This window comes from Tachypleus tridentatus, chromosome 4, assembly GCF_004210375.1.
Source record: "Tachypleus tridentatus isolate NWPU-2018 chromosome 4, ASM421037v1, whole genome shotgun sequence".
Taxonomy (NCBI): domain Eukaryota; kingdom Metazoa; phylum Arthropoda; class Merostomata; order Xiphosura; family Limulidae; genus Tachypleus; species Tachypleus tridentatus.
The window spans coordinates 82813124-83101481 of NC_134828.1; the positions used below are offsets into that span (position 1 = coordinate 82813124).

At 32.7% G+C, this 288358-nt stretch overlaps 3 protein-coding genes across 5 annotated transcripts in view; 1 reads left to right on the top strand and 2 right to left on the bottom strand.

The window, feature by feature from the left end:
- The first annotated feature begins 31536 nt into the window (after positions 1 to 31536).
- Positions 31537 to 240189, top strand: LOC143249573 (solute carrier family 4 member 11-like). Its single transcript, XM_076499674.1, is given in 20 exon segments — positions 31537 to 31801; positions 92126 to 92166; positions 138015 to 138149; positions 150573 to 150642; positions 174329 to 174413; positions 180370 to 180493; positions 196216 to 196416; positions 205276 to 205360; positions 205642 to 205764; positions 216768 to 216881; positions 219730 to 219862; positions 223562 to 223635; positions 224454 to 224661; positions 228590 to 228696; positions 230007 to 230172; positions 235760 to 235933; positions 236475 to 236670; positions 237783 to 237952; positions 239822 to 239855; positions 239857 to 240189. Coding segments are annotated over 20 exon segments (2403 nt in total). The 5' UTR covers positions 31537 to 31671; the 3' UTR covers positions 239890 to 240189.
- Positions 240190 to 270117: 29928 nt separating this feature from the next.
- On the bottom strand, positions 270118 to 278535 carry LOC143249574 (crustacean hyperglycemic hormone-like). Of its 3 annotated transcripts, XM_076499677.1 has the most exons (4): positions 278376 to 278528; positions 276778 to 276876; positions 272051 to 272271; positions 270118 to 270624 (listed from the first exon to the last, which is right to left on the bottom strand). In XM_076499677.1, the coding sequence occupies exons 3-4, from the start codon at positions 272269 to 272271 to the stop codon at positions 270516 to 270518; spliced, it is 330 nt and encodes a 109-aa protein (XP_076355792.1). In that variant the 5' UTR covers positions 276778 to 276876; positions 278376 to 278528; the 3' UTR covers positions 270118 to 270515. The 3 variants fall into 3 exon arrangements, with proteins under 3 accessions (XP_076355792.1, XP_076355790.1, XP_076355791.1); XM_076499675.1 differs by lacking the exon at positions 276778 to 276876 and having other exon boundaries at positions 278376 to 278535; XM_076499676.1 differs by lacking the exons at positions 276778 to 276876; positions 278376 to 278528 and adding an exon at positions 273614 to 273771.
- Positions 278536 to 288023: 9488 nt separating this feature from the next.
- Positions 288024 to 288358, bottom strand: part of LOC143248369 (crustacean hyperglycemic hormone-like) — a 2419-nt gene continuing 2084 nt past the window's right edge. Inside the window, exon 3 of the mRNA XM_076496732.1 lies at positions 288024 to 288358. This exon is cut by the window's right edge and continues 83 nt beyond it. Within this exon, the coding sequence (XP_076352847.1) occupies positions 288327 to 288358 (32 nt within the window). The 3' untranslated portion in view covers positions 288024 to 288326.

Genomic DNA, 288358 nt, shown 5'->3' on the forward strand with positions numbered 1-288358 from the left:
ATGCAGCAAAGGGGCTAATGATATCAAATTCAGGACTCAGGAGCTGGTCTGACCTTTACTGTGGCAGATCCCATGTATAAAGATGTGTTTCTTGTCAATGCATCAGACATGGGAGAGGAAATGTCAATCCATCACTAAGCCAAAGGATGTTATAGTCTTTGAGGACATAATTTCGGCCACTTTTTCGTTGATGATTGAGAAATTAAACTTGCAAGTAGCCCACCACCTTTGACGCCACCAAAGAAGGAGCCAATGGTGGAAACAAAGAAACGGAACCAGATGGCCAATTGTCCAGGCAGAGTCTGCATCATCACGACTCACCAGTGGTACCAAATATGTTCTCATCTCTGATAGTGACACAGAATCTTTAATCCCGAGAAAACTTTTTCAGTTTGGATCTTCTTGACAATTGACTAGGTCTTGGCAAAGTAGGAGTGGGATGGACCCCAAAACAATGACAACCACTACTGGTACATCAACTCCAAAAGTAGGAATTACCACACCTAAAACATCAAATGTGATCATGAATAAACCTATGATAGAGCAGAGTTTGCTTGTAAAATGCTTTGTCAAAGTCTGAGATAATCAACGACCAGGACATGTGCAAATCACAAGACAATGACAGTCCTGGAAAACCTGCTAACAGAATTAAGGTAAGAGAAAGCAAAACCTCAAGAAGTCTCTGTTAAGTAAATACTTTGCATATGTATGATTACTGTTACTTAAGTTGTATATATTGTGAATTTATTTTCTTTCTATTGTATAAAATTAATTTAATTTATCAGTATTCATTTTGTTTTGTATTTTCTTTAATTTTATATGTTATGAGAGGGAATATTTTTATTCCATGCATTTTGAATAACTAAAGTTGATGGATTTAATTTGTTATGCTTTTGTTTTATGTTATTTCTGATTTGTTCCAACTAGTACAGTAGTATGTCTGCGGACTTATAATATTACAAAGCAGGTTTCTATACCTGTGATGGGCAGAACGCAGATAACCCTTTGTATAGCTTTGTGCTTAATAACAAACAGCAACAATATTATTGATTGCTGGGCTTTATTTGCCACAGGTATAATAGTTTTGATTGTGTCATTTCATATCATCTCTTAAAATGAATTTTTATCTTGTAGTATGCTATTTGCTCTTGAAGATTTTGTTTTATAACTTTAAAGTTACTGGATTTCGTTTTGAACATTTATTAAAGTGATTTTCATCACATCGCATTATTGTTTGAAATATTTCTGTTCTTTGTAATGCGTGCTTATATTTAATTTGCCATGATTTTTTCGTCTTATTATGCATTACATTAAGATAATTCTTAACATGAATTTCTGTCTATTCAACTTAAGAGCATAATATGTTAAGTCACCCCATCTAAAGGAGGGCAGGCAAGTCTTGTTACGGTTATATATTTGTTAAGGTATATTTGGTCTATGTATGTGTGTGCATATCTGCATTCTTTGTTAAAGGATATTTTTGTGTATATTTAATTATCTATGGTAAAAAGCATATTGCATCACATATATTTCATTGTTAAAGGGTTTAATTTGTGTATATACATATGTGTATATAACGTTTTTTTAGTTTTCTGATTATTCTCTTATTTGTTTAAGTATTTTGCAACTCCTTAATAAAAGGTTTCCATGTGTTGAAGTTATGTCTTTATTGACAAAACGAATTTAACTTTGTTTACGGTTAATGCATTTCTAAAAGTTTTTACATTATTTCATGACATATTGTTTGATATTTTAAATTTTAGTTACAGGAACTTTGTTGTATTTGAATGTAGCTCATTGTTTGAGGGCTGTTTTGTCTACATTACGTGTAACTGTTTGTAGGTATGAGAAAAAGTTAACATACTTCTGGGCCATGTTGCGAGTTTAAAGTTATTGGTTTTATGGTTAAGATTAATTATTGACTTGAGGACAAACTTGAGAAAGAGGACACACGAAAGAATGTGAAATGCAGGCATATCACACATTTCCTGTTTTAGTACAAGAAATTTTCAAAATTTTCATATAGCTTACTTCTAGACACTTTTCAAATAAATACACGGTCCTCTAGAAAACCGTTGAGTTAATTTACTCCTAACAATCTTTGTTCATTTGTTCCACTCTTGTACAAAATATCTGTTCCGCCCAAGAAATTACTGTTGCAACTTCGTACATTGTGCATCAGTTAAATGGCAGCATTATCTTCCACTGGATAAAGAGATGACAACTTGAAGTTATGGCTGCAACTATATTTGATGATAATAACCATTCACATGGATAGCACAAGTCATTATAAGTAAATCTGATGTTTCTTTTTAAGTCAAGAGCCTTCGAATGGCACATGTAAGTCACTCGATTGAAAGATATCTTGAAGACTAAAACTGCTGCCTGATTCATTGATCCAGTAGAAGGCAAAGTACTGAGCAAGTTCACACACTGTGTTTGTGTTTTTAGATAAAAAACATTGTTTGATACTTTATATTTCATGTCGAGTTTGTCGACTTTCTTAGTTTAAATTCAGCTGTTTAGTCAAATTTAGGTTGCGTCTGTAACTACACTGAACGAGCGTACTATTACAAAATGGACTGTATGAGAAAATCAATTAATCTGAGCATACCATAGTATGATGTGCGTTTACGTGGAAGGGCACAAATAATCCTATTAGGTAACATATTTTTATATTATAGTAAATCGTAAAGCAAAACTTCTTTATAATAATTGTCAATCTAAATGTTAGTAAGATATTTACTTGTAAATAGTAATTATTCTTAGTGCAGTAAATTTTGACTTTGATAGAATTGTGCTGCAAGTATAGGCTATACTGTGATATTTATATCATTGATAACAAATAATAATTTCTAAGGCCATTTAATAAACAATTGTCTCATAGACCTCATCATCCCCAGATGACCACCAGAATCACTGAATTTAACAGTTAAAGAAATGACTGTAATTGTGGTGATCAAGATAAGCGGTAGAACCATAATAGTGTTCAATGCTGATTCAAGCAGTTAAATGGATCATTGTAAAACTTAAATCTGATGGACTAGATTAGATAAATCACTATAATGCTTAAAACTGATCCAGACGAATAGATGAAATAATGTAATGTGCCAAAGAGATCCAGATAGGTAGACGAATCAAAGTGATACTCACATTTGATACAGACAGCAAGATAAATCAATATGACATTCAAACGCGATCAAAATAGCTAAACAAATGACTGTAATTCTCAATTCCCATCTTGTTTACTAGATACATCTTTGTGGTGACCTAAGACCTTAAAGACCACTGTTAGGTTCATAAATGACCATAATGAATAACAATTATAATAATCATTCCACGTGCCCTGGATGTTTATCGCAATATCCGAAAATATGATAAATCTAATGATTATTAAGAGGTTCAACGCTACTCTAGATAACAAACTTATTTAATTGGAAATTCTAAGAAAATTAATATAGCCAGATTTAGCACGTAATTTTGACTGGGTTTAAAATGTTCCAAATCAGAATATAGAAAAATTTTACATTTCGGAAATATGGAACATATCAGGCACATGTGGATGGCTCGGATTGTTCATCGAAATGGTATTTTAAATATCTCCTCAATAGGTAGCAGAACTTCAGAACACTACAGAATGTTTCCTTTCATAACAACATCTATATAATGACTAAGTAACAAGTTCTGAAAGTGTCTGTAAATATCATAGCAAAACATTTGAATTTATCCTTTTTCTTTAGTCTTCTTCTCTTTTATTAACTGATAACTCAAATACCAAAACAATGAGGTCAACCAACGTTACAGAGGTGGCACAGTTTTAAACGGAGTGTCCCTTTTTATAAGTATTATTAATAACTACTAGCAATGAAAAAATCGTAAGTCTAGTGTAACCGATGTTATCATTACACCTGGAACTTAGATTTCTCACAGATATTTGGTGTTCTTTTACAAAGCTTAAGTACAGGGTGATACAGGAATTACCAGCTACTAATAAATAAACAATAAATATTATAGTTGGAACCTCAGTGCATTTAGAACTTGGTTATAAATACAAACTTTCTATATCTCTTGATACGCCGCACTTAAAACAACAACAATAAAACAAGTAAAGAAAGACTGTTGGGATAGCTAATGGCAATTGTTCAAAAGCAATGCAAACAAGATAACCCTATTATCTTCTTTGTACTGTTTCTGATGGATCGATATTAACTACACCTATATTTTTTACTTTTTAAAAAAAGTGTTTTCTTTACTGGCAGAGTTAAGAATTTGTATCTCAAAGAGCCAAAACATTGGGAAATTTATATGAGATATCATGGATTTGAAGTAACTGTTATGTGACCTTAAAGCTAATTCGGATCTACCTATAATAAATACAGCATTTCAGAGAAAATAAATATTACAGGAAATGGATGGGTTTGAATTTTAACTTCAACATCAGCCCTTGAAGATCAACATAATGATGTTCAAATAAACTACTGATTGATGAAGATAAATGATACTTGCTTATCACAGTATCTTGGTTAAACTAAAGATGTTTCTTACTGTGGCATTTTTGGACTTTTTCGATACTGGTTATGTTAAGAATATGCTTTTCGTGATACTGCAAAAAAAAACAAACAACAACAAACAAAACAATAACATAGATATATATCCACAACCCCAATATGGCTGCTGACTCAGGAGGGGGAACTGCAGTCTGTGACCTCCAGAGATGCTGACCAGTTTCTATTCCTTAGTTTAGACTTCATCACACTGAATGTATAAATTATTAAAATCTGTAATAGTAGTTTTCTAACTATAGTATCTTAGACAGAGAGTGGAGGTCTTTATATGGCACGCAGATTGTAATCAATCAATAAGCTCAAACTCCAACACTAGTGATTGTCACTTATGGTAAGGATGATACTGGACGTGCCTCTGGTGGATCAAAATCCACTGATTAGATCTGTAGCATGATCAGCAGAGACAGTGAACGTATAGTGTAGAAGATGGTGAACTGTGGTGCAGACATGAGCTTCTCCTCTTAAGAAAGCATTCTGTTAGACACAATTGATCTTGGAGAACCACAGTGTCATATAGAGCTGAATAATAGCTTTTCTTTAGCGATTCGTCGTTGTGATAACTAAAAGTAATGGCAAAATTTTTCCTAAGCGTTGAGTCCTTGAACACTAACAAAATCCTGAAATTTTTACAATAATTTGGTGCATAAATAAATGAGTGAAAGGAAGTAACGGCCTTATTTATTTCTCGAGAATCAAGTATTATTTTACTGTAGAATGTTCACGGAAAATTTTGTGTTAGCCATTTAGTTATAATGCAGTTAGTATGAGTTACGTTATTAGATGTAGTGCTAATAGAACTTCAGAAATTTGCACGACTGGAAATAATTACTAAAAATTCAAAAACATTTCTAAACTAAAATGGCATTATGATTCTTAGTTACTGACTTATCAAGTGGTTCTTCGAGGCAAGATATGTTTGTGTTACATTATGTAAAATTATTGGCTCATTTATGGTGGTACGGTAGTGGGTATCGTAACTAGGAAGATATATCTAGTGGGAGCAGCTGCTAATTTTTCTATAATTACTGTACGCGAGTTCTTAGACAGTGTCATATGCTGTAAAACATACAATAGTCTGCGGTGTTGATTACATGATGTATGACATTATACATACGTAGTTATATTTGTGTGGTATTGCACACATTTACGAACATTACACGTGAAATTGTTCCAGAGTGTTGTATAACATTCACTAATAAAGAAAAAAACATCTCAGGGAACACGACTATTGGGCAAATAAAGAATATCGGAGTGTGATATGTTTAAAAGGTTTAGTTTAAAAGGTATTGTGACTGAGGAAAGTACAGTGTGTATTGTATTTTCTTAATGTTGGTGACGATTTTTTATGGTTTGGTCCCAAAGTGAAATATTCATGAACACTTAGGTTTTCAATGAGAAAAAGGCATGAGGGTGCTAGAAAATCTACACAATATCAAATGAGTATCATAATACATCTGTTTTGTTTACTGGTATTAGCAAATAAATATCTTGCAGTTGAGGCAACTGAGATTTACATACATAGTCTTTACGAAGTGAAATCATGATTATTTGTTCATTCAAATTAAAAGAAAGCATTGTATATCTTCTATTTTCAAGAAATTTGTTCAACGTGCATGATTGATACTTTAATTATTTCGGAACTGTGAGTATTATTGAATGCTTTATCTCAAATCTAGTTTTCAACAAGGTGGTTGTTGCGCACAATTTTTGTGTTAAGTGCCTATACATATGATGTTGTGTTTGTTTATTGTGCTGACTAAATAAAATACTTTTGGATTTGATTTGTTAAATCAGACATGATTTTATATATTTATTTAGATTTATATAACTCGTATTGGAAAGTAAATTGAAGTTTAAATACCACTTAACTCCTAGAGGCATAATGATCCACATTCGAGGCTCTGTTAAGACAATCAAATAATGGTGGGAGATATCTCATTTTTGGTGTGGTAGCTGGCCATAACTGGATGAATTGTTGCAGCAACAGCGTGAGGCACTGACCCAACCCACTACCTGAAGCCTACCATGCCTTACATCCAGAGATGCTGGGTCAGCATCTATCGGGCAGGATGCTTGTATGCACTTGTGCTTATCCTTACTATCCACTCAGGTCTGTCTTCAAACCTATGTTGCTGGTTGAGCTGTTAGTCTACATGTGATCTGCCATCTAGAACATTTCCAAACTTGATTTGTCAACAGTCATAACTCGTATCATTTGCATGTCATACCCATTTTCTCATGATGGAGGAATGTATCTCGTTTGCGAGTGCACTTTTCTCACAAAAATACTTCACGTTATTTATATGAGTTTATCGCCGCTATTAAGTACGGAGTTAGGTATGATGCATAATATTGTGATTATTGGTAAAAGTTAATTTTATTATGTATTATATACATAAAAATGTTATCATAATTCAGATTTAAGGGAATTTGTTTTTGTGCTTCTGCATTGCATACTTTGTTTAGAAATGTATCATTTTGCAAACAGATCGTTAATAAAGAATTTTTTTCATAAAGTAAGTTATGCTTATAATGGAAACTGATGTTATATGTTATGCTGTCTCATCATACTGAGTAAACATAACCAGCGAAAAAAAATGTTTCTATCATTTGATATTGCTATTGACTTATATATTATATCACAGTGAATTTTCGTAAGGTATATTATGTTGTATATAAGATATTTATTAATTTTATTAAAAAGTGAAAACGTTGTACTTTATCATATCGTAATTTGATTACTTTTATCAACGTATGTTTTCATTAAGTATTCTACTTTGTACTTAGGATTTATTTATCTTTTTATTTTGTGAAAAAAATGTACTTTAGTCTTTTAAATTATTATTTTGATCACTATGGAGAGATCCCTTTTGAATTTTACTCAATGAGAATAGTAAAATTTAGAACGTTCTGCATTATATAGTTTTTAACGTAATAATTTTTGTTGTCTTGTAAAGGGCTTGTTTTCTGAAATGTTTTCCTTTTTCTCGTGTTATAGAAACTTCAATATATTTCTACTGAAGAGTTCTCATTCTGACATGTTATACGACTTATTTGTGTTAAAGTTATATTGTGTAATAGTTTTGGTTTTAACACTTACGTCTCCCTCATGTTTATCTTTTTTGTTCCGAACCATAAAATTGTGCACCACACCACAGGCCAATCGTTTTCAAATTGACAGTATTCCATTAAATCTTCTCTATTATAAAGATCTCATCGAATAAGGTGAATGTAATGATGTTTATTGCAGTTGCTTTTGAATGTTGGCCTTTCAGTTAAAATTACGTATAATACATATAACATTATATCAATGAATTTGAGGTTATTGTATGAATACTACTATTTTTTTCATGCATTATTTGTTTATCCTTTAGAATTTTCATGCAAAACCACTAAGGTTTTGACAAGTTTAAAGATTTGCAACGCTAAACTCCGAGTTTCGATTATCCGCGGTGGACACATCAAATAGCCCAATGTGGTTTTCCTTAACTTTAAGGCTACCTCTGCTTAGCCATCTTCAAATTCCAATGGAGAGATTAAAAGACAGCAAATAAATTGTGGGATTTTACCACCACTCTTATATCGCATCCATGGTTGAAAAGTTTGTAACGTATTTTTGAAGCAGCAGGATGCAGGATGAACGCCTTAATATCCTAAGGTTTACATTACGAACAAGCCGACCTCTGGGTCACACCAGACCATTTTTCGTTCAATACTAAAGAGTTACGTAATCTTTTGTTATGTATTAGACGATGGTTTTGATTTTTAAAGCGTAATGTTTTTTCTATTGTTAAATAGTTTGTATTGTAATATTATATTGCACTAAACTTTGATTTTGTAACTTGTTTTTGTTAAAATTCATAATTTGTCTTTGGTACTTGTGGTGCAACATAAATATCACACGCAAGAGTAAGGTACCATGGAGGCATGCCTTATTCGCACCTTTTAAAAATTATTATTAGAGTTTAATTTTTAAAGTTATAGATGATTGGATCGGCTTGAAAATAGTTGGGAAAGGGAGAAATGTTTGAGACAATAAACATTTTCCTTCTCTTTTAGCTATGAGCAGTTAAAATTTTAGTTGATCTAAATTTTAAAGTGTTTTCCTGACACGTTAGACACACGTATTGTACTACGGATATGATGAGTTATGACCTTATTTCTTGGACTAATTTACATTCATGATGTGTGTTCCATTTTTGTATTATTGAACTTTACCACTTATGGCACTGCAGGAAATTATTTTATCTAGTATCCATGTGCTCTACTAACGGTAGTACGTTTAAGTAGAAATATCTGGATATTATTATTCCCTATTTTTTCTTCGTGCAATGATCAATGATGCGGACAGCTTATGTACTCTGGGAGAATTAACCTTATTTGTTTATGCCAGGTTTTTATAGAGCTGGATTCTTTATAGTAGGTGTGTGTAATTGGTTGGCGATAAATTTAAACAATAAAAGGAAAGCACACAATCCACTTGTTTTAAAATAATATAGCCAAAACAAATCAAACGTACGTACAAAAATTCATTACGCTATTGGTTATCACAATTGTATCCAGAGCTTCAAATAATTGTCTCCTTTTCGTCAAAGTCCATAAAGGCGGGTTCTGTTACTTTAGAACATCTTCTGCCAAGACAAAATATTATCCTTTATCTCTCTTATTACATAACAAGTTGTGATGATAGTCACGATAAAACTATGTTATCATCCAGTAAAAATGTTAATTATAAATGATCATTTTGAAGTTGCAACATATAAACATGTTATGTTGAGTCTGTATACTATTTATTATTTTACACGTAATTTGCCAACATTGTGAGCAAGTGTGTCGCATAATCTCAGAGATGGAAATGCCGTAAATATCCCACATTACTCTAAATACGACACTGGGACAAGAAAACGTCACCAGTCTGCCTTCTTGGTGCTATTAATACTTCTGTATCTTTTGGTATTTATTAGATAGTTATATGTTTGTCTACGAAGATAATTTTTCAAATGTAAGGCTTCAACTGACTATATAATAGGATCTTCCCCTCTATTTTGAGTAATTTGACTTACTGTTTATTTTTAATTTACTGTAAATATTATCATTCTCTGATTTAGATAAATTATTCACAACTGCAACTACGAACAAAGTTGGTGAAACCTTCAGTTACATTTATTAATAAATTGACTCTGTATATAATCTCTTTCAAAATGATGAATAGATGAAATAAAAAAAATACTTAAGAATAAATACTTTCATATATATATAATACATACTACAATACACTCTTGTTTTACCTTATATAGGATTTAACATATATATTTTTCTCTACAAGTGGGTATTCTTGACATCACTGATTAATACAGAATTTCTTATTCGTCTTAATATGGTACTTTTCATTTTGAATAATGATTCATTTTTCTTTTCATACTCATTGCTATAATATTTATATATTCTGTGTCTTTCTATGTCATTGTATTATACTATATTTATTTATTTATTAAGTATTAGTAATTTTTAGTTTTGTAACAATAAATTATTTCTTTTTTGCTAAACTGTTTTAAAATGTTATTTATATTGCACTATTTCCATCTTTAACTTGTACACCATATTGGCCTACCACTATCATATTTTCCCAGGCTAGAACAAATTATCAGTTAAGAGAATGGAGATCACAATGCAACGCTCTATTATATTATTACGTAATGTACGATACTACACAAACTATACTTTAATATACTATGTTATGCAATATTATTTGTTATTACATTACTTATAGTACTCCAAATGTATATTTAACGTCAAATACGAGACTAAAACCGCGGTGCGATAAATTCTTTCAGCACTTTGATACTTCATAATTCCCATATCAAAGTATTAGACTTTTCCTTTAGCATAGGTATAGAATAATGTGTTAAGCCTTATTTTCTCACGAAATGTATATCTTCGTAGGATTACACACGTACCAAATTTTTATTATATTCATTAAACGAAACTGTCAGAATATAAATCTAACAATTAGAGATACGTGGGGCCTGGCATGGCCAAGCGCGTAAGGCGTGCGACTCGTAATTCGCGGGTTCGCGCCCGCGTCGCGCTAAAAATGCTCGCCCTCCCAGCCGTGGGGGTGTGTAATGTGATGGCCAATCCCACTACTCGTTGGTAAAAGAGTAGCCCAAGAGTTGGCGATGGGTGGTGATGACTAGCTGCCTTCCCTCTAGTCTTACACTGCTAAATTAGGGACGGCTAGCACAGATAGCCCTCGAGTAGCTTTGTGCGAAATTCAAAAACAAGAGATACGTGGACATTAGGTTTTTAATTATAATTATTTTATATTTTAACCAAAGTTTCGTCTTTGCGGCTTCACCAGCTTTTTTTACAAGGCTAATTTTATTGTAACGCGATTTTTGTGCCTGACGAGCGACGTCTACTCGAAATGTCACACGGTGTAATTTAACTGGAAAAGGTTTTCATTTAAACGTGTAAATTTATTTTTTATTATCATTTAATAAAGTACTTTATTGACATTGCGTTGTATTAAGTCTGAAAGGCTTTAACTCTAAGACCAGTAGTGGGATTAAAAACATTTAACAACCGGTTCTACCTCGCTTTACACATCGTCGGTTTTTGCAATGAAAAATAATAACAAAAATATCTTACTCAAATAATTTATTTATCATGCTTTAAATATTTTCAAATCTCCACTTGATTATCATCAAAATCTTTATCACTTTTACGTTTGACCCTGTTGGCATCAGCTGTGTGTTGTTTTTTTCTTTGCCACGTTTGAACTGAAGAAGTGGGATCCCATGAATCCAGTAGGAGGTCAATCAAATTAACTGGCACCAGGCTAACCAAATTTTAGTCAGTAAGGTGGCTTCTTTCATCTAATTATGTGATATTCATTTTTGAAAACCCTCTTTCTGCCTCTGCGGAACTAAGGAGCAACAGTATTGATGATATTTTTAGCCTTTTTGTACAGTTCTTGAAATTTCATGATTATGGTGAGTTCGTAGGACATTCTTCACATAGCCACGGAAATCATTAATGTTGATTTCGTGATGAAAGAGCTTACTGAATTCATATAATGTTTCTTAAGCGGCTTTCCATGCAACAACTTCATCAAAATTCCAAGAATCTTGTTCAAGTATGTTTACCAGTTCATGAATTTTATTGTCATTTTCATGTGTATTATTTTTAAGTGATCACGATCCATCAATCTGGCTTTCATATTTTTTATTGTTGCTTCTAGTAGTTTTTGACGAGAAAGGTCTACATATATTTGGTTTTCAACGAACTCAATATTCCTAAAGGCGTCAGAAGCAATAATCTCATCAATTTTCTTTTCAAAGGTTCTCTAACTTTCTTTGAGCATTTCAAATGCGTTAATGGCCATTCTATTAGTTTTTCAGCTCACGCTAAATTTAAATTTCTCGCTTAAAGGGCATTAGAAAGTAAAGAAATTTCTTGTAGTATATCTATTATTATTGCTAAATCCTCCAGGAAGAATTTGTTGCAAAGACGGCTAGCTATTCCTGAATATTTTTTTTCTCAGTAGAAAAATATTTGTGTAATGCTGGATAAACACACCATGCAGCAAGTAACCCACCTTGGGCCCAAAAGTCGACCAATCTTCAGAATTTCTAGTCCAATTTCTCCTAAAATGTTGAAAAGTTCCATTTGGTTTTTGTTTGATTGGTGAAAGATCGTGTAGATTTTTCGTGAACACCTTGAAGTGATTCACTTGTTTTATATCAGTGATAGAATAACCTAAAACCAGTTGCAAGCGGTGATTTCAGCAATGCCAAATTATGATGTCAGGAAAATCATTTTTAAGTCTAGTGCTCACCCATGACTTGCGGCCAAGCATTATACTTGCACCATCTGAGCAGAATGTGACCAAATTATTTTTCAAATTCAAATATCCACCATCAAATTCTGCATCATGCAACTAAATCAAGAAGAATTATTGGCGACAGATCATAATCTTCAACATTTACAAAAATTATGATCACTGGTTTACTAGATATAGTTGAAGCTTCATCAATTACAACACAGAGTTTTAAATTTTGTTCAACTGTTTTAATAAAAATTTCATTTTTAATTTCCCTTGAAACATGATTTTAACAGCAGTTTTCCGAGAATGGAGTTCCATTCCCATGTATACCCCTTTTTTATTTGCAGTTCAATCTCATCTTCAACGTCAGAAAATGGTCTGTTTCGTTTTGCTACACTATAGATGGAATTAAAAACTTTACATGTTGAGCTGATATATTTTTAGTTTATTTTATATAAGCATTTGGTAATTGCATCATCTTCACGATCTTTCAATTGTATTGCACTTATATTATCTACCTTTGATAAAAACGTTCATTCATTTTTTTCTTTGAGAGATGCTTGCTGGACGGTTTTATTCCTTCTTGATGCTTCAATACTGTATCTATGTTATGGAATCAAATTTGGCGCAGTGATCACAGCCAAGTTTCTTTCTGAGAATAACCAAATTATCATACTTTTTTTTTAACTCCTCGACTTGCTCCATACTTCAGGAATCCAGAAGAGCAGTTCTGACAATGAAAATCATTGTCTCTTGTTTGCACAGTATTAGAGGCGGAAGTTTCATCGCTTCTTGAAGTTGCTGGTGTTAGATGTTTAATCGGATCTTGCTTTGAAGTTTCAATTCTTGAGGTTTTTCTTACAAACTCCAGTACATCATGTTGCTACTTCTTTTTAGGGGCTGAAGCCCTAAATGCCATTATGTACTACGTTTAACATTCTTGGTAATATGCATATTAAAATAACTTGTCCGTGTCTGAATAAATTAAATGTTTAATCGACACAATATGACTTTAAAAAGGTGAGGGGGAGTAATATTCACCAACAAGTACTGAGAAGATCGACAATGAAAACGTCAATCCAGGCTAAATCTCCAATCCATGAACTTTTAATTTTGCTCTAGAATAGTTAAACCTACAAAATATCATTAAGTCTCACAGTTTAACATTAATAGCGTAGAAGTTTATATGGACTACATCATTTTTCAAAAACTCACCTTCTTTTCTCTGTCTGCTCCAAGTATGATAGATGATGATACTAAATGTTCACACAAGAAAATGTAGGCCGTGCAAATCCGGCCTCAAACTTTATCGTACTAATTTACAATTGTGTTATTGTGCGTTACTTTACGTAGCATCAATTCCCATAGTGACAGTCAATAAAATACACATCTAGCATCAAGGGACTAAGAGCCGGTTCGGCAAACTCGTAAATTTTAAGAACAGGTTCTTACGAACGGTGCGAACCGGCTGAATCCAACCACTGGCTAAAACCCGAGTTTCGATACTTATTATTGGAAAACAGTTTACTCTTTGTATAAGCTTTACGTTTAACAACAAACAAATAAAGCAAATACGTCGTAACTAAAGGCAACGACGCTGGAAGATAGCGCCACTAACAAATAGTGGCAAATTGGATTATTTAATCTATTAATTAAAGGATTTATCATTTTGTAATGTTATAACAGCAGTTGCTATGAAACGGGAAGGGGGAAGTAGGAGTTAAAGACCGCACTGAATAGTTTTGGTCATATTTAGAAAATTTAAGTGCTTCTCCTGCAAAAAATAAAACTTTTATATTTAGTTGATTCCCCAATTTGTTTTTTGTAAACAAAAGTTGTGTAGTATAAAGATTTTCAAATACGAAACTAACACCATAGTAACGCTGAAAGTGAAATAGCATATTTCAAAACTTTTTGCGATTGTTCAGGCGATCAGATATAACTATAGTAGTATAAATATAATGTTTAGCATATATCCAAATGTTAAAACGGAAATTAATCTCATTCGGTATAACTGATTGTTTGCTTGTTTTTGAATTTCGCGCAGAGCTACGCGAGGGAGCAGTGTAAGTCTAGATGGAAGGCAGTTAGTCATTACCACCTACCGCTAACGGTTATATTTTACCAACGAATAGGGGGATTGAGAGTCACATTACAACGCCCATAATGCTGAAAGAGCAACCATGTTTAGTGTGACAGGGATTCGATCCCGCGACCCTCGGATTACGAGCCGAGTACCTTAACAACCAGGTCATGCCGGGCCCGCTATAAATGAATCCAAATTATTGTACTAGACACCTTTTTGTTTTTGACTTACAGATGTATAACATAAGTGTAAAACTAAAAGTTCTGGCACTACAAACCACTGATTTGAGTGTGGCATGAAAAAACAAGAACGTTTTTTAAAAACAGTTTGTGTCTGGAATTGAAAATTAAAGTATTATTTTTAACTTCATATTTTAGTGCTTTGTGATCTTTCTGAAATGAACGAGTCTTATGGTCTTGCGTGATAAACACAGACTAGGCAAGAAAATATACCAAACTATCAATAGTAGCAACAGGAGGGTATTTATAACCTGCCTGAAGCATTTTACAATATAAGTGTAATTAAAGATATAATAAAATATGAACCTCTGAATATTAAGGGGAAAGATTTTGCGTAATAAGAAAACCACATATTAATAGAATATTAAGATAATTTATTTGTTAAATGCATTTCAGTGTTTTATAACTCTCGTGTGTTACTTAGAGAAGTTACAACTAATATTATTTTGAAAGTTTGAAGATTGATAATTTGTGATTTTTTTATAAAGTTTGCTTATTCATTGTAAATTGTTGATGAACTTATTAAATTGACTTAGCATTTTAGAATCATTATGGGGATTAACATTTGATCAACAAGGGCCCATTTGGTCCTTCCAGGCTGTACTTGTACACCCACCCTTTTGAAAAAAGTAAATTCAAACTTAAACTTTATTTTCAGTGAATTAATTATTTCCGTTTTTAAGTTTTTGGAAAGTGTTGAACTCTGCTACTGTTTATGGCAACTGGTTTGTATAACCCTATCATTCTGAAGCTGATTTTACTTTTCTTAATAACTTTTTTGTAATATATTTTTATTATTTGTTCAATTTTTCTTTACTTTTTAAGGTGAGGCCTCTTGGGCTTGTTAAGCCTGATATCACGTTTTAAGTTTGTGAGCTTGTAATTATCATTTTCAAAACATAAATATCAATAAGTTGAATAGTATTGTTGAAATAATTAGCGATAAAGAAGATCTGAGGGTTAATATAATCTTAGCTGATATTAGGAAAAGTGCAATTTAAGTGTCTTGTTAACTAGCATTAAACTGATTATTATAAATACAAACAAGTGATTTTTAAGAGGGTTATTACTTTATATTTTTATCAAATCTTATTTCATTGCTTTCTCAACTGACGTTAAACAGTAAATTTTGCCGTAAATATAGTATATAGCTATTTATAGATATTTTAGATCTTTGTCTAAATAAAGAAAATAATTTACTATTATTTGATAATAGTAATGCTTGATTGAATATGATATTGTGTTTGTTGGGTGGAGGGTGACAGCTTTGATTATGTAAGTATCATGATTTATATGTTGGTTTTTGGTACAAATCAGTGTGTAGAATATCTCTTAATGTTAGGTTTACATTTAAGAAACTTACTATTTGGGTAATGGAGTAATCTAGAGTACATTTGATAGAACTGTGAATGGTGTTATGTCTAAAAGGACAGTTATGAATCTTCTTTTCCCACCCAAATGAAACAAAATGTTATCAGTGTAGCATCTCAAAAACTTTGGTTTGTCTGTGCAACTTTCCAACAGTCTTATCTATAAGTTTCCCTTAAAAATGTTGGCATAGTATGGTGTTATCTTGGTGCACATAGCTATGGCTTTTGTTTGAATATAGAACTCATTATTAAGTTCAAAACTGTTAAATGTAAGTACTAGTTCAGCCAATTTTGTAATAATTTGAGTGTTGGGTTTGTCTACCTTTAGAAGATTCTAAGGCTTTTAGGCTTTTATCATAGGGGTACTGTTTGTGTAGATAGAGGAAACATCCATATTACAGAGAAAGTTTTCTGTTGCTGTTAATGTCCGAGATCATGTTCACAAAATGTCTTTGATGTGTGATCAATGTAAGCAGATAAGTTTTCAGGTGGTATGCTGCAATTAGAAATAACAGAATGACCAAGATTGTTGAGTTTATGTATTTTAGATAACATGTAAAAGTGACCTGGAACTGACTGTTTAAGTTAAAGGACTTTACTTTCATGACTGAAGTGTTGACTTTTCTGAAAGATACACTTAGAACATTTTTGATAATTTTAACAAACTGTGGTGTGTGTGGGGTCCACCTCTATCTTTTTATGGTGGTTTGTGTCATTAAATTGTCAGTAAGCTTATTGTGTAAGTGTGGCAACACAACTAATTGTTTTATATACTTGTCAACAGACTTATTGGAAAAATGAGAGTTACTCTGAACACTTTTTGGTGGGAAACTCAATTTCTGTATTATTAAAAAATGATATGTAGATATAACTTTCTTCTCCATAAGTTATTATTTCATACCTCACCTGAATCTGTTTTAAAAACTTTTATACTGGTTCATAAGTCCAAGAGTGAAGCTACTTTGAACACTTACTTATCTAGATTGCTATAAATTTTAGCTTGTATATGGAGCTATTTTGAACAGATGTGTATGTTTTAAAAAACTAGTAAACCTTCTAAAGCAATATGAAACACTTAAGCTCAAAACATGACAGGTTTGCAAGACACAAATCTGCATTATACCATAAATAGCACATCTGTTTCATATCTCAAGTCACCTTTTGTTGACAGGTTTCACATTTCCTTGAGTATAATTTTGTTGGTGTCTCACCAGAAATGCAATATTTCATCTTTAATTGTTGGCCATCTCCATCTTTATGTCTTACATTTGACAAGGGCACCACCTTTTTCTATGGAGGTAACCTTTCCAGGAAAATTGAAATCATTGTAATCAACCATGACAAACTTTCCAGCCTCGGCATTCTTTTCCATATTTTTTGCTGCTGATCCTATTGTGTGTCCTGCTGTTAAGTCACTCTAGCCAGCTTCGTCTGCAGAACTGCATCCTACACCTAACCTCTGTTTAATTTTCAGACTATTCTTTAGGTTTGTCTTCTGTTCCACTATAATTCACTTTTTGGATCATTCTTTCTTTCGTCAATTTGGGTATCACTTGCATTGTCTTGATTTTCACCATTTAACTCCCTTCTTGATGGTCCTAAAAATGAGATTTTAAGGTTGGCCTGATCTTTATATTCAGTGCCATTTCCCAGGGAATTTTTTTGTTTTTGTTGTTACTGGTATGAATTACATACAGAGTGACCTGAAATTCAAAACTATACTTCATATTACATAACCTTATATGTATAGAACATGAGAAGCTATTTAATCAGTTGAACCTCATAGACAATATTAAATTAATTAAGCATGAATTTGGAGTTACAGTGAATGGCTGGGTTATTTTGAATTCTGTTCAAACTAACCCTAGACAGCCGATTTTATACAAGCGACTCAGATAACTTGCTGCAAAAAGTTATCTAACAATCAGCTTCAGTTTTTCTCTCTCAGTCCATGTATACTTTAAACTAAATTGGGTGCCACATATATACTTTTTTCTAAGAAAAATAGAACACTTTGATCAGCATGAAAACATGATTATTGTGTTGATGACAGCCATATTTGAAAATTTTCTGTAGGCATAAGTTCCTTATCAGAAATATTTTATGAAAATTTGTAGTAAGATTAAATATTTTAGGGTAAATAAAAATCACTTTAATACAAAGTGAATTCTTATGGCTGGTTGAATTGATCAAAATTTATTTCACCAAGAGTGTTGAAAGTTACCCTACTGTTGAAAGTAACTCAAAGTTACGATATTCTGAAAAAAAGAAATGTTTATGGAGATTTCAAAATAATTATAATTTATTGAATTAAACAAGTGGTTAAACACTCTGAAAAAGTTGAATCTCCTTAGAGTGGGTTATAACTAGTTTTGTTTAAGAACAAGGATAAGGTCTGCCATGTTTTAACAGAAAAGAAAGAATTGAAATATTAACCAAATTGGTTTAAATGCAATGTTAAGTACTGCAGCTTGTTAGATTGCTGGAGAAATAATATTAAATACAAAACTGTTTTATTGATATTAAAAAATTGAGCTTTTTTTTTTGATAAACATAAAATAGCATTTGTTTATTGTAATGGACCCATATCTTAGAATATTAAAGCTCGTAGACCAAAATTGAAAATTCTCAGTCAGGAAGATATTATAGCTTTTGAATTATTTGATATAATAAAGCATATCGTGGTAGTAAAATATTAATGTGAATATCAGAAATGTATCTTTATTTAACCAACTGTGAAAGACTCGGGACTACAGTTTTGAATTATCTCACCACCCAACTACTTAGTCATATTTTGATAGAAAATGACCTGATGAAATAGTTTAAATATGGTTATAAAATAAACATTAATTGACATAAGTGCTGGTCATTTAAATTAATTATGAACACTGAGGTAATAAAAGAACAGAATATTTAATTGGAGGACAAGAGGTCTCATTACCTTTTTTTTTCTTCACTGGGGCTGAAGTAACAGGTAACTGAAGATATAAGAAACAAGAAGAGTTACAATATAATGTTTTGGTCTATCTAGGCTGTTCTGTTCTTTAAAATAAATTTAGTAAAAAAAATCTTAAAGCCAGCCTTTATCATTCATATAATGATCAAGCTTTTTTTTTTAACTGTCACATCTGAGGGCAGCCCATTCCAAAGGCCAATCACTGTCTGAAAAAATGAAAGTCTTAGCTGAAGATAACTTCTACTTGTATTAAAATTTGTCTCCCCTAGCCCTACTATTCTCACTGTTAAATATTAAAAAAAGATGAAGCATCAACACTATAAATTCCTTTTACAATCTCACATACTCAAATCAAATCCACCCTAACTTTCTCTTTTACAAGAGAAAACAATTTGAGAGATTTCAAGATCTCCTCATATGAGATCTCCTCCATCCCAGGAACCATTCTAGCAATTTTCCTCTGAACCATTTTCAATTATTCAAAGTCTTTCCTAAGGTAAGGAGCCCAAGACAAACACAGTATTTCAAATGTGACCTAACCAGTGAACTGTACAATGTTATTACAACCTCTTTAGACTTGTATTCAGTACGTCTGTAGATACAGCCTAAAATCCTATTTGTTCTACCACTAGCAGCAGGATGCTCTTGGATAGCTTTAGAGATTGATCAACTGTTACACCAAAATTCCTTTCCTTCATACCACTGTTGAAGTTATTCCCATTCAAATTAATTTGAATTAAGATAACTCACATGCTTTATCTTGCATTTATTGTAATTAAAATTCATCTGCCATTTATTTGCCCAACTCACTAAATGATATAAATCCTTTTGTAAATCAATAGCATACTCTTCACATATGGCAACACCCAAGACTCTAATATCATCTGTGAATTTAAGTAATCTATTGACTATTCCTTTATATATGCCATTGATGTAAGTCAAAAAGAGGAAAGGTCTTAAGACTGAACCCTGAGATACTCCACTTATGACATAATTTCAGTTTGACAGAACTCCATTTGTGACAACCCTCCATTTTCTTCTATTCAGCCACTCTTCCTTCCAGTTTATTAACTTATTCCCCACACCCACAGAGATAAATTTTATAAGCTTTCTAACTAACATTTTGTCAAATGCTTTTTTTGAAAATCCAGATATACCAAATATACACCCTTACTCTCATCTACATTAGAATATTAAATAATTTTTAAGAAAAGTGAAACCATGTTGACTATCCAATAAAACTAACTTTTTTACAAAACATCTTTTAACAGACTTTCCAAAATGTTTCCCACAACTGATGTAAGAGTACTGAGTCTATAAATAATGGGACAATTTTTATCACCTCCCTTGGAAAGAGGAGTTACACTAATTTCCAATCCTCTGGTACCTGTCAACTCTTCAAGAACTGATAAAAAAAAAAATAGTACCAATTGGTTCATATATCCAATCTTTAAGCAACTGGCTCTAATTTTACTTTTAGTGGACTATTAAAATGTTTGTGGATGTAACTACGCAAAAAAAAAAAAGTTCATACATTTAACTTTCTAGCAAATCAGAATTTTTTTCTTATTTCACATGCATAATCTTATATTTAGAGTTCTTTCAAAACATCAGTAATCCCTATATGTAAATTGCACCCAATTTTTAAATTTTCTAATAAATATAAAACAATAGTTAAACAAGTATTGATAATACTAATGGGCAGTGATATACAAAAACTTGGTTGTAGTCATATATTTTTTAAATATTTATATAGATAAACAATCAGAAATACAAACTTTTATACAATAGTAAATTGCACCACCAGTATAATTATGTAAAGTATGTTAGGTTACTCTTGATAGATCTGTTGTGAACCTAGGCCTCATGATACTTCTATGATAAATTTATTTTACCAGTATACTAAATTGTTTTGGGATAATGTTTTTCTGACCATTTATTTAAGTATGATATCAAGGTTTTGGGATGAAAGATACTTGAAGTATGCTACAGATCTAATATGGTAATTAAAATTAAGAATATCAAATTTGGATCAGTTATGAAAATTCAGGAACTTAAAATTTGAAATTATTTATTTGGTTTGAGATTTTAAGTTTGCATTATCATCTATATTTTGAAGGAAATAATCATATCATTTCAGGGCTAAAGTAAATTATAGCAATAAAAGATTAGATGTGGAATAAAACATAATAATTCAATTCCTTTTCATGAGTGATGCAAAACTGTTTAACCTAGGTAACAGTACAATATTTAGTTCATGTACTAGAATGTTGGAATCATATGTCACAATTGGTAAATTTATGTCCTAAGTTAAAATCCAGCAATTTTAATTCACATTTTACAAGTTTTAAGTAATATTTCACAGTGTTAAATTAACATATTACAATATTTCATAGACAAGCAAGTGAACAGGTAGTGTTACTTATTTATATAAAATCTGCATGTTTCTGAAACTTATGCTTAAACGTAATGATATTGTATTTAAAATCTAACTTATTGATATAATTATTTTTTATTTCACAAAATTATAGATAACTTTAATCACTTCAGTAGACATAATGATTTTTACATTATTAAGGAATACTGGAAGTGTATAAGATACAAAAGTAATACTGAATATGAACTTAATATCTCATAAAGATCAAGTATATAATAAATAAAAATAAGATGAATTTTATATTCTGAAAGAATACCAACCAAAGATGTAAAAAATGCAAAACAGTATTAAAGATGAAGTTTATACCACAAAACAATACCAACTGTAGATGTAATAAATACAGACCAGTATTGAAGATGAATTTTATACAGCAAAAGAATACCAACCACAGATGTAAAAAATGCAAAACAGTATTGAAGATGAAGTTTATACCACAAAACAATACCAACTGCAGATGTAATAAATACAGACCAGTATTGAAGATGAATTTTATACAGCAAAAGAATACCAACCACAGATGTAAAAAATGCAAAACAGTATTGAAGATGAAGTTTATACCACAAAACAATACCAACTGCAGATGTAATAAATACAGACCAGTATTGAAGATGAATTTTATACAGCAAAAGAATTCCAACCACAAATGTGAAAAATGCAAAACAGTATTGAAGTTGAATTTTATGCAGCAAAAGAATAACAACCACATATGTAAATAAATAAAAACCAGTATTGAAGATGACTTTTATACAGCAAAAGAATAACAACTGCAGATGTTAAATACAAAACAACACTGAAGATGAGTTTTATACCAAAAAACAATACCAACCAGATATGTATTAAATATAAAACAATATTGAAAATAAATTTTTTACCCCAAAACAACACCAACCTGAGATGTATTAGATACAGAACAGTACTAAAGATTAATTTTACACTCTAGAAGAATAACATAGATGTATTAAATGTTAGAATAATAAAAAAGTTATCTAGCAAAGAAATATTAATTGAATAAAAAAAATAATATAATGGAATAACTTTAATAATACAAAAGATAAAAAGCATATACCAGACATATATACCAGGTTTGTACTGAATAAAAATATCAATATAATATTTCAGACAAATTCCAGTTGTGTATTAAGTACAGGAATAATGTCAAAGATAAATTTTACATTCCATGAGAATACCAGAAATGAGATGTGCTGATATAAAGATAAATAAGAAAATTATACTCTAGATTGATATCATTTATTAAAAGCAAAGATGTAATAACCACAAAAAATTTTGTTTTCTTCATTATTACTTAAGATACATCTAGCTTAATTGTCAAAATTATACCAAAGATTAATTAAATACCATGGCAAATTAAAACAAACATGTTAGCTTCTCAGGCTACCAACTTATGTTAAATAATTCATTAAATAACAATCTAACTAGAGGGGCACTCATTAGAACACATGTCTCCATCACACAGTGTTGATCATATTTGACTGTCAAAAAATAAGGAACTATATCTGTATGCCTATTGTTGTCAACAAACATATATCCTTTTTGGCAGGACCATGAGGAATAATCTACACATGTCCATAAAATTTCATCAAAATCCTGGCCTTTTTGACTGAGATATAAATGAATATAGTGTGAAAAATCTGTCCCTATGTTAACAGTTGGGAATTGTTTTTTTTATTTATTTTCATGACTTTCTATGACTTTGACCATGATCCTCCAAATACTAATCACTTCTAAGTTGAGTCACAGCTCTAGAAATCTTTCTGACAAACACACATGCACACAGAGATGAAAACACACCCTACATAACCATCGTTGGTAGAGGTAAAAATTGTTTTGTAAATCTAGGCGGTTCATAAGAATATGAAATGCATACCAAACATTTAATAATGGTAATAATAAAAGAGATAATACAAAAGAAAGAAACTTGATGTGATAAATGTGTACAATAAACATTCAGAAAAATATATACAGGATTTTACGTATGTGCACAGTACTTCAAAAATATATATACAATATATAACAAGCACTGAAAATACATAAAAAGGACTAACCCTAAAATGGTATTATTATTATACTAATAACAGAAAAATACTAAACACTACCAAAATATAAAAATGATATAACAAGTTTACTGATCTGAAAGAAACTGATATATAGACTAAAATAATTCAAAAGAAGTACTGCACATTATGACAGTAGCACCAAATGTGAAAACCCCATTACAACGCTATACAGAAGCACATCAGATGTGGATAAATTGTTACAAAAAAAAAATCTACTACGTGTATGAAGAGGATTGTGTAGTAATTAAAGCCACTTTCCAGGATCATAATTAATATAATGATGTACAACAATGGATGAAATATGGTGGTAGTGTATGTGTTATAAAACTTAGGAAAGCAGTATAAGCATTATTTTAGTTTTAGATAATTTTCTATTCCAAAACAATACCAACCAAAACATGTTTTAAAACAAAATAATTCTAAAAATGAGTTTTTTTTACCCAAGAAGAATACTATGAATACATACGTGATTACATATATCTAGAAATAATCACATTTCTCACACTTGATAAATGGGTGTAGAACCAGTCACACTTATCTTTTATAGTAGCACTTTTCTTTCATACCAAAGGTTTGATAGTAGTCCTTTTCTTTTTCATATGACATGTGGTAGTAGTCCTGATATTTCCTCCAGATAGATGTATTTGATGATAGTACTTTTTTCTCTCACTAGAGACTTTATGGTAGTCCTCTTCTTTCCCATCAAATGTATGATAGTGGTTTCTTTCTACTATAGATTTGATTTCAGCTAATTTCTTTTCCATTAGATATTTATCTTTTTCATGCCCATTATAGATTTGATAGTAGTACTTTTCTATTAGAGATTTGGTTGTAGTTCTTTCATTTCCCATTGTAGATTTGGTTGTAGTTCTTTCATTTCCCATTGTAGATTTGGTTGTAGTTCTTTCATTTCCCATTGTAGATTTGGTTGTGGTACTTTCATTTCCCATTGTAGATTTGGTTGTAGTTCTTTCATTTCCCATTGTAGATTTGGTTGTGGTACTTTTCTTTCCCATTATAGATTTGGCAGTAGCCCTTTTCTCATCCATTAGATATTTGGTAGTAATCTGTATCTTTCCCGTAAGAGTTTGGTGATAAGTTTTTTTTTTTCTTTTCCACTAGAGATTTGATAGTATTCCTTTTAATTCCTACCAGATATTTGATAGTCGTCCTTTTTTTTTTCACTAGAGACTTGGTAGTAGTTTTCTTTCTCGTTGGACATTTGACAGAATTCCTTTTTCATTTGGGATTTGATTTGTAGTCCTTTTATTTCCCATTAGAGATTTGGTAGTAGTCCTTTTGTTTTCCTGTTATAAATTTGGTAGTAATACTTTTCTTTCCAACTAGATGTTTGGTAATAATCTTTTTCTGCTAGAAATGTTGTAGTAATTCTTTTCTTTCCCATTAGTGGTTTAATTTAGCCCTTTTATTTCCTACTAGAGGTTTGGTTGTACTTCGTTTTCTCTTTAGATATTTGATCGTAATCCCGTTTCTTTCACACTAGAGGTTTTATAGTAGTCCTTTTCCAGTAATTTCGTTTATTTCCATTAGAGATTTGGTAGTGGTCCTTTTCTTTTCCATTAATGATTTGGTAGTAGGTAATCCCTGTGGTTCCCACTAAAGATTTGGTAGTAGTCCCTTTTCTCCAACCCACAGGGTGTGTAGTTTCCTTTCCTCTCAATTTTTTGAGTTTGTCATATAAATAACATCTTAATAGTAATTATTTACACTAGCAAAAGCAATCAGGATGGAATGGTGTAAAACAATAGTCAGGAAGTAACTAAGTATTGGACAGTTTAATTTTCCAGTAGGTGGAAGGGCGTCATGCATGGTTAACGACATGATGTGCAAAAATATCTTGTTTTAATTTTTGACAGAATCAAATTATTCTCATAAAATAATGCTACACACGATAACTGGATGTATGAATAAAATCACACGTCTTACAAACGATATCTGGGACGTCGTAAAAAGTCACGTATTGTATTTGGAAACAGTCAAATTTTTGCACACGGTAAGTTGGTGTAGAAACAAAGCAACATTTTTTACACGTGATAATTGAATTGTATAAACAAATTCACTTGTCTTGAACGATATCTGGGATGTAGAAGTAGTCACGTCTTGCACACGATAATTGGTATATGGAAGGAATCGCGTGTCTTACACGAGAAAGCTGGGTGTAGAAATCGTCACGTCTTATACATATAAAAATAATAAGTGACAGCTTATAAATTTTACTAACCTTGAATACCTAATTTATCCTGTTAATAAAGCTAGCATAGTGATACTAATAAATATATTAAAAATAAGTTATTGTATATTATCTCAACAATCAATATGGAAAAGGCATTCAATTATTATCACATCGCATAGCTGCCATTTTCAAACATTCCATTACAAATAGGATTACACTTCACTCTTGGAAGCAAACATTTATAAATGGCGTGCAAGGAAAAAGTTACTGGATGAACCTGACAGCAATAGATCTATAATCTTATTAAAGTTAGCTGGGTAAAATTATGGAAAATAATCATCACCAACAAGAAACTTGATTTATTTGGAACGAAATAAAATGATAAAAAACATCAAAAATCTATAAAATCAGGCAAATTATGGAACAGTTGGTTAAAATATGCCCAATGATAACGACTACTCCTAAGTCTCATGCACAAAAAAAGTGACAGTTTTTCACTGTGGTCTGTCAACTTACCTTCCAACAGCAGTAGCACCATCTTTTGACTGAAAATAAAACAATAGAAGAAAGAACGTTCGTGGGATATTTTATAGTATAATACCAGAAGCTTGTTTGTTTGTTTTTGGAATTTCGCGCAAAGCTACTCGAGGGCTATCTGTGCTAGCCGTCCCTAAATTAGCAGTGTAAGACTAGAGGGAAGGCAGCTAGTCATCACCACCCATCGCCAACTCTTGGGCTACTCTTTTACCAACGAATAGTGGGATTGACCAGACACATTATAACGCCCTCACGGCTGGGAGGGCGAGCATGTTTGGCGCGACGGGGATGCGAACCCGCGACTCTCAGATTACGAGTCGCACGCCTTAACACGCTTGGCCATGCCGGGCCCCAATACCAGAGGCAGTTCTAGCACAAGGGGCAGCGATCAGCACTATTTTGAAAGTGAATATTACTCCATTAAACTACCTAAATTATTATTAATTTCATAATTTATAGACGATGTGGACATCTGTAAATGTTCACTAAGTATTGTTACAGGCCTTTCAGTGATCCTATAAAAATGACTAAAGGTTACATAATAAAAGTGATAATTTTTTTTTTCTGCGTGTGAAAATAACCTATAAAACCTATATTTTTACAACCCGTCTGATCCACATTCGTACGCATTTTTGTGTTTTCGGAAAATCAGTGCAAAAGTTAACCACTTTGCGGGACTTTCATATTAATGGTTTATATTTTATTTTGCAGAAAGTTGGTCTTGTTCGCTTGTTATTCAGCACAACGCTATATAAAGGGTTATATGTAGTTAAACCCGTTTTATTATTTTTTTATTTTGTAGAGCCCTAAGCCTTCAGACTTACCGTTGAGCCACTATCGGATAGAGCAAATTGGTGAAATACGTGTTAGATTTCATTTCAAGCATACTTCAGTGACCAATTTAATGATGTTAAAGGTGGTTCAGGTTAGGAAATTGGTTGTTGCCAGAGAAATTATTCCAACATTTTATAGAAACCTTTATTTAACTTACCAATGTGCTTATAATAAAAGCACCTAATTTTTCTTATTAAAACCTATTTTGTTTTCTTAAAAATTGGCTTAGAAATCTGTTTAGATCACTTTGTAACTCAAAATTCTTGCTTAACTAGGTTATAAACTAGCGAAACAAATGGTGAATATACAAAAAACACAAGTAGAGTATAATACAAGATCTCGAATCTGTATGAAACACTTTTCAGGTGGATACTTAAGTGATATCTTTAGAATAACACATGATTCAAAGTTAACTTGATTGAAACATATTTAGCATGTTAAAAATATAATTTGAAAAATATTCAACTGTCTTGAAATTACCGCTGATAACAACAAAGAAACTTCTCAAAACAAAATCGTTTCACTTTACAATTCTGTATTTCAATTTTCACGAGAAAGTTTGGTTTGTTTTGAATTTCGCCCAAAACTATACGAGGACTATCTGCACTACCTGTACCTAATTTTGCGTGTATTTTTCTTACAGCAAAGCTACATCCGGCTATCTGCTGAGCCTACCGAAGGGAATCGAACCGCTGATTTTAGCTTTGTAAATCCGTAGACCCCTAATTTTGCAGTGTAAGACTAGAGGAAAGGCAGCTGGTCATCACCCACCCACTCTTGGACTACTCTTTTATCCACATATAGTGAGATTGACCGTAACATCATAACGCCCCCATGGCTGAAAGGGCGAGCATGTTTTGAATGATAGGGATTCGACCCCGCGACCCTCAGATTACGAGTCGAGTGTTTTTATCACGTGGACATGTTGGGATTCATGAAAAGGAGCACGTGTAAAAATTATTATTGGGTTAAACCTAACACAATTTTTTTTCCTATACTTGGTCTCATAGTACCTATCAAAACTGTTAGTTTTATTTCACAACAATAAAAACATTCTAATCGTGTTCTTATGTAAATAACACAGCATAATATTCATAAAGGTAACATTTTGTTACTAATAGTTGTAATGATCGAATGTGCTTACGCCTGCGTACAAAAATATCTTTATAAAAAATGGACAGTTTTTTTAAACATACAAAGTCTCGTGGTTTACAAAATATTTCTTCTCGATATCACTACTATTGTGCTAAAATTTGTTTTCTGTTCCAGTTAATATAAAATTATTAACAGTACAAGAACTATGAAAAAGTTGTAGTTTCTGATAAGCGATAATAAATTTTTAAATTATTCGGTAGTACTTCTCATGGAACATGCTGCATGAACCTCTTAAATAGGAATAACGAAGCCACAGGGGATATGATTACAAGGTAAAAAAAGAAAGACAGGTGAAATGTGCAGTGTTGAGGATATTATATTAAAACGATTTTGAATATGCAACCACTGTTGATATAAAGTCTTAGTGAACGCTTGAATATCAAAGTATTTTGACTTATTTTGGTGCTTGCAAAAGTGTGATGCCACCAAAAACTGATAGCTTTTAGAAGTAGTATGTATCAACCTTTCCAATACAAAATATTCATACGCTTAGATTATGAAAATGTGTTTAGTTCAGTGACTTAGAATTTCCAAGATAAGAATACCCTTTTTACCTATTGTTATTGGAAAACAAAGCAATATGGATTAAACTGAACAGAAAGACTTGATACAAGTATTATAGAAGGTGAGAGACCTAACAGTCAGTGGCAAAAGCTGTCCACGGGCTCCAGGCAACAATATACAATATAATCACGAAGGATATTTGTCTGTAAACGCGCCACACATTACTTGTACTCAAGCCGAAATGCCAGTTCAACCCGCTACATATCTTAATCGGCTGAAGAATGAAACCGGTGTTCATGTATCTCAGAACGGCTGGTATGGGTATTAACGCTTTTACTAATAAGGCAGAGAACAACATTTCGACCTTCCTAGGTCATCTTCAGGGTATTCATGCTATTACATACGAGGGTATATAGGTGATGTTGCTGAACGCAGCAAATATGAATATCTGTGCGAATAGACTGTTGAAACGGGTGCTGGGCAACAGTCGTATTTACAAAATAGATGCATTATGGAAGGCCTACAGAGAGAAAGGATGTGCTTTGAACATTACAACTTTACTTTACTTTTGCAATGAATTGTATACTGCAGAGCTATTGTCAAGATATAATGTTTTCAGATTAAGTATGACTGAACATTGCAAGATGAGTGTGGAATATCTTAAAATAAATAAAAGAAGACCATTTGTTATGGTTTAAATAGTGTGCTGTTATCAAAGGTTTTTAAAAACAACATAGTTTTAAATCTTACATCAGGTAAAGTAAGCGCCTATTGAGGGCACTTTTCTAAATGTGAGCTGAGTAGACCATAGCATATTCTTCTTTTCTTTAGCTCATGACTTCTTAAAATAGCACTTTGAACTGTTAACAAACTGCTGTATGACGTCAAATATTTGATGATTGCTAGGCAACAATTGACGAAGATAATTTAGCTTGTGGTGTCAAGTATTTAACAAGATAGCTTTTCTTTAATTTGGTACTAACCTGTCGAGAAACAAAAGTCTGAAAATATTTGGAATCATATACCACAATAATAAATTATATTTTGAGGTTAAAAAAGTAAAAAATATTGGAGACATTTGGTTTATTCCGCACCGCAGTGTAAAGGTTCCCAACCATTTTGCAACCGAAGATCAACCAGTTCCGATCCTAAATATTTTACAGACTACCTCGTACAGTATTAATTTTTAAAAGTAGTTTTATATCACATTGTCAAATACACGTTAATAGCTGTACTTCAAAACAAATTGGTAAAACGTGGAAAAGAGGTTGGGAATCACTACTTTACATAACTTTTTCACACTACTATTAATATCTCTTCTTTAACATACAGTGAAAATACAAAGTTTATCACAGTATAAGTTCAGAATTAATCATCTAACTTTTCCGCTTTTGTTCTGTGACATTCGTTTATTCTTATACCGTAAATTAACAATAAATAAATATTCGATATATTTTTGCATCAAATGAAGAAACATACACCTTCAAGCTTTCCATAAGTGAAATGATTTTTCTGAATATTTTACATACTCATGACAAATTCAAAGGAACGATTTAAAACATCCTATCTGTTAAAAAAACAACCTTTTTATTGTTATTCAATGAGGTAAGCTATGAAAGATGTTTAGAATGTCTTAGGTTTATAAGAAACTAAAAAACATGGACATTTGCTGACTGCATTTCTGAAAACCTTCTTTAGATGTTACACATGACAATGTCGGCAGGTCTAGTATTTTTTGTTAAATATGTACAAATGGTCAAAACTAATAAGTAATATACACAAACATTTAAGGGTGAAATTGTTCTAAGCTGTTTGTATGAATACTAGAAAACTCTACCTATATATATATATATATATATATATTTATAAAACTGTGTCTGGTGGTAATTATTCGAAAATGTCATTTTTGTTACGAAAGTGTGTGAGATAGTTAATACACGAGTAAAACTAAGAAACGAACTTGATATGATAGTTAAAATAATCAAATGACAGTCGACTCACAACACCAGCAAGGTAGTGTTGCGTTAATCTAAGGATTAGAAACTATACAATCGTTGAACCCGGCCCGGCATGACCAAGTGGTTAAGGTACTCGAGTCGTAATCTGAGGGTCTCGTGTTCGAATCCCCGTCACACCACACATGCTGGCCCTTTCAACCGTAGGAGCGTTAAAGTGTGCGGTCAATCCCACTATTTATTGGTAAAAGAGTAGCCCAAAAGTTGGCGGTGAGGGTTGATAACTAGCTGCCTTCGAGGCAAACAAAATTAAAATCGTTGGACCCGCTGAATGTAAATTTTAGTTTATGTTTCGGTCACAGCTATACGTTAAGAAATGATAAATTTATTATATTTAATAATTTTTACATTATTGATCATTACGGTGTTTTTGTTTTATTGAATAAAGTTTAATAACACATTCCAGTTTACATGTTAATGTAAATAAGGTTAACATGAATTAACAGAACAGCTCAATTACAAAGTGTGCATCAGTGTGCTGTTATCTTTTTTGGAATGAGGATTTTTATGGTTGATTTGAGATATTAGGCTTCACGAGTACCGAATATACGACCATTCCAAACAGTATCGATCAGTCTACCCTTTTTCTCTTTAGCAGCAACCGTAACGCTGACTGACTTTTCCTGGCCGACTACTTCTTCGAAGAGTTGCCCAGCAAAAAGGAATGGTCCGTTCGCCGGGTCATTGTGGATTCCTAGTACTTCGTAGATCCAAAGCTAGAGTACAACTTCTCTTGTCGCTTGCATCCACTAATGTACGCGTGTGCGCGTGTGCGATGACATGCGTGGCGGCGTGATCTTGCCGTTCGACGTCTGTTCATTCAGCGTCTATGTTGCCGCGTCCTCGGTAGCTCTACATCTTTGAACCATCGCCATCATGAGTGTCCGAAGGGTTCGGGGGTCTTTTCGGGGTTCACTACGGCGATATGGAAGTGTGGAGGCCAATAAAAAACCTCATAAGCATTTTCAGTGGATTTTCAGAAATGGAGAATGGCGGATTGGCTATGGTAAGTAAAGTTTTCACATATATATATATATTTTATAGAAAAGAGTCGTTCTTCAAGAGAAAAAGGTTTTATGAAAAACAACTATTTGGTATAAACAAGATAGGGGAAACGAGATATAAGTTCATTTTCTTTGACGTGGTATAACTTGCGCTTTTCACAATAACGGTCTGAAATGAGTTTGCAATGTGGAATTTTGTCCGAATGTTTTATTGTTATTATCAGCAGAAGATGACACAAACTCTGACAAGATGAAAGAAACTCAAACAAGCAATTGTACGTTTCATCATTCTTTTTTGTTGAGCCATTACGTCATTGTCGCGTGTGCTTATGGCCGCACTGAAATGAAATGTTTCCTGCATACTACCGCGCAAACACCTATGGTTGAGAATATTGAAGCCAGAAATACGCTGGGAACAAGGATATGGTAAAAGGTTTTGTACATCTTATATGGCTTCTAATGTGCGTTAATAACAAAATATTAACTAAGCCAATGACGACATGTTACATTGGACTTGAACATTAAAAAATGTAAATTAAGAAAGCAGTTTCAAAGCTGTATTAGAATTTTCGCCGGCTATTAAGTACGAGAAAATGTAAAATTAATTTGAAATCCGTTTTCGTTTTTTTTTGTAGGCCTCTCTTTAGCATTCATTTTGTTAAACATGTACATTTTAATTAAAATATGCATTATCTCACTGGTTCAAATTAGCAGAACTACAAACCCCAACAGGCCCAGCATGCCCAAGTGGTTAAGGTACTCGACTCATAATCTGAGCCTTCGAATCCCCATCACACCAAACATGCTCGCCCTTTCAGCCGTGAGAGCGTTATAATGTGACGATCAATCCCATTATTTGTTGGTAAAAGAGTAGCCCAAGAGTTGGCGGTGGGTGGTGATGACCAGCTGCTTTCCCTCTAGTCTTACATTGCTAAATTAGGGACGGCTAGCACATATAACCCTCGTGTAGCTTTGCGCAAAACTGAAAAAAAAACAACAACACTCCTCAACAGTGATTCAATATAAACATGGTTCCATTTTATTTATAATAACCCCATATTAAAAGTTTGAATATCGACTCAGTATCATTGAGGCTTAAACTTATCTCCAAATGTTTATGAGATCTCCATACTACAGACTTGAACGTTGATTCAGCATCACTGCGACTCAGTTTTATTTCGGATGACATTCTCATAGTACAAACTTGAACATTGATTCAGTACCGCTATAACTTCTTTTATTTCTAAATATGTTTACGTTTTCGCACTAAAGATCTAAACTTTGACTCCGTATCAGTGTGACTCAATGTTATCTCTTGACATTTATGATCACCACATACTATAGACCTGAACTTTAAACCAGTATCAACATGCCACCACTTTATTTCTAAATGTTTATGGAATCTCTATACTAGAGGCTTGAATATTAACCCAAATCAAGTTGAGTTAATTTTATCTCTTAATGTTTATAGCATTCTCACGCTATAATTCTGAAGATTGATTTAGTATAAATATGACTCAATATTATCTCTAAATATGTTTTATATCACCATACTAGTAACGTGAACATTAACCTAGTGTCAACATGATTTAAGTTATTACCTTACCATGTGATATCCCCATACTATAGACTTGATCACTGACGGAGGTTCAATATGACTTTATTAATAACAATCTTGAAATATATATGATACCTCCATAAAGATCTGGACGTTGACTGGGCTTCAACGTGACTCCATTTCACTTGTAAATACCTATGATATACACATATTATAAAACAAAAGATTAATTCAGTATTGAGATAATGCTATTTCGTCTCGAAATGTTTACGACATCATTACACTACATTTCTGAACATTAAGTCAATATCAACATGGCGCAACTCCAGATCTAAATGTGTATGACATCCTTATACTACGAACGTGAATATTGACTCAGTAAATGACTTAGTTTCACCTTTAAATATTTATGATACCTACATCCTACCAACCTGAATTGATCCAGTATCAATATGGCTTTATTTTATCTCTAAATATATATGATATCACCATACTACAAATCTGGACATTGATTTAGTATCAGTCTGAGTTTATTTCATCTTTACATGTTTATTACATACGCATACTACAGTTTAAAAACATTGATTCAGGGTATGACTTAGTTTCATCTTTAAATATGTATGATATCTACATACTACCAATCTGAATATTTATTTAGTATAAGCACGAATACAATCCATCTCTAAATATGTATAATATCCCTATACTACAAACGTGGACATTGACCCAGTATACGACTTAGTTATATCTTTAAATATTTATGATACCTACATCCTACCAACCTGATCATTGACCCAGATAAAATAGCTTTATTTTATCTTTAAATATGTATGATATCCCCATACTACAAACCTGGACATTGATTTAGTATCAGTCTGAGTTTATTTCATCTTTACATGTTTATTACATACGCATACTACAGTTTATAAACATTGATTCAGTGCATGACTTAGTTTTATCTCCAAATATGTATGACATCCACATACTACAAACCTGGACATTGATTCAGTATCAGTCTGAGCCCGTTTCCTCTTTACATATTTATTACATCTACATGATACAGATGTGAACATTAATTCAGTATTAACATTATTTCATTTTATTTCTAAACACCTATGACATTCTCATACTACAAATCTGAAAATTGACTCAGTATCAATGTAGCTCAACTTTTCTTTAAGGATTTATGATATATAAATAGTACGAATAGGAGAACTGAAGTCCAGATATTAAAGCTGTACTGAGACAACCAAACAGAAAAAAAATCTAAAGTTTTAAGTTATTTTTCGACATTCGAACACCCTTATGCTCTTTTAAGCAATAAGCGAGGGGTGTATTTAGGTTACAAGACGAGACAGCGCCAGAAAGTTCTTGTCCGTTCTAAATAAACTAGAAGACATCTCTGGAGTGGAACAGCTTCGAAATTTGTATATACTGCGAGTCGTTCGAGTTGACGTAACTGGGGCATCGTTGTAGCTTTGATGTATTAAAATATTTATTGATGTTTTCATCGTTTTCCATGCAAACATCTATCTACCTATATGTCTGTCTATCTTTCTATTTGAAATGACCATTAGCTTTCATCTTGAACTATATTTATCCTTTTCGTAGTTCTTCAAACTTTTTTTTTGTGTGAATTTCTTGCTTTTGTATTTCTCAATTATTAAACAATTCTAAACACAATACAAGATAATAAAGTCATACTGAAAATAAACCAATGTTATGGTATCATCGTACTATTACAAGAGAATGTTTTGTGTGTAAGATGATGCAAGATATTGAAATTTATAAATCTTTGTGCCCCCCAGTGGCTCAGCGCTATGTCTGCGGCCTTCCAACGCTAAAAACCGGGTTTCGATACCCGTGGTGGGCAGAGCACAGATAGCCCATTGTGTAGCTTTGTGCTTAATTCAAAACAACAACAACAATAAATCTTTCTGTTTTCATTAGGCCTAATTTCAAAAATTCTGTGCATTAGTTCTGAAACGTTTTGCTACTCTTTCTACATTAAAAAACAAACAAACTGTTCTAGTATCGTTTAGTATAATTCAATTAGATATTTTTCTATAACCTAATACATGTGATATAGTTTTATTTATTCCTTAAAACATTTTTTTTCAAGATAGAAGGACGTCATTGTTCTTTATATGAAAGGCGTGGCATTTTCTCTCAACATCACAAGGTTATTTTCTTTGCGAAAGAAATCAAAGTGAAACTTTTATTTTGTTTACCAAATACTGTTCACCTCACTTGCTGAATGTTTTACAGATAAGAAATAAACAAACTAGAGAACAGGAGCTGGCTTTACAAAATATCGTGAAGAAATGTAAAGGTTTTTGTATCTTATTTTCGTAACTGTGTATTGAATGTTAATTTTATGTTTTTTTATTTTGTCTTTATAATACTATATGTTCGAGATTAGTTTTATGTTTTTGTATTGTTTTGATAATTTTATGTATTGCAGCTTAATTCTATGTATTTGTATTTTGTTTTTGCAATGTTTTTTGTTGGGACATATTTTTATCTTTTGACGTTTTGTTTTCGTAATGTTATGCAATGGAGCTTAGTTATGTCTTTTTATATTGTTTTTATAATTTTGTGTATTGTAGCTTAGTTATATGTTTTAATATCGTCTTGATGTTATTTGTTGCAGCTTAGTTTGTTTCTATATTGTTTTTATGGTGTTGTGCGATGGAGATAACTTAGTTCTATGTGTGAAAGATAAATCAAATCTGAGTTTGAGTTGTTAGTCAGTTGATTTATTTGGTCTTCAAGAATTGTATCTGCTTTTTGTTATTTAAAATTTCCACCTGTTACTCTATATATGGGTTATTTTAAAACACTTGACATCTTTTAGGATTCTATGTTTTAGAATTTCATATGGTTGTAGAAACGCTTTGATAATGAAATCATATTTGGAGGGACCATAATAAAGGGATTTATTTCTCTTCTTGGTGTTTTTATATTTAAATGGTTGTGGGCTTAATATTTAAGTTCAACAAGTTTCTTAAGGACCTTTTTTAGTTAATTGTTTATTTGTTTTTTGAATTTCGCGCAAAGCTACTCAAATGCTATCTGCGTTAACTGTCCCTAATTTTGCAGTGTAGGACTATTTTAACTATCCTAGAATATCATCTTCCGTCGTTATAGGTTAATATACTACTTTTTTTTAGAACTTCCATGGTTCATATCTAGGTGAGATAGTTAATGCATAACGTATTTAGATCCATTTGTCACTGAAAGTGTTTGAGGACAACTCGATTCATACTGATATGAAGAAACCTATCTCCAAGATACACCCTTCTATTTCTATCACTTACATGTCTTATCATATAGAAAACTTAAGTGATAAAGTTTTCCTTCATATTCGTTTTGGCTACGTTCTTGTTACCACTTGTTGTCAACATCAGTCGAATCTCCTATTTCATCTGTATAGACAGTTTTCCATGCTTGGAGGAGATGTCGGCTGAATAATAGTAGTTGTATATCAATTAGCATGTAAAACGATGTTGTTCTTTTTTTTGTTTTTGGAAAGTGTTTTTAAACAACGGCTTGCATTGTATGGTAGAAACGACTGATATGAGCATTAAAAACAGAAAGCAAATAACAACGTTTCGATCGACGTAAGGAAGTCGAAACATTGTTATTTGTTTTGTGTTTTTAAATAAAAGTTCTGAATACAAATATCTTTCGTCTCTACTATATGTTTATTTCAAATGGATTTCTTGTCGTTATCATTGGTTTAGTTTGTTTTGAATTTGGCGCAAAGATACTCAAGGGGTATCTGCGCTAGCCCTTCTCTAATTAAGCTGTATAAGACTAGAGGGAAGGCAGCTAGTCATCACCACCCACCGCCAACTCTTTGGCTACTCTTTTACCAACGAATAGTGGGATTGACCGTCACATTATAACACCCCTAAGGGCTGAAAGGACGAGCATGTTTGGTGTGAAGGGGTTAATGATCGAGCAACACAATTCTAATTATATCTAATTAATAAGTTGCGTAATTATATCTGTTGCTATAGTTTAGAACTGATTATTGGACAACTTATTAACGTATTAACTATTTATTTTGAGTTTCTTTGCTGATACTGGTGGCTCAGCTTAGGGTTCGATGATCGCGGTGGGCATACTACACATAGCTCACTGTAGCATGGCGCTTAAAAACAAATATACTAATAACTGACTCTTTCTCATTTTTGAAGGCTTAACATATAAAGTATTCTGTTGAAATGCTTCTGAGTATCGTTCTAGAATTCCAAGAATATTATGGTTTAAGTTGGCAATATTCTACCTTTCAGGAAAATTGTGAAACAAGTGAGTAGACAGGTGGCGAAACGTCTATAACATATTTAGAAAATATAATGGACCAGCATTCATTTTATAGAATATCTTATAACTTTTTGAAGTTTATAAAGTGAAATAAATTTAAAAAAAAAAATCTGATTTACTGAAGCTGCAAAAACCTATTTTTATGTATTGCTCTTTTTTTTACGTGAAAAGTTTTCCTAGTTAAAGCATGACTCGATGGTTAATATGGTTCATGTTAGCAGGGGTTTCTCTCGAGTTGTTTACTATAGAAGGAAGGAAAAAAATCTTGTACAAAGCTTTCGATTTTCTGGTTATTTCACACATTATAGAACTCTCCAATCATAGTAGAGTAAAACATATGATTTGATGATAATAATAATATAAACAATGCACTTAGAAAATCATCCAGGCGTTCTGATCTATTAGGAGCTTTCTTAAGTGTACCTCACACCAAGAGACTTTTACTTCCTTTCAACGTTCAGGAGTTCACCTAACACGTTCGATTTCTCTCGCATCATTAAGGGATTTATTACTTCTGTCAACTAGAAAACTGAAAATAATGATTTATATTATTTTTCTTGTATTGAAACGCATTATTAAAAATGAAACTTAGACAAACACGTTTTTTTTTTTTGATCTCTATGGATGAAGTTTTCAAAGTTGAACAATGACGTCGGTTTAGGAATGAAAGGATTTTAACGGCCTTCATTGTTGAAGAATTAACGTTTTAGGTTTTAGCTCAATAGATAACTAAAATCTCAGCAGAAGCCCATGAAAATTGCAGCCCTAAAGGGTTTGTTCTATTTAGAATACATGGTTGTAAAAAATAAATATTTTGTGCTTTCACAAGTCTCTGTATTTGAGCTCGCAGCTAAACATATGGTTGAACATTTAACTTAGGTTTAGAGATATGCAGGTTAGTGTTTTAAAACTGAACATCTAATGCATTTTGGTAACTTGTTTAGAATCCACCAGCAGGATCATCCAGAAATGCTTGGCGTCACTATTCGAATATTCATGAAACCCAATGAATATTTTCTGCATGCCAGCCGGCAATGATGTAACACCACAAGTTCAATATTAGTACACGTTATCAATTTTTATTACGGCCGTATATCAATGCAACCATATTTACTTATAAACATGATCGTTTTTAACTGTTGTCGCATACAAACATTTAGCACTGTTTAATACTATATATATAAACATGATACATAGCTATATGTAAAACAAAACCGTTCTTATATATTTTCATATATGAATATGATCTATTTTCAATATTGTTATCTATAAATACGATATCACTTTTCACATTTGTCATATATCAACATAGTTACTTGGCTGCTATTGCTGTATATAAGAACAATCACATTTACTACCGCCGTGTGTAAACTTGATAATTATGTTTACAAATATGAAACCTCTGCGTATTGTCTCTAAACACTTTTCACTATTTTCATATACAAATATTATTGTACACATAACTATAATTACGTTTCGCTATTGTAGGACATGAACGTGATCACTTTTCACTATTCTCATAATGCCTCCCGCTAGTCCAGCGGTGTGTCTCCGGATTTACAACGCTAAAATCATGGGTTCGATTCCCCTCGGTGGGCTCAGCAGATAGTCTGATGTAGCTTTGATCTAAGAAAACACACAAACACTATTGTCATAAATAAACTTAATCGCTATTACCATGTATGAGGGTCACGAGTTCGAATCCTCGTCATACCAAACATGCTCGCCCTTTCAGCTGTGGGGGTGTTATAATGCGACGGTCAATCCTACTGCTAAATTAGGGATGGCTAGTGCAGATAGCCTATGTGTAGCTTTGCGCGAAATTCAAAACACCCCAATTGTTACTTTTGCTATATATAAATGTAATAATCATTTTTTTGGCAGTATAGGTTCAAAAACAAGGCATTGCATACCTATAATTATTCTATAATCAAGTTGTATTAATTTTGTTGCTCTACAAGGCTGGATTATAGAACATAATAGAATTTTTATCGGCTGTTCAAATATAATTATTTATTTAAATACTTATCTAAATTAATTCGTGAAGATAAATAATGGAGCATTTTCTTAAGTAAATAATTAGCCTTACGTGAAAACGTTTCCTTTTATATGACGCAGTTAATATTTCTGATTTACTCTTATCCCATTGTAACTTTTATTTTGGACATCAGACATTCGTCACATAAAGTTGTTTGTTACATTTGAATCTTACATTTTCTAAGATTTTCACTGTTTTAAATTCCCTTGTGGTAAAAATAATTAGCAAGAAGTCCAAGCTTCACCAAAGAAGATCGCCCTTTCAGCCGTGGGGGCGTTATTATGTGACGGTCAATCCAACTATTCGTTGGTAAAAGAGTAGCCCAAGAGTTGGCAGTGGGTAGTGATTACTAGCTGCCTTCCCTCTAGTCTTACACTGCTAAATTAGGGACGGCTAGCGCAGATGGCCCTCAAGTAGCTTTACGCGAAATTAAAAACAAACAAACAAAAAAAAACAAAAACAAGTCCAAGCTTACCGATAAGATATGACGATATAGTTTTCAGTGACGGTACGTTCTGTCGGAAATATCGTCATTGAATTTCTGTCTTGAACATCTGGTTTGGTCAGGACGATGGAAATAGATGAGTTGTACCATTTTCAGCAAGCAAGTCGCTATTTATGTTTGAGATAAGATTGTGTAACATTTTCAAATAACAGTTGCTTCCATGTCAGATTTTACAGTTTCAAACTAACCGTTTTTCATTTATGAAGCAGGTTGTGTACATTATGTCTACAGACTCGACGACTACAACAATCATATGGCTGCTACAGTTTGCCTTGTACATCCGTTTTTTTTTTCCGGAAATTCAATTGACCCTGCTGTTTTTACTCCATGGTTTAAACATTTTATCGTGCGCATCAGTAAGAAGAAGAAAAAACATACTCAAAACTATGATTGTTGGTTTTAGAAACCCATAACGAGTCTCGAGCTTGTGTTGCTTTTTCACGGCGAAACGAGTCATAAGAAAACGTGGATAACTATTTTTTACCGAAGCTTTCCGGATGAACAAAAAACATGCCATTACAAAAATTACTGTAGGCTGTAAAACAAAACTTACTTAGTTCAAATATATCCATGTTTGTTTATTTTAGATCAAAACCACGTTGCGCTATTAGGGAACTTAACGTAGGATTTTAGCTTTGTAAGTCTGTAGAATTACCGCTGTCCCATCAAGGGAATGAAAATATATACTTTTGTTTGCATTTATTATAGTATCTAGTACGCTTATTATTACTCCAATATTCAGACCGAGTTTAATCTTTCTGAAGGTGGCTCAGTGACAGGTCTCTAGGCTTATGATGCGAAAAATCGGATTTTGATACCACAGTGAGCACAACACCAATAGCCCTTAGTATAGCCTTGAATTTAATAAAAACAAAGATCTTTCTGGGACTTATTTCTGGTAGTCGACAATAATCATATATCAGTTTTAATTAAAGGTTTCGCATTCTCATTAAACAGCAACAGGGCCTGGCATGGTCAGGTGGTTAAGGCACTCGACTCGTATTCTGAGGGTCACGAGTTTGAATCTTCGTCACACCAAACATGCTCGCCCTTTCAGCTGTGAGTCGTTGTAATGTTACGGTCAATCCTGCTATTTTTTGGTAAAAGAGTAACCCAAGAACTAGTGGTGGGTGGTGATGACTAGCTGCCTTCCCTCTTGTGTTACACTGCAAAATTAGGGATGGCTAGCACAGATAGCCTTCGTGTAGCTTTGGCGAAATTCAAATCAAAACTAAACAACAACAACAACAAAACGACAGTTTTTTAGGTAAAACATAAACTTATCAGGTAATGGTTTTGTTTATAAGCCTTAATCAATTCATAATATCACATAAGGTATAACTCTCGACTTTCAGGAGACATATGTAACAAGAAGGCCATCCTGAATATTCTATAACGGTAGTTGATTCTTACCATATTCCCTGTGGATTAATTCAAACTTTCGGGAAAGTTAAGGTTCGATACTTTGATTTTGATTAACTTTTGATCAAATAAAGCTACCTTCACATATCAGAGCCAAACACCAACACAATGTATAATGAATATAACGTACACCGAATCATCATGTGTGGTTACTCAGCTTTGGTGATATTTCTGGCCGTAATCCCAATATTTCGCAATCTTTGGTCACCTTAGGATATTTATGTTAGTCATAAGTTCATGTATTAAGTTAATAATATTGTATGATCCTCACATATATATATATATATATATATATATATCGTAATATGTATAAAATAAATTATAGATATTAAACTATTTAATAAATTTAATAATAAAACTAGCATTAAAGAAAGAATAGAGTAAGACGTAAACAACAACAAAAAAAGCATACTTAAAAACTAAATGTTTGCTTCATGCACAACAACCTATTTCTTGGCACATTAAAAACAAAGTAAGAGAAATGACATTTCCATTGTTTCCGGCGTTAGAATTCTTTGTTTTAAAATTAACGAAACGTCCGGAGATTTTTTTTTATAAACCTGTTTCATGGGACAGGAACTATATGCCACGTAAAATACTTAAACTGTTCAAATACAAAGAGAAAGGCTTGAGCGTTAAGTTGAATTGTCATATGATCTTACTCTATGAGAAAAATATTCTTAAGTTACGATTAAACAATTTTAGGACTTTTGTAACATTACAAGACTTGCGAGTGAAAAATTAACTGACAGATACTTTATAGAAAATGTCCTGTATAATGTCTTCTTTACAAAAATGAATTTATGTTTGATAAAATAAAATTGGTTATCAAGAGACTGAATTTTGTTTCTTTTTACATATTATTTATATGTTTAATGAGAAAAACCTTGAGAAGGTGTGCTCTGTTTCGGTTTTTATCCTCTGTGAGAAGGTGTGCTCTGTTTCGGTTTTTATCCTCTGTGAGAAGGTGTGCTCTGTTTCGGTTTTTATCCTCTGTGAGAAGGTGTGCTCTGTTTCGGTTTTTATCCTCTGTGAGAAGGTGTGCTCTGTTTCGATTTTTATCCTCTGTGAGAAGGTGTGCTCTGTTTCGGTTTTTATCCTCTGTGAGAAGGTGTGCTCTGTTTCGGTTTTTATCCTCTGTGAGAAGGTGTGCTCTGTTTCGGTTTTTATCCTCTGTGAGAAGGTGTGCTCTGTTTCGGTTTTTATCCTCTGTGAGAAGGTGTGCTCTGTTTCGGTTTTTATCCTCTGTGAGAAGGTGTGCTCTGTTTCGGTTTTTATCCTCTGATTACGATGATCGGCGGCGTCCGAAACGTATTTAATATAAAATGATGACGCGAAAAACATAAATTATAATAATGAATGCGAAGCGAAATAAATATATCAAAGACGCAATAGATACTTTAAAGTGGCATTTTAACTCCGATAAGTCTTTTCCATTGATGAAAGCTTTAATTCGGTGACTGCGTATTATGAACTAGTCAGTTACTATCAAACTTCAATGTTAGATAGATAAAGTTCTATTTTAACGACGTTACATCATCAGGGTACTAAGAGAGCCATTTGTAGTTATCAAACGCTATTTTAAAGTTTAATGTACTAGTTTAATAGTGTAACGAAAACCTAGTTTTGCAGTATGAAACTCTTAAAGTTTTATTGTTTATCAGGGTAAAATTCTCAAGTCCACTGTTCAATATTTGGTCACAGAGCTGTTTAAACAATGTGGTAACATCAGTTGTTTTATGGTGTGACATCAGTAGGTTCTAATTTAATAGTATACCACAACCAAAGTGCTGGTTGAATAGCGTAGTTATATCAAAGTGTTTCTTATCTGATCAGTGTCGCCACAATAATAGTTAAACCATTTATTGTTGTCATAGGATAACGCCTCAATTATTTCTTGACGTATCGTATATTCGTGTATGTGAAATAGACCGATCACTTGAATTCTATAAATGCAGAGATGTAGTCGTATTGTTGTTGTCTATGAGACAACCGGTGAAAGCAAGGAATTTCCCGATTTTCAAATGTACCTCGTCATGAAATGTAGTGTATTTGAATGTATGTTCGAAGACAGCTGACATCAGAGACAATGAATACAGCAATCAAAAGGAAATATGTGTGTCACTAGGAAAGACCGTGGCTTTCAATCGCTGGAGACTGATTGAAGGAAATGACAAAGGAATATGTCAGATCATGAAACAGTCATCATTTGTCACCATCTGACTATATCGTAGTGTGGTGTACAAACTTCGCCATAAAATTATCAATGGTCACCAAAAACCGCTTTGGCCAGAAGCAAGCTCGCAACACAAATTTTGTGTATTAAACAACTGGGAAACTCTGAGGTAATCTGATGAACTGTATTTATCTCTTTTCTGTACTGGTGGAGAAAGTTACACTTGACCGTGTTTGACTTGTTACCACAGTGTAAACTGTTGGATATAATGTGATGGAGTGAAATAATAACTGTGATAGTGCTTAAGTTCTTTGATGTTTTTATTAAAAAGGTGAATAACATTCAACATATACTCGAACGTTTTTGCTTATTGTGCCCACCCCTCAATGCTGCGTTTCCATACTACTGAAGGTCCCCTAATAAAGTGGCTAGTCAGTGTATTACCAATCAAATGATTTATGAGGAAAAACAAACAAACTACATAATGATGTTTGAATTTTAATGGAGTTACTTTGCTAGTTTTTGCTGAGGATTATATTTCGTAGACGATTGTTTTTTAATCTACGCTTACTTAAAACGTGAAGAAAACTTTTTATTATGATTAAACATCTATGCTTTTGTTTAGATTTTTTCTTTATTTCGTTTAGACATGAATTAAAAACAAAGATATCGTTCTTCAATTTTTGATGTAAAGATCATGTGATTCATAGCTCCAGCATAATTACAAACAGTTAGTTAACAGCGATTTTTAACTATCAAAGAGTTCTTTATTAGTTTGATGTAGCTAAATGTACTTAAGTATGAATTTTATAGAAACAAACCAAATCTTAGCTGTTAACTTTACAACCCTTACATATACTTTATCTAAATCTTATTATTGTGTGCCAGACCTGACTAACTGGATAGTATATCTAGATTTGGATCAATAAGTCTAAGGTTCCAGCCTCGATATGTCGCTAGACATCCTTAGGACATTCGGGTAATACAAGATTCGAGCCTTGTTATATTGTTAGACATTATTTTCGGTATTCGGTCAAAAGTGACCGCATAGAAGACTGCAGGTGATTCTGGCTTGTTGTTCTATTCAAGAATGGAATGGTAAATTTAGAATGACTAGGTTGTACTTTGGTCTCTTATTTGGCTCATCTGCTGCATAAGGCGATGTTCATGTTGAACATACCATTACCTTGTTCTCTTACTTTAGATGCATGTTTCGTCCTTATTCATCCACCATCACTATTTTTAAATCACCTGAAAACTCCGTTTTCGAGTTTGTTTTTCAGTATTAAGTTTAAATAAGTTAACTATTTTACTGCCAGTTTGTGTATTTTACAAAACTCGACCTATTTTTTGTTTCCGTTAATGTCGTTGGGTTAGTGTGTTTCCTATAAATATTCCCGAGCTAGATTCGAAAAATGATTTTATTAAGCTATGTCTTACAAGTGCCTAGTGTGTAGCTTAGCATATTACTGAACGTTTTCAATGAATTATTTTAAAACTTTCACTGGTATAACTTTTAACGCAACTACTTTTATTCCTTTTTGATTGGATTTTGCACAAATATACTCGAGGACTAACTAACTGCATTAGCTGTCCGTAATTGACAGACTAAAGGGAAGACAACTAGTCAACACTACTCACCGCCAACGTTTTGGTTAATCTTTAAGCAAAGAAAAGTGGGATTGACCGTCACATTAAAAACCCACATGACTGAAAGGGCGTTCTCATTTAGTGCGAAGGATTCCAACCCGCTCCAGCAGATCGCGAGCCGAGATTCTAATCACTAGGTCACATGACTATGAATTGTTCAAAATCACGAAATGTAATGTCTGACGTCATTTACGTAAATTTAAGTATGACGATGAAAATCCATAGTACTGTGAACAACATAATTAATACCATTTCCAATATTAGTAGTTTAGTGTGCAATTAACATCAGTAAGAGTTCATTCTCATTATATAGTGGTCATAGCCACTAGTACCTTGGCCAGTGCCACTAATATAATAGCTTGCTTTTATTACTATAGTTGTGATAGCTACTATTACCTTGTTTAGTGCCACTAACATAATAGTTCGCTCTTACTACTGTAGTGATGACAGCCACTAGTACTTTTGTCAGTTGCACTAATATAATTTTTACTTTCACCAATGGCCCGGGTGGGTTAAGGCGTTCGACTCGTAATCTGAGGGTCCCGGGTTCAAATTTCCGTTAAACATGCTCGCCCTTTCAGCCGTGGGGAGTTATAATGTGACGGTCAATCCCACTATTCGTTGGTAAAAGAGTAATCCAAGAGTTGACGGTGGGTGGTGATGACTAGCTGACTTCCCTATAGTCTTACACTGCTAAATTAGGGACGGCTAGCGCATATAGCCCTCGTGTTGCTTTGCGCGAAATTAAAAATCAGCAATATTTCACCAGTAATGTGATATCATTGGTAATATAATTTACACTCTACTATTACAAGTTTTTCATTAAATCGTTGCACAGCTTAAGTTATATTAATACCAATATCTTTTTAGTGTGACTTATACGATTCAATGTTACATTTACTTTACATTTGCATATGATTAAACACATTAGGAATGATAATTTTTCAGGTATTAAACAAGTATAAATAAACGCGACTTTAGAAACCAGTTTTGTCTTTTAACCAGTTTTCTTAGTCACTCCCTTACAGAATTTCAACTGAAGATGCGTAATATCGGCATCCTGGATTTAGCTTTTGCTTGCCAAAAATAATTACCCAAGAGGATTTTTGTTCATCACTAGAATTGACGAGCTAAGCTAGACCTGCACTAGAAAAGGTGACAGTTGCGGGAAGATAGCGTTTTATAAGCAAATAACGTTTCTGATAGAATTCTATTTGTCTGTCTACCTGATGAATTACGGTATTGAATGAAAGGCCTTCTGGGAAATGAAGATCAACTGAAATGATATTTTTACATATTTTTGATTTTTAATATTTACTGGCTGATTAAGAAGGTTATGATAAAAAACATATTTAGTGAATACAATGTTTTAGCACTGGAATTTAATCTGTTTATACGTCCAATAATAGTGTTGTTTAATGACACCAGTATTATTTACTAAACAATATTTAAAGGAACGTTTAGTGAAAAAAACTTCCTAATTTCATACAAAATCATTGCTTTAGACAATATAATTTCTAGTATACGAAGACAAAGTTCATTATTACGAAAAAATTGAGTTTCGGTGATGTGGCTTTGCAAAGTGACTTGTATAAAATAGTACTTTTTTAAAGCACATTTTTATTTCTGCGGCAATGTACAGATTTTACAATACATTAATTATCATAAAAAATGTACTTTACTTTTCAATTCTGTTTTTTACCGACCTTAAAAGTCATAGTATAGTTCATATTCAAAACCAAATTTGAAGATGACTTTTACTAAAAATACAAGGATTCGGCCCAAATGAGAAAAATATCGATTTTTTTTCATTCGCCTGTAGATTGTGCTTTTCCTTAGTGAATTACGTTATTGAAGAAAGCTATCATGGCAGGCACTTAAAAAACGAAAAGAAAACCCTGTCCACAGACTTTAGTGTGCCATCATACTAACGTTTGTGGATAGGATTTTCTATAAAAAAATTATCATATTTATTCTAAGCGATTGTAAAATATAACTACGTTTCTTTCAAACTTATTCTGTCGTTCATCTATCGCTATTTCTCTCTTTTTTATTTATTTTGTATTTCCTCCTAATAATCTATCTTTATCTCTTCTCTATCTTTCAAAACAAACTTCAGAATAAATATATTTTCTGACATTATTTATATTTAATATTCTAGTAAGATAAATTAACCAATGTTATGTTTTAAATGCACATAATAACAAGATAAGAATTTTAATATAGTGTAGCAGGTAAATACAAACGTTGTTATAAAATGTATTGTGTATCGAGCGAAACAAGAGTGGTTACAACGTTAATGTAGTAACTAGAGACCTGGTATGTTACAATGTTAATGTAATAACTAGAGACCTAGTAAGTTACAATGTTAATATGATTGTTAGAGGCAGAAACAATTATGCAGAATAACAAAAACTCATCGGTGTAAATAAGCCAAGGAATGGTTTCTAGGACAGCCATGTTTTCATTTTACGTTTATAGATCAATAAGATGCATATCAGTGTAAGTTTCAACAAACCAAGATGATATAATGATTTAAATCAGTCATATTATTCACTATCACCTAATAAATAAGTTAGCAGAACTCAATGTTATTTTTCTTAACATGAAAGAAAAGGTTTTTATTTTCTCTATCAGATTTGATATTGTTTGGACGGTGTCACCTTCGTCTTTTATTTCACTATTGTGGAGATGTTTTCCTCCTAGAAGTAAATTTAATAAAGATGTTTACAGTAAACGCTATTTATTAGGTGATAGTGAATAATATGACTGATTTAAATCATTATATCATCTTGGTTTGTTGAAACTTACACTGATATGCATCTTATTGATCTATAAACGTAAAATGAAAACATGGATTATATAAGTTTCATTTGTTAAAACGAAATAAATAAGCGATTTACAGAAGTGGTTGAATTATTGGAAAATACTTCTCTAACTTTTTTCTGAGTCATTAGGTTGTGAGAAATCGAAATAGTTACTTTGAAAAGTGAAAACAAAATGGGATTGCGCTACCCTTCCTAAAAAGTGGACTTGCAGATTCATGAGTTTTTCTATCGTCTGTTCTCGAAATTTCCCACCTGGCTTGTTGCCAAGTGCGAGAGTGACCTTCCAGATAACCTAGTGTCTTCAACGAGAATAGAGTGTTTCCTTGTTTGGAGTTACGTAATAACCCTTTGGTCGTAAATTATTCTCAAATTATTTCAAACATTTAATGAAAATTTTAAAGAGCTGTTTTATGAATTTTATTGCTATCGTTTCTATCTATGTCGAGCTCGTATTTTACTAGCATAATACTAGAAACACTTTGTCGAGAATACCGGCCGTGTACAAACAGTGTTTTACATGTTCAGTAACAGTTGAAGAAAACAAAATGTTTTAATCACCTCCAATTAACTGTTTGCCAATTTGTTTAATTCCGAGCTATTGTTGAAATAAAAATGTTTTTTTTTGTAGTTTTTAAGGAGGCTAGTGGATTTACGTTTTGAAATATATCTACTTTAAACAAAAAAAACTTTATATTAAAATTAAACATAATTACTTTATTTTATTTGTAATGTTGAACTGAAAATCTCTAAATTTGAAATTATATGAATCCCTTTATCTTTTTGTTTTTGTTTAATGAAGAACAAGGTCATTAAAAGAATTAAAAAAACGTTTGACACTAGAACATGTAAGCGTTTATTAAAATGTTTTATAATATATGTTAAGAATGGGCAAAAGTTACAATATTACCTGAAATGTAGCTGTGTGTTTGTGTGACTGTGCTTGAAATAAGAGTGAGATCCTCATAAAAAGTAATAAACATGGAAAAGCGTTTATAAATTTCTGTAATTAGTTTTTACTTGACTCTCCGCGGATTCGAATCCCCGTCACACCAAACATGCTCGCCCTATCAGCCGTTGGGGTGTTATAATGTGAAGGTCAATCCCACTATTCGTTGGTAAAAGAGTAGTAGCCCAAGAGTTGGCAGTGGGTGGTGATTACTAGCTGCCTTCCCTATAGTCTTACACTACTAAATTAGGGATGGCTAGTGCAGGTAACCCTTGTGTAGCTTTGTGCGAAATAAAAAAAAAATCTAGTGATAAATAATAAAAATTAAAAAGATTATGACTCGACTCGTAACCTGAGCCTGGGGGGGTTCGAATCCCCATTACACCAGACATGCTCGCCCTTTCAGCTGTGGGGGCGTTATAACGTTACGATTACTCCCGCTATTCGTTGGTAAAAGAGTAGCTCAAGAATTAACGGTGGGTGGTGATGACTAGCTGCCTTCCCTCTAGTCTCACACTGCTAAATTAGGGACGGCTAGCGCAGATTGACCTCGAATAGCTTTGCGCGAAATTCAAAACAAACTAATACCAACTTGTCCCTTTGTGCGACAAAGTTAAGTCTTCGTAATTACAACGCTAAAGTACGGGACTCAATTTTCAGCTGTGGACAAAGCAGTTAGCCCAATAAATGTATGTTCCTTAAAGATAAACAACTTTTATTTATACTACTCACTGTAATTATATTGTTCATTTCTGACAAACGTGAGTATACGAAAACTTTACTAAAATTAATTTGTCGAGTTTAAAACAGCCATTTTTTAAGAACATAAATGAAAACAACACAAAACAATTTGTTCTCTTGAAGAAGGGCTATTGCTAGTCTGAAGGAGTAGGCTTAATAAAGTTGTTTTACCATTACAATTTTGTTCATATTGTGTCTTATATGTACGTATATATGTTCCTTTGCCGAAAAACGAACCGTTGACAACAAATATATGAAACAAAATAAAACACGAAGGGTTTATATATTGCCAAAATTACTTTATCGATGAGGAACGTTTCGGGCTACCGCCCTTCTTCAAACCCTCTTTTTAATGTCTTTTTACTATTTTTCTATAGTTACAATTAGCGTAATAACATGTAAAGTATCTTATTCTTGAGTGTTTTTGAACAACAGTTTAGTAATAATAATAACAATACCTATTTTTCGTTTATTTTATTTGTTTCTTATGCACTTCTTTGTATAGTAGTTTTTACACAATAAACGAACATTGTAGTATAATTCAAGTCATTATTTACTGTTATATGAAGAACTGCTCGAGCAGATGATTCAAAATGTGTCCCAACTGACTGAAAAGCTGAAGAATTAGCCAACTAGTTATTTTTAACAGAAATCAAAATATTGCGTCAATTATTGTCGAAACTAACGAATTTGTCACATCTGGACCCGATATATCTTTAAGCAGTTTCCTCAGAAAGAAAATGAATACTTAGCCATAACAAAAGTTACCTATGTATGTAATTTAACACATGAACAGTAGTGCTACAGTCGTTGAAATTCTATCGAAGTTGCAAACAAAAGTGTTCGACTTTTTCGAAGCTTTTAAACATACCACTTAATATAATGTTACAATGTCCACAAGTAAAAGAACCCAGTTTTGATCAATATTAGAATAATCCAAGACCTGCAGCGAAAAGAAAATTCACAAAACGCATGTTTAGTGACCCACTGGAATTAAAAAATACAAACAAACAAAGTCTCAACGAAGACATGCAATACGTTCTTATACGTTAGTGATTATTACTGCTTGTTCAAACCGAGCAAGATAAATTATAAGAACTTTATCCCGGTTTGTGAAGTAACACCTTTCAGTACTTTTTCTCTCACAACAATCTATTTTGCACCCCAATGGTACAGCGTTATGACAGAATTTCCAACGCTAGAAATCAGGTTTCATTACTGGTCGTAAGCAGAGCACAGACAGACCATTGTGTAGCTTTGGGTTTAATTCCAAACAAACAAACGAGCTATTTAACCATTAATAAGATGGGAAGTCTGTAATAATATTATAACTGTGATTCACACTGGGAAAATTTTAGGTTATTTTTAGGTAATTAATTATTTTAATTAATAATAATATCTGGAATGATTGCATAAATGTAACATGACATCTTGAAATTATTTTAATTATTTTTTTTCCCTGAATAACTTTTCATGCATTAATTAAGAACTTTTAGATATAGAGAAAGAAAATCAAAACTTATTTATTATTAAATCAAAGCGTGCTCTCGAAAGTCTTCATTGAACTTTTACAATCTAGATTACACAAACAACGTCTAGTAGTTTCTAAGTGAAGCAACTAAAAAATTATTTTTGATCAAACTAACTTACGAGATTTAAAAGTAAAGAAAATAACAAAAGTTCGTGTACTTAATACGTTTTTCTGTTAAAAAGCACAAAACTACAAATTGGTCTATATCTGTCTACCCACTGCAGGGAACGAAACTTGCTCTTTAGCGTTATATATCTAGAGATTTTCTGCTGAACCACGTGTAAGGGGGAGAAGAGTTTAGAGATACAAAAGGAACTTTGTATTAATAAACGTATACAATTTCTTAAAATAATAACATGAACAATAGAAACACATATAAAAGAAGTTATTTATTTCTTATTTTAAGCATTTACAAAATTTTTAATGAATGAATGCCAATTTAAAAACTATTTGAAATTTAATATTTAAAAAATAATAAAAATTATACAATAACAGAAATACAATAAGATTACTTATATAATAAAATTTTCTATCTATCTATCATACTAAGGATGTTATTGTGTTTGAGACACAAATCATTAAAAAAATACCCTGAAAATTTAAATCTCAATACATGTACTATTATAAAACAATATAGAGTTTTAGAAATTTTAAGAAGCCTCTGCTATTGTTACATTGGTGGTTAATAATAATTTTACCAAAAGTTCATTTAAAAATATGATTGTGAGCTCTTTTTAATATAAGAAAATCAAACAGTTTCTTAATAGTGGAAGAGAAAATCTCATATGTCATTTCCAATTATATCTGATGTAATTTAAAGTTTTACACTAGTTTAACCTGAACTATAATTTATATTATAAATGCCATCCTTTCCACCTGAGTTACTTTTATAAATTTGTCCTCCAATACTTTCATGTGTCACACTAAATTATAAAGTTGCTACTGCTTTCGACTTTTATTGTTCAATAAAGTTTATAATGTTTTTCTAAGTTAAAAGTATAAAGTTTTGGGTTATAGGATTTTGATCAATAGTTAAATCCTACTTCGTCACTTGATTATTCATACAAAAACAGAAATTTTGGGTAAATCTTTTCATATAAGAAGTTTAATATTTATTGCATATATTTTAATAATCTTAAAAACGTTTTTATCTCGAACATCATTCAATCTAAAGTATTGCTTATATTACCAAATACTTATAATAATCATTAATATAATCTATTTAGAGATGACCTGGTACGATAAGGCATATTCCACAAATATACTCGCTAATTTCTGACACAGATCTTCTTTGAGGACATAAAATTGCTTCACTGAACGTACAAGCAATATTTTTGCCAAAAATAATAGTAAATATAATGGTTTAATAATTTTTACTAATGGCTTTTGCTGAAGTGTACAGCACACAAGGTGTTATATTCATTTTACAATACCAAGTCTTTTAGAGGCTTTTGTATTATGTTTTTTGTGTAAGAAATATTTATTTAATTTTTGATCTGAGAAATGTGTAATTACGCGTGAGAATTCCATTAAAAATTCCTTGGACTTTCATCTTAAACATGAATTTACGTAGCCATAAGTTATTTAACTGAGGACGTAATAAAGTTGGTTGACCTAAGTCCCTTTCCAGATTGTTTTTAGTGTGTAGCGGCAGCAAATTATAGAAAGTAAATAATTTATTTGGTTCGTTCATCTTACTGAGAAGTGCAGTAAACCAAGTTTTTTGAGTTACATAAGATGATAGTTAGATTACGTAGCTTAAAAAGAATTGATTGGGTTACAATTGCTTACGGAACTTACTTAACGAAGTACTTTAGTCTTTAAGGATCTTTTTACTTATAGAACACATTACTATTGTTCGTGTGGATCAATAAAGTGCTAGAGAAAAGCGTTTAGTAAGTACAGTTGAGGTTCACATAAGTGAGGATGAATAATACAGATATAAAAAGTGATTCACCGTTAAAATATTTCTAGCCAATACATCTTTCTTTTTTAATTCTAAGATTCATTTAACCAGAATTAGGAAAGAATGATCTAATTTGTCATAATTAATTCTATTCTCTTGGCTCTGTCTGGAGGCAGTGTGGCTCAGTGTCTTCGTGTTTTGGACTGGTAGTCGGTTAGTTGCAAATTTGAGGCTGGTACGCGTAGTTTGTTTGTTTGTTTTACAATTTCACGCAAAGCTACATGAGGGCTATCTGCGCTAGCCATCCCTAATTTAACAGGGCAAGACTAGAGGGAAAGCAGTTAGTCAGCACCATCCACCGCCAACTCTTAGGATGATATTTTACCAACGAATAGTGGGATTGACCGTAGTAATAATAACGCCCCCACAGTTGAAAGAGCGAGCATGTTTAGTATGACGGAGATTCGAACCCGCGACCATCAAGTTGCAAGTCGAGCGTTCTAACTACCTTTGCTAAATTAAGGATGCTAGCGCAGATAGCCCTCGTGTAGTTTTGCACGAAATTCAAAACAAGCAAGACGTCTTACCTTATTTGTTTCAGTCTATCCATCTGATAGCTGGGAGCTAACCTGTAATGAACTGACTTCTATAGGACTAAAGTCATAAGGTGTGAACCCTATAAGAAATTGTTTACTGATGCATATGATTTAAGAAGATCCTATCGGTTTTCTTCTTCATATCACCAGTGAAGTAAGAGGAAGCCTCTTAGAGAGGCTTGCAAATGAGCCCATATACATCACGTTGGTCTCTGAGAGTATTGTTTCTGATGACGATGTGTCTGTGGCGATATTATTTAATGTGGTAACATGAGCCGAATACTAGAGTCAAGAAAGAAGAGACCCAGACGTTGTTTACTGTAGTTGATTTTGTTTCTGAAATGACTAAAAGGTTGATAATGGTCTCCAACATTCTTCCGAAACAATGACAGACAGTTTCACCTTGCAAGCATCACTAGAGTTTGTGATAGAGTAGCCATAGTTCACTATTACACGATATGAATTCTAGGCCTAGTTGCCATTGCAGCAGCAAAGCTTCCTGAGAAGTTGTTTAAAGTGTTAAAGAGAGAATCCATGTTTTACATGTGGTTTATCATGTTACTCTCATAATATGAAAACAGGAAATACAGAAAGGTTGATGGCAGGCATTAGTTGCAGTAATTTGAGTAGATATGACTCTGAATATGTAATTAAAGTATGGGGATTGGTTTGGAAAGTGATGAGGTTGACAAAATAGGATATGTGTTTCTAATGATGCATGGATGTGAAGTTGAATTACTAATGAACTCTTAGACAGTTAGTGCATTACTTGACATTGCTATACATCTGACCAAAGCTAACATTTTACCCTCGTAGCCTCAACTTCATTCTGGTAAACAGCGATAAATTGTTGTGTTTGGAGATGTGTCTCTGATTTCATTTTGATTTTATTAGGTAGTTTTTGACTTGGTTCAGACACTAGTATATCAAGGCGAGACCTATTGTGTAGGTCGTGAGTCAGTTTGGTTTTGTGCAGCAGATGATTTGTAGTCCTGTAGAAAAGGCATAAGTGCCAAACATATTAGGCCTAAGAACAGCAGACTGCAAGTCAACATGTTAAAAAGAAAGTTAGAGTGTTTTCAAGCATACAGTAGAGTGACATACTGCGCTAAAATGCAGTATAATGAACTATTACTGTTTGCCTTGGGGAGAAAACTAGTACTTGACATACACCATTTTATATCCAGTACTAAATATGCACTTAAACAGTTGTGTTAACCTGTAATTAGCTATTAAATGTCCAATTGGAATAGTCATCAGCATTGTAGCAAAAGCAGAAGTAATGTAAACCATTTATACGACTAGCATCAGTAAATATTTACTACACACAGTAGAAAGTGCTTGGGTTTCTGAAAGTCTGTAGTCAATGGTTGAGTATTGTTTTGTCAACTTGAACTAAGCAGAGCGACAAGAACTTTGTGACTCACTTATGGAAATTTACTGAAGCATTTATAGGAGCAGATTACAATGTTGATAATGTAATATGTAACAGCATAAATATAAGTAACATGTTCAATGAAAAAACCACCACAAAGTCTTTATGAAATCTAATAGGTGTTGATAATGCTGAGATCAAGTGAATTTCAAAGAATAAAATAACATAACTTTCAGAATTTATGTGTCTGGCTAAAGTGGAAACTTAGATAAACTGTTAAGTGGACATTTAAGTTTATGAGCCCTAAACAAACTGGCAGAGATGGCTACCTTTCATATTACATTTGTCATATACCTCAAACAGATGAAGAATGAAATGAACATTTACGCTAGTCCATAGAAAAACATACCACTCAAGCCCATGGATTTCTGTGTAAATTGACTATTGGAATTGGCACTGAGAACCATTGTTCTCATATAATATATGGCTTATAGAAAGTACATAGGAAGGTGAGGGTGCTTTAGACATTACGAAACGTTTGCAATGAAAACTATACTGCAGAACATTTGTCAAGATCCATGATCGTCAAGTAAAGCATGATTATACGTGACTCTGTGAATTGTAACGATATAGTGAGGCTCCAAAGTCTTTTTTAATATAGTGTATTCAATCCCTATATGAAAAGAAATTCGGCACTCATTCTTGATATGTTTACTAATTTGATTGTGGGTGCAAAATACAATCTCGATGACGAGTTATATCAGGACTGAAATTTCTGCTGTTTTTCATTCATTATTTGTTTTATTATCTTGATATCACTTAAGGTTGTATTGTTCTAGTTAGTGGTTCTTGAAAGATGTTCATGTGGCTTAGCACGAGGTAAAAGAGTGTGATTCTGGCATTGGTTGTCATAACTACTGAGATGACCAATTGTTGGTAATCTCATGCACTGCAGAGAAATCTTGATCAATGCATAATGTCAAATTAGACGTGTAAGATTGTATTACATTTGTGTTTTAGGTTGTCTATGTTCCAGCTTTTGTATATTTAGTACGTGTGTATATATATACATATATATATACTCTATCTTAGAAAAAAAAAAGTGTGTTTGGATTTTAAGATCTATATTGTTGATAAAGACTAGCTTACTCCATACCAAGAAAGAAGAATATGATGTGTTCTATATTTAATATGATGTGTTCTATATTTAATATGATGTGTTCTATATTTAATATGATGTGTTCCATATTTAATTGATCTTGGTGAAAAATATTTTAAGTTTAGTTCTGATCTAAAATATTCTTAAGCGTTTGGTTTGTCATTGAGAGAGGAAAAATGTTTGTAGAACAATGTACACCATACTTAATAACAAATACTGTGTAATTAGTGTTTTTTACTGTTGGGGAAGGAATGCTTTGCAATTGTGACAGTTATAATATTTGTAGACGTTGTAACCCCTTGTCTTTATAACGTGAAATTACCATTCCTGATTCAGATAACAGAAGAAAACATAGCGTGTTTATTGTTTTAAAGTAATTTTTTTCATTAAATGAATTTATTTGTGTTATAACACAGTTTTTGTATTTGTTACATCAACATGACCTTGGATTTATTTGTGAAACCTGGAATGATTTTACTTACTTATTTGGATTACAATTAACTTTTAAAACATTTGATTTCAATTCAGTAAATGATGGAGGAAACAAGTTTACATTTTTAATTCATTTCCCATTGAGACTTGGCTCTCTCTGTTTTAGCAACCAAGTGATGATGGAAAAAATTAAAGTGTGTGTATGTGAAGTGGCTGTATTTACTTACTAGTAAAGCCTCGGTATTGTTGAGGGTCTGGTTAATGTAGTTGTTCGTATAATGTGGTGTAGAAACTTGATGGATTAGCCATTTACACATTCTTAGGAAGTCTCATTCTTGTCGTATAGAGGTGAGTGTATTCACTATTCTTACTTAAGGTGTAGCATATTGCACTACATCCGGAATGTAAAGCTCTTTTTCTAGGAACGTCTGAGTCATGGTTTAGTTTAATGTTTAAATCTGCATTGCTTGTTGAGCTTCTGAACTATAAAAGATTGAGTTGATTAAGAGTTTTGAATACCATGCAATGGTTATTGACCGCTGGCTATTTTGTCCTTTATATTTGAATTTATCAGTAGAGCTGACCTTTGCCCTTTCGGTTGTGGAAAACTTCAGCTATAATAATAATACAATGTCGCCATCAATGCTAGGAAACACTATACAAGGACTCAACTGCTTGATGTCACCAGCTAGACAAGCCTCAATAAGTTCGTCTAATAAACTAAATCATTCACAGAGTTCGGGAACAAATCAACTCTTGTTTGTCTGGAAGTAATATTGGTAGCTGGTTTTTATATCTTTCAATCGCCAAATCTTGTTGATTATGCCAACTCAAGGACTTTCTGTATTCTGTTTTTCTTTTAATTAAACATTTTCTATTTTGTTTATGTTATTCTTGATAACTTTAAACTACTGTTTTATTGTAAATATTAAAATCACGATAATAGCAAAAAACACATTTAATTATGGACGTTTCAGGATTTTTTCACATTCCGACATCAATGTGAAAGCTTCAAAAGAGTTACTTTAAAATATCCTAACTACAAAAAAACGAACATAGCTGTTGAGTGATTATCGTATTCAATTGGATGTTTAGGAAGAACTTCGGGTTGAATACGAAAACTCGCTCAAAATGTAATTCTTGTTTGAAACTGTTTTTGTTAACCTAAAGATGACCTAAGACGGTCAAACCGTCGTTCTGTACTTTATTTTAAGTAAAGTCTTAATATCCATACTAGTCGTTTTTTGGTCTTTTTCTTCAAGTGTGTTTCTCGTCATCATGAACTACCAGAGCTTCAATCTCCAACCACTGAAAATTAAATATATCTAAATTTATTCTCCAATTACAGAGTATAAAATACATCTAGACTTCTTAGAAGACCAAGACTTCTGGTAAACACGGTACATCATAACAGTTGTATTACCCTAACCTGTTGGAAGTGGCTTTGAAAACTAAGACTTCTGGTAAACACGGTACATCATAACAGTTGTATTACCCTAACCTGTTGGAAGTGGCTTTGAAAACTAAGACTTCTGGTAAACACGGTACATCATAACAGTTGTATTACCCTAACCTGTTGGAAGTGGCTTTGAAAACTAAGACTTCTGGTAAACACGGTACATCATAACAGTTGTATTACCCTAACCTGTTGGAAGTGGCTTTGAAAACTAAGACTTCTGGTAAACACGGTACATCATAACAGTTGTATTACCCTAACCTGTTGGAAGTGGCTTTGAAAACTAAGACTTCTGGTAAACACGGTACATCATAACAGTTGTATTACCCTAACCTGTTGGAAGTGGCTTTGAAAACTAAGACTTCTGGTAAACACGGTACATCATAACAGTTGTATTACCCTAACCTATTGGAAGTGGCTTTGAAAACTAAGACTTCTGGTAAACACGGTACATCATAACAGTTGTATTACCCTAACCTGTTGGAAGTGGCTTTGAAAACTAAGACTTCTGGTAAACACGGTACATCCTGACAGATAGTTGTGTTACTCTCTCCTAGTGAAATAAGGAGATGCACGACTTCGGCTTGAGACATCTCATAATCTCTAAACAAGTACGAACCTCGTTCGATTTCATTTATCATTTCTTCACAAACAATACATTCTCGATATCTCTTCTACTCACAGTAAGATTAAGTTTTTTCTTGTCATTGTTTGGCGATGAGAGAATAGAAGATAGTTTTTAATCTGTTCTCATTCTGAGTTAAGGAGAGGGGAACATGTCATTGTTATTCATATGTTTGTTACGGTTATTCCCTTTGAAGTTAATATCACAGCTACTAGGAGTGTTTAAGGCCGCACAAAAAAAAAGAATGTTAAATCTAATCATAGACGAATCTGAGGCATGAGATGTATTTTAAACGTTTTTTTTCTTTCCCACGAGGGCATATTTTGAGATACTGCCACGTGAGCTTCCTTTATTTTATTTTGCCGGATCTAGAGTCAGGTCGGCATCTCTTTATATCTTAGTTATTTGATTTTGTGTATTAGTATAATAATAATCTAATCTCTACCACTGATTTAAAATATCCATGTTAAAAATATTATGCTGATGGCTTTAAATATGGGGTACATGTCGATGGAAATTAATTGAAAACAAAGACGAACGTTTCATATTTCAGTGTATGGGTCTGTTGCGAAATGTTGTAAATCTATAGCTTTGACGCTTACTACCTAATTTTGACCACGATGAATTGAGCGTTATACGTTTTACTTGGTATTTACAACTGGTTGGGGATGTGCAGTATCGTTTATAGTATTTCTCCACTGTTTGTTGTTTGTGAGACGTGAATTTAATTTGTGAACGAGCAAAGTATTTTTCATTCACAGCTTTTACTAATTTAGTGCTGTTGATAACTTGGGTAAATTTTTCAATGTTATTAGCTTTGGTAAGAGCAGAATTGTTAAATGACGAGATAAACCAGACCGATTATTTCTTGGGAAACACAACAGAGACAACTAACCACAGACTGAATAAAAATACAAGTTATTAAGGATTTGCTAGGTATTGAGGCATTAAGATGTACAGGTGTTAATTTTTAATAACGAGAAAAAATAGTTGAAGAGCAGTTAGTTATATCTAAGTCTCAAAATAATTTCGAAGTGTCCTACAAAGGGACATGGATATAAATCTTGAAGAATTAAGTCACGGGGGAGAACACTACCGATAGATATAACTGTCACAAAATTAAATGACTCAATACCTGTATTTATCAACTGACATAGGAACAGCTAAGTCTGATGGATATAATTATTATATAATTGACTGACAAGAAAAAAATATAAAGGGAAGGATATAGCTATTAGATGACAGACTTGACAAGAAAAATAACGGAAGGAGATAACTACAAGATGATAGACTGACAAGAATTAAAATAATGGGAAGGATATAACTACCAGATGACAGACTGAAAAGAAAAAAATAACGGAAGGAGATAACTATTAGATGATAGAATGACAAGAAAAAATAAAGAAAGTAGCTAATTACAAGATGACTGGCTAACTATAAGAACAAATATAACGGAACGGTATGACAATAAGATGGCTGACTGACTATAAGAACAAATATAACGGAACGGTATGACTACAATATGACTGACTGACTATAAGAAGGAATATAACGGAACGGCATGACAACAAGATGACTGACTGACTGTAAGAAGAAATATAACGGAACGGTATGACAACAAGATGATTGACTGACTATAAGAACAAATATAACGGAACGGTATGACAACAAGGTGGTTGACTGACTATAAGAACAAATATAACGGAACGGTATGACTACATTATGACTGACTGACTATACGAAGGAATATAACGGAACGGCATGACAACAAGATGACTGACTGACTGTAAGAAGAAATATAACGGAACGGTATGACAACAAGATGACTGACTGTAAGAAGAAATATAACGGAACGGTATGACAACAAGATGATTGACTGACTATAAGAACCAATATAACGGAACGGTATGACAACAAGATGACTGACTGACTATAAGAACCAATATAACGGAACGGTATGACAACAAGATGACTGACTGACTATAAGAACAAATATAACGGAACGGTATGACAACAAGGTGGTTGACTGACCATAAGAACAAATATAACGGAACGGTATGACTATTAGATGAGTGAATATTGAGAATAATAGTTATACCACAGTAATATAATTATTAAGTAACTAACTGATAAGAATAACATTTACTAGTGATGAGGCAAACAGTTACAACAGACGAAGATAACCATTGCGTAACTGAGTAACTAGGGGACCATCTGTCAGTAAGGACTAACTACTACATGACTGAGGGACAATAAGAGCTGCTACACTATAAGTATATAAATCTTACGTGATCGAATGACGATAAAAATAGTCATAACGTTACTTTCTAACTATTGTGTAACTGAGTGACGTGAAGGACGGGTGATATATTCGCTATGTATATGTTATACTTGATTACATGAGGAGATATGCCCTCCGATAGATATTTCTACTACACAACTGAATAACAAAACCGCCGGATAAAATTATATAATTAAGTGGCGGGAAAGATAGGCAGCCAATAGACATAAATCAGGGAGCTGTTTAACCAGGAAACAATTCTACCATTCTATGTTTAAGTGATTAACATTCTATAATTCCGTGATACAACACTCACATGCTTAGCAGTTTCATGGACTAAGAAGACGTGTTCTATAGTCCATGGGTCAAACATAAAAATGTCACCAACTGTTTTTTCAGTAGGCATATGTCTGGAGATGTTGTTCATATGTGATAATCTTTCCTCCTTGGTAGCTTTATGGTTGTTTTTCAACTTCATCCCAAGCCTATTAAGATAGCAGCTTGGCAAATCATATACATATATGCTGACTGAGTTGTGTTCTCAATCTTTGTTTTTATCTATTCAGAAAGGAAAGCTCTTAGGCCCCGTATAATCAAATATAGATACTGTTGTTTGATATAATTGTTGCCATATATGCGTAATTAAATAAATATGCTATAAAAATATGTATCAGTAATCAAAATTTGATTCACCGTTTATAGTCTTTTTTGTTTTAATGAAAAAGAATCAATATCTTAAACATTAAGAAATGATTGACTAATTTGCAATACATAATAATAAACTTAATAATTATATTCATCACTGTTATTATTATCAACGAAATAAACACTATTGTTTCGCAACATCCCATCATCATTACTAACTTTACAGATCAAATATAACATGTCATGTCAAGATGTAAATGTCTGAGTTACATGTATAACTACTCATCTTTATCATTCCATTCTTAATGCTAAGATTCTTAAAATATTATGACCGGTCTATACTTAGTTAAGATTCTTATGAGTTTATTAAATTACATTTTCCCAGTTCACATACAACAGTCACGAAATACGCATTTTGATGCCATCATCAAACTACATCAGGGATGAGATGTTTGAAATCTCACGAAACGAGTCACAAAAGTATACAGTGATTACATCATCTTTAGCGTTGACATTTTCACCATCATCAGTCTGTAAATCATTTTACTATATCATGTCTTTAAATTGATGCATCACATCTTGTAACTGTCGCAGAGACATACTTCGAAACTTGGTCGACATGTTGAATCGAGTTAGGGCTGTTAGGGCAGAAAAGCCATTCTTCTGTTACACGTTGGCCTCTAATCTCAGCTCTCGTAAGAATTACACCTTTGGTCAATACTAACAATGAATCCTTTTCATAGGATTTATCTACCTTTAGTGTAAGAATGTCACACACAAGTTTATGTTTAGACAGATCGTCAGTATAAACAATAAATTTGCCTTTGTTTCCATGCAAGATGTGAAGTGATTCTTGGAATTATGACTCCAACGTTCGTCGAATAAGCATCTTAGTGGAATGTTTTATTTCATTCCAACCTTGAGTAAACAATGATTTTACACACGTTGAGATAAAAGTCAGTCTTCACCGTTACTTTTGGATGCCTAAACAATTAATTTCGAATGAAATCAAAAAGTTCAGTGAAAACAGTTTCCTCAAGTTTAGCATAGGTGGCTTCCTAATCTGATAACAGCTTGCCATCAGAGCTAACTTTGGCAGTCTTAGTAAGGCCCGGCACGGCCAAGCGCGTTAAGGCGTTCGACTCATAATCCGAGGGTCGCGGCTTCGAATCCCGGTCGCACCAAACATGCTCGCTTTCCCAGCCGTGGGGGCGTTATAATGTGACGATTAATCCCACTATTCGTTGGTAAAAGAGTAGCCCAAGAGTTGGCGGTGGGTGGTGATGACTAGCTGCCTTCCCTCTAGTCTTACACTGCTAAATTAGGGACGGCTAGCACAGATAACCCTCGAGTAGCTTTGCGCGAAATTCAAAACAAACGGTAGCAATATTTTTGATAACGGACTACAGCGGACACAATATATCGTGTAAGTAATGCTATCATCTGTTCACCCATTTTGGGCTACTCTGTTTCTCAGCTGATTATGTGCTGAAAATTTCGTACATTTCGCTAATTCTTCACGACTCTTGGTTTCCGTGAGATATTTATTTCAACTTTAGCAAATGATACATTTTGCCTCATAAGCTCTAGAATCACTGTGCTTCCTTCCCCATCTATCGACTTTCTAGAAGTTTCACCACAATATATTTTGAGACTTCATAGTGAATATATTACGGCATTTTTTGTGATACTGAATTTGTAGTAAGCGACCATAATTCAAGTCTAGGTAAATGGTTAGGAGTCTGTGCAGCTTTTAACCCCACGTCGATACCCTGTTTTTTTCTATCGTAAATATTTTGTCGTTTTCTCGTGGCTTGGGGAAAAATATTCCACAGTAATAAAACAAGATATGTTTTCCTGGATTAACCGTCTCTATTATTTATCATTTTCATTGATATTGCTCTGTCAGTATGGTTCCGTACAGCGGCAACTCTACAGATTTATAACGCTAAAACCAGGGGTTTGATTCCCCTTGGTGGACTCAGCAGATAGCCCGATAAAATATGATATTTTAGTTCAAAACTAGGTGAGTGCTCTATCAGTAGTTATAGGAAGATGACTAGAAAAAAAAAAGCTTTTTAATAATTTATTGTTTTGTTTTGAAAACAAAATATAGTATCAGTATCTCATATTTTTCATTTTTATTGACTACTTCACACTATGTTTACTTTAAATGCATACAGGGATAGATTAACAATCTAATTAACTTTAACACTCCTACGAAAAGTGGGGCCTAATAGGCCCCATAGCAAGTTGAAAGGTTATTAATATTAGGCTAATAATTTTGTATTTAAATGAAATTGCCATTTAAATCCATTAATGAATGGATTAACGAGATTTCCCCTGTCCCTATCTACTATCTAGCGAAACCACAGCCAGGGGAACGGGCTTGGAGAAATCAGGACTAGAAATGTCTTTTCGTAGGAGTGTTAAGATGTTTTCGTTTTGTTTTTTTTTGGTGTTGGGTGTGGCGCAATTCCATGGTGCGAAGGCTGTTAAGAGGGTATTCCATGATTGCACATCGTGAAGTTACACTAGACTGGTATACAAGAACAGCTACAGTGGATTATACAACTCTGTTACCGGGCTCTTTCGTGAGGGACCTTATTTAATGTATCCTAGTCAGAGTACTCCAGTGTATTCAGCACACCAGTTCTAAAAAAACTATTAAATTAAATAAAACAGTGTGGAATGTTTTTAATTATAATTTTCAATATTAGTAGACGTACGCATAAAAAATAAAAAAGAAGGCAAATTTTATCTACTATATTTATTTTTCGACCACTTCGGATGAGGACTATATGAATAACGTAATTTGGTGTATATTAAGCGCACTTACAAGCTAGAAATATGCATATGAAAATATGCAAATTAATATGGAAAAGACCACTAAAAAGTTTTGGTTATTTTCTAATTAGTAGTCATCTTTCTTAAGCTACTTATCTTGAAAGATTTTCACTTAAAAATGATAACAGGATCCCCAGGGGTTCAAGTTGGTATGACTTATTTGCCAACTCACGTCATACCAGTTATCTCCCTGACTCACGAACTATCATGAACAGTAAAACCATTTAAATGTTTAATAAATGAACGAGATAACAGAAATATAAATAAATGTAGACCAGTAGGCAAGTTTGTATAACTACTTGATGATGGAAAGACCTCATAACATAATGTGTTATTTTCTGATACATATCTTTTTATAATACTTTTAACAATATCTAAAAAGGCTTTCCTTTACTTGCTGATTGTTTCTATTTTTTCTTATCCTTTTGATTACATAAACTAACTCATATTTTTTAAAATATGTGCTTTCAGGTGTTATTTTTTTGTCTTATAGTCTCTAGAAAATAAGACTCTCGATATCACACTGTAAATCTAACTTCACGAAACAGCAAATTTTATACAAAATCAGAAAATTATTTCAACACGATAGATATATCTTTACTTTTTTGACGCCGTGTATGTGTGTTTCTTACAGCAAAGCCACATCGTGCTATCTGCTAAGCTCACCGAGGGGAATTGAACCCATGATTTTAGGGTTGTAAATCCGTAGACATACCGCTGTACTAGCGGGAAGCTTTTGACGTTGTTATAATAATGAGACAATTATTTGTAAATACTTCTAAAAAGATGTTGCTTGTTTGTTTTGAATTTTGCCCAAAGCTACACAAGAACTATCTGCGCTAGCCGTCCCTAATTTGGCAGTGTGAAATGAGAGAGGAAGCAACTAGTCAGCACCATCCACCGCCAACTCTTGGGCTACTCTTTTATCAATGAATAGTGGGATTGACGGTGCTTTTGTAACGCTCCCACGGCTGAAAGGGCGAGCATGTTTGATGTGACGGGGATGCTAACCCACGACCCTCAGAGTGCAAGTCGAGTGCCCTAACTTCCCGGCTATGCCGAACAAAGACAAGATTATTTAGGGATTGTACACTTTGAGTAAATAGTAGAGGGAGAAGGGCGCTCTAGTGATGAGAAGGTCAGTTTCCTAAACTTAAGGTCCAAGATTCGAGTTCCTGATTGTTGCTCAACAAGCTCTACTATTTCAACTGTGATTGCATTTAAATATGATAATTAATACGCTACGAGTAACCATGCAGGTGGCGAGTGATGATAACTAGTTTCTTGGTTTCTAGTCAGCATTACTCAGTTAGAGACACTTATGCCTGAGCCTTGGGTTCTACGATCTGTCCGTGTTAACTGGTAAGTTGCATAAGGTTGAAAATCCAAAAACGAAATAAACAACTGAATACGAAAAACAAAACATTATGGATGACATTTGAAATGTGTAAGGTTTGATTAATTAAATTAGTGAACTCGTGGAGCTTCAGTGGAGTTCTGTCGACAGTACTCTTTAATTCAGACTACGTATCATATTTCTATACTAAAACTTCTGGTCAACATGTATATCTGATCGCATATTCGACACCAGATTGCAAACTGACAGTTATAACATTTCAGTGTAATAACAAAAGCTTAAGTATCGTATACAGTTTTTTGTAAGATTCATACAAACTCACGATATTAAAATTTCACGCTTATTTTTTATTGCACTTTTTGGCAGTACTTGTATAGATTTTAAATAAACTTTTGACAAATCAACTTTTTATTATAATTCTAATCGTTATTCATATCTCACAATAGCACAACCTGTTTCTTTACTAATGAACCATATAAGTAATTTCATTAATCCATGATGTAAAAATGTGGTGAATACGCAAAGATTTCATTCACAGAGCAATGACAAAATTAGAGAAAGTATAATCAGATTATAAACAACCAGCTTGTCTTATGGTAACATCAATATTGAGAGAAGATATGCTGTTTATTTGCTCAGTTGTACGTTCGTTTTTACTAGTATATACATTACACAATATCTAGTGAGATATTGAAACTTCTGACATTTACGAAGAAAATTATATCCTCATTCTTGATGTATTAATCTGAAGTGAATGCTTAAGAAAATCTGTTTGAGTGGAATCGGTGCAAATTATCAACATTTCATTTCAAAATATACTTTCTATTCAGTGTCTGATCTCATTCCTTTTGTACAAGTGAATTTTGTTTTCATAAAACTCAGGAATCTTTACGATATTGGTTATGTAGCAGAACAACATGTTTATGTCTTTCCAGTTGGAAAGCTCAGGCCACCAACATTTGTAATCAACATTAATTAATCTTATATTAATATTATTTAGTTAACTAACAAAATCGACGATCTATAAATAAACACAATGATATTGTTTGTTGAAGGCAAAATTCTATCTATCTCTCCCTCTGCTTGCTTCTGTGTCTGTCTGTTTCTCTATATATGTTAATCTTACTTAATTGTGTTATTACCACTTTGTTTGTACTACTTTATGATGTAGATAAATTACAATTTTGTTGTTATAGCTTAATTTTGCAGAACAACAAACTGAAGACTTTATATGTTATTGTTAGATCCAACGTAAAAATCGATATTACTATTGCCATGGACAGTTGAACCAATCAAACCATTGCTGAATATATTATGGTTGTTAAGACAAAGCTGATGTAGAAAGGCTTCTTTGCGTTTCAGAAATTGGTTGCTATTTTTAATAGCTTAAAACATAATGGAATGTATTATTTTCATAAAATACTTAGACATTTTATATTACGATATAAGTTTGCATGTACAACGTATATTGTTGTTAACAATTCAATATTGTTTCACAGTCTAGTAATGTTTGAATACTCCGATATTCTTATGTATCAACGTACACTATAACATTATTTAACACACGTTTTGATTGTGGAAAGGTTAATTACTGTTGTACATTTCAACGTATGGAATATTACTGTTGTAAGTTATCTGGCATTCTGATCACGAAATACCGTCGTTACTTAAAGTCTCGCATAATGCCATTAATTAGTCTAGTACTCTCGCTATATTAACCTTACTATTGACTTTATGTAAATTTTAGTATATTCGTTACTTAACTTCTAACACTACAGTTACACAAACTCTAGTACTGTCGCTGCTTTAGTTTTATTATTGTCTTTTCGTAAACTTCAGTATTGTAGCTACTCAAACCCTAGTTACTACCTTTACGTAAATTTTAGTATTGTCGTTACTTTACCAATATTATTGCCTTTTCATAAATTCTAGTATAATCTTTAAGTATTGTCGTTATTTTAACTCTTTATTGTCTTTTCCTAAACCCTACTATTATCGTTGTTTAAGTTTTAATATTGTTAAACTATTCCAGCTTTATCACTACGCAGTCGAGTTGATAAATTACGATTTTTCGTCATGAAAACCTAGGATCGAATCTCGATCACAACGAAAAGAGAAATGTTTCTCATGATTTCACTGTTTGGCCAGGTGGGTTAAGGCATTCGACTCTGATGGTCGCGGGTTCGAATCCCCATCGCACCAAACATGCTCGCCCTTTCAGCCGTGGGGGCGTTATAATGTGATGGTCAATCCCACTATACGTTAGTAAAAGAGAAGTCCAAGAGTTGCCGGTGGGTGGTGATGACTAGCTGCCTTTTCTCTAGTCTTACACTGCTAAATTAGGGACGACTAGCGCAGATAGCCCTCGTGTAGCTTTGCGCGAAATTCAAAAACAAACAATCAAACCTTATCACTAATATCATACTTTTGTTTCTAAAACGTGACGTTATTATGAGCAAGATAATGCTGCAAAAGTGCTGGTTACACAAAAGCAAAACAAAACCATACGGAACTTACGTAAATTTTATCATAAATATTAGGCCTATTACAATGCGATGTTTCGGTATATATCATTGTATTATTAATATAAATGCATATTGAAATGATTCAAGTTAATATTCAACTCTCCATTTTGTATGTGGTTATTAGAATGATTAAAATATTGTCTTTGATTCTGTTAAAAAACATTTAAAGTTTACATAATAAGAAATTAGAAGTAGCAATGAAAAACTTTCTATAGCATTTTTAATGATTATTATAAGTTTGTATCGAAACATTGTAGGAAATAGAGTTCCCGACATTCATTCTACTTTTTGTTGTTGATAGCATACTGTATTGCTGTCTGCGGATATCCGGGTTGTAAATATCAGAGGATTACTAGCCAAAGCGTGAAGATTTTCTTCACTTACGAGATATTCGGACCAGTCATAAGAAGATTAATTCTGTACAAAGGGATAAAAGTGTCATTCTTAGTTTCCTTTTGTATCTATAGAATCAAACATTATACAAGATAAAAGTATCATTTTTAGCTTCCTTTTGTATCTATAGAATCAAATATTATACAATGAAACAATAAATGTTTAAATTGACGTCATTTAGCTTCTCTCTGTAAAATGAATTCTCAGTTGTAATAAGGTATGCATATTTCATGAAGGAACCAATGGATTACAGTTTTGTATTGGGAGTCTATCTTGAAATTTAACTCATAAAAACGTTCCCTTTAACAGGCCTTAAATCTTACATATTCGTTGTTGTATAAGAATGTTTTAGTATATAATATAAATATTCGGAATAAGGATGAGTGCTATGCATAGAATATTATTTACAGATTACGTTAATAAAGGGTGGTCCAACGTTATCTTTTCTATTTTAAAATTTAATAATTAACTATCTATGAAAATATAGTCATGCAGTTTTCAGTATCTCGTAGTTTTTATTGACATGTCAGTGGACTTCTCTTTTGTGCACCATTAGTAGTTATCAGGACATCTAAGCGTTATTCAGTTTCGGTCTATATTCGGTGCAACATGTCCGCAGTTATAGTGGCGAAGGCATCCGTTATCCCCTGTTCTTTATCTTCGTGATGTTTGCTATAGGTGTGCGATACCCCATATCCTTAACTTACCCCGATACTTCTTTCCTTCACTGGCGTCTATAACTACGCTACACTACAGTCAGCTGATATGATCTTTGCGAGCTAAACTACGCATCGATCCTTTACTTGCACAGTTGCCATTTTACGGGTTAACACTACTCACTGAAGTGAATAAACAACAACAAAAAATAACAATAAAAAAAAGAGATTGAGTTTCGCTACAAGATGTTAAAACTGTATCATTGTGTTTCCTTAATTATTTTGTTATTAAATTTTAAGTTAGAAAATATAATTTTAAAGTACCCTGTATGTAATTGTGTTTTAAGTTGAAATTAAGAGCTTTTTACACTTAATAAAAGTAATGTATTATGTATAAAAATGTCCTGATTTAAAAACAAAAGCGTGATATTAAAGGTTAAATAAGAATAGAAAATTATTTGGGTTTGAAATTATAAATCTAATAAAAATCCACTTATGAATGGAACAATTTAATTTATAAACAAAATTTTGATAAGAAAGGTAAATTATGTATGTAAGACAATATTAGATGATTATTAATATTTTGATATACAAAGTCAATTATGCATAAAATGATGTGTTATTTTAGAATTTAAGAGTTATAGAGAAAAAGCTAAGTGTACATACGACGTTATCATAACTCAGTATTGGTAGTATTCTCATAATTGTAAATAATTGAAATTATAACAGTTACAAGCTCTGAACATCCCACTAACATGAATTGTACGTTACACGTAACTGTCCTCTAATAAAATCCAACATTAAACTCATCACAACACAATGTTTATTCCTCAGGATTAAGGCTTTATTATCAGAATGCTCTACTGTATAATTAATTATCTTAATTAATTTCATTCAGAAACTTCATGGAAGGCATGTTTTAGCAAACAATACATTTAAAAATCTTATACCTTGAAAAATTTGTCCACAACTGTAGAGCCCTATATGGCTAGGTGGTTAGAAAGCTCGACTCGTAATTTGAAAGTCACGAGTTTGAATCCTCATTCCACAAGACATGCTCGCCCTTTCAGCCATAAGGGCGTTATAATGTGATAGATAGTCTCAGTATTCGTTGGTAAAAAGAGTAACCCAAAAGTTGATGGTGGGTGGTGATCACTAGCTGCCTTCACTATAGTCTTACGCTGCTAAATTAGGGACAGGTTGGTGCAGATAGCCCTCGTGTTGTTTTACAAGAAATTCAAACAAACACAATTGTCGTAAAAGGGATTCAGGATCAATCTGATCATTGTGTAAACTCACAATTCAATACAAGTAAGAAAAACTTTAACTTTCGGGAAATGTACGCACGATTTAAAATAACTTTTTTTTATTCTCTTCTAGTACCCGTATTTATTAAATATAAAAATGAATCATAAAATCTGACATAGAATTAATAAAGAACTTTTAAACCCGCAAAAGCTGTTTATTGAGGATTCTTTTGTTAAAAAATTCTCTCATTACTTCAAAACCAAGTCGAACCATTATTAGTTCACGTGACTTGCCTGTAGAACACATCAAGGACTAGTGTTTTAAATTTATCTTTTGCAAGTCAATAAATTTATCTATCAGTTTCCCTAAATTAATAAATACATAACATTTTGAAACAAAACATTGAGGATTCATAAATTCGGTAACGAAAAAAGTACTTTGAAGTTTGAGGACTAAATTAAATAGCTATCGTGTTAATAAATCAATCTGAATTCTGAAATTAGGTCTAATTAAAAAATCATCACAGGAAACTAACCTTGTTAAAAGATCAATGCTGAACCCTTTTTTTCAAAAGTAAACCAAAACTGGTTCCATTAAAACTAAAATTTAACGCTTGAAGTCAGGAAATATAATTTGTATAAATTTATCATAGTACACTATATGTATATGTGTACATCAGAGGAGTTATTAACAAAATAGAAAACTTCAGAATTTCGAAGCATCATTGAACAAAACTGTTGCACTTTGGAATTTTAAGCCTGGAGAAAAAAACACAACAGTATTTCCATGGTAACGCTGATTAATGATTCGATTGATCGCACTAGTCTACCCTGGTAAGCGGCAGCAGGTCGTCGATATCCGGCCTTGCCAACAGTCTGTATCGTCTTGGGATGAAGCAATGTTTCTTACAGGAACATTATGTTGGGTGGTTCTTGGCTGTTATTTTCGTAAATTCATGTTATTTAGCTGTACATGTGTCTGAAGAACGAAACATTTATTTTGTGTTGCTCACTTAAGAAATCTTAAGGATTAAATTTCTGATAGATAGACAGACAAGAGAGAAATATACAAGCAGGCAGACGGATAGACGAACGAATTGACATATAGTTAATTATTTAATTTTCATATCCAAAACATTTTTAACGTTCTGGATTAGCATGAAAACTATAGCTGCTGCTTAAACATTAGACCTGGATAATGTAAAACTTGGAACAAATGATGTACTACATAATGAAAGTCAATATTTCCTTGGGTGGATATCTCATATACAAAGTTTAATCTTTTTTTGATCCGAATAACATATCGCTAGGGAATTGTGCGCCACCTAGTTAGCTAAACATTTTGGTTGCTTTTTCTTATTGTAAGAAAAGCATCTCAACAGTATGAAAACAAATATAGTGGAATTTATGAGTAGAGTGTGCACTTAAAGATTTATGCAAATAATTATCTTAAAATGGGATACATAAAAAAGCCCAAATTTTACCATCTTAAAATGGCTTTTTTTCTCTGTTTCAGTTCATCATACGTACCATAGTAATTATAGTAGGAAGGGACCAGACGTGCAATATAAACAATACAAATTAAAATCTCAAATACACTGCAAACATATTATAAATAAAACTTTATAAGCACTTTACACACTCTGTTGAGTAGTAAACAAACTAACTGCAAAGTAGCAAGCTACAAAAGCACTTGAAAAGGTCTGTAGAATTAAAACAAATACTTCATAAAAATTTTCAATCGGACTATCTGACTGACTGACTAATGTCGGTAGGGAGGCATAGATAGCTCTTTCTCTTCTGCCTTCACTTTATGCAAATATAAATCCACATGATTGAATTACGCTACGCTGGCTCAAAGTGTTTTTTTTAGCTTTACTTATAACGTTGGTAATAGCAATTACCATTTTGCAACACCACAAACGAGCTAATAATACACTAGTAGCCATATTCTATGATTACGAGCACTCTCTGTGAGTTACTATGTAACAACCATCTATCATATCAAGTGGAACGATGACCAAACCCACTTTGAGGTTGAACCACGTCAAAAACCACCAAATGTTGAAATGTTATCTAGCCTATTAGTTCTTTGTTTCCTCACTTTCGGCGCTCTCATTCCTGATTTTTAATTTTTTACTTAAATTTTTTATACTTGTATTGTTAGTTTACTTTCTCATTAACCGTTGTTTTTATATGCTCAGTATAAGACCACTGGGAGAAGTGGATACTATCATGACAGTAAATTATTGATTCGTACTATCTGGATAACATATATTGGAATAGTTAATCACATTACGAAAACATGACTTCTCTAACTAAAGATTCTTTCTCAAATATTTGTATAACATGTTGTTTGTTTTTGAATTTCGGCCAAAACTACACGAGGGCTATCTGCGCTAGCCGTCCCTAAATTAGCAGTGTAAAACTAGAGGAAGGCAGCTAGTCATCACCACCCACCGTTAATTCTTGAGCTACTCTTTTACCAACGAATAGCGGGATTAATCGTAACGTTATAACGCCCCCACAGCTGAAAGGGCGAGCATGTCTGGTGTGACGGGAATTCGAACCCTCCAGGCTCAGGTTACGAGTCGAGCGCCATAAGCACCTGGCAATACTGAACCGCCTATTTTGTTATGAAAATCCTCAGTTCTTGCAATTGATGTAAAATCTGGTTCTTTAATTTTTTTTTTTTTAGAATAGTTATGAACCATGACTTTTTGTATCCAATATATTTAGTTGAACTTGCTCATATAAATGAAATAAGAGTTCTAATACTGAGACAGAACACAAAGTATCTAGATTTCCATTGATAAACAACAAAATTACGAATGTGTAATCCAATAGCATTATTTTAAGAAGTAGAAATTTTAAAGTTGACTATCATAGCCTAGTTTCACCATTATTCATCATGCTTTATCCAGCAAGATATGAGAACGTACTAATTAATTTCAGTTTCAATGAAACTAGACAGACTAGCTGTTCATCTTATTCGTTAATCAAGGCGGCAAGCAAAATGATAGTAAAGTGTATTAAATAATTATATGTGTATCGTAAAATAACAGTTCCTCTAAATCTTTTGATTAATCAGAAAAAGTACACAACCTATTTAAAGACGATTTTGTTTGGTTCGTGATTTTATTTTATGTTAAATCACAAAATAAAAAAAGCCTCACATAAAGTGATAAGTTGAATTTATCATACGACCACCGAAGTACAGTTGTGGCAAAAACCTCTTATAAGGCTACAGGTGAAATGATCATAAGGGCAATAAAGTACAGTTGTGGTTAATATCTTACATTGCATAATAAGACAGTACGAAATATAAAGTGTAATTATGGCAACAATGAGGTATTAAGATTAATTGAAAATACTTAATTTTTGGTGTAAAGACACAAGGGTTAATGTTGCATTTTTACTTGACTGAATCTTAAACTACATGTGAGACTTAACAGACTGGAATAAAGCTCAAAGCTACACAATGGGATATCTGTGCTCTGCCCACTAAAGATGTCCACGTTTTTATTCCATACCGTCATGTACAAGAACCTAACAAATAAGTAATAGCTCTTGAAAGAAACATTTGAGAAAAGTTGATTTAAAATCATCAGGAGTTTGGTTAATTTTTCTTTAACTGTTTGTCGTATCACTGCTGAAACACGTCATTCTTCATTAATCTAGTTTGTTTCTTCGTCGTTAGGAGTTTTCAATTTTTTGTCGGAGCCAATTAAGGTAAATGTTTAACGATTTCTTTTCAGTCGCGTCTTAAATGGACATCACTTTTTATGTACATGAAATTCTGAATATTCGGTAACAGTAGGTATTAGACCATTTATATGGCAAAACAAGAAAAATCTGACGATTAATAACTCATTATACTGTTAACGGTTCGAATATTTCTAAAGGCGTTGTCTACGTCAAACATGAATATAAGTAAATACAAGTATACTGATTTTCGTAATCAAATTAAACATAAACATTATTCTTTAACTGTTCTTTGAGTTTGATAATTGAGTTTAATGACAATGAAATTAGTTTATCTTTCTTTAACTTTGATTTAATAAAATGCATTTGGTATTACAAGATATTACTAACGGAGCTCGTGCACTCACTCGCTAGCGAATTTGAATTCCTGTCACTGAACACCTCGTCTGTGTTGGCATTATAATGTGACGTCATTCCGTTGGTAAAACAATACACTAAGAGTTGGCAGTTGGTGGTGCTGACTAGCTCTAGTATGTCATTGCTAAATTAAGGAACTTTTGTAGATAATCATCGAGGAGCTTTGAGCAAAATTAAAAACACACAAACAAACAAATAAGAACTTTCAACTATGTTGTAAATTCAGCACTAACCTTGCTAAATATTATGTGTTTTGAGGTTCTACAGAGTATGACAACTTTAACTTTTTTCGCGTCTGTTTTGATTCCCTGGGATAGTGCTTGAGGTAATACATAGCACCTTTAACCTATTAACCTCTACTAATTTTACCTACCGTTTGTTTAAATTATAGCTAATTGTAACTGTAAAGTAGATGTACTTCTGCTGGGTCCCCCAAAGTACTCTGTTTCAAGAGTAAATAAAACCTGTATAAATATCTTTATTTCTTCTGTTTCAAGTTCATGTGTCATGTTGCGTTGCAGTTTACAGAGTGCACAAATCTTCTTGTCATTCATGTCATGCGTACATTTTGTTGATATCATGTTAGTTCTAACTGAAACATCAAACGCCCTTTATATGACGTCAATTAAATGTCCATTTGATTACTGACAGACAGTACACTGCTGTATAGTATTGCGAGTGTTTAAAACAAGTAATTTTTCCAGGCGGTCTTCGGCCTCCTTTCGGAGTCATAATAATAGAACAGTTATGTGAACAGTTTCATATCACATCACATTATTTTTTTTAGAATTACTTTCAGGCCCGGCATGGCCAGGTGGTTAAGGCGTTCGACTCGTAATCTAAAGGAGTTATAAAATGACGGTCAATCACACTATTCGTAAGTAAAAGAGTAACCGAAGAGTTGGTGGTGGATGATGATGACTAGCTGCCTTTCCTCTAGTCTTACACTGCTAAATTGGGGATGGCTAGCGAAGATAGCCCTTGTGTAGCTTTGCGTGAAATTTAAAAAACAAATAATTACTTTTTTGTTATGTGAACGCCTCATCTAGTTTTAATTACTATGTATTAATATTATCATTGAGCTTTCGTTATTCTATTGGCTGATGGTGTTTCCTTTTGGCTTTTACAAAGGACTGAACGCTACTTACTACTTCTTGTAGCCAGTTTTACGTGTTTGTTACATAAGATAGTTAAATAAGATGGGAGTAAAAATATTTGGACAAATTGTTTATTAAGTTTAACTTGCTATTTTTATTCTTATTGCATTTAACATTGTTATATTATAATGGTTATATCAAGCATTATTTGACTTTGTCTTTATTATTTTGTATATTTATAAACATTGATTTTTTTGTGCCATTGAAAAATCGGTGTTACTGACTTGACACGATTTAAACCGAAACATGACCTGGCATGACCAGGTAGTTAGGGCGCTTGACCAGTGATCTGAGGGTCGCGGGTTCGAGCACCAAATGTACTTGCCCTTTCGGCCGTAGGGCGTTACAATGTTATGGTCAATCCCACTATTCGTTGGTAAAAGGGTAGCCCTCTTGTCTTACACTGTTAAATTTGGAATAGCTAGCGCAGAAACCGAATTACACGTCTTTAAATGTTACGGATGGGAATAGCATCTGAGTTTAAATAGTGGTGGTGATCTAATGAGCTTTCTTTGGTAAGCGACATGATAGAGAGAGAAAGATGTTTCAGGACAACAATGCTTCTTATGTGTTCCGTAAATAGGATATACTGTATTGTTGTTTACTATTACTATAGGATATACTGTATTGTTGTTTACTATTACTATAGGATATACTGTATTGTTGTTTACTATTACTATAGGATATACTGTATTGTTGTTTACTATTGCTCTTGAGAAGGGAGTATTGGAATTAGGACTAAAAATTTCGTTAACTACTGGGGCAGACAACTGATGAAACAATGTATTTATAAGTCGAAAAAAAAAAAAAAATTAGTTAGCTACGCTGACGGCAAACTTCCTTCTTAATTTGGCTTTAAGTACATAGTTTTCTGTTATTTATCTGCCACAATTCTACTTAGCCCAGGATAAAAGCAAACTCTTTAAACATATCAAAATTTTTTGTTCTCATTTCGGTAACTATGCATATAATAAAGATTAACTTATGGTTTGAGGATTATTGTAATTAATCCTTTTTTCACAGCATGAATTTATCTTCTACATTACAACTGAATATTGTTATCCATTAAAACAGAATCAGAGATTTATGTAGAATTTATCTCATGATTCATTTATGCAATGTAGTTTATAAATTTTGGAATTTTGTTATCAGATTACAATGATGCTACATGAAAATCTATTAAAGAAAAATTTCCTAATTTTTTTAAAATTGTAATTGTACGTAAAAAAGAAGGAATCCTCAGTAGCCACGCACTTAAAGTTATTTTAAGTAGGATTGCAGTAAATTAATTCATGAGATCTTTCCTCCCTTTTTTATTAGCTATATTTTTATGCGCCAGCATAGGATGCGTGTATACCCTATTCAGTTTGTTACTCATTAAGATCTCTACCGCCTACCCTCAAACTGAACTTCCTTTAGGCTGGGCTAGAGTGAGTTAATCTATGAGACCTTGAGTGTGATCAAATAAATCAGTCTAAAGGGTTTAACCTTCTGAGTTCAAAACTATAGGCCCAGCATGGCCAAGCGTGTTAAGGCGTGCGACTCGTAATCTGAGGGTCGCGGGTTCGTATCCCCGTCGCGCCAAACATGCTCGCCCTTTCAGCCGTGGGGGCGTTATAATGTTACAGTCAATCTCACTATTCGTTGGTAAAAGAGTACCTCAAGAGTTGGCGGTGAGTGGTGATGACTAGCTGCCTTCCATCTAGTCTTACACTACTAAATTAGGGATGGCTAGCACAGATAGCCCTCGAGTAGCTTTGTGCGAAATTCAAAAACAAACATACAAACACACCAAAACTATAATTAGATCTCCATTCTTTCAAGAGATGACGAAGCTATGACTTCAAGGTTTGTACTTAAAAATACACACATACACAAAACAAATAAATAAACACATTTTATGAGCCGTTATGCCGCGGCTAAAACGTAACTAAGACTTATTTCCATTTTCACGTTTATCCCATTTCTTAAGCATAGCAAAGAATGTGTAACTAGCTGAACACTTAGATAAAAGTCTACACTATTTTACCTTTCGTTTTATTACCTAAAAACAAAAAATCATTTTTTTAGAATTACGAAACAACTTCATAAAGTAGCAAATTTTGTCTTAACATCAAAGATCAAATGACCAAGAGACTATACTTCATATGCTGAGATGCTGTTTGATAATATACATATACTTTTCTTCATAATAAAAATATTTTACTCATATGCTTATATAGTCTATATACTTCAACTCTATTCTTTCAAAACCAACATATGAAATCCATAAATTTTCCTAGAGCTTTCTGGTCTGTTGTTCAGTACGTTTTATGTTGCGCATATCTGGATTGCTATAAAGTCCTTTTTTTCATTCTGTGCAGCATATATTATAATGAACATTTTCAGAAACTGGTGATACTGTTTCAATAACTTATTTTACTTTCTAACATACTTGATACTGTTATATGTTTTTCAGTGTTTCAGTCGTCAATGGCTAAACAAATCAAGAGCGTCGCTGATAAAAACAATCTTTTTTTTATTCGAATATTACCAGACAAAAACGATAATATTTTTATTGTTATTAAATTATAACTAGTAATAATAACATAATATATTTTCTTATTATCAAATACATATAAGTGAAAAACTAGAATATCTTGTTCTAAGCACAAAGCTGCACAATTTGTTATCTGCGTTATGCCTACCACAGCAACCAAACCTCGAATTTTAACGTCAAACTTCCCGCCGAACCACTGCTGGCGTTTATTGTTTATTATTAAAATATTACTTACGATGAACTATGAAGTTGAGTTATCAACAATGACACGTGCCTTCTTTATCGTCATATTGTGTAAAAAATCATATTAACTGCAGATACTTTTTCTCCACATCTTGTTTTTTGCACATCTGTAGTTAACATTATATTTACCACACATTTTTGGCCTATTGGTTACTAGTGCTTCGCCATTTTTCAGTGTTTAAGCCATAAATCACACTGTACATTTATATAAATAACACATAACAGAATATTTAATCTTTCATTGTCCAGCCAACTGAGGAGTTCTGGTATTAATCAAAGAACCTATTGGGTATTGACTTGTTGGAGATGAAAAATAGATTTGAAATGTTATTTTAACATCTTATTTTAAATCCACGATTGACAAATTAAGAAGAATGTGCAAAAACACATCAGCAGTTAACGTTATTTTTATTACAAATTTTAGGCCTATTAGTTACTAATGTTTTGCCAGCTTTCTAGACAGGTAGGTATATGTAAGAATATACTAACGGACATATTTTTTTCTTAAGATTTCAGTGTTTTATAGGATTATCTGAATAATTAAAGTGAAAAGACTGTTTACACTCGAACATCTTTCAACTTGACATTTTAACTGGATTATAATAACATTGCATAACTTCATGACGTTAAACAGGATGCTGAACTTCGTTTTTTTACAACAAAATGAGGATTATAAGATTAATAAAATGTAGACATATAAGAAGAACACATTGATTACATCACTCACCAAGTGTGGCCCACTAATATTTAATACTTCTAACAAATATTTGTTTTACTTATGTGTTACAGGCTTGGCTGATAGGTATCGCTGGTTTATGTAGCGTCTGGATGTTGTTCACTGATAAATATGCAAAGAAACGTTTTCACGTTTTTCTTTTCTTTTTAACGCAAACCTGTATAGTGGAGTATCTGTGCTGTACCAATTGTATGGATGAAAACACAGACTATAGCATTATAAGTTCTGAGCTTTCTGAGCTTACAGCTGATGATTGGAAAAGGAACTGTTTGATAATCTGCAAAAATTTAAAAACTAGCTAAAGCTCAGATATTTTACCTTAGGGTTGAATAAAACACGACTCTGGCTGCAAGGTATTCAGCTTTTGAAATAACAATGCCACTTGTTGGAATCTTTATTATTATGAAATAATAATCAATATTAATTCTAGGGAAAAAGTGTAATTTATAGTTAGTTGGTTATTTTGTGGAAAGATTTTACGCTGTAATGCTTCCGTATTCCTCCAATAAATCAATTATTTTAACTTTTAAGACTATGAACAATCCTTCGATCTCAGAATAGTTTAATCGAAACTCTAATATATATAATTTGAAATGAAAATAGTGACTGGCACCTTAAAAATGACCATGGTTATGAAAATACTGCAACAAATATAGAATATTTGTATAAAATGTCGACTAGCGTGACAGAAAAGTAGAAGAGCTAACCTAGAATTATTTACAATTTTAAATAAGAAATGGCGTAGAAACAGACGAGAATAATAAGAAATTTAGAAAACTGGTTAAGAAGAGCGAAGAAAAATTAAAGAGGATTAAGAAAAAGTGTAGAGACGTGATTGTATAGAAGGTTCTAATAATTTAAACCTGTATAAAGAAGGCCCTAAAAACTTCGTTGATGTAAAATAAAACATTGTAGATGATCTAACAGTTCTATTAAGACTATATATATTTGGCTTACAGATATTACAAAAATATTGTTTCATGTTGCAGAAGATGAAAAAACTAACAAGGGAATGCAAAACTACAAAGTTGCCACTTTCGGGGTAGTCGCTAAGTTGAAAATTTGACCAATTTATTTTTTATTAGTTAGAACACAGAAAACGCAGTTGATATTTTTTATTGTAACAACCCTATCGTTTAGGGTTTCTTTTTTTACAACTTATCTCAGTTTCGACAACTCTGTCTTGTGTGATTGCAGTGCTGTATCCAACAACAATCTTAACATCTACGACCACTTATGGAATAAAATGACCTATAAACTATATACAAATTTTCGGTCAAACAAAATATTTTGATACCAAAATGTCAAAAGAAACATAAGAGATTCAGTCTGATATTATTTTGTCAGTGACTACGAGAGTAAACTGACGAACAACAAGCAATTCATACAAATTATCCATGCAACAGGCCCGCCATTAAAAACATTCAGAAACTTATTGTTTGAAAACCAAAATGAGATACCAGTAATTATTTGTAATGCTTATCTATTTTGAAAGAGTTACCACAAGCCAAGTATTCTAACAGGTTGAAACAGAAAGAGAAATATTTGCATAGCTTTCTGAAGATATTAGTTGTCTTGCCCAAAAGAGACAATGGATTCATTGACACGTAATCGTCATGTTGGTAATTCGAAATATAAATATGTGAAACCTAACTAATGATCACTGGTTAGTTCCTCAGAACACTTTCTTAGTGTGATTACATTATCTAGATTTAGATACAGACCAAATTTGGGGAGGATCACTTACTGATTTCCCATTTTGCATGAAAGACTTGTGTACATCGATCTATTGGTTTCTGAGAAGCGCGCACAGAAACATAAACAAACAAATATAGACCCGATTGCAATACCATCACTCACCCATCCCTCGGCGAGGGTAATAGTAGCCACATAAAAACTGAAGCCAGAGAAATCACGATGACTTAAGATACTAAAATTGATCTGGTTTGGTTTTGTTGTTAATCAAAAAGCAACACAATGGGCTACCTGTGTTCTGCCCACAAGAAGTATTCAAACCTGATTTTAACGTCTTGGGACTACAAACATATCGCTAAGCAGCTATCTGAGAAGCTATCTAAGCAGGTATTTGAGAAGTTCGTTTCAGAAATACCACTAAAGCATATAATTAAATAACAAAGGAGGAATAGTGATTCTGTTAATAAATAGCAGATAGGAAATATGTATTAGTTAAAATAAAAAGAAAACGATATGAATAAAACTGTTTAAACTAAATAATTCAATTCACTGTTTAAAGAGGGTTTTCAAAACTATATTTTCAACGAAATAGTTTGCGATCACTATTATCTGTCAGGTATCACATTTAAAGATATAAAAGCCCCCCAGTGACATAGTGGTATGTCTGCAGACTCACACCGCTAAAAACTGGGTTGCGATATCCGTGGTGGACACAGCACAACTAGCCCATTGTGTAGCTTTGTGCTTAATTTCAAACAAATAAACAGAAGATATAAAAACTGATATCACGCATATAGCAGGGAGTTAGTTGAGAAAGGAATGCAAAATTCTAGTCAAATAAAAGTCAAGAGAATCTTGCTATTAATCGTTTTGTACGTGCAACATAATAAATGTATAGTAAACATAAAAAAGGAGTATACATTTAGTACAGATAGCTATGACTGTATATTAAATATGATTCAAACTACTTTCATTTTATGGGATAAAGAATTCCTAAAGAGTTTTACATCAATTGCTGCACCCTTAGTGGCAAAGCGGTATGTCTGTAGACTTACAAAGTCAGAAACCAGGTTTCGATACTCATTATGGTTAGAGCACAGATAGCCCATTGCGTAGCTTTGTACGTAACTTTCAAACAAATATCAGTGGCTACACTTGAGAATGAATTACCATACAGACGAAAGCTATTATCTCATTCAAAGAAGTAATAGTTCGACAAATTTTCCCAAATCCTGATCTTATCTTCTATTGTAAGATAAGCTGAGAGTGTAACCAACAATTAAATTACAATCTCAGATGACAGCAAATTTCAAAGTGTGAGACAGTAGAACTTTATTACCATGAAAGATAAAAAAGTAAATACTTACTACCAGGGAAAGCAGGTCAAGTTTCTAAATGAAGAACTTGTCATATACAAGAGGTATATATTAAGAAACTGTGAAAGATGCGATAGGAATCGAATAAATTATTCTTCAATAAATCCAAGATGAGCAAATAAAGTAAAAAACTTAAGTATATATTTATTGTCAAACAGGAAAAAGGTGTCTAGAAGATATAAGTTGTAAGAGAACAAAGTGTGAATTAACCAGTCTCTACCTATTTGGCCGTTACTCCCTTTCCTACATACACACATAAACAGAATGATTTACTTGTGTGTTTTTATTCCATGGTAAATGACAACATGGTAAAGGTACTTCCCTTTACGAAAGATTGGTAGTAAATATGGTGTTTTCTTTGACTGAATTTGAGTTGTTTTTTTTTTAGAAATGAAAAATGAATGAATGGGCACGAAAACAAAAATTTACAATACACATTTAGACTGTTTTAGTTATACTGTTTGAACTATGTTTTGTTCTAGCATGTGAAGAAAGTCCACAAGCGTGCTCTAGTAGGATTAATATGGTATACTGTTTTAATATACCTTGATGACTATAATTCATTAAAAATTTGCGATGAAGTATGAAACAAAATGCAGTTTGCTTGAAAATTTAAGAAAGAAACGTAATCTGTTTCATTTCATAGTGAATTTCCTGGAGTTTACTAGTTTCATTGGAAACAAATTGTTTTCTTACAATAACAGTCTATGCGAAAGTGTGCTGACGTTTCGCTGTAGTTTTCCTTTGTGCCGTACCAAATTGGCAACCATAAGAACTGTATGTGCGGTGAGCAGATTTAACGATTCATAGCCGTTCTAAATACGTTTTTTAAAGTTGTTACATTTTGATATCGAAAATATTAGATTATAAGTGTTTAACAAGGAATAAGAACAGACACGTATATATATATATGCTTCTCTCAAGAAACAGCAGGGCTAGACCATCCGAACACCTGACGTCTATATGATTCTAGAAGCAGATGTCAGCGACTTCTGTTAAAAAGAGATGTATTATCGCAGCCGCAGAAGAAATTTGAGGAAAATGTTTATTTCGGCAACTGCGTGAGCCCCATGGAAAGGAAAATGAAAGATGTTACTATATTGTGTTGCTTTTCAGCATTGTTAAAACCGTGGCCTATTTTCATCACAACATGATATGGACAGTTCTAACTTCAAGACTGATAATATTGCATTGAGATGTAGCTAATTATCAGAATACTTAGAGAATTAAATAGTTAATTGTTAGAGTATATACAGAATATGTGGTAGGTAATAATCAGAATAATATGGTAATTAGGAAGTTACTTAATTATCAGCATACTTTCAAACCGAGAATGTTATCATAGAACTTTCAGAAGGAGATGGTTAGTTAATCATCAGAATATTGAAGACGGAATGGTAAACTAGGTCACCAGTCTGAAAATATCTTACGTATCTACCTATTACCAAAAAAGGAAAACACCTCTATTTGGAAAGAAGCATCATGACAACTTGAAGAATCAGCAGAGCATCAGGACGATGGATTTAAATAAACACGATCTTCTTTTTGTAATCAACCCAGTAGTGCAGTAAAAAAAGAGAATGACATTAATTGTTAATAAGATTAAATCTACGTTTTAACAGCTTAGTAATGTAGTTTCAGTCCTTATACATTTTGATTTCTAGTTTTACCGGAACGTGCTTAGTGCGATAGTTATACCTATGATTAGAATTGTTTCTTATTATATTTATTCACTTTGTATATGTTTTCTAGTCGTAGCGTAATTTTATATAAAGGAGATATTTTTTTACATAAGAATGTTTATTGTAAACTTATTCAAACTAAATGCTTGTATCAATTAATTAAAAAAATTGAAAAAGGTTTTATTCTTTATATTACTTTTCATAAATCCGAAAAATTTAGATTTCCAAATTTGCCACAAGATGGGGTAGCTTTCTACGTTTAACCTAATGGTTTGAGCATTGCAGTAAATCGATACTTTTCTACTACGTCAGAAGAGCTTTTATTTTATTTTTACATTAAGATACGCTTATGCAATAAAACAAAGACAAAATTCTCTTTATAAAATAAAACAATTTAATAATTCACTGGTTTTATCGGAAACAAATTATTTTATCACAATGCAAAAGCGTACCGAAGTTTAAATGTAAATTAATTCAGCCACAGGTTCTTTAACATCATGTAGTATTGTGACATTTTCACCTATTTGCACCATGAAATTGAAACAGAAAATTCCTGTTGAAAATAACAATCAATACGTGTCCACCTCACGTAATCTTCATTTGCTTTACACATGGCGCAGTTTTGTCAGAGACGAAAATCCATTACTTACATATCTTTGCTCCTTAAAATAAAAACGAAACAAAACTAAAGTATAAGGTAATTATTGAAGCACTTACATTGAGAACATTTAATGCAATCATATATTATTGCTGTATTCTGTTTTATTCAGTCTAAATAGAATGGAGAATTTATTAAAGTTACAAACGTTTCGAAGAAAAGTGAGCAAAGAAAGTCCAGCTTTTAAATATGACGTTTAGTTATCTTACATATTATTTTAAACTGTTGCCTAAAATAAATTAAATATTTAATTTTCATCAATCGAAATTTAAAATGGTGTTTGTTTAAACACAAGCTGCACAATTGGGCATTTACACTGTGCTCATTTTTAGGACCACTAAGAAGCTATAAATTGTTTTAAAAGGTAATAAATGTATATGTAATTTGATCTTACATAGTAAGATTTCGTCAATATTACTGAAGTACTTAAGTACATTGCATAAAAATTTGATAAAACTCATTTATTCAAGAAATTCATTTATTTTTTAGGACTGCCCTGAATGTCAAATCTTTTGTGTACAAATATCTAGTAAAAAGATAATTGTAACAATGAAATTCAGTTTATTTTTTAGAATTAAGCCTAAAACTACACGAGTATCGAAAGCTAGTTTTTATCGGTGTGAGTCCGCAGACATGCTGCTGTGCCACTGGAGGACATGAAGTTCACTGATACTCTAATTGTTAAACCGTCTTACTTGTTTAAACTTCAACCTTTCTTATCTGTATTCTGCATTGTCTCAAAACACAGTTACTATTAAACATAAAATAATTAATACTTAGTCAGAGTATATGGTCTACTTTGTGTGTTGGTAAGCGCAAAGCTACATAAGAGAATGTTTTTTTGTTATGCTTACTCCCAGTATCAAAACCCGGTTTTTGGCGTTGATATTCCGTATCATTGGAAGGCGTCTATGCTGTCAAGAAATAACATTATATATGTTTACTACTGTCTGTGAATATGAGTTAGAATAATCGTAGGAGATCAAGAAAACGAATTTGTTTCTTTTAAAGCAAAGCTATACTGGGCTATCTGCTGTGTCCTGGAGAATCGAACTTCGGATGTTAGTGTTGTAATTTGTAGACTTACCGCTGCCCTACTGGAAGACGCTAAAAAGCGAAAATATTTATTTGAAAAAATTTGATAAGTACATTAATGATACTAATTTGAAACATTTTCTGTTGTTTCGGGTAGTTATGATTTGAAGAAATTATTACTGAGGTTGTGTCTGGCTTTTCATAAGGTAGACCCTCTTGAGCTACTGTAATTAGGAATAAAGTTATCAATTCACCGTGAATATTTTCTATATTATGTGACTTTGATTATTAACTGTGGTTTATCTCTGTCAAGAAACTGAGCAATGACAGAATGTTTCTTTTATGGTTTGGAAAATCAAGCAAAGCACTATACAAGTTTAGAGTAAAACAAGTGTAGTTTTTAGTTTTCCATGAGCAGACATATATAGGGTTACGTATTTTTAATGCACTAAATTGATTTTCGAACTTCAAAAGTTGGCTTAAGTCACGAAGAAACGTGTAATCCGTTATGATTTTATGAATTTCTTGAGTATATAAAGTTTATGTGTATATGTATACATTACTGAATGTACAAGGAGCGCTTGGTTTGTTTTGAATTTCTCGCAAGGCTACACAAGGACTAGCCGTTTCTAGTTTAGCAGTATAAGACTAGAGGGAAGGCAACTAATCATCGCCACCCACCGCCAGCTTTTGAGCTACTCTTTTACCAACGAATAGTGGGATTGACCATAACATTATACCGCCCCCATGGCTGGAAAGGCGAGCATGTTTGGTGTGACAGGGATTCGAACCCGTGACCCTCGGATTACGAATCGAGTGTACAAGGAATGTGTCAGATTATTTAAAAGAAACATAACAATTAATAATTGTTTAACTGGCATTACAAGAAAGACGAAAGGGATTATAAAAAGCTAAACAATTAATAGAAGAGGGATTTTCATAGGGATCTCATAAAAGACAGAAAGGGCTTTAAAATAACTATAATAATAAACAAAATAGGCTGTAAAAGGACTGTGCCAATAAAGGAACAGGGCTATAGCAAAATTGTATTATAGAAGATTAACCACATTTTATGAAAATGATTTATATAGAGGAATGTGGGTCAAAGACAACCACTTTAACTTTGAATGTGTTTTAACAATTTATGATGGATGCCACGAAAAAGCAAAGTGGTTTTAAATGGAGCTCTGTGTTAGTTTAGCTTATATACACACACACATATATGTATATCACAAAATACACTTTCTATGACTGGGGTCGATTTACGTATAAAGTTGGATAAAACGGACACTCATAATGGGATAAAGTAGAACCCATCTATTTCATAATAACTGCAATTTCAAATAAGTGCTGCATTTAAGTCATCATTTAAATTCTCTCACCAGGAATCAGGAAGGCCTTGAGTAAATGGTTTATTATCTCGGATAACTGCTGCGCAAAAAGAACATGGATACTAGTTTGGGGGCAATGGTGTACAATGCGGCCAGAGCCCATGGTGGAAATAGTGTGGGTGAGACTAAATGGTAGAGGGGAAGGTAATTTACCCTAAACTTCTCATAATGAAGCAATCTACTTAAAAAAACAAAACATTTAACTTGAACTGTCTTTTTTTACGGCATATTCAGCTGCATTAGTTACCCGTAGTTTGAAATCAACAAAATAGAAATTCCTGAAATATCTACTTTGCCAACATAAAAAAAATTAGCGTTTACCTGATATCGAAGCTGCTCGAAATAAAAACTGTTTGTTACTAAGCATAAAGCTACATAAAAGGTTATAAGTGTTCTGCCCTAAACGATTATCGAAACCCGGTTTCTGGGAGTATAGGTCCGCAGATATACCGCTGTGCCACTGGGAGAGGGGGCAGTCGCGCTTTAATTATTCACATTTACCTCACTTAGGGGTTCATGAACATAATTACACAGGACGTTTTAACTGATGATATGAAAAAGTGGCTGTTTTATCAAAGGGAACCGTCTTGCCTAATTTTCTAATGTGGCCTGATGGTCAAGGTGCTCTACTCTAAATCTATAGGTCACGAATTCGAATCTCCGTCACACCAAACATGCTCATCCTTTCGTCATGGGGGCGTTCCAATCTGCGGTCAGTCCCTATAGGCCCGGCATAGCCAGGCGGTTAAGGCATTCAACTCGTTATCTGAGGATCGTGGGTTCGAATCCCTATCTCACCAAACATGCTCGCCGTTTCAGCCGTGGGGGCGTTTTAATGTGACTGTCAATCCCACTATTCATTGGTGAAAGACCACTCCTAAGAGTTGGTGGTGGGTGGTGCTGGCTAGCTGCCTTCCCTATAGCCTTACACTGCTAAATTAGGGATGGCTTGCGTAGCTAGCCCTCTTGTAGCTTTGTGCGAAATTCACAAACAAACAAAACAAACAGTCTCACTATTGGTTGGTAAAAGAGTAGTCTTGGAGTTGGCAGTGGGTGGTGGCGACTAGCTGCCTTTTCTGTAGTCCATCACTGCTAAATTAGGAGCAGCTAGCGCAGGTAGCTCTCGAGTAGCTTTGCACGAAATTCAAACCAAATTAGAAACAAACTAATGTAATGACGTGCCACTGCGGAAGGGGTTCATAGTGCCAGGGTTAACATGTACAGCAATTAAATATTTGATTCACGGTAATCCTCAAGCATTTGGATATTTAATACTTTCCCTTATGGCTGAATGAATGTACCACAGCTTTTCGGAAGATGGGCAACTGTGGGACTATTAAACGATGTAGCCCAAATGACACAAAATGTCGTAAAAAGGAACTTTCAATTATTTGAATGAAAACGGACAAATGCACATTAAAATGTTTAGTAGAACAAAAAGATCGAATACCAAAATGAAGATTTTGGTTATGAAAAATAATTCTATTCAAAATGTGGTTGCGGTGAAGTTGGTTATATTTCTTGGAACCGTTAAAAAGATAATGAATGAAGATGTAAAGTTGACAAAACCTAGAAGCAAGACGTTTTAGAGTTTTCTGATAATTTTTGAGAACAATGACTATTTTCATAAGGAAGATCACTGAGAAAAATGGAACCATAACAATCTCTCTTTTTGGACCACATAACTTTCAAGTTTCCGACGCGGATCTATTGGATTTTCATTCCTCTTGTTTACTTAACTTTGGCCCTAGAGGGTTTGTTTGTTAAGATGTGTGTTGTAAGATTGACCTTATCATGATTATCAGAATCTTGTTTCAACAGAAGTTGGAAGTTAGTGCATTAGTACGTATTAAAAGCAGAAGAAGTAATTTCAAGAGCAGCATACGATCTTGGACATCCATTTTACAAATACGACAAAGGATTGTAATGACATGAAAGAAATGACGTTAAAGGACTGTCATAAGAAAAGAATAGAAGTAAAAGAAACAATTTAATGAAGGTAGAACTGGGCAAGATAAGAGCTGTAACAAGAACGGAATGGCGCAATAAAGAGTTTCTAACAGGTAGAGAAAGTGTCATTACATAATGACATGAATGAAACGCATTTTATAGATGAACTGCAATAAGGAAGAACGGGAGATATAAAATAAGTTCAGAAAATAAGGAAAGAGAATATAGAATCAGATACTGTAGTCATATGAAGGAACAGAGATTACAGAATAATTGTAATAAGGAAATAATTGGAGATGCAGAAGAAACTGCATAATAAGAGAGAAGCAGGCAAAATAATAACTGTAATAACAACTGAGTTGACTAATAAGAACTGTAACAAACAAAAGGAAAGACAATCAAAAGAGTTTAAATGAAAGAAAGATATAGAAGGAGTATAGCAACAGCGGAGAAAGGAGTAATAAAGCGTCTATAACAAGAGGAAACAGGGTTACAAGGAAAGAATGAGAGGTTTAAAATGTATCTCAGGTCATCTTCAGGTTAATATGAAGATGACTTAACAGGGTGGAAACGTTGTTCTCTGCTTTATTAGCAAAAGTGTTAATACCCGTACAGGTCATCCCGAGATACATTTTTATTTTATTTGTTTGTTTGTTTAGATTTCGCGCAAAGCTACTCAAGGGCTATTTGCGCTAGCCGTCCCTTATTTTGCAGTGTAAGACTAGAGGGAAGACAGCTAGTCATCACCACCCACTGCCAACTCTAAGGCTACTCTTTTACCAACGAATAATGGGATTAACCGTCACATTATAATGCCCCACGGCTGAAAAGGCAAGCGTGTTTGGTGCGACGGTTATTCGAACCCGCGACCCTCAGATTACGAGTCGAACGCCTTAACCCACCTTACCATGCTGGGCTTGTTTTTACTTTTAGTGGATTTTTCATCATCACGAACGAAAATTTAGATGGATTAGAAAGAGCAACAAGGTTATAGTAATGCCTAGAAGTATCAAACCATTAAAATATTCCCAAACTCGTAGCAAAGAAGAACAGATATCTTGTCTATTTTTTGTCTGTTTGGTAGTGTTTTCAGACAAAAGGCACGTTCTAAGAATTACCTTTAACTTGTAATGGTGCTGCCATCTGTTGTCTTTATGATAAGATTTCTATTGATATTTGGGTATTTTAAACGTTGTGTAATCAAAACTGTTATGAAGATAAACGTATTTTGATGAGAATGATAAAAATTTCAATAGGAGTTTCAGTCTACATTCTGAAGCATAGTAAATTAATTTAATTATTAGCCATAATAAACTTTTATTTGTTAATTGTAAAGTTATGAACGAAAAACAAAAGATCACTACGTAATTAGTTATCTAGAAAATATTTAGTAAAAAAAAAAAAAAAAACACGCAGTGGAAGCATAAGAGTTCCAAAAGTAAATTTACCAAGGATATAACTTTTGCACTTAAAGAAATGAGATGTTAACATTACATTAAGCACAATAAAAATGTACAGCGTTTATGGAAATATTGCGTTCATTTATTAAAGGAAAAAATAAATCGGAAACATTAAATGCTTGAAACACACAAATAAAAATTCATTGACAGCTCATTTCTAACTGCTTATAGTTTATATTCGGCCAAATCGGAAATGTTACAAAATCTGTTGGACAGTTCAATAATTGTATATTTCTTTTATGAATTTATTGTACACTTGAATATTTTCTATCTCACTATGAATTTTATTTAAAGTTGTTATCGATTTTATTTATGAAACTTTAAGTAGTTTTTAAACAATGTGAAAAAAGTACTTAGCTCAAATAACGCCGTTATAAATTCGATGTTTCACCATTTATTTCGATATGTTCCAGTAAAAACACTACTGAGGATACGTATTATTATTTTTAATACAAATGGTCTTTACTAGTAAAAATACTACTTAAAATATGTATTATCGTATATTCTTAAGATTATATGTTGGAGTAAAACCACTACCAAAAGTATAGTTTTTTTATTCTAAAGATATGTTCCACTTAATTTGCTACAAAAACTATGTATTAACCTTTATTTTGAAGATGAAAATTTAAAATAAAAACGTATCTTAGTCTGAAAGATTCAGACACAGAAAATGAAAAAGCATTTTTAGCTTCAGATGCAAATTTGTTGCAAATATTTCAATAAATATTGCTCGATTATTTAGCAACCACACACCACTGTATTCTACTTATGTATGATTATAATGCTTTTTAGTTTTAATGCAAAACTACAAAATGGGTTATCTGCGCTCTATTTGCTGTGGGTAATTGAACGTTGAGTTTTAACTTTGTCAGCCTGTAAACAATGAATGCAGTCCTTTAAAATTATATGTCTCATAGTAGTTATTCAATTGATAATCCACTGTTTAACCAAAGTAAATGTTAATACTCTTGCTTTCTAATTTGTATAAAAAAGTTATACATTTTTAACTAGAGAGTCAGGAAAATATTTTTAATGTATTTTTTTTGTACTTTCAGAAGACGGTGACGAAGTAACACTGATGTATGCTAAGTATGAGGTGAGTTTTTTAATCTGTTTATGTTACCTAAGACTACAATATGGTACTTTGTGTATGTATGCATTTTAAATATATCATTTTTACGTATCTTTTTTAACTGTGTTTTCTATGGTATATTGTTATTTGAGTTAGGTGTTTAGTTTATTCATGCTATAGAATAATTTGAGGACTAAACCATGGCGTATCATGCAGTTATTATAATTAAAACCCATCTGTCATTTATTTGCCTTAGACTGAATGTAATATTCAACGGCACCCTGCTTGATACTGATCAACTATGACACCAAGATCACTTTATTTCATGACACTGTTAAGGTTATTCACATTCAAATGATGATTGCCCACATGCATTTGTTATAATTAAAATCTATTTTCCATTTATTTATCCACCTCATTAAATGATCTAAGTTCTTTAGTAAAGCAGCAGCATCCTTTTCACACCTAACAAAAATCAAGAACTCGATATTATCTGCATATTCAAGTAATTTATTGATTATTTTTTCATCTATGTCATTGATGTTTGAGTGTTTTTCTTATATCAAAGCCACATTGAGCTATCTGTTGAGTCCACCAAGGGGAATCGAACCTCTGTTTTTAGCGTTGTAAATCCATATACTTACTTTTGTACCAGCGGGGGCCTGTTATTGATGTAAATAAAAAAGAGTAAAGGTCCTAAGTCTAAGCCCTGAGGACCTCCACTTGTAAATTAATCAAGTTAGACTAAACTCCATTTATAACAACCCTCCATTTTCTTCCACTTTACTAATCTTCTATTCAATTGCTTACGTATTCCCCGCACCTATAGATATACTCATAGATGAAAGGCTTTTAGGTGGCACCTTCTCAGATGCTTTCTAAAAATCCAAATACATTAAATCTACACCCTTATCCTCATATACTTAAGCAGCAGTCCTTTCAAAGAATATCACAATATTTTTGAGGCAAGATATTCCATTAGTGAAACCATATTAACTGTTCAATAAAATTGTAAACTTTGTTAAATGGCTTTGCAAAAAATGTCTTTTACCAAACTTTCAAGAATGTTTTCTACAACTGATGTAAGACTACAATGCTTATAATTACTGGGACAGTTTTTAATCACTTCCATTGAAAAGAGGAGTAACGTTAGCTAACTTTCAATTCTTTGACACCTGCTTAATATTCAAGAACATACACAAATTAGTAGCAAGTAGTTCACATATTCAATCCTTAACCTTTTTCGAAAACCTTGGGGAAATATTATCTGATCTAGGAACCTCATCATTCTTTAAATTTTCCAATTTTTTTATTTAACGAGCTCAGAATTAAGGCAATCATATTATCCAATGGTGCTTCCATTCATCAACTGTCCAAGATGAAGAATACTGACGTAAATCTTCACTAGTAACAATTGAATAAAAAGTATACTTTACAAATCCAGCCATTTCAAAACAATCAAATACAAGCCTTTGTTTATCTCTATTGTCCTCGCATTATGTTTACCCTTATTGCACTTAAAGAAATCCTTACTGTTGATTTTTACATTTTTAACAACCTTTTTTTCATACATTTCTTTTGAACTCATTAATTCCTGTTTGACCAACTTTCTTCATTTTCTAATTCTTCTCTTATACCAGTAAATTAAAATTTCTTAAATTTGTGATGCTTTCCTTTAACCTTATCTCTTATACCCTTTATGTACCAACCTGGATTTTTATTCGCAGATATAGATTTATCTTGAATATTTAAAATTTAATCCTTAAATGCTTTCTTTCCACACTTGATCAGAGTTTCCAAATGACCCGTCTGCCCAGTTCACAACAAGTACTTTTGTTGTATCCCTTCAAAATTTCATTTTTGAAATTTGTAACCAAAATATCGTTATTCCTGATTCCTATATGCAGCAAAAAATTAAACTTAATAGAGAAATAATTACTTGCAACCAGATGCTCCCCAATTTTACCTTCTCTACGATTTATATATTAGAAGTTAACGATAAATTTAGAATAGTGCTATTTTTAGTAGGTTCCTTGATCAACTGTTGAAGAAAACCTTCATGAAACCTTTCTCCCTTTTGGCTTGCCTCTAGCATTTTCCAATGTATATTCCTGAGAAAATGCACCCATAATTATGATCTCATTAGCAACTGAAAGTTTTGTCTCTCTGTAAAGTTTCTCATTAATTTCATGTGTATCATTTGGTGGTCTGTAACAAGTTAACAGTAAAAACCTTTTCCATTTATATGACGAACAGACACCGAAATGGATTCAATCTCCTTTCTATTATTTTTGATATCCTTAACTTCAGCAGGATCTAACTCATTTCTCTTTAGTACTATATTCCTGTCATTAAAATTATCTTCTTTTAACCATGTTTCAGTTATTCCTCTATTCATACCAGTGCCCTAAAGGAACTATTTTATTTCTTGTGTTAAACTTTTCTCTACATCTATTTTTTGCATTCATTTTACTTTGGGCCTCACCAGCGTCTGATCCTAGATCAAATTTTCCCTTACAGCTGAATTAAAAGACCTTGTAATAAGCCAGTCTCTATCATATTTAAATGTAAACCATCCATTCCAAAAGCTCCCTTCTTCTATTGACCTGATTTCACCAACCAGTCTATCTGATCATCCTTACATATTAACCTAAGCCTAGTATTTAACTCTAGTTATTTACTCACAATTTCATCCAAACGGTTAATTCTCAGCAGTATCCCCGACACAATTAATCACCTTTTCTTTAAATGTCTTTGTTAACTCTTTGTACTTATTAATTAGCTCCTCTGATACATCTTTCCATGCATTATTAGCCCCTACATGCACAACATAAACTGTATCATTGCTATCCCTCTTTATTGTATATCTTGTTGTGTCAGTTAAGTTCTGCATCTTGCTACTGGGTAGTATAATAAAATTAATTTTTCTCTAATTATTCCACAAGCTGTTCTATCCATATGACCTATCAAGGAATCCTCTATAACTATAATCTTGTTAAGTTTATGATCCTCATTATTTTCTGAACTTTTTTTATTTTCTTCCCTCCAGTAGTTCCTCATTTGCACAAATTAATGGCGAAAAACTGTTACTCAGAAGAATAGGTTTATTACAATTAAATCCAATACATTTAGTTTAGTTCTATCGTTATTTTTCTAACTCCCTGAAAGTCACTGTTAGCTGATGTATCACTTCCATGTAAAATCTTAAGGTCCTCTTGAAATCCTGCCTCCATTTCCCACAGTTTACCCTTATCTTTATCTATTACCTCTACTTTAATTATGATAGCCTCTAAAATTTCTTCCAAACTCCAACCTATAAATTGTCTGTCTTCACTACTAATACTAGCTTCCTTAAAAGTACGTACCAGTTTCGAGTTCCCAAATAAAACTCATTTGTTCTACCCATAACACCTAATAAATTATGAATACTTAACTTAGTCTTGATATAAATACTCAAAAGTAAATACTAGTCGCTTGTTGCGAACACTGTTAAGCACAGTGTTTGTTTGTTTTTGAATTTCGCGCAAAGTTACACGCGGGCTATCTGTGATAGCCGTCCATAATTTAGCAGTGAGAGACTAGAGGGAAGGCAGCTAGTCATCACCACCTACTGCCAACTCTTGGTCTACTATTTTACCAACGAATAGTAGGATTGACTGAATCATTATAACGTCGTCACGGCTGAACGGGCGAGCATGTTTGGTGCAACGGAAATTCAAACCTGCGACCCTCAGATTACGAGTCGAATGCCTTAATTACCTGGCCTTCAGCATATCGTTCAAAGGAAATAAGTATTTGATGGGCTAAATATCTGACTATAATGTGTAACCCAATGTATAGAGGAGGGGCAATGACAACACACTTTAAATGGCCTGTTGTTGTTCTGATTCTCAGAAAACAAAAGCTATGCAGTATAGCCAGTACAAGTCTAACGGCTTGATCAGTAACCCTTAAAATGTGTTGTAAATAGTAATAATCGGTAGACTTAAACATATGGTTGGAATTGAACTATCTGAAGACCAAAACGGCTTTAGAAGGCCAGAACGAATAAGAAAGCACATTAGACCTTACGATGTTAATTGAAAGAAATACGATGTTAATTGAAAGAAATATAGAAATGCATGTGTTTTTATGTTTGCTTCATATTAGACAAGAAAAAGCTAATTAATTTTCTATTTGTGTTTTAATGATTATCTTGTTTACTTGACTTTTGACAAGACCGTTAACTTATATTCAGTTTATACTGACTTGTATTTAAAGGAAGGTTATAAAACATGCGAAATACATTATATTATTACCATTGATAACAGTATTACATAAACATAAAAAAGTAAAAATCAGCTATTTTTCACTTTTTTAAAATTAAAGGTAAACTTAATTACTTTAATGTGACCATAAAGTAGTTATAAAATACTGGAGTCCTAGCAGGGCCAGGTGATTAAGGCACTCGACTCGTAACCTGAGGTTCACGGGTTCGAATCTCCGTCGCACCAAACATGCTCGCCCGTTCGGCCGTGACGACGTTATAATGGTTCAGTCAATTCTACTATTCGTTGGTAAAATAGTAGCCCAAGAGTTGGCAGTGGGTGGTGATGACTAGCTGCCTTCCCTCTAGTCTTTCACGGGAGAATTATAATGTGACGATCAATTCCACTATTCGTTGGTAAAAGACCACCCCCAAGTGTTGGTGGTGGGTGGTGATGGCCAGCTGCCTTCCCTCTACTTTTACACTGCTAAATTAGGGACGGCTAGCGCAGATGGCCATCGTCTAGCTTTGCGCAAAATTCAAAACAAACCAAATCAAACGATTTGCTGAAACTTCATCTATGCCGCAAACATTGAATTTTTAAAGAGCCTATTGACTTTCAATGCCTCCAGGCTGTTGTTAAGTTGTTCGGGTAATTATGGAGCTGATTCCTTTCCCTGGTATCGTTATACAATTCTCCCACACTGTCCGTCCACCTTCATACTAGTTTTCAGAAAGTACCTGATATCCTCACTCTTGATGAATAGGTTCCTTATTCAACTTTTTTCATTCTTCTGTACATTTCTTGCATTGTTTAACCTTACCTTTCTCAGTTTCTGTACATTTCTTGCTTTGTTTCACCTTACCTTTCTCAGTTTTTGTACATTTCTTCCTTTGTTCCATCTTACCTTTCTCAGTTTTTGTACATTTCTTGCTTTGTTTAACCTTACCTTTCTCAGTTTCTGTACATTTCTTGCTTTGTTTCACCTTACCTTTTTCAGTTTTTGTACATTTCTTGCTTTGTTCCACCTTACCTTTCTCAGTTTTTGTACATTTCTTGTTTTGTTTCACCTTACCTTTCTCAGTTTCTGTACATTTCTTGCTTTGTTTCACCTTACCTTTCTCAGTTTTGTACATTTCTTGCTTTGTTTCACCTTACCTTTCTCAGTTTCTGTACATTTCTTGCTTTGTTTCACCTTACCTTTTTCAGTTTCTGTACATTTCTTGCTTTGTTCCACCTTACCTTTCTCAGTTTTTGTACATTTCTTGCTTTGTTTCACCTTACCTTTTTCAGTTTCTGTACATTTCTTGCTTTGTTCCACCTTACCTTTCTCAGTTTTTGTACATTTCTTGCTTTGTTCCACCTTACCTTTCTCAGTTTTTGTACATTTCTTGCTTTGTTTCACCTTACCTTTTTCAGTTTTTGTACATTTCTTGCTTTGTTCCACCTTACCTTTCTCAGTTTTTGTACATTTCTTGCTTTGTTTCACCTTACCTTTTTCAGTTTCTGTACATTTCTTGCTTTGTTCCACCTTACCTTTCTCAGTTTTTGAACATTTCTTGTTTTGTTTCACCTTACCTTTCTCAGTTTCTGTACATTTCTTTTTCACATGATCATTACTTGCTTGTCTACACATACGCTTGATTTCTTTATATACATTTTTATACTTTTATTAATGTTTCACAGTTATTTTATTCTGTTCATATTTTTCAGAATTTTATCATTCGTTCAGACATTGGTTTTAACTTTTCTTCTTCTCTTCCTCACAATTTCCTTTCCTGCTTCATGTAGCGCCTCTTTTAACTCAATTCACAGGCATTTGATGCTCTTTTATACAAGTTGTTTTTGTATTAATATTTGAAATTAGGTTTTAATCTCTTTCAGAGAGTTCTTGGTTATGTTACCTTCATTTTAAGTTCTTGTATATTCTATTTTGCCTTTCGTGAGGCCTCTGCTTTAGCTTCTTCAATAGATAGTGATCCGTGATCAGTTTTAATTATTGTAATAGAATTTCTGAAACGTTCTATAACTAGGGTGAACTCTATATAATTTCATACAATTATTTTACCATTCCAAGTGTGCAAGTATCTAGCATAATGTTTAAACTAAGTGTCACTTTGCACTAAGACATTTTCATTTTTGAAACTGTAATAATATATCTATTCTTACATCTCTTTTCTCGATTTCCACGCAGTTCAGTTGGTACACCCGTCCTTTAAACTAAAATAACCCATTACTATCCAACATTCTTCTGACTTGTTCAACATCTTGATAAATGCTTCAGATTTAGTTTTCTTAGCTATTAGATGTAGGCGCATGAACTTGGATGATGGCTAAACCAAGGAGTTTTGCCGAAGACTCGATTAACATTACCAGAGCGAAGGCCTTTCACACATTTGCTTAATTCATTTTCCATCAGCAGGTTATGTGATGCTCCTCTTATCCTGAATATTTACAGTTCCACTCATAAGAGTTCCAGGGCCAGTTAGCCTAATTTCATTTAGCCGAATAATGTTATACTTTAGTCTTTTTTTCTACTGATATACGTTCCTCAGACTTCCAGTTCCATATATAGGCCTAAAGTTCCTAGCTTCATCTTCTTTTGACATTAGGTTCTCAGTTACTGTTTTGGTAGGCCACAACTGGGGGTTCTCGCAACGGTAAAGTTTGTCTGTGGTACACTATTACAGAATCTATTACTCGCAGGAACACCTGAACTCTTACTGATGGCATACTAACTCGCAACAGATTGCTACTTTATTCGATCTTTCCACAGCTAATTAGGGCTAAATTCTAAGGTAGCACAACTAGGCTCAGACACCTTTCGCACCCAATGGGTATTGAGGTCATTGCACAGTGCATGCCAGAAAGCTGTTATATGAATAATTTTAGACGACCGGAATAAATCTTAAAGATCCTCTGACGAATCTCTCGCATCATATACCCACAAAAGATTTAAAGAGCGATCAAATAATGTTATTATTAATTTTTAGAAAGGATAATTAAATAGTTGTAGAACCATTCTCAGACTAAAGGAGCAGAATTGTTTGAAACATAGTATTTATGTTTATTTGTAAATATGTACACATTGCCCTTGTAATTCTAATTTTTCCATTAACTGAAGCCAATAGTTACCTTAGAAGGTAACGCCACTCTTTATTTTAAAAGAAATGGATATTGACAACTTTTTAAATGTAAGCTTGCGTAACATTAAAAAACCAAAACAAAAAATGTTTTTAAAAGTTGTAAGTTGTTGAAGACGTTAAAAGAATCATAATCCAAAATTAGGTGTCTTAAGGCTTAGTACTAATTTGAGTACAAAATGAAGGACAGAGAATATTTCTAAAGGAATTTTGAAAGGCTATAGTCACTATAATGTCTGTATTACTACAGTGTATGGAAATATGGTCGTTTGAGTTTTCGTCGTCTTCTACATAAAGATGTTCACATTTTACGGGCGAATAGAATTAACGTAATTCGAAGCTGCTGTAACTATCAGTTTGTTTAGATAAAAAAAAACACTAAGAAAAGTAGATTCACTTATCACGAAATACACACCATTAGCTTTGGTTTTCAAATAAAGAAAAACAATTCCTGTACTTAAATATGCAATATTTACATTCTAATCTGACTCTTTGTTTTTTATTATCACGTCATTTTTTAAAACATTACCTACTAAATCTAGCTTTAAACAAATTTAGTCTTTTTTTAATAACTTGACAGAAAGTTTCGAAAAGTTGAGGGAGAGAAATAAGCAAGTGTATCGTGTGTGTGTGTTTTTCTTATAGCAAAGCCACATCGGGCTATCTGCTCAGCCCACCGAGGAGAATTGAACCGCTGATTTTAGCATTGTAAATCCGGAGACATACCGCTGTGCTAGCGGGGGGCACTGCAAGTGTATCAGTGAGGTTTCATCATAACTATGAGCGACATCTTTGAACTTCAGATAAAAACAAAAATATTTTACCTCTCATTTTTATAGGTTGTTTATCTTTGTTTACTTGCTTTGGCTTGTCACATGTACATGTAGCTGTGCCTTCCACCAACCGGCTCAGGTATAAATTGGGTTTTGATACCATGTGTGAACACAGCATAGATGGCATATCATACCCTATTGTCTTAGAACTCAACCATTTTTCTGAAAAAGTAAAAGTTACGACTGGAGGTGACACGATCCTATGTTTCAGTTAACCCAGTAAGGAACTTTTAATCAATTAAACCATTATGAACGAAACTAGGAATTCTTAAACTATACTAAATAAATCATGATGGTCGTAACCACTGACGTGGTTAAAAAGAGCCGTGAGTTTACATCTTCATAAATAAGTTTAGGATCGTGATAAAGCGATACAAGATAGTTAAAGGGAATAGAGATCGGATAGTATTCATCTCTTGGGATATAAAACAAAGATATATTTTACTCATTCACGTTCACTATTCCAAACACAACACCCAGAGCATCTTATATTTGGAATAGTGAACGTGAATGAGTAAAAATGAATTTGTTTTCTATCTCTAGTTTTTCTTGTTGTATTTCAGTGTTGGAAATATCAATACGATAAGGAATCTTTCTTGTGATGTTTAGTTTCTTTCTTAATCTTTTTGTTCTTAACTTTCCATGGGTAAAAACAAAAAAATGCTCGTTATATGTGAATGACGAATGAATTGATCCTGCTATTCCTGAAAAACGATATGTTATAGCAGATTATAACTCATTATTGTTACATTATTCAAATGAACTTTGTTGAATATTTGTTGTTTCTGGAATATAAAAGCAGCCTCAATCCTATAAGCTTTACTGAGCAATTTAACTTCTTTATGAAAATCATCCTGTGTCTTTCTTGCAAGGAAACGAAAATAACAACAACAACAAAAAACACACACACACAAAGATAGTGTTATTAGGATCATTATCTATATAGATTTTAGTCATACAATTTCGTAAAATAAAAGATTTGTCTAATAGCTAACATAAAATAAGTTTGAATTTAGGAAAGTAAAGGAAGTTATCTATATATAAAATATGTGAAACAGTAAAGTAATGATGAACAAAGCTTTACGCCGTAACGTACTACAGAAACATATCGAAAATTTAAAGTTTTGAATTTTGTTGTCGATATGGCCATTACATTAAGCCATTACCGAGCTTTTGTCAGCAGTTTATTGTTTGTCTCTTTCAGAATCTATACTCGTATATTGTAAGGTGGTGGTCTTAATTATACCTTTCAAGAACAATGTTCTTTCCTTATTACGGTCTTTGATGCCCTCTTTTCTCTTATATTATTACAATCTTTTTATAACTGGTTTAGTTCTCTGTTCATCTTCTTCCTAATTTATTCCTTATTGTAGTCCTTCTTAAGTCCTCGTTTCTTTCATACTATTGTCGTTAACTGCACCTTTTAAGAACGATATTATAGGTCTTGTTTTTCCTTTGGAATTATTTCGTCCGCCTTCGATTGTGCTCCTTCTTATAGAGGTACGTTCTATTGCTCAATACCTATATTTTCTACCAATACCAATTTCCATTGCAATAGTTTCTGCAAAGTATAGCAAACACCATGATAGTCTCTCCGCTTCATGTAAACGTTCACTTTCACTATTACATTTAAGTACTAAAAACGCCAAAAGTGTATTGGACCATTGGATCTTTATGAGAAGACTTAACATGCCCATGTAGTCGAATGAGACTGATAGTGATTCCAGTTTCTTCAGCTATCCTTTTTTCGAAAATAATCGTTGATTTTGAGGTGTGGTTGGAAGTTTATTAGCTTTCTATACCTTCACAATCTTATTTATTATCTTGTGAGAGGTATGAGGAGATATCTCCAGCTTCATTTCAATTACATTTTAGGTTAGATAGTTTTCCTTCCCAACAAAAGCCTTCATTTTGCGGATGAGGACGTTGATTGCGATTGGTTTGCTGCTATTCCTCTTGTATTCCACTTTTCGACAGTAATTTGAATAGGATAGTTGCCAACATGCAGAATAGTGTGAGGATCAATGAACGCTGCCAAGAAAAATTTTGTTTGCAGTAGCTTTCTATACGATTGGGCTTCACGGATGATTAAAAGTTACGAAAAATTTGTTGAATACCTTTTATGGCAGCTTTTGAAAGAAGTTGAATAATATTGAACTTTAATTAATAAAACATAAAACTTATATTATGAGTATGTAGCTGGTGAAATATAGTTTCTACAAGATAAATAGTTTTTTTTTTTTTAAAAAACATGATAATAGTATAATAATTGATGTTTCATTTATTATTACACTGTACAATAACATTTAAGTCTAGTCGAATTTTACGAACTGGAAAGCTGTTTGAATCGTAGGAGTAGGCAACTGGTTGTATCTGTTTTATAAATTATATCAGACTTAACTTTCTCAAAATTACTTTCATTAATATTATTCATTATTATGTTTAAAGTGCTTTCGTGTATTATTATTATTGATCTTTAACTTGTGTAATTAATTTTCATTGTTATCTTAGTTTAAGACAAACCTAAATATCTTAATTTAACTAGACTGTACCTTAATAACGAATCAGTGCGTTTTAATCATTACATGTTTTAGTGTTTTATATGGTGTTTTATGAAAGTAATTTATTTCTTATTTTTTATACAGAATTAATTTAACTAACTTATGAGTTACTTTCTACTTATGATCTCTACAGTTAATTTACTTTTAATCAGAAACTATTAATAATTCGTAGTTTCATAACTTAACTTAGACATTGTGATAGGAGCCCGCAACGTGTCATATAGACACATCTAGATGTAGCATTAGGGACCCACCACGTGTCGCATACATCTATCTAGATGTAGCGTTAGAGACTCACCATGTGTCATATAGACGTATCTAAATATATATCCAGTGAAGATGGACCTAAGAAACTGAACAGTCCCTGCTGAGAGTTTTCTTTAGAGTTACTGTTCGCTCAATATCGTAATATTACTACAATCTGAATCAGTTGTGAATTATGTTTTACGTAGGGTCTCTTCCAATCAAATTTGACGTCATCTTGATTGTCAAGGTGATTCTAAAGACATAACAGAGTCCCTACTGAAATAAATAAGCGTAGTTCATAGTACCTTGCAGTACTTTCTAATAAAGCTTTCCTTCTTCTCTATTATTTACCAGTTCTCAGTACCTCGCTGCATCATCTAATCAAATACTGTTTACCCGCTATGGTTAACCAGTTCTTAGTACCTCGCAGTACTTTCTAACCAAACCTTCCTCCTTCGCCATGGTTAATCATTTCATAGTACTACGCAGTACTATCTAATTAAACACTTCCTAACTATAATTAATCAGTTCTTAGTACCTAGCATTACTATCTAAACAAACCTTTCCTTACTATACTTAATCAGTTGTCAGTATCTCACAATACTATCTAATCAAACCTTCTTTCTCCGCTATAATTAATCGATTTAGACCTCTCAATACAGGTTTGAATGCCAGATTAATCCAAATAAAAAACACAATTAGTGGGTATACCTCTTTTAAACATTTCCTGTTACTGATAATGACCTCAAATGGCTCAGCATTAAACTTTGTGTCTTATACAGCTTGAAACTGAAGTTCGATCCCAGTGAAGAACACAATGTGGATGATATTGCTTTGATAACAAACAACTTAGTGACAAATTATTTTTTGTTGACCAACGACTTTGGTTGATAATACTGAATGGGTTGGAAAGCATAATAGAACATATTAATACTATTTGATTTTTCCGGTAGGAACTAATATAATAATGCTACATACTATAATTATTGTAATCCCAATATGATAATATTTTAATAATACAGCAATGCTACAAAATATTAATAACACTATTAAATTAAAAATGAAAATAAAGTTAGATTTTATAACCAGAAGAACAATAAATACTTAAAACTATATTTTAAAATCATTATTTTAATTTTGCTCTTAAGTACTTAAGACATATATTCTTTGCTAAACACAGATATCTGATATAAAAGTGTTTCAAATTATTTAAATTTAGCAATCAGTTTTGTGTTCATATGTCGCCCTTCCATTATGATACGTGTTGTTGTACCGTAAGAGTTGGTCCGGCATGGCCAGGTGATTAAAGCACTCGACTCGTAATTCGAGGGTCGCGAATTAACTGCCTTCTCTCTAATCTTACATTATTAAATTTGGGACAGCTAGAGTAGATAGCCATCGTGTAACTTTGCGCGAAATTAAAACAAACAAACAAACAAACAAACAAACAAACAAACCGTAAGAGTAATGGTGCTACAAAAGTTGTTAGATTTTGACTAAGATGGGACATCAAACCTCTATAGAGCTTAAAAGAGTTGAATATATATCTTTTTAAACTATCTGTACTTCCTCATGATCTCCAAAAGTGGCAAATATTTCTTATTTTCAAAGTTCATATGTCATGCTGTGTTGCAGCCTTCAAAGTGCGTAATTCTTCTCGTTATTCATGGCATGCGCACATTTTACTGACGTCACGAGAGTCAATGTTAAACATTCTTTATGTGACGTTATCTTAGTGTCTACTGAGTAACTGGCAGAAAGCGTGCTATTGTATTATGATGCGAGTGGTTAAAACAGTCGACCCTCCTATGCGGCCATCGGCTTTCTTTCGGGGAAATTAAGACATGTTTATGCGCTCTTGTTGCAATTAAAAATGCATAGACATTAAGTTATTTACAAATATTTATCGAGACGAACCGTCTTTGATAATGGAGCTTTGTAAATGATGTCTTGTGATTTTCTTCAATAGTGATTAATTAATCAGCTACTATCGTTGCAAAAGTCAGTGTGAACGTGTGTGTCAATGTATCTTTAATAACTACGCGTAAACTAGATTATATCTAAATTTTGGCGTGGATGAGTATCGGACTATAATTCGAGGGTCAATGGTTCGAGATATTATGCTCCACACACTGTGGGCTTGTTTGTTTGTTTTTGAATTTCGCGCAAAGCTTCTCAAGGGTTATCTGCGCTAGCCGTCCCTAATTTAGCAGTGTAAGACTAGAGGGAAGGCAGCTAGTCATCACCATCCACCGCCAACTCTTGGGCTACTCTTTTACCAACGAATAGTGGGATTGACCGTCACATTATAACGCCCCCACGGCTAGGAGGGCGAGCATGTTTGGTGCGACCGGGATTCGAACCCGCGACCTTCAGATTACGAGTCGAGCGCCTTAACACGCTTGGCCATGCCGGGCCCTAATCTGTGGGCAAGTTATAAAATGATAGCTGCTCCCTGTTTTCGGTTAGAAGAACCGCATGTGTTGCTATCTAGCTGAATTCTGTGATCAGAAGTTCAAACTTAGGTTTAACCATATCTGAACTTTCTCACATGGACGCTTTGCCCAGTTACTAAGTTTCACAATAAACCATATTGGATAGAGCATTTTAAGTTTGTGATGTGTCTATATATAAAAAGATGTCGGGTTGTTAGAACGCTCGACTCACAATCTGTGGGTTAAGGGTTCGAATTCCCTTCACCGAAAAGTTCATTTGGATTTTAGGTGACGACCAATCACACTGTTCGTTGGTAAAAAGCGTAGCTCTCGTCTATAACTACCAAATTAAGGACAAATTTAGAGTAGTTTTGTGCGAAATTAAAAACAAGCTCAAACATGTTTAAGAATATTTTCTTGTTAAATGTTGGTTCAACTACTCAGTAAATAAAACATTTCTAACAATTATTATTGTTATTTTTTACATTTTGAAACATTATTTTTCTACGATCTAGCCAAAGGCTGTTATGATAAGAGTGTTTGTCGAGCAAAATTCCACGAAAGTGACAGTGCTTCAATTGAAATCTAAGATTTTTGTTTTGGAAACAGATAACAAGCTTAGTTCTCAGGCGTCCTAATACAATAATATTGAATATTATTGTTTCAGTGCTTCGTAAGGTGCAATGACAAATATTTCCACGGTGAATACGGCATAAGAAAAAAATGAAATGATCGTCTGGTCTTGACAGTAATAAGATAAGAGATTAATAACAAAACCTTAATACACGTTTTTTTGTTAGAAGCATAATGATTTATCTTGTTACTTTATAGGTAGATATGAAATTAGTAGTAACGTTAGAATAGGCCTGAACTGTGCTCAGTTCACTACGTATAAAACTTGCATAATTACAGTCATCTGAGATCTCGCGTTCTGTTTTTGTTTATTTCTACGTTGGTGATTTCTTTAATCTTGTTATTTTTAATGTATATTTATTGTGTCGTGGTCCTTTGTTGACGATATATTCTTAGAAAGATATACAATATAATATATTTATATCATCTTCGTCATTAAACACCGTTTGGAAAAATACATATAAAACAAAATTATGTTTTTCGGTCCATACATTTACACACAAAACACAAAAGAATTATACAGAGTAATATATATATATATAGGTGTGTGTGTGTATTTCCTCACACACATGAACAACAACAACTCGATATATTGAACAAAGATAAATCATACAATTTTCTCTTCTCAAGCAATGTATGTTTAATTTGCGAGTGTGAAACAAATGGGATTTGAACGTTGAAGTACTAGAATTAAAGTTTAAGTTAGTGTTTGATTTTCCGGATATCCGTAAAGTCTAGAACCTTAGGTGATTTCAGGTTTTCTTGATTTCAAACATAAAACTAATTGTGGCATTATCAAAACATGAGAAAGTCGAGATAATTCTACTAGTAATTCAAACTTGTGGCACATTCTGTATAATTCATTGAAGTACCTACGGGTCCAGACTTTTCAGACAACCCATATAGAAAAACCTCATTGTGCTATCTGCTGTGTTAACTGAGGGGAATCAAACCGCAGATTTCAGAATTGTAAGTCTTTAGACTTACAGCTGTTCCACCGGGTGATACTAGATTTAAATAATTTGTAGATAAAGAAAGTTTCACTTTCTGTTGTTCCACACAAACACACAGTAGCGTCCACCATACTAACACTTTATGAATGCTGTACCATCGTATAATTGCGATTTGTACATGACAATGCATTATTTTGCAAAAGTTTAAATAAGGTGATTTGAAAGTACGTAAGTGTTCTGAGCGGGTACAGTAATGGTACACAAAAGGTGATGAAACGCTGATGTATAAACTCATGAATCAAATACGTTAAGCTTTATTTTCCTTCTATGAGGCCGAAGCAGAAATAAGACTTTTATAAAGATCTTTTGTAACAGCGATCAATGGTTTCAACATCATTGTATCAGCTAGTTACATATGGAAGCTTTCGTTACTGCATAACGTATTAGATATGTATAACAGGTTGTTTTAGTGATAAGAATGTGTAAGCGTTGAGATCCTTGTTTGTGATAAAGAGTCGTGTAGCTACCGATGTAATATCACATATAGGGAAGCTGGTATCTTCTTAGGAGAAATAAATGCTTGTTCAGCCACAGTACTAGTGTATACAACACGCTCAAGATAATTGTTAGTATACATATCTATTCATATGTCTCTTCATCGCTGATTCATCAATTATAGGAAATGTGTTTCTTTTCTCTAGGGTCTTATAGGAGTAGGGGACGCTAGAAGGGAGTGATAGCTCATAAATCGGCACACACGCTGAGGGTGTAAAAGTCATTATTTTGATAACAAAAGCCAGCTTCAGATTTTTAATAAGATTACGTAGAAAGTGGTTGAGAATATGTTGTTGATAGTAGTACGACGTGTTGCTTTAATATAACCTCTTTTCTCAGACTCTTCATCTCAGCTCTACCATATCTCTATTAGACTCTGAAACAAACACCTAAGATGTTGAAATGTGTTTTTGGCGAACTACATGATTTAGTTGTAACTAAAGTCTAGTCGTCTGAGAAAACAGATAAGCACATGACTTGATTGCAGAGTTTCACTCAGGAATAAGTTTATCACAGAAAAGCCGAAATTAGAATAACACGTGACAAATATAGATTGTGTATAAAATATTATATCAATACTTCCCTTTATTCCTTAGTTGACTTTTAACCTTTGAACTTGTTCTCAGACATATACAACATTTAATTAAAATTATCAAAAAGGGCAGTAGCATCAGCAGCAGAAGGTTCACTCTAGCTTTGGCCTGATAAATGCCATTATAAGCATCAAAATGCATTTGGTGGTTTTTCTAATGCTGCTACATATAAAATGAACACTTATTTATGCAGTAGGTGCTCAGTAAAGAGATTGAAATTTATAAAAAGAAAACGGTAAAAATTGCGAAATGAGTAATCTTTTTTTATCTGTAAAAAACATATTTTTGTAAGTAACTTCTTATGTTTGAAATATTCAACTTTTAAATTTGTGTGTCTGTAATTACTTTCACGACAATCATCATTTAAAGTTTTATTTTATCATCATTAAACTCTGAAAGAACTTAAAAAACTAACTTAGGACTAATTTCTAAGGATAATAAAAATATCATTAAGCTTTGGAAATAACAACATTTAATCTACTCTTATCCTATATAACAGCCATCAAGTGTACACTTTATTGTATTTCTACACTAGCACTTTTTTATTTCTTTTCTTAATTATAAGCCGCATTTAAGCATTGATATTATAGGGCATCTTTCTTGACGGAATACTTCTTTCATCTCATGTTTAAGTTTTATACGACTTTATTTTAGCCTGCAATAACTTTCGTAGAGAAAATGAAGGTGCTATCGACTTGAAGAGAATTTATAAGAAACTATCTCCTAAAGCAGAGCTCTACCAATGTAGTTTTATGTTCTATACGTTAAATGTGATTATTTTAATTATTGTTTTCGTGTCTAAAACAGTTAGTTATTTATCTCTTTGCTTTACTGATTGTAATAGCTTGTATCATTAGTATTTCTGTCTTATTTTAAAAATGCCAATCAATAAAATGAGAACTAGCAAAATATGTTAAGATAACAATCAACAAAGCATGCTAGTTTTGAAATATCATATGATACATAAGAGACTCAAAGTAACAAAACTCTTCAATAATTTCTAACAAAAACCATCTATCTGTGATACTGTTTCTTATACAGGGTGTTCGGAAACTCACTGTGCACTTAAATATTTATTAATAGACATGTTTCAATATAGAATACAGGAGGTAAATATGAATGACAATTATAAACAATATTGAAAGTGACCCCCGTTGGCATCAATACAGGCCTAGATCCTTCTTATTTTGTTTCTAAACACTGCTATCAGTTGCTGGCTTGAAATAGACTGAATAAAATATGATTACAAAACTGCACAGTGACTTTCCGAACACCCTGTACATTGACATGGTTGTTTAGTGCTATAACTTGAACCAATATTAAATATTACTGCTTTGGTGTGGAGTTCTAAAGTTTTTTCTTGATTCACAAAGGCCCCAGTATATCGATCCTCCATTATCTCCAAGTGGTTTTATAGTTATCTCGAGTGGGGCGCATACCCGTAAACAAGCCACATTAGGATACCAGCTCGTGATACCTTAAAGCGTGTTCCATATGTAGTTTGTGAGTGGGGACATGAACACAATTATTATAATGGCGTCACCGGGATCCCGAGACGGACCACGATAATAAAAACAGGTCTAGAAGGTCTACTTCTAGATTCTCCATAGCACCAGGGTGGCCTAGCAGTTGTAATCACTTTGCACCTTCTTGAAAGGGAAGATATGTCTTACAGAGAAGGACACTCTATGAGCTATTCCGATCCGACTACCAAGGTCGGTTTTGTTAGCCATGAGACGATTTTGCGAAAAAATACATAATGTGAATTAATGAAGCTAGAAAAATTCGTAGGTTCAAGAGGACTTGATAGAAATGAATTAAAACCCAATCGCTTTCAAAAGGTGAAACTTCTTCTTCTGTGTAAGATAAATGGTGTTTTTTTATTTCACAAGTGATTTCTTTGGATATTTTAAAGTATCTTTAATTGCGCTTGTCAGAAAATTTGGCAGTGATTTTTTATGAACTTGCATGTTTGACAACGGGCTTTATTGCATGGACAACAACCATTTTTAGATGGGATATAATTCACTTTAGTGTGGACAAGGATATCTTTTTAGAGTGCTGGTTGTTTGGAAGAAGACCACGGGAACTTCAAGAAATATTTGTTTAAAACGACAGTTGAGATGTAGAAGATGAAGACATTCTTGTTTATTCACAAACTCTTCCACTTCCTTATCTACAAAACACTCCAAACCACTACCAGTGTAAAAGCCACATGTTTCACACTACAGTCTTCACCAGTCGATTAGTCTCCTGTAGAATTGCCTTCATTAGAACACAATAGTCTTTCATGTGTTATAATAAATTCTCAGAACGACCAACAATACACTCCACAATCTGAAGAACATAGTTACTTCCCTCTTCCTTCCATCAAACGTAACCATCTTCTATCTCACGGTTACAACGACTTCTTCACACCAATATCTGTCAACATTCAACGTGAACCTAGCGGCGAATCACTCAGTTACAGAAAAAAAAAAATTATTTAAAAACTTAGAAAACTCGCTGAGAAACGCACAAAACATTATCAATATACCAAGCCACTAGTGCATAATATAAAAAAATCGAAACATATTTCAATCTCTCGCATTAAAAGCACCGATAACAATAGCAACACATGATCAGAACTTCTGCAACAAATGGCAGGAGATCCTTGAAAACATCTGTTTCGAACTCATGTATATTGCTAAAATCTTCTGTCAAGATTCTGTCGATATTCTAGATGAAGAAATATCTCGCTTTTGTCACATATACAACATTTCGCTGTAAGAAAAAGAAAAAAAAATTACAAATAAGACTGATACGTTTCTTCTCAAAAAGGAACAACACAAATCAGCTTTCTACCAATAACACCAATTCTAAAAGCGTTTCTAACAGCATTTGTTTCGTCATAACAAAACTACCATAACATTAAGCAGTCTACCAAAAACTATCAAAATCCCTTTATCTCACAATGAACAATTTAAAACAAGTTTAAAAACACTTCATACTCTAATACCCATAAGTCTTCTCAAAATAACAAATCAAAATAACATTGACCTTATAAAACGTACAGATAACGACGAATACTTACGACATATTTCTAACAATGCTAATCTTTCAAACATAACTCTCTCTGGAGCAGGACTCAGTCTCCTTAGTAAAGGTCTCAACTTCTGCCCAAATTACAGATATGTTAATCTGCCCAAACTTCTTTCTGACTTACATGAATTCTCTATGAAACTAAGAGTCTGTGAATTTTTTTCATAGCAAACTCCATCCAACTAAAAATCGACCGAACTCTAAAGAAAAGTCTTTATGGACGTCTCAACCAAACAGAGAACCACATTTAGAGAGTTGTATTAAAGCTGTATAAAATAACATAATACAGATCTTAAAATCTTCCTAGCAAGGTCCTAATAGTATTAACCAAAGAAAAGGAAGTGCTTTAAATAATCTTAAAACGAACAATAATATCATAATAGAGCCAGCAGACAAGGGTGAAGATATTGTTATCTTTAACATAGAAGACTATATCGTGGAAGTTAACCAGCAACTAGAGGGCACTATTTTGTATAAAAATCTCTCATATGATCCTATAACTCAGTTTGTTAAGACCATAACTGATGAGCTTAAATAACTATCCTCAAACAAAAAACTTAGCAAAGAAACCTTTCAGTATTTGATACCCAGACAAACTTTTCCTGGTAGGTTTTAACTCTTACCTAAAATACACAAACCAAACAATCCTCGCCGACCAATGATGTCTAACAAAAACATGGCTACTGAAAAGCTGTTCGCTTTTTTTGACCATCACATAAAATGTATTCCCTGTACTCTTCCCTCTTACATGAAAGGTACTACTTACTTTCCTAATACAATAGAAAATATTAATACTGACGGACAGATACTACCCAATAATGTTCTTTACACGATTGATCTTTCTTTCTTTTACACCAATATTACACACGATGAAGAACTAGATACATTAGTCCGCAATAAATCTTTCTAACCCATGAGAAGCTGAAACAGTAACTGATCTTGCCAACCTGGTTTTAACTCTGAACAACATGAAATTAAATAACGATCTCTACATTCAAGTTAACGGCACTGCAATGACTACCAGTTATGCCATTTATAAGCCATATTGAAAAGCGCTTCTACAAATCAGCCCTGTAAAACCTCATACATGGAAACGTGACATAAATGACATATTTTTCATTTGGACAGCCAATCTTAAATTAACTAAAGAATTTATAACACATTAAAACTTCTTTCATAAAACAATAAAATTTACTTTTGATTAATGGCCTACCTAGATTAACTTTCTGAACGTCACAGTTTTTCTAAAAGACGAAATTTTACACACTGATTTGTACAAAAAAAAACAACAACCCTACAGACAAACCATAGTACCTTCGTTATAAAAGGTGTCACCCCTCTCACACTAAACGAAACATTTACTGCGATGAAGCTCATAGAATAAAGAAAATATGCTCAGATGAAACAGACCACAGAAAACACACCAAGGAGTTAAATAAAATCTTCTTATAAAGAGGATATAAAGATACCGAAACTTACAGCGAAAAAACATCCTAAATCAGAGAAATACTAAAGTTTCAAATAGAACTCCTCTTATTATTACCTATCAGTTTAAACTCAGAAACATTTTACGAATTCTAAAAAAAAAACATCTACAGCTCAACGATCGTCTTAAACAAATTTTTCCTGAATTTTCCCTCATCTCCTTCAGAACAAATCAGAACTCCAGACATAAAAGTGAATTATATCACACCTAAAAATGGTTGTTGTCCATGCAATAAAGCCCGTTGTCAAACCTGCAACTTCATAAAAATCACTGACTCATTTACTGACAAGTACCACTAAAGAAACTTTAAAATATCCAATGAAATCATTTGCGAAACAAAAAAAACATTATTTATGAAATCACCAATATGTAGGACATACACAAACAATTTTTAGAGAACGTTTCAACAGCCGTAAATCTTTTATCAGCACTGAAAAAGATCTCTCTGTTGCTCAAACTTTAACCAACCTGGTCATTCAATTAACAATGTTACTCTCATCGGCATTGAAACTGGTTTCAAAAGTAAATCAGATAGAGAAATAAAAATGCTTATTGAGTGGATAATCTAAACACTATTTAATCTTTCGGAATTATTATAGATCATCTTTGTCAGAATAATTATTATTATTGTTTGTCTATTTTGTCATGTAATATGAAAACTGGATTTCCTAAAATTTAAAAATTGTTTAAGATAATTTTTCGCATCTGTTTTTATAAATTGATTCGTTTAGCATATCTGTTTCTCCCAATCTCTAGGTGTCACCTTTATTTTACTTTAAACACTGGACTATAGTTTAAATATATATATTTAACCATTTCCAAAGTAAAATATCCCTAATACCTTTTCACCTACACGTCATAGGCTACATTGTATCAGAAAGGAGACGCACAGAGAGATATACTTTTACTGGAAAACTGGATGACTTTCACGATGGTACTAAACTCACTTTTTATATATCACTTATTCGATTACACAACCATTTCAGAAAAAGAAAGGCCCATTTTTTGAAAGTGTTCTGGATACTGGGTTTTTCTTCATTTCTAACGCTCTTCTGTGGAGTTCAAAGACTTCCCCAGTATACAGTGTACCGACCAAACTCCTTTATTGTTCCTGGTGACTCCTCTAACTAACCAAGAGTGGTCTGTATCCAAAACAAACTCTCATGGACACTCACCCTTGGTACCTGAGCACGTGCGCTGAGCTTGTTCTTGTTATCATGTGAGTTTCAAATATGGCACCTCTGGGTGCATTTAGCCCCTTATTTCACCATTATCAGGAAACTATGTCGTACAAAGAAGGACGTTTCCGGGTCGTCCCGAGTCTGCCTACCACGTTTGGCCTCGTTAGTTCCACCACTATGGGAGGAGTTTGCTGACAAATAAATTCATACATAACGTGACGATATGGGTATGTTATAATCAGGCAATAAATATACATATATATATTATGGTATGAACTCCTTCTCTAAGCTGTCTTACAAGACGAAATTGAATTTTAAATATATTCTTTAACAAACTTTATTCTGAAAAGATTTTAAGGAACTGGATAAAGGGTATATGATGAATCGTCAATTAACCATACTTTGTCTGCTTTATGTATTGTCGACGACGCGTTTAATGCAATCCAGAACTCATGAGGTCAACGGTGATACAAAAAAATCAGTAATGGACGTAACTTCACTTATATCAGTAATTTGTTACAACAGTATTTTAAAATTGCTGAGCATGATTATAATTAATTATAGTTGTCATAAGCCATCATTATTAGGCCTAACATATTTTGTAGCATTGCATTCTTTATCCAGTCAGAACATAAAACAAAGACTCAAATATAACTTTTTTATAGTCCTTGCAGTATGACAGAGCAGGGCATTAACTTTCCATTTCACCACATGATAGTGGTTCTTGTTAAAAATATGCTACTTTAACTATTGAAACGCTGAGTGAACTTTTATGTCCATAGAATAATTTACAACGCAATTTTTTGTGAGAATAAATTAAAATAAAGGTGTAATTGTTTCAGTACATTATATTTGGAGAGTTACTATACTAATTAGGCTTAGAAGTATTAACAAACCGAGTTAATGTATGCTGCATAAATGTATAAATAAAATCAAGTAATGGAGACTTAGAATTATTAAAAAAACGAGGTAGTGTGAGCTGCGTAAATGTACAAAAAGTCAAGTAATGGAGGTTCAAAAGTATCAACCAACTGAGGTAATGTATACTGCATAAATGTATAAAAAATCAAGACATGGAGACTTGGAAGTAAGAAAAAAATCAAGGTGATACAGTCTCGGATTTCGAATAGAACCAGGTAATTGTGGCTCATTAATATTAACAATCCGATGTAAAACATGCTGAACGAATGTATAAATAAAATAAAGTAATGGAGACTTAGAAGTATAAAAAAATGTGGTAATGTATGCTGTAAAATGTATAAATAAAATCAAGTAATGGAGACTTGTAAGTATTAATGAAACCAGGTAATGTATTCTGTATAAATTCATATATATATAATTAAGTAATGGAGAGTTGGAAGTGTTAACAAACCGAGGTAATGTATGCTGCATAAATGTATAAATAAAATCAAGTAATTAAGACATGGAAGTATTAACAAACCCAGGTAAGGTATGCTGGATAAATGTATAAACAAATCAAGTAATAAAGTCCTAGAAGTGTTAACGAACCGAGGAAGTGTATGCTGCATAAATGTATAAATAATATGAAGTAATGGAGACTTGAAAGTATTAGAAAACCGAGGTAATGTATGCTGCATAAATGTATGAATAAAATCAAGTAATGCAGACTTGGAAGTATTAACAAACCCAGGTAATTTTGCTGCATGAATGTGTAAATAAAATCAAGTAATGGAGACTTGGAAGTATTAAAAAACCGAGATATTGTATGCTGCATAAATGTATAAATTTAAATCAAGTAATGGAAATTTGCCAGTATTAACAAACCGAGGTAATGTATGATGCATAAATGTATAAATAAAATAAAGTAATGGAGACTTAGAAATATTAACAAATCAAGGAGATGTATGCTGCGTAAATGTTTAAAAAAACAAATAATGAAGGCTTAAATGTAGTAAGAAACCGAGGTAATGTATGCTGCATAAATGTGTAATAAAATTAAGTAATGGAGGTTTGGAATAAGGGAAAAAAAATCAAGATAATGCAGGCTCAAAGTACGATTAGAACCATGTAATGGTGGCTTAGAAGTATTAACAAACCGAGGTAATGTATGTTGCCTGAATGTATAAATAAAATCAAGTAATGGAGTCTTAAAAATATTAACAAACCAAGGTAATGTGTGCTGCATAAATTTATAAAAAAAAAATCAAGTAATTGAGACTTTGAAGTATTAACAAACAGAGGTAATCTATGCTGCATAAATGTATAAATAAAATCAAGTTTTTGAGGATTAAAAGTATTAACAAACAGAGGTAATGTATGCTGCATCAATGTATAAATAAAATCAAGTAATGGAGACTTGGCAGTATTAATAAACCGAGGTAATGTATGATGCATAAATGTGTAAATAATATCAAGTAAAGAAGACTTCGACGTATTAACAAACCGAAATAATGTATGATGCATAAATGTATAAATAAAATGAAATAATGGAGGTTTGGAAGTAGGAACAGAAATCAAGGTGATACATACTCGTAGTACGAATAGAACCTCATACTGGAGGCTTGGAAGTATTATCAAACCGATTATGTATGATGCATAAATGTATAAATAAACTCAAGTAATGGAGACTAGGAAGTATCAGAAAACTGATGTAATGTATGCCTCATGAATGTATAAATAAAATCAAGTATTGGAGGCTTAAAAGTATTGCCAAATTGAGGTAATGTATGCTGCATAAATTTATAAATGAAATCAAGTAATGGAGATTTGGAAGTATTAAGAAACAAGGGTAATGAATGCTCTATGAATGTATAAATAAAATCTAGAAATGGAAGCTTAGAAGTATTAACAAATTGAGGTAATGTATGCTGCACAAATGTATAAATAAAATCTAGTAATAAAGGTTTAGAAGTATTAACAAAGCGATGTAATGTATGCAGCATAAATGTATAAATACAATGAAGTAATAGAGAGTTGGAAGTATTAAGAAACGAGGGTAATGTATGCTGCATGAATATATAAATAAAGTCAAATAAAGCGGACATGAAAGCATTATGAATCCGAAATAATGTATGCGGCAAAAATGTATAAAAATATCAAGTAATGGAGGATTATAAGCATAAACAAACCGAGGTAATATACGCTGGATTAATGTATAAATAAAATTAAGTGATGGAGACTTGGAAATAATAACAAACCGAAGTAATGTATGCTGAATGATAGTGTAAATAAAATCAAGTAATGAAGATTAGGAATTATTAACAAACAGTTGTATTGTGTGCTGCATGAATGTATAAATAAAATCAAGTAATGGAGAAATGGAAGTATCAAGAAACCGAGGGATTGTATGCTGCATAAATGTATAAATAAAATTAAGTGATGAGAGTTGGAAGTATTAACAAACTGAGGTAATGTATGCTGCATAAATGCACAGAAAATGAAGTAAGGCAGTCTTAGAAGTATTAACAAACTGAGGTAATGTATGTTGCATAAATGTATAAATAAAATAAAATAATGGAGACTTGTAAGTATTAACAAACCGAGGTAATATATGCTGCGCTAAATTTATAAATGAAATCAAGTAATGGAGATTTGGAAGTATTAAGAAACAAGGGTAATGTATGCTCTATGAATGTATAAATAAAATCTAGAAATGGAGGCTTAGAAGTATTAACAAATCGAAGTAATGTATGCTGTATAAATGTATAAATTTAAATCAAGTAATAAAGATTTGCCAGCATTAGAAACCGAGGAAAAGTATGTTGCATAAATGTATAAAAAAAATCAAGTAATGGAGACTTGTGGGTATTTACAATCCGAGGTAATATATGCTGCATAAATGTATAAATAAAATCTAGTAATAAAGGTTTAGAAGTATTAACAAAGCGTTGTAATGTATGCTGCATGAATGTATAAATACAATGAAGTAATGGAGACTTGGAACTATTAACAAACAGAGAGAATGTATGCTCCAGAAATGTATAAAGAAAATCACATAATGGAGACTTGGAAGTATTAACAAACCGATGTAAATTACGCTGCATAAATGTACAAATAAAATCAGTAATAGAGACTTGGAAGTATTAAAAAACCAGTGTAATGTATGCTGCATGAATATATAAGTAAAATCAAGTAAAGGGGACATGGAAGCATAATGAATCCGAGGTAATGTATGCGGCATAAATGTATAAAAAATCAATTAATGGAGAATTAGAAGTATAAACAAACCGAGGTAATATACGCTGGATTAATGTATAAATAAAATAAAGTAATGGAGGCTTGGAAGTATTAACAAAAAGTGGTAATGTATGCTGCATAAATGTATCAATAAAACCAAATAATGGAGACTTGGAAGTATAAAGAAACGAGGGTAATGTATGCTGCATTAATGTATAAATAAAATCTAGTAATGGAAACTTGGAAGTATTAACAAACCGAGGGAATGTATGCTGAATAAATGTAAAAAAAAATGAAGTAATGGAGACTAGGAAGTATTAACAAACCGAGGTAATGTATGCTCCATAAATGTATAGGTTAAGGAATAATTCGTGAGCGTTTTTAAATAATTTCATTCAAGCATTACATGGAAGACTATACAATACTTCAATGCATGAACACATTACACCCAAAACATTTATTATGATACTTTACTTCATGTAATACCTAGGTATATAGTATGCATTGTTTTAAACGAAATTGCAAGAAATTAAATGCGAAAAGCAGATGGTGTCGAAAATGCTCGATTTTGTCCACTTGACAGTCCATCTAATGAGCTGAAAATGAAAGCAAAAATTAAAAACATATGAAAATCAAACACACCATCTATTAGAGCAAAAAATTATCTACCAAATGACATGAAATATTTTGCGAAAGCGTTTCATTTATGAATATATTTGTTTAACTTGAAAAAACGCTCACGAATTATTCCTCAACCCAATATAAATTAAATCACGTAATGGACACTTGATAGTATTAACAAACTGAGGTAATGTATGCTGCATAAACGTATAAATAAAATGAAGTAATGGAGTCTTGGAAGTATGAACAAACCGACGTAATGTATGCTGCATAAATGCATAAATAAAATCAAATAATTGAGGTTTGGAAGTAGGAACAGAAATCTAGGTGCTACAGGCTCATAGTACGAATAGCACAAGGTAATGGAGGCTTAGTAGTATTTACAAAAAGATGTAATGTATGCTGCCTAAATGTATAAATAAAATCAAGCCATGGAGTCTTAAAAATATTAAAAAAACCGAGGTAATGTATGCTGCATAAATGTATAAATAAAATCAAGTAATGGAGGCTTGGAAGTACAGACAAACCGAGTTAATGTATGCTGAATAAATGTGTAAATAAAATCAAGTAAAGGAGACTTGCAAGTATTAACAAACCGAGGTAATGTATGCTCCATAAATGTTTGAATAAAACAAAGTAATGGAGACTTTGTACTATTTACAAAAAGAGGTAATGTGTGCTGCATGAATGTATAAATAAAATCAAGTAATGGAGACATGGAAGTATAAACAAACCGAGTTAATGTATGGAGCATAAATGTATAAATAAAATGAAGTAATGGAAACTTGGAAGTATTAATAAACCGAGGTAATATATGCTGCATAAATGTATAAATAGAATCAAGTATTCGAGACTAGGAGGTATTAACAAACCGAAGTAATGTATGTTGCATAAATGTATAAATAAAATGGAGTAATGGAGTCATAGAAGTATTAACAAACCGAGGTAATGTATGCTGTATAAATGTGAAAATAAAGTCAAGTAATAGAGACTTGGAAGTATTAACAAATCGAAAAAATGTATGCTGGAGGAATGCATAAATAAAATTAAACAATGGAGACTTGGATGTACTAACAAATCGATGTAATGTATGCTACATAAATGTATAAATAAAATCGAGTAATGGACGCGTAAAAGTATTATTAAGCCGAGGTAATGTAAGCTTCATAAATGTATAAATAAAATCAAGTAATGGAGACTTGGAAGTATTAACAAACCGGGGTAATGTATGCCACATAAATTTATAAATAAAATGAAATTATGCAGATTTGGAAGTAGGAACAGAAATCAAGGTGATACATGCTTTAAGTACTAATAGATCCTGGTAATGGAGCTTGCATTTATTATCAAACCGAGGTAATGTATGCTGCATAAGTGATTACATAAAATCAAGTAATGGAGACATGGAAGCATTAAGAAACCGAGGTTATGGATGCTGCATAAATGTATAAATAAAATCAAGTAATAAAGACTTAGAAGTATTAACAAATCGAGGTAATGTGTGCTGCGTTAATGTATAAATAAAATCAAGCAATGGAGACTTGGAAGTATTAAAAAAGCGAGGTAATGTGTGCTGCATAAATACATAAAAAATGAAGTAAAGGAGAGTAGGAAGTTTTAACAAACCGAGGTAATGTATGCTGCAAGAAAGTATAAATAGAATGAAGTAATGGAGACTTTGAAGTATTAACAAATCGAGGTAATGTATGCTCCATAAATGTATAAATTAAATCAAGTAATAGAGACTTGGAAGTATTAACAAACCGGGGTAATGTATGCCACATAAATTTATAAATAAAATGAAATTATGCAGATTTGGAAGTAGGAACAGAAATCAAGATGATACATGCTTTAAGTACTAATAGATCCTGGTAATGGAGCTTGCATTTATTATCAAACCGAGGTAATGTATGCTGCATAAGTGATTACATAAAATCAAGTAATGGAGACATGGAAGCATTAAGAAACCGAGGTTATGGATGCTGCATAAATGTATAAATAAAATCAAGTAATAAAGACTTAGAAGTATTAACAAATCGAGGTAATGTGTGCTGCGTTAATGTATAAATAAAATCAAGCAATGGAGACTTGGAAGTATTAAAAAAGCGAGGTAATGTGTGCTGCATAAATACATAAAAAATGAAGTAAAGGAGAGTAGGAAGTTTTAACAAACCGAGGTAATGTATGCTGCAAGAAAGTATAAATAGAATGAAGTAATGGAGACTTTGAAGTATTAACAAATCGAGGTAATGTATGCTCCATAAATGTATAAATTAAATCAAGTAATGGAGACTTGGAAGTATTAACAAACCGGGGTAATGTATGCCACATAAATTTATAAATAAAATGAAATTATGCAGATTTGGAAGTAGGAACAGAAATCAAGATGATACATGCTTTAAGTACTAATAGATCCTGGTAATGGAGCTTGCATTTATTATCAAACCGAGGTAATGTATGCTGCATAAGTGATTACATAAAATCAAGTAATGGAGACATGGAAGCATTAAGAAACCGAGGTTATGGATGCTGCATAAATGTATAAATAAAATCAAGTAATAAAGACTTAGAAGTATTAACAAATCGAGGTAATGTGTGCTGCGTTAATGTATAAATAAAATCAAGCAATGGAGACTTGGAAGTATTAAAAAAGCGAGGTAATGTGTGCTGCATAAATACATAAAAAATGAAGTAAAGGAGAGTAGGAAGTTTTAACAAACCGAGGTAATGTATGCTGCAAGAAAGTATAAATAGAATGAAGTAATGGAGACTTTGAAGTATTAACAAATCGAGGTAATGTATGCTCCATAAATGTATAAATTAAATCAAGTAATGGAGACTTGGTAGTGTTAACAAACTGAAAAAATGTATGCTGCATAAATGCATAAATAAAATCAAATGGTAATGGAGGCTTGCATGTATTATCAAACCGTGGTAATGTATGCTGCATAAGTGTTTCAATAAAATCAATAATGGAGACATGGAAGTGTTAACAAGCCGAGCTAATGTATGCTGAATAAATGTATAAATAAAATGAAGTAATGGAGACTTGGTAGCATTAACAAACCGACGTAATGTATGCTGCATAAATGTATAAAAAAATCAAATAATGGAGGTTTGGAAGTAGGATCAGAAATCTAGGTGATACAGGCTAGTAGTTCGTATAGAACCAGGTAATGGAGGCTTAGAAGTATTTACAAATCGAGGTAATGGATGCTGCATAAATGTATAAATAAAATTAAGTAATGGAGACTTGGAAGTATTAACAAACCGTGGTAATGTATGCTGCATAAATGTTTAAATAAAATGAAGTAATGGAAGCTTAGAGGTATTAACAATCCAAGATAATGTATGCTGCATGAATGTGTTAATAAAATGAAGTAATGGAGACTTGGACGTGTTAACAAAGCGAGGTAATGCATGCTGTATTAATGTATGAGTAATATTAAATAATGGAGGTTTGGTAGTAGGAACAGAAATCAAGGTGATATAGGCTCGAAGTACGAACAGAATCAGGTAATGATAGCTTGGAAGTACGATAAAAAGGAAAGCAGGTTCTCTTACCTGTAGGTTTGAAAATATGAATAGATCCAAATAATGGAGGCTTAAAATATGCGTAAGGCTAGGTACTAGATGCTTAGAGTTATGAACAAAATAAAGTAATATAAGTTCGGAAGTATGAACAAAAGCGCGTCAACTATTCAACTTCGTTTACTGGTTAAAGTACTGGCTTGGAAGTGATAAACGTCTCTTTAATTTTAGTTTACACGTTGCTCAAACCTGATATAATTTATTTGTTAGACACGGTGTGAGATTGTGCCAAATATTTAATTCCTGGTTCTGTGGTGGTGAATGAAGAAGAATTAATAGGGAATGTTGATAAGAAATTGCACAATCATCATTACACAAAAATAATATCGAGAACGTGACTATTACAAGAAAGAATATTCTTGTTTAAATTATATGTTCTATCATCTGGAATGAATCAGCAGAAAAGTAAGATATTAAGATGGAAAAGTGGAATAAGTAGAAGCCTGAACACGTAAAATATAGAGTCTATCCAGTTTATGTTCCGGTATCTCGTTTTAAAAGATCACCCAAGCATAAGTTTTGCAGTCCGATAATCTTATATCTTAATCAGAAGAAAGTAGAATGCAAAATCATTAGATTGCAACACTACTGTTCATCATTTATATGGTGGTTGTGGAAAAATATTGTACACTGTCCAAAATATTATCATTTGTCGCATATGTCTAAAATAAGATATTCTTTTCTAATTAAGTTAAAAAGTATAGGTTTTATTACAAAATAGTTTGCAACGATTGAAAGACTTTACTTGGTCTTCTTGGTTCCTTCAGTTAAATCAAATCACCACATGTGTATAACACACGAGACTCTTTGGTTAAAGAGTCTGGTGGGTTCTGTTGTTTGGAGTGCCGGGTTGCAGATCAAGGAGTACAGTGCTTGAGACATAATGCATGTCAACATAGCTTTGGGCATGTTATAACAATAAGAGTCAATCTTGTTATTCAGTTTAAAGGAACATGACAAACTAGTCAGTTAAAAATTCCAAACCCAGTTCTACTTGGTTAAATCTGGTTAGTAGATAGATAAGACTTTGAAATCAGATTTTCTTATCACTATCAGTAGTTACCAGTAGACTTTAGATTTCTGATAAAAGTCACGTTCTTTGTGAATCGTATCACAAAATTTAAGCCAATTGGTCTCTGATGTGTTGCCAACTTTTGGCATTTAAACCGTAACGTTTAAAATATTTATAGTTCTTTTAGATAAATCAGAAATGATCATCTTCGGATTGGACAACTTGGAATTTTTCAGTTTCTTCAGTTAAACAAGAATACCACTTGTAGAGGGACATTTCAAAACCAGGTTATTGATTTATAAACACCTCATTGCACAGTAGTAACCTTAAAGATAAACTCTTTTACATTTCTTTTGAGCGTAGGGTAAGATAAAACATTTACGTTAACCACTTAAGAGCGATTTGAATTAATGGAGTTCTGGTAAACGCCAATTTCACTTCACGTTAGAAACACATTTGGCATTATGGTTAAATGTGTTACAGTATAGTTCAGTACATAATCAGGCCCGGCATGGCCACGTGGGTTAAGACGTTCTACTCGTAACCTGAGGATTGCGGGTTTGAATCTCCATCGCACTAAACATGCTCGATCTTTCAGTCGTGGGGGCATAATAATGTGATGGTCAATTACACTATTCATTGGTAAAAGAGTATCCCAAGAGTTGGCGGTGGGTGGTGATGACTAGCTGCCTTCCCTCTCGTTTTACACTGCTAAATTAGGGACGGCTAGCTCGTGTAGCTTTGCGCGAAATTCAAAAATAAACAAACAGTAAATAATCTTCATTTGTGTACGATTACATTAGAAGTTATTTTCAAAGCAGCATGTTATTTAACATCAGGCACAAAAAGTGTTTCAACAATACCATCTATTAATAATATGACAAAAAATTCTAGAAAGTTCGATTTTTTTTGTATAATCAGTTATTTACAAGTATAGTTAATGAGGATTTATGTATTGAATAATACTGACAATATCGTTGCTAGATGAAAACAAAGTTGAATAAGATAACTGCATAAATTCTGAGCTTGTTAAAATAAAATTGGTATGTTTAAAGAATGATAAGGCTCGTGGGCGGATGACATTTCCCAGCGGATTTTAAAGGATGGATATGTGAACCACTTGCCACAACGTTTTGTTTTTCAGTGGACATATATTAACAGATTGGAAATTAGTTAATGCCATTCCTATATTCAAACGAGGTAATAGAAGTTGTTCCACTAAATATAGACCTATTAGTCTTACATCAGTTGTAAGAAAGTTTTTTGAAAGTGTTAAAAGATACTACGCAAAGTCATTTAACAAAGCTTAGAATTTTATCAGACAGTCAACATGGTTTCACTAAGGGAAAGTCCTGCCTTACAAATCTTTTGATATTCTTGTAAAAGGTTACTGCTTATGTAGATGAAGGTAAGAGTGTAGATTTGATGTGTCTGAATTTTTAAAAAGCATTCGGCAAAGTTCCATATAAAAGGCTTGTAAAAAAACTTACCTCTGTAGGTGTTGGTGATAAGCTAATTAATTGGATGGAATGAACCAGTGGGTTGTTATATGGGAAGTTTAATCAAATCGGATTAGTGTTGCAAATGGTGTACCTTAGAGATCAGTTCTAGGACCTTTGCTCTTTTTGATTTACATCTATGACATAGATCAAGAAATAATCATTAAATTACTTAAATTTGCTGTTGATATTAAGATATTGAGTGTTGCTGGCTGTGAAGAGGATACTGCTAATTTAGAAAATTATTTATATCATTTAGTGAGTTGGGCAAATAAATGGCAGATGAGTTTTAATCATGGTAAATTCAATATAATGCATGTAGGTTATCACAATTTGAATTATAAGTATAATTTGGATGAGAATAACCTTAACAGTCTCATGAAAGAAAAGGATCTTGGTGAAAAAGCTTATCAGTTTCTTAAGCAATTTAAACAGTGTTATGTTGCTAGTTGTAGGGCAAATAGGATTTCAGGATTTACCTACAGATATATTGAATACAAGTCTAAGGAAATTATAATTTCATTGAATAGGTTACTAGTTAGGCCACATTTGGAGTATTGTGTTCAGCCTTGGTCTTCTTACTTAGTGAAAGACATTCAATTGTTAGAAATAGTTCAAAGGAGGTTTACTAAAATTATATCTGAGATGGAGATTCTGCCATATAAGCAGAGATTCATATTTTTAAAATTGTTTTCACTTGTAGAAAAAAGATTTTGAGGAGATTTGATTGTAGGTGTTCAATGTTATAAAAGGAACAGATAACGTTGATGAATCAACAACGAGAATTATAGAACTAGAGGATACAAATATAGATGTAGGCAAGGTAGAAACCGTCTTTAACTGAGACAATTTTAGTTTTTAGATAGGGTGGTTGGCCTGTGGAGTGAGTTGCCTTCGGATGTTTTGGAGGCAGTAAACTTGATTGAATTTAAAAGAAAGCTCAATTTACGCATCGGTCGGTCCTTTTATGTATTGTAAATAGTTGTGGTTTGACTTAGAAGATGGGACAACCGAGATGGACCAATAGGCCCTTTGGTATCTCTGAACATTATACTATGGTAAAAATAGATAAATTATATGATCGTGACGCACTTTAGAAATTACTTTAACTTCTAAATGAAAAATAATATAATGTTATTTAAACCAAGAGCAGTTTACAATTGTGACAAGAATAACATTAAATATATGATTATATCTGTATTGTAACATACTCATATATTTCTATAAATATACTAGTATTGTCTGTCGTATATCCATGTAACTTCTTCGCGGGGTGTAGATGTATCCTCACCAAAACTGATACCGAGATTCACGGGATTTATGGGGGAGATACATACCAACTTGCAGTTTCACATCTTGAGTTTTGTAGTTTTTATGGGCGTTTTTGCGATTTTTTAAAACAATTACAAATAAAAGAAGTGACTTTACGTGTTCTAAGAAAACCTTTCATCAATTATGAATCTACATAACTTTCTTGCACAGGAGGGTACTCCAGCTGGTATATATGTTATTTTTCCTCAGAGAACAGTAACGAAGTAACGAGTCTTCTCATTGGTACCATTCCGCTGTGGACTAGTGAGATTTTTACGGGCTTGCAACGCTAAAATTGAGGTTTCGATTCCCCCTAGTCGATATAGTCCAGACAACTTTTTGTGTAGATTTGTACTGAAACAAGTCAAGTCGCGTAATTCACTTTCGTGCAATGCATATAACATCATTTAAAAATATTTTTATAGTATTCTGTTTGAACTCTCAAATAACTTCTTAAACTTGTTATGTTGTATTAAAAATAAAAAAATCACATATATGGACGAAAACAAAAAGGTTGAAACCTCTATTTATAAAGTGATAAACTATTTAAAATAATATGCAATATGTTAAGTGACTTTCAATAGAGAACTGTATTTGTTTGTGGAATCAGGTTTATATTATTAACTATATTTAAGAATGAATAAACAAATCTTTGTTTATTCATTCTTAAAAAAAACACACCTTTGTTTATTGTTAAAAGTAAACTATTCATATTGTAGAGAAGAGACCCATCTGAGAGCGAAAAATGTAATTGTTTCTTTCTAAGTCCAAAGCTCTCAATGAAATACGTGTAATATGTCAATAGGAGAGGCACAGCCTTAAATTTTTTATCGCAGGGTTTATTGATTCTAAACATGACTTAGACATTTCTGGATACATCCTTGAGACGAACTACATCAAGAGGGTATATAAAAGCACCGAGAGCTATAGTGTAGCTTAAATGTTTAAGTGTATATGCGATTAGATTAAAAGTTATGCTCGGAATCTATGTATTAATTAGATATTAACGGACATATTAACTATGAAAGTTGAACTACATTACGCTTGAAATGAGTGAAAATGGAAAATAACTCGTACAAGATAGATAGAGAGGTTGTCACAGAAGAGATTATAAAACACAAAGTTACTAGACAGTTCGATGTATAGTTAGGTACCGTTGTCACAGAAGAGATTATAAAACATAAAGCTACTAGACAGTTCGATGTATAGTTAGGTACCGTTGTCACAGAACATCAAAGCAAGTGATCGTTTTAAATGGAATTAATAATAAAACAAACCAATATATTTATTAATAATTTAAAGTAAGACGTCGCAATTAATTTAAATCACTCGCAGTTTGGTTGAGTCCATAGATTTAGTCTTTTTTTACTCAGTCATGAAAAAAACGGATGGATATATTGTTACATGATTATGTCAACACTACAAAACATTAAGAAAATAACACACATTGTTAACGTTCGTAACAATGTATAAATTAAAGGTGCTTAGAAAAAACACACCAACTTTACTGTAATATAACCGGACATTCAAATGTTGTAAAAATTAATTGATTATTATTAAAAAGTTTAATAATACTTCTTTCTTTCATTATCTGTACAGCAAAAAATATAATCCCAAAGTTAAGATACTCTAACGTAAAATAAATAGCTAACTACACAAAATTAACTGTCTATTCTGCGACGTCTGCCCTAATAAGACATAAGCTGACTATTGTTATTAGGTTTTCAAAGAAGTTGATGTCACTAGTTTATACCAAGTAGTTTATTAATAAGAACAGGAAATGATTCAGTTTGATCTTACATTAAAAACAATTATCATCTTTAATAAATCTTATTCATTTAAGAGTTTTCAGTAAATTTCAGTATTTATTTTGTCTGCTGTTTTTCTGTAGGACAGCGATAAGACTGTGGACTCACGACTCAAAATAGGGGTTAGATTCCCGAGCTGGATACAGCAGATATCTTAACTAGCAAAATTATTTTTGTTTGATAACACTATGTAACAAAAAGTTTACTTTTGCTTGTTCCTAGGCAGAAAGTGTTATTTCCCAATTGCTTATGCCTAAAGTAAATGGAAAAGACCTATTTTTTCTCTTCAAACTTTGCTTTTGTGACCTTGGTAATGAAAATTTCAAATTTACCCATTTTCCAGAACATTTCAGGTAGATTCAGTGCTGAATAGCTGACAGAGAATTTTCTCGAACTTACATGAATTTATGAAGACCTTTCTAGAATGTTGTAGAAGCCTCAAAGCTGTGCTGCTCCATAACGAGAATAAGTATCCGTCTCTTCCCCTGGCTCATTCGGTGCACCTCAAAGAGGAATACAACAGAGTCAAGACCTTGTTAGAAGCCTTGAAGTATGATGAGTATGGCTGGGAGGTTATCGGAGATTTCAAAATGGTGGCATTCCTGATGGGTCTCCAAGGAGGCTTTACCAAGTTTCCCTGTTATCTTTCCCTTTAGAACAGCAGGGACACATAAGCGCACTACAACAGGAATCGCTGGCCACAACGGACCGAGTTCTCTGTGGGGAGGCACAATGTCAAGTTGAGCCACTAGTGGACCTCCAAAAGGTGTTGTTCCTATCATTGCACTTAAAATTGGGTCTTATGAAACAATTTGTCACAGCTCTTGATAAGAAGTCTGTAACCTTCAAGTACCTTCAAGACTTCTTCCTTAAGCTGTCTGATGCAAAGGTCAAAGCTGGTGTCTTCATTGGACCACAAATAAAGAAAATCCTGGAGTGCACAGAATTCCCCAAGGAGCTCAGTAGGAAGGGAAAAAAAGCTTGGGGAAGCTTTGTCGCAGTGGTTTGGGGATTCTTGGGTAATCATAAGGCCGAAAATTATGTGGCTCTGGTGAAGAACTACGGTATAATAGGCTGCAGGATGTCCCTGAAAGTCCATATACTTGACGCTAATCTTGAGAAATTCAAGAACATTGGAGAATACTCAGAGGAGCAAGGCGAGCGCTTCCATCAAGATATACTGGACTTTGAACGCCGCTACCAAGAAGCGTATAACGAAAACATGATGGGAGACTATATTTGGGGGCTGATACATGAAAGTGATTTACATTACAGTCGCAAATCTCTAAAAACTACTCACTTCTAAACATTTTAGTATAACTTTAGTATAAATACATGTAAATATTGATTCATATGTTGTTTTATTCAGACCTTATGTAAATGAAAATGTGCAAATTTGCCCTGTTTACATAGAAAATAGGTTAATTTCTAAATTTACATTATCCATGTCACAAAAGCAAAGTTTGAAGGGAATAATGGCCATTTTCTGTACTTTTACAACATAAGCAATTAAGAAACAACACATATTATCCAGGAACAAAATTTGTGTTACATAGTGTAATTATAACTGTACCTCTACGTTATAACGTGGCCCGGCATGGCCAAGCGTGTTAAGGCGTGCGACTCGTAATTCGAGGGTCGCGGGTTTGCATCCCCGTCGCGCTAAACATGCTCGCCCTTTCAGCCGTGGGGGCGTTATAATGTTACGGTAAATCCCACTATTCGTTGGTAAAAGAATCCCTCTAGTCTTACACTGCTAAATTAGGGGCGGCCAGCACAGATAGCCCACGAGTAGCTTTGTGCGAAATTCAAAAAACAAAGAAACGTTATAAGTTAGAATATTTTGCTTTAAAAACCTTCAAAATACTATTTTTAAGTTTTCGTAGCTTGAATATACACAATACAGAAAGAACTATACCTAGGCGAATAGCATTACGATCTCACGTATTTTAAAGTTGGTCAACGCAATTTACCGCCACAGCGCACGTGGAATTTTTATTAATTTTTTTAAACGCACGCACAAAAACCTGAATATTCTAATCGACACTTCTACAGTTTAACTTCTAATTAATAGTTACGAACTGCTGTGAAACCTGTTTGTATTAGTTGGGATAAAAGTGGATGGTGATCATAACATTTATTGTTTGTTAGATATAACCCGAAACTGTAGCGTTATTAGCTCTCAGGTTTACAAGTGAGCTACCAAAGAACTTAGAGTATAAAAAAGGTTATAGAAATTGGAATGTATTTTGACGCCTTGAATAGATTTTTTGGAAACTACTATAACACTGAAAATGATGTTGTCCTCTTTGATCTCAGTAGCAACTCTTGAGGTTGGATGAGCTTCAATAATTGAACTTACATGATAAACGAAATAATGTCAACATCACTTAAAACATTAACCCGAGTGCCCAAGTAATAAATAGTTTTTCCTGTATAAAACAAATGAATATTTTTATCTGCTCTAGTTTCAGACGCGTACTGTTATTCTGACTATGAATATCACTATAACTTTTATGTTATTCTGACCTTGAATATTACTATAACTTTTATGTTATTCTGACCATGAATATTACTATAACTTTTATGTTATTCTGACCATGAATATTATTATAACTTTCATGTTATTCTGACCATGAATATTACTTTAAATTCCAAGATATGTTGACAACGAACACTGATATACATTTTAGGCTGTTATTATTTTGAATGTTATTATTCTGACTACGTATATCACTATACATTCCACATTGTTCTGATTATAAATATTACTAAAACTTTCATGTTATTCTGATTATGACTATTAATTTTACTGGCGTGATATTCTGACAATGAATGTAAAATTCATTCCATGTTATTATGATTAAGAATAATACTATAACTTCCAATTTTTTTTATGAATATGAGTTTTATGATGACTTCCATACTACTATGACAATTCAGCCACCTACTTCCTCTAAGTTATTCATTTTGGCAAAGAATACACATTGCAGGTGGTTATAAACAAGATGTTAATATTTGTTATGAACGATAATATTTTTAAATGTTTTACAACTTAAAACAACGATCTAGTGCAGGAATTGTAGTATTTAGAGTCCAAAACTTAAAATAGAAATATTAACCTAATATTCCACGTTTGAAAGATAATTCAGAAACGAGGCTCATGGGATTAGATAGCAGTAACACATTCACCAGTTTCTTTCAGTAAGGGTTAGCCTGATGGTATCTGAATATAGAATCTTAACACTTAACATCATTTAGACTTCTTTTTTAGAGTAGTTTATACATCTTGTGACAATTACAAAATTTTTTTTCGTTAGGAATCTCTAATCAATACTAAATACTTTAAATATTAATAAATGTTAAAAATAACATTACATGTTAATTTTTTTATCTGGCAATGAACATTTAACTTTTATTTGGAAAGTGGTGAAAATTATATAGAAAAAATGAAAGTAACTCGAATAAAAATAATAAGAAGCAATATTTAAGTGGACTGTTTCTGTTGATGATAGTTATATTTTTAACAAATGAAATCGTTGGGCACTTAACTAAATTGCAGTCAACGAGTTATTTCCAGAAAAGCTTTGTTAAGGTCAATATTCTTTCCACATTAGAAAGGACTGTAGGTACTTGAAACCTATTACTCCCTGGTTGTCCGCAAGACTTGCAGAAAGATACTGTTTGCTTTTATAATGAAGGATTTAAGCAATGTTTAGTTTTTTAGATGTATCTACAGAATACAGCTGTTCTACAGAGTTTTTGAACTTATTTTTAACCTAAAAATAAAGAACAGAAACTAATTTATTTCCAGGTATATATAAACTTGTTTAATTGAATGCATATTTACATTAATATAAATGTTTATCTAACTTTATTACCATACTGTGTTAAGAAATATGTTTTTGGATGAAATCTTGGAACTTAGGTAATTATAGTTTAAGTGTTATTATCTTTTGTTAACTTTCTCATTACCTGTAAAATAGTTTTTAGTCGTTGCTGAGTGATATGTATTTTGTTTGTTTTCTAGCTAGCAGTATATTTCTCATGCTAACTTTGTTTTGCAAGTCGTTGCTAAGTGATATGTATATCACATGATATATGTGTATTTGTGTTCCAGCTGGAAGTATATATTTCATTTTAGTTTCCAAGCCGTTGTTAACGTATATGTATACTTATATATATTTGTTTTCTATCTAAGAGTATATATATATATATATATATCTGATGTTAGTTTTCATGTCGTTATTAAAGGATATATATATTTGTACTCTAGCTTGTTTCTTGTTAGTTTTTAAACCGTTGTTAGATGGTCACGTGATAGAAGGGTAGTTAAAGAACCATAAGTTACAGCTTCCATCAGAAGCAAATTCTGAAAGGCAACTGATAAAGATCCGTCTACGTATGTATGTCATTAATTTTTAACTGATAGCCTAGAGGAAAGGCAGCTTGGAAACAACTCTTAAAGACAACTTTTGTCTGGTAGGATAATGGTTTTTGACCGTCAAACTTATAGCTCATACATGTTCCCAAAGGTCAAAGGGCGGTTTTTTTGCGGCAACTAGCCTCGAACCAAGTGCCGTCGGATACATATTAGGATCACACTAGTCACTAGTCAGCAAGCTACGTCCAACTGCCTCATAGCGACAATGAAAAATTTATATTCAGATTGCAGATGTGTCCCTAGTAGCACTGGTTCAGCTCGCCTAGTAATAATAATAATGAACTTTAACATTAAGACTTACGTGACTAAGTGTTATATGAAAAAAAAATGAATAAAGAAGAGTTTACTTGTATAAGATTAATGGCTTACATCTTTGGCAGGTTTAGTAAAGCGTTTTATAGCATCCAACAGTCACAGGCTGCTCTTAATTAATGACTTAATTATTATCTCCATATCAACTGGTAAATGAAGAGTTAATTTTATCTTAATTTATCTGAAACATACATCGAAGTATGTGAAGCCTGAAGTTATTTTAAAATACCAAACATACTCTGAGCACGTTTTGTTATCACACATGCATGTACCCTATGAACTTGGAACCTTGAAAACATAAAAAGAAATTACAGAAAGGTCATTCTTTAAACATAGGGGATACATAAGTTTTAAATTTTCCCGTTTGTTTTACGAGTTCGTAAACCAACACAGTTATGCAATATTTAATTTTTAACACGAAAGTGTTAAATTTCCGAGTCATGTTTTATTCAGTTTTTTATAACGTAGTACCGAGTATGTAAAGTATAATGCAAATATTTTTATATTTAACATTTAAATGGTGTTAGGCAAAACATGTTAGGATATATCTTACAGTTGTTTTATAAAAGGCAGAATTTATTTGCAACAAATGTCAAAGTTATCACAAGTATTTTATTTGGTGGGGGGAAAAGAAATCGTAATTGGTTGTCAAATATTTTTGGATACGTAATACGGAAATTTACTTGATGCGATTGTTGCTTGGTCTTTAATGTCCGTCCATCTTGAGAGCTAAGACGATAACACTCGTTTTGCTCTTCACAGTGGGGCGTCATTATTAACAGAGTAACTTCAAACCATGATCAGAAATAGTTCAACATTCAGTTAAAATAAAAACATAATCTTGGATCTTAAGATATTATATTATTCCGCAATTTCATAGCAACGCTCCCTAAAGTTTTTGCATCCCTAATGCCTCTATAAATCACACCGTGTATACTCGCCCTTTCAGCCATGGGGTCGTTATAAAGATACGGTCAATTACACTATTCGTTGACAAAAGATTATCCCAACAGTTAGCAGTGTGTGATGTTGACTTCTCTCTAATTTTATACTGCTAAATTAGGGATGACAAGCGTAGATAACATTCGTGCAATTCTAAACTGAACCTCTATAAATACAGATGTTGATATTCCTTTTACTGAGCAGTACGTTAGAACTATAATGTTTATAATTAACGCATTTTCAATAGAGCAAGGAAGAAAAGCAATAATTTGTATCAAGGCAGTGAGCGAGGCAGAAAAACAGAATTTTAATCATTGTTTGCTTGATACCTTCATTCAAAAATCTTGGGAGAGAGAATATTATGATTCAATAATAAAACATAGGCACGCACATGAAAAAACAAAACGGATTTAGTATATGTGATAATAGTACGGAATAACGAAGTTGCAAGCTCTAACTTACCACGAATCTAAACGATGGAGACTGTTAATGTTGCCAGTTCTGTTCTGTAATTAAACTCATTTAGTCTCATGTTTCACTACTGTATGCAACGCTAAACAAGATCATATTTTCGTGTTAAACGCATACAGAATACTAAACTGTACTTTATTTCATTTCTTGGTTTGATTTTTAAATTGCCAAGTTTAAGTCTCTGATGGTTCATTAGATTAAAATTATCAGGGCCTTAAATAATAAACGCTACTCACAGTTTAACTGCCATACTTTGTCATGTCCTTAAATATCATAACTTCGTTTGATAGAACAACAACGAAAAAGAAAATAAATTACGTTAGCGAAGACCAATTTAAGTAGCGTTATGTTGTTTCTTGTTTTATTTTATTGGCACTAATTATGTCTATCATACGGAATATAAATACTGTTAAAGAGTGCGGACATAAACTTTTGTTTAATTAATGGGGAAAAATAATCAACATTTCTGGTGTAACTTTTCCATTCTTTACTCCTTAAATTACGAACCGCATGTTAAAATTCTGATCTCTGCTGAGATGGAGATATAGTTTCGATAAAAATAAGTTTTGTTCCTGATTGTGATATAAGTGTGTTTAATTACACGACACCAGTAAAATTCTGTTAAGTGTAAAACGTTGTGATTAGAGAGAGGATAAAAAGCGTTTTGCGGTGCGTCAGTAGCAAAGAAATGAAACAGTTTATAAAAAACAACAATTTTACGTTTTTATTGCTAACAATTTTATTGCTAGACAAGGAAAACAGCCTTGTTTGTCTATGTACGGAAATCTTCGGGGCGTCCATATTAACCATTTATAAAAAGGCAATCTCTACTTATTTGTTTTGTTTCTGAAATAAAGAAACAGTAAACTCTAGAAGAGAGGATCTTTTAACATGAAACAAAACTGCAGTCATCTGGGAAGAAGAAAGCAAAAAGAAGAAACTGCTAGATTCGCAATCTAAGGGTCGCGGGTTTGAATCTCCCTCACTGAATATGCTCACCATTTCAGCTGTGAGGGCGCTATAATATGAGGAGGAATGCCACTATTCGTTAGTTTGATTGTTTTTTTGTTTTTTTTTAATCTTGCGCAAAACTACACGAGGGCTATCTGCCGTCCCTAATTTAGCAGTGTAAGACTAGAGGGAAGGCAGCTAGTCATCACCACCCACGGCCAACTCTTGGGCTATTCTTTTACCAATGAATAGTGAGATTGACCTTCAATTTATAACGCCCCCACAACTGAAAGGGCGAGCATGCTTGGTGTGACGGGGATTTGAACCTCCCCACGCCTTAACACATCTGGCTATTCGTTAGTAAAAGAATAAGTAGTCCAAGGGTTGACGGTGGGTGGTGTTGACTGTGCTCTCCTTTTATTCTATCACTGCTAAATTACGGTCGGATAACACTTTATGACATATCACTTACTGCTTGAACTAAAACAGCATTTTGGCTTCTTTCGCTCAAGAATGTTTGGGCTGATTATAGAGTACGTTTCAGTGTTCGCAAAATAAAGAAAAGTTTAAAGAAAAATAGGTTTTTGTTCTTCATGGAAGCATAACGTGAAGTTTCGGGAGGTAAACAAAATACGTAATTTGTAATAGCAATACGTTGTTTTAATGACATTAACAAATGCTAAATTTATAACAGCAAAGAACTCAAGTTTTGAACCCATACATTATTTTGATAACGTAAAGAAAATACAGAAATTACAACACCACACCAGTAGGTTCTACTAATGAAGAAGAGAAATATATTTAAAAAATGACAAGTTCTGTTGATAATTCGAAGAAAACGTAAACTTTATAATATTATTACGTTATTTTAATTTACGTAAAATATCATTAATATAAAAGCAAAATGTGCTCATATCTTCCCCACAAAGCTTATCATATTTCCATATAAATATTTTTAATTATTAACGCGCGTCGATAATACAATATATATTTAAAAAATAAAAATATTACTTATTTGATGCAAAAGTTATTTCATTAAATTAAAACGGTAATTCTTGGAGAGCGTCTTATTTTCAGCGTAGCTTTTTAGTGTATATTTTTCAAGAAGTTAGGATAAATTATCTCATGTCGAGAAGATTCGGTTAAACTTTTTCATATTTGCTACAGGTTTGTAAAGAAACAGCGACAAATATTCGGATTTACAATGATAAAATCAGGTGGCTCGATTCCACTTTGTGGACACATTAGGTAACCCGCTGTAGTTTTGTTATATGAAAACACACATACACTTCTGGATAAATATTTTTTTTTTTTTGCACAGTGAGACACGCCACGACAAGAAAAATATTAGACGGAAAAAAAAATGTTTACTAAAATGGAATAATCAACAAATTTTATTTAGCTATTTTATGGTTGAATTTTTAAACGTTTAGCACTTCTTAAAAATATTTTCTCAAAGACATTCATCTTTCACAGTATTGCACTTTATTTTAAGAAATTCATCTGTGGATCTGAAGCATACATAATATATATATATACATTTTCATTCATTTCATACAACTCTAAATATCCTGGTAACGAATGATCTTACGTAACAAATATTTGTTTCGTGACGTTTCTAACATTAGTGTATCAGTTATTAGCTACAAGCGATTTATTTTATTTTAGAAATGTTGCTTTCATCACTGTGGCGTCTTCTGTGGAGCTTGTTCGTTTGTTTCTTTTTGAGTTTCGTGCAAAGCTACACGAGGGCTATCTGTGCCAGCCGTCCCTAATTTAGCAGTGTAAGACTGGAGGGAAGGCAACTAGTCATCACCACTCACCGCCAACTCTTGGGCTACTCTTTTACCAACGACTAGTGGGATTGAACGTCACATTATAACGCCCCCACGGCTGAAAGGGCGAGTATGTTTGGTGCGACGGGGATTCGACCCTGCGACCCTCAGATTACGAGTCAAACTCTGTGGGACGGAAAATAAATAATCTTGGTATAAGTTATAGCATATTCACCAGAAGCATAAAAAAGTAATACGTACTCGGAATGTGAAAGTTCACGGGATAAACATATTTATGAATTTCTATGAAGTAATTTAAAAGTAGCTGTTAGGTCAAAAAGGTTAAAGAAACAAAACACAAAATTGCCTGCAATTTTCATCTATGTTTTAATCCTTTTAAGTACGAATATTAAAATAAAAACGCAAACGGAACGATAAAACGTTTATGTTACGGGACTGCGCATCCACTAGTGGAATAAACATGTGTTGCACACTTTGTAGTCGGAGAGGTCCGGCGCTCCTTCCCGGAAACTGCACTGCCATGATGATATTGATTTTTACTTCTTGCTCTACACTACCAATATTTCGCACCGGATTCGGGTTGCATCATTCCTGTTTCCATGTGAAAAGGTGATGCATGGACAAAATATGTCCGAGATAAGTGAGTAGACAACTATAAAACGAACTAGTCGTGAAGGACCGCTGGATACGTCCAGCAAGATAGTGTATGATCACCTAGTCCTTTGCACCGATAAGACAGAGCGACTGGAGACACACGCTATAGCGGGTTCCGATGACTTTGATCTCTCTCGAGCCTCACCTGGCTACTCGCGGGTGTATGGAGCGATTAGCGGCTTCCCAATCTCAGGTAGAGCTTATCAGCCACCTGACACTGACGGTTCTTGAAAGCGACAATGACCCTCCCTCGGGAACATGTGAGACGGACAGCAGAAACTGTCCGATTAACCAAAGCCTTTCTCCTCATACCAGTAGTCATTGTAGCACTAATTGTAAGCATACTGACGATATGCTCCTCCATTGTACTTTACAGAGACTTCCAATGAAAGACTTTGGGGCTGAGGTGCGCGCATCTATGGACGTCGACCAGTTTTTGAACCAAGCTGTGCTCTTGCTGGATGTTCAAGAGACCTCGTTGGAAGGCGTTGTTGACAGGATGTTACAGAAGGTAAGTGTTTTAATCTCTATGAATAATAACTATTTGTAAAGCGTGAAATGCTATATATATATACCTAAATTATGTTGTTTGTTATAAAGCACAAGCCTACACAAAGGGCTGTCTACGCTCGGCCCACCAGTGATATCGAAACCTGATTTCTAATAGTATAAGTCCGCAGTCATACCACTGAACCACTGGGGCACTCTAAATTCTGAGCCTTTCCTTCCACATGTCTCTATATCTATGTTAGGTCTAGCTTTTTAATAACTTTCTATAACTCACTGTTTTCAATATCTAAAATGATTAAATATTTTGTCACTTCCATGCTAATTTTGGCTTTATGAAGATAAAACAAATACCACTTTTCTTATGGAATGGGAGCCATCATGTAGCTCAAGTTAATTGTCTGTGATTTCCATGAAAACTATAATCTTATATTAGGATCAAGCGGTTGAGATTTTGGTAACTAAAACCTGTTTTTGTTTCAGAACAGAGTTCCTTGTTCCAGTGTTTAGTAGTCCTCGATTTAAAACTAGGTACGAAAAATTTACTGGGTATTGCAGGCAACAAAAAAGCGCTAGTGTACGAAACGATTTGTTTGTTGTGTTAAACACAAGACCACACAATAAGCTACGTGTGCTCTGACTGTCAAGGGTATTAAAACCTGATTACTGGCTTCATAATTTTGCACACTCTGCAGATTTACTGAGGAACAGGAGGTGCATAATGATCTAAGTGTTGCATGTTTCAAAATATTCTCCACTGGAACTTTCATTCTCAATTTTGTTAAAATTAAAATAATAGAATAATCATGAGGATACACCAGTCCTTACTGATTAATTAATTACTATAAGTTTTATATAGTGTTATTTTAAGGTATTTTCCATGAAAGAACTCGAAATTTTCTTATTACTTTAATTTTATATTTGAAACTAGGTTATCGAACATAATTTTAAGTAAACAAACTTTAATAACGAATACAACTCACAGAAAACTCCATAAACTTAACTGTTTTATGCTCTCTGTTATTTTATCATTAAAGATGCAAAACGGACAATCTAAGTTATGTCAGCTGCAGGATTTGAATCTCAAAGATCTCAAACTTACAGTTGAGCTACCAGCGAGGCATTATACATTTTAAATAAATTGTAATACTCGAAGACGGTAAACTGCAAGTTACATAAAATATCTGTTGCTAATGTTGTTCTAAACTTGTTTTGAGTAACTTGCATATAAAAAGCAAATTTTGGCTTACATTACCCTTTTAAATGACGTTACTTGATCCCAAGACATATTCCTTAAATTTCTGGTTTATGTAAAATAATTTTTTTAAAGTCACAAACGCTAAATATTATTCTGATACAATAGATGTTGCATTTTCTCATACTTTGTAAGCCCAGCATGGCCAGGTGGTTAAGGTACTCGACTCGTAATCTGAGGGTTGCGGGTTCGAATCCCCGTCACACCAAACATGCTCGCCCTCTCAGTCGTGGGAGCGTTATAAAATGAAGGTCAATCCCACTATTCGTTAATAAAAGAGTAACTCAAGAGTTGGCGGTGGTGGTGATGACTAGCTGCCTTCCCTCTACTCTTACACTGGTAAATTGGGGACAACTAGTGAAGATAGCCTTCGAGTAACTTTGCGTGAAATTCAAAACAAACCATATTTTGTAACTAGGCTTTTTCATTAAGATAGGTGTCTACTAGAGTCTGCATAGGCCTGGGCGACATGATGTACGATATAGTTGTTTGGATATTGAAACATTGTTGCTAAGAGTTTAGTTTGTTTAGAATATATTTAAGGAAATAATAACAGATGAGTTGTTGTAATTTTTTCTATACAGTTGTTGAGAAAGGAACCTCTTCAGTTTATTAGAAGTGGATGAAATATACAAAACATGGATTTTTTAGTATTTGTGACTTTTTCTGTGAATTTTCAAGTATGAGTTTTTAATTTATTATTATGTTTATATACAATCCTTATGATGGCTTTGCCTTTTGAAATCTTTTAAATAACACAGTTCGAATCAACATTAGGTTTTAAAACTTCTATGAATGTATTTATTCTCTCCATTCAATTTTATTATAAAACAAATACTGTCATTATAACTCTCAAACCTGAAAGTTATTAAGAAGGCGATAATTGCCAATGGTTTCTTTGATGATTTGACTTCCACACTTCCATTTCTCATGCAGATATTTATAAAGCAACTTTTAAAAATAATCTACAATTCCAAATTTGTGGCGCCATTATGAAACTATGAACCAAATGTAGGACGATCAGCAACATTTGAATGCTGGATTTCAGTTCTTAATTAAACTTTTAATTTCAATGTTCAAAAAGCAAAAGTACAATTCATTGAAGAAAAAAGACAGTCTGTATTTCATTTCCTTGAGGTATTGGGCTTTAATGACATAGGGAAGAACTACCTTAGAGGTTGAAGATTTTTGGACAATTTTTTTCTTTGGAGAAACGGGGAAAATAATTAATGAGATTTTTTTCGAACAATTACTTTCAGCAGTTGAGTTTTTTATGTTTCATGCAAGCAAATTTTATCTTACTTAAAACACGTCCAAGTCATTATCTGAAATTTTATAAAGATACATTTGCAGACCTATTGGTGGTTATTTATCTTGTTCATCAGTGCTTTTTCTTTGCTATGTGTAAATTACTTGAATAATTTAGTTGCTGCATGTAGTTTTTTTTTTTTGTGTGTGATGCATTTGGTCGAGGGCCTGGCATGGCCTAGCGCGTTAAGGCGTGCGCTTTGTAATCTGAGGGTCGCGGGTTCGCGCCCGAGTCGCGCCAAACATGCTCGCCCTCCCAGCCGTGGGGGCGTTATAATGTGACGGTCAATCCCACTATTCGTTGGTAAAAGAGTAGCCCAAGAGTTGGCGGTGGATGGTGATGACTAGCTGCCTTCCCTTTTAGTCTTACACTGCTAAATTAGGGACGGCTAGCACAGATAGCCCTTGAGTAGCTTTGTGCGAAATTCCAAAACAAACAAACACAGCATTTGGTCGAATTTAGTGCCTACAAAGAGTTCTGTTTTTTGGTGTATTTTATGATATTTTTGGAAAGAGGTGAAACAGTCCAATTTCTGTATGTAAAATATTTAGTGTTTTTTAGTATTTGTTTCTGGCTCTTTTATAAGTATATAAAAAGATACATATCACTTACTATCTGACTGTGATATTTTCAATTTATAATATTCCATACATTTTAGTATCCGTGTATAAAAAAATACATATATTACTGTCTGATTTTAGTACTTTTTGCCTGTAATATTTGATACAATTTAGAGCGAGCATGTTTGGAGTGACGAGGATTCAAACTCGCGACCCTTAGGTTACGAGTCGAGCGCCCCAACCGATGGGGCGATGATGATGAAATATTATGAAAATACTCTAGTGTCTCTACTAGACAATCAGAGTTGAGTGATAAAGATAAAAATAACGAGCTAAAACTCAAACAAACCGAGCTTGAACAAGGCAGTATCAAAGCTTAGAGAGCAAACGCATATCGAAGCCGAGAAAGAAATTAGGCTGAAAGAAATAGACATCAGGCTCAACTCCGATCGACCAAGGCAAAATGTTAACTTTGAACTTCATCGATATAATTAAATGCCACCTTTTAATGCAAATGAAGTTGATAAATATTTCCAATCACGGAATGGCTCACCGATAAATGATCATTATTATTTCAAAGTGTTTTAATTGGTAAAGCACAAAAGCGTATGCCGCTCTGTCTTTAAAAGATTGTACGGATTATGGTAAGGTTAAAACAACTATTTTCAAAATATACGAGTTAGTACAGGAGGCTTATCTCCAAACGTTTCGAGATTATCGCAAACAAGATAATTAAACTTATATGGAATACAAAAAAAGAGGTTTATTTTGATCGATTGTGTATTGAGGGTGGCTTTGCTAATGTTCCTATTCATAACAATTACTTGGTATTAGACCTAGTTTCGGGACGAACTCTGCTAATTAAGGGTATATTATTATTGTTGGCGAGGTGAAAAGTTGATGCTGAACTCAGAATGGTTAGCAAGCCAATCATTGTTTCATATGAGGATGTTGTTGTAGTTGGGGAGAAACCACACGTGTTTCCCTCGTGTGCTGTGACTCGAGCTCAGGCTAACATATTAAGCTAAAACCAAATGATAGATGCGTGTTTAGAGGACGTTATTATACATTTATCTCAGATATTTTTGGGTCAGACGGGAATCTTGTGACAATTCCTTAGCAAGTGGTAATGATAGGCGTGAGGGATCTGGCTCACTTGGTGAAGTTCCATTTGCTAGAAGTAAACTGATCACTGAACAAGAAATGCATCCACAGATTTCTTCACTATTTATATATGCACCCACACAAGATGAACTGGAGAAAGTTCCAAATGGTTATTTTTTTTCAAAGTGCTCATGAGGGAATGAAGACCACCAGATGTGCTTGCTTCAAACTATTGGGAAATAGCTTACCAAATAGTTGTTCCCAAAGCACATGGTTCTGAAATATTGAAAGTAGCCGATGACAACTCCCCGTGTAGGTATTATTAACAAGACATATGATAAAATTATGAGACATTTTGTTTGGCCAAAAATTAGACACGATGTTTTTCAGTTTTATAAAACTCGTCATACCTGTCAGTTGGTTGGAAAACATAACAAGAAAATTCCTTCTATACCTATCCCAGCTCGGTCGTGTGATTATGGATTGTGTTAACTCAAAAAAAAAGATAACATACGTATTTAATCCCTTTTACGCGCTAAGTAACTTTATGATGAAAATGTAATTTGTATTCATTGTGTTATGTACTGTCATGATTATTGAAGTTGTATAATTTTTTGATAATGTATTATATATAATGTATTGTTAGCAATGTATGTGAATATATAATATGCTAGTTAAAAATGTCTAATGCCAAGTTTTTAATTTTTAAGGACGGAGGTGTAATGGATTTACTAATTTATATCTATTTTAATGTCTGTGTTTGTTTTAAAATGTATCTAACTTATATTGTTAAATGTGTATTGCGAAAGTTCCGCCAATTATATAAATTTGCAGAAGATTCTGGAGCGTAAGAATCAACAACATACGTTTTACGAAACCACTAGCGTATATTCGAACATTGTTATCAACTGAACTTTCGAGAAAAATTTATAAGTTTAAAAGTTTATAAATCGATGCGCCAAGAGACATTTTAATATTGTTGGTTTGCTACAAATAGTATGCTATAAACCTCGGAAGCTACACTTCTGATAAATGCTTATTAATAAGAATACTACAGATATTTGACCAGGAACATTTATAGATTTCGAGCATTATGAACCGTTCAACTTCAGATAGAAGACGAAGTATTGTTTGCTAGTTTGTAAAAGTTTGTATAAAAATCATTATTTGTAATAACAGTTATTATAAATTGTATTGTTGTTTGTATATTAAAATCTATTTGTGTCAAGAAAAACAATTGTTTGCATCAATATTGTTGGCAAGTGTCATAAATATGATAGATATCGACACTCAATTCAAAATATTTCACTCATTTGTGTAATTCGTTTAATGCAAAAAATCTGAAGGTTTTAGTTTCAGTTTGTAATTTGTTACAATTAGTATGTGTAATACATTTTAATGCCCATTTCTAGATCATTCTGTCTAACATATTGGATGCGTTTTAATGTATATTTGTGTGCTATAGGAATGAAGTATATTATACATTTCTAGTGCTATTTCTAAATCATTCTGTGTAACATATTTGTTATATTTTAAAGCATATTTGTGGTGCTATGGGAATTAAGAGCGTGATATAGTTCAATGCCAGTTAGTAGTTCCTTCTTATTAAAATATTTTGTGTATTTTGTGGTCTATTTGTTAGAATGTGAAACAAGTATGTGCTTGTACGTAGATTTTCTTTAGGTGTTCTATGAATTTATGTGTTTTTAACATTTGAAATGCATTACAGTTTGTAATATGATTCAAAAGTACTGGTTTTGTTTTTCTACTGTGGTGTAATAGTTGTGTAATACTGAAAATGTGCTGACATGAGATGATTAGACATATTTTTGGCCGTATGTTACCTGACAAGATACCATCGTATTAAGGTCAAATCAAGGTAATACAAAAGCATAAACTTACATACTTTTATAAATACTTTGCACTAAAGCAAAATATTTTCGATTTATGGGAATATCGTTGTGAGATATAATTTTCATAATAACGCATTTTACCCCAGACCGATAATTTCAGGTTAGAATTTGCTTGATCTTGATTTGATATTAACAAATGGTCCTTAATGTTTCTAAACACGTTATGTCTGCTGATTTTTGATATTCCACAGCAACTTGACAAAAATTAGGAAAAACAGAACTTTCGACTCACTCTCTATATATTGCAGTTTTGTGGTCTAAAAACGTGATGCATTTTAATGTATGCTGTGGATTCTCACAAGTGAAGCACGTGACATATTATCATGTCAGTGGCCCGGCATGGCCGAGCGCGTTAAGGCATGCGCTCGTAATCTGAGGGTCGCGGGTTTGCATCCGAGTCGCGCTAAACATGCTCGCCCTCCCAGCCGTGGGGGCGTTATTATGTGACGCTCAATCCCACTTTTCGTTGGTAAAAGAGTAGCCCAAGAGTTGGCGGTGGGTGGTGATGACTAGCTGCCTTCCCTCTAGTCTTACACTGCAAAATTAGGGACGGCTAGCACAGATAGCCCTCGAGTAGCTTTGTGCGAAAATTCAAAACAAAATCATGTCAGTTTTAGGTGTTTGCATTTAAAGAATTGTTTTGCCATTTGGTGTCTTTGCGTAATATCATACAAGCGAAACGTGATATATTTCATGTAATACTCCCGCGTGGTATACTTAAGATATTTTAATGTGTATACAGTTCTTTACAAACAAAGCATGCGACACGTTTTAAATTTTTTATTGTTTTATCTGTTTAAAGTATTTAATGTTCGAGTGATTTTGAATGAGACACGTGCAATACATTTTAGAGTATGCTCATAAGTTTTATGTATATTATTTGATCCGTTTTAATTTTACATTTATAAGCAGTTTTTGCATTTTTGTGTTTGTTTGTGATTCCTTACGATTGAAGTATGTGATAGTTGTTATTCAATGTTTCTAAACTTTAGTGTGTAAAGTATTTGATGCAGCTCTTTACGAGTAAAACATGTGATAGATTTTATTCTATGTTTCTAAACTTCCGTGTGTAAAGTATTTGATGCAACTTTTTACGAGTAAAGCATGTGGTAGATTTTATTCTATTTCCAAACTTCAGTGTGTAAAGTATTTGATGCAATTCTTTACGAGTGAAGCATGTGATAGATTGACATATTTGACATATTCCTCTAGTGACACAAAAATATGTCTGTGGATTTACAACGCTAGAAGCCAGGTTTCTGTATCCGTGGTATAAAGAACACTGGTAGTCTCTTGTGGAACTACAAATAAACTATTTCTACATATGTAATTTTATGTGTATGTTTCCGTGTAAATTAATTAATGTTTTCTTCTAGCTATTTAACGTTGAAATATGTGGTGCATTCGTGTTGAGTCTATAGTTTGTTTGTTTTTTTAAATAAAATATTTATTTATTTTAGTAATTCTACATAAATCCGTACGAGTAAATCATGTGATACACTTTAGTGTTTTATTTAGAGAATATGATGTGTTGTAACATCTTCTTTAATTCTTTTTTTCAAACTTTTTTTGCTTCCTATAGCTGGTTCATATTTTTCTTCGAATGAAGGAAGTAATATATTTTAGTATTCTGTTTGTAATTCCTTCCAGGTAAATCATTTGATTCATTTTATGGTATAAATTTCTATTTATTCAATTATTAGTAAATAATGTCACATTAATTAGTTTTTTATTTCTATTTCTGTGTAAAATAGATAATGTATTTTGGCGTCTCTGTCATTTTTAAGGGTGAAGCGTTTGGTAAACGTTAACATGTTTATTTACTTTTCCAATGTTTAATTGTTGAAGCATTTTAGTGTCTGTTTCTTGTCCATTATGGGCGAAGATAAAGGATTATTTTATCATACGTAAATAGGTTGACAGTGTAAAGTAAGTGATGCATTTTATAGTCTGTTGTTTTTATGGGTGAAGTGTAAGGTACATTTTACGGAGTAAAATAGCTCATGACTTTAGTATCTGATTGTTGTTCTTTAAAGATGAATAGTTTGGTACCTTTAATGATACGTAAGTAGTTTTACAATTTAAAATAGCTCAGGCACTTTAGTAAATGTTTCTTCTTCTTTAAAGGTAAAGAGTGAAGTATCTTTTATGATATCTAAGTCGTTTTACAATGTAAGATAGCTCGTGCACTTAAGTAAATGTTTGTTGTTCTTTAAGGGTAAAGAGCGTGGTTCCCTTTATGATACGTAAGAAGTTTTACAACGAAAAATAGCTCATGTACTTTAGAACTTGTTTGTTGTTCTTCAAAGGTAAAGAGTGTTGTACCTTTTATGATATGCAAGTAGTTTTACAACGAAAAATAGCTCACGTACTTTAGAACTTGTTTGTTGTTCTTCAAAGGTAAAGAGTGTTGTACCTTTTATGATATGCAAGTAGTTTTACAAAGTAAAATGGTTCATGCACTTTAGTTTCTGTTTGTTGTTGTTTAAAGGTAAAGAGTGTAGTACCTTTTATGATATGTAAGTAGTTTTATAGTATAAAATAGCCCATGCATTTTAGTATCTGTTTGTTGCTTATTAACAGTGTCGTTCTGTTTATGATATATATAGTTTTACAATTTAAAATAGCTCATGCTTTTTAGTATCAGTTTGTTTATCTTTAAGGGTAAAGAATGTGGTACCTTTTATGATACGTAAATAATTTTATTTACAGTGTAAAATAGGTCATGCAATTTACTATCTCTTTGTTTGTGTTTAAAGGTAAAGAGTGTAGTACCTTTTATGAAAGGAACTACACTCTTATGATATGCATATAGCTTTACTGTGTAAGATAGCTGGTATATTGTAATTTGTTTCAAAAGTGAAGCGTGTGATACATTTTACCACCTGTAGATAGTTTTGGCGTTTAAAATTGCTTATGCATTTTAATGTCTGTTTGTTCTTCTTTAAGGATAAGTTGTACCATGTATACGTATCTTTACAGTGTAAAATATTTCATGTGTTTATTGCGTGTTGTTCTTTAAGGGTGAAGAATGTGATACATTTTATCTTTTATATCTAGTTCTGCAGTGTATATTTGTAGAAGTATTTTACTGGCTGTTTCTCTTTGCTTAAAAGTGAAGCTTGTGGTTCTTTCACTATATACAGTCATGTGAAAAAGTTAGGACACCCTATGAAAGCCTGTGTATTTTTGTAACATTTTTGGATATATAGATATTTAATCTCAATTTTAACAATACTGAGAGATTATAGGAATATAACTAAACAATTAAAACTGAAGAAAAGACTTTTCAAGATCTTATGTAAATGTAATTCTACAAAAATGCATATTCTAACTGAGGAAAAAGTTAGGACACCACCACATTTATTCCCACTTAAAATGGTTCAACTCACACACAGGTGTATCACACCAGGTGCACATGATTAGAAGATCGTTACTCAGCATTTTGAATGAGGCTTGCCCTATTTAAACTTCATACATTTAGTTTGGTGTGCCCCTGACTGTTGAAGTGAGAGTGAGCACCATGGTGAGAGCAAAAGAGCTGTCTGAGGCCTTCAGAATGAAAATTGTAGCAGCTTATGAGTCTGGTAAGGGATTTAAAAAGATCCCAAAAGATTTTGAAATCAGCCATTCCACTGTTCGGAAAATAGTCAACAAGTGGCGGGCTTTCAAAACAATTGCCAACATGCCCAGGTCTGGTCGTCCAAGCAAGTTCACCCCGAGAGCAGACCACAAGATGCTAAAAGAGGTCTCCAAACACCCTAAAATGTCATCACGGGACCTACAGCAGGCTCTGGCTGCTGTTGATGTGAATGTGCATGCCTCTACAATCAGAAAGAGACTGCACAAGTTTAACTTGTATGGGAGGTGTGCAAGGAGGAAACCTTTGCTCTCTAAGAGAAACATCAAGGCTGGACTGAAGTTTGCCAGAGAGAATGTAGACAAAGATTAGGACTTCTGGAATAATTATTCTTTGGACAGATGAGTCCAAAATTAAATTATTTGGACATCAGAACAAAGAACATGTTTGGCGTAAACCAAATACAGCATTCCAGGAAAAGAACCTCATACCAACTGTGAAGCATGGAGGTGGAAGTGTCATGGTTTGGGGCTGCTTTGCTGCAGCAGGACCTGGACAGTCCACAATCATAGAATCCACCGTGAATTCTACTGTGTATCAGAGGGTGCTTGAGGATCATATGAGACCATCTGTACGAAAATTAAAGCTGAAGCGGAACTGGACTCTGCAACACGACAATGACCCAAAACATACAAGTAAATCCACCAAGAACTGGCTGAAAACTAAAAATGGAGAGTCCTGGAATGGCCGAGTCAAAGCCCAGATCTTAATCCCATTGAGATGCTTTTGGGTGACTTGAAACGGGCTGTACATGCAAGAAACCCCTCAAACATCTCACAGCTGAAATAATTCTGCATTGAAGAGTGGGGAAAACTTTCTTCAGACCGATGTCAGAGATTGGTAGATGGCTACAAGAAGCGTCTCACTGTAGTTATTTCAGCCAAAGGGGGTAACACTAGCTATTAGGGAGTAGGGTGTCCTAACTTTTTCCTCAGTTAGAATATACATTTTTGTAGAATTACATTTACAAAAGATTTTGAAAAGTCTTTTCTTCAGTTTTAATTGTTTAGTTATATTCCTATAATCGCTCAGTATTGTTGAAATTGAGATTAAATATATATATATCCAAAAATGTTACAAAAATACACAGGCTTTCATAGGGTGTCTTAACTTTTTCACATGACTGTACATGTCGTTTTAGAGTGCAAAATAGTTGAATTTCAGTGTCTGTTTTTACTTCTTTATGGATGATAGAAGTGGTACATTTTACCATTTTTATCTGGTTTTACAATATATATATATATATATATAACTGTTGAATTATGTGTATGTGTTCTTGTCTATGTATGCGACTTTATAGTGTGAAATGGCTGATGAATTTTAGTGCCTCTGTTTTTTTTTTTTTGTAAAGGCAATGTGTGTTATATATTTTACCGTGCGTATATAGATTTATAATATAAAAGCCCTTGCATTTTAATGTTTGTATGCTGTTCTCTTAAGGTAAAACTTGTGGTACATTTTACTATATGCATTTATTTTCATGGTGTAAAACAGTTGTATTTTATTTGTTGTTGTTCCCCAGGATTGAAACTTGTGGTACATTTTAACATCTTTATTTAGGTTTTCAGTCTATAAATTTGAAGAATTTTAATATATGTTTATTATTTTTCATGGTTGAAGTGTATTGTACATTGTACACTCTGTTCAAAGTTTATTTTTCAGTGTAAAATAGATGATCTATTTCAGTTCTTGTCTTGTTAAAGTTGAAGTGTATGGTGCATTTTGTCATGTGTATGTAGTTTCAGTGTTAAATAGTTGAGGTATTTTGATGTATATTTGTTGCCTTCTAAGGGTGAAGCGTGTGGTATATTTTACCATATGTTTAGTTATAAATAAAACAAACGATTTTTTTTTCATTATATGGAAGTCTGTTATACATAGGATTGTGTATTTGTAGATATTTTCTCTTTCGGCATGAGTGAAGTGGAGAATCTATTTCTATTATTTATTTGCGACAGTATATATGACACACTTCGATGTCTTTTGTGTAAATATAGGGCAATTTAGTATTTGTTTTTAGTTTTTCGTGTGTAAATTGCTTAACTATTTGAGTGTAAGGTCTGAGTTTCGTTATTATTTTTTGTAGTTCTTTACGGGTGAAACGAGATACATTTTAGTGTTTGTAGTTCCGTACGAGTAAAGCCTGCGTTGCATCTTTGTTCCTTGTGTTGTACATGTCAAAGTAATATTTGTAATGTTCTTTACTAGCTCTTTATTTTTATAGTTTATATTGTGTTACATTCGAAACCTCTGTTACTCACGAGCGAAAATAATTGTTTGTAATTCTGTGTGTGTGACAAACACTATAAATCTTATTGTCTGTTTAGGTTTGTACTAAGTAGACATCTGAAACTTGTTTGCATAGCTTTGTATTTTTTAAATATTTGATAACTTCAATGTCTGTTTTTAGTTCTTTAGGCTTGCTCAAGAGATGCGTTATACTTCTGTTTGAAGTTATGTGACATATATCAAAACGAATGTTTATGATAATACTCGAGCATTTCATGTTTATGATTATTAATATGTTATAAATATCGTGTAAATAAACTTTAGGATTATTAATGTGTTCTGGATACTGTGTAAATATTATTCAGGTTATTAAAGTGTTCTGGATACCGTACAGATAATGGTGATGATTCTTAACAGGTCCTGGATACCAAGGAACCAACGCTTTGCATGTCAGAAGCCAAGGCTGGTCTTTTTACTCACGACTCTAGTAAGTGTGCTTTCTTGGTTTACTCACTTAATTTCTAGTTTGCTTGATATTTGCCAAAACATAAGTGTACTCGTTTATGAATTTACTTTTTCCTAGTCAAAACGTGTTAGACGGTTTATTTCTTTGTCTTCAGTGAAGTTACAACTCTTGGCGAGAAAGTGGAACATTCATAAATGAATTACCGGCTAGTCCGGTGAATAATAATTGATAATTAATTGTGACGGTATGGTCATTTCTTATTCAAACACCAAAGGTTTTCAAGTTATTAGTTGTGAGTGAAACCGACAACATGCACTTTATACGTTTAGTGATATAACTTCGATGGAACTGTTCAACATAAAAAACAAATTACAAAAAAACATCAGTTCGATTGGAGCATTATACAAGTAGAATACTGTAAAAACCAATACAGGTATATTTATAATACCGTAAGTTAGAAAGAATAGAATATCATATAAACAATACAGGTAAAATAATGAATATATTGTAAAGAACGGATTTGTACTACAGTCAAGCAGAAAGAAATAATTAATTTCTTCTGTGTTACATAATGCTAGAGCTTAAAGTATTGTTATGATATGGAATCAATAGTGATGGTGTATTATAATATAAGTCAAACTATTCATCAATTTACTCTTAACCTGGGCAGTGCAAGTTTCCTGTAGGAGAAGTTAATATTGTTGATTGGGATTAGTGTGGGTTTCCTAAAGGGAAAATCAATATTGTTGATGAAAATCAGTTAGGGTTTTCGATAGGAGGAGTTAATATTGTTGAGGGGGATTTAAATATACTTGTCTCTGTACTATATACTGTTTTACAAGAATTTAGGTGTTAGGCAACAATATACAATTTGTTTTTCTATAAAATACTACTTACTATATAGGGCTCTTAACTCACTATCAACGACTACCAGGCCAGCCGTATTACAGTGATGTCTTTGAGCCACTAGTTTACAAGTGTTTATCGCCAAAACTGGCAAACGCTAATCTCTTTCAACATAATATATGCCACATTGTAACTCTCAGTCGAGACATCATTGTGAGTAAAAGCACAATAATACCTTACAAATAAGAGCACAGACGAGTCGCCATTGTTGTGTAAGATAAATGCATGATAACAGATCTTTCAATATAATAACAAGTGGAAAAATATTCTACAAAATTGCGAATGTAGGAACTGGCAACCAAAAAGTGAGAAAACAAGGTAAGAATGAGCATTGTATAACAAAATTTCCTCTGTACCATCTCACAAAGGGGGCGTATCCAACATCTTTTCCTTGCCTACTTCGTTTATTTTTTCCTATCTCGTATACAATAAACCAGATGAACTAAATTTATCAAACTTATTTATGCCAGAGATTTCTGTGAAACGAATTTGTGGAGGCAATACATATGCTGTAAAATATGTTTATTTGACATCAGCAGAATCAAATATTTGTGCGGACCCATACGATGTATAATCATGAACACATGAATGGAGTACTCACTCCTACACTTTCAATTAATCCCCCTCATTTGTTCGTGCACTTTTTTTTATAGAAGGCGACATAATCTGATGCACGATTAGCTCATTTGTTTTAATATCCTATATGCATCAGTGTGGGTGTGCATCATAATATTATGCCATGTGCAAATAGTGGCGTGTGTATGAGTTTGTTGTGCATTCTCTTCGCTTGTGGTGTATTTATATATCGTGAGTGTGCATATGTGCTGTACGTGTGATGCCACACACTATAAAGTGCAACGTTATTCAGGTGATGTAGTGTCGTGGTTGTAGGCTTACACTAATGGTTGATAAATTAGGTAATTGATTTAATTAACTACTTCACGTTACTATTAGCACGTGGTTCATGTGCTGTTGTTTTATTTGGTCCACTTATGATAAGTGTTTATTACACAGTTAAAAGCCTTTGTCAATGTCAGACAGCCAGTGAGATTGAGAAATTTATGGTTTTGTGAATTTTTTTATATCTGCTTTGCTCAAATGGTTCTCTAACTCGTAATTTTGTGGTTTGTTTATTATTGAAGGATGTTCTCAAATAGTTTTGAAGACTTGTTATTTGGTGGTTGAAGGCGTATAAGAGTGAATAGTTTTACAGCATATATTGTTTATCCACTCTATTTCTCCTATAAGTAATGCCGTATTAATGACATATCCTCGGCATTATTATGTAAATTAAGGAAGGACAACATGTCTTAAAAAGAACTGTCTAGACGAATCAGCATTGTTGTGTAAGTTTAAATAAAGCAGCAGGCCTTACAAAGAACAATATAGATGTAAGCAACCAATTCACAATTCAGAAAGAAAGATATATTATTAAAATAATTTATACTAAATATGCACCTTAAATAATACTCAGAACTAATAATATTGTTTTAAGTTTATAACATGGATATTAATTTAAAAAAATGAAAAATGGTATTGAAAAAAGTGAAGAGGGAAAATTAGGGTAAATTTCATTAGAAACATAGACTTTTAATATTTTATACAGACATGTAAACCAAAGTATAACACGATACTTAGTTTAAATATTACAATATTTGCTTCGTTTGCTAGCGTCAATGGTTGTGGATCTGCGAATCTTGTGTTCCCATCCCTTTGTCGCAAAAGCGCACTCCACAGTTGAGAGTGTTATAAGAGCAGCAGTAAAACTTTACTATTCGTTTAGGGCAGCCTAGGAGCTGGAGATTAGTGTTGTTTACCAGTCGTTTTCCTGTCGGGTATCAGCTAAGGTTACGGACGCTCAGAACAGAAAATTCTTGTGTAGCTTTGCGTAAATAACCGAAACAAAAAATAGACTAACAAACACTTGACTTGTCACTTTTCATCACACTTGTCAAGAATTATTCTTGTCTAGAAAGTACTGTTTGGTACGTTTGTCGAGTAGTCAAGAAACGAAAGCCTTGAAATACGTGTTTTACTTTTAGATAGATGTTATTGACACATTGAGAAAGATTTATAAAGTTTATATGTTTTCACCAACTATACACAGGGTGATTCATAGTTTGTGCAACGCAGTCAAAGCATTGTGAAAACTGGAGAGTAACTGAGATGATAGATAATGGGAAAAGACTACGAAACAAACACCTTGCGATGCAACGTTTAACATCTAGATGGTTGTTTATATTATCTAAATTTCGTGCCAAGTTACACGAGAGCTATATGCGTTAGCCATCTCTAATTTAGTAGTGTAAGACTACAGGGAAGGTAGCTTGGCATTACTACCTACTGCTAACTCTTAGGCTATTATTTTACCAACGAATAGTCGGATTGATCGTTACATTATAACATTCCAATATCTGTTAGGGCGAGCATGTTTGATGGGGCGGATATTTGAATTCGCGACCCTCAGACTGTGAGTCAAGCGTCCTAACCATCTGGCCATGTCGTGCCGATAGGTGTTTAATAACGTCATCTGCTATGCATTTTGTCTAAAGTAGTTGTTCCACTAAAATGATTACTGCTTTCCTTGGAATTGTGCCTTTGTTATGCTGACTCCTATCAAACACAATACCTGCTACCACACCATTACTTCCACTTACACTACCCTGTGATGGCCAAGGGTATGTATGTCACACAATGCCTCTGCCATAGACATTTTCCCTTGACATATCGCCCTTTTTGTAACATCCAGGTATCGAGACGCTCCAACAATGTTGTGCAAATTAAAAATCGTCTTCAGCAACAAAGAAAATTGGATAACACTTAGTGTTTGATTTGCCATGAAGTATATATATATTACTAGACGAAAGCAATCCTGTTACAAAAACAGTTTTAACCATCAGCATGTTGTTAGCTGAGCGAATCCTTATCGTCTTCAGATACTGAGCTCACTTCGTACTCGTTATATCCACATTTCGAGTAAAGAGGACTTTTACCCTTGTTTTGTAGATACGATTGTTTGTTTCGAATTAAGCACAAAGCTACACGATGGGCTACCTATGTACTGTCCCCCCACTTGTATCGAAACCTTGTTTCCACCGTTGTAAGCCCGCAGACGTACGATTGTGCTACTGGGAGGCTGTAAATACGAATATTGGAATTCTGGCTGACTCGATCGAATGTCTGTTTTATAGAATTAAGATAAACTATTTGCGTCCAAAAAACATGTTACGCGATGAAAAAAAAACTCTTTTAATTATTTAAAAGACTTCAATTCTCCCTTGCAGAAAAGAAAGAATACTTATGAAAATATTAAAAATATAACATTTACAGTCATCAAACGTTTTCGCCTATGAGGTATTTTAGCTGAACTATGCTCTATCATAACAAAACGTAAGATAGAATTTTATCAAATTTGTAGCCAATAGTAACAACAGGATTAAAATGCAAACCAAATTTTACCATGTTTCTCTTCCTTCGTCGGGTTCGTGCTTAATATTTACTGTATAATTAGTGATGAAGTAGAATATTTTAATGAAGAGGCGCAATCTTTTTTCATCTTTTAAATACATGTCAGATGCTCATCATGAACGACGATAATAATTATGTTCTACAAACTTGTATTGTATTTCTTCTATTTTGTTATCTTATGTAGTGAAACAGAAAAAATAAGGAGTCTTTTTTTATTTCCTGAAGAAATTATTTTCCAGAGGACTCTTCTATCTTTTCTTTAGTTTTTAACCTTTTCTATGAATATAAATATTGAGAAAATTCTCAGAGAAATATCACTAAAACGAGAACATTGGATTTACGAATCCATCTAATTATTTATTCATCCTATAATGATGGAATAAGCGGGCCTGCACTAACATGAAAAGTGTATATCGTATTTAAATATTATGGAATCAGATAAAGTATCAGTTAATAAGACTTACAATGTCAAATATTTTCTTTAAATCATGTAAGTTTATGCGTTAGTTTTGTATTTTATTGATATTAGACAACATAACTTACATATAATGCAACACACACACATATACATCACGGTGAAAATATTTAATGTTTATTATTTTAATAACAATATTGAGTTTTATGTGTTTAACACTTTTTGTCCAAATTAATTTGAAAAAATACTTCTAATATCAAGGTGTTTATCACACCTCTTAAAATACTAAACTATTTAAGTTGCTGAACGCCACCTTTATACACGATAAAAGTTCCCGATCGACTAATATTAGTTAAAGTATATATATATACACACATGTGTGTGTGTGTGCAAAGATTTAACAATGAAATATTTGAAATACACCCTCTAATGGGTACGCATACATATATGTATGTATCGTTGAGTGGATTATTTCTGATAGTAAAACATTTTATTTCTTATTCAGAATCTTTCTTTTACATTTTATCTGATTTCACTAAAGATAATCAAGCCTAAGTTATAAACGAAGCTTAACAGTCACTTATTTGTTAAGCTGTTTCTTGTATCTACAACACAAGCTCAAAAATATACAACACTGTTTGTTTTACACCAAAGCCGCATCGGACTATCTGCTGTGTCTTCCGGGAAAATCGAACCTCGGATTTTAGAGTTGTAAGTCTGTAGACTTACCACAGTCCTATTGTGGGACATGCAACACTGAGCCGACTTTCTAGAAAACTAATTCACACATTGATCAAATTACTGTTGTTCTTATATTACAATACACTTATTTTTTCCAAAGATTTAGAATATTCAATACATCAAGTCTAGAATCTCAAGAAAAGGCATATGTGTCACACATCATCACCACGTCGTGCTAACACTTCCAATGGCAAACAACACAAAACGTCTAAATTAAAATGTTAAAACATAGTTCACTTAAACTCTTTATATTAAGCAATAATACAATACTTTATAATTAACATAATTGATATTCACATACCTAACTTAGTATTAGTGAATCAATACTGCATCATACAAAATAGGATATTAAGTTTGGTAAGAAAAAGAGTTTGTCTTTCTTTATTGATTTATAGTGTCTAAATTGCCTTGTCAACAAATCCTTTTTCGTATTTTCTCTCAGATGTTTTTATGGTACAAAACAAGATGACTGTGTTATTTTGTCATTTGGTGAGTTTTTTCTGGGTAGATTAGATAGTTAGCCAAATTCACAGCTTACACCACTGGATTCTGCTCTGTTCCATTCCAGGTCATCAGTACTCTGTGCGCTCTTCACTCCTTTTTTTTGAATTTTACACAAAGCTACACCAAAACTATCTGTGCTAGCCGTACCTAATTTAGCAGTGTAAGACTAGAGGGAAGGCAGCTAGTCATAACCACCCACCGCCAACTCTTGGGCTACTCTTTTACCAACGAATGGTGAGATTGATCGTCACATTATAACGCCCCCACGACTGAAAGGGCAAGCATTTTTGGTGCGAAGGGGATTCGAACCCGCGAACCTCAGATTACGAGTCCAATGCCTTAACCCACCTGACCATGGCGGGCTTCTCTAATGCTACTTGGCATCTAGCTTTGGTGGTTTAATTGTCGTATTGCGTACTAGGCAGACTCTAAAGCTAGCCTAACCTCACATTCATTACACGAATTAATTTCCCAATATGTATTTTTTCTCGATGAAAATTAACCACACATCATGATGTGTAAAGAAATTTCTCATAGTGAGAGTTATTTTAGTGGTAGTTCTTCAGAGTACAAAATAACAACAACATAAAAGCTATGCCTCTTCAAAGATTCTGTAGAAATTAAATATTTCTCAATTCTCATATTATTACCTATGTTTTATCTGCTTTGTGGCGTAAGAGTCTTCGGAAACCCCATATTTTGTATAAAACTATCAAATATATTATTTTCTCCACCTATGCTATTCATCGACGTAATATCTCGTAGTTTGAACCACAGAACAATTGTACTTCTTGGAAACAGCCAAGAGGAACTGATTCTTCTGACCGAGTTCAACAAAAATTTTAATCCGGCTGTACAGCTAATAGAACTAATTAGAAAGTAAGCTTAAAAATGATCAATAAAAATCATTTTAAAAAGTTTGGAACAAAAGGAGCACACGAACCTCACAAGGTCGTGATGAGCGAAACCTGGTAAAGGTTTAATGATTTTGTAGCTGTTCAGAGTTTTTAAAAATAAAAACAATTAAAAATGCGTTTCATTACACCCTGTACTGTAGCTTTTCTGTTACAAATTGCAACGATTTATCTTGATTTGCAAATTATTTTGGAGTTTTAAGAATTTGAACTTGTCTTGCATGACGGCAATTGGTGTTTATAGTTATGAAATATTTGAGCCATAAGTATTTCATAACTATAAACACTGTTTACTCTTCCACATTTTGGGGTTAAGGTTAAAATACCTTCAGTCTTCTTATTAGTTTTAACTGTGAGCTGCCACTTCCAACGTTTGAATTGCTGAAACTTTATACTCACATGCTGTTTGAATCAATCTATTCTCTTTCTAAATCTCATCTAAATTTTCCACCTTTCACAGCCAGGTCGGATGGAATGAGTGTAAGTTGAATCAACATGTTGCAAACTTCCCTTTCCCATCAATAAACAATTGACAATTTTATTTTATTAATATTTCTACTGGGACATATATTATCCTTATCCTTAAGGTATCGTTTCCTTTGTTCATTACACTATGTAACAAAATGTTTAACCTTTTCTTTTTCCTGGGCAGAAAGTGTTATTTCCCAATTGCCTATGCCTAAAGGAAATGGAAAATACCTATTTTTCTCTTCAAACTTTGCTTTTGTGACACAGATAATGAAATTTTCAGATTTACCCATTTTCCAGAACATTTCAGGAAGATTCAGTGCTCAGTAGCTGATAAAGAATTTTCAAGAACTTTCTAGAGTGTTTTAAAAATTACGGGAATTTTCTAAAACTTTCCATAATAATATATATACAGGGGCTCACCACTCCAGTTTAGTTTTAGCTGCCTAAGTGAACACATAGACCTATCTGATTTTATCAGAGATGGCATCAAGAAGATGCAAGCATTCTCTAGACGCATTCTGCCATGTACGTGGCCAATTTATCAAGACAAGAGCGAAAAAGTACTCTGTGACAGCATCTGCTAAAATGTGTGAAGCATACAAGGCATATTTTGGCATGCCTGTCGGGGATCAAGACAAACCCTGGGCATTTTATTTTACCTGCGAGCACTGCAAAAAAAAAAAAAAAAAATCTAGAAAGTAAGACGGACAATATTTGCTTGCTTGAATTGTAAGATTTTATATTATACAAATTTTTAACCTTTCAAAATTAATATCTTTCGGTGTACCTCAAAGAGGAATACAACAGCGTCAAGACCTTGTTAGAAGCTTTGAAGTATGATGAGTATGGCTGGGAGGTTATCGGAGATTTCAAAATGGTGGCATTCCTGATGGGTTTTCAAGAAGGCTTTATCAAGTTTTTCTGTTATCTTTCCCTTTGGAACAGTAGAGACACCGCAGCGCAATACAACAGGAAGCACTAGCCACAACGTACCAAGTTCTCTGTAGGGAGGCACAATGTGAAGTTTGAGCCATTAGTGGATTTCCAGAAGGTGTTGTTCCCACCATTGCACATAAAATTGGGTCTTATGAAACAATTTGTCACAGCTCTTGATAAGGAGTCTGCAGTCTTCAAGTTCCTTCAAGACTTCTTCCCTAAGCTGTCTGAGGCAAAGGCCAAAGGTGGTGTCTTCGTTGGACCACAAATAAAGAAGATCCTGGAGTGCACAGAATTCCCTAAGGGGCTCAGTAGGAAGGAAAAAAGCTTGGGGCAGCTTTGTCGCAGTGGTTTGGGGCTTCTTGGGCAATCACAAGGCCGAATATTATGTGGAACGTTTTGAGGCTGTGCTGAAGAACTACGGTAAAATAGGCTGCAGGATGTCCCTGAAAGTCCATCTCCTTGACGCTCATCTTGATAACTTCAAGGAGAACATGAAAGAATACTAAGAGGAGCAAGGCAAGCACTTCCACTAAGATATACTGGACTTTGAACGCCGCTACCAAGGAGCGTATAACGAAAACATGATGAGAGACAATATATGGGGGCTGATACGTGAAAGTGATTTACATTACAGTCGCAAATCTCTAAAAACTACTCACTTCTAAACATTTTAGTATAACTTTAGTACAAATACATGTAAATATTGATTCATATGTTGTTTTATTCAGACCTTATGTAAATGAAAATGTGCAAATTTGTCCGTTTTACAGAGAAAATAGGTTAATTTCTAAATTTCATTATCCGGGTCACAAAAACAAAGTTTGAAGGGAATAATGGCCATTTTCTGTACTTTTATAACACAAACAATTAAGAAATAACACATACTATCCAGGAACAAAATTTGTGTTACATAGTGTTATTATTGCTGATTCACCACAGTCTCAAATGTATTGTTCATATTCTCTACACTTATAAAAATTTCTTCCTTTTTCTTTGAAGCATTTTTTACCATTATGCCATTTTAAGCTACAGTTTCTACACTTTCTGTCTTGCGGTTAACGTTTTCCATTCTGTGTTAATAATCGTTTAACTAATCATTTGAGATTTTCTGAAACTTCAACAGAAGAAGTTGCTATTTATAAGCTGTTTTATCTGATAACATAATTATTGGAAGATGAATTTAACTGTTTATGTGCGACTTTAACTTACTCCAGTTACATTGACAACCAGAGGCCTTTTTTTTAAAATAAGTAAATCTACGTTGCATTAGGTGATTTGTATGTTATCACCCGCTATAGCATCTATAAAATGGTCATTTGCAAATAATTTATCACTCGACGTAGAGCTTTTGGATGAAATAACTGGATAAGCCTTTTCACACCTTCTGTAAACTTGGCTACAGTATCAACTTTGCTCTTATTGGTGAGTCACATTAAACCTATTTGGTAAGAAAGTCATGAAAGCCAGATAGTTGTTATGGCTCTCAGAGGGAAAGTTGCTTAATGTTGTTAAAGTTGGTCCTTTCATACTAGCTGTTTACTATTCCATTTGTTTCCTTTGGAAATTATTTCCAAATAAGCATAATGTATTCGTTTTTGAACTGACCAGCTAGATTGTGGAATTGGATTACATAGTTATATAACTGTAATATTTAACATTCTGCAATCTTAAGTGACTCAGTAAGATAGTGCAAGTCTAGGTAGACCAGACGAGTTAATGTATTCCATATTTCGTTTAATAATGCTGAGGTTGGTATTTTTGAGAGTATGCGGACAGAAGTGTTGTTGGTTTGGTCAGATGGTTCATGCTGGCATCAGTATTCTTTTGTACTTCTTCCGATTCGTTATTGTAACTCATGCGAACTTTATAGATAAAGATTATTTTTGGTTCTTCAGTTGTTTTTCACTTTCCGCACTTTACAGATGTCTTTTCATACCTCTTCCATTTTACTGTTATAATTTTTTTGTGCATCTCCAATAGTTCTTTTGTTCTTGTCTCGAACTACGACGGCTATCTGCACTAGCTATCACTAATTTAGCAGTGTAAGGCTAGAGGGAAGGCATCTAGCCATCAGGACCTACTGCCAATTCTTGGGCTACTCTTTTACCAACGAATAGTGGGATTGACCGTAACATTATAACACCACGGCTGAAAGGGCGAGCATGTTTGGTGTGACGGGGATCCGAACCCGTGACCCTCAGATTATGAGTCGAGTACTTTAACCACCTGGCCATGCCTAGCCATATTTGAATTGATATAATAAAGAAAAGGAAGTTAGTAAACACTACACACCGCCAACTATTAGGCTACTCTAATTGAATAACGAGGTACGAGTTTGTGTATTAAAGAGACGAAAACCATGGACCATTGGATCCTTGGATAAAAAAGATATAATTATGATGGAAATATTAAATTGTACAAATGGGCTGAGTGCTAGTAATAAAAGCAAAACAATAGTTAAATTTCATCTAACTTCCTTTACTTAGAGCAACAAACAAACCGATTAATGAAGCGTGTTGTGAGTTATATAGGCCAACTGTTCTTGTGGCATGCAAGCAGTTGAATGCAGAAGTGGAGCTTTAAATAAGTATTTGTTTTACACTATTCCTTGTTTCTCTATTTTATAAAGTTTTCAATCAATAATCTCCGATCAACATAAATATAATACGCAAGCACAAAGACACGTAGAATAAACACCAGCATTAACTTTCTCCATGTTACGAACACCTTACTTAGGTATACCTATAGAATTTTGATTACACTGACAAAAATTGGTATGCAATTGTACAGTGACCCATCTTAGAAATTTATAGTTTATGAAGGGTCAAGGTCACGAAAAAAATCCTATTTGTTAATATGGGAATCGAGTTTCACATCAGTTTTGCTCTGTAACTCAGTCAAAAATAATCAGATATTCATGACACTTGGTGGATATACATAGAAGATTATTCATCATTGTTCTGTCAAAAATCGTCCGTGTCTGTTTATACCGATAAACATACAGATATATTTTCCTAGTTTTTGAGAGCTCAGTTTGATCAACAATGCGTGGGGGAGGTATGTGTTTTACTATGTGCCCCTCTAGTTTTCAATGTTTTATATGGAACACAACATAATTATGTCGCTGTTAAAAAAAGACTGCACATTTGAAAAACAAGTTATATAGTTTTGTCTTAGTTCATTACCTTTTTAGGATAACAATGTATAACCAGATTCTCACAAGTGCCACTGGGAGAGAGTATCATATTTTCCGACTAGTTTAACAAGAAACTAGTTGTCATGAAGACATTAAACTGTATTAAACATTTGCCAGTTAGATAACAATGATAAAGGCCACATGGCTTCTTTAAAAAGGTAAAGAGAATTATTGCCTATTTCTTAAATCAGTATTCCGAAGGTGTACTAAGCTGTGTTAACAAAGTCCTGAGTTTTGAAATAGATTTTAACAGTTTTACGAAATTAGGTTTTTAGTTATAAGATTTATCACCCTGCGAAGTTGATGAAATGGTCCAATTGTGGTAAAACCTATATGAAAAAAAAATTAATTTTCCCTTCACTGAGGAAATAATTTCATTAATATTTTGTTGCTTTGATTTTGTACAACGTTGTAATATAGTATAAATGACACGCATAAGAACAAATAATACAGGCTGATCAAATAGACCAAAAAAAAAACACACGAAGTAGTAAGCCTCACCCACCACACAACGTTGCATTACATTTTTATTTCTGTTGTGTCACGGGTGAATGGTTTATAATGTACTACAGAGTAGCCTCAATGGCTATTAACCATGTTAATGAAGTCACAAGACATCACTGTTTATCCATCAAATTATGATGCATTTCATTAAATTTATGATACACGAATACACAAATTTGTTTTTTCACCCGCGTATATTGTCTGCTCAAGAAGAGTATGATATGTTACTGTAAAACGTGATTATCTTTTAGGTATGATGCATTTTATATTATTGAATTTAATAATCAGTCAGAATCTGCTACTACCGCGTATTTGTTTACCTATGCATCGATTAAGTACACTATAGTGAAATAGACAAGTGTCTGTAGAAAACAGCTTCAATAACACCTTTCCATCCGTCTAGTTTCATCAACATTTTCTAGACGTTAAGCAACAGGCACTGTCGAGTTTTACTTGTCTCTGTAAACACAGTTTGATAGAATGCGCTCGATTAATAAGCGTCTTTCTTCTAATGACTAAGGACAACGTTGTGAGAGAGCTTCGATTGAAATACGTTGCAACAAGATGACGTCACTGTAAATCATGTATCATCGTCTAATGTTTCAAGTACAGAATAAACAGCACATTGATTAATGACAAAAATAAATCAACTATTTAACTGCTTACTTTAAATGAGATGAACATAATTCTTGACATTCAAAGATGTTGTCCTTCCATACAGCTAAGTTGACGAAACTACAAGGTTTCTACTCGTGTCTGAAATCATCGATTGAACAATAGTTTCAGTGCACTTCCATGACAGGAAGAGATGAGTTGTTACGGATATTGAGATACAACAGGAGATTTCCACAGAGACCGATAATAAACAGCTGTGTGAAACGATCAGTTTATGTTAGAAATTTCCTTTCATGTGAAGGAAGAGCAGCGCATAAAAATCTGGAACAAAAGCTGCAGTAATCACTTTATTGTAGAACTTATGTGCATGAATGAAAACTACTGGAAGAAAACAATCAAGTCACTTGAAATATTTGTTTATATGGATTAAAACAAATTGGAAAAAAACAAAAAAGTAAAACGATCAGGTTACTTCAAAAAATTCTTAATGTGAATGAAACCTAATAGGGAAAATAAGTTAGTAAAAAAATCAAATTACTTAAAAGGGTCGTCATATGAACAAAAATAAGAAACCCAGTCAGAAGTTCGAAATTATATTAGAAATCTCGCGTCACACGTAAAGTTTAGGAAACTATATAATAAATTAATTAGTTTCAAATATTTTTTATTTGTCAATTCTGATTAGTGTAACAAGTGTAACAGCAACGTCTTAAACGCTATTCAATGTGGCTTACATGCTAAAATTTCTGTTTGAAACATGATGAAGGATTCAGTATGTCTTTGGAAATGATGACTTGACTTTAAGTCAAGAAGTTGAAGCGTTCTATTAAAATCGAAATCTGCAATGTACATATTCTATTTCATAATTTACAGAACAATTCACATGCTGTTTGATATACATCTTCGAATTATAAGACTACTTTGAAATTATCTTTCATTAGAAAGATTTTCGCTTAGATGATTTTATTTTTCAGTTGACAAAGCATTAAAATAAATCCAGTTGCATTATATATGTTTATCTGGTCTAGTCTGGTTAGTTTTGGATAGTTTTATGATTACGGTTTGCAAATTTCCATGTTGCTTTGCCTGCTTTAATTTGAGATGTCAGGTATACGGATGATTAATTGTACTTATAATTACAAAGTTCCATAGAACTCATCTTCCAACTGTTGACTGCAGTTACCAAGGTAACAAGTTACTGGATAGGACCGTAAGATTAATCCTTGATTACGTATTTTGTTACATTTTCCACACGCCCTCTACCGTAGGTGTACATCGACTTCTATGGTCGCATGAAAATAAATGTACAGAATTTCTTTGCACGCAACCAAATGATTTCGTACATGTGTCAGAGAAAACAATATACCAAATACAGGTTTCATTCTGGTAGCAAAGTTGCCGAGAGTAGTCACTTTATTCTGATGCAACCAATCTGTCTTGGTATCCTGACAGTAATCCTGAAGTTTTTATTATTCTGTTTAAAATCGTAGGTTTCACGTGTACTCATTTTTTATCCAATGCCAGAGCCTTAAGTACATCTAGTCCTTACCTAATGTTAAACAAACTTTTCAGTGCATTTGTCGTAATTTTTTTGCAGTTTATTTCTCTGTTGTTAGTGTGTGTAGGAAACAATATGTGCACAATGAGATGCTTATAAATTATCTTGCGTGCAGTTGACTGAAGTGTGTGTTAACTTATTGATATCACTCACTTACTGGGAGGACGATGATGGAGTTTCTAGATGACGAACTGTCTATGAACATTTATAATGATAACAATAGCAGTGCGCGTTATGTACTCGTTGAACAGTTTTACATCATTATACGGGAGTGATGGTACAAGCTACTATATTTATAGCTAGTCATATTTGAAATATGTGTACTCCTTATTTTCATCTTCACCCATTTCATATAAAGATCATATGGTACTTCATTGGAAGTGACTGCAATATTATTCTCTAGACACGTGCTTTCCGTTGCTGCATTACACTATCTGCTGGTTGGAAATTTGACGCGAATTAAATGTATGAGTGTTAAACATCTCGCTGAGACTCACCTACGGCGTACTCTACTACGCTAGAATAGCATAAGATTGTAAAATACGACGACTAAATTTCTGTAAACACAATTTACGATGCGCAACATAGCGTAGAAGAGAAAACAGGAAACTGTTTACATGTAAATGAATGAGAAACATAAATGGAATTACGTAAAACTTGGTTGAGAGCTTAGTGTAGTTACGTATAAACATTGTATTCAACAATCTTGTAATCAACCTAACTTCTGTAGTACAGAGAACGAAAGTTACACTCAAAAATGGTGACTAATATCGAAAGTTTACTGACAAAATCTCCCATGAATAATGTGACCAGATTTACTGGATTATTTGTTTTGAATTTCACCCAGAGCAACTTGAGGGCTTTCTGCGCCAGCCATCTCTAATTTAGCAGTGTAAGACTAGAGGGAAGGCAGCTAGTCATCACCACCCACCGCCAACTCTTGGGCTACTCTTTTACCAACGAATAGTGAGATTGAATGTTACTTTATAACACCCCCACGGCGAAAGGGCGAGCATGTTTCGTGTGACGGGGATCCGACCTCTTAGCCATGCCGGGCCGCTCGCTGGTAATTGAAGTTTAACTTGTTAGACACAACAAAACTATAAGTTCCTAGATAGGGAAAATGTGTTAAAGATGAAAACATTCCACACACATCAGCAGGTGTAAAGCTTCAAAAAGTGGTTCAAATAACGTTTTTGGTCTATCTCTTAAAATTATTACCAGTCCTGACTAACTGTCCACTAACACTAATATTAATTTTAAGCATTAAAATTGGTTAATAAATATATTAGCGCTGTTGTTGCTTTTCCTGACTTACGTGTCAAGGTTAACACAAAGTAAAGGGAAACTGGGGAATTTATAATTTCTAGTCTCAAACCATCTATTAAGAGTACGATTTGTTTCGTCCCTCGTTGGGACAGCAGTAAGTCTTCGGATTTACAATGCTAAAAGTAGAGGTTCGATTCCCCTCGGTGGGCTCAGCTATAGGCCGATGTGGCTTTGCTATAAGAAAAACACGCGCGAGCACGACTTGTTTTACGTATATTATATTGTCAGTCTAACGAACGATTGAAATCATCGAACAGTTTTTCGGAAATTATAAGAATAACACATTCTGTCCATTCAATTCAACCACTATGTGAGATGTTATTATTTTTCCCCTGCAACTGTTGGAGCTAATATTTTGCCTTTGAACATAACGTTTTTTTTACTTCTGTGTTTAAACCAGTACGGATAAATAAAGAGCGCCACTTCAAGACTGGCAAAACGGTTTTTGTTTCAATTGCACGGACATAATTGTAGAGAAAATAACTAAAGAAATAAATGGTTTCAAGCTGTAGAAATATATTTCACAGTTATTTATTTATAAAATAAAAATGGATTAACGATATGTTTACTTAATTTATTAAAATAATAATAATCTGGGAATTTTATTATATTTGATAATTCGCCCCAAAACAGTATCAAAATATTGTGACCAAATCAAGTATCAATAAAATTATTGCAACTGTTTATTTGTTCATCACACAGAGGATGGGTTGTATGACAGGACCCATACCTCTATGACCTGGGGACTAAGATATCACTTACGTTTATTAACATTTGAAACGAGCTTACAAAAGATGTAATAAGGTACTTTATACAATATTTATTAGCTAGTGTTATCTTATGGAAAAGTGTCGTACAGTTTCAAAGATCGTGAAAACGTTATATATTTAGTACACTGGTCTTTAAGATAATTATAACATAGGTTTAAAAATCGGGAATTCAACCTTCGCTGTATACGTCACCCCTCATTCTCTCTAACATTACATTCTCTCTAATGTAGATTGTGGTTATATATATATACATACCTATCGTAGAAAAGCAATATTTCAGGGGCACATTCAAAAGTTTGGACGTCGTACAGAATGGTACACAAGCTGTCACTAAAGCTAAATATAGATACTGTTCATTAAACATTGCAATACCTGAACACTGACACTCATTTTACCTAAACTACCAATCTCGTAATCTTAAAAGAAAGAAAGAAAAAATTCAGGAAAACAAAGTGATTTTTAAACACCCTCTACCATATCCCAACTTCCTTGAGTTAAATCTATGATTTTCAATGTGCTTCTAGTGAAAGTCAGTTCCTTCAAAATTAGTTTTTGCGTAGAATCATGTTAAATATGAAGTTTTCCTTATAATCACCATGTCCATCAAAATATTTCAAGCTAAAGTTTCTTACACATTAACCCTTTATCAAAAATATTTTGGTAACTAATAAAATAGTTTCCTTCTCTTCCAACTCTTTAACTGGTTATTTGAAGTCACTCTAAGAGCTTCAAAAACTTTATAATACAATAAAGCATATAAAAGTAATAGAGTAAAATGGCTGCACACTTCTCATGCAGATTGGACCCATATTTAAAAAAACAAAAACTGTTTAGTTGCATTTCCACTAAACTTACTTTCTCGCAGGTTTATGACAAAAATTACTTTTGAATATCAAAGTTCCTCAGATTAAAGGCGACAATACAAATCAGTCTTAATTGAATTTCCCTTTATATCAATCTATCAATCAGCTGTGATACATCAACCTTTTCTGTGCGTTACGTTAAAATATATGTTCCATTGGTTGGTAGTTGGGGTGATATTACATCACAAGGCGGCGGCCAGGTGGTTAGGGCGTCCGATTCGTAATCAGGGCGTTGAAGGTTTGAATCTCCGTCACAATAAACATGCTCAGCCTTTAGCTGAGGGGGCGTTGTAATGTACGATCAATCCCACTATTCGTAAGTAAAAAAGTAACCCCTCGTGTAGCGTTGCACGAAATTCAAACATTTTTCTCTGTCTATGCATGAGAATATCTTCATACTTTAACCTATATTAATTGAGATATGTTGCTGAAGTTCTGTAAGTCACTATAAAAAGTGTAAAACAGAACAATCATTTGGTTTTAAATTCCATAACTTGCAGTTAAAATGTTACTTTAATAAACCATTTGAGAAAATAAATGTTATGATTTATCATATTAAAACATAACCAAGGGTGACCATAACATTAATGATGGTTTTTGAAAGTTATATCCTTATCTAACGCAATGTGTGCTTTTAATAAGAGTACATTAATAAGGTTATTTCAGAAAGTGGGTCATAGAACGCAGTGCATAACATTTTGGAATCACTATCATTTAATTAAATCGTATTTGGCTTGATGAACCATCGCAAAATGCTCCAGCTTCTAAATACGAAAATAATTAGTAACTGTGATTACAATCCAGAACCTAAATGGTAGACGCCAACACCATGTGTCTTAATTTTGTTTTAAAGCACCTAATCCAACATGTTAACTTTGAATTCCAGGAACCTCAATAGTTGAAGGACATCCAAATGTTTTCATTTTCATAACATCAAATTTCTCTTAACCTTTATTTCCAGGATGATCAGTTGTGGATGATAAACATTTTTACCTGAAACATTTTAACCTTCGTTCCTGAGAAGTTTCAGGACCTATACCTGATAAAATAGTTCCCTTCTTTTACAACTCATTAATTTGTTATTTGAAGTTACTCTAAGAGCTTCAAAAACTTCATAATACGATAAAGCATATAAAATGTAGAATAACACACCCTCTAAGCTACATAGAGTAATTAATGAAACTATATGCCATGCTATTACCTTTGATTGCAGACAAGCAAACTTATAAAAGCAATAACAATATTACATTATCTAGTTTTCTGTTGTGATAACATTTTATTTCGTTATTTATTCATTGATATAGTTCGATATGCTGCGAATAATCAATCCGTCAATCGTAGTGTTTACTCTAATATTCTAGAGTAAATAATTTGACTTGGTTTGGTTTGAATTTCACGCAAAATTACACCAGGACTAATTTAGCAGTGTAAGACTAGAGGGAAGGCAGCTAGTCATCACTACCCTCCGTCAACTCTTTAGCTACTCTTTTATCAACGAATAGTGGGATTGATTGTCACATTATAACGCCCACACGGCTGAAAGGGTGAACATATTTGGTGCGACGGGGATTCAAACCCGCGACCCTCAGATTACGAATCGAACCCCTTAACCCATCTGGCCATACCGAGGACGTAATTTGAGTACAAGCAAAAATATCATATTTATTTTTGATTATGTCCTATACTGTTTCCTGCAGCTCGTGAATGATTCTTGTCACTTACCTTGTTAACTTTCTATGGCTCGGGGTGCGACTCGTTGCAAGCATCTTTCTGGATGTTTTACAATGCAATAAGTAAAATAAAAAGTCCTCATTTTACAAATTTCGAATCCACAATCTGAATACCTTCATGATCTGAGTGTCAGGGACGACGCAAGGGTATTTGGCGCCCTAGACGAGCCCTTAGATGTGCGCCCCTATTAAGTTTTGATAAGTTAATGTAGGAACTCCATTATTGTATTGCCCATCTTAAGTCTCGACAAAACATTTATAACATGTATATTTTCATCTTATGATTTCATATCTTAATTCATGCAAATAGCTAATTTATTATTATTATAATAATTCAGTGAAGAAAATATGAATGAAATACAATTTATTGTTAAGCTTTATTATAAGGTAATCTGTAAAAAAAGAAAATATACATATTTTAAGCATTTAGTTAGCTCTCTTAACCTATTAGTTATAGTATTAAATTATTATTATTGTATTCGAACCCGCGACCCTCGGATTACGATTATTGTGCCTTAACCACCTAGCCATGCTGGGCCAAAAAGAAAAAAAGAAATAATCAAAATTGGAAATGTCATATCTCAAGTATTACTAAATAGATTGCCATGAAATTTGGCATGTGAAGTAAGAGTCCGGGCCCATTTAGTGGAAGTCGTTAGCAAAACGATTATCATCATAAGAAAGTATATAAGATTTACAATATGGCTATCTGATGATAAAGATACTTAGAGGAAGAGAAGTAACATCGTTTCAATCTTTCTCATACAAGTACTTTAAGTAATGTTTCATGAAAAGCAAAATTGGATATTTTAATATATACACATTTAATAACGTAACGTAACGTAACGGCTTATCTTCTTATGCAGAATAAAATATATAAAAAAAAAAAGTACCAAAAACAAGAAATTGTGTTAAACTTGGTACATTAGCCACTTAAAATTGATACGAGTATAAAAAAACTGAAATACGCAGCGTAAATTAAAAGATAATATTAAACAGGTATTTTAATTACCAACTAGAGGTAAAACATTGATACGTATTCCTATCAATAATATTTAAATTACGTCTTTTATGAATCATCTTTCTTTTATGTTAAAAGCACGAGCACCTCGGGCTTATCAAGCGAGATCAAATGCATAAAATCGTAATTCAGTTTTATATTAATGTTATAGTAAAGGATTTTCCGCAATATTACTAATTACGACTACCTTTTATGCCAGTCTTCACACTAGCGACTTCCACCTAGTATACCATACCACATTATTTTTCACAATATTACTTTTATGTCAATCTTCACACTAACAACTCTTCACCTAGTACACCATAATACATATTTTTCACAATATTACTTATTACGATTATCTTTTATGCTAGTCCTCACACTAGCGACTCTCCACCTAGTACACCATACCACATTATTTTTCACAATATTACTTATTACCTTTTATTACAATCTTCACACTAGCGAGTCTCCACCTAGTACACCATACTACATTATTTTTCACAATACTACTTATTACGACTACCTTTTATGCCAGCCTTCACACTAGCGACTCTCCTCCTAGTACAGCATACTACATTAATATTATTATTTTAAGTCTTTGCGACTTTTAAAAGGTTCGTTTAAATGAATATTGTTTTTCGCACAAAAGTGATTGACGTCCTTAATATTCAAGAGATAGACTAGATGGATGGCAGCTAGTCAACACCACACAACGCCTGTTCTTCGCCCACCCTTTACTAACACGTAGTAGGAACGACCGTTATTTTAGAACTTCTAATGGCTAAAATGACGAATAAGTTCTGCGTCAGGATTCGTTCCCACTGTCGTCAGCTCGTGATTCGACTCCCTAATCATTAGATTATGAAAGGGAATCACTCTCAAGAGGAAAGAAATGCAATCTAAAGATTAGGAAGTACTGCCTTAATAAAATTATTAAAATAAAGCGTTTGTCGAAAACGTAGATGAAACTGAATTAAAACTGAAGCTAATGAGTTTACATATAATAATACATGTTTTTATAATACATTTTATAACTCATTTTAAGCAGTAGTTAATTTACATTATTCACATATTTTCTTCCTAATTAGACCATTTGACAAAACATTTCAGCGTGAATGATTGTTTCTAAAAATGTTTAAAACAAATCCAATTTTCTTAAAAAAATATTTCTATCTAAGACAAGTCTTTTCATAAATGTCCTTTTTTCTTCTTATTTGTAAGGAGTCTGTTTGTGTCTTTGTAGTTCAGTACAAAGCTACACAATGGACTGCATGTTCTTTGTTCATAATGTGTATTTAAAACCAGAATTTTATGGATATAAGTCTCCAGACTGAACCACTGGGAGTGACATTTTTAAGGAGATTAGATGCAATCCTTTTACCTTGGATTTTACCTGAGTATGATAACCATAGAATACATATGGACTTTTCACCTGTCTAGTTTTAATTTTATTTCGCAGAATAACGTTGAAATTAATGATAAGTTAATCAGAAACATCAATTCTCAATATTTTTAGAGCTTTTCTGGGAAAATACATTTCACTTACAATAAAACCTCAATAACCAATTTGAGATTAATTCTTAATGATTAAAAATGACCCCCCCCTCGAAAATAAAACACACTAAATTCATTCCGAAATGTTTCTCAAGTGAGCAAAGATCTATCAAGTCGTCTTCTGGTGTATATTAACAAGCTCTTATTTTGGTTTACATGAAGCGTATTTTTTGTTTGCCGTTTAGTTATCATAAAAATATATATGTATGTAACATTCTAACTATTCACTTACTAATGCATGGCATTAATGAATGACAATGAACTTCTTAAACATTATTGTAACGTAAACAGCCGATGAGTGAAAAGAAATTCCAGTACATTTGGCTAGCAGGCTCGTTTCTATGTTCAACTAAATTGGTCACATATATAAGCCGCTCTAGTTTCCTTTCATTCATAAGGTATTTAACTGTGAATTTAAAATTTCATACAATTTATATTTTTGTAGTCACGCAATTATTAAGTTTATTTATCACCATCCAACCAAACCATAGAAATCAGAAGTTTAATTAAGCTCATTTATACATATGTTTTTATTACTGAATCATTTGATATCAGAAATCAATAAAAATAAGCTTCCTAATAAACATTATTGCAAAGTAAAACTCGAAAAGCAAAAATAAACTCTGGGACCGAGACTTTTATCTAGAAAGTATGACTAGAAAGGCCAATGCTCTATCTAGGTGAGCTATCTAACATTAAAAATATCTTTCAAAAAGTAAGTTAAGCTTTATTTGTGAATTAGGCCTGTGACATGTTTATCATTAGTTTGTGAAAGCGTATTAATTATTAACAGACAACTACATAGGGAAGACATGTTTCACATCAGGAATATTTTATTTTTATTACAATCATGATGTTTAACTTCGATTATATTCAAGAATTAATGATAAGGACGATACTTGCATTTCTAGCTGAACTGGTGGTAAAACACATTTAGTCAACTCCAGAGATCATTACTGAAAACATGGAAAGAAACCTAAATTAGCTTTCTTGTCTCCACCTAGGGTCATGATGGATCTTTCCTGTCAGTTTCAAGGAAGGGGTGTTCTCCAAAAGGGGTAGCAGAAGTGATAAAATGGACTGCTAAAACACAGTCATACTTACAAACACGAGAAATGTGTAACAAAATGCTAAAACAATGCTAAGTAAACGCTCATTCAGTTCATACAATATTATTTTCCAAATCTCGTATTATATCTAACAGTACAGATAGATAAAAACACAATACTATGGCAACAGGAGTGGAATATTAATCACCTGTTTACTTTTAAAAATCCTTTATATGCTTTCAATTTTCATATCACTTCTAACAATTGATTTAGACAAAATATCATATCGACAGGTTGGTATGTTAAATACCTATTGATTACATGTAAGAAATGTGTAATGTAGCATTTCAACTCGTATAGGGGGAGTGAAGAATGATGTGATGTGAATAGTAATCAGTTTTATTGTAATGTTATGTAATTCATACATCATTACTAAATGTAGTGCTCTGCTAGTTAAGCATAAAAACTTCTGTCTTATATGACTGAAATTAATCATTTGTTTATTTTTAACGACGCTGCATCTTCAGGCTTGGTACATCCTACAGTGCACGCCCGCAAGACATCGTTACTGAACAATGATGACTCGCTAGACTATATAAATAGTCCATTGGTGGTTCGCTTCGGTCTTGCCTAACAGTTATCTGAAAATCGATAAATCTGCAGTAGCCTGCTGAGAAATGTGATCATGTTATTTTGCGGTTTAATTTATGAGTTTTGTATCTGTTATAAGGTGTGCGTATTATTAATTTGTATATGCATGTTGTTAAACAAAATCCGGGCGAATGAAAAGGAAAACAATTATTTTCGATATAGTCGAATAACGTCTTAAATGTTATAGTTCTTTTCAAACTATTTTTTGTGATTTTTTTGTTACTACGTATGTTTCATAATATTAATGTTTTCTTTTATCTAATCTATGCAAAGCTTATTACATGTGTTCCTCGATCATTCAGCGGGTAAAATCGAAGCCTTTTAACGCTAAAACTTGTGGCTCGATTCTCCCATGATCGATACAGTGCATATAGCTCATTTATACAATTTTTATTCTTAGTTAACAAACAAACTTAAATTCATAACTCTAACATTTGTTAAACAGTCTTATATTTACATTTGTTAATGTTTCTAAAGTAATACGTTTAAAATATCTCGAGTGGTACTGAATATATTTTCCTCTACAGTGCACATGCTGACCAGGACGATCCAAGGAACCTATATAAGTGAAGGTGGAGGGTTTGACTACGATCAGTCTTGGATTTGTGCAATGTAAGTGTAGTGGCTTGTTGAATGAAGAGGGCTGTAAATTCAGTTATGTTTATTATCAACAAACTAATTCTGACTAATGTAATATCAAAGAACTTTTAAAAAAAATCATCAGATTTATTTATTAGCACATAAATACAATTATTATCAAACAAGATTTATATTGTTTAAGTGATTTGTTACTAATGATTTAAATGGTTTTCTTTTAATAACTTTGTTACAATAGCACTAATTCTTGATGACGAGAAACCCACTTGAAGTAAAAATGTATTTTGGAACAGCTGGTATGAGTACTTTTTCTAATAAAACTGAGAACAACGTTTCGAAATTTTTAGATCATCGTCAAGTTAACCTTTTTGTTAACCTGAAGATGACCCAGGAATTTTGAAACGTTGTTCTCTGCTTTATTAGTAAGTGTTTAATACCCATACCAGCCGTTCTGAGATAGAATAGCACTAATTACTTTTTCATTGTAAATAATAACTAGTATGAAGATTGTAGTTAAAATATACGCCGCAGAAAAGCACATTTCTCACGTGAATGTTGTAGTTACTACTTGCATTACCATGTAAATTTTTGTTACAGAAAATTATATGATATTATTTCACGTAAAGCAATATTATTATTATTAGCTGTATATTTTAGAGTACTAATTTAATGTAGTGCAAAACTTCTGTTATAATCTAGATATTGTAGGACCCTGACTAAATTGTTGTTGTAATAACGAACTGATCTTATGTACTGTACTACTACTACTGCTGCAGGATATATCCTTCTGGGAGTAACTGTTTCACGTAATTATGTGATAATTGGTACTTTTGTTGTAATCTATAGATATCGCGAGATAATTTCCTGCATGCCTTTTGTGACCTGGATATTTTAGAATGAGTCTACATAATATGAAGACAGTATTATGAGATACTTACTTATATTGCCATTGTAAATTTGATATTAGGTGATAATGATAAACTGGTGTAAACCGGATAGGAGAGAATCTATGAACACAAAGCTCAGTTGAGAGAATCTTTCACGTGTTCTAGGTAATGGAGAGCAACATATCCAAGAAGGATCTTCGTCTGAAAATAAAGATCTAGTCACAGTGCTTATAAACAGCTGGAAAATAAAACTTAGTTACACTATTGCGTTCGAACGCGTACAGGTCAAGTTGTATGACGCAGTGTTCGTGGATTTGTCTGATCGGGATGTTGAAATGTACGCTGGGAAACTGTTGTTTTTGTAGGTTGGATAGTGTATAGAAATCTTATAGGAGGAGGGTTTGACATTCTAGACTTGATGGAGCATTTTGCAATGGAATATGTTGCAGATCTATTGTCAGGTATGCACGGTTGTCAGATATAGCATGGGCAGCCGTCGCGATTTGGAATGAAACTGCTTGCTGAGGTTCCAGAATTGTATTAACATAACCTACGGAACTCGCTATATCTTATTTGAGAAATCAACATTCAATTCATTCTGTAAATTATTATTGAGTTTCAGTTTTAGGCTCAATGGCTTGTAATGCAAGAATTCGGTTTCATACCTTGCTGAGGGAACAACGGAGACAGCACATCGTGATATTTTGATTTGAAAAGTGAAACAAAAGAAAATTTCTGAAAAAGGAAAGTCTGCATTGTGAAAGGTCTTTTGATTACCTGGTTTATTGTAAAACCTTCTCCAAAAAAATATGAAAATCTCCTCCATAAGAGATAAATGTTTTAACCTAAACATTTAAGTGATATTTAATATTTACACTACCTGTACTGAATTTAAGGAGTTCGCTGTCTTGAAATCAAGATTTCATAAAAGACTCATCTGGAAAACAGTCCTTTAATTTTATTGGTTTAAAATTAACTAAAAAAGGAAGTTGGACATTTCAGTTTAAAATGGTTATTATCTACCATTTGGCATACTTGTCGCTATCCTAAGCACTCTTTGAGGCTCTGTGTCTGCCAATACAGGCGGGTCTTACTAATTACCACAAGTATCAGAATAAAAAACCAGAAAGTAACAAAAGCTGAGCACAAAGTAACTATAATGCACCAGAAATTACTTAAAGCTACACAATAAACTAAGACATTATGTATATAATGTTCTTTCATTGTCTTTCATTAAATATTCAAACTATAGGTCTAGGTTACATATCTAATAGACGTGTGATTAATAAAGTTTACTAAATAAAGAAACAATTGTGATTTAAGGAACGAAGATAAAATTTACAGTCGGTTTGAGTCAAAACGTTTCTCACTAAACTCAACCATGTTTTATAACTAAAACGTCAAGGTTCTAAACTTAATGAAGGTCTCGGCTAAAGCTTCTATTTACTTAACACACCCTAGATCAAGGTTATAAGATTACTGATTATCTCGAGTAAAGTTTTACTTTATGTAGCATACCATAAATAAACGTTATCTTATCCAAGGCTTGAGTGAAATATTTTTGTACAGAGTGAATATAATTGAAAAGTTAATAAAATAGTGAAGTGAATGAACATCAGAATCGAAAGCATATACTTAATACAATAGTTATTTTATTTCCCTGCAAAAAAACAGTTTGTTAAAAGAGATTACTGAAAACTCTTGATGATAAAACTGTATGTGCGTATACATAACAAATCAATAAAATATTTTATTTTGCTTAATAACGCGTGTGAACATTTTTGGTTACCTAATTTATGTGTATTTTTGTTCGGCTAGTGATCGCTGTTTAATGTACCCACCCGTTTACCTCTCGAAGAAGGCCTAGGGACTCCTCGGATGGGGCTAAGATAAGTCATATACAAACCTCGATTCCTGTCGCTTTTCTGGGTGACATAAAGCAATATGCTTGTTTTGATGGTAATCAGTGCAATGGTTCTTCAGTTATAAACGTGTACAGTGCACAGAGAAGAGACTAACGCCCAGAGGGATGAAATGGGAATTCAAATTGTAATGCCAAACTTTTTACATCAATCCCTGGGTAACTAACTCTTAGGGTACGTTTTCGACGATGGGTATCAATGGTTCTTGTAAGCGGATAGAAAACATGTACAAACTTTTTGTGCTAAACTAAGTAAATACATTAATTGTAAATATTAGACCACCAGAACAAATTAGCGGATTATCATAACATTCAAGACTATAACTTTAGTCCAGACACATTGGAATTTCTTGAAACATTTATTTTGGAATAAAATACGTCACAGTTGAAAATATGCATAACAACTGTAGGTTTCAGGTAGTAAAGATGTGGAAAATGCTAAAAGTAGTATTTGAATTTTGTTATTTTCAAATATTGTTATTTTTCGGTAAAAAATCAACAAATGCTACTATAAAGTGAACAATTTTGTCTGTTTCTCTTTTTATGACTCTGCATTCTTCGCAACCAAAACTTTGAGAAATATGTTTATTTTCAACTATAAAGCCATCTATTCAAAAACATATTTATTAAATGACGACTTCAGCTATAATCTCTAATTGCAAGACAATTTTTCAAGCCCTTTTGGGGGTATATCACTATATTTAGGAAAGCAACTTTCTGAATTTTCTGTAGTTGTATTTGAAATTTTGTTGCTGTCAGCGATATCCCACTGTATTTAGTTCAGAGACTATATATTGTGACTGAAGAAAAACATAAATGTAGCTGCAGTAAGACGAAATGTGGAAAAAGTGTTTGCTATAGTTTCTCTAAGGAAAAGAGAAATATGGGATCAACGTTCCGACCAAATGACCAAGATCTGAGAAAGCTTGTTACCACGCATTTCTAGATATTACCATCAGTCACTTTTATAGACTCATGAATCTTGTCATCAGATACTTTTTCAACAAGAAATAAACAAGATAGCTGCGCCAACAAATATATGTGCTATTTTTATTGCATAAATAAGTGAAATGTCGGAGAAACGAGATGTCGTAGTTCAATCTTATTTCCTCCATCCAAGTTTCCTATATCTCTTTCAGGTGACACGCTTTTATGTCTAGTATTTGTTCTGAAGAGTGCCTGTCTTCGAACTTACTACAAGCAATCGCTTTCTGGTCCAAGACGAAACTTGGCCGTTTGAAGCGAACAGTAATAATACTGGTTAGTTTCTCCTCGGCGATATAATAATACTGGTTAGTTTCTCCTCGACGATATAATAATACTAATCAGTTTCTCCTCGACGATATAATAATACTAATCAGTTTCTCCTCGACGATATAATAATACTAATCAGTTTCTCCTCGACGATATAATAATACTAATCAGTTTCTCCTCGACGATATAACAATGCTAGTCAGTTTCTCCTCGACGATATAATAATACTGGTTAGTTTCTCCTCGACGATATAATGATAATAATGGTTATACAATTTCGTCTCTTTGAGAGTAAGTTCCAATAATTCCACAGATTCTTTGATCTTCAGTGGCTCCAGGCGTGCCTAATTTTTAATATCCGCAAATTAACCGTCTCACTTATTGAATGTAATATTTCATCTTGAGTAACATTAATTGTGAAAGAAGCTACAATAACTAATCACAAAATAGTTTGTGTTTCGTGTTTTTCTTATAGCAAAGCCACAAAGGGCTATCTGCTCAGCCCACCGAGGGGAATCGAACCCCTGATTTTAGCGTTGTAAATTCGGAGACATACCGCTGTACTAGCGGGGGCGACAAAATAGTTAAACCAGTGTAGAAGTGCTGACTGTGTACTACCTTACATGAGTGCTAGTTATTTTTGTGAGTTCAGTTAGGATGCAATGTTAAAATCATTATTAAGTACTCGTGCGTGAGTGTATATCTATATAAAAACAGACACACATATATGTGTATGTGTAAAATAAAAGAAAAAGATAAGAGTGTTTATTCATTTTTTTTTGGTCTTATAATCAAAGACGTTTTTGTTCAAATTTCATACAAATCATCTTATATTAAATAATAAAATATATAAAAATATAACCTCAATGAAAAAAAGAGAATTAGCGTAAGTCACCCTTAAGCTAGTTAAACTCTAAGTTAGGCTGTAAGGCTTTGTTAAATGAGTTTTTTAATTAGTCATTCTTTGTTAGTTCATTTTTGGAGCTACTCTGGCCTTGTTGATTCGTTCTCAGGTAATGTGTCTTGTAGGTAATTTTCTATTTTTTTAACATCTGTAAAAAAGTGTCTGTTTATTAACTGGATTTCATTTATGCCTAACGGAAAAACAACAAGAAGCTCGTCCTTTCTTGGTTTAGTTTTTACAGTGCCTTAATTTACAATACTATTAAAATTCTGCGTTATCCTTCTAAAACACTAATGCTGTGATTAATATTACTGAATTTGCTAGCCCTATTGTGTAAGAAGATTAACAGTTTGAAGAGAAACTTGAAGTAAAATTAGTTTTTTTTCTAGCTGTAGAGCAGACTATACTTAAAATAATGATTTTTTTTATTCACACAAAGCAAGTGATGTTAAAATAAAGAAATAAACTCTATAAATTGAGCATCTTCAAGAACTAGAAAATTGAATTTGCGTTCCTAACAAAAACTAGAGAATATAAATAAATGCGTAAAACCCTTATTTCTTGGTAATAACAGAGACAAGTGGAACAGCTTTATGTTGCTTTATGTAAATATTATACCGTACAGTTGAGTTGCAATGCAACTTTGATCTGTTCAAATTTCCGTTTAAAGGGAAACTAGGGTCTGATGAGAAATATATTGGATTATTAGTATATCTCAGAACGACTGGTATGGGTATTAACACTTTTACTTAGAAGGAGAGAACAATGTTTTGATCTCCCTAGGTCATCCTCAGGTTAAGAAAGATAGTGTTTGAATGTGACAGTTGAAGGACACATGTCATAGGTCATACCAGTCGTTGCTTTTATTTCAAGTGGGTTTCTCATCATCGAGAACATCGGATTATTTTTAATTTTTACTTTTAAGGTTCAAATACATTTAGATAGATTATATTACCAATTACAAAAACATTACCATAGTGAACTTGACTTACGTCCTTGTCTGCAGGTGTAGCCTTCCCTCTCTACAAAGAAGACATGTGGCTATCGCTAGATTGAAGACCCCTGCCAATATGGGGCGTACATCTCACGAGGTCCGATTCTTCATTTTGGTTCTGACACCCAGCAAAGAGGTAAGAACAAAGGATGTATCATGTTTCATTTAAATAAAGAAGAGCTCACGAGGAATGATTAGCTATTAGAAGCAAGCAATCTCTTTGATATTTAGAAAACTCCGTTCTATTAATATTATCAGGAAGTTTGTATTAAAGGGAAGTATAACGTTGTTTTTTGGATATGTGTAATATGTTTATAGGTAGAAAATGCTGCTCAGCTACGAAAGCTTAAAATCCTAATGCTAATACACAACATTACTGTTCACAAAATGCAAGATTTGCACTTTCGTTTCTAATTTATGGTGAAATGAGTCAAGTGTTTCATTATATTTTGTCTTCGGGATTACTAACATGCGTTCTTTCCAAATGGGATGGACTAAACCCATAAAAATTGTTTCACGAAGTTTGGTCATTGTAGGTTTTGGTTTCGGTTAGTTTTGGTCATCGCTTACAAAATTTACAAAAATCAGTTGCTTGCTCGTAAGATAAACATAACTTACAAATACACAAAACCTGAATACAACGACGTCCTCATATATTTCCAGTGGTGCATGGAAAGCACATAAAAAACACAAAACTTGTTTAAAGGAACGCTAGTTTCCTCTATGAATAATTTTACCAATCAGTGATTCTATAGCAATAACAAATATAACATACTAAATTAGAAAGAAAAAAAACCACAATGTTAATTTGATATGGATGTCAAGTTATCCTCAGACAGTTAACCCATTTTCATAAAAAAGAAAATTGTAACAGTATTAAACTGATATAAACACAATGTTGTTATCAGATTTTATACCGACTAATACAGAAAGAAACAACCGTAAGTGTTTCATTATATAAACACAATGTTGTCATCAAATACTAACTTAAAAAGAAAAAAAACAAAACAAAAAGAAAATTATAACAATGTTAAACTAATGTAAGTTTAGTCATCAGAATGAGATAAACTTTGAACGAAATTTCTGAAGCAAATCTTTAAAAAAAATCTGTTCTAACTTTCCTGTAATTTGTGTATATGTGTTTATATGTTTCTAATTTAATTGGATATATTTATAAACGTTTTCTGTCTGAAATATGAACTACTTCTAAACCTCTTGGGAAAAGGGTTTTTATTAATACCGATGAGTAATTCACTAAATTAGAAAGAGTAAGTCATAACTATGTTAAGTTGTTAGCAAAGAGAGAGCATGGATATTAAGGACTTTGTAACCTACAAGCATAGCAGGTCTCCACTGAAATTAATCACGTTTCACATGTACCATGTTCCAGGTCTCTAGCTATCATAAGAACTACTTTTTTCGTTGATGGTGGTTACTTTAATAGCCACTATTAAGCATTATTGTCTACTACTGTAATTTCCGTTTTAAAATGCTTTTTCTGAGGAATAGAGAGATCGTTCTTTGACCATATAGTTTAACAATTTTTTACTAGACTTCCCAGACTGTTTGAAGATTGGCTTTCGAGACCATATTTAACCAGGTCAAAGCTCAAAAGTTAATTGAAGCGTCAGTTTCGCAAGAATATATCGTCGAATAGCGTTATTATATTTTCATGTTTGTCAGCAATCTGACTCAATAATACACATTGATTTAGAGAAATACTTGAAAGTTTGTAAACGCTTAGCTTCTGAGATTTTATCAATTTTAGACTCTTACTGAGAGCGGTAGGAGATATGTCCAGTTTCATTACGATGGCTTTTCAAAGTCAAAAGGTTCTGTTTTCTAACTAATTATAATTTTCATTTTAAAAATCAGAAAACTACCCTAGCGTATATACAATCGTGATTTCGTAACTTTTTGTTTTTCGAAACACACTGTTGTGCCCTTTGTTTAGTTTCAATGGAAAACAATGAAGGCTCTTTTCATCGAGAAGTTGTAACTTTTAGTTAACATTGTCTAAAAAATCTCATGATTTGAATACTTTCTCCTTGAAAATATTTTTATATTCTCTCAGCCATAAATCTATTAGCAGCAGGGTTGTAATGTTAGATGAAGAAAAATTTGCTATGAATCAAATATATAGATGTGGTTAAACATGTTTCTTGGTGCGCCATGGCTCATTCAAATATATAGATGTAAACATGTTTGCTGGTGCGCCAAGGCTCACTCAAATATGAAGATATTAAATATGTCACCGAGTGCGACATGGCTCGATCAAATGTATAGTTGTTAAACATGCCTCCGGGTGCGTCATTGTTCACATCTGAGGAAATACTATTTCAGAAGCATACACATACAGAGTTCAATATCAAACTACGAGTTATGTTGTTAGGAATGTATTCGGTGTTGTTACTACAATTTAGAGGAACATAATCTTATTTATTTTTGATGCAGTTTGATATCTGTTTGCCAGGCCCAGCATGGCCAAGTGGTCAAGGCTCACGGCTCGTAATCTGAGGGTCGCGTATTCAAATTTCAGTCACACCAAACATGGTCGCTCTTTCAGCCGTGGGAGCGATATAATGTGACCGTTAATCCCACTATTCATTGGTAAAAGAGTAGCCTTAGAGGTGGGTTGTGATGACTAGTTGCCTTCCCTTTAGTCTTACACTGCTAAATTAGGGACGGCGACCTCAGATTGCATTCGTGCAGCTTTGCGTGAAATTAAAAACAAACAAATCTATCTGTTCTTTATTTGGTTGTTTAAATTATTTTTTCAAGCATTTATTTTAGCTTGTACTGTTTTAAAACTTAATGTTATGCGACTCTCTTAGTGATCTTTTGATTATCTTAGCCCATTATCGAAAATAATCCAAAGAAAGGATGTGTATAAAGGAAACTTATGTTGTGTTTATCATTTTAGAGTCTCTGTTAGCTGGCTGCCTTCCCTTTGGTTGCTAGTTCAATAGTAGGGACAACCATACCTGAAGTTTTGGTATCTCTAAAATAACTGTTTAACTCAAGTATTTGTAAGATTCTTTTAATGTCGAAAATCTGGACTGCTTAAATTTAAAAAAAATCTGTGAGGAAAAAAGAAGCCGTAAGTTAACGTTATTCTAAACCCAGCTTTAATATAAACTGTAGTTTACTAATCACTGGTAGTTTTATTACGAAATCTAGAAACTATTTAAAACTACTTATCAGTATTTAGTTTTCATTGCTTTGTGTACCTTAGATGAAGGGACTTGAGTATTTAATACAAATGACCCATACCGCTAAAGTATTATTATTCTGATTTGTATGTTGAACTTTGACAATTACATTCCATCATAGGACCGGCATGGCCAGACGGTTAAGGCGCTCGACTCGTAATGCGAGGGTCTTGGGTTCAAATCTCTGTCACACCAAACATGCTCGCCCTTTCAGTCGTGGTGGCGCTATAATGTCACGGTCAATCCCACTATTCGTTGGTAAAAGAGTAGCTCAAGAGTTGGCGATGGGTAGTGATGACTAGTTGCCTTCCTCTAATCTTACACTGCTAAATTAGGGACGGCTAGCGCAGATAGTCATCGTGTAGCTGTGCGCGAAATTCAAAAACAAACAAACGGATAATATATTCCGTCGTATTAAATATAAATGTTTCTAATAGTTCTTTATCATATTATGTATATCATTATTGCTTACCGAACTTCTAAAAAGGTTTGATTAATGTTAAGTCTCTCAAATATATATTAACAGGTATTATAGTGGATATAAGCTTTCAGTGCAGTATCTATAAACCATCATGCAATAGTTATGGGCGTTTCATCTACTAGTTAAAGGTTTTTTTTTTCTAATGTATCTGTAACTTGAGGATCAATGTGTGTTTTTTGTTCCATAGTAAAGTATATCAAGAAAATCATGGCTATCGAAACAAATAATTCTCCATTGAAAATATTAGGTTTTGGAGACAGTGGGATTATTGTGTTTTATAAAGGTCACTTTAACTTAATTAATTTGTAGCGAATAGACGCTCGAGAAACTACAAAAGTATCTTAATATATTTACTAATGAATTGCGGTCCGAGAGAATCCATGTGTCATATTCCTGCTCCGCAAGAGCTTAGCTTATTCACTTAAACGAAGAATGTGTCTTTCATAACTCATAGAATTATAAAATATCAAACATTTGTAATTGCTGAGAGCAAGGATACACAATGAATGATTCAGTGCATTCTAATCATTATAGGTTTTAATTTTCTTACGTGTTGTCGACTTCTGCTCTTAAGTGTTCATAGTCAATTTGTTATAAAGAATTGTCTCTGTTATTGTAAAAGTTACTTTAATCCTGACATATACATACATACATACATACATACATACATATATATATATATTGCTAAATTACTTTTGATCAGAATATTTTAATAATTCCAGACTTCTAGCCTGTAATTCGGTCAGTTGTGAAATAATATGTTGAAAAATGTAATGTTTACGTATACATTTGTATAGCTGCTAAAAGAGAATAAAAGATAAAATGAAAGAACGAGTATAACTTTAAATATAAGAAGAGTTTTAATACGCATGCCCGACATGGCCAGGTGGGTTAAGGCGTTTGACTCGTAATCTGAGGTTCGCAAGTTTTTGAATCACATTTCTGGGAAATGAAATGCAAGTTCAGTTTTATAAACAGTTTCTTAACCATCTCAAAATAGTATTAGTTACACATTAAGTGTTAGCTCAATCTTGAACCGTATGACTAGGGCTGGAAAGTATCAGATCCAAGTTCAGTTTTATAAATTGATGATAATCAATCTGACATAAGCTTTACGTTTAGTTTTAGCGTAAACTTGAATAATATGTCTAAGGTATTAGTTCCGAGTTTATTTATAAAAACGGTTGCAGATCCATCTGACAGAGGTATCAGTCTCAGAGCCAGCATTAGCTGAATCTTGAATGAAACAGTCTCAAGTTAAGCTTTATTAACGAATGTTGAACCACCTGCTTAAAAATACGTAGTAGTTAAATGCTGAATCATATGTCTAGAGTATCAGTTCCAAATTCAATTTTACAAATGATTGCAGAACCGTCTAACATTGTATGAGTTGTACACTCAGTATTAAATGAATCAGTTTGAAATTCAGTTTTGTAAATGGTTTCCTATACATCCTAAAATGGTATCAATTTCACATCAGTATTAGTTGAATCCCGGATGATGTGCCTAGGATATCAGTTCCACGTTCACTTTTATAAATGGATGACAAATAATCTGACAATGGTATCAGTTTTACATCAGTGTTAGCTGGTAATAAACCATCTTATGAGATCCACTTTTGCGATGTGTTATAACTAGTTTTAAAACCTTTTCAGTATTCACACACAAAAGAGTTAATTTCTCTACGGTTGCCCCAGCTATCTGATGGGTGTCAACTGAAATGATCCAGAAATCTCTGTAGTTCAATAATTGTCAATGTTTGCTCTAAAACATGTCTTTTTATTAATTAAAGTGATAATGTGTTACACAATATAGGTTACTTTCACAAAGGAAGACATTCCTAGATAATTATTTGCTCCAGTTTTCAGTAGTATAAATATTTTTCTGATGAACATTATCAATCTGCTGTTTAAGATAGCTGTTTTAAAAAAAAAAATATATATATATATATATATATAATTGTAAACACATGGTTTTATTTGGTTATTTTTTAAAACTTATGCATCTCATTGTAATCACATGGTTTTTATTGATAATATTATTTTCTACCTTATTCTTAACTTATATTTTATCAAACAAATGAATATTTAACTGTGATTATATAAATTTATATCACAATATGAAAGTTTATGAAAGGAAAGAAGAGATCACTTAATATTAGTGTTATGCACAAGGATAAGAATAAATGATTCTACGAACTACAGCCTCGTCTGGAAGTTTTTATGGTTTGACATAATGATCATATTATTTGTTTGTTTGAACTTTGGCCTCAGGAGTTTTGAGTTATTTTCACTCACGATCATATTCTAAACTTTCTTTCTCGTTTCTTAAGTTTTAAGCTCTGTTGAGTGTAATTTTTGCTTCGGTTTTAAGTCATTATATGTAAATAGCTTTCTTTTTTCAAACTTGAGGGCTTCCACAATTTTACTCAAAGTTATTATTTAGTGTGGATGTTCAAAAAGAAAGAAAAGTTCTGGATTTGTTTTATTTTAACTCTGATCCTATGATGAATATCAGCTTTCATCTGGATTTATTTCTGAAATTAAAACTTGATTTGTGATAAACGTCAGATCGTGTCTGGTTTTAATTAATTGTACTTGTATTAAAACATTAGTATTAGGCGTATTATATCTTTTAATACTACGTTCTTCATTCAGTCCAAATATGTTCGTTTTTCAATTTCTTTTAAGATATAAAATAACAGGTTTTGAAAAATGTTTTGTCATGTTTATAAAAATAGTTTTTCTTTTATATAGATAAACTGTGACACTTTTGCTGCATGCTTATGGTTGATTATAGAAAAAGACATTCTCTTATCAGACTGGTGTATGAAAAAAATGCAAAAAAATGTTAAAACATTATCCAGATCAAATGCTTCCCAAGCAGATTATTTGTTTAGAAGTTGACATCACAGAATAGATTTGTTTATTGTAGCCACACGGCAGAGGAGGCCGCCACTGTGCACATCAATTTTCCCTGAGAGAAAAAAAAGAAAACATGCCCTGTTAAAATATTATATATAAAACAACATCTGTTTGAACCGAATTAGAATATTCAAGGCATACAACAAACGTATTATATGTTTCATAAATGTTTAGTACTCTATTTTTCGAAATATTTCTGAATTTGCGACAAATTTTCTACTCATAAATAATATCTTTTTTTCATTTCCTGTTAAAATTTATGCCATTTTTGTATTCATTGTACCCCGCTTGTACAACTGTAAGTCTGTGGATTTTTAACGCTTAAATTAGGGGTTCGATTCCACTCGGTGAACTCAGCAGATAGCCTCATGTGGCTCTACTATAAGAAAATGCATACTCTATTATATTCAATGTATGTATTTTTATTTGATTTTGCAAAGTTACCAGTATTTAAAACAAGAAAGTCGAACTTCATTTTTAAGTTTTTCATTCTTTTACTTGTTTGCCTCTATATATATATATATATATATATGGAATCTACTCTGTTTCACTGCCTTTTCTAAGTATTGTCTGGCCTGAAGTATGGTTCAGATTATCTGAGAAGTCTGGGCGTTTATTTTCTCTAAATCGTTAGCGCTCGCAGCTAATAAGATTAATGAATGAAGTAGAGATAATTTCATACAATCTAAACGAGCGAATAAAGTGAGAACAGATAAGTTTCAGCGTCCTATGTATTATCCTGACACATCAAACGAACAAACACTATTTATTAATCTCTTTAGTAGCTGCAATTAACATTCAATAGACTTTTCCGGATAATTTTTACAAGAGTGTGTGTGTTTTCTTATAGCAAAGCCACACTGGGCTATCTGCTGAGCCCACCGAGGAGAATCGAACCCCTGATTTTAGCGTTGTAAATCCGGAGACATACCGTTGTACTAGCGGGGGCTTTTACAAGAGAGAAAAATCAGATAATCTATTTATTTTTGTTTATATAAATATGTGTTTATTTCCAAGGCCCAGCATAGCCAGATGGTTAAGGCACTCGACTCGTAAGCTGAGGGTCAGGGATTCAAATCCCCGTCACATTAAACATGCTCGCCATTTCAGCCGTGGGGTCTATATATAATGTGACAGTCAATCCCACTATTCGTTGATAAAAGAGTAGCCCAATAATTGGCGATGGGTGTTGATGACAAGCCGCCTTCTCTCTAGTCTTACTCTGCTAAATTAGTGACTGCTCGTGCAGATGGTCCTCGTGTAGCTTTGCGCGAAATTCAAAACAAACCAAAACTTATTTCCAACTAAGCAATTAAATTCAAAATAATGTTTTTTTTATTTATTTACAACAGTTTAAACAGAGGCACGATTTATATAAAAATAATTTAAATAATATAGTAGAGCAACATATTTTCTGTGTATTTTTCACCTCTTTCTGATAGTAATCGAATAACTTGCCCAACATTTATTTCCAGTTTTGGTTATCCAGTTTAAGAAATGTTCCTGCTTAGTTCACTGTTTTATTCACATTCAAATTATGTTTAGCGTTTTAAACCTTGACTATTAAAACTAAAATATTTTAAATTTAGTACACACTAGATTTTTTGATGATAATAAAGGATCTTAACTGTCTGTCTGTTTTGGTCTTGATGTGAGGTACTTTCAGACTTTTAAACTTGATAAACATCCGGGAAAAGGAATAAATTAGGATTAGAAATTAAATGTGCTACTTTAATTATTTGTTGAAGTTAAATAGTTACTTTTAATACAGTACTCAGTGATTGTCCTTTATTTTCGTAGAGACTTGTCAATAATATGGTAACACCAGAATATGTATATTCGTAATTTGTCAAATAGTTGCCAAAAAAACAATTTATTTTCACATAATGAATTCTTATTAAAAAAATGTATGATCAAAGTATAAGAAGATACGAATAAAAAATAGATGTTTATGTTGCGTGGTGTCCCCCGCCAGTACAGCGGTAAGTCTACGGATTTACAACGCTAAAATCAGAGGTTCGATTCCCCTCGGTGGACTCAGCAGATAGCCCGATGCGGCTTTGCAATATAAAAACACACACGCGTGCAGCGTAGTCAGGTCTGAAAATATTGTACACCGGTGGGACAGCAGTAAGTCTAATGATTCGTAATGCAATAACTGTTACTTTTCTGTTCAACTAGCAAACAGGATGAGTTTTACTCTCAAGATTATAGCAAATCTTAATAAAGCCAATTATATTAGGTGTTACTAGATTTGTGTGTTTTATCATGTTAACGTTGTAGTTACTACAGCTTCAGACATAAAATTTTAACTGGACTTTTTGTTTCTTTTATTTATTTCTTCCAATGTGTAGTACTTAAGTCCAGGAACACACAATACCATTGTTTTTATATCAGTTGTGACATTGTGAAGATACAGATCTGGTTTTGGTTTTCTTGTGAAAGATGGAGGGAAGTAGATTGTTAGTGTTATAGACTAATGGCGTCAGTTCGAGCTCATCGAGCCCATGTGTCGTAGGCGGGTCGATGTGATACCTTCTGTGATGGCAGTTCTTATATTTGTGTATTATGTGGAAGACCTGGCCTGTTATTTGTATTACTGAAATACTACGCTTTCGTCTTTCTTTGTTTGTCACTTGCGATAAATACTGATATATATATATATATATATCTAAGTTATTGTGTTGCAATGAAACGTGAACAATGTTTTTAACTACATTGTTACACAAAACATTTAATTTAAAAATACGACATTACGTGTATTGTTCGATCTAACAAGTCAAATGTATCTTCCTTCCTTCCCCTGCCATTGTTTTGTTTAAAATATTTTCAGTTGATGATTGTTTTTGCCCTATGTTTTTGTTAGGGCCCTCTTGAATGTTGACATAATCCACAGGAGCTCGAAAGAGCTTAGTTCTTGTTAATTCATTAACGTGAAAAAATTCTTAAAACGAAGTAGAAGATCTGGAAAATACTTTACACTTTGATTTGTTTTAATAAATTATAAGTAAAATTGTTAAGTACATCAATATTTAATTGGTTAAAAATCGATATGAGCTTGTGACAGAAACCTGTCTGTTTTATCATCTGTATGCGTTGCGAATAGAAACACTGTGTACTATAAATTATTTTTGACTTAGCTTAATATTAATCTTAAAAATAGAAACTGATATATTTCTTTCTAATATTTCGATTTTTATTGGGTAATTAGTATAGCGTTTATTTTCCAATATGAAAACGAACTACTACTACTACTGCTGAAAAGTTCTAAGAAACAACGGCCATTGTTTCGTCTCGAACTATGTAACAACTCAACTAAGCAATATAATCAGACAGTTACAATGATATTAATCATTATTTGTAAATTGTTAATTTTCAGTAGATATATGCTGTTCATTCGTTGTGGTTAAAGGTCTTAAGAAATCATATGTTCATTACTGGCTCAGTAGCAATAAGTAAAAAAGAAATACAGGAAATCTAATTCATTAACTGTGAGGTTTGAAAATATGTGATATATACCAGTTATCATGAGTGACAATACACCGTGGAACATTAACAATTAGAGTTCCAGAGTTTTAACTGTTCTTGTACTAAATCAAAAGCTTATTAATTCAAGAACGGGGATAGTTTTAGGGTTATAAAGGTTAAATAAGCATTACATATTCACTAAAGTTTCATTATGTTATAAAAGATAGATTCGTTTGTTAAACAATGTATAAAATATTATTTTATAGCAGGTTACAGATTTTACAGTAAGAAAAGTTATTTTTTAGAACAGATAATACGTTTCTATTTCTGGTGGGATAATTATGAAATACACTAGTGTTTGGTTTGTTTTGAATTTAGCGCAAAGCGACACGAGGGCTTTCTGAGCTAGCTGTCCCTAATTTAGTAGCGTAAGACTAGAGGGAAGGTAGCTAGTCATCAACACCCACCGCCAACTCTTGGGCTACTCTTTTATCAACGAATAGTGTGATTGACCGTAACATTATAACGTCCTCACGGCTGAAAGGGCGAGCATGTTTGGTGCGACGAAGATTCGAACCCGCAACCCTCGGATTACGAGTCGAGTGCCTTAACCACATGGTCATGCCGGGCCTACACTAGTTTTAACGGACAGTTTCGATTACTGATGGGATAATTCTGAGGTACACAAGTTTTAACAGAAAGTGATCGAAACGTCTTAATAAACAATCTTCCTCACCGTAAAAGTTGTAACTTGTAATAAAATAACACTGAACCAGTAAGTAATCACAAAACGATTATACTAATGCAAAAAGGCAATTCGTTGTTGCTGTTTCAACACGTAGCTACAGCATTGGTTTCCTTCAGTCTGTCTACAAAGGAGAATCGCATCTAAGTCCATAAACTTACGTTTCACTCTCTTGGAGGAGGAGGAATAAAAAGGATTCTCTTACAGTCAAAAATTATTTCCATGAGTTTGAAGCTTTTGCAGTGACTACTCTAACGTGTAGTTGCTCCCGTTGTGGGACTCTTAATACAGTGCATGTATCAAAGGTTGTAATACTGTGAATGCTTATTTTATCACGTACACGTTTTAACTGTATATGAATAAGAAGTGATGATAATATAAACTTGTACATAAACAGACATGAGACATGTGTCAAAGATACTTTAAATTAAGCATGATATACAAATGGTAATCGTAAAAGTCACTAGCGCAATAAATCAACGCTGAATAAGCTCGTTGTAATTTTAAAGGAGGTATGTTAGTTGCCATTAAACGTTTGCAAAGCTACCCTCGCTGATCTCGGGGCGTCCCGTTGCTGCAACAGTGGATAAAATATGGATGCTCAAATAAGCACTTCCTGTGCGTGGATCACTAGCTTGTTATTAGGATTGTAGTATATGCAAGTTCGACTAGAAACAAGTGAATAATCACATTGATTACGGAAATAAGTAAAATTTGTTTAAATTACACAAAGGTAGAAATTAAGAAACTTTTCAGAGAAACATAGTTATCTCAGTCATGACCATTAAACCGCTACTAGCGGTTAGCGCTAGTATGTATATAAATACTAGATGTTAGCGCTTTCGACGTTCACTTTGTGCCACTTTACTATTACTCCCAACACGACTGTTTGAGATTCCTTTTAAATAAGCATCAGACTGTTACTATTGCATTTCCAGTATTTATGACCTAGAAAGGCTAAAAAGTGTCTGTTCACTTACGAACACTTTACTTCACGTACGTTATATCATAAACCCTGGAGCTACGTGAAACAGAAACCGAGTATGATAGTATTCTGAAATAATGAGAGAAGTGAAAACAACACGTAAAGCGTTACTTAAATGGAATAACACGTTAAACTTTTGTGTAGTGCGTTTAAAAACACTCTAGTTTTTTTTAATGAAATGAAAGAAGCTATAGTGAAGTTAAACGAAGAAGGAAAGCCGCCAACAGTGTCAGGGTTGTTTATAATGTTAGTGCCATCCTCAATGATATAGTTTATGAAGGCTTAACTGATAAAGCAGAAGTCGAATTTACTCTGTAGTTACTTGAAGAAGCAATCTTAATAGCCACCAGTAGAATTTAAGGTGTGGTTGATTCGGGAAACATTGTCATCGTAAGCACTAGAATATGGTAACGTCAACTGAATAAACAGCGTCATCGTAAGTAGCAGAATCTGTTAAGGTTAACTGAAAAAAAAACTATGTAGTCATAAGCAGTAGAGTATGGTAAGATCAACTGAAAAAACAGTGTTATCGTAAGTAGTAGAATACGATATTGTCAACTGGAAAAAGCAGCGTTTTCTTTAGCAGCAGCTTAAGGTATGGTTAACTTGAAAAAGCAATGTTTTCACCAGTGGTACGAATCATGGTAAAACGTATTCCTAGAAGAATTTGCATCACCACTGGTTTTAATAACTATCGCCGAAGGGCATAAAAGAGCACAAAAATACGTATTCTGGTAACTTCTATAGTGAATTACACGAAACTGTGGATATATACAATAACATTATTACTAGATTCATTCACAAACAAAAAATACTCCTTGACATAGCATGACGTCAAAGTCCTATATTTTAAACCATGTTTTAATATGGCCAAGTATGGACATAGGACTGACCCCATATAACTGGCCGAAGGTTATTAGCATAAGGCCCGGCATGGCCAGGTGGGTTAAGGCGTTCGACTCGTACTCTCAGGGTTGCGGGCTTGAATCCCCGTCGCATCAAGCATGCTCGACCTTTCAGCCGTGGGGGCGTTAAAATGTGACGGTCAATTCAACTATCCGTTGGTAAAAGAGTAGCCCAAGAATTGGCGGTGGGTGGTGATGACTAGCTGCTTTCCCTCTAGTCTTACACTACAAAATTTGGGATGGCTAGCGTAGATAGCCTCGTGTAGCTTTGCGTGAACTTCCAGAAAACGAACAAAAACAATTCTTAACATACGCATAATATGCGTATAAATTGTTCTAAATTTAACTACTTGGTTATCGTATTTGCTAACTTGTTTTCGCAAATGCTGTTGAAGTGTGCTCACAGCGTAAGCAAATTATTTGATAAAATCACACATTTCTTGGTTGTGATATGGTAAACTGAACCATACACCGGATTTTCTAATAATGTTTCTTTACTTACAGTTTTCTATAACTCTACCACTCTATAAATTAATAGAATATGCTTTTTGGTGGTATTTTGGGATGCGTATTAGAACCATTGACAACTGTTAGGTCTATCAAATAGACAGTTTAAAAAAGTATTGTTGGCATCGTTAATATCTTAATTAGGGTTATTTGAATAGTTAAAGTTAACGTCTGTACTGAAATATATGGTAAAGTTAATTCAAAAATCAATCTAATCACCAGTGGTAAACAGTATGATGATGATGGAGTTACCTTAAGAATCAATATCATCACCAGTTGTAAAGAATGTGATGAAATTAACTTAAGAATCAATATCATTATCAGTGGTAAACAGTATGATGATGATGGAGTTACCTTAAGAATCAATATCATCACCAGTTGTAAAGAATGTGATGAAATTAACTTAAGAATCAATATCATTATCAGTGGTAAAGAATATGATGGATTTAACTTAAGAATCAATATCATTATCAGTGGTAAAGAATATGATGGATTTAACTTAAGAATCAATATCATTATCAGTGGTAAAGAATATGATGGAGTTAACTTGAGAATCAATATCATTATCAGTGGTAAAGAATATGATGGAGTTAACTTGAGAATCAATATCATTATCAGTGGTAAAGAATATGATGGAGTTAACTTGAGAATCAATATCATTATCAGTGGTAAAGAATATGATGGAGTTAACTTAAGAATCAATATCATTATCACTGGTAAAGTATATGATGGAGTTAACTTAAGAATCAATATCATTATCACTGGTAAAGAATATGATGGAGTTAACTTAAGAATCAATATCATTATCACTGGTAAAGAATATGATGGAGTTAACTTAAGAATCAATATCATTATCACTGGTAAAGAATATGATGGAGTTAACTTAAGAATCAATATCATTATCACTGGTAAAGAATATGATGGAGTTAACTTAAGAATCAATATCATTATCACTGGTAAAGAATATGATGGAGTTAACTTAAGAATCAATATCATTATCACTGGTAAAGAATATGATGGAGTTAACTTAAGAATCAATATCATTATCACTGGTAAAGAATATGATGGAGTTAACTTAAGAATCAATATCATTATCACTGGTAAAGAATATGATGGAGTTAACTTAAGAATCAATATCATTATCACTGGTAAAGAATATGATGGAGTTAACTTAAGAATCAATATCATTATCACTGGTAAAGAATATGATGGAGTTAACTTAAGAATCAATATCATTATCACTGGTAAAGAATATGATGGAGTTAACTTAAGAATCAATATCATTATCACTGGTAAAGAATATGATGGAGTTAACTTAAGAATCAATATCATTATCACTGGTAAAGAATATGATGGAGTTAACTTAAGAATCAATATCATTATCACTGGTAAAGAATATGATGGAGTTAACTTAAGAATCAATATCATTATCACTGGTAAAGAATATGATAGAGATAATTAAAGAAGCAGCGTCACAAAAGCGGTAGAAAAAATGTGTTGAGAATTAATTTGAGAAGAAATATTACCATTGCTAAAGTCTATAATATGGTTAGTGTAAAAGTTTTTTTTTTTTGCTGTTGGACAAACCTCTGGTGGAATTACAGAAGATATTGTGAAACCCAGTAACTAAGGCTATATATAGTACGTAAATAAAGTAGCAGGGGCACCAGTTAGTAGGTGATAAATGTAATTATGTAAGCGGTAGTAACATCAGCGAAAATGTCTGTCGCACGTTTGGTTAGTGTGATTTACAACTACGTGTCTAGAGAAAACTATAGCGCTGTCTGTGGAATTTTAATAACAAAAGCAATTCCGTTGACAGTGATTATTAAACTGTTGATTAGAAAAGCAGTAGTATTGCAAGAGGATAGTTATACTACGATTAATTATAAACTTAATGACATCTGTTGCTGGAGAGGCTATCGTATGAAGAAGTCTTAAAGTTGTAAAACTGTAGCATATTTATAAATCTCTATCAACTATACTTAGAGTCTGACTTATAATCTGAGGGTCGTGGGTTCGCATCCCCGTCGCGCCAAACATGTTCGCCCTTTTAGCCGTGGGGGCGTTATAATGTTACGGTCAATCCTACTATGCGTTGGTAAAAGAGTAGCCCAAGAGTTGGTGGTGGGTGGTGATGACTAGCTGCCTTCCCTCTAGTCTTACACTGCTAAATTAGGGACGGTTAGCGATCTCAGGTAGCTTTGTGCAACATTCAAAATAAACAAACAAACAAACCTTTTCAGTTTCTAGAGCCGAAGTTTTTATGTATGTAGAAAGAGTTCATACTAAGAATATTCTTAAAGCTGCAATGTCAAAGAGTATTTATATTCTAAGCTTACTTTATAGTTTTAAAGAAACATTGTATGTTAATATATAAAATAAATAAATAAAAACATTTAGACATATGGTTAAAATGTACAGGACAAAATTTGTGAACCCTCTATATTAAGTTATTTTATTTAAATAGCATTACAGCAGCAATGTTTTCTGAGTTACTGATAATACATTTTTACATTATTGCACTCAGTTCAGTCTGACGTCGTAACACTTTATCTTAAACAAAGATTGTTGAGTTATAATAGAGTATGTTGTTTGTTTGCTTCATGTTCGTTTGTTTTATTTCTCCAGAAAGGAACGAAGAATGCCCTAGAGACCGGAAGGACATTCTCCACCATATTTGCTGACATGGACTTTCGGCAGCGCCTCCTAGAGGTAAATAACGAGGCCGATTTTAACAGTATCTTGCTTAAACATGCTCAGGATCTAGCAACAGAACAGAGCAGTCCAAATAAACGACTTGGAAACAATGAAAATGAAGTTAATTTTGAGGTAAGTAAAAGCAAACAAAGAGAATTAGGATGGCTAAAAAGTTATTTAAACCAAACAACTTAAAAGCCAGTGAGTAGATTACAAGGGAATTTATGACAAACAAACGGTTTGGAGACAAACAACATGTTAGTGACTGCGAAATAAGTTAAACAGCTTTCAAACAATAAGAAAGAAGTTGAATAGGAAATTGGTTATAATAAACGGTATGAAATGGAAGCAAGGACTTGGTCACAACATAGTATATAACAAAACAATTCGGACTGAAGGCAACTAAAACTGAATTTATTAGAGTTACATTAAATTGTTATACCTTGTTACCAACAATAATGACATAAGTGTCTTTATACTGTCATCGCACGAATAAAGAGTAACATTTAGCAACTGAAACTTAATATGCGAATATACATTACATTGGTTACATACTATAAAGCATCTCATGTATTTACATTTGCAATGATATAAAATTTTAATTTTTTTGTTAAGAAATATTCAGTTTTAATCGTAAATGCTCTTAATCGGAAAAAATATTCAAACTGTTATTCTCGACACAGACCAGAATACAACTGTTTAAAATATCTTGAAATAAGCCGAATTACCTCAAATTAACATTGATTACCTTAAACAGATAGGAATACGAGGTCCAGATTGTTGTTTTTGAAATAAACTAGGATATTACTTTTTACCATATTTTATTTGTAAAACAAACCAGAAGGTTAATTGTATCTACCATAAAAAATCAAAATGATGACTGAATAAATCTTGTAAATTGAAATGTGGTAGAAGACCACTGCCTGAATTGTAGTTTGAAAACAAACTAAAGTTGGATGTTATGCTTTACTGTAATCAAAACAAGCTAAAAGGCAACATTATGCCTTATTGTAAATGAAACAAGTTAAAATACAGCATTATGTCTTATCAATTGTAATTGAAATAAGTTAAAAGAAAACATTATGTGTTATTGCAATGGAAGCAAGTTAAAAGGCAATATTATGTGTTATTGTAATTGACACAATCTAAAATACAGCATTATATCTTACCAATTGTAACTGAAACAAGCTAAAAGGCAACATTATGCCTTATTGTAATCGAAATAAAGCGAAGAATATTTGATATTTTATTGTGTTTAAAACAAATCACAGAATAAAGTTTTATCTTACTGTAATTTAAAAGTAGTTAGAAGACTAATTTTACCTAAAACAAACAGAAATTTCATCTTACTATGCTTAAAATAATTTTAATGAACCAGAAAATTGTTAACTAGACTGAAAAACAAATTAATTACATTATTTTGTTTAAAGTAAAACGCAAACATTTATTTTAATTGAAGCAGAAAAGAAAACTAAGTTCCATGAAATAAAAATGTAAAGTAAACAAGAAAAAATCACATTTTACTCTACGAAATAAACCAAAAGATCATTTATTAGGTTCAATGAACATAAGACAAACTAAAATATCTCTTTTTATTTTAATATACACGGAACAAAGTAGAAGACATTTTTAAGTATGAAACCTAAATAATAACTTTTTACTTTAGGAAACAAGGGACAAGGTCACTCTTTACTTTAATACACATAAAACAATCAGGGATTTTGTTACTGTATTATCGCATGTAGAATAAACTGTAAGATCAATGTTTACTAATTTTAGTGTGTTCGTTCTTTGTAAGTCTCATAAAAGTAGATTGCTATTCATAAAGGCAAGGTCTTTATTGTTTTACGTAAATTAATTATTCTCTCAAAAGCCTAATGAAATTTTCTGAGATGAGTGCGAAATGTTATGTCCATTAAGATGCCACATTATTACTTTCAGTGAAAAACGTCTTAAATCATAACTAAAGCATGAAGAGGAACATAAAATAATGTTTTATTGGTTTTGTATTCTTATCGGTAGGAGTCAGGAATAGGTTTTGCCAGTCTTCCCGATTATCGTTGAAAAAAGAATGAGCCATGTTATCAAGTAACCAATGAAAGTCTCAGTACAATCAAGTAACCAATGAAAGTCTCAGTACAATCAAGTAACCAATGAAAGTCTCAGAACAATACCTTCAAGCCAATACTTCTTCAAGCCCTAATTTATTTAAAATCCAATCAAGGGTAGCGTATGCAGCAACCGTTGTGTATAAAATTCCCTTTAATTACTTTATCAGACAAATCTAACCAAAATTGCGCTAAAGGAATGAATATATATTTAATAACTTCACGTGCATGAATTTCAGAAGCTTGATACTCTGAGAGATAATCCGTAGGTGTTTACTCTATAACACTGAGATCGAACAAAACAAAAAAAGTATTCAGTGTATTTATAATCAGTGATGTCGAGAAATCCCACTTGTTGAGAAATATATATGTAAAAACGGCTCGTTTGGGTTGAGAAAATATTTTTATGTAGAGGAGCGAACAACGTTTCGACCTTCTTCGGTCATCGTCAGGTTCACAAAAGTGTATTTATATTCATTCAGAATATAAGACTTTATAATCAGAGATAAATAAGTATTACTTTCAACTAAAAGTAATTTGATATAATATACTCTCTTGCGTTATCAACAAAATTCCCAAAAAGAAGAGAGAAACAACGATGTATTATTGGATTTATCATATGTTTCTAAGTTAGACTGTTTATTTAGAATTACAACCCTCATCGATAGCCCTGAACACACACACACAAACGCCACAGAACAAAAACCGTTAGTTCTGTAGTGAATAACTGAGGTTTACGTGTTTCAGTTGTTATTTCAAACATATATGTATATATATATGTTTTAAATAAAAAGAAGTAAAACCACTAATTTAAACGAAAGAAAGAAATATTTGAAATAATTCACTACAAAAGTAGCAAAAAGTAAGATTCCTTCTATTGTTGGTTTTGTCACAAGTTATTAAAATAAGTCGCTTTTGGGGAAATACAAGTTTCTGTAGAAACTCTAATCTGAAAAATAAAGAAAAGAGATATAAACGTAATTTGCAATGTTTCATAATACTGAGTTTTGAGATGAATTATTAGCCACAACAAATTTTTTATGTGCCATAAGAAACACAAAAGCTACACCAATGGAAGTATTGCTTACTGGCTGACTGTAATAATCAGTATAACATATCTATGCAAATATTCATGTGAAAATCAAATTCGTAATATCTATTGAAGAGCCCATATTACTTTAATACTATTTAAATGTTCTGCAACGAAAACTGAATGAGACAGAGATCTTATTTCTTTGGCAGAGATAAAATTTCGTAATGTTACTCGAAACCTATGTATATTCCGTCTTGATGATGAGGATTTACGACGTTTGCTATCTAGTGTTTGTCTGAAAAAAGTGCCAATATAAACCAGCTTCAAAGAAGTAAGCTGTTTCGTGTATAAAGAAAATGATTATTGTATATTTCTCTATGCGGATGTCATCAAATCTGAATCGACAGCTGTCACAAGAGATTACCGTAAGTTCAGAGGCACACCTATTTCCATGGAAAACTTAAAGATACTGCTACTTTACTTACTCATCGTTATATAACATACCGCTCTAAGAAATAGTTCGCAACCTTCAGTTCACTATTGCTAAGCTTTCAGTGAGATAATCACGTTTCTGATATCTTGAAATGGCTAATGCTACTATTGTTTTACTTTATGATATTTTGAACTCGGATGAACTAAACCAGAAAACAAAACATTACTGCCCAAACATTATTGCGAAAATTGTTGTAGAATGAAGCGCTGACTTCGGATTCATGTTATTAGCTTGAACGTTGTAATATCTAAAGAACATATCGACTGTTTAAGTCATTATCTAAAAGTTGAGTGAAATTTACTGTTTCCTGGAAATCAATTTTATCTGTCGGTGTAGCGACTCGTGAAATTGGTTGCTTTTACCATGTACAATACAGTAAAATTTTTGATGTAAATATTACATGATATAAAATTACTTATTAGAATTTATGCCAAATTAACTGAGAAAAAATGACGGATTTTTTTAACTATTATTTTTAATGACCTTATACACTAGCTCAAGGGTCTCGTGTGATAGAAATCACACAAACACACGTTGAAATCCTACAAGCCAGAAAAACAAAATTCAACTTTGTCATTTACATGTATTCACTTGCTTTAAGATGGCATTAACAAGTAATATTATGTTGATTTACTATGTTATAGTATGAGTGTAAAACATAAATAAATTGATTAAGTTTTGTTTGAGCTGAAAACTACGTACTTCATATAAAAAACACTAAACTTAGTGTTTAAGAGGTCAAGATACTGATGTGTTGAAATCAATTTGTAACGATGATTATATTCAGAGTACATTTCTGGTTGTCCGGAGGTTCCACGTTGTGAACTCGTTGCTGCTGGAAAGTGGCCAGAAACTACTGAAGCGTAACCGCTGTAAACTACTTTGATAGTTTGGTTATAATTGAATATAATTTTACATTCCAGAAACTCTTACTATACATAATTAGTGCTATGTTACAACTACGAAGCCTTGCCGTAGGATTAAATTAATGATCATCTAGGTAATATTATGTGTACAGGTTTTATAATTAGTTAAAGTACACTACTAGAAATCTATGTGACTCTCTGTTATTTCGTAAAACTTGGTCGCCTCTGGTTTGTGTTTTCTCTTTCATCAAACTTGTTTAACATACGGTTAAAAACAAACAAACTTTAAATGTATTCAAAACTAACTAATGTACATGTTCTATATGAAAACATAAAGAACCTGTTATTCTACTGCATTATGCATCTCTTTACAACATGTTCTATATGAAAACATAAAGAACCTGTTATTCTACTGCATTATGCATCTCTTTACAACATGTTCTATATGAAAACATAAAGAACCTGTTATTCCACTGCATTATGCATCTCTTTACAACATGTTCTATATGAAAACATAAAGAACCTGTTATTCCACTGCATTATGCATCTCTTTACAACATGTTCTATATGAAAACATGAAGAACCTGTTATTGCATTGTATTATGCATCTCTTTACAACATGTTCTATATGAAAACATAAAGAACCTGTTATTGCACTGTATTATGCATCTCTTTACAACATGTTCTATATGAAAACATAAAGAACCTGTTATTCCACTGCATTATGCATCTCTTTACAACATGTTCTATATGAAAACATGAAGAACCTGTTATTGCATTGTATTATGCATCTCTTTACAACATGTTCTATATGAAAACATAAAGAACCTGTTATTGCACTGTATTATGCATCTCTTTACAACATGTTCTATTAGATATTTTTTAATTTTTTTATTTCCAAACCTTTTCTCTGTGGTTGCACGACTATAGCAAATAACTAACAATATGGCGCCGTTTAACCTATCGATTGGGGTGAATTTGATCCCTATAGAAACGTTTTCCGAAAGCAAATACACGCTTTAGGGCACACCTTTGATGGTTAAACATCATATCTTTTGATTTTTCCATTTGTAATTTTTCCTAACCTTGACTTCACTCCCTTATTTACTTTTCTGTTTTTATTACTTCCCTACGTTCGTTTGTTTTTCTTTGTTTGACTTTTCTATAAGTGTTTCGCCACCTACTGTTTTCTGCGCTTCATACAATTATTCTTTTTGTATTTTCAACTTTTCCCTCCTTGTCTTTTCTCATTTACCTTTTGTTTTCTTCTCTGTTAGTTCTAAAATGAGCTAGTGGTTAGGGTGGGCGACCCGTGTACTGCTGGTTTAAAACCTTGTCATCGGATATGCTCAATCTTTCAACCATAGTACGTTGTAATGTGACGGTTAATCCTACCATTCTTTTGTAAAGAGTTGATAGTGGATGGTTTTGATTAGCTACCTTCCTTCTAGTCTATCACTTCTAAATTAGGGACGGCTAGTGCAGATGCAGGCAGTGTTCGAGACGCTTTGCACGAAATTAAAGAAACAACACGACAACTTGTTTTTCGCGATCTTTTTATATATTCATCACCCTCACTACCTGTCTTTTTCTATTCTTTTTTTATTTTCCATTGTTTCATACTTTCTGGAAATTAATTAGATTTCATATTAAGTTTATGTGTTAACTGAAAGTTACTCTATAAAATGTTTTCGTATCAGTAGATTTAAATGCAGATGAGGCATGGAACCACTTTCTCTGATTAAAGTACTTTTTATATATTTTATCAAAAATTAGTTAGTCATTATTTGTATACATTTTTAAAGAACTGATATATGTCTTTGTATATCATTTAAAGTTATCAGATAGTTGTTCGAAATCAATTTTGGACATTTTATCAGGATTAGGCAATTTCTATCCATTTCTCAGTTTCTATTGTATAGTTTAATATTGTTTTCCTTTTCTCTTTATAAAAGATTTTACCATCCCTGGTTTTCCACCACTGTCCAGTTGTTTATCCATCTTTTCCATTCTTTACTTATTTTGTCACCTTCTCTCTTTTCTCCTCTTTCTTTCTTTTTCTTCATTTCTACTTCTTCTGATTTTACAGCTTCTAGCTCAGCTTGGTTAGGTGGAATAATACGCCAGAAGATAACAGGCAAAACGAAATGAAATACAGAAAAAAAAAATCGAACACTGTATGGTTTAGGCTTCACTAGACGTTATTGCTTTAGTCAGCAGTTTTGAAGCTTTAGCGAACGGACTTGCGAAGAGCGACGTGAATTCGAACTTTGCAGAACGTCACTAGGACCAATACGCCTCGTTCCTGAGGCAAATATCTTCCGGAATAGAGACCTTTTGAATAACGTTTACCTTTAAATCGGCTATTTTTCTATTCTTATCACAGATCAAACTGACTTTCTTTAAAGAAAGTCGCGCGTTCTTTCTGTTTGGACTACAATGAGTGTGTGCTTTTTTTTTAATAATTAAGACCACGTCTTACATTTAGTGGAGCGTAATGACATTTAAAGAACTTTGTGATATAAGAATGTAAAAATGTTTTTTTTATAAACATTTAGTCGGTAGAGGTTTTGATACTATACCCATATTTTACCAATAGTCGGTAGAGGTTTTGATACTATACCCATATTTTACCAATAGTCGGTAGAGGTTTTGATACTATACCCATATTTTACCAATAGTCGGTAGAGGTTTTGATACTATACCCATATTTTACCAATAGTCGGTAGAGGTTTTGATACTATACCCATATTTTACCAATAGTCGGTAGAGGTTTTGATAATATACCCATATTTTACCAATAGTCGGTAGAGGTTTTGATACTATACCCATATTTTACCAATAGTTGGTAGAGGTTTTGATAATATACCCATATTTTACCAATAGTCGGTAGAGGTTTTGATAATATACCCATATTTTACCAATAGTCGGTAGAGGTTTTGATAATATACCCATATTTTACCAATAGTCGGTAGAGGTTTTGATAATATACCCATATTTTACCAATAGTCGGTAGAGGTTTTGATAATATACCCATATTTTACCAATAGTCGGTAGAGGTTTTGATACTATACCCATATTTTACCAATAGTCGGAAGAGGTTTTGATACTATACCCATATTTTACCAATCGTCGGTAGAGGTTTTGATACTATACCCATATTTTACCAATAGTCGGTAGAGGTTTTGATACTATACCCAAATTTTACCAATAGTCGGTAGAGGTTTTGATAATATACCCATATTTTACCAATAGTCGGTAGAGGTTTTGATAATATACCCGTATTTTACCAATAGTCGGTAGAGGTTTTGATAATATACCCGTATTTTACCAATAGTCGGCACAGGTTTCGATAATATACCCGTATTTTATCAATAGTCGGCACAGGTTTCGATAATATACCCGTATTTTATCAATAGTCGCCACAGGTTTCGATAATATACCCGTATTTTACCAAGAACAAAATCTCGATGTTGTTTCAGGTGCATGTGAACCAGAACATGTGAACTCGACTAGTAAAATATTTGTCTTTCTTAAGTGCTACCACGTAGTCTACCGTATACAAAACTAATTATGAAGTATTCGTTTAATCTATTACGTGAGATCGAAACTTGTATATTTGAACAATCAAGAAAAGAATTTAAAGTTGAACTAATTGAGCTATTATGTGCTATAAAACCTATACTAGTAGTTCCAATAATTTAATACATTTTTAACGTTTCTATTGTCAAGTTGAATAATCGGTGCAAAGTTTAAATTGTTTCAGTTGATTAACACTGGTGTTTTGTGGTTATAGCTCCAATGCTGGCGAAGAATAATCTGTCAGTAGTTATTTTGTAAATAAGTTTAATCGCACCTTTCTTTACCGGGTCTATACATGTTTCCAATAAGAAAAATATATAATAGGTCGGCCATGTTTTCAACACACATAGCCCAACTTATAATTCTATTTATATAAATCATTCACAAAATACCATATCTTATGATGTACAATCCAGACAATCGTGACGTGACATCAACCAAATTAACATTTACAAAATATTTTGTTTTGTATTAATAATAGAATAAGGTTTAGTTCCTATATCTTTATTCGACAACAAGACGTTTTCCCCATGCTAAACTTCTTATTATTGTTCGATAACCACCCAGTTTCCATTCTGAAAGCTATATCTAATAACTAAGTATTCTGATGTTGACTTGCAGTTAACCAGCAACACTTTGTCTTTCAACAATATTATACAACACAATCTTCTGTAGTTCAACTCATCCAGTAACAATGCTTTTTTATTATAACAATTCTACGAAATATTTTGGGCTTTAACTTGCAATTTGCAGTCAGTTAAGTGATACATGATATACGATTTTAAACGGTGATGCAAAACATATTATTAGAGAGTTTATTTCTTACCACATTCCATTTCACTTGTCCATTTTTTGTTAGAAGTGCGTCTTATAAGTACGCTTAACTAATTTTCTTTTGCTTACCTACAGTCCAGTCGTAAGTGTTGGTTCGCTAAAGGATTGTGGGATGACATACGTCGGAGAGCTTCACACTATCTCAGTGATTTTACTGATGGTAAGTAATAAAAAGGAATTAATTTTACCATGGTTTGTTCTTTTGTTTGGTTTAAAATAAACTTTGTTGATCTGCCCGTTAACGACAACCGAAAGTATTATAGAATTAGTAGCTAGCATATGAAGTATTTATTGTTACAATGTAACTGTCGTTTCTATAACATGAGTATATGAAAATAAACATGATCTGTTTTTACAATGTTATGAGATTAATTAATTTCCAATGGTGACTGTGAGATGCTTGTTTTGAAGGTTTGTAAAAGATTTTTCTTGTCTTATCAGGAGTTAAAGGTCATAAGACAATCCACAAGACAGTGTCAACAACATTCTTTCTCTACTTTGCTTGCATTCTTCCTACAATTGCTTTTGGAGCTCTTAACGATAACAACACGAACGGAAAGATAGGTAAGATTGGTTTGTTTGATTCACTTGAGCACACTTATATGTAAAGAGCACATAAAAGGGTTTAATTAACGAAAGATACAACAAAACCTATCTTGTGGAAGATCATTACTCCAAGTAAGACCCTCACAATAAGTGAAAGAACGCTTCCTAAAGATGAGAACCAGAAAACTTGCCAAATATTTTGTTTTCAGCTGACGAAAGAAACACCGTCCATACAAACACAATTTATTTTAACTGAGATGACGCAAAAGCTATAAGACGTAACAGACGCACTAAACAATTCTAAGTTATAAAGTATGGTGCAATAGTTACTTGTGTAAATAAGAAGCTTTTGTCATGTTGGTACCATTTTTGTCCTCTAGGGGTGGATATAAAAAACGTGTATTTTTTGTAGCAACCTTTTAATTAATGACTTTTTGAGGCGTTTAAAAAGTACTTGGCACAGTACACAAATATTTATCCCATATTTATAACAATTGTAGAATAATAGCTTTTAATTCAAGGAAATCTTGAAACTGCGTTTCTACATTTAGTCCGTTTGATCTTTGTTACTGCACTGATAGTATAATATAATACTACAATTAAAATCTGCCCTTCTACCGAAATACATGCTTTTTGTTGTAGGTAACATACAAAATTAGAATTACAACTAAGAATGGTTTTCTTTTATACGTTGAAATTTTTATCTCAGGTAGCGTCACTACACGAAATTAGTTCTTAAAAATTTGTTAATATCTACTATCTTTTGCAAAGCTGTCTCATTACAAAACCAATCACATTGAAACATTAGACCGTTCCTTCATAAAGATTTTTCATAATCGGATAATTTTCAAGATTCAACATTAATACGTTATCAACACAATTAAGAAGTATACGCACAAATAACAATAGTTTATTTTTTCTCACGTCATTAGAGTCGCAAAACGCGTGAATATATGCTTGTAGAATATATTCGGTGTTTTCAATTCAGAATACACTTTTATTTTTTTATTATATCACCGTTAAAATGTTTAGTTGTAGATTCTTCAGTATTTCACTGTCGCGTCACTACGAAACAGTTTTAATATATGCTTTATTACATCAGTGTAAAAATGTTTGGTTATAAATTCTTATACATTTCTATGTCATGTCTCTGCCGTAATAAGCAGTCGAAAACTGCGATGTTTTATGAGATCTTTGTGAAAATGTTTAATTATAGATTCTTACGTGCTTCTGTGTCACGTTTGTATTAAAACAAGCAGTCATAAATTCTGATGTTTTATTAAATCGCTGTGAAAATGTTTAGGTATAAATTATTATGTACTTTTGTGTAGCACCTATATCAAATAAAATACAGTCTTAAAATTGAATATTATGACGAGAAACCATCTTGTCGAAACGTACTTTTGTAATAAATATTTCTTCGTTATTCATTCAAGCTGTCTCCAAACTTTTAGTCTTAAACTTTCACGTTTTATCACAACGCCGTAAAAAACTTTTAATTGTTGATTATCCTGTACTTGTGCGTCACGTCACTATAAAATAGGCAGTGTAAAAAGTGTTTTTTATTGCATCACTGTGAAAATGTTTAGTTATAAACTGAACTATACGTTTTTGTTAAGTGAATATTAATATTCCTAGTCCTGGCTGGTGTGTTCTTATGAAAACATTGTTAGAATGTTTATTCTTGTACTAAACTATATCTTATTATTTCGTTGCAAAAAAAATTAGTTTTAGAGTTATTAAATATTGTAGTAACATTCAGTCTTATACTATAAAAACAGCAAAACAAAAACTGTGAAATCGTAAATTTTCATATATTTCCTCAAGAACCCAACAAACCTTTATGCCAAATGTAATGAAGTTCCATCAACATGGGCGAAATAGTGGATAAAAACCCATAAAAAAGAGTAATAAAAATCGCAAAATGCAAAATTGAAAATTTGTGTGTATTTTTCTATGTACCTAATGAGCCTCCATACTACATTTGATGAAGATCCATCCACACTCTGCGAAGTATTTACAAGGACATACAACTGACAGTACTATCATACTTATAGTAGACGCCAGCGCATTAGATCCGAGTGTGACATAATCATAACGTCATATCTGCATCTTAAGAATGGAGAAAAATAAAGTTGCCCGTTACGGATGCAGAGGCAAAATGGAAAACTCGTGGCCCCTATTGCAAATCTGTATGTACACAGAATTAAAATTCCGCTAAGTTGGGGGTTGCACATTGTGTAATAAAAAGGTTTTTCCAGTATCATATAAACAAGAGTTTCATTATAGTACGATTGTCACACAGTAAAAATATGCAACTTTGGAGATACGTTACTTATTAAATACTTGTAGAATATTCAGTTTTGCATTACATTGTATATTGTTATCACGCTGTAAAAAGATCATTTTTCTAGACTTACTGTGCTTATTAAACACTGTTAGATTGATTGTTCAGTGTTATGCTACACCGTACTTTCCTCTCTGATAAAATGTTTAATCTGAGGCAGTAATACATTTTGTTACGTCTTTCCAAATGCATTGTTTCTTGAGTTTGCAATATTCTTTATCATATCATAATTGATGGGCCCGGTATAGCCAAGTGGGTTAAGGCGTTCGACTCGTAATCTGAGGGTCGCGGGTTCGAATCCCCGTCTCACCAAACATGTTTGTCCTTTCAGCCGTGAGGGCGTTATAATGTGACGGTCAATCCCACTATTCGTTGGTAAAAGAGTAGTCCCTAGCGTAAGACTAGAGGGAACGCTAGCGCAGATAGCCCTCGTGTAGCTTTGCGCGAAATTCAAAAAACAAACATAATTGATGTATCTATTCTTGAACCATATCTCGATTTTTTTAGTTTTAATTTATGATTTACTTGTAAAATCGTTTTTGAGTTGTTTAGTCTGCTATGGTACTGTGCATATGATATGTTTCTGTTCAGATATTTAGTCCTAGACTGTAATTTTTCTTTTTTAAATACGTTGCTGTTTCTATTATAAAAATTATTGTAATATCTTATTTTAATATGGGCAAAATAGGTTTATTAACTTAAAAGCATGTTCTAAATTTGTTTATTTTAATATATCGTGTTATTATTTATTTTCTTAATAACACCCTTTTTCTCTAGACTCTGAGTTTCGTTTTACATGGTAATTTTACTGTAATGCGAAGTCTATTAAGGTTTCCTTACTAGTATTAGCTTCTTATAATATTATAAATGTTTTTTTTTAAATAACATAAGTGTGTATAAGCCTAAAATACAATTTCTTTGAAAACATTAGCTTTCCAGAACCTTTAAATCGAAACTAATTATCAAACCTTTCCTGGTGTAAAACACTTTAGTGAACTAGAATGTTTACGTTATTTGCTCTTAAAAACTAGCAACGTTTTGACAATCGGCGGACGATTTCCTGCATTAGCATTTGTTAAAGTGTATTGTTTATGTTGTCCTCTGATTATATATTTATTAGGTTCGTTCTTGATTTTGTCAATAAATTGAATTAAAAACCAAAGGTGGTTTAATAATAAAATATAAGATTATTATTTTTAGATAAAACACTGTTCATAATTTTATATCTTTTAATTTCACGAATATCAAGTTATGAAAAAAAATGTGTTTTTATATAATATATACATTGTTCACTTAGATATATTTCAAATGTATTTTGATGTGGAGGGCAGGCTTATGACCTGATCATTCCAAAACTATAACAAATCTGCAAAATGGGTTTCACACTTACAGCTGTGGAATGCGTTGTAAGAACGACAGTCGGTCCCGATATCTAGTTATGAGTTGCCGCTTTAGGCGGCGAGTGCTACCAACTTGTTTCTTTGCTCCTCGTCCACAGTTCAAAATTAGGAACGGATGTGTCGCTTAGCCTATCCTGTTCATAAGATGTTGAGGCCGTTTAATCTATTATATGTATAAGGAATCGTTAACAAACAAACAAGGTTTTAATAACACATCACCCACCGACTTGAAACTCAGAATTTATTATAAATAGATTGTGTGTGTTTCCTTATAGCAAAGCCACATCGGGCTATCTGCTGAGCCCACCGAGGGGAATCGAACCCCTGATTTTAGCTATAAATAGAAGAAAGATGATTAGAAATAATACCTGTGTCACTTTGAGAATTTGTTACTCTGATCCTATTTCAGATGATGAGATAAAACTCATATCCTTGATACTGCAATAAATCAAGCTTATTTATAAAACCTATGATGTGAATAGTAATTTTGGTTATAAATAAATAAAAACATCTGACATTATATACTTCTCTCAGTAAATTTAATGCGAAAACATCAATGTTTTTGGTCACAAGTAGGCCGAGAGAGTGTCTCGTTTTTTGTTAACTGAATTTTGTTGCAAAGGAAAAAAAAACTCGTGATAATTTCGAAACATCTTCATTCTTAGCCGTTGATTAACAGTACAAATATCTTTATTCTCAGTAACAAACAACGCAAAAAAACATAGCGATCACAGTATCAGAAAAACACTTTAACGCGATTTGCTCTTTGCGTTGATAAAGAAACACGCAGCGTGGTAATTATAAAATGTCTTATAATTTAAAAACAGAAAAAGGAGAAAGGTAAACAAAACAAAGGGATCAGAGAAAACGATGGGTTCAAAATAGGCAAATTTGGAAATGTGATTAATATGTTTTAAACATAAGAAAAACAAGTTGTTATTCCTGGAGATTAGGACCAGTTCTGTATCTTACAGTACAGAACAACGTGGAAGTTAATGACGCACATTACTTACTTTTACATCTTCTAACTGATAGTTTATTCCTTGTTGTATTTACATCTTTCAAATGTTTGGACACTTTATTGTGTTTATAGCGAATGGTTACAGGTTTGTCTGTTGTTAAGCACAAAACTACGTAATGAGTGTCCATGTTCTGCCCAACATAAATATCGGAACGTTTTTTAGCATGATAAACATCCTGACTTCCCCTGAGCAATCAAAGTAACAAAACTCGTAATTGTATAATACGTGGAATATTGATGGAAAAAACGTTGAACGTATATTTATGTTGTCAATGTTTTGGCCAAACGACCTTCACTGGTTTCCCATGACTAAATAATAATATATTGTTTATTACAATGATTGTAATCACTTTTTTGTGTTTTATTAGACCAAATATAGACTTCATAATTCTGAAACTACGACAGATAGGTAAAAAATATCCAGACTGGCTAAGTCAGTTTGTTTATCAATTTGGTAAATATACTATTTGGAAAATTTATATGTCATATCTTCCACCGACTTACAACTGAATCTGTAATATCGTGCAACCTTTAAGTTAAGTAAATTAGAAATAGAAGAATAGTCGGGATGAAATTCAAGGTCTTTCTGAAACTTTCTCTGATAAATGCTGTATTGAACATGATTGTTTTGTAAAACAGTTTCATCTGGTTTATAAATTCAGCGCATTCATAGAACCGCGAGCACAAAAGAAGAAACACAGGTGTTGTTGAGTGCCAAGTTTTATTCATTTGATAATTTTTAAATAACAACAACTAAGTTATGCGCGTGAATACGAAAGTTATCCTTTCAGTTATGGTTTATTTATGGTTTTTTTTTCTGTAAATGTTTATCGTGCGTTAGTTTTTGTTTTATTCAAACTTGTTTTTCTTCTTTTACTTGCTCTCTTTGTGGCTTCTCACCAAAGGAGGTAAGTGTTTGTTTTAAATACAATTTACTTTGAAAACCTCCTTATTACCGATACAAAACATATGGAACGAGTCATTAATAATAACGCTAAGAAGTAGTGGTAATATTGACATACTGATAAAACATATTGTAAGTCTTATGATTTAATTTTTGCGATACGATCGTGAAAAAAAATTAGCTTTAAAAAGCCTTATCACATTATCTTTGCTTTCGAAGTTGTTATAAAATAAATAATTTAAGCTTTGTTTGGCTAAAAACGTACGTAAATAGCAAGCAATTTTTTTCTAAACAATAATATATTGTTTATTACAATGATTGTAATCACTTTTTTGTGTTTTATTAGACCAAATATAGACTTCATAATTCTGAAGCTACGACGGATAGGTAAAAAAAAATCCAAACTGGCTAAGTTTTCTTCATATAATCTAAATCCGGCGTTTTATGGCATCAAATTCGTGTTGAGATAACGTTACAGCTTCAGCGTGTGTGTTAGAAAAACAGTTTTACAGGGGGCAGTCATGCTTCGTAGCTAATGCACTCAGCGTTTATTGTTTGCGAACCATTTCAGCAAAAACGCGCTCTACATTTTGAAGTCATGAGTATGCTACAATAGTAATGGTCAAATCTGACTGTTTAATAGGCCAGTAACAGTCCAGAACGTGGAAATGGATGTTGTTGATTAGCTGCTTTCTCCTCTAATTTAACAATTCAATATTAGAGATAGATATGAGCATATAGTCCTTGCGTAGCTGCACAAAATTATGAAACAAAGAATGAAAACAATTTAGTAGAGTAACTTTCATAGTGAACACTCGTACTTTTAAGTTAATGTGTCAGAGTAAGTGTTGAAATAAACTAGAATGATATACGGTGTTGTTGACCGTACCTCTTCTGCCACAAACAAAAAGGGATTGTTAGAAGGAGTTGATTTATCTCAAAGAGGATCCTTGTTTTAATTAACGAAAATAATTGTTATTATGTACCATAACAATTAACTTGTTCAAATTTTTCCGTTGTAATTAAAAAGGTAGTAGTGTTGTAGACATATCTAAGTAGCTATACTATTCTACAAAATTATTTTATATCAAAACACAATTCAATTTTGATATTGTAAGCTAAACATTTTTGAACTAGCATTCAGTCTAATTATAGTAACAATAATTTTGGAATATAAGAAAATTTGTTTGATTCCATATCAACATTGACGATCCCGTTGACATCCTGTTGTTTTAAGATATATTCCAAGAGCATCTTCTTTACAGTGTTACCCTACACGTTTCAAAATGTTATACATTTCAAGCTTAAATAAACAAAAGGTAAAAAGCAGCTTCTGCGCACTAAGGACATGTCTTTATACAGCGGACTAGTGTATCTGTATCAATATCAACTTATAAAAGAAGCAACTTTAAAGGCAAGCATAATGAATTGAGGGAGATAGAAAACAAAATAAGCAAGAAGTTTATAGATATAAAATCATCACCTGTGTACAACTGAAAATTTGTTGCAAACTTTGATATCTGCTGGGATTAACAACGATGGTATATTATTGTTTTATTATGCGTTTATTTTTTGAATCTGAGAAGTAGAAACGGCTTAGAAAGTATTTCGCTCTAAAATGAGGCAATTAAAGCAATAAGTTTTGGTAATCGCAATGGAAAACTTCTGTACTGCAGAAAAAAAATTAAAAGGAAACTTTATTTTATTTATAATTGTTGGTCTCTTATGAACATTTCAGCGAAGAGTTACGGCTTGTCTGGGCCTACTTACTCTCATATCGGATCGATAAACATCAGTGACATTGTAAATCTTTGATGACGTCAAACCCTTGACTACTAAACCTGCTGAGCAAGTCGGTCACTTTATTTACGAGCGTCTCGAGAGATCTTGCAGAGTGCTTACAAATTCTGGCAAAAGAGATTTGAAAAACATTATTGGAATTTTTTTAACAGATGGATTATTTTCTGTATATAATTAACAATTTTATCTATTTATAAAGCTACTTTCTTTCAGAAAATGGATCTTACGTTGTTATGGCAACTTTAAATGCCACGTGCTATCCATGTTAAACTAAGCGAAGAATTAATTTGAAGTTTTGATGAAGTGCAAAGCTAAACTGTTCTTGTTTGTTTGTTTTTGAATTTTGCACAAAGCTACTCGAGGGCTATCTGTGCTAGCCGTCCCTAATTTAGCAGTGGGCTATCTGCGCTAGCCGTCCCTAATTTAGTAGTGTAAGACTAGAGGAAAGGCAGCTAGTTATCATCACCCACCGCCAACTCTTGGGCTACTCTTTTACCAACGAATAGTGGGATTGACCGTTACATTATAACGCCCCCAAGGGGGCGAGCATGTTTGGCGCGACGGGGATGCGAACCCGCGACCCTCAGATTACGGGTCACATGCCTTAACACGCTTGGCCATGCTGGGCCCACTGTTCTTGTAATCGCTAACATAAAATCATTAAGTGCACTGATGTTTCTTAGAGGACCTTTCAAACTGGTGAATGTTTTAACAAAAACTAAAGAGGATGTTTATAAGAAAAGCAATATCTTAAAATGGATAAAACATTTCTTTTCCAATACGTTTGACTGTTGTTAATGAAATGACTTCAAACGCAGACTTCTTATATACTAGTTATGAAGCAACGTAGATAATAACGTGAGAACTGATGTTAACGTATTTCAATTTTGATAAATGTTTTGTATTTATTTCAATACTACACGATTACATTTTGCTTGAATTTAAAACACATCTTAAGAAACTTATCAACCCAGAGGACTAAGTATGATGTGGACATTGTTACATTAACAATAGAGTCAGTATTTTATAAGTATATAAAGTTTTTCACACGATTGTTTGAAAAACATTTATAGTTTCAGCCCGACATGGCCAGGTGGATAAGGCACTTGACTCGTTATCCGAGGGTCGCGGGTTTGAATCCCCGTCACACCAAACATGCTTGCCCTTTTAGCCGTGGGGGCATTATAACGTGACGGCCAATCCCACTATTCGTTGGTAAAAAAGTAGCCCAAGAGTCGGCGGTGGGTGGTGATGACTAGCAGCCTTCCCTCTAGCCTTACACTATTAAATTAGGGACGGCTAGCGCAGATAGCCTTCTTGTAGCTTTGCGCGAAATTCAAGAACAAACATTTACAATTTCAAATTAATACCTAGAAACAAAACTTTGTGCAGAATATTTATTAATTAAATAGAATATCTAAGAGATAGTAAAGAAGAGTATATCATAATGTGCCAACTGCCTTATATTTGCTTTATCTAGAATCAAACAATTCTTTCGTCAATACCAGGACTTTTTTTTAGCCCAGATGAGATACAACAGATATAATAATCTTTAGGACGTTACTTACATTAGCAAATATTCTAACAAAATTTGTTAGAGTGTGGACAGAATTAAAATGTAGAAGTACTTCAAGTAAGTGTGAAACAACGTGTGCAGTTTTAAATTAATGACTGGAAATAAAACTTCGTATGCAGTATTTGACATAACATTGAGTTGCTTTCTCACGTTTCTTTATATTGCTGACGTTGCTGAGGACTGGAATTTAGGTTTCACAACGTTTAGGAAAGTTAACCAAACGTTACACAGTTAAAACATGTATAGACTCTTTTGAGGTCGCTGAAAATCTGATAATCGAGGTATTTAACTGTGCATCTGAAAACATTATTCAAACTGAATCCACTGATCATATATCCTAATATTATTATTTAGTTTTGATGCTGAACTTTAATAAGATAACGCCACCTACATATTTTTTGATTTGCCAACTTCATCCTTTTCAAGATATAATTATTTGTGTGTTTTATAATCTGTATAGATTCTTTAATATCTTCCCACTGAATGTCATAACCGATGTGGCTTGCATGTTTATCAAGTATAGGAGTTTTACTTTTATTATTTTTAACATTTTACTGAGGATTACTTTTATTTTCAACTTCATATTTCGTTTAGTTTGACAATGTGCACACAACCACATTTATAATCAAGTTTAGATTATCCGATTTCCTCATTACATTAATTACATCGTTAATTCTTTAACATTTGATTCATTTCATTCAAATTTTAAAAAATCGGAATAGCACTTATATCTCGTTTTTTAAATTTCCGAAATATTTGGACCCCTCCAGTGGCACAGCGGTATGTCTGCGGACACACACTCGCTAGAAATCAGAGCACAGATTGTGTAGCTTTGTGTTTAATTCCAAACACACCAAACCGAAAAATTTGACACGATAAAACTGGGACATCTGGTAAAAATAATATTCCAGTGTCTGATGCTACATATTTAATCAATTACAATTCATTCTTTAAATATTCTTGATTAGAACAATGCTTTAAAGATCTGCAAAATTAAGAATAAAAGGCTTAACATTTTTTGCGACTTCGTATAAGATGACTCTTGATGTGGTTGCACGATAATAGAAAGAAGCTTGTAATAACCAGTGGGTTTTAACTTTTTTTGTAACTAACACATCAAGAAATGGTAAATATATGAGAGTGAAGAAAGTAAACATACTAAAAATAATTATCAAATCTTGAATAAGCATGAAAAGTTGACACGTCGTAAAGAATGTAGATGATGCTATCTTCTTTAAGTATGTAAATTAAGAGGTGCTATTGGGTCACATGACTAATGTTTTTGATATATATGGTTTACAGTGTTTTTTACTTTACACTCCTGAAGATTACATAACTGTACGTCGAAATATATAGGGTCTTTTTTTTGAGACCGTTAACAGTACTGGGATAAACCTTATAAATTGTATTAAGAACGTTGATTACTTGAACGTTTTAATTATTCGTTTACACAAGTACGTTGAATTTTTTAGTGTTTTAGTGCAACATTGCACAACACTCAGTATGTATACAAAAAAGAGAACACCAAAGTGCAGATGCTAACATCACACACGCGTACTGACAACCAATTAGAACTGGACAAGGGAAGCAATAACATTTATAGAGTCAGATTCAGTTATATATATGTTTACGAGTTAGAAAAAACTCTGCATTATAAACTAATGTGTTTAAAGAAACTGCGTTGAATAGAGAATAAATCAATTAAATAATTTGAATATATACAAAAAGTTGGCTTTTTTTTCACAGATACCAGTGTTAACTAATAACTTTTGTTTGATTTATGCACTTACGTAATTTATTTCTAAATCACTATGAGTGCTGAACGTCAACAAATAAAACTAAAGATGTTCCTGAACGTTCAGTGTATGTATTAAAACAATGTGTCAGTTGTTGAATATTTAGTGTGTGTACGGTGAAAAATGTAACAGTTTAGCTGTTTGTTCATTACTTTCTTTATTGCTCATTCTCCACAGATGTCAGGAAAAGTATTATTGGTCAGACAATTGGTGGTTTGTTGTTTGCTCTTCTTGGTGGTCAGCCATTGGTTATCATAATGACCACAGCACCTCTGGCGTTATACATTAAAGGTAAGTGAGTGTATCATAGTCATGAAACTATCAACAAAATTCGAAGCAGTTATGTGTTACTCTCCACTGTTGCTTATAAGAATAATTTTTTCGTTAAATAACTAGTTCTTTACGATATATATATATTTTTCAGATTTTGTTTGTTTTTCGAACTAACTGTATGTGATTAAAATATTGAAAAGAATAAAAAAAAACAATAATAACAATAACAATCGCGAGATACCTATTGAATAATACAATGTAAATAAACAAATGTTGAAATCTACACAATTAAAGATTTCCAGTGTTTTGAAAACTGAGAAATGTGTGGATGTACAGGGGCTGTTCAAAATGTTCTTTAGGTAATCTCCTTCTTCATCGTATGCGCAATCTTAGCAATTTCACTTTTGCAACTGTAGGGTTATAAAGGGAACACTTTCCTTTCAATTATAAGTGTTCTGGCTTTCAGACAGTTTCTGTTTTATCTCTGCAACTGCATCTATTACTAAATATGCTATTTTTTTGTTGTTAAGTCTAACAGTTCAGTTTGTATTCTACCTCTAAGTTTAGTTGTTCATAAATAATATTTTACTTTCTGTTGTTTAAAATTAATAACCGTGTCCTATTCTACCACCGTAACTATAGCTGTTTGTAGATAATATGCTTGTTGCAAACGAATAGGTTGTTTCAGTATATTCAGTTTCTTCATAATTATTTCTCTATCTCTTTTTTTCAAAATTTCTTAATTATTCATTAAAATGTTTTTATTGTATAAGTTTGGTTGTCAGTTTCTTATTAAAAATAGTAATTATCAGAAACCCATGTTTCTCAAGAGAAACGATTGATAAGAAGCATTCTTAGATTTGCGATAAATTTTAATTCAAAACTAAACACATGTAAGTACACACGGTAAAGTTGTGCTTGAAAGATAGTGAATATGTCAATGTTATTTGTCTGTGTGATCACTTAAACCTAATGAGTAACGATTTTTATATAGTTAGATTCTGATTAGTAACTACTTTGTTTTTATGTTTTGGCTACTGTTGACTTCAGAGACTTTCTAAGAATGCTTATTACTGTATTCTTAGTGGCCGGAATTCAATTCTAGATCTGCTCCATAGGAGTGTTAAAACACACTTATAGTGACTTCACTCGAACCATTTCATGATCATGTTACTTTTTCTTGACTTATTGATTTGATTTTTATCTTAACTCGGAAGAGAGGGCGACATTGATGAAGAGAAACATGTATATATGAATAATACTGTTTGAACAATTTAATAGAAAAGTAAGTTGGTTTTTGGTACAGCACATAATAATTATGTATAACGTACACAAAAGAAAACTGAATTTCTTTAAGAAATCTAAAGTTTAGTTTCTTATTAAAATCATATATTTTAACAGTTATTAAAATCATACTATATACTTTAACAGTTATCCAGCATTTCCATGAATTTCTTACTTTTTGTACTTTATCTTATTTTTATAGCTATTCCAAACTATCATTTATTAGAAGTTGCTGGAGTTTAATAAATGTACAAGAAACAAGTCGGTTATCTTTCATAGACATAAAAACTATTAGCTGGCTCAGAGTGACGGTATTATATATTTATTTATGTACTGAAAACTGCTATTCTTTATTTTGAAAATTATTTGATTTTATTGTATACTAGATGTCATTTCTAAACTACAATAAGCAATTTGATCCAGATTAAAGAGCGAAACCTTTTTCGTTCTGTTTGTATAACGTAATGTATATCTACAACAACTTAATCTATGTTTAGTGCATTAACTATTTTAATGCATGTAACATAAATATTTCTCTTCATTAAACTAAATCTAAATGGTCAGAAACGTCTATAAAGTCTACTGAAGTTAACACCTATCTTGAATAAGCGTATTTTAAACGCAACATAAGACTCAGCTTGTTGTCAGTTGATTTCTAGACGTTTAATGACTGGAAATGCAACATTTTTATATACAGTTGAATATATAACAGAATCTAGTCGCATCTTTTCATATACATAGAAGAAAATCTCGAATTTTTAAAAATATTTTAATCATTAGGTGCTTCACAATATGTTAACATCTCGTTTTTAAGCTTGTTTTTGCATATACTCTCCAGTATCACTTTAAAGCGTAATGTATTTAATATGTAGTGGAAAATATACATAGATTATTGTGTGTACAACCAAATATCGAAATGGGCGTGTCCCAATTATGAATCAGATGGTTCAAGATTCACTTTCAGTTGCCCTAGAAACGTTTACAACGCTTTAGGTCCGGGGGTAAGCTACAAAAATAACAATCAAACCCTACTATTAGAATCATATCAGAGAAGCTAAGAGTAGGCATAGAGTTCTATTGACAATCTGACATTCTCATTAGTTTATTAATGCAAAATTAGTGACGGCTGGCGCAGATAGCCCTTGTGTACTTTTATGCAAACAAAGGAACAAACATCAAACAAGTCATGTTATTACAGATGTTTTTTTATGAAAATTGTTGTGTCATGTTGGGCGTTGTCATTTTAGGAATTGTAACGTGATAAATTATTTCTTACCGTCTGTTATAAGGTAAAAACGTATATAATAACAATTTAGAAATAATGTTTATTTATTATTTAAAAATAGTGCATTTTCTAATTCTAAGAATGTAGTAATAAATCTTACTGGAATATCTATGTTATTTGGTTTGTTGTTTACAAATATTATTTTAAATATTTGATGACATTTTTGAAAGAGAAAATTAAATATATGGAATTTCTAGAATACTAGAATTCAAAAACTCATTTATTAAGTTTACAGTTTGTTTTTAACTCCTAAACTGCGAATTTTTACTGATGTGAAACATGTTAAATGTATTTCAGTTATATACAGTATATGTGAAGATTTTAATTTAAATTTCTACGCCATGTACGCATGTGTGGGACTATGGAATACCTTCTTTCTGGTGATATACGCTCTATGCGATGCGAGTAGGCTTATGAGGTTTTCTACAAGGTGAGAAATTTCAATATTTAATTACATAAAAAATCATGTGCACTAAATTAATAATTTAGTTTTGCTTTCAGCTGAAAGCAAAGACATTGGATAAGTGAAACCTATAATTAAAATATATCAAAATAATATTTTTAAGCCTGTTAACTTCTAAAAAATAATGTAAAAATATAAAATAAGCAACTTTTACAATATGCAAGTTCTGATTTTGGTAATTACAACTTTTCTATCCATAGAATATAGTCTTCACAAGTAAGAGCAACATTCAAGAATACAGTTAGATTTCAAGTACTTTAAAGACTCGTAATGGTGATGAAATTTGTAGGTGGCGTTAAATTTTTTTTTAGTAACATAAGGGAGATAAAATATTAATATAAATGGAGAGTATGCATATTTTTATAGCGTTAGCCTTGACGATGTCATCAGTAATGTTTCACATATTTTTATTCTGTTGATGTCTTGTTATCTTTGGATGAATATTGTTTTCAGTGATAATGCGTTTGTTTTTTTGAGAAGCTCCAAAAATCCCTGACACGTTTCTTACGTCTGAGCTTCATTTCTCTCCCGGTTTCTACAGTGAAAAGTGTTTATATAACTTGTGTTTGATTTCATGGTAATGAGTTTCCTGAACTTTATACCTGACTTTTGTATGACTATAATATCTATGCCAATGTTATGTGTTTTCGTGTGTCGTTTCCATAATTCATTTAGGTTTTTGCTGATGCGTTCGACATAAAGAATTATGGTGGTAATAAAATTGAAATGCTCCTCCCCCAGTGGCTCAGCGGTATGTCTGCGGACTTACAATGCTAAAAACCGGGTTTCGATACACGTGGTGGGTAGAGCACAGATAGCCCATTGTATAGCTTTGTGCTTAATTGAATAACAACAACAACAAAATGAAATGATTCTGATCTTTCAGGTTTGTATTTTTTGAAAGTGTTGATTATTTTTATTTACTTCTTCCGGATATTTGTTCCTTTGAACGAATATTTCAGAAATTCTTTGTAGTTCATTGTCCAAATTGTGTGCAGAACAAATATTAAGTGCTATTTATATAATAAGCTTCTTGGATCCTGTTGTATAGAGTGTCCAACTTATGTATTATTCTTAGTTTCATGCTTTTTTATTCGTTTTCACTTGAATGTTGCTGAAGAAAACATCGTCCATATATCAACCAATATAAGACGACTCTGTTCAAGACCTATGTTTTTCAGTTGAATTAATAATGTATTTCTTAGTGCACTTCACAGTATTCCTTCCATACATGTTAAGGTTTTTGTGTGTTTTCTTATAGCAAAGTCACATAGGACTATCTGCTGAGCCCACCGAGGGGAGTCGAATCCCTGATTTTGGCGTTGTAAGTCTGTAGACTTACCGCTGTACCAGCGGGGAACTTTTCCAAACAGACACTGGAAATACAATGATTTCACCTATTGTCAAATCGACAAACAGAACTTTGTGGCGAGAGTAAACTAGGTTAGAATGTTGGATACTGATGTGAGTGATTCATTTAAAAGCCACTTCGTAGATTTATCTTCATGGAAATTATGTGAATAGAGTTTGCACATTAAAACTTGCTATCTTTTATTTTGGACCGACTTTTTGAAAGGAATTAATAAAATATGGGGTGTTTTTGATGGGGTTATCTGAGTTGTATGCTAAAATAATACAGGTCACTTATTTTCTAAGTTTATAGCTAATAATTTACATAGGTGTTTTATGCATTTACTACAGTCCGTGGTGTTTAATAATTCTACTATTGGTGTATTGTAACCAATTTCAGAGTTCAAGGGTCATACAGCCTTCTTTTTCAAGTACTGTTAGCAGTTTCGTCATTTGCTTTTGGAATAGACTTTTGAAGTTTCATCTGTTATTAAGCATTTTTAGGGTCATTTAAACCTTTCATTTATCAGTGATATATTATCTTTTTTAACTTTTATTCTTTTTGTGTAATTTAGTTGGGGCTGTTACGTAGCTTGGCGAATTCAGTGTTTTCTTTCTTAATACGTTTTTCTTTTATTTTATGTTGAGTGTTTAAAATGGTTTTTGATTTGGTGAAGTTCTTTAAGAAATTATTTGATAGAACCCGTCTTTCTGGTTTGTGAGAATACAACTCCAGTAACTTGTAAGTTACCTGGTGAAAACTCGATACTTAATGGTGAAAAGTTGCTGTTGTTGTATTTGTAATTAATAATTTAGTTCCTTGAAGGACATTGAATTCTAAAAAATACGTATGATTTTTTTTCCAAAGGTGCAAAAACAAAATCGTTTAGGTATTGTTTGAGCAAAAAAGTAGACATATATATCTAAAAAAATTGATTTATTTCTTAAATTTGTCTTGAAAATAATTAATTATCACATATTGATTGCTACACAAATAAGTTTCAAAATAATAATGTTATCTTTCATCTTTATGTAAATGTTGTAAAGTTTCCATATTTATAGTTCTCACCCCTACCTTTTTTTATCCCATTGGATAATAGCTTCACATATTTTTCAAGAAAACGAACATCTACAGATATTTGTTTCAAGCTATGTACGATTGAGTTAGTTATATCACAAATAAATTAAACTAAATTTAGACAACTCTTTTCAATCTCCACATTACCGTACAATCTTGTTTCTTACACTTCTCAATTGATAATAAATCAAGGCCAAAAAAAAAAAAAAAGTGCCCCTGTTAAACGGGTTTTGCTGTTAAACATTTAGTGACGGAGAGAAATTAGCTTGTCAATGGATTAAACTTTTGATGAAGGCAGTTTTCCATCTTACTGACATTTGACATACACACGCTGAGAAGTTGCATAAGCTAGACTAAAACTAGCCATGTTTACTGTCCTCTAAGGGAACCAAAGAACTCGAAGCGAAACACAATAATATGTCCTGTAATTAACTTAATTTTTTTGAAAGGAAGTCTACCTATTATTTCTTTTTCTTTCAATGAAATTATAAAGAAGCAATATTTTGTGTAATTAGTTTGTAATGTCGTTTATTAATATTATTCCAAATATATTTAAATAGGTTTACTGACATATGTTAAATAAAATGTTTTATTATATGTGGTCGTATATATTGAGCTACACGTAATGCACAGTCGTGCCACACTATGTAGCTTTTCTCTTATAATAAATAATATTTTTATAAAAGCGCAGAATTTTTTGCTCTACAATGTAAACAGAATTAATGTAAATATTTTTATTATTTAAACTATCTTATTATACAGTTATTTTCGAAGCTATGATAAAACGTTCGGTTTGGTTACTATGAACTATGAATATGCGATTTTTTAATTCAAGATTTACAGGTCGTGAGACGTAAATCTGATCACATGGCTTAAATATCTTTAAGAAGAAATAAGATAATTATTAATATTATTTTACGTCAACTTACCTTTACAATCTGAGACAAAAACGTAAGTTTAACATTCTTTCACAACCAGGTAAGTTAAATTATTTATGCGTGATACGTTTATGCTTTCCTTAAATCAATATTAATCGTATTAGTAGAGACGTGAAAATACTGCCTTGTTTTTTATTACCACGATTTAGCAAGAAAAGCCTTTAGACAAGATGAAAGAGATAGTATTAAACCTTTAACCTTTTCCGTGGCCCAACATAAGCTTGTTTTTTTAACTTTTCATGGACATAATGTATCTTTGATCACAAATATATATGTTTATGTATGCGTTATTTCTCATAGATCAACAGAAGAAATATTTTCCTTGTTTATAAGTATCGCTTTCTGTGTTGATGCTGGAAGAGATGCACATAAAAGTAAGTGTATTAATTAAAAATCTGAATACATTTTATTTTAAAATAGTCTTTTCATTAGCATTTATGTAGATGTGATAGATTCAATCTGTAGTGATATTTTACTTAATTAATAAACTGTGTTTGTTTCTGTCATACTGAATACAGTGTATATTGAAGTTATTGAAGTATATTGTATTTTAATAGACTTATTTAACCTAACTGATAATAATTCAAATACGTCATAATTGTATACGATGTGAAAATCAGATTTAACACTGTAACTTTGTAGCATATGTTATTCAATTTTTTTATTTTGATATATTCTGTATACGTATTTAACTGAACTGATAGCAGGTCAAATACGTCATATTTGTAGAAGTTGAAATGCAAGTGAACCCTATGATTTTGTAGTATTTGTTGTTTACTTTGTATTTTAGTATGTTCTGTAGACGTAGTTAATTGAATTGTTAGTAATATGGTTATAAAGGAAGTTATTTTTTTTCAATGTGGCTAACGTTTCACAGGTTGATTGTTGAAGTTAATTATAAAGTAAGAAAAAAGTCACATACACTTTTTTTGGAAAATTAAATAAACATTCAATTGAAAGGTAAGTAAATCAATAATATTTTAATATCAGACTCAAGTATTTCTAAAAATTAGATTTGTTAACACCAATATTAAATAACAAGACATCAAGTTTTGTATGTCCTAGAAGTTTAACGTCTTACATCGCCAATCATGTTTAATATTTTCTTGATTCATTATTTATTTTGAGATTTCAAAAACTAAGTTTATATTTATATCTTTTAACATCATATCAAAACTTTCCATACTTTCAGACTTCCAGAAATATTACTACGCATCAGAATGCACAGAACAACAAGTTTCCCTTTCTCAACTTTCTGATTGGCTGAGCAACTCCACCAATAACAGATCTCAGTCACAGATTGGTATTCCGGATTGTAAACGGGAAAATAGTCTACTGTTCCTCTTACTGATGTTTGGAACAGTGTGGCTTGCAGTGTCTCTTTATAACTTCAACAAAACGTAAGTAATGGAAACGTCTCCTTAATATTTATTTATAACTTTTCTGAAGAAATACCGTAACAATATTTACCGTTATTTCTGCTTAAAATAGAGATACGTAGAAGGGTTTGCTTTAAGGGGGAGAGGCAGTTATTTGGAGATAAAAGAATTTCCAATTCGACTTTGAAGATTATATGAGTCATAGATCAGTAAATATTGTATATTTTTGAATGATATCATCTAATACAGACTGCTTTGCAATTTCCAAAATAAAAATGAGCCTCAAACGTCGAAATTAAGGACCGGTTTTTATCACATAACCAAGAAAGTAAAGGCTTAATTTTACGTTTTCCATGTTTCGTATATAAGTCATATGTTTAACAACATATTAAAAATTAGACAAAACTGAATGAATGGAAAGTAGGTTTATAGCAGACCAAATATTAGCGGGTTCGAAAATTTCCCAATGTCACTTAGGTGATTACGGTAGTCATAGGCCAGTGAATATTGGCCACATATCAAGACTAACGTGTTCTTGGAATCAATATGAATAACAGACACAATGTTGCGTTGTTTTAATAGGAGATTACAGATCTATCACTTACTCATAACAATTTGTTTGTTAAGAAACCAATTTAAAAGTAACCAATAATTCATGAACTATATTTCGTCTCGTATGCTCACGTCACTTAATTTTTCTTCTTCAAATGAAACTAGCTGAGAACGCGAGCAGGTTCGTTCTCTGCAGATTTAGTATATGTTTTCACAATGGAGACTGTAGTGTTTTTAGGCGTATCATAATCAATAGCATTGGTCATTATCAGATTTGTAGTTACGTTTGATCATACGTAGTATCAGGTCATCCCTTAAGTAATGTCCGATTTTAAGTTCAGAAAAAGAAAAAGGATTTTGGATGCTTTTAATTTTATTTTAATAAGCAATGTATGTTCTATTATTATTAATTACTTTCTGCAAACGATTCACAAACTTCTGAATGCCACTTCTTTAAAATTCTTGGGGTTTGGAGGAAAATAATGTAGGGAGGGTAGTTTTGACATCTTCATGTGTTCCGAGCTCTTTTCCATCAAGCTAGTTCTGCAAACTTCGGAATAGATGGTAATCAGATGGAGCAAGGTCTGGAGAATAAGGAGGATGTGGAAGTGTTTTCCAGTCTAGCTCTTCAATCTTTACAGATGCGGTCCTTGCTGTATGGGGTCGTGTATTATCCTGGTGTTGCACAACACCTTTACGATTGATCAAAGCAGGCTCTTTTCTTTCAGTGCAGCATTCAACTGCTCTAACTATTGACAAAAGAAGTCTGATGTAATCGTCATATTGAGTGGCAGCAACTCAAAGTAGATCACACCAACAATACCCCACCAAACGCTTAAGAAGACTTTTCTAGGGTGGAGGTCCATTTTGGGCTGTGCTTTAGCTAGTTTACCTGCACTGAGCCATTGTCTACGGCGCTTAACATTTTTTGGACAGTTTAATGACGTTCACGAGAGGGCAGAGAAGTGCAAATATCCACTCTTGTTATAAAATTGGCTTCTGTCAAATCATGGGGGACCCATTTTCCAACTGTTGACACCTTTCCAAGCTGTTGCAGATAACGGTGAACTGTTGAATGGGTTGAATTAAGCTCCTGTGCTAGTTCTTCAACTGTTACAGCACAATCTTCATTAAGTGCAGCCAACAGCAAGTCATTACTAAATTCAACAGGACAACTTGGATGTGGTGCACCACTTAAGCTATAGTCACCTGATCTGGACTTCTGAAAGTACCTTCGACATTTTACTTTATTGAGATACTCCACACCATAAACACTTTGAATGTTTCATGTAGTTTCTGCTGCATTATTGCCTTTTTTTAAACTCATAAGGCACTATATGCCTAATGTGCTCCTCAGACGCATCCATCTTCATAAGGGTTTATATGATTAATGATTTGAGAAGGTGGATTTTAGTTAGTCTCTTTTATTTATCTGAACATTTTTATACACGTCCTACTATATATTTTGGTCACTAATGCTTTCTACAACAACAGATGTGACGATGCACTTTCTGTATTAAATTTTCCGGTCATTACTTATGGCATGATCCGATAATTCGGATTGTGACGGATCATTGCCAGTAGATACTAGATGAAGTGGACTATTTAAACTTGCCATGTGGCACAGAATAACTTTTATTCCAGTTACTGTTAGCTCATATGAAAACAGTGAAGCGTGGGATCGCTGATCAGCTAATGTTGAAAGTTTCTGAAATCAAAATTTCTCAGTGGCTTAAAACTGAAATAAATCTACAACAGTTAAATCACTTTTTTCGTTTGTTTTTGTAACAAGTGTGTAACTCGCGTCTGCCAATATCAGCTGTAAGTCATGTTGTTACTGCTAAATAAGTTAAAGATGGACAAATTAGTATTTTGTATTTTAGCCTTTTCATTAAATCGTAAATATCCCTTAAGTTTAGTTACGAAGCTATTTTTATGACTTGTTCAGTCAGTGACCCCATCTAATCAGCAGAATTAAGCCGAGAACTTTTTATACCCACAAATATTTACCATCACTTTCCCTCCAAGTTGATATTTCTTTACTTTGACGATGTGATTAATTGTGAAAACCTTATCTTACATTTTTCCCACTTCAGTGCTATTTTGAGTAGTTACTATTAGACTAAGTGGTAAGAGCGTAAGCATGTTATCTGTTGCTGGTACCCTACAAAATCTGGATAGCATAAATATATGATATACACGACAGCTGTTTGGAAGTGCTATTCGATTATCCGTAGACTTGGAATGGCAATTATGCCGAAACAGTAAAGAACGTTGACCATGTCAGTGATTTGTACACATGTCGAGATGGTCAGTATGCTGTATGTACTCTTTACAGGTCACACAGAATTTCATATTTCTTCTTATGATAATCACTTTTATGCCTAGAAACTATTACTGAATCAAAGTTTTACTTGGTGATTCAATTATGGTGAGGGAAGTATCATTATGAATTGATATGTATAGTTTGTTATGTTTTACTGGATCTGATTGAAGAGGTGTGTAACCCAGTTGTACGATCTGTCGCTTAAAATCAGATCAGATATATTTACTGATTCAGTGTAAAAAATGGTGTCATTCTGCCAAGCTAGTGATAGGTTACCGTAAAGAAGGTGAACTAATTTGGATCAGGGATTTGTGAACAAGATCTGGAGAACATCTTAGTTTGTGGATACTTTAACAACGGTTTAACTAGTCACATGTGAAAAATAACAGAATCCCCAGTAACCTTGTCACCAAATGGTTGCCACGGATGCAGGCTTAGCACCTTTTTTTTTTTTTTGTACCAAACCTGACACTCAGATAAATTGATTTTGTAAAACTAATTTTGACCATGATGAATCTGAAAGCATCTAGATCCTATGACTTATAAACTGTTTTCTTAACTATATCTGCTGAATGTATGGCGGTCTTAATTATATATATGTATATACTAATTGGTTCACTTAACTGAAAGATAATTTATTTAAACTATATCTTCCATTTATTTTTATTTGTCCAAATAATTTACACACATCAATTATCTTATCAAATTTATTATCACTATGCAATAATACTTTTATTTAGTTCAAATGATTTTGTCAGTCGTTCACGTGCATTGTGTGTTAAACATCACATTCCGTATTGCAGTATTCTTTAAGTAATCTCACATCTATCGTTGTTGCATGACCAGTATTGTTATTTTACTTTTATTTTATGTTACTTAATGATTTCCCTATTTATTGCTATTTAATTGTATCGTGGTCTAATGATAACTTACTAATGAATGGAAAAAAAGTAGAAAAAAAAAGACTTGTACTATTGCCATCTAGCGGTGATAATTATTATTTTATTTTATTTTTTTATTATAGTAAAACAATTTACTAGAATGATGTTTCAGAAACTCTTCTGTATTTAGGCCATATCTACAAGCAAGCAAACGTGAAATGTTAGCAGACTATGCTTTACCGGTAGCTGTAATCACCTTAAGCTTCATCGGCTCATTCGTCTTTCAAGATATCCGAAGTAGGGAGGAACTTGTATTCTATACGTTACTTTATTATTTATATACATTTGAACCTACTTTTTGATAAAATTAAATATTTTATCAGTATTTAACTAAAACTCTTATTACACTTTTTTCTCAACGCCTTAATGTCTAATTAAGTTCTGAAATATATATGAAACAAAACCTTCAGGAATATATCCGGTAGTTACAAGCAACAACCAGATACTGATATGTATCATACATTACTTGTGAAAGAATTTGGTCCTCGGTGACTCAGTGGTAAATTTGAGAGCTTATAACGCTGACATTTTGGACTCGATTCAGAAAGGTCAGTTGTTTCTTAAGACAAACAAAGAGTATCAGTATTTAACTATTAATGACACAGGCATCATAAGATAACTTCAGTATTTGATATGATTCATCTCTCACTCTTCGTACGTCATATTATGTTAAATAGAAACATTAATGTTGAAATAATCATTTTTTATGAAAAACAAACAGTATTTTGTTCTGTTTAGATGTGTATGTGAGATATTAATATTAATGAAACTATTTCCCGTATTGTTCTCTATGTTGTCTGTGTTATAGAGAAAAACAAACTGTAATTCTATATTCAGTAAAAATCATAGTTTACATATTGGTCGAACGTTAGAAGTTTGTTACTTAAACAAATCCAGTATATAAATTTTCTCAATATATTTACTTTGGTCCTCATTGTAATTCCTTGTATTTAATTTTGTGGTACGTTTTCAGAATAAAAACAAATTACAGTTATTAGTTAATTATCTTTCTTACGACTTATCTTACAAGCAAAATAACACTTTGATTACTTTCTTTTGTGCTTGTGTATTGTGTTGAACATCAAACATTTAGTTTTTACAGGTACGAGACAGAAACTTCCGGGCCCGGCATGGCCAGGTGGTTAAGGAACTCGACTCGTAATCCGAGGGCTGCGGGTTCGAATCCCCGTTACACCAAAAATGCTTACCCTTTCAGCCGTGGGGGCGTTATAGTGTTTCAGTCAATTTCACTACTTGTTGGTAAAATAATAATTCAAGAGTTGGCGGATGGTGGTGATAACTAGCTGCCTTCCCCTAGTGTTACACTGCTAAATTAGGGACGGCTAGCGCAGATAGTCCTCGTGTAGCTTTGCGTGAAATTCAAAACAAACTAAACTAGAAACTTCTGAATTAACTTAAACTCACTAAACGTCGTGGTTTAAACAATGTAGAATAGTATTTTAAGAACAAAAAGGAGTTTAGAACGGGCTTAGCCTAGTGTCTGAATATTAACCAAACGTGTTTTATTGTATTACTTCTGTTTTCAGCTGAGCATTTCCACTACAACACTGGTATCAGCTTCAGCAGAGGTCGTGTTGAGGATCTTCCATGGACGGCCGCTATTGCAGCGATGGGATTAGGATTTGCACTGTCACTTCTCTTTTTTATGGATCAAAACATTTCCGCCGCTATGGTGAATAATCCTTGTAATAAGTAAGTTCCAATCACCATAATCGTGCTAGCTATTTATTCTATGTATATTTTTAAATGCCCATAATGAGAATAAAATAGTTATATATGATACAACAAACTAAATTTTAAAATAAAATATACTGAATCACTTCTTGGTAGCAAAAAATAAAAACAATATCACAACTGTTTTCAAACACCACTAACAGCGGCGCTGACTTCCAACAAAAATTTAGTAATTACTTCCAACGTTATCGTATTTGTGTTGTTATGCTAAATACTCGAAGGAAGTCTACGTCATGCCAAATTAGAACCACAACACTTTTCAGTTTTGTGTCAGTGTTGACTTAAAACGACTTAGTTACCATGACGAAGAATATGCAAACACAACATTTAAGAAATAATTAATTTATTATAGTGTAATTTGAATATAAAACTAGATTAATTTGTCAATATATAAAATGTTTAAATATTATTTAAAATAAGTGTAAAATTAATTATTTTTTAATACTTGAGGTGTGACAGTAACAATATTCTGTGACAAAATTGTTTGAAATTTTATGCCAGTTAAATTAAACTTACAAGATATTTTCAAGAGTTATGCTATCAAATTCTAAACTGCATGTTATCAACATGTGTCAGATTTTATCTCATCTCTTCTTCGCTTTAAAGATACGACCAGGTTATTAAGGCAATCGACTCGTAAACCGAGGGTCGCGGGTTCGAATCCGCGTCACACCAAACATGCTAGAATTTTCAGTCATGGGGGCGTTATAACGTGACGGTCAATACCCCTATTCGTTGGTAAAAAAGTAGCTCAAGAATTGGCGGTGGGCGGTGATGACTATTTGCTTTCCATCTAGCATTACTCTGCTAAATTAGGGAGAGCTAGTGTAGATAGCCATAGTGTATCTTTGTGCGAAATTCAAAAACCAAAAGCCAAACCGCTTTAAAGACAATCGGACAAAAGGGAATTAATCCGTCGACTTGTACAATCTACCTACAGAACACGAGGAAAAGATTCCACACTCTATTATAAGTGTTGTTGGCTTATTTATCATATTAAAATACTAAAAAGTTTAATTTTGTTTACTTAAAAGGTGAGGGCATTACGGAAAATGACATGGGATTTGGCCAGGAGTAACAGTTGTTAACCTAATATAAGTGAAACTCTAGTTCAGTATAAACACAGTAGGTTTATTAACCGGAAATACACACTGAAAAATTAGACTTGTAGCGACAGAATACATTTATAAACCAGAATAAAAGTCATGATATACTAACATAAAAGTTGGTACTAAGTTTGTATAAACTTATTAACTGTACATATAAACTATTAAAAATAATACTTTAACTACTAGAAATTTGAGATCTTTATGGACAGTAAATATTTACTAATTAGAAATACCAACTTTATATTCTGACAGGAACTTCTATATTGTTACAGACAGTATATACTTACTAACTGGAAACAGACAGTCTCAGTACTATGTCAAGAAGTGTATAGTCTGTCAAGAAAGTAATGATTTCATAATTGGTAAAATACAATCTTGATATTTTAATAGTTACTCCACAGGCTGCAGGGAAAGTGCATACTTAATAACTGTTAATATAAAGTCTCAATGTATTGCCATTAAATCCGTAGCCTACAGGAACAGTATATATTTACCAATTAGAAATAGACAGCATCCATATTTTGACAGGAACTTCTAGGACGGAAGGGGCAGTTTGTATTTATCAACTGGAAATAGTTTTGATATTCTGATAAAACCTTCTCTGTCTGTAATTAAAGAGATATTTGCTTAGTGTAAATTGACAGTGTTTATATTATGACAGAAAAGAAACTCTTAGGTTTCTAGGGGTAATAAATATAAACTTGGTATAAATACTATGTAACAAAATTTTTACTTTTTCTTGTTCCTGGGCAGAAAGTATTATTTCCCAATTGCTTATGCCTAAAGTAAATGAAAAAGACCTATTTTTCTCTTTGTACTTTGCTTTTATAACCTGGGAGCGTATAACGAAAACATGATGGGAGACTATATTTGGGGGCCGATACGTGAAAGTGATTTACATTACAGTCGCAAATCACGAAAAACTACTCACTTCTAAACATTTTTGTATAACTTTAGTATAAATACATGTAAATCTTGATTCATATGTTGTTTTATTCAGATGTTATGAGCACAGATAGCCCTCGAGTAGCTTTGTGCGAAATTCCAAAAACAAACAAACAGTCAGATGTTATGTAAATGAAAATGTGCAAATTTGCCCGTTTTTATATAGAAAATAGGTTAATTTCTAAATTTCATTATCCAGGCCACAAAAATAAAGTTTGAATGGAATAATGGCCATTTTCTGTACTTTTACAGCATAAGCAATTAAGAAATAAGACATACTATCCTGGAACAAAATTTGTGTTACACAGTAATATTTATTAATTGGAAAAATCCCCGTCGCACCAAACGTGTTAGCCCTTTCAGCCGTAGGGGCGTTATAATGTTTCGTTAAATCCCATAATTCGTTGGTAAAAGAGTATCCCAAGAGTTGGCGGTGGGTGGTGATGACTAGCTGCCTTCCCTCTAGTCTTACACTGCTAAATTATGGATGGCTAGCGCAGATAGCCATCGAGTAACTTTGCGCGAAATTAAAAAAACAACAACAAACAATTAAATGGAAAATGCACAGTTCTCATATTTCACGAGAACTGAGAGTTCTGTAGAGGCAGTATGTACGTAACCATGGTGTTTTACAGAACATTTTAAAGTTGTTGAGGTTGCATATTTTATCTAATTAGAAAGACATATTTTTTATATTTGACAGTAATAGCTAGGATCGTAAAGACAGTAAATATTTACTAACTTGATATATACAGTTTTTACGTTCTTAGGGAAGCTCTTAAGTAGAGAGGAACTTCTATCTTATACATTACCTTTTCATTCATAGGTTTATTTAAACCTACATTATGATAAAATTAAATATTTTTATCAGTATTTAGCACAGATTTGATATTTTAACAGGAACTCTTAGGTGTGTAGAAACTTGAAATATTAACTAAATAGAAATTAAACACTTCGAATTTTGACAACATATTTATTGTAGTGTTGTTTTCTAACTGAAAGCACACAGTCTTCATTTTTGATACACACACTTTGGCCTGTAAGAAACAGTACAGCAGCAAGTTTTTTTTTAGATAAAAATACACGGCTTTCGTATTTTAACACGAACTTCTAAGCTTGAAGGGTTCTTATACATTTGTTTATCGGAAATACCCATTTTCGATACATTCTGACATGAAAATCTAGATCTGTATCAGTGGTTGGTACTTACTAACTTGTCATATGCAGTTTTTAAGACTGAACAATAACCCCTATGTCTAAACGAGAAGTGAATATTTACTAATTGGAAATAAATAATATTCATATTTAGGCAGTAATTATCGGTTTCTGGCAGTATTGTATATTTATTTACTTGTAACACACAATCTTGACATTTTATCCTGAATTCATACATCTTTGAAGGTTATATAAATGTACAAAGCTGAAACAGTCAGTGTATATATATGGGAGCTCCTGGATTTTTAGGGCCAGTATATACATATATTTACTAACTGGAAATACGTAGTTTTCACATTTTGGTAGAAATTTTTACGTTTTACAGGAACTCCTAGGTTTGAAAGGACAGTAACAGTAACTTGTAATAGTCTTCATATTCCAATCTTAAATCCTGGGTTAGTATGGGCAGTATATATATTTACTAAATGAAAATAGACAATCGTTATATTTTGATCGGAAATCCTAGTTATGTAGAAGAAGTGTGTAATTCCTAACTGGAAATGTATAGTCTTGATGTGTTGACAGGAACCTGTAGATCTCTACAGGCAGTATATATTAACAATACTTACCTCGCTTGATATTTTTAGAGTAACTTTCTTCTTTTGACAGATACTTCTAGTTTATAGGAACAGTAAATATTTAACTGTTAACACCCTTTCATGCTTTAACAAATACTTCTAGTTTATAGGAACAGTAAATAGTTAACTGTTAACACCCTTTCATGCTTTAACAAATACTTCTAGTTTATAGGAACAGTAAATATTTAACTGTTAACACCCTTTCATGCTTTAACAAATACTTCTAGTTTATAGGAACAGTAAATAGTTAACTGTTAACACCCTTTCATGCTTTAACAAATACTTCTAGTTTATAGGAACAGTAAATATTTAACTGTTAACACCCTTTCATGCTTTAACAAATACTTCTAGTTTATAGGAGCAGTAAATATTTGATAACTGTTAACACCCTTTCATGTTTTGACATCTAGTTTGTAGGAGCAGTAAATATTTGATAACTGTTAACACACTTTCATGTTTTGACATCTAGTTTGTAGGAGCAGTAAATATTTACTAAGTGGAAATACACGGTTTTCATATTTTGACAGTGTGTTCTAGGTTTGTAGGGGCAGTAATGATTTTGTTCACTACAAATACTTTAGTATTAATATTTTCAGAGAACCTTACAGGTCTATATGGTAGTACACTATCTCTATACTTTGACAGCCACTTCTGGTTCTGTATGGGAAGAAAATATTTTGTTATTGGAAATTCGCGGTCTTGTGTTTTTGGACAGGTCAGTGGAGTTAATAAATACTCACTCGAAATTCACAACCTAGATATTTTAAAAAGAGCTCTTAAGTCTACAGTGACACTATGAATTTACCTACTGGAAAAACTGGAAGTTTCTGTATAAATATTAAAGACAATATATATAGTAATTGGAAATACATAGTGTTGGTATTTTGACATGAACTTCTAGATCTCTAGAGACAGTAATTATCTACCTACTGAGAAGACAAATAATTATACTTTGACAGACACTCCTATACGTTGAAGCCTTTTAGGGAATTATACATATTTACTAACTGAAAATAGTTAGGTTTTATATTTTGAGAGGTTTATTTGTTGTTGTTTTTTTTAATTTCAATCAAAGACTATCTGCACTAGCCATTGCAGATTTAACATTGATAGACTACTTGTAATCAACACATGTCGCCAACTTTGACTACTGTTTTGTCAACTTATAGTTAGATTGATTATATTATGACGCCCCCACTGCTGGGAAAGCAGGCAGGTTTATATTTTAAAAAGGAACTCCAAGACCTGTCGAAGTAGTATATATTTGTGTAACGGAAATACACAATCTTCATATTTTAACAGTAACTTCAAGTTATTTGGTGGCAATAAATATTTAGTATTTTTATTTTGAGAGTAACTCATAAGTCTGTAGGAGCAAAAAAATATTTACTTTTTGGAAATTCACAGTTTCATTTTAATAGTAACTTCTAGGTTTTAAGGTGCATCAAATATTTAGCAACTAGTTACACAGTCTTCATGTTTATACAAGAGTTTCTAGATCTGAAATGCAAGTCTGGTTTCTCAATCAAAGGTAAACATTTGTGGTTTCTGAATTAGGTGTAAGTCTCGTGGCTATATTAACAATATAAAGTAATAAACAGTCTTGACTATTTAAAAAAAGAGTTATAACACACCATCGATGTACTACTTGTTTGGAAAGGTAACCTAATAAGTGATGAAAACTTTTTTTATATCTAGATTAAAGAAAGGACCGGGCTACCATCTGGACTTATTTGTTGTGGGAATATTGAATGGTTTCCTCTCTTTGTTCGGTCTTCCATGGATGCATGGTGTTCTACCCCATTCTCCTCTCCATGTTCGGAGTCTTGCAGACGTCGAAGAACGTGTAGAACAAGGGCACATCTACGAAATGTATATTATATTTGATTTAGTAGCGCATCAGTGTGTTACTGTTGAATTAATCTTATATATAACGCATTATAATTTTACTTCAGTACAGTTATTATAATATTTACGATTTTATTTGAAATATATTATACATTTATATCAAACCTCTCTTCAGTGTTATGATTAAGATACGCTACTACATGTTCTGAATAAATAGAGTAGAGAATAAGTGTATCTCACTAGCTTTATGTATTCAAAATGGTTCACGTCCTCCTGATTTTTTTTTATAGTACTGATTTACCATATAAACCGTCATGCATACATGTACAGTATTACGAACATCATCGGCGTAGCTTACACATTGTCTCCACTGCTTTGTCTTCTCTGCTATATATATAAATGTCTTCCATGAACTGTATAAATGTTCGTTTTTCACAGTGGTGATATTTAAGTTAAGAAACCAAAATGTTATTGATCAGAATATTTTGTATAATAGTGAACATTTTGGTTTTAAAAAATGAAGGTGCGTAGTTTTGTTGTAATGTTACCGTTATTTTACTTGCAGAATTGTCAAGGTCCGAGAAACAAGGTTGACTGGTATTGTATCTCACATCCTCATAGGTCTATCAATACTACTTCTACCTTACCCTCTAGGCTACATACCTATTGCTGTTCTTAATGGCCTTTTTCTCTACATGGCTGTAACATCCTTAAATGGAAACCAGATGTTTGAAAGGATTACACTTCTTTTTATGGAACAGGTTTGTTTAGAAATTTTGTTATTTATATATTTACTTATTAATTTTTATCAAATTGATAACAGTTTATCAGTTGTTTAGAAATTTTGTTATTTATATATTTACTTATTAATTTTTATCAAATTGATAACAGTTTATCAGTTGTTTGGAAATTTTGTTATTTATATATTTACTTATTAATATTTTTAAACTGATAACAGTTTATCAGTTGTTTAGAAATTTTGTTATTTATATATTTACTTATTAATATTTTCAAACTGATAACAGTTTATCAGTTGTTTAGAAATTTTGTTATTTATATATTTACTTATTAATATTTTCAAACTGATAACAGTTTATCAGTTGTTTAGAAATTTTGTTATTTATATATTTACTTATTAATATTTTCAAACTGATAACAGTTTATCAGTTGTTTAGAAATTTTGTTATTTATATATTTACTTATTAATATTTTCAAACTGATAACAGTTTATCAGTTGTTTAGAAATTTTGTTATTTATATATTTACTTATTAATATTTTCAAACTGATAACAGTTTATCAGTTGTTTAGAAATTTTGTTATTTATATATTTACTTATTAATATTTTCAAACTGATAACAGTTTATCAGTTGTTTAGAAATTTTGTTATTTATATATTTACTTATTAATCTCTTATATTTTTACTTTACCATAATGGAATTATTCATTTTCTTAATTTAAATAGGTAGGAAACTAAAATTCAAATTCATTGTAATTGAAATGTTAGTTACTATAAACCATCGACCACAAAAACTACAAAATCTAGAAATTTTTGCTTTCAGAACCACGTTACTTTGATTTCGATTTATATGTAAAATACATGGTACAATATACCTCAGTAATAATTGGTTATAGATATGTTATTTATTGTTTGATGTCTTACAATTTTTCTCGTTATCAAGCGTGAGCTCAAACCGTGTTTTTAAGGTATACATGACTTCCCCTCTACTAGTTTATCAATTTATTTGATGGTCTAAATTTTAGCCTTGGTAATTTAATCTGAAGCGAAACCCTATATTAAACTTTCCAAAACAAAATGCTGAGGTTGTATTGTAGATTATAATTAGTTGTTAGTATATGTGTCGTTTATTACAGACTGCATATCCACCCAATCATTACATCAGACGTTGCCCACAACGAAAGATTCATGTGTTCACCTTGTGCCAAGTGATTCAGTTGGCTGCCATGTGTTTCTTTGGTTTCTCGCCGTGGTCTTACGTAAAGATGGTGTTTCCTGTTATTATATTTCTGCTTTTACCCATCAGGTATTATTCTTATACTAAAAAAACAACAATTATTCCTTTGATTTCTGCCATGTTGCTACACAAATGCCTTTTCTAATATAACAGTTGCTTGTTTGTTTTTTTAAATAATGAAACTGACAATAAATGCGAAAATAGTACCATATTAACACACGGATCATTTGTGGTGGGAAATTGATTTCAGTCTAGTAGGTTATATATATGTACCAGCTTCAGTTAAACTGGGCAATCATCATTATCATCATCTGCCACTCAGTTCTTTCAAGGAACATAGGGCCGCAATCACTTGCTGTTTCTATAACATGTTTTTTAAGTGAGTAGGTTGTTAGCCCACTGCTCCGAGCCGTCCCTAATTTAGCAGTGTAAGACTAGAGGGAAGGCAGCTAGTCATTACCACCCACCGCCAACTCTTGGGCTACTCTTTTACCAACGAATAGTGGGATTGACCGTCACATTATAACGCCCCTCACGGCTGGGAGGGCGAGCATGTTTGGGGCGACGCGGGCGCGAACCCGCGACCCTCAGATTACGAAGTGCACGCCTTAACGCGCTTGGCCATGCCGGGCCTAAACTGGGCAATATACAAATTAAAATGAAACATACTGAATGAATGGAGTGCACACTTGATATGTTACATATTTTCTTAGGAGACGTTGTGATTTCTGTCAAATGACACTGCACGCACTAAAGATAACTTGTTTTTCTGTCTTGTTTTGAAAGGTTTCGTGCAAAACTACTGAAAGTTATATTCGCATGTAGGTGTCTCCAGTTTTAAACTGGTAAACTAGTGGGAGGGCAGTAGTTAATAGTACCAAAAACCAATTAATTGTTGGAGTACTGTCTGACCAAATATTGGAATTTGATTGTCATTCTTATAACGCACCTGTGACATGAATGCATGGAATAATGTGTTTTTGTGAAAATACGAAGCGTTTGTTTATTTGTTTGTAATGAAGTACTCAGAATACATAGTGGGCTACCTGTGCCCATCACAGGTATCAAAACCTGGATTCTAGCTTTCTTAGTCAGCAGACGTGGCGCTGTGCCACGGGGTAGGGGGGGGGAGTAACACAAAGTGAATTATAAATTATCGTATTATGCCCGACCTTAATATCTTATAAATATTTCACTGGTTAGAGATACCTTAGGTCCTTATCTAATTTTAAGTATGGAATATTGACTCCAGAAAATACTGATATTCCCTTGATATTAATCATAAACATACTTCGTACTGAAGATAAGTAACTGTAAAGATGAAGATCAAATTTATTTAATGCTCAGTTAAAAGTTTAGGTTATTTCACTATTTACTTGTTTTTCATATCACATAACTGACAGTCAGATTACCTATTTGTATGAAAACAGGTTGAGATGTAAATGTTATTTGAAACTAGTGGTTTCAGTTAGTCATAGCTAAAACACTATCTCATTTAACTGATGTAACAATATGCAATCATTTTGTTGAAACGCTTTAAAACAGAATAAGCTATATTGATTGGCAGGTTAATTTTTAATTTATTTCTAAGTATATTATAACCTGTTCTGATTGGAAGTTAATGTTAATCATTGAATATTACATATATGTTATATATTTTACGACAGCTAAAAGCAATCATTATTAAAGTTTGGATATTTTCGCTTAATAGAAATATAAAATGCAGTTGTAGAGTAGTTAGCTTTTGAATCAAAGGATTTGCCTTAATCTGAGATTAGTGCTTTGGCCTTATATTGCACGTTTATGACATTCCTGCCATCTTATTTAACTATTGCAGCTTTATATTGCACTTTAATGATGGTGCTGCCATCTTATGTAACTCTTGCTAACTAACTAATGATTTGATAACTGACATGATATCATTTATTTTCATTCCAGACATGTGGTTATACCTTACCTTATCCAGGAAAAGTTTTTTAGAAGCATTGGATGGTGAGCATCAGTAACTTCAAGAAAGTACTGCAATAATTCGAGACTGACAAGAACCACCACCCGCGGTTGGAATGCAGTGATCTAGTGTACTGTATTCAGCACTCATTCCACGAACCTTTCCTGCTCAATCATGAAAGAAACATGCGTCCTAGAGGTTGTACATAGAAATCTGTACAGACGAAAAATAAACTAAAACACATCGAAAGGCCCTATGGTTATTCTGTGTTTATTTTGTTTCACCCAATTCGTCAGTTTCATGCTAGTGACTTTGTAATTCGCAATAAAAAGAAAAAAATAAAGGAGCATAACTACTATTTTAATGTGTATACTATATACATATGGAATATTACAGTACAGGTAAGTGACAGATAGTTACTCTTATTGTTAGCTATTGATATTAATCACGAGTTTAGCCTTTTTATTTTTCAGGTGATTAACTTTTATTATAGAGTTAAATTACTAAAGCTTCCACTAGGTGGTGCCACTTGCTCTTATCATACCATTTTATGGTTGTAGAAAATACTGTTTAAAAAAAGAATCATTGATAGTAGTGACAGTTAATACCAACCATGACACATGTATAAATACTTTTAGATACACCAAAGAAAACAGTTCATATAAATCGCCCGGGTTTTACTTAAAGCCGATTTCACTCTAAATATCTGCAAGTGAATAATATATTTAGAAATAATTATAAAGCTATTCTCGTTTGTGTAAATGTAGTTATTATGTAGCTATACTTGTTCGAAGCAACTCAACTGTTTCATTCATCTTTTGACTGTTCTCAGTGCTCGTGTATTAATCAGTTTCTCAAGAACTAACTGTATATATTAATAACATTTGATTTGTAACATTTATATTATCTTTTCCTGATTAGAATGTTCGAAATAATAGACCAACGTTGACTTGTTGATGGCTAATAAGCTGTTTTTTAACGGTTTGAAACTTGATAATTTCTTTCATGATGATAGGTGCTGTAATTGACGATAATATCTACAGAAACAGAATGCACCTATGCAATTTTTTTACTATTCAAGTTTACAGCTTTATTAGGCTTAGTTGCAATGAAAGTTTGACTATTAGTGTCAATAATTTGTTTTCGAAATCCACTTATTCCAGATATCTTGTTTTGTTTGAAAACAACATAAACTCCAGTTGATGAGTAACTTTCGTTTCCCAAGTATGATACTATTCCTCAAAGTGCTTTACGGAAAAAAAAATTAAACTTAGCAGGGGAAAAAAAAGAGTTATATTTAAACCGAGGAAATGTTGTTTCGTGCTCCAAACAGAAAAATCATGTCATAAGAAATGAAATTGTTATATGTTTTGACTTTATTAAAAACAAAGGTTTAAATATACGTATACTAACATGATAATCAAGTACTTACTAATTAAATATGTTTACAGTAGAAATGTTAGTCTGATTTATGTCTGTTGTACTCAAATGGAATTTTAACAATTAGGTGACATATAGTTAATAAATAGTCATCAATTGGTTTAAAAATCTAAAAATATATTATTTCAATGAAAATACAGCTTATCCCGTATATACATGTTTGTTTTTGAAAATCGTTACATGGTATTAGACAATTTTACTATTAAACTCATTTATCCGTGAGTTTTCCTGGCTAGGACAAACAAAAAAAATACATATTCTTTAAATGTTATTTATACGTTCAAAATTTAACACGAATATAGAAAGAACAGCTCTTTCAAAATGTCATGGCCGTGCTTCAAGGAATTATATAGAGAAATATACAAATTGCGTAATCTAAATATATAAATCAGTGTTTGAGCACCAAAATCAAAACCTCTTCTACGTTTTAAAAATATGTTAAACGAATGTGCCAAAAAACAAACAAAAAACCCTTAACAAGGACACAGTTTCCGATTTCTATTTTATTCGGCGTGTAGCTACAAATATCGTCGTATGTCTTATTTTTACTCGCCTGTCTGGTGTTTAGTTCTCACTAGTAACTTGTACAGAGCTTTGATATTTAGATGTACAATTTTAGCTAGAAGCTTGGCACAGGTATAGATAGAGGGTATCGTGATCTAAGTAAATATATTCTATACTGTGATCTAAATGTAGCCTACTATACCATTTCTTGCTGAGAAGATAGGTTAACATGTATGTACAATTCTATATTAAGTATTACTTGTAGAGATATCATTATAGCCTGAAAACTGTATTTATGCCACGTGTGGTTTTTGTTCTAATTGTTATGAGCCATTTGTTTATGTAAAATGACGTTATGGAAAGAAATGTTGCATCTTGACGTAGTCAACACGCGACACAACAAAATCAATACAAGTTATTATTATTATTATAATGCTTACACACGTACATGTATATATATATATATATATATATATATATAATATATAGGAGAAGAAAAATGTTTTCTGTCTGTTATATGAATGTTCTTACATAGGTATCTTTGGATTAACTGCTAATATAGATTTACTAAGTATGTTCTTTACATATATATATATGTAAACACATACCTATATATATATATATATATATATATATATATACATATATACGTGTGTGTTGTTCTAGATAAGTGGTTGCTGTTCAAATGTGTCTGCAGTAAAAGAAGTCTGAAAGAACAGGTAGCGCCATATGTGACCTGTATAAACTGTGTATATGATAAACAAAAAGCTTACGGGTGTTATTTTAAAGTAGTACAAAATAATATTTAGCAGTTGTTACTTAGTAGATAAAAGCCAGTCCCATTCATTATATGGGCTGTTATGTATGGATTGGAAAATAGTATTGTGCCTCGTCTCTATTTCATTGTATTATCTACAATATAGAGGCGAATCACGCACAATCATTGTGAAAAAGGGAAATAAAATAATGCTATTAAAATTGTTTCTAAAAGTCTCTTGAATTTAACAGTGAATAAGATGTTATTTGTTTGCTGTTTCTCTATGCGAAACATTCACTTCTCTTTAAATACACTTGAATTATAATTGGTATAAACAATTTCAAACTGTAGTAGAGAATATGACTGTCCGTTACAGATAAAACCACATGGTCTTAGCTGTAAAGTCAGAGGATATGAGTGTCCGTTACAGACAAAACCACATGGTCTTAGCTGTAAAGTCAGAGGATATGAGTGTCCGTTACAGACAAAACCACATGATCTTAGCTGTAAAGTCAGAGGATATGAGTGTCCGTTACAGGCAAAACCACATGATCTTAGCTGTAAAGTCGGAGGATATGAGTGTTCGTTACAGGCAAAACCACATGATCTTAGCTGTAAAGTCAGAGGATATGAGTGCCCGTTACAGGCAAAACCGCATGGTCTTAGCTGTAAAGTCAGAGGATATGAGTGTCCGTTACAGACAAAACCACATGATCTTAGCTGTAAAGTCAGAGGATATGAGTGTCCGTTACAGGCAAAACCACATGATCTTAGCTGTAAAGTCAGAGGATATGAGTGTTCGTTACAGGCAAAACCACATGATCTTAGCTGTAAAGTCAGAGGATATGAGTGCCCGTTACAGGCAAAACCGCATGGTCTTAGCTGTAAAGTCAGAGGATATGAGTGCCCGTTACAGACAAAACCACATGGTCTTAGCTGTAAAGTCAGAGGATATGAGTGTCCGTTACAGACAAAACCAAATGATCTTAGCTGTAAAGTCAGAGTATATGAGTGTCCGTTCAGAAAAAAACATTTTACTTTACCTGTGATGTCATAGAGGATACGACTTTTTGTCACAAACAAAACGAAAACCATATGATCTTAGTTGTAAATAACCAATAAAATATGTACCTATAAATAACACAAAATACAGTACTATATTGTTTATTATTTTGGATAAGTAGTAACTCTGGTTGTATTATTCTATGACAAATATTTTCCGTTAGTTTAAGCTGCCCTCGCATCAACATTAAAGAGACAATAACTTCAAAATTCCTGGTTTATAAACAACCTAAACTACTATATATTATTTCCTCAACCTTTATAAAATTATGCAAATGAGAACTGAAACTTTTGGCAAATGATTAAGGTGTACAAATACAATTATGATATTTTTTAGGGTTACAAAAACTTTTTATTCTAATTAAAAAATAACTCTCTATTTATATGTGTTTTCTGATATCCACAATATTCTGTTTTTAATCCACCAGATGATCACACCAGAAACAATACGACTCAGATGTAATCAGCTGTAGTTTTTTCTTCTATTTGCCTGCCAACTATCTAATTGTAGAACAGTATAAAAACATGGGGCATAGCATATTTGTCCCATTAAATACATATTACTATTACAACTTCTTCAAGCCAAGTGAATCCACTGAATTTGTTAATAACAAAAATTCTCCAAACTTTTTGTCTCAATAAAAATATTAAACCTTCAGTTATACTACATAAGTAGTATTCACTTGTCTCTTTGTTTATAGCAAAGCCAGTAAGTCTGCTGGCCTTAGTTTTGAACTACTGAGCAAAGGGAGCAACTGAAAAACAGCACCCACTGCCACCTCTTGAGCTATGTTTTTCTGAGAAATAGTAAGATAGACTGTCACATGATAATGCTTCGACAGCTGGAAGGGCTAGTATGTTCGGCGCCGAGTTGCGATTCCTCGATTCTCAGATTGTGAGTTGAGAGCCCTAACCACTAGGCCATGCAATGCCTCGTTGCTAATAATAGTCAATATATTATCTACAGTATAAAAATAATTAGTAGTTTTTAATGATACTCAGTTTTCACTAAAATATATTTCAGAAGAGAGTAGATTAGTGTGCTATTTAGTTTCGATATTTTAAATTGAATTTTAAAAAGACACCTCTAGAGCATGTACCTTGATAAACATGATGTTTCTTTAATATGGCCTTCCAGTGGCTCAGCGGTATGTCTGCGGATTTACAATACTAAAATCCGGGTTTCAATACCTGTGGTGGGCAGAGCACAGATAGCCCATTATGTAGCTTTGTGCTTAATTCAAAACAACAATAATTTTTAATATGAAAAAATAATCTTGAAATATAATGTTGTAAACGCTGAAGTAATGAAGCTAAAATATTTCTCAGATATGTAGCAAATAATAAATAATATGTAAATACTGCAAGGAATCAAATTATTTTGACACTTAAAAAAATTCTATTATTTAGTTTAACTTGCAAATAAAAAGTTACTATAGAGATTTCATTGGTTACTTGATATATCAGAATAATCTTTCAATGTATTATTAATTAAATGATTTAAAATGGAACTTGTAAAAACGATATCATAGGTCATCGAAGCATATGTAGTCATTTTTAGGGTAAGCGCCTATTTTCCATAACTATTTACTTTGTAATAATTTTAACGTTGTATTTCTTTGAATTACAAATGTGTTATTAGTTCTCACGGGCCTCCAGTTTATTATGCTCCGTATTACAATATCAAATAGCCTGAAACTGAGCTAAATTGAAATTTAAACTTAGAAGATAATTAAATATAGAAAGGTACAGATACACACAGTTTTCTTTCTTAATACAAATACACAAATAGTAATACAATTTATAATAACCGTTATAACAAGTAGTTATTACAAATGATGATTTATATACAAAAGTTTTAGAAACAATATTTAGTCTTTTATCCGATCCGGAATTTCATTTATATCTTTTTGAGGGTTCACGGCGAGTGAAATAATATCTGAGATGACATAGGTACCATTCACTTAACGGGGAGCTAAATAGTTATTCACTGGTCACACGTCAGTTTTCACCACTGAAGTTGTGTAATGCCTTCATAAAAATACTAACGCTGTTGTTAATTCGCTGAAATTAAACGGTTTGTAATGTTCGAAATCTATATACGTTCCTGATTAAATATCTGTAGTTTCCCGATTAATAAGCTTCCGACGTTTATTGTGTATACCAATTGTAGCAAACCAACAATATATAATGTCTGTTGGCGCCACCAGTTGGATACGTTTTATATGCGTTAGGAGAATGTCTAGATATTTCAGCTGGTTCAACAATGCTGACGATACGTTAGTGCTTTCATCAAAATGCATATTATTGATTCTTACACTTAAGAATCTTCTACAAATTTAGTGAATAGACGGGAATTTTGCGATACAAGGCTAACAGTATGCAGTATATGCATTTCTGAATATGTATATTTAACTGAAACAAACATCAATATTTCAATCAATATATAACAGCAAATCCATCACAATAAGTATCCATCTATCCTTAGATTAACTGAACCAATGAATATTTCAAATAAACAAGAGAGAGGAAACCTTCGAAAACATATTAAGCTGCACAAGGTCTTCATAGATTTGTTTGTTTTGAATCTCACCCAATGCTGTTCGAGTGCTGTCTATGCTAGTTGTCCCTAATTTAGCAATAACTAGAGGGAAGGCAGTTATTTAACACTACCCATCGCCAATTCTTAGGTTACTCTTTTATCAATAGATAGCGGGGTTTATTGTCACATTATAACACCCTCACGGCTGAAACGGTGTTTGGTCGTGGGGATTCAAACCCGTGGCTTGCAGATTACAATTCGAGCACTCTGACCATCAAGTCATGACAGGGCTTCTCCCCTAGTTAGCTATTGTAGTACGTAACTTCCTTCTATCCGGAACTGGTAATAATTATATATTTACGACCCTCCTAAGTCCAAGTTAATCGTGAGAAACTAACTACACGTGAAACACTTGCATGGAAGTTTATACAAAATTACACGTATGTATCTAAGTTAGATATTTTGTATACCACTTAGAGAAGTATGAAATATTACATTTTCAAACACTTCAGTACAACAACTCCACATTATATTTGTTTGTTATTAGATTTCAAGACAGGTTTTGAAAATTATCCATTCTGCGGACGTTATTCAAATGAAATCAACAGTTCCAGGTATTATATAAACATGTAATATATGGAATATTTTGTAATAAGGTGTTACAGTTGGTAAATCTGTCCAAAACTCATCAATAACAGTTTTATCCAAGAATTACGTACAAACTGAAAATTGCGATATGCTAAAACAAAACTGATAGCTTTAGGTAAATAGATGTTGATGGCAATTTCACTCTTTTGCTATATTATATATACACAAACGTAAGCCTAGTATACAGTATAAAGCTTCAGAAATAGAAGTTTTGATAATATTATGCAAATGTGGAAGCAAGTTTGTTTAGAAACAGTGGTGAATACGAAAATAACACAAGTTAAACGGTTTAAAAAAGGAGGGTAAAGTTCACAACAAAAACATGTCTGATGAAGATTTCTGATGTGGGTCGTGATTCACTGATGGTACTGGAACCTCACAGTTACTCCAACAAAACTCCCAACTATAGGCATAGCAGCAAACTTTGAAGATGTAGCCCAAAGCCTCCAAAATTGTAAATCAGAACAATTTTGACAGCTAACTTATGGTACCTAAAAATTCTCAGAAGTCCAAACCTGGTCTATTTAAAGATCGTATTTTATAATCTTAAACAACCTAACTCCAAGATTTAGAAGCTGAAAGATGGCTCGCAGAATAAGGATTACGGCCTTATATGTATATATATAATTGTTATATGAAAATAGTATATAGCTATTAAACAGTGTTGTAGTTTAATAAATATATATTAAACTAGATAATAATAAGATACATGCATTTCTAAGTACGAATGGATAGCGAAATTTACTGACACATTATAACACCCCCACGGCTGAACGAGGGGACAGTAATAGTATGGTAACAAGACATAAATCACATTGTATGAAACATGTGTCTTTGTCATTAGCTCTCCACTCCTATAAGATTTTTAAACTTCGTAACTTTTCAACAGAGACAAAGGTTTGGCGATTATTAGCCTTTGGTTACCACTGATCAACAAATAGGGCAACTTAGTGAAACCAACTACAACAACTACAAATAAGTAAATAAACTCATACAAAACGTTACCAAAGCTCTTGCTCACATTAACCATTTAAAGTCACAAACCATGACTTTCAGGACACGATAGAATTACTTGTAAACGAAACGATAAACAAACTAAATATAAATGGAACTCAATCTAGGATAATGTATTTATCGTGCAAAGGTCAGTGGTATTTGTTTCCTAACTTTATGAGTTACCCAAGATCCACAAACCCAGCATACCTCTTAGACCTATTGTCAATGTCATCCACTTACAATCTATTTAGTTTTCTGACATCAATACAGTAATAAAAACGAGGCAACACAGGATACTACATTCCCATCTCTAAGGATCTCTGTCAGCAAAGAAACAATTAATACTTCAAAACCTCAAAATATGTTGATTAACTTTAATGTAATCACAATGAACATTTGTGACATGATGTTTACCTCTCAAATAAAACTTTCATTAATATTGAAGTAGTCAGAAACTTATCTACAGTGAGAGTACAGCGCACCTACATCCCGTACAACAATACATTGTATGAATCAGGTATCTTTGTCATTAGCTCACCAGCGTATCAGGTAGTACTTTGAAATACAAATCATTCAATGCCACAGAAAAAAAAATTGCAGGTATTTTGCTGACGACATATTTAAAACTTTGCCAAACGGACGGAAAACCTAACATAATTTTCGAAACATTTGAATTCTATAAAGAATATAGAGCAATTTCCCACGGAAATGGAAAATAGCAAACCACTTCTGTTTGGGGACTTACAAACGTGACATTCACAATTAAAAAAAAAAAAAAAAATTCATAGAAAGAAATATCTAAGCTCCTAGTTACATTAACCATTTAAAACAAAACGAAGTATCATCCAACAATGAATACACTATGTAACAAAATTTTTACTTTTTCTTGTTCCTGGGCAGAAAGTGTTATTTCCCAGTTGCTTATGATTAAAGTAAATGGAAAAGACCTATTTTCTCTTCAAGCTTTGTTTTTATGACATGGGTAATGAAATTTTCAAATTTATCCATTTTTCCAGAATATTCCAGGTAGATTCAGTGCTAAATAGTTGACAGAGAATTTTCTCAAACTTACAATAATTTTCAAGCACTTTCTAGAATGTTGTAGAATTTTCTAAAATATTCCACAGTAATATACATACAGCGGCTAACCACTCACCATTTACGTTTAGTTCTAGCTGCCTAAGTGAACACATAGACCTATCTAATTTTATCAGAGATGGCATCAAGAAACTGCAAGCATTCTGCTATGTATGTGACCAATTTATCAAGACAAGAGCGAAAAAGTACTCTGTACTACCTACAAGTGCTACCTACAAGGCATATTTCGGCATGCCTGTCAGGGATCAAGTCAAACTCTGGGATGGTACAGAGAGGAAAGAGAGCCATGAAGTTTGCTATTTCAAGAATTTGGCGTGAATCCACTGACCACTCAAGCAATTGCTACTTTTGCATGGTAGACCCTTCCAAACGTCGAGCTGGCAAAAATGCATCTTCTGTCACGTATCCGGACCTTCCATCATCCATCTTCTCAGTGCCACACTGTCCTAAGCTCCTTGTACCCACTCCACAAGAGAGAAAGCAGCCATCCTCAGAAAAGAGCAGCAAATCAGAAGAGGAGGTTGACGTTGAAGATCCAGATTACAATTTCAGAGGTTCAGCTGGTGAAAAAACACATACTGCTCCAACCAAAGAGATCTCCATGCTTTGATCAGAGATCTTGGTCTAACAAAGTCAAATGCCGAGACTATATCTGGGGGCTGATACGTGAAAGTGATTTACATTACAGTCGCAAATCTCGAAAAAACTAACCACTTCTAAACATTTTTGTACAATTTTAATATAAATACATGTAAATCTTGATTCATATGTTGTTTTATTCAGTCTGTATGTAAATGAAAATGTGCAAATTTGCCCGTTTTTACATAGAAAATAGGTTAATTTTATTATTCAGGTCACAAAAGCAAAGTTTGAAGGTAATAATGGCCATTTTCTGTACTTTTACAACATAAACAATTAAGAAATAACACGTACTATCCAGGAACAAAATTTGTGTTATATAGTGATATCAGAACTGAAAACAGTTGTGGCCCAAATTTTACCAAGGGAAAAAAATCTACATATTATTCACTACTTCAAACAAAATGGCTACTGTTACAGTTTTATAAGAAAACAATATAACAACACAAAACACTCACTCACACCAAGGATAAGAACACACTTGTTACATTTACATATGAGTAAAAAAACAAAAATTTTACAGATTACTCAAATCCTTGTTTGGTGTAAACACAAGAAATTACGAGAAACAATAGCCACAAAAAACATTATACGTGGAATTTCATTTTTCCTGTGAGGATATCTATTGGAAAGACAGAGCGATACATTGGTGGAAGAATAATATATCATAAATAATACTGTACTATAGAAAAAGTCATTATCTCTGCTATTGCAGAATATACTTTGTTAACAAGACATACAAGTGGTGCAATTAAAGAACCTTTGACACGGAGAGGTTTTGGAAAACTAAAGAAATTAAGGACGTTCTTTACATAAGGCACTAAAAGGTTCACTGAACAAAGGTTTGTTGATTATCAGTATTTGGTTACCACTGATCAACACAAGAGAAACATATACATCTATTACTCAAAGGAAACTAAAACCATTTCATCAACAAATAAGGTTCCAGTAACGCCTACCAATCACAACTCACATCTTCGTCACTATACAGATTATATACACATAACAACTGTTATGTTGTGACCTGAAGAAGGAAGACATTTGAAACTTCAGCCTTTTTTATTTATACTCTTTCATAAAATTCTGTTATCTATGTAAGATGTTTGGTGTCCTCAAACATTCTTCTTTGCTTCAGCATGAATACACTACTTGAATCATCAATCAAATAATACTTACGGCTTGGGAAAATATTTTTGTACCTTGAACAGAGGCTTCGCTAGGTACTTAAAAGATTCAGGGCTCGAGCTCACAGGCTTTTTCGTTTGACATCTACCATGGTTTTCTATTGTGATTATTCAAGACACCAACTATGGATTCGGGACATTGTCAAATAAAAAAATGGCACAGTATCGTGTGCAAGTGCCTAGCCATGCTTTTGGCTTTAGATATGAATATTGCTGTGTAAAAACTTGATGAATCAAATAAATAAATACAGATGAATCACTCACTATGAACGTGTAATGGTCAACCTGAAGAAGTCATTTCTTGGAACTGAATTTGTAAGGACATTCTCTTAGAACTCTCGTGCAAGTCAAGAGTGTTCAAACGACGTTCAGGACAGTTTTTTTAAACGTTATTTTGGACCCATCTTCCAACACGTGCACACAATAAATCATTTTGTTAATAGCTAATCAAATATAAAAATATTATCTAGATGCAAACGCACCATACAATTTGTAACTGAATACGTGTCACAAATATTATGTCTTTAAGCATTTTTAACAAGAATTTGAAAAACAGGAATCAAATATTTCATTTTTTTAAGATAATCGGATATTTGTAAATATGACATACGAAGCAAATCTATCTACTCCCTGAAATTTACTAAGCTTTATATACATATTTTAACGAGTAACATTTCATCTTTATTACGAGATTAATGTGTTTCAAGCTCATCTGAAACGTTGAGTGAATATTTGAAATTAAGAATTTATTCAAACTTTAGGCCGTTGTATAAAGAAAAGGTCCCTGAAATAGGCTTATTGGATTAAAAACAAATCAGAATTATTATTATTTCAAGTGCACGCGAAACTGTAGGTTATTTTATAGTCTCAAGACGGGCTGGTATGGGGTATTAAAACTTTAATTAAAATAAAGTACAGAACAACGTTTCGGTTCTCTTAGGTTGTCTTCAGGTTAACAATTTAAGTCTTTTTTTCTTTCGGTACTTAAACACACCTTTTTTATACGTTTACAAAACTTAGTGTAATAATTTCTCCAAAATTTAAATATATGTGAAATTGAGGATAATCACGTTAGGGGTGAACTGAAACTTTTATATCATTGAAGTAATCTATCCCTTATGTTACATGCAGTGAATACATAACATCATCAATAGGCTATATTTATAAAATTACAAAAGCTAATGTGGAAGATACATACATTTCTACATCATCTCTAACAATACTGACCCCCAGTGGCTCAGCGGTATGTCTGCGAACTTACAATGCTAAAATCCGGGTTTCGATACCCGTGGTAGGTAAAGCACAGATAGCCCATTGTGTAGCTTTGTGCTTAATTCAAAACAACAACAACAACAAACAATACTTGTGTCATAAGACAAAGATCGCTGTTTAAACTATGAAACTTTCACGTAGGTAGAAATGTTCCTATAGTGTAAATGTATTATATGAAACACAATTAGTTTCTGTTATATACTCGGAAACAAAAGCTCACATAATGCATAACTTTTACGATATTCAGTCCAAGAAGTACGCTAAAGGCTGGAATATAGTATTAACTACAGGCGTACGAATTTTAGTATGGTTTGTTTGTTTTTGAATTTCGCACAAAGCTACTTGTGGCTATCTGTGCTAGCCGTCCCTAATTTTGCAGTGTAAGACTGGACGGAAGGCAGCTAATCATCACCACCCATCGCCAATTCTTGGGCTACTCTTTTACCAACGAATAGTGGGATTGACCGTCATATTATAACGCCCCCACTGCTGATAAGGGCGAGCGTGTTTGGTGCGATGAGGATGCGAACCCACGACCCTCAGATTACGAGTCGCACACCTTAACAAGCTTGGTCATGCCTGGCCGTTTTAGTATGGAAAAACATATTTGAAATACGTGTAGGTTTAATAAGTTTGACATAACAAAAGTAAATGTATAACATTTCAGATCCATGAAGTTTATTCAAAGGTCCAAAATTATTTAACCCCCGCAATATAAAAAATACTATCAGTTAAAAATGAATAAGTGCACATTATGCACAGATAATTTTTCTCCATTTACAATGAAGTTCGATTGTGATTTCACTTTTTCCGCTTTATATGCTTTAAGTGAGACAACGTTTTAACGTTTATGACATTATGAACCTATCAAGGTAACATAATATTAATTAAAATATCTTCATGGATACATATAATGTATCGTTGTTGTTATAAGTTTTCACCAGTGTTTAATTCACTTATTCAGGTACAGGTATATTCGAGTCTTTTTTGATAAAATTGTTAATGTTCAAGTATGATTTAAATTTAATGTCTTAGACCAAACAAAGTATGGTTACTTATGTATTCATTTTTGTAATCTACGGATGGTTACATCGCAGGTGTTACTTTGTAAATACGGTATATACAGTTATTTTGTTAAGTAATCACCTTATTAATATGACATAATCTGACTTGATACACCTTTTTCTGTTTTAGTAATTCGAATAACTATTAAATTAATTATTATGAAAAATGTATTTTGATATTTCTTAATTACACGTATATATTTCCAAATATTAATTGTAAATAATAATATCTTTTAATGTATTTTATGGTCATTTTGTAATACCAGTTAGTCTCATTAAAATGTCATTAAACATACTGTTTACCCTAAAGTTTATAAACATTACTTATACTACAATGTCTGCGGACTTACAATGCTAAAAAACTGGGTTTCGATACCCATGGTGGGCAGAGCACAGATAGCCCATTGTGTAGATTTGTGCTTAATTCAAAACAACAACTTATACAACAATGGATGTTTAGAATAAGTTAGTTATTAGATTTAATATACGTTAGTAGGGAATTTCCTTTTAATAGGAACAACAATTTCGTAATATGAATGTGTTTAGTTTAGTTTCAGCTTTCCATCTTTAAATCTGATAAGAAATGATGAACATTTGTTTACTTATACAAAGATGTACTGTTTACACTGCACTCAGTCTAACCATGAGTTTACCTTGAAAAATAATAACATTCTCAACGTACAGAAAAAAATATCAAATGCACATAAAGTTGCGACTTTTTAGTTCTTTCTCCAGTAAGACATGCATCATATAGCGTTTAGGACTCGTGACTCGCAGCGTGTATGTCGAGGGTTCGAATTCCGTTACTGAATATGCTCTCCCTTTCATCTTAGGGGTGTTATAATGTAACGGACAACATCTTTATTCGTTGATAAAGAGTAGCGCAAGAATTAGCAGTGGGTGGTATTGTAGAATTGCTTCCTCTATCTAGTTTAAACATAAATAGCCCTCGAGTAGCTTTGAGTGAATTTTAAAACAAATAGTAAGATATGGATAGAAAATTTCAAACAGATACCATGTATTCAAAGCACCGTTAGTATAATGAATAGGTAAACCGATTGGATCTGTGAATATTGTGTTAAGATTTAACAAAACAGAAGAGTTATTTACTTATCATGTGTTCTGCAGAACATATAGTGGATAGTTGTTGGCTTTTAATATATTTTATGAGCTAGATAAAAGCTGTTTGTCTCTGATGGACTATAAAGAACAAAAGGGAGTTTTTTTTTACTTATAATGAGCTTAATAGAACAGAGAAAAGACATTTATTTGTGTTAGTTGTACAAATCGGAGGACAGCTGTGTGCCTACGTTGGCTCTGTGGAATTGAGAGGAATTTCTTGCTTGTGATGAGCTCTGAAGGACAGAGGACAGCTTTTAGTTTGTGTCAGGGGCTACTAGAACAGGTCTTTATGATTTTTGTTTGTTCTAGAGCATTGTTTGTTTGTTTGTTTTGGAATTTCGCACAAAGCTACTCGAGAGCTATCTGTGCTAACCGTCCCTAATTTAGCAGTGTAAGACTAGAGGGAAGGCAGCTAGTCATCACCACCCACCGCCAACTCTTGGGCTACTCTTTTACCAACGAATAGTGGGATTGACCGTCACGTTATAACGCCCCCACGGCTGGGAGGGCGAGCATGTTTGGAGCGACGCGGTTGAAGGCTTTAGCTGTTTCAGCATGAGGTAGTAATTGAAATAATAGATTCTGTACTAAAGACGAAACACGATGATTACTGTGGACGTAACTCGGGCATCCACGAAACATTCTTCGTTCTCAGCATTTTCTCAGTTGAACATTTTCCCAATGTGCAAAAATCGTGTAGTTGGAGTATTAAAAGAAGATATGCCTGGTATTATATATAATAAGTTAGCTATTTTTCACGATTGTTTAGAAGACTGTGATATTTCTGGTTAGAGCTTTAGGTGAAAAAATATAAGAACCAAAGAAGGTTTGTGATTACATAAGCTAGTTTGTGAATACCCAAGTTACGTAAAGAACTTAATATTAATCAGTTTCATTTTTGTTACTGCCGAAGTTATAATTGAAATTTTATTTGTGCCTTGGGATGGTTACTAGATAAGTGAGATTTTGGATGTAATTGGTATCACAATCTTAGTATAATATGGAACATAAAAAGTAATTCTGAAAGAGTTTAATAGCTGCTAATGGAACTGGAAGAGAGGAGAGATATTGAGCTTTAAAATGAATTAAACTCTTAAAAACAGTAGTTTGTGTTTGAGAAGAGACAATTATTAATCAAAGAATCAACTTGACAAATATTACTTCAGCAGTGTTCTAGCAACCACATTAATGTGAAAAGAAAGAACGAAAGAATAAAATATTAGCTTATTAGTATAAAGCACTTACTTAAGAGAAAGAGGCATTTATTTCAAACTGAACTAGTAACAACTTTAAGGAGTCAATTTTTTAAACCTGTTATTAATCAGTTGAATGAGCAGTGATACTCTATACTTGTTGACAAGGCCTAAAGTTATTAAAAGATTGGTTCTACATAAAATGTTCCTTTAGTTCAATGGCATATTGACAACCTTAGTAAATGACGCGATTGTAGAAAATGAGTTTTAATTTTAAAATGTATTTAACAGTTGTAAACCAGAACTTACTTTCAGTGCTGGTTGTTGTCAGTTTCATTAGATTTCAAGTTCTGTTTTATCCCGAACTACCAATTTATCACGAGTTATAACCTTGCTTCACATCTGTACTAGTATTACGTGTTTCATATATCGATAAGAATGTACTCAATGTTTGAGTTTTTATGAAATTTTAACTTTTTTTTGAAGTTAAAAATTACAAAAATGCTAAATAAAATCGAGTGCTAAATCTATAGCTGTAAAATCCACGTGACGCTAAAAATATTTAATAATTGTTAAATCCATATGCAAAAATGGCTCGTTTGGGTTGAGAAAATATTTTACATAGAACCCAAACGAGCCGTTTTTGCATTATATTTCTCTACAAGTGGGTTTCTCGACATCACTAATTGTTAAATCCATTGACACGTTAATATCCAACTCTGGAAATGAACAAATAATCAAAATGGCACAGCACGACATACAAAAACATTTTATATAGCTTCTAAGTTGCAAATGTAATTATATATAAACGTAGCAATTAAATTACATAAATAATGTTAATTATAACATTCATAAATTTACTTGCTTTGTTATCCTTAGTCATTTATCTTTTTTCCCAAATGCTTCTCAGTTGACAGTTTGTCTGGGTGACGGGTGATCTGGACTCAAGTACTAGTGCCACTTACTTTACTTTTTTCAGTCTTCTAAAAGTTTTCATTTCTCTTTGTAGATATTTAAAATTCAGGACTTTAAGGAAGTCATATAGATTCGAGGGTTATTTGTCTTAAGGCAAAACACAGATAGCTCAACGTATGGCGTTACGCTTCACAGAGAAAAACAAACAACAAAACTAAACTAAAACAAAGTTTTCTAGAGATCTGCTACACCTAGTTAACGCGTGAGACCAAGTTTCGCGAGAAACCTATAATAGCTCCCCCTTGATACGTTACGTCGTTGTCGTTTATGGCTAAATACAAGGACAGTAACACATCCTGTCAACGATGCTGCAACTGGGTACATCTGAAACTTTATAGACTGGTTCAAATATGTGTGATTGAACTAAAGTACATTAATTACAACTGAGGAAATGAATAACAAAATAAGTGATTTCTACATTTTTATGTGCGTGTTGTTGAAATGGAGTTAATTATATCCATTAATAAACAGTTATGATTGTGTTGAGGTGAATTAAGCCTATCTGATGAGCGTGGGTGACGGAAATTAATCGAAATGAGAGTTGAATATGACATAACTGAGAAGTCAGGTGTTGGCTTGCTTGTTTTGAGGTGGAAGCAATGATAGGTTGTATTAGGTTGAGGAATAATTCGTGAGCATTTTTAAATAATTTCATTCAAGCATTACATGCAAGACTATACAATACCTCAATGCATGAACACATTACACCCAAAACATTTATTATGATACTTTATTTCATGTAATACCTAGGTATATAGTATGCATTGTTTTAAACGAAATTGCAAGAAATTAAATGCGAAAAGCAGATGGTGTCGAAAATGCTCGATTTTGTCCACTTGACATTCCATTTAATGAGCTGAAAATAAAAGCAAAAATTAAAGACATATGAAAATCAAACACACCATCTATTAGAGCAAAAATTTATCTACCAAATGACATGAAATATTTTGCGAAAGCGTTTCATTTATGAATATATTTTGTTAACTTGAAAAAACGCTCACGAATTATTCCTCAACCCAATACATCATCTCAGCTGGTAGAACACGTGGAGGGTAACGATGCGAATTAGAAGATGATCTGGACTCAAGTACTAGTGCTACTTTACTTTACTTTTTTCAGACTTCTAAAAGTTTTCATTTCTTTTTGTAGATATTTTAAAATTCAGGACTTTAAGGAGGTCGCACCATTTAGATTCGTGGGTTGTTTATCTGTGTGGTAAATTCAGGTTGAATGGTTTGAAAATACCTTTATTTTAAATATATGTAATTCAATCTCCATATTTATAGCCCTCTAACACTATAGCTTAGTTACATACAGCAGTTTAGGATCTTATTTGTATTGGATGGATATTAGTTCTAAAACATTTTAGACTTTTTTATTATTAAAAATATTCCACTCTTCATGGAAGTGCAATATCTCCGTAATTTCGATTATTTTAAACCAAAAAGTAAATTTAAAGTATTGTCTTATTTAGAGTTTAAATCAATTTTTGTTTTAGATTTTATATCCTATCCTTTAAAACTTTATAATAACTCATATTTGGCATAATGTATTTGGCAGTAAACCTTTTACTTCTATAAGTAAAAATATTTTTATGTCGGCTTTCTGTACCATTTTTCAATTATTAAAAAGAAGCATAATTTTTGTCTCAGAACAATGCTATGAATAAGCTATCTGCGCTGTGCATGTGTCAGAGATCGAATCCTCAATTTTAGCATTAAAAAACCTTGAAGCTTACCGATGAATTACAAGAAGCAATTAAAGCAATTTTATGTTATAACAAGGATTGGAGGGACGGTTCCACGAAGATGTCATCATAACGGACGTCTCTATCACAAACATATTAACTTGTATTGTGGTTAATAATTTAATATAAACTGAATACTCTGTTTATCAGACTTATAAATATCTTAATAGACTCGTGAAATGATAGCCTACATGTGAATGTTCATGCTAGTTGACTATACTAAATGTTTACAAAAATAATACATTTGATTGCATAATACTTTACGATTGAAAGCTACAACGTCTTAAGTTAATATTATACACTAAGAATGGTAAAATAAAACTTATTCAAATATTTTCACATGACCAATGTTACATGCAACAATAAATAGCATAATGTTACGTGAATACTGAAAACGAAAAACGTTGCATGACTGACAGATACAAAAATTAGCTTCTAAATCAGTATCGTAACAATTCACGTTAGTTACATGACCAATACTAGAATTTCATCTCATAATTAATAGTACACATTTTAGTTACATGACCAATACCAGAATTTCATCTTATAATTAATAATACACAGTTTAGTTACATGACCAATACCAGAATCATCCATCATGTGACCAATACTACAATTGTTAGACACGTTGGTTGTACCAGAACAGTTCCTCAAATGACTTTTAAATATATGTCTAACAAGAGAATCGTTCGACACATGACTAATACCCCAATTGTTAGATGCATGACTAATATTTTAATCACTAGACACATGGCTAACACCAGGATTTGAGATCATTACAGGAATTCTTTGCATTGGTAAGGTTGGGCGAAGAAATATATGGAAACGCACCCAACTAGAATTAATACAGAAACATAAATTTACAAGATACACTGGATAATATATCTTTATATGATTACGCGTATGTAAACAAATATCTCAATGCAAGGACACAAATATCATAATACCGTTAAGTAAATTTCTCAATTCAGATCAGGAAACGTCTCAGTGCAACTAAACTGATCTCAGTGCAGAGAAGCAAATTTCTTACTACATGTTAACAGGTATCCTAATTATCTACAACAATACATTTGGATACCTAAGAGCAGGCAACCAAATGTATTGTTGTAGATAATTAGATAATCTTACTACATGTTAACCGGTATCTAAGAGCAGGCAACCAAATGTATTGTTGTAGATAATTAGATAATCTTACTACATGTTAACAGGTATCTCAGAGCAGGTAACCAAATCTATTGTTGTAGATAATTAGATAATCTTACTACATGTTAACAGGCATCTAAGAGCAGGCAACCAAATGTATTGTTGTAGATAATGAGATAATCTTACTTCATGTTAACAGGTATCTCAGAGCAGGTAACCAAATGTATTGTTGTAGATAATGAGATAATCTTACTTCATGTTAACAGGTATCTCAGAGCAGGTAACCAAATGTATTGTTGTAGATAATGAGATAATCTTACTTCATGTTAACAGGTATCTCAGAGCAGGTAACCAAATGTATTGTTGTAGATAATGAGATAATCTTACTTCATGTTAACAGGTATCTCAGAGCAGGTAACCAAATGTATTGTTGTAGATAATGAGATAATCTTACTACATGTTAACAGGTATCTAAGAGCAGGTAACCAAATGTATTGTTGTAGATAATGAGATAATCTTACTACATGTTAACAGGTATCTCAGAGCAGGTAACCAAATGTATTGTTGTAGATAATTAGATAATCTTACTACATGTTAACAGGTATCTCAGAGCAGGTAACCAAATGTATTGCTGTAGATAATTAGATAATTTTACTACAGGTTAGCAAGTATCTCAGAACAAGTATAGTTTGGTATAGATAATTAAGTAATCTTACTACAGGTTAGCAGGTATCTCAGAGCAGGTAACCAATATTTTGCTTTAGATAAGCAAATTTCTCAGTGCAGGTAAGCATATATCTATATTTTACAGATGAACGACCTCTAACTACAAGTGAGTACACTTCTATGTATAGATAACCAATAGAAAAATCTCTGTTTGCAAATAAGTGCATTTCTAAGTGTAGTAAGCATATCTCAATCCACCATAATATGTTATTTTACACTAAACTTTATTAACTCTTTCAGTACAGCAGTTTATACTTGCAACTTGTTTAATACAAGAATCTATATTAAAGGTTCATTTCAGTCACGGTTCACTTTTCTTCTTTGAACGATTAGATTTATTTTTATGAATATATCACAAGAACTGGAACTTATATAAGCTCATTTAATACACTACTTTATACATATACCTGTTTGTTTTGAACTTCGCACAAAGCTACACGAGGGCTATCTCCGCTAGCTGTTTCTAATTTAGTAGCGTAAGACTAGAGGGAAGGCAGCTAATCATCACCACCCATCGCCAACTCTTTCACTAAAGAATAGTGGGATTGACCATCACATTATAACGTCCCTACGGCTGAAAGGGCGAGCATGTTTGGTGCGACGCGGATTCGAACTAGCGATCCACAGATTACGAGTCGAGTGCCTTAACCACCTGGCCGTGCAGGGCACCACCTATAGCTGTAACCTGATTACCACGCTATTTTGTATTCGGGTCGATTTAATTTCTTGTAGCAACACCATATTATGTACACAGCTATATTCTGCTCAATAGATTATTCTGGCTTCATTTACTTCAGTACCTCATTCACTCAGATACTCTGTACTCTAATGTTAATTTTTATAACCGTTTATTATATCAGTCTTCACGTCTTCCATAAATGGTCTCTAACATGATTTCTCCCTTTTTGCATGTTCTCTCCTATTAATGTTATCGAAGAGTAACAACTCTTTCAGTTCTACGAATCATTTTGGATTATTTACTACTATTACGCTTACTTTCTACTACATTCGCTAAATCGTTTTGTTCTTATTGGTGGGCTCCTTAAAACCGTTTGTTGAACGATTTGGCTCATATATTATATCATATTTCTAGGTTTACTTGCATAATCCACTTGTTATACCGTTTGTTTTGGTATCAAAACACAGGTCCAGTTTACCTGTGTGCTGACTTTTGAAGCCCATTCTTATTACTGTTTTACTTGTATTACACATAATGTTTCTGTTTTCACGGACTAGTTTTCGGATCCCGCTAATTACAACCTTTCATGAATTAATTATTAATTAGAAAGTCATCTGGAAATGTTAAGAATATCCATAACATTCGTAATGAGGGTAATGGTGTTTTAATTGAAGTATTCGTTAGAAATAACACCCGTATATAGGACTATACTACTTCAAATATCCACTATAAATAACACCCGTTTATAGGATTATACTACTTTAAATATGAGCTAAAAATAACACTCGCACATGAGATTATAGTGATATGTTTTGCTTGTTTTTGAACAAAGCCGTATTGGACTATCTACTATGTTTACCTCGTGGAATCAAATCTCGGATTTTAGCGTTCTTTGCCTCTGTTCTACTAAGAGACAACTACAGTGCTTTAAAGTATCCGTTAGAAATAACACTTGTGTATAAGTATCCAGTGCAACGGTTCCCAAACAATGGTTCGCGATCTTACGCGTAGTCGTGGAGTCAGTCGATGAGGTTACGAGTAGATGATTATAATCAGACCTACTTTTGTTCCGAATTAAGAATCATTGAAGCTCTACTTGTAAATGTGTTGGCTGCTATACCTTTTATGGTATTGTCTGGGATCGTAAAAAGTCTTATGTTTCAAAATGAGGTCAAAGAAAAAAAAACGTTGGAGAAGTATTGCAATAGGGGTTTAAATATTGGCTAGAAATTATAACAGTTTATGTTAGGAATGTAATAGTTTAAATATTGGCCAGTAATAAAATTAGTAGATAGGAATGTAGTGTTTTAAATATTGGCGAGAAATAACGTTAGTATATTAGAGGATACTTGTTTAAATATTGGCTAGAGTGAGGTTAGTCAACAGCAATGTTGTGGTTTAAATTTTGGTTAGAAATAATGTTAGTAGATAGGAATGCAATGGTTTAAATATTGGCTGGAAATAACCCTCATATACAGGTATCTAGTGGTTTCAATAAACAGTACAATAACACTTGTATATAGATATGTGATAGTTTACATATTCCCTCTTTTTATGTAATTATTTGACCACTGCCCTAATTAAAAGTATATTTATTATCTATAAACATTATTTTGAGACACATACATATATGAGTAGGAAGCGAACCTATATTTTCACAAAAGTCATATCTTTATTATTAGAACCGCTGAAATTCCGTGTGTAATATAACATTCTCTAGCACAGTTGTTGTTCATGTCTTTTACAGATGATGATTGTATTATAAGGTGTAAATAGTTTAGTACGTTTAACTGTGTAAGACGGTTAAACTTAGAAGTTACAAAATTTTGGAACTGATATCAAATTACACTTGACTACAATCGTGATTCTTCACTGACACAGTGTTAGTTTGGATGTATCATCACAGGCGCTGATGGTATCAATAGATACAATTTTCCTTTCTATTGTTCTTATTATTACTTAAGGTATAATTAGTGCATATGTTAATCTCTGTAAATATTTTATCTTAAAACTATGCTTAATTCTTGTATCTATGTTATAATAATTCCTTGTTAGTATTTTTTATTCTATTTTAAAAATATACTTATTTTTTGTTTGCACTATATTTATTTCGGTATTAGAAGTATCTTTCGATAGGGCAGAAGTAAGACTAAGGACTTATAACGCTAAACTTCGGGGCTCGATTCCTCGCGGTAGACACAACAGATAGGCCAATGTTTTGCCCTGAAACAAACATAGAATTTGTTTTTTTAATTTCGCGCAAAGCTATACGAGGGCCGTTTGCACTAGCTGTCCCTAATTTATAGTGTAAGACTGGAGGGAAGGCAGCTAATCATCACCACCCATCGTCAACTCTTGGGCTACTCTTTTAGCAACGAATAGTGGGATTGACCGTCATATTATAATGCCCCCACAGCTGAAAGGGAGAGCATGTTTGGTGCGATGGAGATTCGAACCTGCGACCCTTGTATTACGAGTCGAACGCCCACCTGACCATAACTTACAGTTAGAAGTACATTTATTGATTTCTATGTTATTACTGTAGTTCCTGCAGTACATTAATATGTTATTACAATACAAAAACTTGTCTGTTTTAACTGCTCTGATCGTCATATGTTTAATTTTTTGGTTTAGACAAGGGTTAATAAGAAGGAGTGGCGTTTGCTGAAGCTATCTCGTTTACTGCTAGTCATAAGAATAAATAAGGCAAACAACTAACTAGAGTCTCTTTGTACTAATAGACTTTGTTTTGATTTCGCTACCGCAGTTGTCTAATTCTTTAAAATATGGGTCAGACCTTATATAAGTTAGACCTTAATTTTCAATACTTCTTTGAGGGGGGCCAAGCTCCTCTTAAAGTTTCACTAGTATACAACCTATTAGTGGATCTGATTACCTTGCTGCCTGGTGTGTCGTGTTTGTTAAAGTCGACAGTGGCTCCATCTCAACGGCACAAACCAAACCAATACATAGGTCAAGTTTTGACTTTTGTTTTTAAAGAATTCAATCGCTAAACCACATTAATAACTTTGGTAAGTACGAATATTCCCCAGGAAAGAGCCGGGTTAGTGCTAAAACTTGGGATTTCAATTTTTTACTAAGTTTTCTCCATGTTTTGGTTTCAACTTGTATTTTGATTTAAAACAACCATCAAATGGAACATGATTAGTGGATACGTAAAGGTTTAAGAAAGATGAATACTCGAAAAAATCGTAACTAACAGATTTCAGACAAGTGAGTAATGCAGTTTGTTTTCTACAACAAAAAAATAAAAGTATTTGATTTTTTGTGTCTAATTTATTGCTTAATAAATTTATTATTATTATTATTAATATAACGAGTTTAGCACTTTCACTTCGACACGTTCTGAAACTAAAGGGGTATAGGGGTATTTTCGACTCTAAATGTTATTTTAGTAAAGACAACCATTAAACCAATTATACAAAAACATCTGATAAAACAAGTCTAACTTTGCATCACTCTATGTATTCAGTAGTTAAATCAAAATGTTATTAACGTTTGTACATTTTAGTAGATGGGGATATAGAGGATAAATTCTAAACAAGCAACATGCCCTTATAATAACCGCCTATTAATTAAAAACATCCAGTTAAGAAACATAAAACGATACAATAATTATTAATGAATGAGGGCTTGTAAAAAATACGACCTCCTTCTGTGCCTACCCGTATTAGCTCTTCACTACAGAGAACAAATCTACATTCACCTGGAAGTATATACATTTTTAACAACATGAGAGACACCACTATAAACATAGAATCTTGAATATACCCCGTGAGCACCATTTTAGTTTCTCATTACTTTTGGTGTATGTGTTTCCTTTCACTTTTTGGTAAAATATGATTTTTTTATGGTACATCTTTATCGTGTCAGGTCACTTCTGAGGATCAAATTGATTTTACAAAATGCTTCTTTTAACCGCAGCTTTTGGTTAGACTAAAGCAAGATTATAAGATCATACTATATTTAAAGATGAGGATATAATTCATGTTAACAAAATACTTCTTATGTAACATCATATTTTATACTAGCTCATGTCAACATGGAGATAAAAAAATAAGAGAGAGGCACGCATGATATCATTCACAAAACCATCAGAAATATTTGGAGTTATCGTAATCGATCAAACTTCAAAAGGTTTAAATTCTCTGAGTTATAAGGAAGTTAAAAGTTTGTTTCTAATTCAATGAAAAGTTTCCTTTAAAAGGTGAAAAGGAGAAACAATCTGTACAAACTAGAAATATTCGAATGTGTCTTAACTTTGTTTGTATCTCTTTTAGTTTTGCTACTACATGGATTTGTGTGATAATTTATTTTCCAAGCTCTTTCTTGTTTGCTTTTTCAGTCTTTTTTCTTATATTAATAGTCGACGGATATTGTGTAAAATAAAATAAGTTTTTAAATGAATTTTAGAGAAAGTTAATCAAATCCTTACAAAAAGACATTATATTCTTTATGTTATTTTGAATAATTTTTAATAATAGTTTTTGTTGTTACGCACAAAGCTAAACAGTGGGTTATCTGTGCTCTGCCCTCCACAGTTTGTAGTGTCTTAAGCCCTCAGATTTATCACTAAGCCACCGAGATAATTCAGCCGATAGGCTATAGGGAAAAGACTTAGTTAACAACATCATCATAATATCTAGGGCTACAAAACACCTAGTTAATAACATCTATCACAATATCTTGGGCTACTCTTGTTTGACAAAATAATGGTGATTTGATCCGGGCTCCCAAGGTGTAAAGCACATTTTTATAGAAAAGAGTTGTAAAACACGAGCTCTTGGGTTCAATGCCCGAGTATGCTAATTACTGAGCAATTCTCAGCCTCGGGTAGTCGTTAATAAAGAACATACAGATGCAGAAATCTAGTTAATTATTCACGTCATTAAAACACGGATATCGAACCTTGCTATATTGTAAGCACTGATAATGCTTCACTTTTTATACAGCAGATTGTGGTTATTTTTTACATAATTAAAAAAATAAACCCATTCTAATAAACCGGTCTATTTTTTCTAATTTTATGTTTTTTTTCACTAAAATCTGGACTTCGATTCCTCTTGTGAACAGAAAGTAGATAACTCATTGTGTAGTCTAGCTCTTCAACAAAATTTATCATGTTAATGTTCTTTATTTCCAATAGAAATATAGTATGATAAATCACTTTTAACTGAAATAAAACGTAAAACTGAAAGTTGTTGGGTTATTGAAAGAGCTTAGAAAGTTAAATTATTATACACGCCCATTATCCATACGAGATTGACAATAAATTGAGAGTAAAGATCCACTTTCGACTGAAGCAAGTAATACAACTACTGTCCTGATCATCTAGGGCTAACAGAATGTAATCGTATTGAGCTACGATTATCCCGAGTAAATAAACCAATAAACAGAAGAAATAAACTCACTAGTTATTCGACAACTGCGAGATCTTGACAACTATAGTGCATTATTTTCTTATTGAGTATGAATTTTCTACAACTCATTTGACACTCGCTATTAACTTATCTTTCGAATTACAATGATTGTGTTTTTAATACCTACGTATTTAAGTCAACAGTAACATTTTCAATACTTTCTACACTAATATACCCTCACAGTTTATGTCGCTTAAATATCATTTGCTCAGGTTTATCAATTCAAGTTGCAGCACCACACTATATTTTCACATCTGCCAATCCAGTTTTTGACATATGTTTTTCTTATAGCAAAGCCACATCGGGCTACCGAGGGGAATCGAACCCGTGATTTTAGCGGGGAGGCGACATATGTTTATAGATATATATTTGAAATGAACATCCAAATCATAAAAAAGAAACGTTTACCATAATAACCGTGAAAGAAGTTATACAGTTATACAGTTACATACCAATGTAAAAATGCTATACTCTCTTCAAGAAAATCAAACATAAGCTAATGTCTTAACCCTGAAATTGCTGACTTGTTTTTATGCTGTTCTCTACATATTGCAGAAAATCAAGCATCAATTGACTACTGTCTTAACTCTAAACTTTTATGACTCATCTTTATATTTTTCACTGCGTGTTGTATCATATCGAGTAATTTCATGTTTAGCTGTTGTATTATTCCGTGATTGCAAAATCTGAGGGAAATCATTCATTTTTGTTTAGGTTGTTCCTGGTTGACGAAGTCAGGAACACTAACACTGAAATACTGGGCTCCCCGCGATGGAGAACTCTATGTACAATTCATAGTTGACTTCACAATTAATTGACATTATTAATTACAATACTGCGGTATTGTTCAATGTTTTTGTGTTATTAAGAACAATTCTGTCGTTGAACAATAAGGAATCGCAAACCCACAACAGTTTACTTCATAAATAGTTTAAAAATTTAATAGGGTCTATGGATTAAAAATAAATAAAAACAATCTAAATAATATGTAATAATATTTGTGTTTACAGATCTGTGGTTGTTGTGAAATTAATGATACGACAACAGGATAATAGATTACAATATATACGGTTGTTTGATTTTCTACGTTTGCGCGAAATACCAAAACCTAAGCCCAGTACGAATACGCAACGATAAAAAAATACCCAATCTAACATCCGGTCTCTCCTTGATTTATTTAATACCGTTTTAAAACATGACTTCTATGGATACTTAGATCAATGATCTAGTAATGACATTTAAATTTCTTCTTTTATACAATGATTATTCAGAGTGGCTTAAACCTAGAATGTTGGGTCTAACAGTTGCAAGTGGTGTGGTCAATAAAACATTCTGTGTGAGGAGATAAAATGGTAAATCGTATCATTTCCGTGTGTTTTTTGTCTCTGGCAATGCTGTTTTTCAACGAACGTACCGAATCACGTTCATCTGGAGTCAAAATACACGCTCTAACTTTGGAGTTATTGCAATGTCAGAGCTGTCATGTTAGATATCGAAATAAGTATTTTTAAATAAAAAAAACACATGTCAGTGTGCATAACCTCTTGAACGGAAATTGTTAAATATAAGGTCTACTTATGTTATATTATGTTTAATGGATACACATGTCACGATAACAAAAAATATTAAATATCTATTTGTAGACGATCTACTATTTAAAAGAAGTAAACAGAATGTCTTTAGTTGTAAAAATAAAATTGCGGTTACACTTGCGGTGAATGTAGAGCCATCTATATTGGCAAAACAAAACGCCAAATAAAATTCGTACAACTTGTATAGGACTTTCAAGCAGACCGGACAACCACTGCTAAATCCACGTGCTTTCCCTATTCACATTGCCAGGCAATCAAACATGCTCAATTTAATGACAGCTTCAAATTTTAATATTACAATCTTCAAACTACGAGCTTCTGTTTAAAGTAGACCTGTATATCTAAATAATAGATTCTTCAATTATTTTCATCTCATCTTGTTCTCAGTTATTCTCTTCTATGTTTTGTATAATTGTTTTTCTGAAAGTCAAAACTTTTACTATTTGTTGGTATATATTTGTATATACTGCATATCTATGTTATGAGAATATTGCATGTATAGAATCCGAAAACGTCTGAAGGTTAAACACGTTATGTTTTACCATAGTGTCGCTATTTTTAATGTTCATTTAGAAAGTTGCTAAGTCGTATGGAATAATTATTCAAAAAGATTTAGTATATTTTATTTATTGTTAACAAGAGTAGTCCATTACGCACTTTATGAGATGGCAGACTATTTCTCCCGTGATACCACCGAGACTCAATCTTTTTTTACATGCTTCAATAATATTTCATATACCTCTGTGCTAGTTTATCGTAAAGGATAGTAGTAAGGTAATTGTTTAAGACTTTGTAGACAACGTGTTTTAATGGGAGAGAAGCGGACATATGCTTTTCATGGTTAACTCGTTTTGTTTCTTATAGCTTAAATTAGTTCTCCCAAAAATTTCTCCAACTTTTTTCAAACAGGGAAACTGTTTATTACTGGAAAGAAGGCTTTAGGTTGCAGCACTGTTTGCGAGGGTGATAAAACAGTACGAGAAAATTTCTGAGAAACATACGAATGACTTAAGAGTAAAGATAAACTATTAATTACTATAGCTCAGGTTTCTCACCTAAAGTTATAAAATATTTTGACTTTTGGAAACGCCTTTTGGATTTAACAGTCTTTTCCACGGAAAAAATAATATATTCATAGGAAATGTTCAAAAATCTTCACTGCTCTGGAAACTTATGCACAACTTAAGATGAACATTCTCTTGAACGAGCAATGTATAAAACACTTCTACATTGTATGGTTTAGTTATACGTTTTTTATGTTGTTGTTTTTTCAGTTTCCAGCAAACCACATGGTTAAACAAGACTCCGGTAAGAATTTCCAGAGCAAAGCATGAGTTAAGGTAGATCAATGATCCTTGTTTAAGTCGAATTTAAACGAAACTCTTAAAGAACATCACACATCTCAGCTTGCATTTATTTTTAACAGAATGTCAATAATTATTTAATTTTTTTGTTTTAGTTTGGGGCAACGTTATCCAAACTTTTATAACCCACGTATCCTCTCTAATAAATACGATTTCTTGCGCTCACTCAAACGTTATATATAATAAAAAAATAAACAAAATTTCAAGTGATCTGTTTTGACTGCAGACAAAAGGCATTTAACATTTAGACTACAAGACCAAGTAGATATAAGTGTGTTTCTTTCTCAGCTAAACTCGTATACAAAAATATTTTAAGGTATAACTAAGTTGTAATTAAAGTATCGAAAGAATCAATTTTCTCTCGCACTTTAAAACAAAAATGTTTATAAAACTTGATAGTTTGGCCGACAACTTATTAATAAGAAAGAAAAACATGTTAAGTTTAGAACTCTAATATGAGAACCTTCATTTAATTACACGTTCAAAAATGTAGTTCTTTCAAAATCAAGTAACCAGAAAGTGCCAATTTATGTATTTTTTTCATTTAAAAATTAAATAGATATTGGCGTTATCACATTAAGTATAAAAACCCATGTTTTGTTTTTTTCTAAATATTATTTCATTGAAAACCGAATGAATATTACGTGAGAATCTTTCCGAGTTTGTTTTTGTAAACGTATCCTAATATCCAATCTGTACTTCAAAATGATAAAAACATCGTGATACAAAATTTTTAGACATAACTGTTTAAAAAGTTAACTAACGTACCAGCCTTTATCATTATATAATGAGGTTTTTGTGTGCATAAAAGCAAATGGAGCATTAATTGACAGGCAGTTTCGCATCCAGTTTAAGCTTTGGATTTATTTTAGGAAGGGTAAATTTGTAGGTAACAGAATGATTATCATCATGTGTTATGTTACATACAGGAATGAAAGAATGATGTTTATTTAGAATCAAGCACAAAGCTACATAATGGGCTGTCTGTACTCTGCCCACCAGTGGTATTGAAACCCAGCTGTTAGCGATTGAATCCACAGACATACCGCTGTGCCACTGGAGGGTAGGCATAAAAATGTACAGAAACAAACGCAATGCTGAAACTCAACATGACATTTTATTTCGAATCTAAAAACGAAATATTTCAATATATATGTACACATTTTAAAATACACAGATAAATACTGTATAGATAACGTGTTATATAAGTTACTTTTTCACATAAGTGCAAACAGTGGAAATGATCACATTTCTTACAGATTACTAAACCCTGAGTCTAGATATAGATCAAGAAAAACAAAAAACCTTCTACCAAAATCTTCAACATCAACAAACAATAATCTTCTAGTCTAAGTTGGAGTTTTTAAATTAAATAACATTAAACATTTTTTTTTCACTTGTGTGGTAAAGCGTGCATTATGTCTAATATCTAGTAAACTTCTTACTTTAAATAACGAAATTCAGCTAGAACATCATGGAGACAATTAACCTTGGTGTCACTTTCCATACAAAACGTTGACCATCTTTATAATATCTTCTTTTTCGGAGTGCATAAGTAAAACCTTCAAACAATCGTTAAACATACTATTCTTGAAACAGTTAGACCTGGAAAGGAAGGAAGATTACTTTAACCTGTCAGTACGTACGGATAAGTTGTACATAAAGACTACTTTCTGTACGTTTATGTTTATTATATTGATAACGAATAAGATACAAGTCAGGTAGCTTTATATTTCACATGATTTTGTTTTGAGTTTCACGGAAAGCTATACGAGGGCTAACTGCGACAGCCGTCTCTAATTTAGCAGAATAAGACAAGAGAGAAGGTAGCTAGTCATCACCACCCACAACCAACTCTTAAGTTACTATTTTACCAACGAATAGTGTGATTGACCGTCACATTATAACGCCTCCACCACTGAAAGGAAGAGAATGTTTGGTGTGACGGGGAGTCGAACCCGCGACCCTCGGATTACGAGTCGGTGCCTTAACCACCTGGCTATGCCAGGCCTTGTACGTGCTCCTGTATATATTTTTATCCTTAATAGTTTATTATCAATTTAAGGTAAAATCATTTGTTTCATAGTGCATTTCACATGTTTGCTTGTGTTCAAAAGCAAAAAAAGCTACACAATGGACACTCACTGATCATACTGCAGATATCGAGCTCTGATTTGTAATGTTTTAAGCTACATTTCCAGTTTAATCATAGTTGGGGCGAGCATTTTACATACAAGATATATTACTTATATACTATCTGCTTGCGAATATGTTTGTGATTTGTAAAGCAAAGATATAATGTTTACAGATCTGTATTAGCTCAAATATGCATCATAAGCAATGAAGATTTAAATCTGAATAGCTGTTTTGTTTCTAAGGACTACAATACAGCCATATTTCCATTTGGACAAATGACAACAGAGTTTAAGTTGAAATGTAATATATTAGCAAATAAATATTTATATTAAAACCTGATAAATTAGAATATAAATTTAGTTTTCATAAAACTTAATGGGTGATAACAAGAAATAGGTTTTGAAAGTGGAAAAATATTTTCGTTAAATATCGTGATATTAAGAGAAATATTTTTATTAATTCCATGATAAATGGCCCGGCATGGCCAGGTGGTTAAGGTGCTCGACTCAATCTGAGGGTCGCGAGTTCGAATTTCTGTCACACCAAACATGCTCGCCCCTTTCAGCCGTGGGGGTGTTATAATGTGACGGTCAATCCTACTATTCGTTGGTAAAAGAGAAGCCGAAGAATTGACGGTAGATGGTGATGACTAACTGCCTTCCCTCTAGTGTTACACTACTAAATTAAGAGCGGCTAGCGCAGATGGCCCTCGTGTAGCTCTGCGCAAAATTCAAAAACAAAACAAACAAACCATGAAAAATCGCGTGAAAGGTAAATTACAGGTAAGACAATAATTTGACCTAAATGTTATAAGTCACAAATTTCGTTTTCTCTTTTGAACTCAAAATTGGCCAAAAAAAGAATATTGTAATTTTATTTATTCATATTCACTTACCTGCATTCCTGATGTATAATAGGATCTCGGTAAACATTGTAACACTCCTCACAGGTACGTACCAATCGGGCAAAAATAGCTTTATCAAATTTTCCCATACATCCCAGATGAGCAAAACTTCGTTTTTTAATGTTTTTGGTTTCAATTACTGTTGCTATGAGCAACAACAATGTTGCCAGATTAGCATAAGCGACGAGGTAGTGATTTTGTTTTAGCGTCATCTGTTGAAGATAGAAACGAACACATTTAAATATGAAACAAAGTAAATATAAAAATTAGGTTATTATTTATAAGTTTACAATAATTTAATCAAAAGTAAACAATAAAAACATGGAAAATTAACAGCAATTTTGGAAATACAACAAATGTGCTATGAAAATAACATTAATTTCTTCAAACGTTCATAGATTTTCTGTAAAAGTTTCACATCGTTTGATAAGTATTAAATAAAAATGTTTTAAAAGCGAGCAGCAGCTCAAAAGCTGAAAAAGATGAAACAGTTATTTAAAATGAGTATCAAAATACATAAGCATCGGTTTGAATAAAGTGGGTGTTTTACATATTTACAAGTTTAATGGCTGATGTTTACTGGAATGGTAGGGTTGGAAGTATCGAAGTGCAAATTTTGTATGAGAAGGACCGATGCAACTAAAAAAAAATTGAATTGTTTAAGGGCAAAGTCACATTAGGTTGTCTACTGTGTTCACCGTGGTGTATCGAGCTCCGAAATTTAGTGTTATAGTTCAGTAAACTTACCGCTGTCCCACGGGGTCAAATCGAATTGAGTTGAGCATTAAAACTAAAAGCTGTTCCAATTCTCTCCAAAATATTAACATTAGAGATATTAATATAATATTTGCCTTAAACATTTAATTTTGAAAATCAAAATTATAATAAAAACGTGATACATAAATCAACAATAATAATGTATAAAGTAGAATTGGTTTCTGCCAGCTGGTTCTGTGGTCAATGGTTTGGTACAATGTTACATGGGTTGAACCCTAACAATTGTTTGTAATGAGACTTCACACTTGGATGAAGAACAGCTTGTACTTGGCCTGTTTTAAGCTTCACTAGCATGAACACAAATGTTAATAATGAAAACACTAACCATGCGTAAAGCTAAAGTTTCAGTTTTAAGTTCAAGAAAATATGAAATTATAGAACAATAAAATGTGTGTCTGAAAGTGATTATAGTGGATTCAAAGCCGTTTAGAGTGCCAATAATTCATATTCAAATTATTTGAATTGATGGCTACCATAAAACAATATTATTCAAACAATATGCAAGTGTAAAGTATTGTTAATATAGTTAATTTGGATAGCCTATTCCTAAAAGTATTATTAAGTACATGTCTGTAGAAAAACTGACAATGTTGTTCTGAATAAAAACAGAAACCAGGGGTCGTCATTGTAACACTAAACTTAAACAGTCTTACGTAATAAAAGAAAGTAATTTATAGAGAATAAAACGAATTATTTAGGTAAGAGCAGCCAATTAGACCAACTATATAACATTTATGTTGCTTCAAGTACCAATGAAATAAAATTTTAACAACTTACCCGATAAGCAGCATGCAAACAGTTGTTCAGGCGGGTTAGTTTTGTTTCTTCTGGTTATATAAGTATTTATACGCTCTCAGCTAAGTAAAATAATGACACAACCTAGCTACTGCACCCAAAGTAGGGCTGTGTCCATGGCCGATGTTAGGTGAAAATTGTGTCATAGAAATTACGACTAAACCTTAATGAATATGGAGCAACAAGCCAAGGGTAAACGATGTATGTAACTACTTATCAATGTGTTACTCAGTGGCGGAAGAGAAAAAATAGAAACGATGGCACAGCTTTCAAAAGAAGGTAAAACTTTCTGCATAATAAAAGCCTCAAAGTAATAGAAGTATTGATGAAACATCTAAAACCATTTAGATATAGAGAAATAGTTGAAGTTCTCTATTATTAAGAAAATTTTACTGCATTACAAATAACTTGCTTTCATTCTGCTTGTTGAACTTCACATAACAAAAAGTCATTCTACATTAACATTAAATAGAATGAGACAAACATACTATCACATCTCAGTACGATGTCAATAATTATAATTACATTTATTCTGAAAAGCAGAATAAATTTAAATGAAACATTTCTTTCGAACGCTGTTTCTATCTATACGCATTAAATACGTAACGTGAAAAATATGGAAAAATGTCATACAACATTTGTGATATTTTTAGTAACCTGGTAAGTTACTATATAGTTTGTTGGTACAGTCTGGTTTAATTTTTGTAAAAAATTCTAATTAAAAAAAAATCAAATCAATAAAAATTGCAAATGTTTATTCGTTACAAAGTTATAAAATGTGAAACTTCTTTGAATAGTGTAAGGAAGAAAAGTTAACTACCAATAATATATCACTAAATGTCCCATTACGAACTATTATCAAGGAATGACCACCAGCTACCGATATATCATTAAAGTTTCAATTACTTAGTGTGATTAAGGAATGAGTATTGGCTAACGGTACATCTTTAAATATCTCATTAATAAGTATGATTGAGAAAATAGTTTAAGCAACAGGTATATCATGAAATGACCCATTACTAAGTACGATCAAGGAACGACTATCAGCTACTGGTGTATCATTAAATATCAAATTACTTAACATGGCAAAGGGATGAACATAAACTATCAGTATATCAGAAAAAGCTAACATTAATCATATCATTATTAACTAATTTAGTACCGGTTTCCTGCAAGAGGAATATACAATAGTACGTGATCTACAACATATCGTTTGTACGTCAGTGACGAGATCTTTCTATTCAGTTTTAGAGCCCGTCATGTCTACTGAGGTATACCACACGAAGCGTTGATCGAAAAGATAACATATATACTTTACAATACATCTAGTTTAATAGCGTACACTTTGAATTGCAATTAAAATATAAAAAGCTGAAACAGCTTAATTTGAAATGAAATTTAAACATACTTTTGAAAAAGCCCCCGATGGGACAACGTTAAGTCTTCGACTTTAAAATGTTAAAATTAGGGTTTCGATTACTGTCAGTGAATACAGCAGATAGCCTGATGTGGATTTGCTATAAGAAAAACACACACTTTAGGAGAATGGTAGTGTCATCTATTGGCTATCTAGGTATGTGTAGTTTTTAAGACGGGGAATCATGAATATTTTTTCTTCACCCAAGTAAAAAAGAAATCACTGCGTCAAATTATTAATTCATCATAAGTTAGTGTTTTTGTATGTGGATGTTGCAAAGTTGTTGTTTTTTTTGGTAAACGAACTAGTTAAAGTCAACTTTCAACAAACACAACTGAAACCTCTATTTACAATTTAGCTCTGACGTAATAATTCATTGTGTGTAGTGTGAAGGATCGTTTGGTAACAACCACACATTCAGAGACGAGATCGCGTGTTACCAAGTCTCGTTTAGTAAAAACAGCAAAATGTCACTTCAGAACAGGTGGTAGAGTTTAGAATGTTTGAAACATAATTATTAAAGAAATTAACTATATAAAATTATTCAGATACGTCTTTACTTCTGAAACGGCAAAGGTCACCTTTGTACGTTTTTGTGACTTTAGTGCCACATGCTAAACAATATTTTAATTTATCTTGTCTGAATAAGTATTACATTTGTCCCACGCGATTATATTCAATCAGAATGTCACCTTTAACAGCAGGTATGCCAAACAGCGAGAAGTTCCATTGTTTAACTTCAGCTTACTGTTGCTTACGAGGTGGATAACAAACAATGACCGAACAGTTGTCTTTGTGGCTACACTTTACAAAATACCCGAATTTACTGGCATTTTTATAACATCCGCACTTAAAGTGTGAAGCATGTTCAGCAGCATACTAAACACCGAACCTTGGATCTTTCCATAGTACACTGAACATCGAACCTTGGATATTTCCATCGTAGTTCAGCACGCTAAGCAAATGTCATGCCCTAAGTTACGTAAGAACTAAACACATCGTGATGCGAACAATATAAATAACATTAAGAAAGCACAAGTATTTCAAAGCTGAATGAGTCAGATGAAATACTTGATAACCCTACCGCTGTCTCGGAAGACAGACTCACGTCTTTCATAATTCTTACTTTGTGATGTATATCTAATATTAAACATTACCTCAACAACCTGTTTACTTCGTTTCTGTGGTCCGTTTGACCAGGCGCTATTAACGCGGGACAGGCAATGAAATATTAATCACACGAGTACGATTCAAAAAACTTATTTTTTCTGATAAAACCTTAACATAATTATAATGAAGGTAACTCTAAAAAAATTTAAAAATATATGAACGAGAAGGGAAACGTGAAAACATTACAGTTTCTTTTTCTCTCAGTCTAGAAACAATTGGGGGTGTTCTGAGATAGCTCTTGAACCTCGTTTCAACATGACCGAAGACAGTTAATTAGAATTGGTTAGATATGTATATAAATGTCACAGAAAAGTAATATTTCTTGGAGGCAAAAGCTAATGAAAAGCTGTTAAACTAAGAAGTTCAGTTTAAGGACATGAGGGCGGGGCTTTTAGTTTGTTTTAGATATTCGTGCAAAGCTACACGCGAACTGTAGCAGTTCTCAATTTTGAGCTGATAGGTTAGCAAGAAGGTAACTAGTCAATAACACACACCACCAACTCTAGGGATACACTACTTGAATAATAGGTTTTGATTATCACACGTATAACGCACTTACGGTCACAAATGAAATAATGTTGCTGTAAAGAAAGACAAACCATGGATGCACAGACCCACAATCTGGCACACTATTCAATAGGTTACATCTGACACCTACCTGAAGAAATGAACAAAGTAACAAAATTAATAACTACATATATACAATTTAATCTCGTATTAATGAGTTACGAGGACAAATGTTTCGTAAACATTCAGAAAGTTTATTCAAACGTTAAAAACAGTTAAGATAATACAAGAACAAACAGGAGATTAAACCGATATTCTCAGCATAAAACTTTCCATAAAAGATGTTTTTAAACCATAAAGTAGTCCTTCCCATTTCGTGACACATTCAGTTAAACATAACCGTTGAACTAACTTTCACTGCACGTTTCGTTATGCTTGCCAATTAACTTGTCTGCCGATCACTCAGTGACTTTCCATTTTATTCGATTTTGTAATTGTAGAAAACAGGCAGTACATGTTATTTTTCACTAATTAATAATTCAACTTTAATTATTCTATAGTAATTAGTACTACTAGAGAAATATTATGTTGTAATTATTAGCGATATGTAGTATTTCTATAAGTGTTGTTAGCGTGTGTTTCTTATAGAAAAGCCATATCGGGCTATCTGCTGTGTTTACAGAGGGGAATCCAGTCGCTGATTTTAGGGTTGTAAATCCGACGACATTAGTGAAAATCACGAACTAGATTTTAAACTTAAACACCTGTTTTAGTAATTTGCAATAGTATATGATCTGCCCTACTAGTTATATTTTTACAGCATATTGGAATGATTATCGCTTACACATTATTTTATGACTGCAGATTAACCATGAAAGGTGCCGATTGTTTGAGTAACAATTTTTAAATTGATTTTGGACACGTTAGCCAGGTGTTGATTTATGGTTAGCCCGCAGGGTTGCGAATCGGAAAGATCTAAAGTTTACGACGCTGAACAAGTTCTGAACTTGTAGCTGTGGGTGTGTTATAATAGTGAGAGACAAACTCATCTTGTGGCGGTGGGTGTAGTTAATTGGTTTCTCTCTCCCTCTCTCGTGTTTAGTTCAATATTGTGGACTGTTATACTTGAAATTCAGTGGGTCTTTCACCTAATCGTTCAACCTACTTACGCACAAGCTGCACTTTCACATATAAAGTTTCGTACGCGGCATTTATTAGGATTCTTATCAGTTCAGCTGTGCGAGGTAAATATTATTTACATTTTTCATGCATTGTGTTTTAATTATGGGAAACTGACGTCACTGGGAGAATATTTTTTTAGCGTAAATTGAATAACAAACCTGTGGAGTTTAAACTCGAGATTAATTCTCCAAATAGCCATCCATTTTATTTGTTATTTTTAAAACTAATTATTTTGGTCGTTACATAACATTTAATTTAATTTTTGTTATTATTGAATATGATAATTAAGCCAACAATAAACCTTGAAAGCTCATATTATATACATATATTTTAATGATTTTAAATCTATCTGCACATTTTTATTGATAGAGGAACTAGACCATGGATCAAAAGTACATTGAAGGTATTTCAATACAATAAATTTTATCTGAATAACCTTTCTCAGTAACAAAATTAAGTGTTACATACTTTTCTTACTGTCTTGAAAACGTAACCACTTGAGTTTTACGTAACTTGACAAACCACGTGAATAAGAAAGCCAAATGTCACGAGACAACAACTGTGGGTTGATGACCGTTCTAGAATCACGAGGTTCACAAACCAACGAGGAGTAGAGAAATGAAGTAGAATCATAACCGTGAATTTCTTATATTTTAGTGAGAGAAGCGATCTACCAATAAGATGAGGAGCTGTGAAATAAGGGCTTGAATTTTATTGGTCCGATATAACCTGATTTATGAATACAAAAAGAGAGCAACTATAATGACGTACCTAGTGTATAAATTAATTATTCAAAAGCTTGTACATGACATCTGTTTTTGGCGCAGACTTGAATGGATACGACAAGCATGATTACGCCAATAGTGAACCCTGAACAAATATAATTACTGTAGGAAAATACAAATAAATTAAATATTGAAACATTTAAATAAAGAGTGTCTGACAGGCTGCTGAGACAAACGTTTTTGATGGGAAAACTCTCCTACAGATGCTTCTTGTAGTAACGTTCAAAGAGATACAAAACCCAATATCTGGGAATAATGTACAGATTTTACACTACCAAGATATTTATATTGTTATCTACTAAATCCGCTTATTATAAAGATATTAGATACACATAGACACTTTATAGGTGACATTGTGAAGGAGCCCATCCTGTACGAATGTGACATTCGAGGTGAAAAGTATGACTGAGTTAAAATTCCCTTTGTTGTGCTGTATTTTTCAACAGTTTCACTGTTAACTAACAGATATTAGTATTGCTACAGTTACATGGCATTATTCAACCAAAGTTAGTTTCTAAGAAGTATATTGTAATATCTTAATGAACCAACGTATTAGTTGAAAATTCAATGTCAGTATTTGCTACTGTCTGAAACAGAATCTATCCAAAACACCTATCCAATAAAATTTAACATGCGCTCCTTAGAAAAGACATTGAATTGTTGGAAAGGGTTCAGAGAAGGGTTACTAAAGTGATACCTGGGATGGAGGGTTTGTCATATGAGTATAATTTAAGATCCTTAAAGTTATTTTGTCTTGAAAAAAGAAAAGTTAGAAGAGATCTTATTGAAGTGTTTAAGATTGTAAAAGGAAGTGATAATGCTGAAGCATCAATATTTTTCATACTTAACAGTGAGAGTTATAGAACTAGAGGACACAAATATATACAAATAAATATACATTTAGGCAAAGTAGAAGCTGTCTTCAGATAAGACAATGTTATTTTTTTCAAATAGTGTGGGTGGTCTTTGGAATGAGTTGCCTTGTGGTGTTGTGGAGACATTAATTTTGAGTGAGTTTAAAAGATAGAAATATGAATGATAAGGGCTAGCTTTAATTTCTTTTATTTAGTTGTTTTAAATGGCTTAGAGGATAGGACAGCAGAAATGGACCAACGGGTCCTTTGTTGTCCCTAAACATTGCTTTATTTTATAACACACTTCCATCGTGCATGTATGCATGGGTCTCAAAAGGTGTTAGACAACATTAATGTATCTTGCGTGCACTACTCTCCAAAGAAAAGCAACTGATGAGAGTTAAATACATAAGTGATAAAGTTTTATGTTTAATGTTAATGCTATTTGACACAACATGAAAATTTTATAACGTCTGAAATACATGTTAGAGCAAAATGTTATATAAGAAACTATCTGTGTTATACTTACCGCGGATATCTAAACCCGGTTTCTATCGTTGTAAGTCTGCAGATATACCGCTGTGGGAGATTCACGAATTTAAAATGAATTGAAATTGTTAATTACATGTTAAATGCGCATGATTATAACATAAGAAATTAGACTTTATATAATAAAATAAATATAAAAGTACATCTTTGACGCAAACGTTTAATAACGTTGATCAAACCCTTACAATTCTTTCGATATATAATATAGTTGTGGTCGGGTATCGTTATAACGACTTATCTGTTTGCCTTTTGAATTTCGTGCAAAGCTACACGAGGGCTATCTGCGTTGGACGTCCATAATTTAGCACTGTAAGACTAGAAGAAATGCTGCTGGTCATAACCACCAACCGCCAATTCATGGGCTGCTCGTTTACCAATGAATAGTGGGATTAATCATAATATTATAACGCTCTCGGCTGAAAGGGCGAACATATTTGGTGTGCAGGGGATTCGAACTCTCAACCCTCAGATTACGAATTACCAACAAATTTTGTTTTAATCGTAAATTCAGTGTGGTTATTTCTATTTATGTAAACGGGTCAGTTTTCACTAACGCTGTGATAGGTTTGTTTGCTTTGTTTTTTGAATTTCGCGCAAAGCTACTTGAAGGCTATCTGCATTAGCCGTCCCTGATTTAGCAGTGCAAAACTAGAAGGAAGGAAGATAGTCATCACCACCCACCGCCAATTCTTAGGCTACTTTTTTACCAGCGAATAGTGGTATAGATTATATGCCTCACGGCTGAAAGGGCGATCATTTTTGGTGTGAGGGGGATTCGAACTCGCGACCCTAAGACTACGAGTTGAGTGCTCTAACTACCAGATCATAACAGAGTCCATTATCTGTATTGTGACATATTGCTTATGCAAGTTAACGTGTTCTTTGTCAATTTTTTAAGTTTCTCTGCATCCAATATGGCGCCACTTTCCTCTAACTGGGGGTTGTGAAGTAACACACATAAGGTCTCTAACACAAATTTTTATTAGCTATATATTTGGTGAAAGGATGAGCATGTTCGATGATGGTAATCGAACCTTCTATCTGCAGATTAAGAATCAAGTGTCCTAACCACCAGGAAATATCAGGCGTGCAACATTTTATGATTATGATTACACACGCGTTTAACACATAATCGGTTAAAGTGAAAACTGAAAACTATTTCAGACCTAATCACTTGCAAGTAGAAAATACAGACATAACGTTAAATTATTATATTATTTTCAAGTTAAAACAGAAATTTTGATAGACGAATCTAAACAGAAATATATAAAAATACTCTTTTAATAATGACAGTTAAAAAACCTGTTATTGTTCAATAAATTCTCTTTGACTTAAATACATTTTGATATTAAGAACAAAGTAATTATTTTACACTGGTGTTACTAGAAGAACGTCGGAGTACAAATAATGTATTTTTAAGAATTTAAAAAAGAAGTAAATTTATTACACAAATATTGAAAATATCAAGGCAATGTATTCTAGGGACCAAAGTACATCTCTGAAAGGAATTAAAAAAGTTACTTATACTACCAGAAAAACGAAGCAAGTTCTCTAAAATATAAAAACGAGCAAGAAATGCAAAGATAACAGTAATAACGTTACATAATTTTATTGGGAAACCTTAGGCCTTCTTGTTTAACCATTTACCCTTATACACAATCTTTCTTGTATTATTCAGTTTTTGACAACTTCCAGAACTTTGCCTGGTACCATGTGATGCTAGCTGATATTTATAACACGTATTGGTAAATGTATATACAAAATGTTCACTACATTATACAAAAATTATTTTGAGAAGGCAAGTTAGCAAGTCACATGACAATCACAACTGATATAATATGTAAAGGAATGTACCACAACTACGTTTGGCATCGTTTGGCGTTCATAGACAGTGCAATACCATATAAAGTTAATTGCTTTGGGATAAGGTATGTACCAACCATTTCCGACACAAAATATTCATAAACTTAGATCATAACTATATGATCAGATTGGAGGTTTAGAATTTCCAAAATGGGTGTTCTTCCTTATACTTAATGATATTGAAAAAGAAAAGAAATACCAATCATCTTTTTGGCTCCATAACCATCCAAAAAGATACCCGCAATAAGTTGTACCACAAACGTGGTGAGCAAAATGCTGCGTCTTGTAACAATACATAAACACAAAATCAGTGGCAAAATTCGTACATTTTCCACAAACTACAGTACCTGACATAATCAAGGACGATTTCCGTTTGGAAACTAGGCCAACAGGGAATGGATTCACTGAAGTAAGGTTTCAAGTCATACCTCAAGTTCAACTATTTCATATCTCAAGCATTTGGAGGAGGTTGTTCATATTATTCCGCAAGAAGATATATAGATCAGACATACGCGCAGCCCCTATGAGATTCTATGCAATCGGCTGTTAAATTAAAACTAGAAAACCGTCATCCTCTTACACTTGGTGGATTATAGAAAGCATGAAGTAAGAAGTGCTGTGATTGTACATAATATTCTTATGAACGATCCTTTAGTAATTGGAACTATAATGCTGGACTATTTTCAAAACAAACGTGAGGATTTGGATTTTAATAACGATGCAAGGCTCATAATAATTTTAATATAACTTACTCAACCTCTATACTGTTTGTTTCTTCGAAAATACGTTCCCACAAATCTATGGACATGGTAAGTAACAAAGATTAGATATTAACACTAACTAGCCTGCAAAGGGAGATTTTGTCACTGTTTTAACTTCTGTGGTTTATGTGTGATTCGACGACTATTCATCCACATCGTAAATTCTGTCTCCCAAGTTGCTGGTCCAGCATGGCCAAGCGTGTTAAGGCATGCGACCCGTAATCTGAGGGTCGCGGGTTCGAATCCCCGTCGCACCAAACATGCTCACCCTTTCAGCCATGAAGGCGTTATAATGTGACAGTTAATCCTACTATACGTTGGTAAAAGAGTAGCTCAAGAGTGGGCGGTAGGTGGTGATGACTAGCTGCCTTCTCTCTAGTCTTACACTGCAAAATTAGGTACAGCTAGCGCAGATAGCTCTCGTGTAATTTTGCGCGAAATTTAAAAGAAACCCAAGTTGCTAGGACATGAATAGCAATGAAAACAAATACTGATTTCGTTTTACAAGTATGTTGGTATCAAACTGGGAATTGAGGAAAGAAATTCAAGAAACAACAAAGAGATTCGGAAGTAATTTTCAATTAATATTTAAATTAATTTTTTTGACTGATGCAAAGTATTATATATCGAAAATAAAACTACCAACTCATATGTTTGTCACACATTCGGAATTAGTTTTTCAGTAAACAATTAATAACGTCAAAAGTTTATTTTTCTAATCTTGCATAGAATATAAGAAACAAGGCATAACTAATCATCATCATTTGTTCTCGAGTTTGATATGTTAAAGCCTATATATAATATTTAACTAGCAGCACAAGGGTAACATGGTTGACTCGTGTCAGATAAAGCCTTTCTCTATAGGTAATGTAAAATTGTTTCTGTCTCATTGAGGTGAGATGCAATTCGACCGCTAGAGGTATATGGTCAGTAAATATATATTACTAAGCTCCGTATCACCCTTCCGCCTAACAAGGAATGTAATCTCGGATGTTTGCTCAAGCACAAGACTATGGTGTCACTTGGCGAGTCAGTACTTTAACTGAAAGTAAGTCTCTACTTCATGATGTTTTCCCCCTCCAAAATCTTTTTAACTCGATTTAAAGAAAGTAATATGACAATTTAATGTATTTTTATTGAGAGTTTTAGGGGCGTAACAGCTCAGAGCAAATCTGTGCCATTCAGTTCCTTTATATAGAAAGATAATTTACATATATATCTTTGTTTTATACAATTAACTGAAAACAAACAAACACCAAACAATAACCGTTCTACTTCTGCTGGACGGACGTGGTATATTTCGTTGTATAAATTATTATCACGTTTATGTTATGTTTATATATGTAATTATATCAATAGTTTGTCTAAACGTCAGATACACAATAGTTTCTAGTAATTAACTTATTTATACGTTGACACGAAAAGCTTGAGTTTGAACGACAAATCTTTGTCAAATGTGGTTGTTTTTTGAGAAAACTTTTGGCTCCTGTTCTCTTCCACTGAGGTGAAAGATGCAATTTTATCTATATAAATCCATACATATAAACACTAACTTAGATAATAATCTCACAACAAGAAGAAAGGAATTATGTTAAGTTTATTATTTCTGTATGTTTGATTTATTTTATAATTGTATAAGAACAATTTATCAACAAAGAGATCGAACTTTGAATCATGAGTTTATAAACCTTAAACTAATCGCTGGATCACTGGATGGCAATTTTTATAACTTTTTTATTATGGATGTAAGATATTGGTTGTTAATATATCTTAACGGTTAAATATTCCATTTCTTAGGGTTATATTTTATTTAACTGCTCAATTTTTAACGTGTTATTCCTTTAATGAGGAAATAATGATTAACGGGTTTTGCTTATCTTTACACAGTAGGGCGCTACACATGGTCTAAAAATCAACTGATTAATTCCCGCATGATCAGCTAAGTTGCGTTAGGTCAATAACAATTAACCGTTCCTGGGGCAAATTAAAATTTCGTATACGTAGCCTTGACACAGGCTAATACTAACAAACATACATTTAATAATACATCAAAAGCAAATGAAGTGTCACCCTATCCCATAGTTTATAGACAATAAAACCACGATTAATTTCCACTCACTCTACCACATAAGTATGCCAATTATTAAATAACAAAACAAAAACCCTTCTACCTATGTTTACAGATATGTAAAACTACCTGTCGTGTTAATTAGGTCAAAAGTTCTATATTCAATTCGTGTGCAAGCAACAGTCGGAGAACATAGTTTTTAATAGATAATGATGATGAAGATATTGTTTCTGGATATGTCAAGAGAGAACATTGTTTTCTTTTTCTTTTTTTTAACACGTTATGTTGATGAAGATCCTGTGCCTGGGTTTCCTAGCGGCAGTCGAAGATCTTTGTTTTTTAACATATAATGTTGATAACGATTTTGCGTCTGGTTGTATCAAGCGACGAACAGTTGTCAAACTTTTTGTGTGTGTATGGGTTGGATTTCTTAGAGTAGGTGTTTGTGACTTGTTCATGATAACTTTCAACAACAAACGAACCGAACGCAGTCCACTTGTTTTACAATGATATATTAAAACAAGATAAACGTATATAGAAGTGTTTGTGACGTTGTTGGTTAGTACAGTGTTCAAAGTTTTAAATAATTGTCTCTTTTGTATGTATGAGCTGGACTCTTTACAGTAGGTGTTTCTGACTTGTTGGAGACACATTTCAGCAATTGAAAATAACACACATTCCAATGATTATAAAATAATATATAAAAACAAGTCAAACGTATATAAAAATGATCTTTACACTGTTGGTTAACACACTTGTATTCAGAGCTTTAAATAATTATATCTTTGTCTAAGTCCACACAGACTAGTTCAATTACTTTAGAACACTACTGAAAAGACAAATAGTTTTCTTTACTCTGTTATTACAATACAATCTGTGATAATTTCATTTTTTAAAACTGACACTATCCGCTCTTTATGGCTGAACTAACAATCACGTAGTCTAGATATATCTATTGAACTAAATTATTGACGCATATTTTTAACCAGATAGCGAACGAGAACGTTCCACACACTAATATGTATTATAATGCAATAATACTCAAGTAAAACAAGAAGAAAAACTTAGAAGGTTCTAGTGACGTGACGTAGTGATAAAACATTGATCAATTCACAACTAATGAGCTAAACAAAGCCAAGATTCGTTAAGAGTTACTTAAACGGACTTGCGATGAACTATCGCTTCTAAAATTATCTAAATTTGACACTTGTGCTACATATACTATCTAAGTCATAACATTCGAATTAAACTTAAATTGAGACAGTCATCTATACATAACGACATTGTTTTCTAACACGTAAAGTTGATGAAGATATTGCATCTGTGTGTGTAATGCGTAGAATAGCGTTTCTAGCCGCGGCATAGCACCTCATAGAATGGCTCTAAGTGTGTTTGTTTTTCTAGTACAGTAAAACCTGTCTAAGGCAAAACTGCATAGGGAGGAAACCTGTACAATTCAAAAAATGAAAACTTTGCAGCATTTTCTTAAGATTTTTCCTATAAAAGGCCCTCTATAAGTAACACGGACGGAAAACTATCTTTCACCTACCTCATCTATCAACAAGTAGGATTAGAACCTGATAAGGCGGAAAAATGTTTTTGATTAAATATTAATATCTTATTTAATTAATAATTTCTTTAAATATCAATACATTTTCATACATTTGTTTACAGTAAGTATTGGTTAAATATATTCTGTTCTCTTCCCTACCGTCATTATTTTTGCAGTTAAATTAGATTCGTGACTTGTAGAAATATATTTGTCTTTTAAGTGCAAAATTCTACTCTTTAAATAATTCTCACGAAAAAATAAATTCCTATCTTCCCTAATTTTAAAATTTAGGGTAAATTTATCGTGAGTAATAAGTAAAAGTGAAAATCCGCGTTGTTTCAAAAATTTAAGGAAGAATCAACTTTTTGTGGAATGGAAAGCAAATAATAAAGTGTGGATGAAAAGTATTATATTCCAGGAATTTTTTTAACAAATTAAACAAAAGAATGGAACAAGAAAATAGGAATATTCTACTTTTCATAGATAATGCAACTTGTCACCCAAAAGTTCAAATTTCAAATGTTCGTTTAGTTTTTCTACCTCCATGTACAACATTAGTTCTACAGCCATTAGATAATGGAATTATACAGTGTATAAAATTGAAATACAGAAAATTGCTAATTTAGCATATTGTTGCAATCATGGACATTGTAATAAAGAATCTGAAATGACGTTTCAGATACAATTGCATTTTAAAATAATTCAATCAAATATGTAAAAGATGAATACGTAATAAAGTGCTTTCGAAACTGTGGATTTATTATTTCTAATGGTATAAATTGTGGAGAAGTTGTTTGTTGTGACGATTCTAGTGAAATCCAAACTCTGATTGAGAAGATTGATGCAGATGATTCTGTGAACGTGGAAAGTTTTGTGAACGTTAACAAGAATGTTTTAACAGAAACTGATGAAATTGATTTAAAATTTATAATAGAATCGCAAGATGGTAACAGTGTGAGAGATTCAGAAGATGAACAAAATGGAAAAGATAGTGAGAAAATAGAAATTCCTACTTCATCGCAAGTGTTAAGTTATATTAACACTATCAAATTGTATGCAAAAATGAAGGGGGAAAATGAACTTCATGAAAAGGCCATAGAATTGGCATTCTCTTTTAACCGCATGTGAAGGCCTATTAAAAAAAAACAAAACAATTGAAACTGGACACTTTCTTCAAATAAATATGATTAAGATTTTCTGTACTTGTGTATATTTTGAATGTCTATTTTTCTTCTTATTCTAATAAATATAACATAAACAGTATAATAACTTTATTCACAAACGTCTTACTTCCCTTGAGTCAAGCAAGTATAATGTTCTGCTTAATAATTAAGTATAATTAAGAAAATTTATGTTCACTGTCTGAACCGGAAAACCTGCTTAAGCCAGAAATTTTACTCGGACCCATGCGATTCCGCCTAAGACAGTTTGCTTTGTATAAACTTTTAGTTTGTTGCCCCATCTATCGACCGATTTGGGATCTAATTACAGCCCGCTACTATTAGGAAACTCCTCTTGTTTAACAAGTATTATTATTAAAGAAGATACTGTATCTAGATGTGTTATGCATGTAACAGTTTTTTAACATGTTGATAAAGATTCTGTGTCTGACTCTAAATATCTGAGTTTGTAACACGAAAACAAATAAATTGACGAATACAGATATATGTTCAAACTCCCTACACTTTATTGAATCTAACTAGAAATGTTTAAAAGGCGAAAGCACCAATCGCACACCGATTTTTATCATCGACAATGTGCAATTAGTTTACATTTTTCTATATATCTATATTCTTTGTCTAAGATTTTAGTATGTAAATACAACTGTTCTATTACAAAGACTAGTAAGATGTAGTAACGTTGCAGTAACGTAAGAAAAACAAACAAACAAAAAAGACTAACAGGAAGATTTTCTTCTTTCAAAAGCAACCCATCAATTAGAAACACCGAGCGAGAATCAGGCCAAGTCAGACGTCACCATGTGACGTCACTTACGTTTGCCGTAAACAGCATTTGCCA

Bases quoted from the DNA above. Each gene is read 5' to 3' on its own strand.
- LOC143249574 (XM_076499675.1), bottom strand. From the start codon at position 272,271: ATGACGCTAAAACAAAATCACTACCTCGTCGCTTATGCTAATCTGGCA. The intron at 270,625-272,050 runs GTAAGTGAATAT...CTTCCTTTCCAG, and splicing joins ATTATACATCAGGAATGCAG to GTCTAACTGTTTCAAGAATA.